This window comes from Lethenteron reissneri, chromosome 19 (assembly GCF_015708825.2).
Source record: "Lethenteron reissneri isolate LAM-NWPU_2019-01 chromosome 19, ASM1570882v1, whole genome shotgun sequence".
Taxonomy (NCBI): Eukaryota; Metazoa; Chordata; class Hyperoartia; order Petromyzontiformes; family Petromyzontidae; genus Lethenteron; species Lethenteron reissneri.
Window position 1 is genome coordinate 6974103 of NC_083797.1, and position 243793 is coordinate 7217895.

The 243793-nt window shown below is 43.6% G+C and overlaps 1 protein-coding gene across 3 annotated transcripts; it reads left to right on the top strand.

Moving 5' to 3' along the window:
• Positions 1-102191: 102191 nt before the first annotated feature.
• Positions 102192-241175, top strand: LOC133344217 (receptor-type tyrosine-protein phosphatase kappa-like). Of its 3 annotated transcripts, none has more exons than XM_061554266.1 (32): positions 102192-102626; positions 126427-126552; positions 134420-134697; positions 135780-135861; positions 135989-136104; positions 137663-137837; positions 144912-145211; positions 151825-152319; positions 152703-152812; positions 152980-153181; positions 154712-154814; positions 157265-157682; positions 159102-159138; positions 171254-171389; positions 183659-183816; positions 189219-189293; positions 196446-196909; positions 201928-202015; positions 202657-202733; positions 203590-203616; positions 206196-206232; positions 206644-206741; positions 216972-217088; positions 220266-220420; positions 223275-223410; positions 223944-224093; positions 226283-226456; positions 229185-229316; positions 230563-230688; positions 231752-231912; positions 233003-233138; positions 234853-241175. In XM_061554266.1, exons 1-32 carry the CDS (start codon positions 102551-102553, stop codon positions 234904-234906), a joined length of 5019 nt encoding a protein of 1672 aa, XP_061410250.1. In that variant the 5' UTR covers positions 102192-102550; the 3' UTR covers positions 234907-241175. The 3 variants fall into 3 exon arrangements, with proteins under 3 accessions (XP_061410250.1, XP_061410252.1, XP_061410251.1); XM_061554268.1 differs by having other exon boundaries at positions 183659-183768; XM_061554267.1 differs by lacking the exon at positions 203590-203616.
• The last annotated feature ends 2618 nt before the right edge of the window (positions 241176-243793 follow it).

Consider the following 243793-nt stretch of genomic DNA (forward strand, 5'->3'; position numbering starts at 1 on the left):
TGCTCTCTCATGACTTGAGAAACCACCTCTGATTATGAAAGAATGATAATGATATGTTTATTCATCCAATCATTTTCAATGTGACATATCAACAAGCATTTAAACAGAAAAGCATTGACGTTTCCTTGACATAATTACGAATGTATAATTCATGCAATGGGCTGGAGCAATGGCGCAGTGGCACAGTGGTTAGTGCAACGTTCTATGAACCTGGTGATCTAAGTTTGATTCACGGACAGAGCTAACATCGGTGGCGAGCGACGTATCAACCAGTTCTGGGCACCCTTGAAGCAACCCACACTGCTCAGTATGGTGAACTATGGTACCCCCCCCCCCCGCCCGTCAACTAGCATTTGATTGACAAAGGGCTGTGGATTGTTATCATTAATTAATGCAATGTGCCATGTATTGCAGTCCCTTTAAGTGGCATACTCGGCAATATTCATTCCGAATGAATGGCAGCTGATTCCACTAAAAAGCTGAAACATTTCACTTGACAATTCACGTGTGGTCAAACGCATACAAAACATAACGATCCTGCAAAGTGCTTCCCCACTGCCACCCACCCGCATCCACCCCCCATGACTCACATCAATAGCCGATGAGGCTACACGGGGTTCGTTGTGTGTGTGTGTGAGAATGTGGCTGTAAAGGTGTGCGAGTAGGAGTCGGTGTGCAAGCGCATCTGAGCAGTAGTGCAGCGGATAGCGCGACGCTGCGCTACGAACCCCTAGGTCTACTCAGCCTCAAATGAGTACCTGGTGTGATGTATAAACATCGTTGCTGGGGAGACAAAGGCGGCCGGGCGTGGTGCTGGCCACCAACTCCCTCGTGTGCCGTATGGGCCTTACATAGGTGCTCGCTAACAGCACTTGGTCGAACGGTCTGTAAGTGTGCACGTGTAAATCTGTTTGCGTGTGAATGTGGAGTGCCATTTCTGCGTGTGGTCAGTGATTTTAGAACCAGTTCAGCACCTTCAATAAGTGCCTGGCGTGCTCACAGCACCTGTAATCCATGGGTTTGTGGATCGCGTGGAGGTGAAGAAAGACTGATAACTCATTGGCTTTTACCTAGCCTGTATGGATTCCTGAATATATCTGTTATCCCCTCTAAACATAGATTTTCTGAACAGTTACGTTGCCTCCCGCATACAAAATGAGTCTTAGGATATAACCTCTTGTGAATCATCATCAAGATAAGCGATATCATCAGCAGTGATCATTGGTAAACGCAACACCACAATAATTGTCAGCAACGTCTACATCAGCAGCAGAAAACAAAAAATTGCGATCATTTTCACATATCACCATCATCGTCATCATCATCATATCACCATCGTCATCATCATCATCATCATCTCACCATCATATTGTGTTCATGACTATCACTTTATGGATAGGTCAGAACACCCAAATGCTCCCCTCTAGATACATCTTCCATGAAATGTACTGAAGACAAGTTGGATTATGGAAGCTGGAAGCTAGCAGCGTTAAATATGTTTTTTGGAACATTTGTGGGTGTGCTGCCAAAACATCTCAGTGCTCCGCGCATGAGCCACGCCTCCAAATGATGATTGACAGGGACCCGACGTGTGCTGGTCACCTAGCCCCCCCCCCCCCGCAATCCCCCCGTCCCCTCCTCAGCCCCCCTCCCACACACACATTTTATCCAATCCTCAAATTGTATCAGTTCCAGAATGTTACATTTTTTATACAGAATCGACCACACCTGAATTGAAAACTTGCTGATTTTTTTCTGTATCTCTGTCTCTCCCCATGTTAAATGAGGAATGTGTCATTATTCTGCCATAAGGTGACAGAATGATGGCCAAAAAAAGCTCAGTGAATCGGGCCCATTAAACGTATTGCCACCCCCAACAACCCCCCCCCCCCCCCCCAAATAGGTTAATTGTGTTTTTTTTGTTTGTTAACGGTATGGGCATTGACATTCACGCATGCTGTGATTGGTTTTGGCAACGTTATTCACTGGTCAGATGGAACGACCATTTATTAACCTAAAAGCAAGCCTGTCGATTGCGGCTGTGTCATTCAATGTGAAGTATGGGAATTGACGGCAGGAACTTCTTGACGGGTAACACACTTTTATTAAATCCTTTAGGTATCACAATACAACGTGTGGTCTCTCTTCTTCCTCCGACACACTCCACTAATCTCGTGTAAGCTCTAGGCCTCTGGCTACACCCGATACACTTGACTCGTGTAGACCCTATGCCTCTGGCTACACACAATATACTCGACTCGTGTAAGCCCTATGCCTCTGGCTACACAATACACTCGACTCGTGTAAGCCCTATGCCCTGGCTACACATAGTACATTCGGCTCGTGTAGACCTATGGCTACACCCACTACACTCGCCTCTGGGTTACACAGAGTCCCGGTCCCCTTAGGACAGCGGGGCTAGGTACCGCAGGGCTCTAGGTCTTCATCCCCGTCTTCCTTCTTTGCTGGTTACACACTGCCCTTACGCCTGTGTGCATCCCCTTTTATAGCCCCTGCTCACGAGGGACGGAGCTGATGCGGCGTCGACGTGAGCGTCGTTCCTTAATGACCCAATCACGACGCACTCTCTCTACGATCCGCTTTCCCCAGCGCGTGTTAACATTACTCCCCCAATCACACTGCGCTGCCACCTGATCACTCCCTCTCAGCGCGTCACCGCCCACAGCCAATCGGTACCCCGTAACCCACGACCCCGCGCTGACCCCTGATCCTCCACCGTCAGCGCGCGTCACCACCTACACAGCCAATCATCACGCACTGTGCATACGATCCTTAATCCCAGCGCGTATCACCTCTACATCACCCCCTCCCACATAGCTTGCAGCCGGCCCGGCTGTTAACCTACAACACAACATAACGCAACGCAGTAATAAAGAACTCCACATCCCAGTGTGCCCCGTAACACAACAACAACAACATAACACAACCTTAAATATGAAGCAATATACAGCCCGACGAACAACACAATAAAAGCGAACACCGTAAAACGAACGCGCCAAGTGTCACTGTGACCCACGCAGTGCCGAGGCGCTCCGGCTGCCTCGACTCCGCACGTGGTAGGTTACACAAAGTAGCGCGACCTAGCGCGAGTCCGTCTGGCCGGTCCGTCGTATGGAACGGGACGTTGGCGACCGTCCGGTGTCTCCGGCAGCTCTAGACGGCACGGGTCGGGCCTGGAAGGACCGGCCCCGCCGTGAAGATCCGGCCGCCGGTGGTCGGCAGCAGTCAGTTCCGAGACACCTGGGAGCGGATCAGGCGGAGACATGTGAGGAGCAGGCAAGGACAATTCCCCCTCAGGGTCGTCGGTCACGTCACATGCTCGGCCCTCACGACACAAGGGGAGGCCATACGGAGGCGAGAACGGTTTCAGTCGGGAGGGGTGGACGTACCAACGGCGTTTCCCCCATTTTATCTGAACGCACTGGGGGCGTGCCACCCGCACGACCTCCACGGGTCCCCGCCACGGCTTCAACAATTTAGGCGACGTGGCCAAAGGTGCCTGAGGGCAATGCAGCCAGGCCTTGTCACCTGGTTCCCAATTGTGCACGGACACCTTCCGTGCCCGCAACCGCTCGTTCGCAATTTGGCGAGCCCGCGAATTAAGCCGTGCGGCCTCCCTTGCCTCTGTCAGTTTATGAATATTAAATTTAATATGCTCTGCCAATTTAGAATTAGTTCGTGGTGCGGGCAGACCCAGCTGCGTTTCCATGGGCGGGTCGGCTTCCCGACCGTACATTAGAAAAAACGGGGAAAACCCCGTAGCTGCATGGGGGGCCATTCTATACGCGGCAAGGACCCCAGGGACCTGCAGGTCCCAATCAACATGCGACTCACACACCTGCTGGCACAGCATAGAGGTCAATGTCCTGTTAAGCCTCTCCACCATCCCGTCCGTCTGCGGGTGGTACGGGGAGGTACGCACCTTTTTGGTACCCAACAGGTCGCACACCTCCTGCAGTAATTTACTCGAAACATTTTTCCCTTGGTCAGTCAGCAAGCGTTCGGGAGCCCCCTTGTCCAGGACGTAGCCCTGGACAAAGGCGTCCGTCACAGCCGCCGCCGACTGGTTGGCGAGTGGCCACGCCATAGGCCACCGGGTAAAATATTCGACCCCCACCAACAGGTACTTATTACCCCTAGGCGTGACCGGAAAGGGCCCCAGAATATCGAGTGCAACGAGCTCGTTAGTGCGCGAGACCTGAATAGATTGCAGCGGTGGATTAGCTGCCACGGGCGGTGGTTTCCGTCTGGCGCACTCAACACAACCCTTCAGAATATTCACCACGTCACCCCCCATTCCCGGCCAATAATAGTCACGCTGAAGCAGGGCAAGCGTTTTGTTAACTCCCAAATGCAAGAGGCGTTCGTGTGCGGCCAAGACAACCTTCCCCCTCACAGCAGAAGGCACCACAATCGCATGCCGCCGGGACAAACTGTCCCATCTCATCAACAGGCCCTGCTTAAGCTCGTAGGAGCCAGTTCGGTCGTGGCTACCTTCGGAACCCTCCGTCTTTCGGCGCAATGCCAGCAGGGAGCTGTCCGCCATTTGGAGACGGCCCCACTCAATCAACGACAGTGAGAGCAGCGAGTCCTGACCCCCTGGGGTAGCGGGACCATCCCCAATTGGTGTGCTCGCGGTCGCAACCAACGCCTCCCTACCTTCCGTAACCGGAGGTTTACAGCGCGCCGATCCCGATAAGCACGCACATTTGTGACAAGGCAACAACCGCGACAGGGCATCGGCATTCGTGTGTCGCAACCCTTTACGGTACGTAGTCGTGAACTGATAGTCCTGGAGGACTTCCAACCACCGCGACAATTGGCCCGAGGGCTGGGCAACCCGTAATGAATACTGGAGCGCCGCATGGTCCGTCCGGACCGTGAAATGACGACCATAGAGATATGGCCTGAATTGTTGTACAAAAAAAACAATGGCAAGTAGTTCACGACGGGTGACGCAGTAGCGCTGCTCTGCCGGCGACAACACCCTGCTACCATAGGCGACCACCCGTTCGACCCCTCCAACGACTTGGGACAGCACTCCCCCAATGCCCGTGTTGCTAGCATCCGTGTCTAGCAAGAAGGGACTCTCAAAGTCCGGATAGCACAAGGGTGGGGCCCTTACCAAGGCGTCCCGGAGGGAGCAGAATGCAGCCTCCTCCTCCGGTCCCCACCGGAACTTCACTCCTTTTGCCGTTAAAGCGTGCAAGGGCTTTGCAATGGTGGCGAAGTGCTCAACGAATCGGCGATAATACGAAGCAAAACCGATGAAACTGCGCACGTCTGACACTGACGTGGGCGTCGGCCACGAACTGACACAGTCCGTCTTCGCAGGATCGGTAGAAATCCCCGAAGAGTCGACAATGTGACCCAAGTACCTCACGGATTTACGAAAAAGATGGCATTTGGCCGGTTTAAACTTTAATTTAGCCGATCGCATTCGCAAGAACACCCCTCTCAATCGCTGGAGGTGTTCTTCGAACGTTTTACCGAAAACAATGACATCGTCAAGGTAAATGAGGCACGTCTCCCACTGCAAGCCCGACAAAACCAATTCCATAAGACGCTGAAACGTCGCAGGAGAGGAGTGAAGTCCCATGGGTAACCGGTTAAACTGAAACAGGCCCCCTGGAGTCCGGAATGCAGTCTTAGGCTTAGACTCCTCGTCGAGTGGCAACTGCCAAAATCCGGACAATAAATCAAGAGTCGAAAAGTATCGCGCACCGGACAATGCGTCGAGAGACTCGTCCATCCTGGGGAGCGGATACGCGTCGGCCACCGAGATCTTATTCAGGCGGCGGAAATCGACGCAAAATCGCAGGGACCCGTCCTGCTTTTTAACGAGCACAATAGGTGCTCCCCAAGGACTGGAAGAAGGCGAAATAATGTCGGCTTCCAGCATATCGTTAACTGCCGACTGAACATGTTCCTTCTCAGCAGGACTCAGTCGGAAGGGATTTTGCCTGACCGGTGCCGCATCGCCCGTTTCAATGTGGTGGCGTAGCAGGTCCGTGCATCCGATATCATACTTATGTTTACTGAAGACATCCGAAAATTCAATCAGCAACCCGCGCAACGCACCCAACTGTAGCGCTGACAAATCGTCAGAGTCCGCGCAGAGCATATCAATCCAATCTAGGTCCTCCTTTGATGGTACGCTATTCGTGGGGCTCGGATCAGCCTGCGCAACCAGCCTCTCCTCCGCAGGGACCCGTGCCGCGTGAGCCAGCACGGTGCCCTGCTGAATGACGGCCGGCCGCGCCCCAGCGTTTAAAACCATGACAAACGGATCCCTGTCTGCCCCAACCAAAGTGTGAGCCACCGATAAATCGAGACCTCCAACAGCCCTATTAGAAGGACCCAAAAGCATGGCCTGTTCCGAGGCCTCCTTCCCCCATGGCTTCCGTAACCGGAGGGGAATCAACATTTGTGAACCCGGGGGCACGTGCACGGTCTGTGTTGCTAACGCCTGAATGGTAGCGCACGCCGTCCGAATTACATTAGGGCTCGTCAAAAATGAAATACGGCGACCCGATGGTAGTTCAATGCAACGCTGATCAATGAGAATTTTGATGGGCATTTTCGCCAAAAAATCAGTGCCCAATAGGCAAGGAACCGCCAGGGAAGATGAAACGAAAACGGGTCCCGACAATTTGATATCACCAATGCAAATGGACGCCCTAATCTGACCGATAATGCCCAACGATCCCCCGTTAGCGGCGTAAAATGGCACATCCACCGGAAGAAGCGGACGACATTGTACCGGGAGAATATTATAAATGAGATCCGAAATAATAGTCGCCGATGCCCCCGTGTCCACTAACACCCTGACCTCGACCCCATCAATCGATCCGGTAACGACGGATGAACCCGCTGAGGCAGCCACTATTCTGTGCCCCAATTCCGACCATTTAATGTCTCCCCGGTCCCGGCCGAACCCCCCTCTCCGAACCGAATCCCCGAACTCTACTCGGCTCTCCCTCGTCGCAACGCGACGACCCATACGTGTCGAGTATGCGGGCCAAGCATGTGAGGTGCCGCGACTCGCCGGGGTTTGCAGTGATGACTTGGGGCCTTGGTCGTCGTCCAGCCGAGGTCCCATGGCGCGCTGACGTGGGGCGCGGCAACCGGAGGCCACGTGGCCACGAAGGCCGCAGTTATAGCAGGTGATGACAGCAGTCGGAGATCTCGGTTGCTCCAGCTTGCGGGCCGCTCGCAGAGGCGAACGACCCCCCGACCTCCAGTCCCCCGCTCGTCCCGCGATGAACGCGTCCTCTCGTGGGCTGACGACTTGGGGCACGGTGTCAACCGGACCCGGAGTTGAGGCCACGGCAGCGTTGCAGACGACCCCCTGCTTTCGTTGAAGGACCTCGTGCGCTTGCATGCTCGTGGCGACCCGTAATGAAGAAATATCGGTGTCGTCGGCCGTGTTGATGGGGACCCCCAGGTCCTGCGCCAACTTGAGCAGCTGCTCCAAAACCATCGCATCTTGGCCCTCCTCGTCCATACGAGGGAACGCGGCGTCAGCGAGAGCGAGCAACGCCGTGCGGTAGGCGAGCACGGTCTCCGTGTCCGCCTTCCGTCTTGCGTAGAAATGATGGCGGCACGCCGAGGGAGGACCGTAGACTTTGGCCATGAGAGCCAGCGCATCCTTGAGCGTGGAGCGGTCCGACCTGCGTGCGGACGTGAAGGCCGCGAGCGCGTTGTCGTCCAGCATGGCAGGCAGTGCCCGCAGTGCCGTAGCGTCGGACCAGGCGGACATCTCTTGATGCGCCAAAAATCTGCGCTGAAATTGGCTCCAATCCCCGCCTTCCGCCTTGAATGCTGACAACGTGGGAAGGCGCTGCTGAAAGATAAAGTCGTCCTCCTCCTCGTGCTTCCTCTCTGCCCCCCCGTCGGTGTGTAAGATGGCGGCCCCAGTGGCGGGTGTGTGATGGCGGTCCGCCGCGCGCGTTGGTGACGTCAGCGGGCGCGCATGGAGAACCGCTGCCACGTGGTGATGGCCGTTCCCGCCAAAAGTTGGAGCGGATGAAATGGCGGGAATCGCCAAATCGTTTTGGCGGGAATCTGCAGGGCGACCCTGTAGCACGTCGGCCGCCGTCCCCGCTCCTCCCGACGAGCTGATCTCCGCCAAGATGGACGCGGCGGCGAGCAGCAGCTCCGCCAGACGGGAGTGTGCCTCGCGAAGCACGGTGTCAGTCCCCCGTCGCTCGACCGGCGCCGTCGGTGGATCCTGCCCCGTGGGCAGCTCCTCTTCCTCACCCCCTGATGCCCGCTGGCCCGCGTCGTCGAGGTTGTCCTCGTGGTCAATCCCGTGGGTCCGACGGTTCCTCCTTGTATCCATGCTTGGAGGACCGTTTCACTTCTGACGCCAGTTGAAGTATGGGAATTGACGGCAGGAACTTCTTGACGGGTAACACACTTTTATTAAATCCTTTAGGTATCACAATACAACGTGTGGTCTCTCTTCTTCCTCCGACACACTCCACTAATCTCGTGTAAGCTCTAGGCCTCTGGCTACACCCGATACACTTGACTCGTGTAGACCCTATGCCTCTGGCTACACACAATATACTCGACTCGTGTAAGCCCTATGCCTCTGGCTACACAATACACTCGACTCGTGTAAGCCCTATGCCCTGGCTACACATAGTACATTCGGCTCGTGTAGACCTATGGCTACACCCACTACACTCGCCTCTGGGTTACACAGAGTCCCGGTCCCCTTAGGACAGCGGGGCTAGGTACCGCAGGGCTCTAGGTCTTCATCCCCGTCTTCCTTCTTTGCTGGTTACACACTGCCCTTACGCCTGTGTGCATCCCCTTTTATAGCCCCTGCTCACGAGGGACGGAGCTGATGCGGCGTCGACGTGAGCGTCGTTCCTTAATGACCCAATCACGACGCACTCTCTCTACGATCCGCTTTCCCCAGCGCGTGTTAACATTACTCCCCCAATCACACTGCGCTGCCACCTGATCACTCCCTCTCAGCGCGTCACCGCCCACAGCCAATCGGTACCCCGTAACCCACGACCCCGCGCTGACCCCTGATCCTCCACCGTCAGCGCGCGTCACCACCTACACAGCCAATCATCACGCACTGTGCATACGATCCTTAATCCCAGCGCGTATCACCTCTACAAATGTTTGGTGCACATTAAAAAGACACTAAGGTTATTCTTGGCTGCTGCAGCAGCAGCTTTTGTACGAGAATTTTTTTTGTGAAATTAAAGAGAAAATAATCTAAAGTTGAGCTACATGAAAAAAAAACATGCATGGAATACACACCTTTAAATTGTATTCAAGTTTTTAGCGAAAATGTTATTGTAATAGTATTAGTATATCATGGAATTTTTTTGCCAGTATCATAGTATGTTTACTATGATACCAATATTATTCATAATAAAGGTTTTTGGGTTAGATCGCGTTATTTATAAATGTGTATTATTTAATATCTGAACCCAATCTATACCCAATCTGGTGCAGATAATACAAATTACAACGAATTACTAATCTGCAACTGATTACTAATCATAACAATTAACTGATTACTAATCTATTATATAATTACAATACCCCCCCACCCTCTCCGTCTCTGATCTCTGCATCTGATTGGGTTAAATGATGACGTCACCCTGCTGCTGCTCTATTTAAGACCGGAAGCAGGTGGAGGGTTTCACTCTTCTGGCAAATCGCCCGATGACGCTGGATGTAATTACCAGCGAAACGTCGTACTACTCAAAAAATTGTAAATGTTGTGGATTCACTCTTCAACACACCGGTGGGATAAAGTAGTGAACTTTTTGTCTTTTGTCAACGTGACACATTTTTTTGCTGATTGGCCGTGTCGGGTGGTGAAGGCTTGTGACACATTTATAAATAACGCGATCTAACCCAAAAACCTTAATTATGAGTATCATAGTATGAAAAATAAGAGTAGGTTGATTCCTTGCAAAAGGTGTCAATTTGGTTTTTGAACATCTTAACACCTGTTTTATTGCCAGAAAGGGTAAAACCTATTCTTATTTTTCATACTATGATACTGTCAAAAAGGTTCCCATTATATACTGTAGCTGCTCACCCTGAGCTAGAAATGCCCTGATACATGCATCGTCTTTGGACTGTTCGCTGTGATAGTCAAGGTGGCCAAAAATGAAATGTATGGAATTATATTATTGTCCCCTCCACTTCACTGAGTCTGTCTTACAGTTTATTTCTCCAAGTTCCGTCTGCAGCTCGAGTGATTTAATTTGCTAGACACCGTCCGTGTGTTAAATGTAGCGATGATTGAATCCAGAAGACACCATTATACCAAGCACCCGCGTCTACTCCTTCACCTTCCCAGCTGGTGCCATAGCTGCTGAATTAATCTTCAGAACATAATCTAGTTTCATATTTAAGTATGCAGAATTATCAATGTTTGCCATCGTCCAAATGTATCTGTCTTGCTCGAACTAATTTGACAAAAACGCAATACATTTGTCAATAAAGAGAAAAATATACAACGGTGCTATAAAGGAGGGCTACTACCCGAAATTTCGCTTGTTTTGTATTTCTGTTACTTGAATAGCAGTCTTATTGATAAATGTTTTGAGCTTTTGTTATTTGTGCTTGTGTACCACTGCTAAAGCAGCATCACAAAAAATACAATTGTTTAACAATATTGGATTGCATCTCTCTATTCGGCCAGATTTTCATATCCCACATCCGAAATATTCTGAAAATGGAAGTGTTGTTTTTTTTTCAAATTCAACAATAGCTCTAACCATAATTGTAAAAAAAATTGCTTCTCACCATAAATGTTGCTTTGAGATGTTGCTTTGAGTCAGATGATGGAGGTGATGATGGCGCAGTGGTGGTGGTGGTGTGAATTGTTGAGTGCTAATCTATTCCCACTGTGTGGTTACCAAATCAGATGCATTTTGTTGATGATGTTAGACCTAATATTGCATTTCTTATAACAGTGCTTGTAGCCTCTGCACTCGTGTTATGGCCAAACTATCTGCCGCTTCCCATAGTAAAATAGCATTGTGTGTAACTTATTTGAAGTAATAATGTATTTAAAATAATGGTAAATGTATTTCTGTTTTATGAGAAAGGTATCACCCTGGAATGTCTTTCCATCTTTTAAATAATGAATAATAATACATTGATAATAATAACATGAATATCAGCGATGGCATTTACATTTTTATTATGATTTTTTGTATTCGTTTTTATTTTTAAGTGTCTATGAAGCCAAACAATTCGTGAAGCCATGTTATAAAATCAATTAAATCAAATCTTAACAAACAAAAAAAACGTGCGTAAAGAATTTGCAGCTTTAATTTGCCTTGTCGCACTTTGCTGAAGCTAATCCCACCGCGGGAAGAAATTCGGATCCGTGCTTAGCCGACAGTGTGAAAAGTACACAAAGCATGGGGTTGAAATTTGAATTAGCTTCTCTCGCCGTGTCTGCCTAAGATTGAGAGGTGACATGAAAAGGTAACCTTGCTCCGCGTGTCACTGTGGAATTACTCAAACCATGTCGCTCTCCCTTCTTGCCTTTCCTCTCGCTGCACAAACCCCAAACCCGTACCGCCCACTATCTTTCTGCCCCCATGCCCGATGCCAGCTCCCCCCCCCCTACATCAACGTGATCGCGGCTAAATGCAGGCAATTAGACTCGCGAAGGTACACCAAGATTTAATGGAATTGCGTAGAGAAAACACAAAAGGTGGCCTGCAGCTACAATGCCGTATTAGGTGACAGAAATCCAATTAATGTTCTATTCCCTTTTAAATAGACGATTCTGTGCCACTGAGACAGTTGGGGAAATTAACTGTCTGTGCTGTGTAGGCCAACTTAATCATTGGTTGTGATGTAAAATATTTAGCAATTATGCAATACGTATTCTTGTGTTTGTGCGGATTGCTCTGTGCAGGCTTTATGTAAGTCCTCCAAGATGGGTTAGATTTTTACCTAAGAAATAAACACAGGAGCTATTTGCATTCCCTTTAACCTGTGTCACAGTGTTAGAAGTCAAAACAAGGAAATAAACTGTAATGGTATGCTCCAGTTGGTAAATTAACTTTATTGTTGGTTGGCAGAACTTGCTAAACATGTCTTGGACCATGAGACGGATGCATGGGCTTGTTACAGAAAATGAAACATTTACAGTTAATCTCTATTTGCTGCAATTTTTTTATATCTAGCTTGTCTACTTCATTTCATTATTAGCAATGTAGGACAGAATTAAACGTTAGGATTTAATTTAATGCACAGGACATCGTAATCGGTGCCGTGCAGTCACGGAAACGTTTGGCGTCATTGAGGTTCCCAAATTAATTCGCGAACGAGCAGCGAGGAAAACAGGTGTCACGATGTTAAGCAAATACACACACACACCCTGAGCGGAGCCATCTCACATCTTTCCATCGGCACAGCTGTTGCGGCATAAAACAGCACCTTATGCTCAGACGGCCAATTTAGAAACTCAGATGGATTAGCACCATTGTGGTCCCCTATTAGGATAGTCAAAATTAGCAGTGATTACGCATTCGTTCAGGGAGTGATCACTGTCACTTTGATAAGTGAACGTAATTAATTATTTCCTGAGCCGTTGGCACAAGTGATCTAACCTGTTATCTTGCTAGGAGATTAAACAGAAAAAGAAAAGATGAGGTCTCGACATTTAGAGGTGGCGTTCAGGCCACTCAAATACCTGAACAAAAATGCACGTAATTTAGCAAATTATATATATATAAATCTCACATCTAAATTTTTGCTAATGTTGCGTGTATGTATCAGTTCATAATGTTTTATTTAAAAATGTTTGCCTTGCATCCATTGTCACTCCAGTATCTAGATGAACAACAACTATCGCTGTGGAGTTTCTCTACCAAAGTGGTGGGGGAGGGTGGAATGTGACAGCATGGAGGTACGAAACGCTCACTTGAATTTGTGTGGAATGAGCCAACGTGTCGTGCACTCCACATCGCGATTGACGCCATTCCCGAATGTTAGCAGCAAGTTTACAAAGAGCCCGCCCACTTAGGGCCGTTTTGCTCGTTTTTTTAAAATCCTTTATATTAAGTTCACTTGCTTGCTTGCTTGCGTGCTTGCTTGCTTGCTTACGACCGTGCAAATCTTTCGGTCGTTTTTTAACCCACTTCCCGTGATCCAATCGAGCTGACATTTTGCACACAGACTCGTTGTGCGAGACAATTAATGTTCGTGAAATTTTTTTTCAAATTTTTTAAAAATTAAATATTTAATTACCAATTGCTTAATATTGGCAGACAATCATCTGACCCATAGGTGGCAGCCATCTCAAGCCAGAGGACGAGAGGACTCTAGCCACCACGCATATAAAGGATTTATAGTGAAAAACTTTGTTTTTACTGGTTATACTTATTTTGCGCTGAGTTGTCAAGGAATATGTCTGTCATGTGGAATCGGCCACAACAAAGTGATGGAATGATGGTCAAAAAATATCCACAATCGCAGTGGGTTACACCTATATAAAACACACACACATACCTTGAATAGGTTAAGTTAAATACGTGTATAAGGTGAGGGGAAAGGCAATGGTCAACCTTTAATATTATCACAATTTTGTATATGACACACCCTGGCCACATCTCCACAGCATGTATTTATATGAGGGCGCCACAGTGTCTAGGAGACGTTAACTACCTCGCCTGGTATACAGGAGGGCGTGGGTTCGATCCCGACTCTCATAATGATGCCTGCTGTATATTTGGAGTATGCGTGTCTCTCTCTCTCTCTCATCATTATCATCACCAAGGTGGCGAGATGTTAACTACTTCGCCTGGTATACAGGAGGTCGTGGGTTCTATCTCGACCCTGACTCCTGCTGTATATTTGGAATGTGCATCTTCACTTTCCCCGTGGTCGCGTGGATTTTTCTCTGGGTCCTTCAATTTTTCCCTCCACATTTAGAATCAACGTGTGTTTGGAGTATTTGGCTGCTATACATTTCCACGTGATAAGCCGCTTCGTTAAGCTATCAAAAGAGCTATCTATCTCAGTGGGCCTTACCTGGTAAAATAAAACAAAGTTGAATAGTTTAGTTTAATAGTTTAATATCAAGCTTAAACTATATATGAATCAGGCTAGCATTTAATCGGCGTACCTTTTTACGTCATAGATAATAAAGTCATTAAAGTGAAAATATCAATATATTGACATGCATTTGCTGTATGATAACACCACAGTTAATGGCATCATTCTTCAAGTTTGGCTATGGTGAGCTGCAGAGCGATGTCATTTATCACTCGGGGAATAGCGGCAGGTAGAAATGTATAATTTCGATGCAGAAGTTCTCGTTCAGGCATGCGTTTGCATTTAAATTTGCATTGAAATGCAAATAGGCTGTTATAATATGTCTGGTGACTGGCTCTGGTAGAGGAACTGTGTTCGTCTCTGACTGCAATGTTCAGAAGATGTAACTTTCATCGGCTCTTTCACTCACCAACTGCTGGTGAGAAGTTCTGTTGCAACACTTAAAGAGAGAGAAAGAGAGTGAGCCGGTCGTCACAGGCTGGCATTGTGCCTGTCATCCTGTCTGCTGGTGGATATCACAATTCCCGTAGCACGATGGCAGTGGGTCATTTCATTCCATTGTCTCTAAGAAAACTGGCTTCCCTTGCGAACAGGTGGCCCACTGTGTAGTGATGCTCAACGGAAGGTGGACGACTTCAATGCACACACAGTCATAGCCGAATCCAGTCACACACGCCAGTCACGTAAAGTCACACACGCAGTCACATAAAGTCACACACACAGTCACAGCAGAATAAGGTTGCACACACGGTAACAGCCGTATACGTTTTAATCAAGGCTGTGGAAACCTCAAACCGAAGTGTTTAGAAAGTTAAGTTGTATTAATAGGGTTTCAAGACAGCTTGCTGCAGCATCCCCCTACCCCCCCCCCCAAACTCCCTTGTGAATACGTGTCCCGCTCCACTTAGTGCGACACGCAAACCCTCCTCTGGGAGGTGGATTATCTCGCGGTTATCTAACGATTATCTCGGCTGTGATGGCTGACATCGACTCCACACCGCTGTGTGCACAGCGGGGAAAGCGAAGCGATGTGGCACCACCACCCCCCCCCATCTCCTCCTCCTGGAACCACGACACCGCCAGGTGCCACGAATTGTCACGTGACGTAAAAGAAAATAATTGGAACATTTTGGCTTTTTTTCCACTTTGAAATGTACAATTTTTGATATATACTGAAGTAACCAAAAAAGGACACAGTTTAATGGCTTTGTGTGTTTGTATGTTTCATGTGTTTGCTTATATAAATGTAACATCAATTCACAACCTTTGGTATAAAGTGTAGCCTGGGTATCAGATACCTGTACGTGCATAACCCACTGCGGGATGAGGACCTCCCTATGGCATATGGGTGGCTAGGGTTTTTTAACCATACTTCACCAAGATTATTTGTGTGGGCTTTATTGAGTGGTTCTAACCTTGTTTTAAAAAAAAATCATGTTGTTCGGTATTTTATATTCAATATTATTATAATAGGCGTGCGGTGTTTGGGTCTCAAGGGTTCATGGCGAGCCGGCACTCGGGTCACGCTGAGCTATTGGTCACGTGACAGCAGGGATGATGCGAGCAGCATAAAAATAGATGCGGCAGCTGTTTTTTTTATGGAAAACCCGAGGCACATGACCAAAATTACCCCCCAGCCCCCGCCCCCGTACGGTTAGTCTGCTTTGACCCATGTTTTTTTTCTGTCAAAGCCAAATTTTAAGTCAAATTAGGTTTTAAGTTGAATTAACGCCGCTTTGAAGGTTCCTTGTAGGTCATATGACATAGGGGAGCCTAATTTGTTTACATATTAGTAAAATAATCACCCTAAATTGATATAATCTTTCGAACTTAATTGCACAATGAACGGTTTAAAAATATTTTGTCAATGCCAAATTTCATTACCAGACATCTATTTTCCTTGATGTCGGTTTAGGTTTTGTGCAGCATTTTCATGTTTTAATGCTCCATTGTTGTTTTGTGATGATTCTTTTTGCTTTATTGCGCCCCTTTTTATTTGATTGCTTTTTGTTATTTTGGCAACCCAAGTGACTCTGTGGGTCATTCTGGTGACATATTGACCTCTCAACTGGTTAAACAAGTATACTTGAACTTGCATAACGAAGAATAAAAAAAAAGATTCCGTCCATAGTGCTAGGTGGTAGTGTCTCTTATGTCTGCAGAATTGTGACTATTGATTTACCCGGTAAAGCTCACTGAGCTATTAGCTCGTTTTCATAGGCGATCTCGTCACACATGATATAGCTCATTGAAGTGGCTTACAATTACGAAATTTAGAGTAATTTCCACATAATCTAAATGCGTATTTCTATATACACAGGGCTAAACTGAAGGTTCCGAGCAGAACATGCAAGCTACGAATATATCCAGGCATCAGCAGGGTTGGGAACGAATTCACGACCTCCTTCATACCAGGCTAGGTGATATCTAAACCATTAACTATATCATTTATACATGAACTACATTGATTCTTGCACGTATAATTGTATGCATATGTTGTGAGCTCAATAATTAACATCAATCTATTAATCGATGCACCATTGCATCCATATTATTGAAACTATGTATACAATTTCAAACAAGCCTATCATGAAGAAAACATGTGTACTAAAAACACATCGTGTTTTGTTGCGTGAGAGCATGTGCGTATGTGGGCGTGTGCGCGAGCACGTGTTTCCCAAACGAAAGGTCAAACCGTAAAAGACGGCAAAACGTAAAAAAAAATGTTTTTCAAGATATCGTGCTAAATCAGAAGCATGTAATTGGTGCGGATGTTATCTCACCTTCAGACTGACATCTGATCTGCCGAGTAATGTGCTTTTCCCTTTGACACTTGAAAATCAATCCTTGCGCACAGCAGATTGCTTTACTAAGGTGACTTAGATCTCACCTCCTCTTCTTAAATTAATAATATATACAACTGCACTGGAATGTGCGCCTTTCTTCAACTCCATTCTATTTCTAAATCTATTTTAGCAGCGGTGCCTACAATTTATGTATAATTATATATAGCATATAAAAATTGGAGGCACGATTACATAAAAATGCATCTTCTTTTTATCTCGTTTATTCACCCAAACAGACACTTAAACGCCATAGGGTTCACGTGTAATAATATTAATAAATGTATATCCATTGCGCATAGATAATTGAAATGTATTGCTGGTGCAGATTTAGGTGTGTGACCTTTGCCATGTGCACTCAATCAATTAAAAAAAGATTATGTCATGTCACTGATTGCCTTGGGTAAAACTGGGACAATGATTTCATACTGTGACTTGTGAATGGTTGGTTTCAGTTGAATTTCTGACATTGGAAGAGCTTTAGTTATCTCGGCCAGGGGATGGAAAATGTATTCATTCTGTGCTGTTTGTGAACACATGTTCTCATGTAGACATTTGTAATGCATCTTTGGGAAAATTAGCAATTTTGAAACACTCTTCTGCGGACCGTTTAATAGCAAAATAATAACTCATGCAGAATATTTATGCACTCTTACGCTCTTTGATAGAATGACCTTACCAGAATGACAAAGGCTTGGCTAAGACAAGTGAGGGGCTGTAGGACTATATTTTTCGGTACACTTCATAGGTTGTCCATTTTTCATGTAAATAACATGTCACCCTTTTTATTAAAAAATAGGTACTAAAATTATTAGACTGGTTGTAAAACTGTGAGAGCCATCGTGAAAGATGGTGTCTTTTTCAGGAAATGTTATTTCATATTAAGGGACTATTTCACCCATGTATTCAGTTAATGTTATTAGTATATATATTGTAAATTGTATGCATTCATGTAGTGCAGCAGTTATTGATAATACAACGAAGGCAATAGTGTAACACGACTTGTGCAGAGGCCAATAACATAGACACAATGACCTACATTGTCTGTGAGGAGTCAACATTATTGCTGTATATTCATCAACTGGTGAACTTTATACTGTCTGTTGTAGAGTGGTGGCTTTTACCCCCACCTTCGTGAGAAATAAACTGCTAAATGAAATATATATTGTGGGAAACCCAAGTTACGTTTGCATGAACAATGCAGTGTGCTACTAGCACCGCTAAATTATTTAATATTCCTGCATAAAGTTTAACACGTAGGCTTTCACGACCAAGATCATTCATAATACAGGTTTCTTGGGTTAGATCGTGTAAATATGTAAATGTGTGGCTTTGCTCTTCAACACACCGGTGTGCTGTACTAGTAACGAATTGGCATGTTTTGTTTACGTGACAAACCTTACTAATTGGTTGTGTCGGGTGGTAGCGGGTTTAACGACACATTTATTTATATATATACGCGATCTAACCCAAAAAAGCCTGTATTATGGATTCCTCCATAAAGTTTATTGTATTCTTGAGAGCTGCTACGGTGCATTATCTGGCACTCGTATGCTCAAGCAATTTATTCTCACTGACTCTATCCATTGGGTTTATTCGACTTATGATTGTGCTCTTTTAAAGCTGCCATGTGCAGAGGTATTGGTACTTATTTTATCAGCCGTGAGGCTGCATCTTATCACCCCGCGCATGCATCTCACTGGCCGCTTCCCCAGTCATCGCACACTCTGGGTTTATTCCTATGGCAAACAACCACCAATATATTGGAACAAATTGGATGAAACAGCCAGCAAATATTTAATCACTCTGTGCTCATGGCAGTTGGCAGCAGACTTGGTGTTTCTTTTTCGTCCTCTGGAGAGTACAAACGTGAATGTGCCACTTTAAAGCCAATGATTCTCGTTCAACTGTGACCTTTTAATTAGCTTCTAAGAAAGGGCCCAGCACAATCTCTTGCAGGACTGAGCTGCTCGGCAAGGATATTAAAGCATTCATTCACATCAGCACATCTGATAGATAACACAAGGAGGTAGATTGCGGGCGGAGTGGGGAGGACAACATAAAACATATATTTCACAAATGGCCATGCACGCGTTTGTGAATTTTTTAAAAATAAATTCATTTTCAATATACGTTTGACTGTGACTAAGAGATATTTGCTTTTTGTGAGTCTCAATTCATCTTGGCTTTAGAATGGATTTTAGCAAATGGCAGTCGATTGTAGATATCCACGAGTTAATTTTTTAAGATCCTAAATGTGCATTACGATGTAAATGCTATGCGTGTAATTCCGCATTAAAAGCAGATTTCTGAGTAAAACTAACACAAAATATGACATGTAAATGAAATACAGTGCATAAATGATATGTGGTTATGCTAAAACCTACAACAATTAAATAGCGGTGGTATCGTAAATTTACTTATAGATTCAACCATAAATTCTGGAGTCAAATCGAAGGAAAATTGATTGCATAAGATTTTCTCGGAAGTTTTTGGGAGAAATATAGCTAATGTCAACTTGTGTGTGAAATTTGAGTAGTTTCACATTTCACTGAAAAAATGCACAATGTTTCCAAATGCGGCTACGAAGTTTTGAATTCGAAAATTGAAACTATAACTCAAATTATACATTTTGTCAATTCAAAGTGCGCCAAAATCTCATATGCATCTGAGCAACTAATTTACACTCTAAATGAATTATGAAAAGGCCAGTACCCCCACTTAAAAAAAAAAAACCTCAGAGGCTGTGTATTGTATTTGTATGCACATTAGTCATGCAAACAATGCAGTATTAATCTATCAGGGTTCTCTGCAGCACTTTGTTTATTTATTGGTCATTTCCGAAGTGCCCTTTGTTAAGAAAATAAGTAAGCGACAAATTAAATTACAATGCCACCAGTTAATGCGGCATTACCATGTTTCCCTGGGTTTACAATCAATGCTGTTTATTGACATTCCTCCGCGTCATTGGAAATGCGTAAAAACGTACAATAGGAATCGTACTCTCGACATTGTCAACAACTGCATCGTCAATGAGAACGATCTTTACTCTAAACAGGCACCACAAGGGGAGGGGGCCGCAGCGTTTGAGCTAATAAAGCTTTGACGACGTTCAAAGTAAGGATTTTAAAATGTTTCTCTCTTGCGTCAAGGTGGCGATTGTGCTCATTTAATGTTGATGCATCGCACATTTTGTTCAAGAGCGATGGGCTCACTTAAGGGACGAGCAGCACCGGCGGTAAGTGTGACTGTGTGGCAGCAAGCGGTGTTAGGTCGCACAGGGGTTTTGGGACTTTCGTTAACGGTCTGGTGGTGGTGGTGGGGTGGGGGGAGCCTTGGACAGACAATGGTGCCATCCTTTATGTCTAATGCGAGTGCCCCGTGGGTTGGAAGCAACAAAACAAATGACGGTCTGTTTGCGCGGGGAAGCGTCACAACTGCGTTTGGATCGCTCCGTCAAGGTGCTGTCCGCATCGGCGGCTCACTGTGTGATCGTTGATAACAATCACTCTTGGGCAGAGGTGGGGGGGGGGCAAAAAAAAGGCATTGCTTTTATGCTCAAGCAATTCACTCCTCCTCAACCTATGAAACGACACTAAAAGAAACAAAGACAGAGCGTGGCACATTTTTGGAGAAGCCCTGACAATGGGAGAAAAAAAACAAATGTGTACGAAATTAAAGCGTGTTATGGTAAAACTTGGTAATTGAAAAATAATTGCAGAGTAAAGCATAGCTGTGTTTAGAATGTTATTTATATATTAATGATTTCATTTAAACATGCCCAGAATAATAATGATAACAGCCTATTTCTAAAGCATCATGCAACAACAAGGGAAATAAATGGTTTCATTGTGTGCGTATTTTCTGCCTGACTGCATGAAATAACTAATTACAACAAAAGTAATTTGTGTCACAGACTCACATTACAGTGCCAATTAATAACTTTGCCAAGGCTTCATTTTGTTCTTCAAAACTGGCCATTTTAAAACTAAAACCTCAATTCAGTTAATTGTAAGTCATGTGTTCCTATGGAATGTCGTAATTATTTTATCAGCATCCGTGCATGCTTCGCGAGTAGGTGTATACTATTGTAATTAATGACTTAGGCTTAATTTGCCAGAAAGCAGCCCAAAGAAATGCATGTTAATGGTTCTGCTATAGAAATATGTTTTCAATTCAAGCACATGATAATTGGAAACAGATTTAACTGTGGTCACTCATTTGTACACTATGATATAATAGACTTCTGCCTTACATTCAACCCAATCATGACATTGCAAGGATATTGGTGAAAATTGTGTTTATTGAATTGGCTGATACGTTTCCCCATTAGACTATTAATTTTGCTTATGTTGCCAGTATCTCGCTTTTCATTATTGAAGAGATGTGTTACATTCACTGGCGTTTGTCGTCATACGAGTGTGAATTTCAGCGGGTAAAAGTGAAGGAAAATTAGTTGTTTTGAACTTTAAAGTTCTGGAATATATGTTCGAAGGAATCTGTCAAAATCAATTTCATGGAAACTGTGTGTACATTCCTATTTTAGCAGCAAACTGCTTTGGAAAGGCATTTCTTCAAGGTGGTCGGGTGGCGGGCTCAGTCAGCTTAGACCCCGTATCAAAGTCTGTGCATTCTGCAGCTCTTGAGGTCTTGAGATTGATTTCAAAACAGGAATGGCTTTTGCCCGTTGAAGGATCTTCACGTGCCACGATTTTTTTTATAGCCTCTGTCTGGTTGCATGTCAACATTAGTCTATTATAAGACAAAACTATTGCTCAAATTCCAACACTGACATTTGATTAGGTGCTTTCAACTTCGAGACGTGATGGCAAGATGTTTGAATGATAGTTCATAGGGAATATACACTTTCGCAGCTCAGCCAAAAGCGCATGGCTAAAAGCTCTGAAAGATGGTGTGCAATGACACGCAGCAATGCAAAGGTGCATCCCGGACATTGCCTGCTCATACTGCTGCCGGCAGAAGAGTCTCGACTCGAGGGAGCTCTCGAGAGTTTATTCGATGATCGCTGGATGTCAAGGACGAGGTGTGAGTACCCACATTTTACCCCACCACATGCGTCTGACTGTGATGTGCCTATTTATACTGCTGGGCGGATAGCAGCGGAGGGAGTTCAGAAAGTTCATGTCCCAGTAACATGAGATATACGAGGTTGAAAAGTTGTATCTGAAACTGGAAATACTTATGAGCTTTTCCTCATAATATCAGGATATTGCTGCGGTAGACAGTGTGTGGGAATGATTTGAAACACTAAAGCGATGAGTGATTTTAACACGTAGGCTTTCGTGACGAATACTAGCCATAATAGAGGGTTTTTTTTGCATTAGATTGTGTAAATATAAATGTGTCGTTAAACCCGCCACCACCCGACACACCCAACTAGAAAGGGTTGTCACGTCAACAGAAAGTGGCCAATTCGTCACTAGTACAGCACTAGTGTGTAGTGTACTAGCTGTACTACCCGGCTTCGCCCGGGACTTGTATCTACCACGGCCGGCCGCCTTTGTCTCCCCAGTGGCGATGTTAATACGCTACAGTAGTTAAGTTACTCGTTTGAGGCAGAGTCGACCTAGGGGAGGTTCAAATAATCGTCACCGGTGGTGGCCGTGAGCGGGAATCGAACTGGGTTTGCCGGGTTGGTAGCGCAGCGTAGCGTTAAGCACTACACCCACCGCTCCTCACACACCACACACGCACAGACACACACACAGACACACACACAGACACACGCAGACACACAGACAGAAACACACACACAGACAGCACGCTAACCACTACACTACCGCTCCCCACACACCACACACGCACACACACAGACACACACACAGACACACACACAGACACACACACACAGACACACACACACAGGCAGCACGCTAAGCACTACACTACCGTTCCCCCTACACAACACACGCGCGCGCGTCCATAGGTACACATACACGCGCTTGCTGCAGACACACACGACTTTCAGGGTGCATACGGCAGTAAACGACTGAAATAATAAAGCGGCAATGCTGTGTAAGGAACGCCTTAGACCCGCATTATACATTTGTGTAATGCGAGCGTAAACACACAAACACACACAAACACATACACAATACACACACACATACATGCAGACACACAGACAGACACATAACACACATACATACACACACATACAAACACAGAAACACATACACACACATACATAGACACACACATACATACACACGAACACATCCACAGACGTACATACACACATACATACAGGCACGCAGACATACACATAAACACATACAAAAAAACCCACATACATACACACACACATACATACACACAAACACATGCACACACATACATACACACATGCATACAGACACACAGACATACACATAAACACATACACACATACACATGACCCGGCTTCGCCCGGGACTTGGATCCACCACGGCGGCAAAACCGACATACATACACACACAGACATACACACAAACACATACACACACATACATACACACATGCATACAGACACACAGACATAAACATAAACACATACACATGACCCGGCTTCGCCCGGGACTTGGATCCACCACGGCGGCAAAACCGACATACATACACACACAGACATACACACAAACACATACACACATATACAAACACACATGCATACAGACACACAGACATACACATAAACACATACACATGACCCGGCTTTGCCCGGGACTTGGATCCACCACGCCCGGCCGCCTTTGTCTCCCAAGTGCCGATGTTAATACGCCACACCAGTTACTCGTTTGAGGCTGAGTCGACCTAGGGGAGGTTCAAATAATCGTCACCGGTGGTGGCCGTGAGCGGGAATCGAACTCGGTTCGCCGGGTTGGTAGCGCAGCGTAGCGTTAAGCACTACACCCACCGCTCCTCACACACCACACACGCACAGACACACACACAGACACACGCAGACACACACAGACAGACACAGACAGACACACACACACACAGACACACAGACAGCACGCTAAGCACTACACTACCGCTCCCCACACACCACACACGCACACACACAGACACACACACAGACACACACACAGACACAGACAGCACGCTAAGCACTACACTACCGTTCCCCCTACACAACACACGCGCGCGCGTCCATAGGTACACATACACGCGCTTGCTGCAGACACACACGACTTTCAGGGTGCGTAAGGCAGTAAACGACTGAAATAATAAAGCGGCAATGCTGTGCGAGGAACGCCTTAGACCAGCAACACATTTGTGTAATGCGAGCGTAAACACACAAACACATACAAACACATACACACACATACATACACACACATACACACAAACACATACACACACATACACACACATACAAACACACAGACATACACATACACACAAACACACACATACATGCACACAAACACATACACAATACACACACACATACATGCAGACACACAGACAGACACGTAACACACATACATACACACACATACATACACAGAAACACATACACACACATACATAGACACACACATACATACACACAAACACATGCACACACGTACATACACACATACATAGAGACACGCAGACATACACATAAAGACATAAAAAAAAACCCACATACATACACACACACATACACACAAACACATACATACACATAATTATACACACATACATAGAGACACACAGACATACACATAAACACAAACACACATACACATGACCCGGCTTCGCCCGGGACTTGGATCCACGATGCCCCGCCGCCTTTGTCTCCCCAGTGACGATGTTCACACACGACAGCAGTTACGCTTTTGAGGCTGAGTGGACCTAGGGGAGGGCCAGGTCCGTTTCAAATAATCGTCAGCGGTGGTGGGCGTGAGTTGGAATCGAACTGGGGTCGCTCAAGCAGCTTAATGACTGTTTGTACAAAGAACATATAAAGAATCGATTATAATAACCAGGCAAGAGTCCACATTATAGACTGCCAGTACACGCACTCAGCTTCATAAGCAGGCTAGAGTGTACATGATAGAGTGGCAGTACGCTCACCGAGCTTAATAAGCAGGCTACAGTGTACATGATAGACTGGCAGTACGCTCACCCAGCTTAATGAGTATTTGTACAGTGAACATTAAAGTAATCGATTGTTGGCGCGTTGGGTTTAAAAGTAATATTAATAGCACACATTGTGGTGGGGGTGTAGTGAAGAGTAGGAAAAACTTTGATGAATTTACCTCAGAGTGGCGTGGTGGGTGTCGAGGCCTAGTAGCGTGCAAAGCCTGCGGCCTCGCCTAAAATTGTCGGCTTGGAAAAGGCAGGGTACGGGTGGCGTTCCTTCCCCCCCCCCCCCCCTAGCGCTCCAACAATACTGTGTAATGGCTATTATTTAATTAAATACGGAGCTTATAAAAGTGGCGAAGGCGTGGCTAGCCGTTGGCAGGGGCAACCGCCGTCCAATGAAACTGCAGCCCTTGGCGAAGGCGTGGCTAGCCGTTGCCAGGTCCAATGAAAGCGGCGAAGGCGTGGCTAGCCGTTGCCAGGGGCAACCGCCGTCCAATGAAAGTGCGTATGGGCCAAAGTCCACACACACACACACAGACAGACAGACATGAACGATTTTATATATATAGATTGTCTCTCCTCAGGCCGCTATGGGCAAGAATTCCACACAACTCTCTCATTGTTCTCTACCCCAATCCCCCCCCCCCCTCTTTTTCGGGCCCACCCCCATGTCTCTAAGGCCACGACACAGAGGCGTTGTCTTTCTGTTTGTCTAAGTGTGTGTCTCTCTCTGTTTCTCTGTGTGTGTCTCTCTCTGTGTCTCTGTGTGTGTCTCTGTGTGTGTCTCTCTCTCTGCTTGTGTGTCTGTCTGTGTATCTCCGTGTCTGTGTTTTGTCTCTCTCTCTCAAATTTAGCAATCTTTGGAAGAACGTAATCAACCAGGTAGGGTGTTGACTGTTGTGTTAGCCGACTCTCTGTGTTGTATTGCATTATATTTTCTAAGTTTACTATGTTTGTTTTCTCATTCATTCTTACCTGTTGATGGTTGCTTGTGTTGAAATAGAAACGTCGTATTATATTATTATTTAATTTATTGTCCTTCTACGTGACTTTACCAAAATAACCAAAGAGTAATTCCTGCATTCACGAAAGCTTCGAATATAATGCTATGCAGGTTTAGTAGTGCATTTCTATTTATAACCTTGCTAAGGAGGAGATGTTTTCAAGTACAATTCCGCAATTTTTGAGAAGTGTGAAAGGCCAAGAGTCTGTATAACAGGTCCAGTGATCACAGCACATCTCATGGCATCAGGAATTCAAATTACAATTCACTTGTCTTTCCAATGTCCAATAGATTTTTTTTCAAATTGGGTTTGGAGCTCAGGTGATTTTATAGGTCGGTGTTCTTAACAGACGTGGAAATCAGGAATGCTAAACACAACCCCTTTCGATTTAAAGCTTTCGTGACTGCAGGGATTCATATTCTTGGTTCTTTCGGTAAATTTGATTGCTTTATTTTTATTATTTCCCTTCTACGTGACTTTACCGAAAGAACCAATAATATACAACCCCTTTCCTTCATGCAAGAAATTCCCTCAAAATTACGATCAGTAACTAAAATAGAGGACATTCGGTAAAATTGAGGGAGTGAGAGACAACATCAATTCGAGTTGACAGTTAGCAGAGCCAATGACGTGTGAACACATTTTCAAGTAAATTAATGTAGAAAATTGACACTGAGGCGCCCAAATGGAGATATTGGAAAATAAATGGCCTAAATTCTCACAAACATCAACATTCTGTCCCCAGAATATATACTGTGATGCAAGCTTTACTTCAACATTGCAAAAGCCAATTACTATACAGGAAATAACATAATTACAAGTTTTAAAAATGCTTCAGGAGGTTGGAAACCTTCGACACATTTTAAGCAACAGACCAATCTCTCGTGCAGCAAAATTATGAAATGGATGCCACCACTAAAAAATAATTACTTTATTAAGATGTTAAGGGATAGTGCACCAAAAGTAATGGGGAAGGTAAATAATTATCAGAGAACAATATGAAACCTATCAAAGCGTGACAAACCAAAGAAGAGTGATGAAAACAATTAAAATGCCAAACCAATGACTTAAAACTTTCGTGACTGGAGGAATTCATATTAGTAGTTCTTTCGGTAAAGCCACGTAGATAGAAAAGAAAAATAAAAAATAATAATAACCTCTACCGTCAGCAGTGTGGATGTGTGTAGCGATGTGCAATGCCCCTTCCCCCCCCCCCATATCTACCCCCCCCCTTCTCTCCCCCTATCTCTACCCCCCCCCCCCGTCTCTCTCCCCCTATCTCTAACCCCTTCCTCCCCTCGTTGTCTACTCCTCCATTAGCGCTGGCTGACCGGCTGCCACGCGCGTGGTGCTTGTGCTGCACGAGCCCTCCTCCTCCCATCTCGTCCCACGCCCACTCACTTTGGAAACCCTTATAAGCAGTTGCATTTGGAGGCTTGCCCCCCCCTCTTTTCTCTCCACCTGATTAAGACCGCTTGTGTTGCGGTCGAAACGTCGTGGGGTTTTTTCCGTTTATTATTTTAAATTAGTATTCTATTTTATTTATTATTATATTTTTTTTATCTACATGACTTTACCGAAAGAACCAAGAATATGCCAAAGCAATGAGATAAAAGACGGAGGTCTATAAAGCCGTTGGAAAATAATACAATAAAAATCACAGAAAATAAAAAAAAAGGTGATTGAAGATGTCATAACAAGCTGCAAAAAGGAGGTTGATGATTGGTAAAGCACAAATGGTAACGCTTAGAAAACAAAGCAAAACTATAACCAAAGATAATAGACAGAGGGTCATAAGTATAGGAGAGGAATTGTGAGCATGTCAGTTACATAACAAATATATTCAAAAGTAAACAACATTTTTTTTTATAGATGAACAGGTGGTTCTATGTGTCACACTTGAAGAAGTAATCACAATCCTTCACAGCAAAGACAAGGGAAAGCTCCCAGACTAGCAGCTACAACTTGTGGACATTTTTTAAGTAGTGCGATTCAAGCTCGGATCTCAATTGTCAGACCTATTAGCTAAATAATTACACAATAATAGATGTATGCCTCAATCATCCTTCACTGCAAAACAGGGAGACAACATTGATCTGAACAATCAGGTCGCTCCTTCTTCGCTTGTGCTCCTAATGTCTGGAATTATTTTCCTTGTGAACTGCATGCAGTTGAGACTCGGCTGTCCTGGTTAAAGTAAAGACTTTAAGCCCCATTTCTTTCCATGTGCGTAGAGCTAAAAACGTTACAATAAAACAGTTTCTCCGTCTGCAAACGCAGTTGCATTTATACGATATATGCATCCAAATAGTATTGAATTGTTTCTTTGTATTATCATTTTAATGTGAGCAATTCAAACAATAATATGTCTATTAATTGCAACAATGTTAGATTGTTTTCATTTCATTCTACATTTTCCCACCATCTATATCAATTTAATTTAAAATGTATGTATGTTGTTGAACTTACTTCGCACCGTGCATAGCTATTTGGAGGTGAGGCGGGTGGGACAAACTAAACGCACGCAAAAATACAAATAGTTTGCGGGATACCTTGGAGTGCATCCTGGCAGCGAGGTTGGGGTTTGTGTGTGGTGTGTCTTGTGCCTGTGTGTAAGAAGGCGAACGTCGGTTGCTGCTGTTGTAGTTAGGGGACGGAGGAGGATCGAGTCGAACCTCACAAAAATAATATTCAGAGCCAACCTTGGCTCCTCCCACCCTCAACCAGTATATATACAAGGACTATTTTCTTGGAATTTCTCTCACTTGATACAGCTATCGTGCTGTGACGGTTCCACCTGAAGACGGAAGCTTGTGTTGCCTCCGAAACGTCGTGATTTTTATATTATTTTTATTTTACTTTTATTAATTTTAATTTTTTACCTACGTGACTTTACCGAAAAAAAATCTAAGAATATGAATCCTTGCAGTCACGAGTACTCTGTGGCCCGGTGTCCACAGGTTAAAATTTACCTATTTCCAGCTCTGGTCTCTTGTCACACGAATGTCATCAGGATCATAAGGAACATTTAAGAAAATTATAATTTTTTTATGATTAACTGTATACATAAATCATTTTCTGGTGGGAAAATAACAAACAGCTCAATGTCAAGTTACCTTTTCTGGTATTCGAAGACTGAAGAGGCATTTGATTCAGTGGCAGCTGATGCCATAATCCAAGCTATCATACACCGAGGCATTCACAGGTTATATAGAGGAATTATGAAAACCATGTGTAAATATGGAACAGATACCATGAGATGGTATGAAGAAAGTAACAACGTGCAAATCTGAAGTGGAGTCGGGAAATAAATATTCCTTCCCAAGGCTATTCACAGCTGCATTTGAAAATATTTTCTGAAACTTGGTTTGGAGAAATAAAGGCAAAAACATAATTGGAGAAAGTATTAACCGTGTCATGTTTGCTGACTAAATAACGAGAGGAAATTATTACAGAAATTATCAAAGAATGTTGCAAAGTTGGGCTCCAGGTTAATATAGGCAAAATGAAAATCACGTACAACCGGTTGTTAGGGGTAGAAAATTTGAAAACAAGCATTGAAGGAAGATCTTGATCTGACAGGTCTTGAGCCGCCTCCAGTACTCAACGTAAACCAGGCAAGTGAAATCAGAATGGAGCACTTCTGGATACTGCAGTTGAAAATGAAAAGCAATATACCATATCGATCTTCGTTCAAAATACATGTATTGGTGCACATCACCCTATATGACATATAGATCAGAAAAATGGACACTGACAAAAAAAATAGAGCAAAAGCTTAGAAGCAAATAAAGATGCGTGGGGAGATGCATGCTTGGAATTACAATGAAAGACAGAAATAAGAGCCTATGTATCAGGGGACAAATGTAAATGAGAGACATCATATTGGCTCTGAGGGAAAGTAAGTGGGTTCTGGCAGGACATATCACGAGAAGAAATGACAACTGATGGATGAGACTGGTGACAGAATGGCAGCCAAAGGAGGGTCAACACCTGACAACCAATATGTAGATGGAGTGATGAGATCATCAGCTCATGTGGAATAGTGACCAGACAGCAGAGGTCGCAACCGGGTACCCGATACCCATACCCTACCCGATACTCGGCTACCCGTATCCGGCCGGGTACGGGTACCCGTTTGCGACTCTGGTGCGGCCGGGTACGGGTGCGGGTAGGCCGTGAGTCACTGGTGAGTAACCGTTTGTCACTCATTTCCCAACGTCTTGTCTCTTCTCACAATTCAAGTTCCTAGAATCAACCCACCCGCGCCTGCAACATGGCTTCATCCCAGAGGTTGCAATCAGGTACCCAATACCCGTACCCTACCCGATACCCGGCTACCCGTACCCGGCCGAGTATCTGGTAGAGTACGGATAGGGTATGGCTACACGTACCCGGCCGGGTTTGCGACCCTGGTGCGGCCGGGTACGGGTAAGGAATCAAAACCCTTTTGCGACCTCTGCCAGACAGGGAGGTGTTCATGCAGCAGCGGATTGACCATGGCTAATGACGGTGATATATAATTAAAATCGAGAAGTTGTTTTATAGTAGGACAGCACAGTATTCATAAGTTAGACTGTAAACAAACATTTGATGAAAAGAGAAATTGCATATGGAGTTTAATATACATTCAACAAATAACATGGACCAACAAGTTGAAGCGTAAAGACAAGAATCACTGTGTCCATAATAGAGGTGTTTTTGGGTTAGATCACGTAATTATAAATGTGTCGTTAAAACCGCCACCACCCGACACACCCAATTAGTAAGGGTTGTCACGTAAACAGAACATGCCAATGCATTACTAGTACAGCACATCGGTGTGTTGGAGAGCAAAGCCACAACATTTACAATTGCGAGTGCGACGTTTCGCCAGTAATCACAACTAGCATCATCAGGCGACAGCCAGATTTGTGGAGAAATCCTCCTGTTTCGTTCCTTAAATAGAGGGGTCGATGTGATGTCATCACTTAGGTGTGAAGGCCAGGGGTGGTGGGGGCGGGATTAATGAATGAATATACATTACTACGGATATCCACCACCGGTCGAGTTATTCATAGTGTAATCAAATTACATTATTCGTGCACATTATGCGTGTACATTGTGCTTGTATATCCTGCCGTTTTTTGTGGGCATTCAAATCGCAGTACCTGTTTTTGTCTGCTCATAGTTAATCACCATCGATGTATGGTCAATTGTATCGGCATGCAGTTAATCACCCCCCCCCCCCCACTTCCCACGTGAAGGGCTCACAAGTGACGTCATCACATCTATCCCTCTATTTAAGGAACGAAACAGGAGGATTTCTCCACAAATCTGGCTGTTTGTCTGATGAAACTAGTTGTAATTACTGGCGAAACTTCGCACTCAGATTGTAAATGTTGTGGATTTGCTCTCCAACACACCGGCGTGCTGTACTAGTATACTACACTATCTATATATATAAAATCGTTCATGTCTGTCTGTGTGTGTGTGTGTGGACTTTGGCCCATACGCACTTTCATTGGACGGCGGTTGCCCCTGGCAACGGCTAGCCACGCCTTCGCCGCTTTCATTGGACCTGGCAACGGCTAGCCACGCCTTCGCCAAGGGCTGCAGTTTCATTGGACGGCGGTTGCCCCTGCCAACGGCTAGCCACGCCTTCGCCACTTTCATAAGCTCCGTATTTAATTAAATAATAGCCATTACACAGTATTGTTGGAGCGCTAGGGGGGGGGAAGGAACGCCACCCGTACCCTGCCTTTTCCAAGCCGACAATTTTAGGCGAGGCCGCAGGCTTTGCACGCTACTAGGCCTCGACACCCACCACGCCACTCTGAGGTAAATTCATCAAAGTTTTTCCTACTCTTCACTACACCCCCACCACAATGTGTGCTATTAATATTACTTTTAAACCCAACGCGCCAACAATCGATTACTTTAATGTTCACTGTACAAATACTCATTAAGCTGGGTGAGCGTACTGCCAGTCTATCATGTACACTGTAGCCTGCTTATTAAGCTCGGTGAGCGTACTGCCACTCTATCATGTACACTCTAGCCTGCTTATGAAGCTGAGTGCGTGTACTGGCAGTCTATAATGTGGACTCTTGCCTGGTTATTATAATCGATTCTTTATATGGTCTTTGTACAAACAGTCATTAAGCTGCTTGAGCGACCCCAGTTCGATTCCAACTCACGCCCACCACCGCTGACGATTATTTGAAACGGACCTGGCCCTCCCCTAGGTCCACTCAGCCTCAAAAGCGTAACTGCTGTCGTGTGTGAACATCGTCACTGGGGAGACAAAGGCGGCGGGGCATCGTGGATCCAAGTCCCGGGCGAAGCCGGGTCATGTGTATGTGTGTTTGTGTTTATGTGTATGTCTGTGTGTCTCTATGTATGTGTGTATAATTATGTGTATGTATGTGTTTGTGTGTATGTGTGTGTGTATGTATGTGGGTTTTTTTTATGTCTTTATGTGTATGTCTGCGTGTCTCTATGTATGTGTGTATGTACGTGTGTGCATGTGTTTGTGTGTATGTATGTGTGTGTTAATGTATGTGTGTGTATGTGTTTCTGTGTATGTATGTGTGTGTATGTATGTGTGTTACGTGTCTGTCTGTGTGTCTGCATGTATGTGTGTGTGTATTGTGTATGTGTTTGTGTGCATGTATGTGTGTGTTTGTGTGTATGTGTATGTCTGTGTGTTTGTATGTGTGTGTATGTGTGTGTATGTGTTTGTGTGTATGTGTGTGTATGTATGTGTGTGTATGTGTTTGTATGTGTTTGTGTGTTTACGCTCGCATTACACAAATGTGTTGCTGGTCTAAGGCGTTCCTCGCACAGCATTGCCGCTTTATTATTTCAGTCGTTTACTGCCTTACGCACCCTGAAAGTCGTGTGTGTCTGCAGCAAGCGCGTGTATGTGTACCTATGGACGCGCGCGCGTGTGTTGTGTAGGGGGAACGGTAGTGTAGTGCTTAGCGTGCTGTCTGTGTCTGTGTGTGTGTCTGTGTGTGTGTCTGTGTGTGTGCGTGTGTGGTGTGTGGGGAGCGGTAGTGTAGTGCTTAGCGTGCTGTCTGTGTGTCTGTGTGTGTGTGTGTCTGTCTGTGTCTGTCTGTGTGTGTCTGCGTGTGTCTGTGTGTGTGTCTGTGCGTGTGTGGTGTGTGAGGAGCGGTGGGTGTAGTGCTTAACGCTACGCTGCGCTACCAACCCGGCGAACCGAGTTCGATTCCCGCTCACGGCCACCACCGGTGACGATTATTTGAACCTCCCCTAGGTCGACTCAGCCTCAAACGAGTAACTGGTGTGGCGTATTAACATCGGCACTTGGGAGACAAAGGCGGCCGGGCGTGGTGGATCCAAGTCCCGGGCGAAGCCGGGTCATGTGTATGTGTTTATGTGTATGTCTGTGTGTCTGTATGCATGTGTGTTTGTATATGTGTGTATGTGTTTGTGTGTATGTCTGTGTGTGTATGTATGTCGGTTTTGCCGCCGTGGTGGATCCAAGTCCCGGGCGAAGCCGGGTCATGTGTATGTGTGTATGTGTTTATGTGTATGTCTGTGTGTCTGTATGCATGTGTGTATGTATGTGTGTGCATGTGTTTGTGTGTATGTATGTGTGTGTGTATGTATGTGGGTTTTTTTGTATGTGTTTATGTGTATGTCTGCGTGCCTGTATGTATGTGTGTATGTACGTCTGTGGATGTGTTCGTGTGTATGTATGTGTGTGTCTATGTATGTGTGTGTATGTGTTTCTGTGTTTGTATGTGTGTGTATGTATGTGTGTTATGTGTCTGTCTGTGTTTCTGCATGTATGTGTGTGTGTATTGTGTATGTGTTTGTGTGTGTTTGTGTGTTTACGCTCGCATTACACAAATGTATAATGCGGGTCTAAGGCGTTCCTTACACAGCATTGCCGCTTTATTATTTCAGTCGTTTACTGCCGTATGCACCCTGAAAGTCGTGTGTGTCTGCAGCAAGCGCGTGTATGTGTACCTATGGACGCGCGCGCGTGTGTTGTGTAGGGGGAACGGTAGTGTAGTGCTTAGCGTGCTGCCTGTGTGTGTGTGTCTGTGTGTGTGTGTCTGTGTGTGTGTCTGTGTGTGTGTCTGTGTGTGTGCGTGTGTGGTGTGTGGGGAGCGGTAGTGTAGTGGTTAGCGTGCTGTCTGTGTGTGTGTTTCTGTCTGTGTGTGTCTGCGTGTGTCTGTGTGTGTGTCTGTGTGTGTGTCTGTGCGTGTGTGGTGTGTGAGGAGCGGTGGGTGTAGTGCTTAACGCTACGCTGCGCTACCAACCCGGCAAACCCAGTTCGATTCCCGCTCACGGCCACCACCGGTGACGATTATTTGAACCTCCCCTAGGTCGACTCTGCCTCAAACGAGTAACTTAACTACTGTAGCGTATTAACATCGCCACTGGGGAGACAAAGGCGGCCGGCCGTGGTAGATACAAGTCCCGGGCGAAGCCGGGTAGTACAGCTAGTGGACTTATAAACAAACAAGCACGGAAAAATTTAGAGAGATAAATAATAAGTTTGAAAAGACAAATTTTGTAAAATTAGGAAGTGTAATGCAATGCAACACAACACAGAGAGTCGGTTAGCACACAGTTAACGCATAGCCTGGTTGATTATGTTCTTCCATAGATTGCTAAATTGGAAGTTAAGTGTGAAACAGACAAGCACGGAAAAATTTAGGGAGAGAAATGGGAAGTTTAAGTAAACAAATTTAGTAAAATTAGGAAGTAATTCCTGCAGTCACGAAAGCTTTGCATCTAGTTTGAACCACCTCTACGGGGAGGATTTCCTCACAACTCACACTTAACTTCTAATTTAGCAATCTTTGGGAGAACGTAATCAACTAGGCTATGCGTTAACTGTGTGTTAACCGACTCTCTGTGCTGTATTGCATTATATTTCTAAATTTACTATGTTTGTTTTCTCATTCATTCGTACCTGATGATGGTTGCTTGTGTTTGCAATCGAAACGTCGTATTATGTTATTATTTAATTTATTATCTTTCTACATCACTTTACCGAAAGAACCAAAGAGTACTGCATAGCATGATCTGTGAATGTGGCTAATGTGTCTCAACTCACTGTTTGAATCACTGGTGCCTTTGTCAGATAATAAAAACACATGCACAGTATCTGATGGTGGTTCAACATAAAAGGGACACCTTTTTTTACATTGCTGAATGGAGACCTCTAAAGAAAGAGGCTTTAAATTATGCATGATGTGTTTGTTCAAAAAAATTATGCTGATGATTTTCCACTTTCTGTTTATATCGTTTTCCCATTCATTGTCACATTATAAATCGTTTATTTGCATATGGAAGTAATGAGTACATAGCAGAGCAAACCATTTTCCTTTACTCATGTCAAGTAAATTATCTAATGCTCTGCCCACCAGACCAGCAGATCATTGCACATAGCAGAGTAATGCAAAAAATAAAATGAAAATAGTGAAAGTTTCTCGGGACATTTTCTGCATGGCTAATGTGCCTGAGAGTGTTTTTTACTCTTCTGACAAAAAGCCCAAAGTCCGTAGGGTTTACTAAAACATGCACAAAATGACCATTAGCTCTAATTACTGCATCATCTGCTGCCCAGGGAATTCTTGCTCATAAATTGTAAAATTTACAAGTCACCAATGAAGTGCAAACATTGACCACCTCAACGTGTGTCATTATTTGTTGCTTATATTTTATTCATCAACAATTACAATCTTTGCTCATTGAAGGAGAACAATTACAGTGATTTGCTTAATATGGCACACATGTATACCTGCACGTATGCATACTTTACACCCTATTACAAGCATATAAAATAATTACTGCCAATCTCCACACATTATTAGGTTGGTAATAGGAAAAGAAATCAGTTTTTTTTAATTTCTTGCAATGTATGTGAGAATGTTAAAACGCTTATTTTAATAGGATCATGCTAGGCGCAAGATATTACATACAGTATTAAAATTCTAAGTAAGGCTTCTCAATGCAGTTGGGAAAAAATAATTGGTAACGCAGTTAGACTCTAAACAATCACATATATATAATATAATTGCCAGAAAAAAAGTTATGTATTGCTCAATTGAGCATCAATGTTGTGCTCATTCCCTGTTTAGAGCCCAAAGCCAGTGGTGAAAATTCCACATTTCTATGGCAGAGGGCGAGTTTCTCTATAAAACAATTACCGTTGACTTCCTCTACATTTTTAAAACTATTTTATCCACCCTGGATGGATTATGACGTTCTAACTCCAACCAGCATACGAACTGCTGAGCCATCTGGCAAACAATCACAGGGCGAGTGTGTTTTCAAAAGTACTTTATGAAGTGAATGTTATTATTGTTTGAATTTACTCGTGTGTGCCTATGCATGCGTGCATTACAAAAGGCACACACACACACACAACACACAAACATTCTCCCTAAAGTTTGCGACAAATGGGTAATGAGCGAATTTGCCTTTTTTTCATTATGAGCTCAGTGGTGTTCACATCAATTGATGTCTCCACATTTTGTAGTGATGTTCACTGATGCCAAGAACAATAATGGGTGCAGAGCTTTTGAAACTACGTGACACATTCAACAGCATCTCCTCCAATTATCGGGCTGTTTGAAATTCCGATTCAGCCACCTACACGGCATGACATCCTTGCCAAGGCGGCAAATGCAATTTATGGGAGTCTTTTGACCGCGCTTAAACTGATTTGCAATTTGCGATAAGGTAAACAATAATAATAATGATACTACAAACGACAATATAGATCAATCGAAACGTCGTAGTATGCTATTATTAAATTTATTATTTTATCTTTATACGTGACTTTACCGAAAGAACCAAAGAATAATTCCTGCAGTCACGAAAGCTTCAAAATTAAGATTAGATCAATTCTGATATTGCAACCAAATCCGAATGGTCACAGAGTCTGGTTCAATCTTCCGTCACAGCAATTGACACAATAGGAATGTTTATTCAATCCCTCCACTCGCCCCTGTCCATCCTATCAGTATAAATTGGTACGTGAGAGTCGAATGGCGTCTGGTGGGGTAAATTATGGGTAATCCTACCGATTTCAAGATGTCTGACCAGTGTGGAAGATTACGCCAAAAAACCTCTGGAGGGGCTCTGGAAAATTAACTCTAGTCGAAGCTATTCCGCTAACAGTCGCATGAGTAAGCTGTTACAGTACCGCACCTATACTTATTGCTCTTTACATATAGACAATATATATACTGTAAATATCAAAGCCACATTACTCTTGGATGAAGGCCTCCCCATGCCTTTCATTCATGGATGTTGTTTAAACATACTTTCCTACGCTGGTCAGTGAGGCTTGGTGAGGCTTTTGGCCAGCACATATATATATTTTTTATAAACATCGCTGGCTTCATTGTGCGGTGTCACCACGCAACACCACAGTGACACCACCCCACCCCACATTCAGTAGAACATTCACGGAATAAAGTGAAGAAAAATGTTACTTTTGAAAAGATACATTTTGTAACCTAATACTGTAAGGCCCCAACGCATACTTATGCATTTTTAAAAAGTGACAAGTGGACCAGTATTACGACATGCTCCCAAAACATGACTTTCCACACACACACACAGCGCAATTCAATATGGCAAATGCTTGGATTGGACTCGCAAGTAAACCCCAGAGTCTTTGATAGGCATTGCTATCCCTGAGTGATCTCTGCTCCCCAGGAGCATGACGAGACATAAAAGTTACAGCGCCATGTAAACACCAACTGTCACGAGCGATGCTTGCTACGGTGTGTTTCTAACGTAACGCGTAATTTCATTTGTATCATATGCCTTGAAACAGCTCATTCTTAACTGAACAGAAGTTTTATTGCAAACTGCTGTCAATAAAAAAAACGTACTTTTTTTCTCCTCTTCCACATTCCCTGACGCAGGACTTAACTATGTTGATGCCCTCTTATAGAGCCCGATTCTAAAGCCAAAGGTGCAGTCATGGAAATTGCTCACTCACGCCTTGTGCTGCCGGAATGGGTCTCCACCCGTCGGGGTTTCTCAAGAGCACTTCTGGAGGGAAGGTATGAAAGCCTCCTCTGTTATGCTGGCGAGACGTATTGGAAGAGGTGGGAATGCCCACGCTTTACCCCACCACACTTGCGATCTTCCAATCGTGGCATCATCCGCAGTTGTACTGCCGTACACTGAGTGCAAATGAATCATTGATCCTGTTCGCTGTACACTTCTGCCAATGCTACCCCAATGAATTTGTCCACTGAGGCACGTTGGCTGCATCTTCCCTTCATCCACCGAGAAAACAGTTTCAGATGGCGCATCTGCCGTTGCACTGTCAATGCTGACTGTTGGTCAAATGATTTGAGCTATTGTCTGGTTCAGCGAGACAAAGTGTGTGTGACTGAAGCCGCTGCAAACGCCGCCGGTCACCAAATTTGATCAACTCTCCTATTGCTCTTGGACGATGTCCAACGCTTCACTCCCACGCGTTGGGTGTCTTGCGTTGTTGGAAACGTCAGACATCATCACACCGTCCAGCGTGGGGTCGAACCCAATAGCACATCCTTATGCAGTGGTAGAAACTCTCTCATTATCCAATCGGGGTTGTCACCAATCGCCCCCCCCCCCCCCACCATCGCCCCTGCCCCTTGTAATTGTATGAACTGTCATATTTCACGGCTGCGTTTCAGTTTTAGCGTAACTATTTTTTGTTTTACATTTTGGTGAATTATATAGCAGCTTATTGTGGCTGTCGGGGTTATGTGAACCCATTATACGGTTTAATGCATGTTTCATGCTGCCTAATTTCGATGACATTGTTCAGAAACATGGTCAAAAACGCACTTTTCTAACAAAAACCTCTAACGGGTGTGTGCAAAGAGAAACATACTTGGGTAAGTGCAAGCATGAGGTTACTTTGAGAAACAGGAAGATGAACACGTGTATTATAGAACATATCACAGGCTAATGACATCATTAAAAGTCTTAAGTGAGTGGGCTTTGTCAAGGCATGTCTCACTCGGAGGAACGATGATCCATAGGCACGACGGGTTGCTTAGGGGCAGGCGAGGGATGAAATGCGTCTGAAAGGACGTCCCCGCGAGAGGACGGAACAAAAAAACTAAGCTCGGGCCCAAGTGCTTGGCGGATCATTTCATCACTCGGCAGAGGCCTTCTTCCAGCAGTGGATTGGAGATGACTCATGATGATCATCACTCATTAACTTGATGCAGTAACACATTCCTGCGGAGGGTGCTGGTAGGAACGTTGGGTTGCTCGGTCAATGGCCAGGGTCAACGGCGGCGGGGTGTATTCCGCAAATATGCCCGACTGTGAGGGCGGGCACAAGCCGGCGTGAGTAGGTTAAACGTCGAGTTTTATAAGGGCACCACGGGGTGACCAGCCCCTCTCCACCCAGCCCCACCCTCCCCACCCAGCCCCTCCCCACCCTCCCCTCCCCACTCTCCCCACCCAGCCCCTCCCCACCCTCCCTTCTCCACCCAGCCCCACCCCTCCCATTTTTGGATGCACGACGGACGGACGGACACAATAATCCCCTGTGGGCTGATGTAACCAGGAGGTTCCTACCAGTATTATTACATCCTGAACACGGTGTGCAACTTGGACCTCTCTTAGATTTTATTGTAACCGAGTCTGTCCCCGGCTTATGGAAGACGTGGCTAGAAAACTCGTGTCTAGGCTTTGCCAGCATGCGTGACATGCATGCAATGCAGCTTCCCAGGAGAAAAAAGTCTGGCAACAGCTGACCACTGATGCATCATACATCGCTTCCGCATTTCAATTCATCTATTAACCAGCTGCACGTTTTTTCCTGCAATTGGAAAACTCAGAGTGAATTTTGTTTCAATCCCTTTTGAAGTAGAGTCTTAAACTCTGACTCCTCTTAATATTCGCTCAAACTACGCATGAGGATACACCATATTCTTACGAGTTGCAAGTGTGCCCAAATATCAATATGTTGTGAGAGAAAAAATAATGCCATCTGAACGGACAATCACATTTTTGCAATTACAATTTGGTTACAAATTTGGATTTTTTTGTACCGTACGGAGCCAACCGTGCTAATCTAAACACAACTTGCATAGCTCCCCCCAAAACAGCTTCTAAAGTGCAGCTCCAAATTCAAGGCACTAACGCTGCCCGATGACTTTGTCTGCCACAGATGCGGATCAAAGGAGGTCTGGGGAAAATTACCAGGTTGACAAAAAAAAATGGACGGAAGCATCGAGTGCATGGCCCTTGCAACAGTGCTGCCGGGAACACAACTTCATACAGCCCCACCACGAGCGGAGACATTGCGTGCAAGGTCTCTTTGAACTGACAGACTGTGATTGGAAATCGATGGAGACGGTAGCTTTGCCTTCCGCCCTGCTGGGTTTTTTTTTATTTGCACAAAAGGAATTCCTTATTGCCTGATTCGCATGCTTCTATTTTTGTGCGTGATTCTTGAGTCAAAAAAACGACAGGGATCAGAACCTTTGCCTCTCTGAGCTAATGCTATGCACAAACAAAAGAAAACCCCCCTACATGTCACGCTGCTTTCATGTTTGCTCCAGACTGTTTGTATTATATTCATCATCAGTCAGTCATGGTCCATCCACTGCTGGATGAAGATCTCCCAACGCCCCCACCCATCTCTCACCATGCTACAGCGTCATAATACACCCGGCACCTGCACACAAACTAATTTGATCCCTCCAATCTATGCGGCAGACTTCCTCTCATATGGGTTTAGTTCATTGGCTGGCACTCACTATTCTTGGCCGTAGATCACCAACCCTTCCGCTGTGTTGTTGCTAATAATAGTCACGATTTTCTAATTTTATTTACAAATATTTAAGTAATAGTTTCAACCTCATTGGTAACATTTTATTTATGAATGTTAATCATGATTATTGGCCATGGTCAATCGACTGCTGGATCATTTGAGCTATCATTTGTGGCCAGCATGCTGCTGAAAAATAGCTATATAGCTCAGTGGGCCTTATCTGGCAAAATTAAAATAATTTAGCTTGTTTTTATTTGCTCGATGAAGACCTCCCCAAGCCACTACCATCTCCCGTGATCCCGGGATGCAACAATCAACCCTGCTACTGCACACGAGCTGGGTTTTATCGCTCTACCTCATCGCTGGGTCTCCAGTTTATACGCAACATAAATGCACGCAGGGTCTTCGTGAGATCGAAATGCTTGCTAAGCATTGCACGGATGAGCAAAGGCAATCTGCAGGGTAATTTAGCACAACAATGAATAACACCAAAACCACCTTTCCTTTGCTTTTGTATAGCTTTGTATATTCCGTGAAATATGTGTTTGCAGTGGTGGGGCGAGTTGGGAGACTTTTTGTTAATTGCTTTTGGCACCCCAGGTTTAACTCCGATTCACTTACCGCATAATTCTACCTACCACCTAATAAAATGACAACCTGCTCTCCACAGCACAGCAGTTCAGGGCTTTGCCTGCCACACTATAATTGTTTAATGACAGGTGGTCATCAGTAAATGCCCATTACAATTTACTACCATTCCCAATGGAAAGCCTCCGGTCTCTTTTTTAAAGGAGTGAGAGAGAGAGGAGAAAAAAAAAACTCTCTTTGCATTTCAAATTACATGCTGAAATTGCATTTTCATATATTTGCATAATTACTCCCTTGTTGTCAAAGGTTTTAAAAAGGCACGAGGAGGGAGAGGGGGGGAGGGGGTAAACCCCCTTCAGAAGAATTTAGCATTAGCATTCTGGCCCAGTTGCAAAAGTGGCATGATAACGGTTTGGGCAGCCAGTCAAAGCTGGATCCCCGGCGACCACTTTCACCCACAGAAGGACACGCTGATATATGTGTCTGTCAGTTCGCTGCTCCCTTCCATGTCCAAAGTGGCGGCGTAAGGGATTGATGGTGGGAGAACGGGCGGGGGGGGGGCGGGCGGCGGGGGGGGTTATTGAGATCGCTTGATTTGAATGTGTGTCTGTATGTCTGTCATCGGTTCGGCTCATTGACACAAATCATGCCGGTTTGGGTAGAGGGTGGAGTGTAAAAACAACAGCAAGAAAATGCCCTAAGGGTCTTGCTGCCAGTGAAATTTTACTTTCTGAAATCAAGTCCGTGTGGGCCAATCTGATTACATAGAGCGATGCAGTCAGCTACTGCCAAGGTGTAATGAGCAAATATGAAGTTATACGACCATATGCTTTAAATCTGAAAAACCTCAGAGTCATAAGTGAAACGCTGTCGGAAAGTTTTGAGAATAGCATAATGTAGTTTGGAGAAGCCCCCTAAAAAAAATCATCTGAATTCTAACACATCGTCTAATTTTTTTCTTTCACCGGACTGTGATAACAAGACAACTATGTTTCGATTTAAAGATTTCGTGACTGCAGGGATTCATATTCTTCGTTCTTTCACTTCTACGTAACTTTACCGAAAGAACCAAGAATAAGACAAAAATGATCATTTAAAAAAAAGTTTGTCCTGAGATTAGTAGGCTTATCTTTTGTTTCTTGATAGAAGTACTCATATATGTAATTTAATTATTTTTAGAATAATTTTGAATCCACAGTTAAACCTTGTTACCTCAGTTTTTGAGAGGAGATTAATATAAACGCAATTGCACCCATTGCGGAGCATAAAATAGTGGAATGAATGACAGTTTTAGTTGAGCAGCTCCATTAATTCGTCACACGCACAGTTTCTCAGGCCATTACATAATCATTTCACTTCTAATCATGATGGTCAATTGCTCCAAAGAAATATTGGTGTAATGAAACCCATAAATTCAGAACAAGAATGGGAAGCTGTTAAAATACAAGGTGGAGCTTCATTTGAAATGAAAAGGGGTTATGTAACATTAAATGTAGAACAAATGAATGTAGCGTATGCTGTGTGCCGTTCAATTATTTGAAATATTTATAATACAAAGAGTCAAATGAGCAGGTGTCAGTTTTTTGCCTATCATATCATTATATTTCAAATGATGAACGTGAAAAGATACACCTTTTTATTTTCACTCTGTTGCTCGATTATTGAAAACATGCGACTGACTACACAGATTTATTTTAACCACTGTCAAGGTCGTTGGGAAGGCTCCACGTATTCCATGTGATGTCCAGCTCTTACTTATTTCATTTACATGGATATATGTAGACGTAGCGTGGTGACGCGGTGTTTATCGCACTGCCCTATCATCCTGAAAACATGATTTTGATGCACAGCCATACTCATCAACAGCAATTGGTGTCTACGCCTACGTCCTACGTCTCATCATCATCACGATCCATGGTGAAGATCGCCCGTAGGTGTCCACTGCACATTTCATCATTTGTTTCCACTTTCCTCTGTCTTGTGCCAATATGGTCAATTAGTGCACATTTTTCGATTTAAAGCTTTCGTGACTGCAGGGATTCATCTTCTTGGCTCTTTCGGTAAAGTCACGTAGAAGGGAAATAATAAAATAATAAAAGTAAAACATAATAAAATAATTCTCACGACGTTTCGGCCACAACGCGAGCAGCCGTCCTCAGGTGAAGAACAGGTCTGTCGGAAAGACAGCGTCTGAATGAACACCAACACGCTTGGCAGTGCACATTTGCCTGGCACCAATGTCTTATGTAGTCAAGCCATTCTCAGTTAGGTTCTTCCTGCTAGATTTGAAGCTTTCGTGACTGCAAGGATTCATATTCTTAGGTTTCTTCGGTAAAGTCACGTAGGTAAAACATTAAAATTAATAAAAGTTAAATAAAATAAAAATCACGACGTTTCGGAGGCAACACAAGCTACCGTCTTCAGGTTCTTTCTCTCTTCCCGGGTTCCTTCTATTCTTCCAAACAACACACTATTCATGTTCCAGCTGTTGTCCATCCTACATACGTCTCCACATAGTGCCAGTTTCCTTCTCATCACTGGACACACCACACATGTTTTCTTCTATGTGCAACCTTTTTAAATCCTATATATTAAGTTCACTTGCTTGCTTGCTTGCGCGTTTACGACCGTGCAAATCTTTCGGTCGTTTTTTAACCCACTTCCCGTGATCCAATCGAGCTGACATTTTGCACACATACTCGTTGTGCGTGACAATTTATTTTCGTGAAAAAATATTTCCAAAATTTTCCACCTTTTAGGATTTTTTTTCATATTTAATTTAAAATACTCTTACTCAAGAAATACAGAAATGAATAATAAAATAAAAAACGATGCCACGCATATAAAGGATTTATAGTGAAAAACTTTATTTTTACGGGTTAATTTTTTATTACTTCTACTAAGTCTACTCAGTCTACAATGAGTTCCCAGAGTCACTTGGCAATATCAATCAGCACGGGGGCCTCGTGCATCAAGTGCACTTTAATAGGTGCTCCCTAACACAGATTGTTCCCAACAGGATACAAGACTAAACGCTTCATCTTTTCCCTGTGTGCATGGGCAAGCAGAGAAAATGTGCTAATGAACCAAATAGACACGCTGAAGGCAGTTGTAGGAATTGCCTGCTACCGCTGGGTTAAGCAGGTGGGAATAAATTAAGCGCTAATGTCCATGCCAGCGCACACATTACAGTAACTGCGTGTGCATCGCCTATGGGATTGATCGTACCATATGAGCCACCTGGATAGTTGAGCTGGCATCACAAAATGATCCCAGCTCTAATTATCTGGGCCCTTTTAAAATTTCAAAAGGTGCTAATTTACGTGCGTAGGAGTTTGATGCGCGGTATTGGGTCGTTACCGCGTGTAGTTCGGCGCGATGTCTGAGCTTTCTCAGAAAATTGACTTTCTTCAGCTACTTGGAGAGACAAGTCCGACATCGTGCCGAGCAACACGTGATGTGTCGGATGAAGGTAGCGCGGGGCCTGTAGAATATGTTATAAAGGTGTAGAGGAGTAGAAGAGAGTAGTGGTGTCATGTGCGCTGTCCGGTGCGATGGCGTCCATGGACGTGGGGTCACGCGCGCTGGACAGCGCACATGACGTCACAGCTCCTCGAGGATAAAGGGGGGACCCCGTGACGTAAGCGGGGTCGTAGCTGGAGTCAAGGCTCGAAGTAGGGTGGAACGGGGGGAGCCAGGGGCAAGAGGGTAGGAATAGGGGATAGACAGCGTCAGGGCTGGATGTGGCTGTGATCCTCGGTCGGCCGTGTTGGCTGATCCCACGGCCGGCGCAGAGGAGACACCACAGGGCAGCGGGCTGTGTCGGGACCGAGTGGGACCTGGTGTTGTGTAGCCCTTAATAAACGGCGAAAACCTTACCTCCGTCTCTGAGTGAGTTGTCGCCAACTCTTCTACAAAGCGACCCTAAATAAATAAATAAAACACTCAAATATTTAAGCACACATTTTTAACTTACACAGTAAAGTAATTGTATTGTTTCAATTGCTATACAGCCACACAATACGACAAATCGCTTCCCTTAAATACCTAGTCGTTCATAAAATTTGAAGGCAGTATAGTACTATAGTAAGAGAGCAAGGGCAGAATCACTGCACCGGAATTGAAACTTGAAAGCATTTATCGCAGGGCCCTTGAAAGTTCGGGGCCCGTAGCATATCTACTTTTGCTACTAGGATAATCCGGCACTGCAGGAGACACTGGTTTCATTCAACAGTCACAATTTATGCAGGGGAAAAAAAACACTTCCATGACATTTTATTTTTATATGAAGTTCAACATAGAAAACATTTAATTCAAGTCTGCACGTTGTTTTGTCAACGTCGTTTTTCTTCCCATTTCCTTGAAAATTTTTCTGAAGAAAAGAGGTGCACGTCAAGGTCACATGGATTATTGCTGCCTGAAATAACTACAGGGTAATCCGTATGTCTTGTGACCCCGACCCCCAATTATTTGACCCCGAATATGTTTTCCCATATTCATGTCTGTCTCAAATAAACCTTACTTTGAAAATATTAAGATTTAGATAATTAAATTGGGGTCACAAGACATATCTGGACCACCCGATAGCTATGTGGGGTTTCAAAATTACAACATGAGGAATCGTAAACATGTAGAAGCATTTGTCGAATGAGGTGGACTCAAGGTGTGTGGCTGTACGATTATTGATCCAAATAGATCAACAGACTAAGTTATGCTCACGATTGTAGAGACAAAGAGAGGTGAGAGCAGTTCAAGATGTGCACGTTTAGACGTTGTCCAATATAACCAACCGAATTTGATAATGTAGGCGAATTAGTTGTGAAGACGATGAGAACAAATTTAGCTCATCGTTCAGAGATTTTCACACTACTCAAGGCAGTGTGTTGGCCTAATGATGACACATTAAGAAGAAAACAAGTATATATGTTTAGATCAATTGTGTCTCTTAACCAAGCGAGATGGTTGAGGCAAAGCTGAAAATACTATGCTCGCAATCCAAGGAATACATCATATTTCAGTTTGTTACGTGAACTCCCGAAATATTTCCAAAAATATTTTGAAAGTTTACATTTCAAAGCGGCTTTTGGCTGCTGTCACGTCCTGACATTGCGTGGTCTCAACATTATTGGTGTTGTTCATCTCTCAGCTTCGATTTCCCCACATTCGATTGCCTATTTATGTAGTCGGTGCTTTAAACTTGAATGATGTATGTCTTAATGTGATGGATCCACGCATTTTAACATGCACGCGTCCACCAATCACATGTCATTTGTTCCAGTTTTGTGTGCCCAACATCTTTATTGATTTCTTTTTTGCATCGTTGTCTTGGAGTAATCCGGCCAAGCGGCTCAGGTGGTAGAGCCAGTGCATCTCAATCAGATGGACATAAGTTCAAATGCTGATTGGGTTTCACTCAACCCATCATCCCTCTGGAATACACAAATTCTTGCCATTTTGTCGTGAAATCAACAGTGGTTGAATTATGAATAAACTCCACACCCAGCCATCGCGGGATTTCCACGGCTGGCTTAGGGCTGTAACCAGGAGATGGACACTGCTTCATTGCTAATTTGAGCTGGAAATTGGCTTATTGTTGTAGAAAAGGCAGCGTCATAAGGTGTTAATTATTTTATGGGCTCCTGTATTTTTTCACTTTGGATGACTCAGCACATCCTTTGTGGCTCAAAGTGCAGACTCAGCAACCAATGCTAATAATGCAACTTTCCTTAGAAGCATTATTTCTAGATTTGAAGCTTTCGTGACTGCACGGAATCATACTCTTAGGTTTTTTTGGTAAAGTCACGTAGGTAAAAAATAAGATTAAAATTAATAAAAGTAATAATAGAAATACAATTATTATTTTATTTTATTTATATTATAACTTTTATTAATTTTAAATTATTATTTTATTTTATTTATATTATTACTTTTATTAATTTTAATTACATTTCTTACCTACGTGACTTTACCGAAAAAAATCTAAGAGCACAGTGCATTATATATATATACATATCTGTCTATGTAATTCATAAGGAAAAAAAAAGTCATACAATCGACCAAACCACTTTTGGATTAAACACAAGTGTATGTATTAACGCATACGTAATCTATATATATAAAATCGTGCATGTCTGTCTGTCTGTGTGTGGATTTCGGACCATACGCACTTTCATTGGACGGCGGTTGCCCCTGGCAACAGCTAACGACGCCTTCGCCGCTTTCATTGGACGGCGGTTGCCCCTGGCAACGAGTAGCAACTTTTCGCCGCGGGGTGGACGCCATTTTTAATAGCGCGGGGGGGGGGGGGGGGGGACCGGCACCCGTACCCAGCGTTCGCCGGGTGGGAAAATCAGGCAAGGCGGGAGGCTCTGCACGGTGCTAGGCCTCGACACCCAACACGCCACTCTGAGGTAAATTCATACAAATTTCACGTCCTCTACAGAGTGGCAAGGGAGGCAGAGTGGCGAGGGAGGGACTCAGCCTCAAAACGAGTAACTGGTGTGGCGTATTAACATCGCCACTGGGAAGACAAAGGCGGCCGGGCGTGGTGGATACAAGTCCCGGGCAAAGCCGGGTCATGACTATGTGTGTATGTGTTTATGTGTATGTCTGTGTGTCTGTATGTATGTGTGTATGTATGTGTCTGTATGTGTTTGTGTGTATGTATGTGTGTGTTTGTATGTATGTGTATGTCTGTGTGTATGCATGTGTGTGTATGTGTTTGTGTGTATGTGCGTGTATGTATGTGTGTGTATGTGTGTGTCTGCAGCAAGCGCGTGTATGTGTACCTATGGACTTGCGCGCGTGTGTTGTGTAGGGGGAACGGTAGTGTAGTGCTTAGCGTGCTGCCTGTGTGTGTGTCTGTGTGTGTGTCTGTGTGTGTGTGTCTGTGTGTGTGTCTGTGTGTGTGCGTGTGTGGTGTGTGGGGAGCGGTAGTGTAGTGGTTAGCGTGCTGTCTGTGTGTGTGTGTCTGTCTGTGTGTCTGTGTGTGTGTTCTATGTGTGTGTCTGTGTGTGTGCGTGTGTGGTGTGTGGGGAGCGGTAGTGTAGTGGTTAGCGTGCTGTCTGTGTGTCTGTGTGTCTGTCTGTGTCTGTCTGTGTGTTTCTGCGTGTGTCTGTGTGTGTGTCTGTGTGTGTGTCTGTGCGTCTGTGTGTGTGAGGAGCGGTGGGTGTAGTGGTTAACGCTACGCTGCGCTACCAACCCGGCGAACCCAGTTCGATTCCCGCTCATGGCCACCACCGGTCAAGATTATTTGAACCTCCCCTAGGTCGACTCAGCCTCAAACGAGTAACTGGTGTGGCGTATTAACATCGCCACTGGGGAGACAAAGGCGGCCGGGCGTGGTGGATACAAGTCCCGGGCAAAGCCAGGTCATGACTATGTGTGTATGTGTTTGTTTGTATGTATGTGTATGTCTGTGTGTATGTGTGTGTGTCTGTGTGTGTGCGCGCGTGTTGTGTAGGGGGAACGGTAGTGTAGTGCTTAGCGTGCTGCCTGTGTGTGTGTGTGTCTGTGTGTGTGCGTGTGTGGTGTGTGGGGAGCGATAGTGTAGCGGTTAGCGCGCTGCGCTATGAACCTGGCGACCCGGGTTCGATTCCCGCTCACGGCTAACACCAGTGACGATTATCTGAACCGGTCCTGGGCCTCCCCTAGGTCGACTCAGCCTTAAATGAGTACCTGGTGCGGTGTGTAAACATCGCCACTGGGGAGACAAAGGCGGTCGGGCGTGGTGCTGGCCACTCACCCCCTTGTGTACCGTTCCAGCCTTCATAGGTGCTCGCTAACAGCACTTGCCCCTACAGTCTGTTAAGGCTATACGGGGGATCTGTGTCTTTGTCTTTGTGCGTGTGTGGTGTGTGGGGAGCGGTAGTGTAGTGGTTAGCGTGCTGTCTGTCTGTGTGTGTGTCTGTGTGTCTGTGTGTGTCTGTGTGTGTGTGTCTGTGTGTGTGTCTGTGTGTGTGCGCGTGTGTTGTGTAGGGGGAACGGTAGTGTAGTGCTTAGCGTGCTGTCTGTGTCTGTGTGTGTGTGTGGTGTGTGGGGAGCGGTAGTGTAGTGGTTAGCGTGCTGTCTGTGTGTCTGTGTGTCTGTCTGTGTGTGTGTCTGTGTGTGTGAGGAGCGGTGGGTGTAGTGGTTAACGCTACGCTGCGCTACCAACCCGGCGAACCCAGTTCGATTCCCGCTCATGGCCACCACCGGTCAAGATTATTTGAACCTCCCCTAGGTCGACTCAGCCTCAAACGAGTAACTGGTGTGGCGTATTAACATCGCCACTGGGGAGACAAAGGCGGCCGGCCGTGGTGGATACAAGTCCAGGGCGAAGCCGGGTAGTACAGCTAGTATTATAAATAATTCTAAATAATGTATTTGCACGTATTGCACACAACTGTAGTTGTACTTACTGTCAGTACATTGGCAAGATATATCAAATGCAGAGGTATGGTGATGTAAGTGATGAATAAGGTTTAGTAGTATTGATATGGAATTCATTCGCACACCCCATGAGAGGTCGTGGCAACTAATGCTGAAATTCATGATGCTGTTGGTGATGCTCATAGCAGTGTCAACAGCAACAGCTATCAGACAGTAGTTGCTATTCCTACTATAAAATTGGATGTTTCAACCTTTTAGGAGGCTTAAACTAACGATAAAAAACATCACCTTGAATTCGTCCAATCTCATCGGATATCGTAAGCGAAAGCAATCGTTGCGTCTGGATAGTGCTTTGATAGTTTCCCACCTAGATGGTGGGCAGCATCGGGGAAATTCAGCAAAGTCCATGGTTGCATTGTACTCATATGCTCCAATATCGAAGTTCCACCTTCACCAATCCGTACTGGCCAGTGTGGTGTGGGGAGGCCTTCATTCAGCATTGAACTGACAATGCGATGTGCGCGTATGTGCAGAGGGCAATGTAAAGAGTTGATTTGATATTCCCAGGTGGTGGTCTGTCGTCACTGAGTGTGTGGTGCATGGCGAATGGTGATAGCCAGTGCCTGGCGAGCGCCGCGTGTCTGGTGAATTTGAGTGGCAACTGAGATTATCGGTGAATTTCAGTGTCTGGTGAGCAGTATCGGGTGGGTCGTGTGCGTGGTCAGTGATGAGTGCCAGGTGAGTGGTGAGTGTGCGTTGAGGGTCGGTTGTGTCCGATGAGTGTTAGTTTAGTCTTGAGGGTCAGGTGAGTGTAAGACGTAATAACGCGAGAAAAGCCAGTTTACTATATTTTTTTAAAACGTAGATTCGATCTTGAAATTGAAGCCTGTCCATGAACCAATATTAGAATAATTACACCAGGTGCTCCAGTTGGTTAATACCAACACCACAGCTTGATCGGTGTAATTAAGCCTTGACACATGGGAAATAAGAGCCTCTGTTGTGTCCTCATCCAATCGTGTCACAAAACACTTAATTACACTTAGAATGATTAGTGTTAGGTTACTGTATTGGCCGGAAGAACACGCCGAGGCTCTGTTGGTTAATCCTTCAAGTTTATTGTCCTTAATTTCAACATTCTCGGGCATTTCCCTTCTGGTAGCCTATGTCGAGAACTTTAATCACACTTACATTGGAGTAGTTTATGGCATTCATTTTCAAAGTCAAAATGGGTTTCCTGCTCCAACAAACATGGTTATGGCACTCATCGCCTTTGAATTACCCTGAGATATCGGTAGAAATTCCACAATCCTACCGTGGGAGTGATTGTCGTGGGGGTGATTACACGTATAGGACGCCCACTGTTGACTTCGTGGTACCAATTTTATGAACCCTAATAAAGGGATGATGGGCTGAGTCGACCTTCAACTTGGATTGGAATTGACAACTTTGCAATCATGAGCCCCGTGATATATGCACTACACAGATACCTGGCCAATTATATTACTATTCATAACATTCCCTATCACTAATAAATTCCTGATGCTGTCTGTTTTGTGCGATCGGCTACATTTTGGCGCTCCATATTGTGTAGTATGTAACTCTTGGTAATTGGTGCAATTAGGATGCCTTAGTTTTGCTCTCAAGGCCCTGGGTGCTTGTGTTGAATTCTAATCAGCGTTATCCGCATGCAGGGTGCCAGGTGGAAGGGCAATAAATGCTCTGGTTATGGCAGCTATTCCATCCTCAACATCAGAGAAACAAAGCCATAAATAAATAAATAGCATGCAACCATTGTTTATGACAGCCAGAGATTATGTCTCTGAACACATCAAACCCTCTCGTATAATTTACTTCCCACTACAGAATGCCATCTCCCCTTGTTGATGTGCATTAATAAATCCCGGCAGTGTGACAATTAGTATGTTCCAGTGTAAATTCAATTAATTAAAATGTGTTCTGAAAACGTCAATTTTTTTTCAGAGGTAGCTTACAACTGTAATCTGGATGATTAGATGCAAGAGGACCTGTGTGTGGATGGCTACAAGATAAAAGCATTGAACGTCAATATCCTGTACAGAGTGGTAAGCTTTATAACCATTATACTGATCCCCAGGTCACAGGTCACACAGTTTGTGCATTGTTTAAGAAACACTCGCAAATCTGAAACGCAATAAATAGCCTTTGCACTCAACAGTTGTGGGAGAAAATGCATCATAATAATTTACTGTACAGCTCACCTCAATACAGACTGCGATGCTGGTAAACTGAGAACAAAATGAAAACGTATTATTTGGGCTGGTTTTTTTCCTGACCTACCAAGCTTTGTGACCTTGTGCTTTATAAAAATGCCCCATGAAGACATTAATGAAGGTTGGAGCCCTGCACATCCACTCACTTGTCCTCTGCCACCATCTGCTCTCTGTGGCATATTGAGTAGTTTAAACATGCACCGTTGTAATATGGAGAACACATTTTAGCATGGCACAGAAGGATTAACCCATCCTGCAATGAACCACAGCTGTTCTCATTGGTCATCAAAGAGTTGTTAATTTACTAGTTTATATTTTGTTTTGTGTTTTTTATAATATATTGTTTCCTAGTCTGCATATATGAATGAAAATAGCGAAATAATAAATAAAATATAGATAATTTAATAAATACGACATATATATAAAAGCTCCAATTAAACATTATTTACCCTTTAAAGTATTCCTCTTCTTGGTTCTTTCGGTAAAGTCACGTAGAAAGGAAGTAATAAAATAATAAAAATAAAACATAATAAAATTATTCTAACGACGTTTCGGCCACAACGCAAGCAGCCGTCCTCAGATGAAGACCAGGTCTGTCGGGGAGACAGCGTCTCAGACGCTTAATCTACTCGTCTCAGACGCTGTCTCTCCGACAGACCTGGTCTTCACCTGAGGACGGCTGCTTGCTTTGTGGCCGAAACGTCGTTAGAATTATTTTATTATGTTTTATTTTTATTATTTTATTACTTCCCTTCTACGTGACTTTACCGAAAGAACCAAAAAGGTGAATCCCTGCAGTCACGAAAGCTTTAAATCGAAACTTTAAAGTATTTTGCATATAAATTGCTTTAATATGGGAAAAAATAACAGCTGAATGTCAACATGCTTTCCAGTCGTGTTTCAGTGTTCAGAATGGATATTCAGCCGCTGTCAATATTTTCATCCAAAATTGGGCTCTCTGCTCGTTTAAGCAAATTGAATACTCCGCCTATTATCGGTTCGGTTATTCGACGACTGCAATCGGATAACACGAATATCGTTGGAAACAAAAAAGTTCCATCTTTGCTCGCCACCATGAGTGCCTCTGGACGGAAGGTGATGTGCGCGGCTCCGTGATGTCATCATCAGCCGTCTGCCAATGCTGGGCATGGCTCGATGGGGGGTTTCCTGCCTTCACAAAGCAGGTGGTGGGGGCCAAAAAACAGTAGTCACAGTAGGGGATAGATTCTGAGTAAAACTAACCCCAAATAGTGACATATTAAAATTATACGGGTTCCCTACCCAGCAATGGCAGGGCTAATTTGCCAGGAGCAGTGGGATAACCATGGGGCAGCCGCCATTTTTAAAGGTTGCAAAGTAATTGACCAGGACAAAAGTAGTAGATAACTTTTTATTTGATAATTCACTGAGTGATTGCCCCAGTTCCTATGTCAGCACCGATTACTAAATACCAGGGGGCTCTTCCTCCAGAGTCGTTTATTCATGATCAGACTTACCACGCTCCAACAGTTGAAGGAACATGGTAGATTCAAGTATAATGTTTGGCTTTAATGTAAAAAAGAGGAGGGAGGCAATGCTTCAAATCAATATTTAATGTAAAAGTTGCACGAAATGGCAGCTCTAGAATGATGGGCACGTGTCTCCGAGGGGCAATGCTTGCATACAACGACACACATGGGAATGCTTTTCATAAGTACGTTTATTTTCCCCAGAATAATGGAATAGATTTTTTTCTTTCCCCCTCTGATGTTGGGACTGTTGCCTGGGTATGTACCTGGTTGATCACGTAATTTTTTCTAATGCGATGCTATAGGTTATTATATGCAGGTGTAAAGTCGCTAAATACGATGTTAGCTCTTCTTCATTGTGCCTCTCTCCTCTTTTTGCATTTTGGAGCCTGTTTATGCATTTGTCACGAGTTTGGGCTTTCCAAGTGTAATAAAGGACTCGTTCACTGTGTCTGTCTCCGTTGTCCTTTATTCGGGTTCTTTATAACCTGTCCCACACGGCCCTCGCCCAGAGCCTCCCCGCTTGGCAGCTCGATGCTGCCGTCGCTCCCGTAGCCTCTCTCCGCTCCGATGCAGCTCCGCTGCAGGTTCCCTCGGGCAGGCCTCCGGCTGCCCTCACTGCAGCCCCACCGCTGCTCCCCGTTCCTCCGTGCTCGGTCACCGCTGGCCGACGGTGCCGAGTCTTACTGTGTGTGTGGCGATCTCGGCACTCTCCAACCTCCGCCCTGCATGGCCTCACTCTGTCTCTATCCCCAACTCTCTCCCTGTCTCTTCCGGTATCTCTCCCTTAAGACCTCATCCCTCTCTCTCACGTGACCTAACTCCTCCCCCCGTGACGTCATATCCGCGAGGCCGTTTACGCCCGCATTACACAAGGATACGTCTAGGATGGTCATTCTGACTCGACCAGATACAAAAAAAACATATACTTGTATTTACAAAGGACAGATATGTAATAGTTGTTTACGATTATGAAACTCTTGTTTAATGGGTTATTGTTGCTATTTGTCTACATTTTGGATGCCAACACATTTGATGAGACTGTTGTATGCCCGTGATGCTTTTGGTCACGAACATGGCTACTCAATGGGCTTTGTATGCATGTGTGTTGAACTTTCGCACGGTACGTAGCCAACTGATATTTTCTTACAGCTGATACTTCAAAACCTAATAAATAAACATATTAACGTGTTTCTCTTGAATTTTTATTTAAAGCTTTCGTGACTGCAGGGATTCATATTCTTGGTTCTTTCGGTAATATAAAATAATACAAATATAGTTTTATATTTCTATTATTTTGTTATTCCCCTTCTACGTGACTTTACCGAAAGAACCAAGAATATGTGTTTCCCTTGCTTGTGTTTTGAAATACACCTGGAGCTTATACACTGCACGTTGCATGCACCATTGCAGAAATGTGTGAGATAAATAGGGCGATGATGGGTAAATCCAACATTTGTATGAAAAGTATATAGCAGCTTGACGCGTCGTTGAGAAAACGTCACCTTCATCCCCAGATTGCTAAATACGTGGCAGCATCCCCATTCTCTTTGACACCTGGTGAGATATACAGCCACTAATTCCTCCTAACGGCAGAGATGGCGTGACAGTCTAAAGCAGTTTCATCTGTGTCTTGCCCAAAGAAAATGTTCCGACTTTCTTTTTTTTGTTTCACTAAGGGTTCCGGTTTGTACAAAGTACGACATTTCACTTTGTCCTGCCTTGGTAAAATAAGTAATATTTTAAAAATACTTTTTTTTTAAACACGCTTTAATGAAATGTACCGTACGAGTAATGACATAACTCCACGACTGCTGGAAGTGGCCCCGAAGCTTGGCACAACGTAAGGGATCGTGGTGATTTGTAGCCAACGTGAGTTGAGCGTGGACAATTAGACCAAAGCCGAAACATAACATGTAAAAAGATTGCTTAAAATATACATATTTTTTATGTTTAATGATAGAATATAGTATTGTCATCAGTATGACATACGTATACCATGTTTGCAGTCGATACGACATTGGGAAGTGGGTTAAAATTGAGTTACAAGATTTGAGGATACAACAGACAGAGTGAGTTAAATAAAAGCGTGTAAAAAGATATTAGTGTGCTGTACCCGGGCAAATCAGCATGGTGCATCTGCTTCAGGTGAATCCGAAGAGATATATGCTCAGGCAGATGTAAAAAAAAATACCAAAATAATTTGCGAAATATCTTAGAACAATAGTTACTATTGGTATTAATTAATAAAGACACGGCTATTGATGTTGAAAGCGATTTCTGCTGTTTCAGTGGTTGAAATGCTTTAGCCTGTCACATCTAATTTCCAAGCATTCCTTTGCTAAACTTATTTATGTAAGTAGTAAAAATGTGCAGCTGAGATGCATTTTGTTGTTGTTTTTACTTTATCCCGATTGTGCTGTCGGTGTCACGTGATGGGACGGAGCATTGTATTGCATCCCTCTCAGAGCAGTGTATATATGTGGTGTTCACGAATATGTGGTTTCCCAAAAGCAGACTACAGCTGTAAGTGCTGGTGATTTTGTGCTGGCAAACTCTAATTATGATTAAACCTGTCCACGGATGTCTGCCACTGCATCACTGTTTGCTGTCAGTCGGTCACATTTGCTCAAATTAATGTTGACAGTGATTTAAGAAAAAAAGAAGACCACAATGCATTTCTTCAGAAAATTCTGATGGTTGGTTTTGCATCTGCACGGGGGCGAGACACGTTTCATACATTTGTGTATCTTGTTTGAAACTCATGTTTTTCCAGCCTGCACTATTATTCTGCAACGATTGTTTATTCTCGTCATATACATATTTTATTAAGCTAGTATGAACCCACTATTGAACAATAAAGCTACACCACATTACAAATGACAGTGGCATACGGAGATTGATAGTTTTGGGGTTTTTTGTGTATGATGAAGACAAAAGTGGAACTAGTTTCGAAGTAAGGGTGAAGCAGATTACAAAGAACTCCAAACACATCATCTCATAGCCTCTAAATAATTCTCCAAATACGCAGCAGCTGTATTGATTGCAGAGGGGCATCTTGGGTAATTAATATATGCTTGTGCATGGGTGGGAGACGGTATCCTTGTTTCAGCGCAGCTGTTACCTGTTTTTATCCTGCCTTAAACACAACTAATGCCATCATCTCGGGGAAATGGACGTCGTTAAGGTATATATAATGATGGAGATTGAAATCACTGTTTTTTAGACTACATAATCAACTGACAGGATGTATGTTTCTTCATATATATGCATTTTTGGGCCATTGGCTTATCAGGCCTTCTGAATCAATGTTATCCAGCAGTGTTGGTTGAAGCAGGAACACTTTGGAGCAATAGTCAGGGCAGTTATATAATTTTTATGATTACTGCATTTTCAGGATTATTAGACGCACCTTTTTCAACGATTTTATTGTGTTAGATCCGGAGAATAAAGTACCGTTGTTCCACTCATCTCCCATGCAGTATATCCTGGGTTTTGCCTACCAAAATATAGGACTTTTTCAGCAAAATAAAACATTGTGGACATTGCTATTAAATCTAGCAACACAGCAGAACCAGCCCTCAAGGCGAGTTCAGAGTTTGCCTATGAACTAATGCTCCTGGAATAGATTTGTCTGGAGATGTCCATTCGACCAATGGAATATATATATACATTATACTAGCTGTACTACCCGGCTTCGCCCGGGACTTGTATCTACCACGGCCGGCCGCCTTTGTCTCCCCAGTGGCGATGTTAATACGCTACAGTAGTTAAGTTACTCGTTTGAGGCAGAGTCGACCTAGGGGAGGTTCAAATAATCGTCACCGGTGGTGGCCGTGAGCGGGAATCGAACTGGGTTTGCCGGGTTGGTAGCGCAGCGTAGCGTTAAGCACTACACCCACCGCTCCTCACACACCACACACGCACAGACACACACACAGACACACACACAGACACACGCAGACACACAGACAGAAACACACACACAGACAGCACGCTAACCACTACACTACCGCTCCCCACACACCACACACGCACACACACAGACACACACACAGACACACACACAGACACACACACACAGACACACACACACAGGCAGCACGCTAAGCACTACACTACCGTTCCCCCTACACAACACACGCGCGCGCGTCCATAGGTACACATACACGCGCTTGCTGCAGACACACACGACTTTCAGGGTGCATACGGCAGTAAACGACTGAAATAATAAAGCGGCAATGCTGTGTAAGGAACGCCTTAGACCCGCATTATACATTTGTGTAATGCGAGCGTAAACACACAAACACACACAAACACATACACAATACACACACACATACATGCAGACACACAGACAGACACATAACACACATACATACACACACATACAAACACAGAAACACATACACACACATACATAGACACACACATACATACACACGAACACATCCACAGACGTACATACACACATACATACAGGCACGCAGACATACACATAAACACATACAAAAAAACCCACATACATACACACACACATACATACACACAAACACATGCACACACATACATACACACATGCATACAGACACACAGACATACACATAAACACATACACACATACACATGACCCGGCTTCGCCCGGGACTTGGATCCACCACGGCGGCAAAACCGACATACATACACACACAGACATACACACAAACACATACACACACATACATACACACATGCATACAGACACACAGACATAAACATAAACACATACACATGACCCGGCTTCGCCCGGGACTTGGATCCACCACGGCGGCAAAACCGACATACATACACACACAGACATACACACAAACACATACACACATATACAAACACACATGCATACAGACACACAGACATACACATAAACACATACACATGACCCGGCTTTGCCCGGGACTTGGATCCACCACGCCCGGCCGCCTTTGTCTCCCAAGTGCCGATGTTAATACGCCACACCAGTTACTCGTTTGAGGCTGAGTCGACCTAGGGGAGGTTCAAATAATCGTCACCGGTGGTGGCCGTGAGCGGGAATCGAACTCGGTTCGCCGGGTTGGTAGCGCAGCGTAGCGTTAAGCACTACACCCACCGCTCCTCACACACCACACACGCACAGACACACACACAGACACACGCAGACACACACAGACAGACACAGACAGACACACACACACACAGACACACAGACAGCACGCTAAGCACTACACTACCGCTCCCCACACACCACACACGCACACACACAGACACACACACAGACACACACACAGACACAGACAGCACGCTAAGCACTACACTACCGTTCCCCCTACACAACACACGCGCGCGCGTCCATAGGTACACATACACGCGCTTGCTGCAGACACACACGACTTTCAGGGTGCGTAAGGCAGTAAACGACTGAAATAATAAAGCGGCAATGCTGTGCGAGGAACGCCTTAGACCAGCAACACATTTGTGTAATGCGAGCGTAAACACACAAACACATACAAACACATACACACACATACATACACACACATACACACAAACACATACACACACATACACACACATACAAACACACAGACATACACATACACACAAACACACACATACATGCACACAAACACATACACAATACACACACACATACATGCAGACACACAGACAGACACGTAACACACATACATACACACACATACATACACAGAAACACATACACACACATACATAGACACACACATACATACACACAAACACATGCACACACGTACATACACACATACATAGAGACACGCAGACATACACATAAAGACATAAAAAAAAACCCACATACATACACACACACATACACACAAACACATACATACACATAATTATACACACATACATAGAGACACACAGACATACACATAAACACAAACACACATACACATGACCCGGCTTCGCCCGGGACTTGGATCCACGATGCCCCGCCGCCTTTGTCTCCCCAGTGACGATGTTCACACACGACAGCAGTTACGCTTTTGAGGCTGAGTGGACCTAGGGGAGGGCCAGGTCCGTTTCAAATAATCGTCAGCGGTGGTGGGCGTGAGTTGGAATCGAACTGGGGTCGCTCAAGCAGCTTAATGACTGTTTGTACAAAGAACATATAAAGAATCGATTATAATAACCAGGCAAGAGTCCACATTATAGACTGCCAGTACACGCACTCAGCTTCATAAGCAGGCTAGAGTGTACATGATAGAGTGGCAGTACGCTCACCGAGCTTAATAAGCAGGCTACAGTGTACATGATAGACTGGCAGTACGCTCACCCAGCTTAATGAGTATTTGTACAGTGAACATTAAAGTAATCGATTGTTGGCGCGTTGGGTTTAAAAGTAATATTAATAGCACACATTGTGGTGGGGGTGTAGTGAAGAGTAGGAAAAACTTTGATGAATTTACCTCAGAGTGGCGTGGTGGGTGTCGAGGCCTAGTAGCGTGCAAAGCCTGCGGCCTCGCCTAAAATTGTCGGCTTGGAAAAGGCAGGGTACGGGTGGCGTTCCTTCCCCCCCCCCCCCCTAGCGCTCCAACAATACTGTGTAATGGCTATTATTTAATTAAATACGGAGCTTATAAAAGTGGCGAAGGCGTGGCTAGCCGTTGGCAGGGGCAACCGCCGTCCAATGAAACTGCAGCCCTTGGCGAAGGCGTGGCTAGCCGTTGCCAGGTCCAATGAAAGCGGCGAAGGCGTGGCTAGCCGTTGCCAGGGGCAACCGCCGTCCAATGAAAGTGCGTATGGGCCAAAGTCCACACACACACACACAGACAGACAGACATGAACGATTTTATATATATAGATATATAGATTTTACATCATATATTCCAAACATATTTTCTATCTATTCATTATCATTTCAACACCTGTTTTTTTTCACAGAAGATCGACATTTAAGAGTGTCTACAGAATGAGGCAGGAAAAAAGTGCCAACAACAAATGTGTAAAGCCACATTGCCTCGCCTCTCAGCAATAGATCATTGCAGCTACCCGAGGGTAATGCCAACAACACATTTGATATCGCACCATGGAAAAAGTGCTTGCTGATTGTATGATAACTTACAAATACTCGGTACTTCGGCAGACTCCACCCTTCAAAATCAAAGCTCGTGGAATACAAAACATGGTTTAAGGCACCCCGGAGAGCACGTGTTGGGATGATTGGCGATGCATGCCGTGAACTGTCCTCTTGCCTGTTCTGACAGCATATAGCCCCTCTGGGTGCCTGACAGTCTGGAGGTCACAGAGCTCTCAGCCTTCACAACCCGTCTGCCACGTAGAATCTCGGGGCTTCTTATGCACATCATGTAGCATCTGCCAAGAAAGCTGCTGAAAAAGGAACTTGTCACGGAATGTATCTATGCGCTTTTGTTTGACAGTGGCAGTCGAGAACGAAGCCATGAAACAACCGTTATTGTCATTTTGTATGTTTACCTGAAGCTTCAGAATGTCACATTGATGAACGCTAAACAAACACCGACATAATGTAGAGGTTATTTTTGTAACACTACCTTTCATACGTAATGCAGGTTTTTTTTTTTGGTGGGGGGGGGGGGGGTTAGATCGAATAAATATATAAATGTGTCGTTAAACCCGCCACCATCCGACACAGCCAATTAGTAAGGTTTGTCACGTAAACAGAACATGCCAATTCGTCACTAGTACAGCACACCGGTGTGTTGGAGAGCAAAGCCACAACATTTACAATCTGAGTACGACGTTTCGCCTGTAGTTACAACTAGCTTCATCAGTCGGGTCCTCCTGTTTCCTTCCTTAAATAGAGGGGTAGATGTGATGACGTCACTTGTGTGCTTTTCTTGCGTGATATTGGGGGGGGGGGAATTAATGAATTAATATAAATGACTATGGGTATGCATTGCCTTTTGGGTTACCTTTCTGTACTTATCTAACACTGATCAAATCGGTATGTTAGTGTCAAGGCTAAGTACAAGTACCGTATTCAACTTTGACAATATTAATGTTCGAGTCTTTTCTTACCATCACATCCTGGAAACCTTTGCTACCTTGATCAGCCATGATCTATCCACTGCTTGGATGAATGCCTCTCAAAGCCATTGCACTCTCACATGTCCCATGCTTGCTGCTGTGCATGAGCCAATTTGCCTGCTCCGTCTCCACCGTGAACGTTCTCTTGGGTGTTTTCGCTCATTTAGGGCGCCATGGTGGTGAGACGTTAAATACCTCGCCTGGTATGCAGGAGGTCGTGAGTTCGATTCCGACCCTGACGTCTGTGTGTTTTGAGTTTGCGTGTTCTCCCCGTGGTCACGTGGATTTTTCTCTGGGTTGTCCGGTTTTTCCCTCCACTTTTAGAATCATGTGCTTGGAACATTTTGCTGCAATACTTTTCTACATGATAAGCAACTTCGTTGAGCTATCATTTGCGAAAAAGAGCTATTCAGTTAAGTGGGCCTTACCTGTAGCTTGATCGTTTAGACATTTTATTTGACTGCTGCTCAGTCATTAGTCTTGCCCACCGACAATCATCTGTTCTCGTGAAATTCCCTGCACAAAGCCCAGTTTTAGTAAATTTTGATGCTAATTTTGTTGATGTCCACAGTAATAAAATCTGATCCAAAAACATTCCTGGATCAGATTTATTCTTCCACTTCATATGAAGAATGGTTTGATTCCAGGGATATGTGATTGTTTTTATTTTGCTATGGAGATCAGCGTAGAATCCCTCCACAAATTAATGTTCATATTTTTTTAAATCTCCATCACATCTTAGGGTTCCATCTTTATCCCTAAGGGCTACCATTTGTAAAATTCCAAAAATCAACTTTCTCTTTTTCAATTTTCATTTTGCCAATACTTGGTGTGATATCTGAAATAATGTTTGTATCTCTTCTCTGATATCTGTCTTCAATATTATCCAAATCATTTGCAGAGCTATGTGCATTCATTCTTTCGTTTGGCATCTCTGTCTCTCGTACTTATTTATGGATGTTGAACTTATATTGCACAATACGTAGCCAACCATGCTAATTAAAAATGCAGGGGAAGGACAACAAGCTAAACACAAAAAGCAGTTCTAAAGAAATGAGTTTTCAATCTACATTTAAAAGTTCCATAGCTCCAGTGGCTTCCTAATGTAATAAAGGACTCTTGAACAGTGTAAATCTCCGTTGTCCTTTATTCGGGTTCTTGTCTCTCTCTCGCCCCTACGGCGTCCTCGCTCAGACCCGCACCTCCTCCACCGTGCACCCTGCAGCCACACTGCTGCTCCGCTCCGAAGCTACATCGCTGCTCCGTCTGCAGCCACACCGCTGCTCCGTCTGCAGCCACACTGCTGCTCTGTGTGCCCCGCACATTCTGCCAGCTCTTCATGCCCGGCTGGCTTCCCACACTCCACTATCTCTGCTGTGCCCCACGTACACCGCTGGCCGACGGTGCCGTGGCCTTCCACCCCGTGGCAATCGTGCCACCCTCTCGCCACTACCCAGCGTGGCCTCCTCCTGTTTCCACTCCTTCTCAACTCCCAGATCCCTTCCGGTTCTCCCCCTAAATCCTCTCTCTCACGTGACCCTGACTCCTCCTTCTCCTCACGTGACCCAGACTCCGCCCCCTCATTCCTTGCTCGCATTACACTAATATCGGAAGCAGATGTGTTCCAAACGGCCATGGAAGCACATCGAAAAACGTCCAACGCATTGACTGTCTTCATAATCACGTTTTTTGGGGGGTTAGATGACTAAATATAAACGTGTCGATAACCCACCCCGACCCAACACAACCTTATTTCTCCCTTCTTCCTCAAGTCTTCTGCGGTTTACAATCAAGTATTTATTTTTTACTTGTTATCCTTTACTCTCACTTTCCAATGGGCTGTCCATTACTATGCCAGTTATTACATTCTTTGAGTGGTGGCATCTCATTTAATAATTTGTCATCTCGAGGCTATTTCAATAAGTTGCTTTTGAGCGAGTTGAACATTTGCTGCCTCCTGACCAGATGTTTGATGTAAACTGTCTTATTCTTAGTTCTTTCGGTAAAGTCACGTAGAAGGGAAATAATAAAATAATATTAATATAAAACAATAAAAATTATCACGACGTTTCGACTGAAACACAAGCAATCGTCATCAGGTGTAAAATCCACAGAAAGAAAATTTGAAAAAAGTGGCGTTTTTTCCTAACGTCAGCACCACAGACAGCGATTTGGCAGTTGGCCAGATGGACGAGTCCATCTATGTTCGGAAAAGAGGAGGGGGGAGCAGAAAATGGAATGTGGTTTGAAAGTCACCGTAAGCGTGAACACAATCAATTAAGACCCGAAATGGTTTATCAAATCCTTCCAATGATTGCTAAGCCGGAATCCATCTTCTCGGTTGAAATTGTCTCTGTGTTTGTATATGTGAATAGCCTCATGAACGAATCTCTCATGGTAGCCAGATGGCTTGCAAAGAACCTCTGTCTGTCTTGTTTGTTTGCCCGTAATTATTTTCGCTCTCTCGTTGGCGATGTTGAGGAGCAACTTGCATCACACCAGGCTGTGCATCGCTTCCTGCGTTGATGTTTTTGGGGGATAGGGATGTATTTGATACTGGTAGGAACCTCCTGGTTACACCAGCCCACAGGGGATTATTGTGTCCGTCGTGCAGGGAGGGGCTGGATGGGGAGAGTGGGGGGGGTAGGTGGGGAGGGAGGGGCTGGGTGGGTGGGAAGGGTGGGGAGGGGCTGGGTGGGGAGGGTGGGGAGGGGCTGGGTGGGGTGGGTGGGGCTGGGTGGGGGGTGGGAGGGGTGGGGCTGGGTGGGGAGGGGCTGGTCACCCCGTGGTGCCCTTATAAAACTCAACGTTTAACCTACTCACGCCGGCTTGTGCCCGCCCTCACAGTCGGGTATATTTGCGGAATACACCACGCCGCCGTTGACCCTGGCCATTGACCGAGCAACCCAACGTTCCTACCATCTCCCTCCGCAGGAATGTGTTAACCTGGAATGTATCCGTGAGAACGAAGTAGATTTCTTTATTAATATCACAGTTTGGTCATCTCCACCTCTTTCTCCTCGATTAATTTAAAGAACAAGAGTTCATTATTTTCAAGCCCCTGCTGACTGTGAACTCTAGGATATGCTTAGCTCTCTCATTCCTCACTCCAGTGCCAAACTTGTCAATCATCTTCTCGTCTCTGCACCTTTTACCCTGTATTGCATTAAAACCACCCATTACGATTTATTCCGTATTACCTACATTTAGTCGGGGTTTCAATATTTATTGTCTTCATACATTAGGTCTATTTATTCAACTTCATGGCTTATTGTTCGAGCATGTATTTTTTTTATCTTTAACTTTTTGTGGTTCGAGAGAAGAAAATATATGTTTGTACATGCATGAAAATAATTAAATAGTTAAATTGTAAAAATGGATAGGCCACAACTGTGCCATGTTATATCGGGTGTAAGAAACATTACTGAAAAAGTTTCCATAACATATTTTTCGATGATAAAAGCAACCCAAGTGACGCATAATGACGGTTCTTAATAATTTAAAAGGCTGTGGAATTAAAATAAAACATTAAAGCGCACATTTTAGCATAATCCAGAGCCTGCAAAAATGCATCAACGATTTGAGGATAGTGTTTGACTGGATGTTGTAGATTTTGTTATACATAGTTTTGTATTTTTGCACAAGTTGAGAGCAAAACTTTTTTAAAGTTAAGGTTTTTTGTTTCTTAATTTAACTTTCATTTGACCTGTATCCTCTCTGTATTGTAAAGCACTCTGATTTTGGCCGATAGAGGTCAAATGGGGCAAGTCAAAATATTCTAGTGGGGGTTTATATATATACCTTTGAGGGATTTATGTCCATGACTGAAAAAGATTCACTGCTGTCATGAGTTTGACCTTACCCCAGGATGCACCTCCAGCCTCAGACATTCTCCCCGGCCACTGACAGAGCAGGAAGCTGCCAACTTCGAGGTCATTAATTTGTCAAACTGACTAAAATTGGCTGCTTTACATACAAATGGACTGAGCTGGTTTACCCAGGGGTCATTTCGGAATCAAATAATTTGCTTTCAGTGCTGTTTAGCATCTCTTGCCACACTCTCCCGCTCTCGATATCAGCCCAGGAGAGGTGTCGCGTTTGACACAGCCGCATTAAGTGCTTTCAGTTCACATTAGCCACACACCGATTGTGCTTTAAAAAAAGACAGTTTGGCAGCAAAAGATTGCCACACGCACTTCCATAATTGCATGAGTGAATCTGTGACAACATGAATACGAGCGGCAGAGCACAGGTGTTAAGTTATGCAATAGTTTACAATCACATCCACATGGTTATTGACGACATTCACTGTTGGCATATGGTAATTTGTTTTCGCCATACTGGTCAAAATCACTTTGGATTAAACAAAGCGTAAGTTATGCTTTTGTTCTCAATGATCGACATCGTGCCACTAACAGAGTAACAGCACGGTAAGCACCACGCTCAAAAATAAATACCTGGATCATGTGAGCTGAAAAGCAAATCTTGCATGCTGTCTGTAGGTTTGGAATACCCCGTGTGTTTTGGTGGTTCGTTTCCACCTGAACAATCTAATTGACAAATTTTAGGATGGGGCATTGACATTGCAATTTTTATTTTTTTTGCTTTAATGAAGTCTTGTGATTTGCGAAGATGAACATTGAGCTGCTCGTGGTGTACGTTGGGAGAGCATTTATAACCTGCAGCTGCGATAGAGGCTGCAGCTCATGCTGCCTCTGTTGCACGCTCAGAGCACGCACATGACCATGCACGCTCACGCCATGGGATCAGTCATGTGCAATAAATGTAAGCGTGTTCTCTCTTAAGTGTCGAGCTCCATCTAAGAGACACGGCCTCCCATTTACAAGAGCCACTTCTTGCACTGTGATGTAGCAACCTACGTCAAATATGGGTGGGTTTTTTTTACTGCCACGGTGACAATCTTATTTTTCTTAGAGGTACAGACCTTTAGATATGTTCACAGTGCAATTGTCAATCGACTGCTGGGTGAAGGCAGGCACCTCCCCGTGCCGTATCGGTCATTAAAGCTGGTTGACCATACTTCACCAAGCTGGCCAGTGCAAGTTGGTGAGTGATTGGCCCAGATGCCGCTCACCACAATTGTTTAGCCGTGGCTGGAAATCAAACTCCAGTTGCCAGGCTCGTAGAGCAATTCGCTAAATACTCCACCGCACAGCTGTCTACGTCCGAAAGTATTGATGTCATTATTTTTCTTCTTGGTTCTTTCGGTAAAGTCACGTAGAAGGGAAGTAATAAAATAATAAAAATAAAACATAATAAAATAATTCTCACGACGTTTCGGCCACAACGCAAGTAGCCGTCCTCAGGTGAAGACCAGGTCTGTCGGGGAGACAGCGTCTGAATGACAGACCTGGTCTTCACCTGAGGACGGCTGCTTGCGTTGTGGCCGAAACGTCGTGAGAATTATTTTATCATGTTTTATTTTTATTATTTTATTACTTCCCTACTACGTGACTTTACCGAAAGAACCAAGAAGATGAATCCCTGAAGTCACGAAAGCTTTAAATCGAAATGTAATTATTTTTGTTATGCCACCGCATTCTCCCTGGCCGTCAGAATAGTTAGACCTGCATATTTGGACGCTAGCTGGGATACACATGCACGCACGTGCACATTCATGCCATTAAAGATGGCCTATCCCCCAAGGGGGGGGGGGGGGGGCGGGGGGAGAGAAACTAAAAAGTCAGATGAAAAGCCACTGTAAGTCCATGTGATTAAAGGTGCCGAAGTCCATTAGGAAACCCTGCGTATGGATCGACAGTCACCTTGCTTTGGAGCACTCAATACGATCATTTCCTTTTACAAGTGCGGTAACAATACCCATCAATCACTCAGCACGAAAGCTGATGCCGTCTCCATCTGCACGGTGTGGGTCTGTGTTTACTTTAATGTGAGCATGCAAGTATGGCATATTAAAATGTTGTTTTGTTGCTATTAAAATTTTAATGGGATTGGGATGTTTTCAAGTCTACTTTTTTCTCTGTCATAATAATTAAAAGCTGATTACCTGAACACAACTTGAAACATTATTTTGAAAAAAAAAAGTATAGACTAAAAGGTTGAAAGTTTTGAGTTTTTACAAATAATCTATTGGCATTCTGGAATGAAATACCTCAACTGAGAAGCAACAAATACCACAGGAATATCTTAGATAACAAAAATATAATGAAAATAATGCAATTGCAATTATCCAGTCATCACTTTTGGAACTACTTGAAACAAATGTAGATTTTTATTTTATTCTTTTAAAAGTTATTAAAAAGGCACTTAGGTTGCTAACTACCAGCTCTAACAGCTTCAACATGAACATTGAGATGCCTTGAAATGTAACATCTGTCCAATTGCCAGATAATCGCTAAGGCATCTCGTGGTGATTAACTACAAACATTCGCACTTTTTCGAATTATTTTAGCTACTTTATACAAAGTGATTATTAAGTAATCACCTGGCATTATTACACACCCCTTAACCATTAACGAACTATCTCGAATTTAGTAGCATTTTATCTTCATGATGGTGGGTGTAATCTCGATTACAATCCAAATCATGACTTCATTGCTTTGTAAAGAATATTGGTACATTTCAATTGGGGGTTTGTAGATAAAGATAGCATTGGGTTTTACAAATACTAAGTCATTTACCAAACTTGAATTTAACAAACGTAATGATAACGTGTGTGTTTAGTAACAGCAGTTGGATAAAGGTTATAATATGAGTTACATTTGTGTTTCCACCATGTTCATAATCAATGTACAATTACCACAATAATACTGATTCGTTTGTCACAAAAGAGTCACGGGACTTTATAAAAAAAAAAAACTACTGACATCTGAAACAACTTGCCACATGTTGAAGGCACTTGAGGGATGTTTGGACGACTGATGTTTGTTTTTTCTTTAATTAATGCCGGTTTAAGTCCTATTTGTACAGTCATTTGGTAGCATCACCTGTGAAATTAGTTTGCGTTTTGCATAGGCAGCATTGACATGGTGAAGTCCATGGGTCTGTTTAGTTTGTTGTCCTTTGCCCGCACCTCCACGTACGGCGCGAAAGAAGCTCAACATACGTATATAAAAGTCATCGTATTAGCCTAGTAGTTTTATGTGTCCGTAACTTTTTACATTGCTGCTCCATGAATAACTGATGCAGCGGCTTTTCTGAATGCCCCATCTTGTAACTGACATTTCACATGCAGTGGTAGAAGTAAATTTGCTTTGCATACTCACTGCCTTTAGCCTCTTGTTATCTATGTGTACATGTACATATGCACACGCACACATGAAAGAAGTGCAAGTTGTATCTTTCAACTTTATATTTTCTTACGGAGGCAAAAGGAAAATGCAAGTCGACAGTCAATTACATTTGGTTATACCCAGCGTCGACTGCATATAATGCACCACGTGATGTGCTATAAATGACATTTTCTTCATAATGGACCCTCCAGACACTTTATTTTCAGTTGGGGTAACACTGTTTTATTAAATGCATGGCTTTTTTTGAGAAATGGAATTTATGACATTAAAGCAGGTAGGGTAGAGAGGTGAAAAATGGCCATATTTGACTGTACTGCGAGCTCTTTATTACAACGAAAATTTACGACGCAGAGCCATATACGCTTATGTCTTTCATCCAGTCAAAATGAACGTCTATCAGTCAAAGCGTTGCCTGGGTGGACCTTCAAGCAAAGGTGGGTGAGTATGCAAAGCAGATTTACTGTCCCCACTCGTTTTCCTACGGAGCGACATTTCACTATCCTCACGCGATTTTCTTTTCCCCAACGCTTATTTTCGCAATTAGAACAAATACAGCGATGCACGTACGATGAAAACCCCTCTGCTGTGTTTTTTTTCTTCATGAGGAGGCCTTTGAAATATCTCACACGTGCAAGTATGAGTGCGTGCACGTTCGGTTTGTTTTTTTGCAAATGTTTGTGGGCGAGATGCGTGGGCTTAAATTGCCGCATTGAAAATTCACGCGCATTTTTCAAAATATTTTCTTCAGATATCATCATTGATTTTCATTGCTTAAAATACAAAACATGCTCATTTACGATGTCAGCACAATGTTTTCCGATGCATTATTACATAAAGGTAAAGATGCGACTTGCAATTGCCTGCTCATGCCACTGCTGGCAGAAGAGCTATCACTGGAGTGAACTCCAGAGGGAATTTGTGTCGGAATGGCTGGCGATGCCTACACTTTACCCGACCGCACGTGACCTGTCCAATCGACAGTCTGCCTCAGCAGCAGGCCACGCTTTCCCACCTGAGGACGACCGCTTGTGTTGCGCCCGAAACGTCGTGATTTATTTTATCTTATACCTACGTGAATTTACCGAAGGAACCACAGAGTATGGATTCCTGCAGTCACGAAAGCTTCAAATCAAGACTGTCCAATAGACTCATTGTGCTGTACACATTTTTACTGCTGGGTGGACAGAGGCATGTGGGGTTAAGAAACTTGGTCAGTGTGATAACTGCCGTGCAGATGGATGGAATCAAACCGGTGACTTCTGGATTGCAAGTCCAGTGTGATGACCATTACATCAAAGCGGCTTGTGAGATGCACGACACGAGCTTTTAAATTATGACACCTTTCTTTAGATGCTTGTGAATCGTAGAGACTGTTATTCAAGAACTGGAATCCAAAAACTGAATTTTCTTACGAATACAATTTCAAACTCGGTGGTTTTTATTTAATCAACGCCTGGTCCCCTGTCAGTGTAGTTGATAGATTGAGCATGAACTTTAATCAGCCATGCATTGACTGTCTGTAAAAAATGATTGAGCATGAACTTTAATCAGCCATGCATTGACTGTCTGTAAAAATTACGCAACATGTTTACTTTGTGTACTCTTTGGTTTAGTTAACAAATATTGTTTTACTTACCTATGCTGTTTATTTTCATTGCCATTTTTCTCTTTGCTGGCCATAAGTGGATGTGTGCAATAATTCAGATCACGTGAAGCATTTTGTTACTTTGCAAATTTGCAAATTGTGTAAATGAGTAATGAAACAACAGCCATCGAGTTGCAGAAGTAAATGTGTCATCGCATAGGGGAGCTGGCCCATTTGGCAATTACCCTACACACACACATTGACAAAGATCCCCCATATAGCCTTTAACAGACTGTTGAGCAAGTACTGTGAGCGAGCACCTATAAAAGTCGGCACAGCGCACGAGGAGGTGGGTGACCACCACCAAGCCCGATCATCTTCGTCTCCTTCGTGCCGATGTTTACACACCGCACCGGCTACTCATTTGAGGCTGAGTCGACCTAGGGGAGACCCAGGACCGGTTCACATAATTGCCACTGGTGTTGGTGGCCGTGAGCAGGTTCGTAGCGCAGTGCGCTAACCACTGCGCCACCACTCCCCACCACATACCCGCACACACTCACAGAGACTAAGATCCCGATGTGTAGCATACACAGACTACCGTAATTTCATGCACAGCCTTTCACAACCAATATTATGATTCATAATTCGTTTATTTAGGGTTAGGTCATGTACCTCCGATTAGCACGGTTGGCTACATGACTTGTGAAAAAGTTGAATATACCTAGTGCAGATTTTTCCACACTGCACCTGGTACTCATTGACGGCTAAATCGACATAGGAGGGGCCCTAGACCGGTTCTAATTTTCACTACTGTTGGACATGGCACAGAATCGAAATTGAGGCACGAGGTTCATAGAGAAATGGGCTCATAACTACACCATCCCTTCACCTTATAAATACACGTACCCACACAATCACACGCATTCGCCCGTGCATATATATATTCACCAACTTTTTTGCAAAGACACGAGGAAGCATTTACTGCCTCCATTAAGGGCAACAACACCTCAGGCCTAAACACAGATGTCACCTCCTCCTGCTGCTGCTGCTGCTGCTCTGCAAAGCCAAAAGGGGCCAGAGACGGCCAGAGCTGAAATCTACTCCTGGGGGACAGAGCACGAGTGCAACAATCTGTACTTGCACGCGTACATCTGGCGCCTTGCCCACGGGGAGAGTATCAAGCACACTGACTCGAATGTGTTTGTATGTCTGTGTGTATAGAAGACAAATAGACAGCGATACACCATTTAGCCCCATCGGCTGTCGGGCCAATTGCTGTTAGTGGGTGTATATTAAGGTCAGCATGACACACAAGAGGCCGTGATTTGGGGGGCGGAGGTGGGGGTGATAGGGCATCGCCCTTTGTGGCATTTCTCTCCATAGTGCGAAAGGTTGCCCGTACCATTCGACCAGGTACGCATTTGAGGCTGAGTAAGCCTAGGAGAGGACTCGACTATGTTCATTTACCAAAAGCCAAATGTCACTGGTATGGATAGCCAAGATGAAAACCTGGGACGTTAGAATTGCACTGTATTGTATTGCGTTAAGACGTGTGTGTATTTATATTTGTTATTCTGTATACATATATGCATTTACATATCACTATACTGTGGTTGCTTGGCATTTGCAGGTTTAATAAACACGTTTAAAAACAAAGTAATACATAGAGTCTTTATTTCAGCTATCTGGTTATATTCAAGAAACGTATTTGTCAAATGATATATATATATAATATTTCTCTCTCATTACAAATGTCTAAATAGAATGTGTAAATTCTATAGATAAAATATTAAGTAATAATATTTCAGTCTTTTAAGACAAAAAAAATGTAATTTGAGAACTTATCAAATGGCTACAAGTGTTGCATTGTACGAGTGAGTGTGTTGTGTTTTGAATATTATCAGATGCACACAGCCTCTGCCCACCCAGCCACGGTGGCGAGATGTTGACTACCTCGGCTGGTATGCAGGAGGTAGATTTGTAGTTTGGATCGTTCTCCCCGTGGTCGCGTGGATCTTTCTCCAGGTCCTTCGGTTTTTCCCTCCACATGCATAAACATGCCTTTAGAGTATTTGTCTGCTACACATTTCCGCATGACAAGCCACTCCGTTGAGCTATCATTTGTGGCCAGGTTGCTTATGAAAAAGAGCTATATAGCTATATAGCTCAGTGGGCCTTACCTGGTAGCATAGCTTAGTTTAGTATAATGCGTACAACACAGTTAGTCTACCAACAGCTCACGTGAGGTGGGGTAAAGTGTGGGTACTTCTTTCTCTTCCAAGACGTCTACGCAGCGTGAATGGGTAGGCCAAATAACCCTCTCCAGTACCCTCTGGTGGAGACCTATTCCAGCAGCAGTGGCTTCTCCTGGCTAAACCTGAATGTCGAGCTCCGTGAGCCACCTAATGGCTTTGGATGATGGTGCCGTTGATACAATTGAGGAGCCCTGTGAAGTATCGTTACGTTGTGTGGTCACCATCTCCGCAGTCATATTGTGGACTATCAAACATTGGCATGGGCTAGCAACTACACCCCTGCACATTAACATTTTGTTAATATTGAGAATTATGGATATTGTCATTCATTCAATTCTTGGTTTTGGCAATCTGTTCAAGAGCTACATGCCAATGTCAATGGCTGCTAAGCACTAGCGGGCTTCAGTAAAGGGTTTATGTAGTTTTACTACTTTTCCGTAAAAAGAGAGCAGACTACAATGGTTTACTATCTGGTCCATAGTTTGGGATGCTTGGATACCATTGGGCTTTTGGATGTATTACATTTTTTACATTTGGAGAAGTGGGGGAGATGTGCACATTTAATACTGGTAGGAACCTCCTGGTTACACCAGCCCACAGGGGATTATTGTGTCCATCCGTCGTGCAGGGAGGGGCTGGGTGGGGAGGAAGGGGCTGGGTGGGGAGGAAGGGGCTGGGTGGGGAGGGGCTGGGTGGGGAGGGTGGGGCTGGGTGGGGGGTGGGAGTGGTGGGGCTGGGTGGGGAGAAGCTGGTCACCCCGTGGTGCCCTTATAAAACTCAACGTTTAATCTACTCACGCCGGCTTGTGCCCGCCCTCACAGTCGGGCATATTTGCGGAATACACCACGCCGCCGTTAACCTTCGCCATTGACCGAGCAACCCAACGTTACTACCAGCTCCCTCTGCAGGAATGTGTTAAAAATCCATTTATTGCATAACTCATCAAATCGTTGTCATTGAATCCATGCATTGCATGCAGTATTGTGTGAGTTAGTGCATAAGCATTGTTAGTAAGTGTGGTGTGCGTTGTGGCCGGTTAGTATCGGTGTGCGTGTTGTGTGCTGTAAACGAAGGAGTGTGTTGTGCATTGCAGCATTAGTGGGGTCGACATCCAGAGGAGACTTTCAGCAAGAAGATTAGCCACTGGGTAAAAATGAGCTTTGGGGTTTTAGTGCAACATTATGCTATCTCAGGCTCGCACATCACACTGTTGTGTTCCCAAGTTGCGGATGGCAAAGCATGTTTTAATGTCCGTGTTTAAATGTCAATGTTATACCTCTCTTGGGGTTAGATTGTTTATTCATTTATCAGAGCCCTTAGCAATAGCACAAAATGGTTGTCACTTTAACCGCTGAAATAAACAATTTATAATTCAGTAATGACAAAGTGGTACATTTTTAAATGGGCTGCATGTGTTCACGTTTTGAAAATAAATTGGTCCATTGTTTTTGGTTGCTGTCAATACATAAATATGCTGCTTGAATATGTCGCACAGTTGATTTGAATAGTTAGACGTAGCAATTATGTACGCTGGTGCAAAATATGCAAGGAATATTAATAATCGAGGCACATAATTTGTCCAGTTATATACCGCCACAGAAATTGAGCAGTTTTCGTCCCTAATTTGCTTTGTCAGCTTTCATTACATCCCATGGTTCAACTTACACGCGAAAATAAATTGTCTTTTCTCTCTCTTATTATCTCACTTTACTCGGTGTATTTTAACAAAAACATATCTGAAAGTTTGTTGAAGTTACTCTTTAAAGCTTGAGCTGATAAATTGGCAGTGCTGTCATAAAATGCAGCGACTACTTCTATAATTGCTTTGGGCCTTCTTCCTTAATGCATCTGCAGTTGGATATTACTATTACTCTGGCAAGTTTGCACTTAGAAAAGTGTGCTATGTTACATTAAAACGATCCATACTTCGCTGGGCTGAACCAGAATACTTTTCTCAGCTCATCTATTATATGGCACAAAAGCCTCTAGAAATCCTAGAGATACACTATGCATAACATCCACCAGTTTCAGACGTACATATCCAATCTATGGGGTTTTGTTCAGTGAGTAAATGCGTTATATAATCCATGATTTTGCTGCATTTCGGAGACAAATCCGCTCGTAGTTTGACATGATGCCTCAAAGTCAAATGGTAAAAGCTGCCTTTGCCAGAAAACCAGATATTTGTCATCTTATAATACCCAGCTTATCCCGTAAAGCATGACATGCAGCCTTTAACATGTTTTTTCACCATTTTACCAGAAAGAAGCATATTTATTTTTAATGAAATTTTTACAAGAATTGCCAAGGACCATGCATTCTCTCTGGAATTACGATGGATTTAGAATGTTATAAAAAATTTAAATAAATGAGAAAACCACAGAGAGTGTGTGTCACTTTATTATAATGTAGAAAACGAAAAATCTGCATAAAGAATGCTGAAACCACGTGCACAGCAGATTTCTTTTCATAATATTTAAATTAAATAAATGTAGTAAATGTTGTGTAACTGTGTACAAATCCACTATAAACGCGCAGTAGTACTTAAGACATCTGGGCATTGTGCTTTTAAATCAACAATGCATATGTCCACCCCCCCCCCCCACCCCTTAGCGTTAGTGCCAGCGCGAGTGCACGGACTAAAATAACCTGGGGACAGGAGGATTCAGTGGGCATGACGGGAAGGGGTTGACACAGGGATGACTTCCACGGCAGCCTGCGGAAAGATGATGCTGGGCGTCCGTACCCACGCCCTTGCCCCTTGACTGCCGCAGCTGTCATCTCATCAACAGTATCCTTTCCACCCCAGTCTTCATACCCCCCCCCCACCGCACTATAAACTGGGGCACGAGGTGCGGATGGCGTGAAAAGTTGTTGGTGATAATTGGTTCTTTACCCTTCTATCTGGCAACAAAACTGACACCTTTTTTACAAGGAGTCATGTTTGCATAGACTGCAATACCTGCAGTCATAATACAAACAAAAGAACATAACTCTGATAATGTGCATTGTCGCCTTTTGACGTCATCTGGTCTAACCCATATGAGACTAGGCTCTAAGAAAAGCTGTCTCGGGTGTGGACCAATCAACTTCAAGGACAATGCACATTATCAGAGTTATGTTCTTGTGTTTGTATTATGACTGCAGGTGTTGCAGTCTATGCAAACATGACTCCTTGTAAAAAAGGTGTCAGTTTTGTTGCCAGATAGAAGGGTAAAGAACCAATTATCATATTTTTACTGGCAAATGAGGTTCCCATAGTGAAGTTGTTGGTGTTTGGGGAGAATGAAGTGGAGGGGGACAAAGGAATGGGCTTATGATGTCATGGGGATAGAAGCTGCTCTTTCCAGCATCCATCTTCATCTCTCACCATTTCTTCTATCGCTCTTGTTGGCCACATTCCCGGCGTATTGATTCCCAGCACCACTGATAGGGCACGCTCTGTATACCGGAAAGAGCACACGCAGTTCAACAGAATTTACTCAGATTTCATTGTATGCATGCATTTTAATGGCCCTCATGAAATGTTTATTAAAATCTCTGGATATTTGTGTTTGTCCCGCCTCTCTCTTCCACGTAACATATACCCTGTGCTTTTTTATTATTATTTCCCAATACATATATTATTCCTGGTATAATCACAGTTTGTATTAAATGTTCCCCATTAAACTATCGTTTGGCACTGTTACTGAAATTTTCATGTTTATGGCTGAATTTAAATAAGGTGCAACTACTATCATTAATATCGCAATAATTATCACACAATAATAAAACAGTAACGTTTCTTAAGTATTAACAATTACATTTCCATGACCAGAAGCAACTGACTGCATTTAGAGAAATGGAATACAATAATATAATTCCATTATTGTAAATGGTATTCGATAATAATAATCACGCTTCGAAATACCCTTAATGAAAATGGCATTCCATAGTAATGATATCATGGAATACCATTTTCAATAATTCGTATTGAATATAGATTATTTAAAATGGAATTCCATGATAATAATATGGTGTAATACCATTACAGTATTGATGACTTATTCCACAATCGTAGGCAGTCCGCATACATCCTTTTATCAGATTATGTTGTCACATGCAAAATGTGGCTAGCAAAAGATGCTTAAATTATACATGTGTTTTGACACAACAACAATTCAATGCCATGAATATCTGCCCTTTGCCATCGCACAACTGCAGGTGTCCTGTTTATGTGTGCAGCAGCGGTGCTGTGCTCAGCTGGAACCAAATTCTGTCCCCCTCCCACCCTCTCTTACGCCCACCCCCCCCCTCTTGTCGTCCCTTCCCCTGAGCTCCTGTGCCCAGGGAAAAAAGAATGTTGACATGTCTGAGCCCACAGGCAACGCATCTGTTCCCAGATCCCCACTCATCCCGGATGCCACAACAGAACCCACTTTTGAGTGCCCCTGTACCCACTCAATTTACCCCTTTCCACTGCCCTCCCTATCCATTCCATCTGCTGCGATCCGTGCACCTATATTCCTCTAAAAATTTTGTTTTGTGCCCGAGAACAGATGATCTTGGCTCGCCACCGTGACGAAATGTTAACTACTTTGCTTGATATACAGGAGGTCATGCGTTCGATCCCAACCCTGACGCCTGCTGTATATTTGGAGTTTGAATGCCTTTCTCCCCGTGGTCGCGTGGATTTTTCCCTGGGTCCTCAAGTATTTTTTCCTCCGCATTTAGAATCAACATCACGCGTTTAGAGTATTTCGCTGCCATACGTTTGCAAATGATAAGCCACTTCGTTGAGCTACAATTTGTAGCCAGGTCGCTTCCGAAAAATAACTACATAGCTCAGTGGGGTTTACCTGGTAAAATATTGTTTTAAATAGTTTTAAATGTTGCTTACTGTCATCGGAAGGATGAGCTTGGATTCTGTGGTAATGCGATGAAAACTGTTTTTTTTTTCAGCCGGTGACTTTCAGCTCAATTGCTGTTCTTCTCGTAAACCCCTTTGAGGTCTACACAGCGTTCACACATTGGCAATTTAGAAATCATCGAAAAAAGAAACCCAAACATATTCCGTTTCCCTTTTTATCATTGAAAATAGAAACGATTGGTGGTACAGTGTGACTTTAGGGGGAGATTAAACATACCGTGATACTCTAAATTTAGATGCTTATTAAACAACGACCTTCACATACATTTGAGTAAAGATTTAAATTAATGTCGAATTTCAGTCTGAGGGAGATTTAATAATATCAGCGGTGTAAGGGCAAGCTTGGGATTTTGATGAGTAATCAGATATGAAATTGCTATGAAAAGCAAACATGCATTTTGAAACGATGACCCAAGACCACAAACTTGTGAGTTTTAATTAATTGCCTTCGTGTCATTTATGAACGTGAAATAAACTGCCATCGTGTAAGACCTGTTACATTTTAGCCTGGCCTCTTGATTTTCACTCTCAAAATTAGAGACAATATAGCCGGTCACAATATTAATCACCACTCATGAATGCAATGGGATACATTTCAGCGTTCAAAGGTAAAGGAGCAGACCCCGCAATGTATTGCTTCTACCACTGCTGGCAGAAAGGTCTCCACTGGAAGGAGCTCTGGAAAAAAAAATAACTTCCAGAGGGTATGTGGCCTACTCTGCCAACACTGGCCAGACGTCTCGGAAGAGCTGGGAGTAGCCACGCTTTTCTCCACCACACGCGACCTGACGATCAACTCACTGCGGTGTCTTCACTTGTTGTTCTGAGCCGACAATGCAACCTCCAATTTCCCATGGCAGCGAGTAGTTCATCCCATGCAGACGTGGTTGATGCTTTGTATATTAATGTTTGCCACATGCAAAGATCACCACAAGCACAAAATAGACATGCGAGCAGATTCATGAAAAAAAACTAAAATAATAACAGAAATGACGTTCAATATATTGCCTATGCAAATATGCCTAGGGGTGAGTGATTGCAATGGTGGTTGTTATAAATGCTGTACACCAATAGAGCGGATATTTTAGTGCGATCATATCATATGATTGGAAGGTCAAACAGATGACCTTGGGACCTTTAGGTAACAGTACAACACTGCAGTTGTGTGTTTGCTCACTGTACTGCTAGTCTAAAATCCTTCACTCGAGCGAGATTTAGATCGCTCCTCTAGAGCGTATTTGGCCTACTCTTCCACTCACACTTTACACCACCACACACTCAGTGCGGTGCATCCATTTATACTTGCTGAGTGGGGAGAATTTAAGAGGCTTTACCCCCATTGTTTCAACTTCCACGACAAGAGATTGAGCCGGCAAACTCAGTGAGATAACCATTGCACTGCGGCAGCACCCCACATTTTAGAATGCTGCTGCACAGATATTACATTTTATATCTTGAAACTCAATGCAACTTAATGTTATAAATTACTTTTTAATTGAACTACATTTATTTAATGGCTAAATATAATAAATCAAATGTATACTGGGCATTCCAACCTAGGATCCCAATGCGCAAATATCACATTGTTTGTGCCATTTTTCAAAGTGACACTTTTGAAATATTAAAACATTACCATAGAGAAGGGGATTACACAGATAAATACGAGAAATTACACAATGCTGCAGAAAGAAAGGGAAAGATCGCCTTTCTAATCATGCATTCTCATGCGTGTGGTTTCAGTTTCACAAGTGTTTGCGCTCTGCATGCAGACTGTGCAGCAAGTAATTGCGAGAATTCAAATAGCAATTTCTCCAACAATTCAACCCACGCAGAGACCCCATCTCTCTCGCTGTGTGCCTCTCGCTGCCTACCCTTGTCCGTGTACACAAAGCCAACAGGAACAATGAAAGCCCCTTACCTTGACAGGCCCACCTGTGCCCTGACTATGACAAACCTTAGGAGACCATAGGCTCTGGGCCAGAGAGCTTTTCATTAGCGTGCGCAGCGCTGCCAAGACACAACATCAATATCTCTCAATGTGGATGTGCAAGGCAACTCACGCTGCAATGACGCATTGTCATATTGGCCGGTTTGGCCTCAGTACCGAGTCTGTTGTCACTTCCCACGTGACATCACAAGATATTTTTTTTTACTGCAGAAAATAAAACTCCATGTGAAGTGAAGTAGTGAAACTGTCAAATGCTACTGTTAGATTTTCTTTCGGTAAAGTCACATAGGTAAAAAATAAATAAATAATAATAGAAATTTTATAATAAAGCTCTGTGATTTGTGATTATTTATTTTAATATTGTACGTAGTGATTTATTATATTATTTCAAATTTATTTATTATTATTATTGTTTTATTTTTTACCTACGTGACTTTACCGAAAAAAACCCCTAAGAGTATGATTCCAAAGAACACAGGATGAGATGTTACTATCCTTTGTGCAAGCACTTCCAAGAGTTCATGAACAGTGAGCCTGGTGAAATTTGGGGAGCGCATCGTCAGTAGTGACCCTTTGGTTCCTAGGGTGTTTCGGCCTTTCATACTATACACCCTCCCCAAAGGCGGCCAGCGACAGGGTGATCAATCCTACGCTTGCGTCCCATTCCCAATTAGTCATAGGAGTTGCCTTGTTGTTGGTAGCCAACATCCCATGGGACTATGCATGGCAGGGGCGTCCTCCTCCCTGAGTCAAGCATTGTTGACTGCATACCTCCTGGCCCTCTCACTTTGGGGCCCAGCTGGGGTCTTTCCTCTTCATCCAGAGCCACTGACTGCTGCCTTCTGCCGCCTCCGATACAGCTTTGATTGCCGAACGCTGGCTCTGGCCCTTAATTCCCAGGTCTCTAAGCAGTCTGGTTGTAGATGTTGCCACAAAACCTCTGCAGCCCACCTCCACTGGTCGGACTTCTGTGTTCCAGCCATGATGCCGTGCTTCGGCAGCTAGATCGGCATAGCGCAGATGTTTTCGCTCATAAGCCTCATCTACTGAGTCCTCCCAGGGTACTGTGAGCTCAATGATGAAGACCTTCTTGAGCGAACGGGACCAGAGCACCACGTCAGGTCTTAGGGTGGTGGTTGCGATCTCCGGAGGAAACACAAGTTGCCGGCCAATGTCAGCTAGCATTTTCCAGTCGCGGGCCAAGCGCAGCTGGTCTCGCTCTATTGGTGTAGAGCCGCTCTTCGGTGGTTTAGCCCCTTCGCGGACAAAGGTCGTCCGTAAGGGGTGTGATGCTGCTGGGGGTGGTAGGGAGTTGGTGGCAGCTCGCTTGTCCTCCAGGGCGGACGCAAGGTTTTTAAGGACTTGGTTGTGACGCCAAGTGTAGCGTCCTTGGGTGAGGCTTGTTTTACACCCTGTGAGAATGTGCCTGAGGTTGGCTGGCATGGAACAGAGGGCACAGTCCGGATCTTCACCATACCTTGCAGTCACGAAAGCTTCAAATCTAGAATTAACTGTCAAATACTGTTGAATTAGACCGACACGATTACGTAGGAACAGCTGCGGAAACTGGGATTGCATATGAATGCACATATGCTACATTTGTGGATGCGACAGCTGTAAGTATAATTATTGTCATGCCAAGTATTATTTGTTTAATTCTGTATTTATTTGTTAACAATTGAATTTATCCCAACCTTTATCCGGTGGATTTGCCGCCATTAATCTATATAGTCCCTGGACCTCTTTATGCAATTTTACGTTGAGTATTATTTTTAGAATGTGCTTACAGAGTTAATCACTCTGCTATAGGTTCTGCAGTGCACTTAGCTAGAAAATTCAATCTCCTGGCAAGTGCATTTCAAGCAGATACCAATGCATGGCCTTGTAGGACAAACACCTCACCTGCTGGTTTGCAGGAATGGATACGTTTGCGTTCACTTGCCAATGCTGTAAAAACACAGCTAAATAGTAAACATCACCCCGACCCATTGAAAAATGTAACTGCCCTAGGTTACCTCCACTAATTGGCTTGGGATGCAAAGTGCAAGCAGTGTTGTCTACAATCAAATTAAGAGCGGGGAGGAAATCACTCTTTGTCAAAACATTAATTTCTGTTCAGGTATACTAATTATAAAATGCATTTTTCATGAAGAAAAGCTCTCATTACATAATGTAATCTACATAGCCTTAAGTGAATTACTTTTGAAAAATGGTGCCCGGCTTCATCTTCACCTCTTGTGCCAAGTGATCCACGTGTGAATGTTAATAACCCAGCCAAACCGTGCAAATCAAGCAAAATTTTTTTCTAATCTTTTTTTGTGTGTGTGTGTGTGCAGGTGCACACTACGTCTGCATTTATGATTTGAATTCAGTGTGGAAGATAATTGTAATTAACCTTTCAATCTCACACTTCATATGTCTAGCAACTCAGTCAAAAGTCAATAACTATTATTCATAGTGTTATGATAGTGTTATGAAGAAGGGCCATCGGCCAACATGTCCAATTATATATACGTCCTCTGTAGATCAGTGATATTTACTGATATATTGAGTAAAACAAAATTCTATGTGACTTTACTAAAATAACCATGGAGCAATACGTTGAGTATTCTTGGTTCTTTCGGTAAAGTCACGTAGAAGGGAAATAATAAAATAATAAAAATATAAAACAATAAAATTCTCACGACGTTTCGACTGCAACACAAAAATCATTATCACGACGTTTTGACTGCAACACAAACAATCATAATCAGGTGTGATTGCTTGCGTTGCAGTCGAAACGTCCTGAGAATTGTATTGTTTCATATTTGTATTATTTTATTATTTCCCTTCTACGTGACTTTACCGAAAGAAACAATAATATGAATCCCTGCAGTCGCGAAAGCTTTAAATAAAAATACGTTGAGTGTTTAGTTTGAATTTTTTTTACACCACTCCCGATGCAGTATCACTTTAAAAACAATATAGGTTTCATGGGGTTATTTCAGCTTACAATGGGATTTAAATTGTAGTATTCCTACACCATGTGGCAGTGAAGTGAGCATGTTCCGCACGCTATGGCGATGGCAGTGCACTGTAAGTTGCGCTGACAAACAACCAGATTATGAGGACACCGACAAAATCTGTTGTGGGAGCGAATTAATGACGGGATGAGTGAGAACGGGGCACTTGCATGTAGATAAGCTGTCACACCAGAGTAGCTTTCTCTGCTTATTTTGCTTGTGATCACATTGGATATCGTTGTGACCCTTCATGTGCTTGGCGTGGATTGACAATTCGAGGTGTGCACACGCCTGTGGATGTGTGTACAAACTAAACGCGCTCAGCCCGTACCATAAGACGGAGTGGAATGGTGTATAATGCCCCGTTATTAGATTATCACTGTCGATTTGCAACATTAGACTTCAGACGTGATTAGCGTGCCCAGTCGTTTCTATGGGTCCAAACAGATGGCAAGGGATAATTACGTACTTCAGACTGGCCCTTTGCAGAAGGAAAACCGGATGGCTTTACCAGTTCTACAGGCGATGCTCATTCTGAAGAGCTTACGGTACAACCGCACTAAATTACATTTTTTTTCACCGTTCATGTGTATTTTTCTATATAGTTATAGGCATGGGTTAATCGTGAATGCATGAGCCACTTGGGACCTCATACTGCCACGCAAGCAATGGAAAAGTGACTGGCATGGTTAATAGACAGTCACGAACAGGTCATGCCGGTCAAGATGTCAAGTGCACATTTTATTAGCCGGATCGGATTATGGGTCATCTATTTATAACCAAGACTGTCTGAGTACCAGAATGCAATTGGATTTTTTTTTGTCAAGCACGTCACTTGTATTATTTTACGTGCTTCTTTTGAGATATGTCTTTTTTTGTATCCAAACACACACATTTATCGAAATTTTCAACAGGCTATGCACCTACAATAAAAATAAATAATGCGAAGACCGTGCAAAAATATTTTTGTTTGTTTAGCAAAAATCACGTTCCTCCTTCCACATTCTTTGTTAAGACAATTATGTATTTCAGCAATTGTGGAGCGTTGAACGCGGTGCGATGAAGCGGAGTTGATCAATGCGCTCGGTTAAGAATCGTTATAATTCAGCGTTTTCAGTGGGCGCAACAATGGAACTCTCCATGAGGCTATATTATGACAGCAGGTTTTTCCCCGTGTTCGCCGTCATTAGTGGTGAGGTTGCGGACGCGTATCGTGTTAATTGACGAAAGAGACTCAAGGGCGTGATCCCTCCGTCTCTCCACGCCTCCGGAAAGCGACCTGGACAGCCGCAGCTGTCGCACGTTAACGCAGTGGGGGGGGCCTGGGCTATAGGCGGTGTATGGGGTGGGGGGCAGGGGGAGGGGGGGGCAGGGGGCGGGGGGGCAACTCGTGCACTTCTGTGTGCAGGGATTTGAGCAAAATATCGCTGGGACCAAACTATGTGGCTTTCCACTTTCTCTCGTCTTCTTGGTTCTTTCGGTAAAGTCACGTAGAAGGGAAGTAATAAAGTAATAAAAATAAAACACAATAAAATAATTCTCACGACGTTTCGGCCACAACGCAAGCAGCCGTCCTCAGGTGAAGAACAGGTCTGTCGGAAAGACAGCGTCTATCATAATAAAAGGACAGCGTCTTCCAGGTCTGTCTGTCGGAAAGACAGCCGCTGTCTTTCCGACAGACCTGTTCTTCACCTGAGGACGGCTGCTTGCGTTGTGGCCGAAACGTCGTGAGAATTATTTTATTATGTTTTATTTGTATTATTTTATTACTTCCCTTCTACGTGACTTTACCGAAAGAACCAAGAAGATGAATCCCTGTGCAGTCACGAAAGCTTTACATCGAAATTTTTCTCGTCTGTTGAAGAGTGAGCCACTTCGAGTGGGTGCCATCACCCCCCCCCACAGCACGACGGTGATTTGGTGCACACAGTGGCACTGCAAGCGTGTAGATGGGGCACACAGTGGCACTGCGAGCGTGTAGATGGGGCACACAGTGGCACTGCAAGCGTGTAGATGGGGCACACAGTGGCACTGCGAGCGTGTAGATGGGGCACACAGTGGCACTGCGTGCGTGTAGATGGGGCCCGCGCGGTGGCTCCGCGCGTGGATGATGTGGAATTAATGACGGGGGTGCCACATGTGCGAGGCCTGTCCAAGTGGGTACTCCGGCGGGTCAAAACGCCGCACTGGGTGGGGATAGACGACGACAATAACAACAACAACAAACATCACGTGACGTATGGATTATTTTTGGTTTGTTTACGGTGTGTGCGCGCACGCAAAATGATAATGCCCTGGCTTTAATTATCAATTGAGTGACCGTTGTTGAAAGTGCTGCCGGAAGGCCGTTAATCACGAGCATGCTTGCCTTAGCCTTCACAATCTCCAATATGAGATGCTCAAACGTTAATTAATATATAACCTTCAGGAATAATTACAAAGGACCCAGGCAGCTGAAAGCTCTGCTAAATGCTTGGGGATTATTGTACTGTAGGGCGTTATTAAAGGTAATGGGAGGCAGTGTTGTCATGGATTAAAATAAAGGTCTTACCATACACATATCCCATCTCGTATGCGGTGTTATGTACGTGGAGCTTATTTTGTAAGCGTACATAGCCAACCATTACACGCCTTGTCTACACAGTGTTATAAATAAGGTGCTTCCAAATCTGGTCCAACCTAATTTTGAAAGGCGGAAGGGGCTTCGAATGACTACTATAATGAGCCAAGAATATCTATTCTTTGGGTCTTTCGGTAAAGTCACGTAGATAGGTTCCAATAAAATAACAAGGAATAACAAAAAACTACGACGTTTTGATCGTAACACAAGCAGTTCGTCATCAGGAAGAAAAACGAGCTGCTGAGGCAGACTGTTTTAAAGGTTTAAAATGGGTGTAGCCCAAGGGTCATCAACAAAGTGGGCGGGACTATTGATGTTAATGTGATACATTTGCATATTAATGTGAGATCGGAGGGCGACATCCACGACGAGGGTGTGGAGGTGGCTATGTTAATGTGAGAGATTAGCATCTTCTTGGTTCTTTCGGTAAAGTCACGTAGAATGTAAATAATAAAATTTAAAAAAATAAAAAAGACAGACTCTGTCTTCTCGACAGACCTGTTCTCCACCTGAGGACGGCTGCTTGCGTTGTGGCCGAAATGTCGTGAGAATTATTTTATTATTATTATTATTTTATTATTTCCATTCTACGTGACTTTACCGAAAGAACCAAGAAGATGAATCCCTGCAGTCACGAAAGCTTTAAATCGAAATTTTATTGTTTTATGTGTATTATTTTATAAAGTTTTATTTTTTATTATTTTATTATGTTTTTTTAATTATTTTATTAAGTTACATTTTTATTATTTAATTGGTTTATTTTTATTATTTTATTATTTTCCTTCTACGTGATGACTTTACCGAAAGAACCAAGAAGATGAATCCCTGCAATCACGAAAGCTTTAAATATAAATTTTATTATGTTTTATTTTTATTATTTTTTATTATTTTATTAAGTTTTATTTTTATTATTTTATTGGTTTATTTTTATTATTTTATTATTTCTATCCTACATGACTTTACCGAAAGAACCAAGAAGATGAATCCCTGCAGTCGCGAAAGCTTTAAATCGAGAGTAGAAGGAAAATAATAAAATAATAAAAATAAACCAATTAAATAATAGCATGTTAATGGGAGATCGCAGAGCAGCAATGTCGAGCTCGGCGAGCGAGGTGGCTGAGTTAGTGTGGGAAGTTTTACCTGTTAATGTAAAATCAGAGAGCCGGAAATAACAACTAACATCAGAAGGTGGTAGGATGGGAACATCATAGCCAGTTACGACTTAAACTGGTTGATTAACGTCCTTCCAATGATTGCTCAGTTTATACCCATCTTCTCGATTGAAGTTGTGTCTGTGTCTATATATGTGGATGGCTTCATGAACGAATCTTTGTTGATAGCCAGTGGGTTTGCAAAGTACCTTCGTCTTAGAGAAATACATTTCGTGTGAGCCAGCCGCATTAAAACAATGATCAGCCATGGCCGAGGTATTGGTCCTACCGTGTTTCAGATCTGCCTTATGTGCACGAACACGGTCCGAGACATGATAATTGGTTTTTTACCATTCTATCTGGCAACAAAACTGACACCTTTTTTTACAAGGAGTCATGTTTGCATAGACCACAATACCTGCAGTCATAATGCAAACAAAAAACATAACTCTGATAATGTATGCACTCTCCTTGAAGTTTATTGGTTCACACCCGAGACAGCTTTCCTTAGAGCCTAGTCTTACATGGGTTGGTTGGTCTATGCAAACATTACTCCTTGTAAAAAAGGTGTCAGTTTTGTTGCCAGATAGAAGGGTAAAAAACCAATGATCATATTTTTTACTGGCAAATGCGGTTCCAATGGTGGTCCGAGACATGTCGCTTAGTTTCCCCAATGTAACTACTGCCGCAGACACAGCTTAGTTTGTAGACACCGGGGTATTGCATGTCAGGAATCACATCCTTTACAGATGGGATGAAATCACGGATTTTGTGTACTGAGTTGAAACGAACATTTTTTGTCCCGGAAACCGAACGAAATTCGGAGGTCGAACGAGCAATCGTTACTTGAAAGAATCTGTACGGCTGAGACGAGTATGTCCAGCATGCATGACGCTTGCCCAGACAAAGGTTTTACCACCTCCTTATCCTCTCCACCTTCCACTCAAGCCATCAACTCTCCTTACTAGAGGTAAAGTGAAGTTCAATGTTAATTTATTTCATTTATTCCATTTATTTATTCATTTATTCCATTTATTTATTGTGTTTCTTGTTTTTTTTGCATGATTTTATGCATGTAATTACTGTAAACTTCGTGTAAAAATGCTTTATAATGACAGATTTCTTGTGTCTGGAACCAATGCATGTCAGTTACATTCATTCTTATTGGGAAAATTAATTCGGTGTTCGAACAAATCGGTGTTCGAATGGCCTTCTGGAACGAATTCAGTTCGATCTCCGGGGTACCAGTGTATAAGCAGGATGGATTCTATCCACCGCCAGGATTCATTGTCCTCGTTAACTTGTTTGTTTCACTGCTGAGCTCTGCTACACACACACCGCATTCCACGGAATTAACCACACTGTTCAAAAGAAACCCGTCACCCCCCGTAGTTTATTAACATGCGCTGTAACAAAGAGACTGACATTTTGAAAGTCCTGTCCTGGGACTGCAGCAGATACAACTATAGTCCCACTGTTGTAATCTTGGCACTTTGCTCCATATGGTCACGGTTGGCTAACAAACCTCTAATTAATAGAGTGCTGTTGGGTGTACTTCGTTTGTTCATGGGCTACACCTTTAGAGAGAGCATCTTGGGTCTGTTCTAAAACTGACAGATTGAACCGACTAAATAATACATTTAAATTTGCTCATGAAGTTAAAAGTAAAGAATAACCATACACGATACATCGTCTTGGTTCTTTCGGTAAAGTCACGTAGAAGGGAAATAATAAAATAATAAAAATAAAACATAATAATTAAAAAGGTAAATTTATTATTATTTAATAATTATAATGTTTTATTTTTATTATTTTATTATTTCCCATCTACGTGACTTTACCGAAAGAACCAAGAAGATGAATCCCTGCAGTCACGAAAGCTTTAAATCAAATGAAATACATTTAACAACTAAAGAGCACGCAGGAATAGCCAACCCAATGTGCACATCTTAATCCCACACAATAGAGTGCAGACAAACCATTACAATTCAGAACAATAGCCAAATGGTGCAACCGACTTAAGGGCATTGCTTTCAGTAATTTGCAGCTTTGGAAAATTTAAGTGATCATTTCAGACGTGAAACGGCAGCTGCAGAGTGGCCATGCTTCGGTGTTTAATTACATGTGCTAGATTATGGTGCTCTCTTTATAACCGTTTGCTTTTTTTTAGGTGACGTACGCGCAAAATAAACTCAAGGGACTGGAGAGTTAAAAACAGGATACTGTACGCCATCATCAGCTGCATTAGATCCAGAGAATGGAACTCTGCAATGCTGCACTGCAGGCTCACTGCCGAAACAGGAGACATTACGTAAGCGTGGTGTCCTGGGACTTTTACCATGGTATGGGTTTATCCAAGAATTGTAGTGTTTTATTTTTATTATTTTATTATTTCCCTTCTACGTGACTTTACCGAAAGAACCAAGAATATGAATCCCTGCAGTCACGAAAGCTCTAAATCGAAATTTATACAGGCTAAGTAAAAAAAAACAACATACGGAGAGAGTGCTTGTTTTGTTCCAAAATTAGCTTTGAAGTATAGTTTGGGTTGCGTATGCATGTGTGTGGAATTTATTTCGCACCGTGCTGAGCCACCGTGCTAATGGGAGGTGCATTTAACGTGTACATATGCGCATTAGGATCCTACGACGGACTGCGCATTACAAATTTGAATAATTAATCATTCTTGAATGTTTGCAATACATTCTCAAGCATAATACGGAATAATAATTAAATGCAGCAATTTCTTCGTCCACTGCTGGACGACGGCCCTCTCACCATGCCACATTGGGCTTGTGTGTTGTTGTACTCTGCTTCTCCACGCTGGCCAGCGCACGATGTCGGTTCAAATATCACTCCCTCCTGGCGCTAGCCGTGGCAGGGAATCGAACTCGGATAGCCTGGTCCACAGGGCAGCACGCTAACCACCGCGATCCCGATTCAGACGTGCTGTAGCATTTCGGGCACTGTGCGCTCCGATGTGGCAGATGGCTGGCACATGGATTATTCTAGCAGGAGGCTGACAATCATGGAATGAGTTCAATTATGAGTTTCTATCCTCACCACGATTGCTAATTGGAGCTCTCGGACACCGAAATGCTGGGAAGCTGCTGTTTGCATGCTGGACTTGCACTCCAGAGGTCACCGACCCGTTTGTTCTTTCAATGCGAGAGTTGAAACGATGGGCACGTTTCTGAAATCCTACCGCGCTTATCCACCCAACTGTATATATCGGTACAACACTGCCGATCGGTAGGTCGAGTGTGGTGTTGGGGACAATGGTTTGTGGAAGAGTAGACCAAATACCCTCTGAGCCCAACCATCGATTAGTCGCCCTTCCTCCAGCAGCGGTGTGAGCTGACAATTGCGTAGCTGCACATTTGCATTGTACCTGTGCAAAACACTTTCTGCCACGAGAATGTGGAGTTTGCACCGTTGTCTTGGACAACAATACATGTGATATGGGGTGGGGGTCTGGCCAACACTCATATAAGCATAAGGACACCTTTTTTTTTTTGGCACGTGATGAAAAATAATGTATTGCTCATGCAAAGACGGAAACGCACAGGGTAAACTCTTTAAAAAAAGGTCAGGGTAAAATTTGAACAGCCCTTGCGCGAATTAACGCACAAGCAGCCTTGTCGAAATGAAATCTGAATAGGCGGCAAGGCCTTCGCATCGTACGAACAGTAACGCGTTTGTGAATTAGCCTTCTGCAAATGCGTTGTAAGCTTATTTCGTAGCGGTTATGGAGTGGCGCGTAACGATAGCCATTGCAAATGTGGCACGCATTTCCATGCCTAACAAGTTACATCATTATGCCTTAAGAGGGCACTGTCCTCGCAGATGATGTGGTTGTACTTGTCTAATAGAAATTTGTGTTGCAGCATACAAATTTAGTCTGAATTGCTTTTAAAAAAACATCTATTCGTGATTCCAGTATATGCCAACATGTATTTAATTTGTTCATTATAATACGTAAATAATTATAGTCGGTAAAATTATCTTAACGTCTTATTTTTTTTTTGCATGCAATACATTGCAAGTTGTGATTCAGATGCTCATTATGAAGGTTTATTTTTAATTTTATCACTGGTGATTTTTTTTCCAATGATCACAGTTTTTGAAATGTGAAATTGATTCATCAACACTTTTTGAAACATTTAAGAAGAAATTATTGACAAATATAACTGTACCTTTCAGAATTATTGTTCACAATGACAATTACATAATCAGTAAAATTACCAAACAGGATGATGGATCATTGTAAAAAAAAAATTCACCACTGACTCAAAACGTTGCGTTCAGTTCTCACCTCACTATATCCATTTGTCTTCTTGGTTCTTTCGGTAAAGTCACGTAGAAGGGAAATAATAAAATAATAAAAATAAACATAATAAAATAATTCTCACGACGTTTCGGCCACAACGCAAGTCTGTCTTTCCAACAGCCCTGTTCTTCACCTGAGGATGGCGTGAGAATTATTTGATTATGTTTTATTTTTATTACTTTATTATTTCCCTTCTACGTGACTTTACCGAAAGAACCAAGAAGATGAATCCTTGCAGTCACGAAAGCATAAAATCGAAATATATCCCTTTGATCGCATTTTTTGAAACGAACGTGCAAAGGTATGCACAGAGCTAGATCTGAGATCGATCTGCACTCACTTTCGGTTATGAAAATGTGCCTCAGATTATAATATCTTGAGCGATGAGCTAAGAATGATCTCATTTTATATCACACTACAGTACTGTTTAACATAGAAATGGAGTATGCATTATCTGCTTGGTTTATTTCTTAGAATTCACATTGTTATCTTTTTTATTACAATATTTTCTATGGTTTCACTTTAATCGTACCGTATTGTATTTCGGACACATACATACTCTGCTCAATTCCTCCACTCAATCTAAACAGATTTTTCCAGTGATCATGTTTATGCCAAAAACAAATGTGGACACTCATTTTCCTGGGAAATATGAAGGGGAATTTCCTGCAAAACTGTAACCAAATGCTTATGAATTAACCAGAGCTTCATTGCAATGCACCAGGGGAGGCGTTAAAATTATTTAACTACCCAGTCAAAAATAAGACCTCTGATAATTATGCAATGTGACACATTTACCAACGTAGGTATCCCTCTAAATATGAAACCCTTGCGAGCCACACAGCCTGGCAAAGCGTAGATGGCAATTGTGTTTTTCTTAGATGTAATAAACAATGACAGAAAAATCACAACAGTTTAACAGTGTGGTACTTAGTATTATGAGTATTTTTTATTAAACGTCTTTGAGACTGAACATTGCGCACATAGAGAGAGAGATATTGCTTGGAGGTAGAGCAGTGTCATATTACGCTATGAACCTGGCAACTCAAATTCCATTTCCAGCCATCATCACCAACCTGCACTGACCAGTACCAATAATGGTCGGGCTATCCCCTATTACCAACACAGTGTGGTGGAAACATTCCATACCTATCGTGTATTACTTTCATGATTTAAGGTGCATGCCTAAAATAAATAATGTTGGTCATTCACCCATCAAACGAGTCATCGCTGATCTGCTTTAATGGTCTGAACATCGTTCTCTCAAATTTCTTAAGTCTTTCGAGCATTAGCAGCCCCAAGATCGTGTGTCCCATGACAAAGCTGTAATTCCGAAAAGAAAACACGTAGAGACATGTTTTGATCCAACTGCAATGAAATCGGTGAGTTTGCCGGTGTGAATATTTTATGAGCGCAACAATTGTGTTTTTATTTTTTATATGAAGGCATCTATTTTATGTGACACGTTATTGACCTCTAAATCATCCGGCTTAACCAATCAGCATTTTACTCTAACGACATAAAATTTAATGCAACACCTACCTGACACGTTGCACTCATGCCGGGGGGTGCCAAGAAGCCAGTTGGCAGACGGGTCACTCTCATACTAATCTTGTCACGCGGGACTTGGAAGAAAGAGGTGGTGAAGTGGAACATCTGTTGAGGGGTAGGGTGGGTGGGTTAAGGCAACACGGCGGTGAGAAATGGCACATTCTATTATTAATGGGCTGCACCTGTGCCATAGCATAATGGACAATGGAGTATGTACAGGTGTGAGGAATTCATTATAGAGTGCAGCTTTTCAAAGAAGGAGGTTTTTTTTTCTTCTGTCATACCGTTTGTCTGCTGTTTACACAAATTACGTTTTGCAGGAGACGGAAGCCAGTGCTATCATGCATCTATAGTAAAGTGATGGATGTAACAAAAGAGCACAGATAGTGTGTGGGACGTAGTATAGAAGGGGGGGGGGGGTGCGTCACATAAGTGGGGATACTTCTCGCGACTGAACAGAATCCACTGTGCGCATTGCTTCAGTGTCCCTGGTTGACACTCACAGCATGATACAACTTCACCATTATCCAGCATCCATCATCATAACAATCAACATCGCAATTATCATCCATCAGTGTTGTTGTCGTCAGACCCAAATTTCACCATCAAGTGGCCGAAGTAAGATTTAAAAAAATATATTTGCGTGTCCTTAAACAAATATTGCGGGAGGTGGGGGGGGGGGGGCTGGTAGATGTACTTCATGATCGTTTCAAAGACTTTTCATATATTTCCAATTTAAAGCTTTCGTGACTGCAGGGATTCATCTTCTTGGTTCTTTCGGTAAAGTCACGTAGAAGGGAAGTAATAAAATAATAAAAATAAAACATAATAAAATAATTCTCACGACGTTTCGGCCACAACGCAAGCAGCCGTCCTCAGGTGAAGAATGAAACACCACCAAGCTTGGAGCGTATATTTAAGCTGGGTTGGAGGGGGGAGGTTGGGAAGAAGAGCGCCTTGACAAAATAATTTGCATATCAAGAGGAATTTAGCATATGCTTGGTGGTGTTTCATTCTTCACCTGAGGACGGCTGCATGCGTTGTGGCCGAAACGTCGTGAGAATTATTTTATTATGTTTTATTTTTATTATTTTATTACTTCCCTTCTACGTGACTTTACCGAAAGAACCAAGAAGATGACTTTTCATATAGTGACGGCGATACCAACATTGAGTACGAGGAGTCAGAGGTGACAGCGTCGTTCATAGTAGAGAGCGAGAGAGCGGCGGGTCCACCCTACAGCCTGATGCACCTTCTATCGATTTCACCTCATTCCCACTGGTGCCCTTTATGGCTTAATGCATCCGCTCGATTCTTAACTTGTTCTGTCATATAAAATACGTAAGAGAGCATATTCCATTGATGTACATAAACTCGCAACACACCAGCAGGGACATGCATACAGCAGAATCAGAATATGTATTTATGCTGGAGGAATCTGGTAATCTATAAAGCTCCAGTCGGGGCCGGTCAGAACATTACAACAACAAAAAGTATAAAGACGCGATAGGAGTGAATTTTATAGGAAAAGTAAACGAATAATTAAAACAAAAGTTACTAATAAAACTAAACTATGTTTAATCTTAATAGGTAAAGCTCACTGAACTGTAAGCTTATTTATTTTCGGAAGGGATCTGGATATAAATGACCGTGGCTTTTTATCGCAACAAAAAAATCGAAATCATTTTTTACGCAAGTTTCTCAATATAACATTCTGTAGGTAAATTCATACATTGTATAATAATAATAACAATAATGAGGGTTCAACTTCTGTGGAACACAAAAGTGGGCAATGTTATGGGAAGAAGAATGTTTTACAATACTGGAAGAAAAGAGGAAGACATGTAAATACATTATCTTGAGTGGTTTATCATTATTATTATAATGCAACTGACAAATACAATGGGGCTTTTCATGTCCTGGGAAGACTTTGAGATTTCCCAAGACAGCAGTTATCTCAAAAACAGGACAATCCTTGGAAAACCAGGACAGGTGGCACCCCTAATAATAATAATGTACACTCCAATTTGTCAATCTACTGCCGGATGAAAGCCCTCCACACTGTGCGGGTCATGGTTGTAGTTTGACCATACTTCACCATGTTCGTCAGTGTGGGCTGATGAAGGAAGTAGGTGGTAGGGGGGTTCGTGGGTTTCCTAGGGGGTGGGGGTCCCCGAGTTTCCGGCATAGCGTGCAGGGATATTGTGCCACTGATCACCGTGTTCTACGTGTGCAACCAACCCTTCATATTATATACGGTTGGAACCATAGCCGGCAGCGAGTACCTATTCAAACCGATATGTCTCTCGCAAGGGTGGTGTGAGCAGTAGCATGCCTGACCACTCCTCCTCTCTCCCAAGCGCCGATGGTCACGTACCAAACCTAAGTGTTTTCTTGACACTGAATACATCCTCGAGATACAGATGCCGTTGTGCATGCCTAGGGTTCATCCCAAAGTCACTGGAATTTGTTGCGTATTGATCTGACTACTTTGGTAGAGTTATCCATGTATATTTATTTAAAATGTAGACATACCAACACAACGATCCCCCCATAACGCCTACACAAGCCATTTGGGCCAGTGTTGTTCGTGAGCGCATATGATGAATTGCATGGCACATCAGGGGTGGTTTTGCCAGCACAATGCCTGGCCACCTTTCTTTGTTTCGCCAGTGCTGATGTTTATATGGCCACACCAGGCACTCCTTTCGGGCTCTGTTAATCTGGGGGAGGCCCAGGGCTGGCACAGATTATAATCACCACCGATTTAGTCGTGGCCGGGGATTGAACTCGGGGAAAAAACAACAGGGTTTGTATGGAGCAGCCCAACAACCACTACGCTACTAATCTCCACACACTTATAAAGAGACAACAAAGACGTGACATGTAAACAATAAGTAATGTCGCTTTCATCCAAGACGACAATGGTGCTGTGATGCAATCCAATGCTAGGTATATTATGTATGGGCGATATAAATACAGAGATAAAACAGCGGTTAAAGACTTACATATCATCATCTTTTGTTCAAGTCTAGACGATTGCCTTAGGTCACCAGTGCTATGCGGGGGTGTCACGCCTCGTGCACGTGTGTATAGCTATACATGCACACTCGACACAACAAATATAACACGCGCGCCACCTCCAAAGGATGAAACCTAATGCCAAGGACCGCACAATGCCACGTGCATATATTTGGCACGCACGCATAAGGCATGGCCATGGACACAATGCAGACTATGTGGCCAAGTTTAGCGTGCTTCATCACACTCGTAAGGGGGCACGTGTCAAATGCCAACCGGTCACCACGAAAGCACGCGACGCTTTTGTCTTCAATCGACTTTAATGGGTTAACGCGACCAGGGGGAAGGGGGGGGGGAGTTGGGTGTCTATAGAGATACTTGTAAAAATAGCATTTAGATTTGCCATTGGTGCTTTAAAAAAAAAATATATATATATATAACACGCGCACAAAATAATAACAAGAATGCGTAGAACCGTATAGCCACGTCTGCAGGCTCAACAAAATCGAAGGCACGTGATTTAATTTCTGTGATCTAATGGGACGCATGGCGCATATCAGCAATATATAGTACACGTGCGGAATTTGATTTGTTCTCGTAGCGATCTGCTTTGCGCGGAGAAAGACGCATCTGTCACGGTGTGTGACTGGCAGCCTCGTTCTTGCGTCGTGCCGTTCGCATTGTGTGTCGCCCAAATCGACATTCGTTTTTTGCAGAGCAAGAGGGACAACTCTTAAACATTTTGCGGGCATCTCGCTGAAGCTCTAAATGAATCGTGAAATCTCGATAGGGCAACCGACAACGTCAACGGTGGAGGGGTGAGGGGGGAAACCTCGAAAGAGACGAGATGCCTCTCATATTCTAGATGCTGCTGAAATCGCAGGCTCCTCTGTCAACGTGACGATATATTTGAATTTAATGACGCGGCGCCAAAACGGCGGCACAACGCGCACGACACTAATGCGGCGGGGAGAAGAAAAAGAGTCATAAAAATACTGATGGTGCTGGGTTGCTCTAAGGACACGTGTGCGTGTGAAGGCGAAGAGATGCGGCGGAAATGGCAAATCTTTCATTGCAGCGCTTACGCGTATTTCTGGTGTGCGTCATCTTATTCAAGCTAGATTAATTTTGGTGATGGCCCGAGAAAGTTTTACTATGCAATGTCAATTATATTAAGCTGGCTGGGGAGGGGTGGGGGGCGGAGTTGGTGTCATTAATTATTACACTGGAACTAATTAATTGGAATTTGTCAGGGCTTTTGTGGTCAAATTGCAAAAAATTTGAAAAGATCAGTAAAACTCTATTAATTGTAAACATATTGTTATTGTAATCATCACTAAATGCATCTCAATAGATAAGCTTTTAATCTCAAAATAAGGCAAAACATCTATTAATATGGCAATGGTCTAAAGTTTCAGGCAGAAGTGTACTCACTGAAGCACAATTTGAATTTTTTATATTTTAAAGTCAAAATGGGACTGCGTACTTTTTGTGATAGAGCAAAAGGCTGGGGGGGGGGGGGGGGATATGGTGATGCTGATCCAGCACTTTGGAGGCGAGATTCTGGTGGACAAAGTCGATTTATTCAACACCACAGAACCACTGGGACGTAAGTGGACTTGTGAGTCCATCTCTATTAACCTCGTAACGTTTCCCCCTCATACGTATGGGGGGTCCCCCCCCCCCCCTTTGAATACCACACATTCAAAAAACACTCCATGAAAATGTAACTGACCAAATGTGCCATTGCATAGCCGTCTTGAAAAATGTGTACTTTGCATTTCGAGTCTGGAGACTCGGTGAGGCTTTCATGGATAAGTAAAGGGTTCTGTACATATATATAAACAACAGCAATTCACTACTGTTAAATGCGACTTCATTGACAAACACTCAGTTTCTGTTTAAAGTGACAGTCCACAATTTTTAGTGTGACAGTTTACTTTGGTTATTTAAACCGTGACTCCTGCCCACTTCACTTACGAGTACAAGTTGGCAACTCGTATTGTGTTAAATGTTAACACTGTGATAACATCACGCTGGCGCGGTATGACTTTGCATCTCATTTTCAAAACCTCTTGACCTACCATGGCTGAAATGTAAGGATACAAACTTCCACTGTGTTCGCTCACTCATTCTTCATCCCTTGTTATGCCCGCGGGGGCCGTCAGCTTCGAGTCATCGCAGGGCCCACATGTGGCTACTTAAGGATATTTGTTTTGTTTTTGGCCATCATTGTGGAACTTTCTCCACAAAGGATCGTGCCACAAATCACATCCAATCCATCATCGTGTCTACGGCACACCGTAGTTTTCAATTTGGAAGTAGATTATTCGCCACCACAAACGCCTACGCTCAATGCGACCGCAAGCATTGTAATGTGTGTGGGGAAAAAATGTGTTGTCGATACGTCAGAGATAATCTTGATTTGAAGCTTTCGTGACTGCAGGAATCCATACTCTTTGGTTCTTTCGGTAAAATCACGTAGGTATAAAAATAAAACAAAAAATAATATATCCCGACGTTTCGATCGCAACACAAGCGGTCGTCCTCAGGCGGAAAAAATTATCCAGCTGGTTCAGCAGTTCCACTGCTTGATTATTTTTTCCGCCTGATAGTTTGATAGTTTGTAACGAGCACAAATTACGTAAAACGGAAGAAAAAAAACGTCGTTCGTTTACAAACTCAGATGTGGAAGCTGCTACTTCTACCCCTCCTCATCCTCTATATCACCCACCCAATAACACTAACTTTAAATTTCGATTTAAAGCTTTCGTGACTGTAGGGATTCATCTTCTTGGTTCTTTCGGTAAAGTCACGTAGAAGGGAAGTAATAATATAATAAAAAATAAAACATAATAAAATAATTCTCACGACGTTTCGGCCACGTCGTAAGAATTATTTTATTACGTTTTATTTTTATTATTTTATTACTTCCCTTCTACGTGACTTTACCGAAAGAACCGAGAAGATGAACACTAACATTCTCTGTGCTGTTATTTGTGGGGCCTTCTGTGGTTCTTTGTTCTTGCTCAATTCCCCAAAGAGTGAAACTGCGGCGAATATCACTATACATTGCGCCTTAATATCGATATAATCCCAACAACAACAGAGCACGTCAACATCCCTTAATGACAATTATAGTACTTGCTGTACCACAGAGAAAGAAGGTTGTGGCGTTGAGTAAAGCACGGTGCAATTTAGGACCTCGCGTTATAATTTCTTGAATAATGTAGCGACTCTGGCAACGCCATGGCAATTACTCTCTACAGTACGTGCTGGGTAATACTCTCCCACATAGTCATTGCAAGTCAGGCTTTGGTCCAAAGGCAGACCTGGCTGGGGATATGGTGAATACTGAAAGATAGCGTGGGAAGAGGGGGCAGAACGGGTAAGGGAAAAAGAGTATAATTTCTATCCAGCGCCCTATTGACAAATCCCTACACTTTGGGCGCACTCTCGCTAATTGCAGCACATCTGTTGTGAATATGCTATCAGGTGCCAGGTGTGTTTCATTGACATTCGAGAGACAAAGGGGAGATTGCACTTTGTCATTAGTGGTCAAGACATCACTTAATTTCTTCAGGATGGAGGGAGGGCAGCAATGGCCAATTGATGTTCAGGGACCTCACTGTACTTGAACATTTATCTCCCTTTGAGATTGTCCTGAGAGCAGGGCTTTAGGCAGTGAAGGGGCTTTGCCACTTGACAATGCAGGTGACACTTATTTGAACATTTTAACATTTCAGCTGTCACTCATTCCCTCTAGATTTTCAAACAAGAGCCTGTTCGTGTCTTTTTAATGGGGGGGGGGGGGGGGGGATGAACACAATTTGGAGTAATTGTTCCAGACAGCTGAATCGCAGATACAGGCACGTGACGAAAAGGAATGGTATGCTGACAAATACGGAGCAAACAGTCATCTTCATATTGTTGCCATCATCGTCATTAGCAGCAGCAGCCATAGTCTACCCACTGCTGGATGAAGGCTTCCCTATTAAGTTGCAGTCCCTCGCGGTCCTAGCGATGCGACACTCAATATCACTCCTCCAATGCAACTGTGCTCCCTGCTTCATCTCCGCACTGATTGGACCCTTGGGTGCGTTTTCTCTTTCGGCTGCCACTCCGTCAAGTTCAACGGGGGTTGATTCGCTCATCAGAGTCTGTGCGTCTTACAGAGAAACGGTCACATCCAGATGGCATCCTCTTTCTACACCCACACGGTGCAGACACTCATTTCAGTTAATGTCTCTCAAATACACAAGTATTTAGAACCAACTGGAGTTAAAACAGTCAGAGTGAGTTCTTGCTCAAATAAGCATTGAGGCACCGGTCATCTCCTCTTTACACCCCGGAGCCAAAGGTAGAAATTCCACATTATTATGACAGGGTTGACTCTATCCAGAGGGCAACTGGAGACTTTCCACAGCGTGGTAGTCATGTTATGACCCCAGAGGGACGATGGTTTGAGTCAAGATTTGAACTTGCAACCTACCAACCGCACGCTACTCGCACTACCAGAGCCACCGGGGCAGATATATGAACATCCACACTTATGAATGGACTGCCATAATGTTTCATTATTTGTAAACATTCGACTTGCGAAAATTCGGTCGTACTTATGAACAAACACCACGGGACTATTTTGTTCGGCGCAGCGATCCTCCGCGGGATGAGCATCCCGCTTAATGCACAATGACAGTGAACCGTTTGACTTAAGGTTAGTAAAAGTAAAACATATTTGTTTTATTTCTCCTTTGGTTTATTGTATGTTTTACTCACTAGACAGTATTATAACAGTATTATATGCAAATGTGCACTATTTCTTAGTTATCATTTTGACAATGCATCCCTTTTTGTTAACCATAACACATTTCACAGCACTGACCTACGTACAATTAAATATCGAGTTTCGAGAAACGAACAAACCGACTTACGAATGGATCTCAGGAATCTAATTAGTTCGTAAGTCGAGGACTGCATGTGTTTGTATCTCCATATGTTTTTTTACAACACTATAAAGCACACGATGCATAAATATATAGCTATTTACTCGTAACTAATTTTGGTTCGTGAATGCAATTGGAGACAGCGATCGAGTTCATGTCGGTCTTCCATTTTAAGATTGCGACATTTGTAAGGTGAACACAAACCATTTTCATTTAGAATCGCATGTTGTCAGCTACAGCGCTGACTGCTTGAGGTTTACCATACTAATTTTAAATTTGAAGTTTTCGTGACTGCAAGGATCCATACTCTTTGTTTACCATACTACTCCATGTAAAATTGTGTAAGAACGTACATACACAGACGTCCATATACTGTATAAAGAATAAGTAATTTACAACTTTAGTCAATGCTGGATAAAGACCGCCCGATGCCATGTCAAGCATTGGGAGTTGTACTTAATGGTGCTTAGTTGATGAAGGGTTGAGATGGGTGCGCGGCGGACGAGTTTAAATACAATTAGCAACCGATGCTAGGCCGGCAATCAAACTGATGTCACTGGGTTCATAACAGTGTGCTAACCATTGCGCCACCGCTCCCTCCCCCCCTTCCCCCCACAATAAAGTGGTCAATTCGTACGAGCGGCGAAACTTTGCACGCATCCGCCAACGCTGCGTTTCAGTCATCTGTTTGGTGGAATTCTAACACGTTGATAATAACCATTGCGCTGCCGTGCGTAGCAGAGCTCTCAGCTAAAGGCCTCGACAACACTGGAAACAGATGCGAGCATCGTCGTGACCGAACGCATAAGTGATGGTGATCATAATGGGGCCGTCCATAAATGACGTCACGCACCTTGGGGGGGGGGTCAGACATTGACGATGTGTGACGAGGGGGGGGGGGGTTGAGAAATGTGACGTCACATGAAAATGCGCAACTTTAAATATATACTATATAGACAACACGTTCTACTTAAGACTTTTTAATAAATGTTTTCTCCTACAACATCAGAGTGCAGCGCCACATTAAATACGCACTACAATGACAATAGTTAAAAGCGATTTGAAGCATGTTTTATTTGGGGGGGGGGGGCAGAGCTTTGTGACGTCATATTTGAGGTGGGGGTCTGACTTTTTGTGACGCCGAGTGACGAGGGGGGTGGGGGTCCAAAATCGTCCAAAATCGCGTGACGTCATTTATGGACGGCCCCTGTCCTGCAGTTGTGAATTAATTCCAACGGAACTGGACTTATACACACAAACAAACACACAAAAACTCGTTAAGTAACGCAGGATTTACTGCTTATTGCTACTTTATTCAGTTTGATCAAGTTTATCCCAAGTGGCCTTAGGTTACGTGGCGGTTTAGAGGAGTTCGCAGTCCCGAGTTCGAGTCATCCACTGGCACCACCACACTCCTGCAATGCGCATGGCACAGCGGCGCGCAAGCACTGCAAGCGGGACTTCATCCGCGTTTACTTGCGCGTAAATGCGTTACGTCAATTAATCAATGCAACCATCAATCAGGCGCGGGGGGGGGGGGGTGCCTCGCCAGGGCATAAACACCCAGAGCACTTGCTCCGAATCCGGAGACCATCCCGAGGGAGACTTCCCACTCCACCGCCACCACCACCACCCCCAAGGTCACGTTTTATTTGTTCAACTCGTGAAGAATGTGCACGCCGAGGAGGAATAAGGCGTGAGCGCTGCTTTGAAACTCTCCGTGGACATCGATGCGCACGTGGGGGGGGGGGGGGTGGGTGTGTGATGGGCAGTCGGCTCTTTCCGCGAGGACCGGAGTGCGGATGGGTGAAGGGTAGAGTGCGGGTGGGGGAGGCGGGATTGTTGTGACGTCCTGCCAACTACAGAGAGATCTCAACGAAGGCTGGCTAGGGTGGGAAGGGGGGGGTAGGAGGTAGGGTGAGGAGGGATTGGGGGCCTGATTTGGGGGGGGAGGAGGAGGAGGGTGAATGAGGGGAGGGAGGGGTGCTACCGCCGTGCGTGCGCGCGCGAAGCCAAACGCGACCCCGACTCGTTGTGCTGTAATGCGAGCCTCCTCCTACTCCTCTTCCTCCTCCTCCTCATCCACCGCCACCACCGACCACCCGAGCCGCTCGCGCATCATGCGCGGCGCAAACAACCCAAGGCGCGTCTCCCTTTGAAGAAGGGAATCCGTAACGGCGCGTTGCGAGACGCAGCGGCGGCGGCGGCGGAGGAAGGGAGCGAGTGAGGAGTGGAGTCCCGTGGGCTCGTCCGCTGGCCCGTGCCCGCTGCGCTCGGGGATAAAGCGCGGCGCAATCCGAGGGAGACCGAGAGCCTCAAAAGCTCCGAGAGTTGTTCTCGGTGCTCTCTCCAACTTGGGAGTAAAATACGCAGCGAGCGAGCGTTGTGTATGGAGCCCGTCAGGATGTCCGCTCTCGTCCTGTTCGCCCTGGCTGCGCACGCTGCCGCTGCGATGGAGTTTACCGGTGAGTTGCGGCGCGTATTTGTGTCTTGTTGTTGTTGTTAGTGTGTACGCATGTGCGCGTGCTTTGCGCCGACGGGTAGGGGACGTGTGCGCATCCCCGGCTGAAGTGCGCACGTGCTCACGCACGCGTGCGCGCGTTTCTGCGGAGGCATATCGGATGAGCGAGTCAGTGTATTGTTCATATGTCTGTGTGTGTGTGTATATATATGAACGTGGAATGCTTAGGCAGTAAAGTTCAAACTTTCCCCCACCCCCCCTCCCTGCTGGCGCGAGTTCTGGGGTGGGTAGAGAGACGGCAAAAGAGTGATCATGCCCCAAATGCTCTGCAGCTGAGTCCTGGACCCTTCAGTTGTTCCCATCGGCCAAGCACGGATGACGAGAGACGTCCCCCAATGCGAGTTGGTGGTTGTTGTTGTTGTTGTTGTTTTTTTTTGTTACGTTGAGCCCGCGATGTGGCTCCCACGCTCCGGGGGCTAATGTATGCCATTTATATCGTTCATAAGCGTTCTTGTTGTTTAGTTGGGAGGCACGTGATTTATGGAGCGCGTAAACTTTCCCGGAGGGAGCCCTGGCAAAGGCAAACTTGCGCTGTTTGAACAGTGTCCGGGCTCAACGCGAAAGCATTTGTTTGATTTCAGTGGATCATTCGCAACCCGGTTCCCCCTTATCATTCACCACGGAAGTGGTTTGTTGCAAATTGTGATGCAAATGCGTCCGAGTGGCTTTCCGGAGCGATTCATTATCCAGTCTTCGCCTTTTAAATGACAATAGTGTTTTGCATCGAGGCTCACTGTGTTTTTTTTTTTACGTGGCCGCGCCGATTAACATATTCAAATGGTCGGGATTTGGGACTGCCGAGGGAGTAACGTACGTTCGGTGTGGATGCTGTGGCCGAGGGCCAGAGACCACCAAAGAATGTCAACCCTCCGGTGGATTTAAGATTAGTGAGATTACTCATGCACCCGGACCCCGAGCATGCAACGTCGGAGAGATGAGGGTGCGTGGCACTGCTAACCACAGCGTCGCGTCGTCTATTTATGAACAGCCTTTTCCTTTGTTGCGCCCAAGATAACATCGGTTGGAAATCTTCTTTTATGAGCAACTGCGGGCGTCTAAAATACAGAGCGGTTATTGTTGAGAGAAAAGAAAGGAGAGAAAGAGAGACACATACACTCTCGCACCCACGTGGGCAGAGAGCCAAACTTGGGTCTTCCTCCACATCCCCGCCAATCCCCTCCCTCCCTCCTTAAAAGTTAAGCAATTGTGCCAAATAACGAAAGAGTAAACAAACATTTATGGTCGCAGAAAGCTTGCCGTGGTTACCATCCTGATGGGATTTAATTCAGACTAATTCGGATGCATTGGGCAACATTATTAGCCCGTTAATGCGGGCGTTTTTAAATGGATGCCGAAATGCTTGCAGTACGCTTGCCTGCCAACAGCACAAAAGGGCTTGCGAGACACATTACGAATATTGGTGGACATCGAGTTGACGCAGCTATTACGTCTATTGCCATCAGCCGTTTAAACGTGCTCTCACTCTCCCCTCTAGATGTAATTCCAGTATATGCCAGATTATTTGTTGAATGCCGTATTGCTAACAGGAAGTTGGAAGCTCTATTTTAAACATTTTTTTTCCTTCGCTCTCTGAACTTTCTTGAATTGAATTTGCTTGAGAGTAATAGTAAATTTTGCATTGTAGATTTGTTTACGCAAAGCCAAGAGTGTAGGGGTTTTTTTTTTTGCTCACATTTTGCACGCGCATTTTTATAACCAGCTTTTTTGCAATACTACATGCCGTGCTCACTATGTCAAGCTTTTTCCTCGTCTAAAAAGTTAAAACATTTTCTAAACCATCCCACGCCAAGTGTATACGCGTCTTTATCCGTGTGTAATAGCTGTTGACATTACGGTGTATACTCTGCATGGAAGCACCCAGCCATTAGTGTCTACTGCTTAGGGTAGGCTCCCAAGGCTCGAGATGTTAAGGATTGCAGGAAAGGGGCTCGGATTGGGGACTGGGTTATTGGTTAATAGCTTGCAAGCATTTGGCGTCATTGAGGTTCAGGGTTAGGTGTTACAAATGTAATGATAGTGATTTCGTTATATGTTTGGGTGTACTGTATACATTTAGGTGGTCTGAGTTCATTAGGCTTGTGGAGTAATTTGTAGGGCAGCTCAAGAGGTTTTAATATGAAAATCGTTAATCATAGCAGGGTTCTATCTAGGCGCTGGAGAAGGTTTAGTATACATTACTGAAGCATTGCACCTTCCCACTGAAACTCGTACTGTCTTGCAAACTGCGTATGGCCAAAGGGTGACATGAGACGGTAAAGAAGGTGATACTGACCTCAGGTCTTTAAAGCTAATTGTTGTTTGTTAAGCAGTGTCCATTACATTATACCTAGCATTGTACCTGTACAATAGGGATATATTGACATTTGAAACCATGATGACCTGAATACGTCAATGATCGCCAAGCAGTTAAATGGCCCCAGACCAAATTTGATGCACATTCATTGGCGAAAAACAAACCTGACGTTACATGAAAACCCAAAGATTCACGTAATAAAAACCAATTATCTGTGTAAGGCATGCCACAACATTCGAGCACAATACGGTGCCCTTTAATCCCTGGCTTGCTCACACGCTGCCGTGAGCAAGCGATGGTGATGTCAACGACCGTGGCGCATTGACGATGCTGGCATTAGCCCACGTAAAGCCGCTTGCGTTGATATAATGGTTAAAAAAAAAGTGATTGTGTTGTCGTGGCAAAAAAAAAAGCTGCCGCACACTGCGAGAGCGTGTTGATTGTGAACTTCCTAACCGAGTCGGAATCTGTATTTAGACTGTGGGAATTTGATGAACACACGAATCTCTTTGTCACGGTTGTCCAGTCGTTTTCACAGATGTGCGGTAGTGATGTGCATCATGGAACAGGGTGGTCTCCACCGCACTCTTCAGATGACAAGTCGTGGTGTTGTTGTTCTTGTTACCTTGATTTGGCAGTCTGCAGCTGTCTAAAAAGTTTGCACTTGCTCCCATTTCGTGAGTTTATTAAGTTTGTTTTTAGCCAGCTGGCCAGGATTGGGCACAGCTGAGCCCACCACGTTTCACCCAGACAACTGGAGAACACAGACGAAGTGTTTCTAACTTAACATTGAAACTATCGATAACATGTTTAAATATTCTTGGGTGTTTTCGGTAAAGTCACGTAGGTAAAAAAATAAAATTACTAAACGTAAAATAAAATAAAAATCACGACGTTTCGGAGGCAACACAAGCTTCCGTCTTCAGGTGGGACCGTCACAGCACGATAGCTGTATCAAGTAAGAGAAATTCCAAGAAAACAGTCCTTGTATATATACTGGTTGAGGGTGGGAGGAGCCAAGGTAGGCCTCCTTTTTATTATTATGGTAAGGTTGGTGCGGCTGAAACTACGGCTAGTCTACGTAACAAAGGACTGAGCCTTTGTTATGTAGACTGGCTGAGAGGGGGGGAGGGGTTGCCAGAGTTGTTAAAGTGCAACTGCTGCTAATGGGACCGCTACGTGACTTTACCGAAAAAACCCAAGAATATGAATCCTTGCAGTCACGAAAGCTTCAAATCTAGAACATGTTTAAAAATCGCAGTCAAGATGAGATAAAAAACGTAAAACCTCATCAGTGTTCCTCATACTATCCTGGACATTGCTCCAGTGCATAACCATATTCTACCTACGTGACTTTACCGAAAGAACCAAAGAGTATGGATTCCTGCGGTCACAAAAAACTTCAAATCAAAATCAGACTATTATTATTATATAACGGAACGCCGTGAGGAAAATGTTTGCAATTTAAAAGCAGTACTTGCACACCATCGATCTGCACGAGAGTACGGAGGGTAAATCGTCTCGTCCCAGCCGTTGCCATCGGTGCTATTTTTGAATTTAGTAGCTTTTTTCATTTCTTAGGATGCATGCCGATGAGAAGACATTCAATTTTAAATGATTAAATAAATGTAACAAACGCCGCTCCTTGTACCAGGAAGGATGAGGGTGGAGATGTGTGTGTGTGTGTGTTAGCGAGCACCTATCAAGGCCGGCACAGCACACGAGGGGGTGGGTGGCCAACACCACGCCTGGCTGCTTTTGTCTTCCCAGTGGCGATGTTTACACATCACACCCGGTACCCATTTGAGGCTGAGTCGACCTACGGGAGGCCCAGGACCGGTTGAGATAATCGTCACTGGGTGTTGGCCGCTGAGCAGGAATCGAACCCGGGTCGCCAGGTTCGTAGCGCAGCGCGCTAACCGCTGCACTACCGCTCCCCAAAGGCTATACGGAGATCTTTGTGTGGTTTTTGGTTGATTTTGTTTTCAATCTATAATTAGACACGTATCCTAAACATGCAGACTCTGTGTTCGACATCCAATTGTTATTCCCCTGAGCAGATACTGCACTCCAAATGTACACAGCATTCGTATCAACAAACGTAAACCGTGTCCCATGTGGGATTTCATGAACACTCTTGAAAGGTACGTCTGTCATTCTAATTATAGAACGGCGTGGCTTTGTTCAAACTTTTGCCGTAATTTTCTTCATTAGTGTAAAAGATGTAAACTGCGATGCATACCTAGTGGGGGATTCACCCTCGTGCAATGCATGCGCCAATCCCCTGTTCCATTGGCAGTATTAAAAAATGTAACTGTTGTTGCATACCCGGCCTCAAATAAAATAAAAACCCTTGTCATAGCCAGGTGTGCTGCTTTTCACTGGGCACATTCAGACCGGTTCATCTCGCAGTGGCAGTGCCCTTCAATTTAACCCCAGTCCCTTTGTGGGTGCCCTGCTTTCCTCCGCTCCTGAAGTTCTCTCTCTCTCTCCCTCCCTCCCCCCCACACAAACACAAACTGCTCTAATGCATTCATGTGTTGCATGCCTTCTCAGTATGCTGCTTATGTTCTTGGGAAATGGCCAGAGGCGGCGATCTTAATGGAATAACCATCAATTATTTTGTTTTAAATGCCAGCAATTTGAGGCAGTTGATTATGTTGTCTCTTTCAAAATATGATGTAATGGATACATTTACAACGTTCTGTAAAATTGATTTTCTTTTGAAGGCTGCATTCATATTGCCACCGGCCACGGTTTCAATGGACCTATTATAATAGGGCCATATAATAATGCAGAAGATCTAAATTATTTGTTAATTAAAATAGCCGAGCTTTCCATTCATTATTTATTCATTTTATCAATATTTGTTTTCATGTTCCTGAAATCAATAGCCACAGTCTCAATTAGTTATATTATTTTAGACGTACGAGAACTTAACTTACGTTATGTCTGCTTGCAAAACAAAATGCAGGATAAGAAAACAATGATAACGAGAACAGCAATTACATCGTTCACATTTACATTGTAGTCAGAGAGCATGTTGTACAATCAGTAGTTTTACATTTATTGGCAGAGAGCATTTCAGGCAGTCTGCCTGTTTGCCTTTGTAGTAATTGCAAGATCAATGTGTGCTTAGCATGCAGTGCCCTTAGCACTGAGGAACATTTTTTTTATCAAATGGCTTTAATTGAAATTGAAGATTTAGTGACTATCCTCCTTTATGAATGGTGCAATACATTTCAAGCAAAACCCCCGCAAAGAGATGCGGGGGCATTCAGAACTAGCTCTGCATCTCGGTGTGTCCGTGAGAAATTATTTTATATTGTCAATATTTAAAAAAAATCAAACTGGTAAAAACTGACACGGGAATGAGCCGTATAACGGAGCATTCTCATTCCATTTGAAACAGACAGACATGCAGAACGAGGTGGTAGCTCGGTTTCTATTTCAAGGGAGTGACTATTTAGGTAAAATTTGACTTGTATTAACGAGCCTCTGTGCTATTCATTTGATAAACATGTCTACCTGTTTCTCGTCTAAGGCATCTTCCCAGCATGGAAGAGCAGGCCTGGATGGCTCAAGTGAAGGGCCCTCTGACTGCAGTGCTGTGAGCAAATCATAGCAGGACTGCACTTTTACCTGTTTCGGGAATGTGTGTTTAGAAAATGACGTGGGAATTTTTTTCTTCTTCTACAGAAGGATACATTTCATTGGTCAATACATTTCTGCCCCCCCCCGCCCCTCCCCCCAAAGTGATGTATTGTTGCTAATCTATTAAATTACTGCAGAGCAAGCCACTGGGAGTGGGAGTGTTCATGATCTTGTTGAGCTACAGACAGCCAGTTCCAGCGTGGTCACCGAGCGTGTTGCGTGCTAACCAAGCCACCTTCATTTTCTGTCAACGGTGGGACTTGTCCTTCGCGTCCCCCAGGTTCCTTTTGTGAGAAATAATTGCGGCGGCTGTTCACCGCATGGTCAAGCAGCACACCTTGTCGCTATTTGCGGATGTTGGCGCAATAGATGCGCGCATGGTACACGAGTTGCTCCTGTGCAAACAGAGATAATACGCACTTAGTGAACACGGTACAATCTTGCTCGTCTCGATAGCAAGGGGAGGTTTGTAATATATATATACATTTATAAGCCGAATCTTGGTGATATTTCCCCCCTCTCTGTTTATTTTGTAATGCATTTGAAAAGCAAACCTACAAGATACAATAACCGTATGTTAAGTTTGGTAGTCCGTTGGTCCCATTCATAACACATAATGGGCTTACTGAGCTGTATTACTGCATTGATTGCAGAATATATTTTTCAATTATATTCATATGGCACATAGCTATTAAAGTCTGACCAAAAGATGCATTATTGCAAGCAGCTTCATACCTATGCTGAGAAATTGGAGCATGCAAAATCAATGCAATTCAGTCTTTTACAGAAACGATGTTGCACATTGCAACGACCCAGTGCGTTTTTTCTGTTGGCACGTAACATCGTGCACTTGAACAGCACAGGGGCAGTTGACCAACACTGTACATTCCATATTCGTTGGGTCTTTCGGTAAAGTCACGTAAATAGGTTCAAAGAATTTCGATTTAAAGCTTTCGTGACTGCAGGGATTCATCTTCTTGGTTCTTTCGGTAAAGTCACGTAGAAGGGAAGTAATAAAATAATAAAATAATAAAAATAAAACATAATAAAATAAAATAATTCTCACGACGTTTCGGCTACAACGCAAGCAGCCGAAAGAACCAAGAAGAGGTTCAAAGAAAATAACAAAAAAAAACGACGACGTTTCGATCGCAACACAAGCGATCGTCGTCAGGAGGATGACGATTGATGATGACGACCGCTCGTGTTGCGATCGAAACGTCGTAGTTTTTAATTTACCTATCTACGTGACTTTACCAAAAGACCCAACGAATATGAATTCCTGCAGTCACGAAAGCTTTCAGTCAAGACTCTACATCCCTTTTGCGAGGCAGGGTAGCTGCCACGCACAACGTCACACGCAAGCGTTTTACATACCGATTAGAAATCCTTCGCAGGCTTCAAATTGAACCATCATGTTTTCAAATGTGTATTTTCAAAAAACCCATTTGTATGCCCCGTGCATACCTGCCAATCCTATCGTTGTAAGCGGTAGGCTGCCGATCTTTGTAAACCTCTTGTTACCGCGTACCGACTTTGAAAGTTGCGTGTAACCGCTTTATGGAACGTTCGAAAAGGGTAAACGTTTTGACGGCATTTTTGCTTTGAGAATGTGGTACTCGGTGAAAGGGCTTTAAATAGTGGCGACCTGTCACTTTAATCCCTCCGGTTGGAAAGTGTACCAATGTCATCTTGTAAATTGGCTAGAAACCTGCGTGCTAATACTGGCATGTTAGCAGTATTCATATATCCCTTGAAGTAATTGTCATTTATTTTATATATCAGTGTCAAATAGAGACCATTTCTCATTAAATGTATGAAATGTTGTCAAGTTTTCGAGCGGTTTGTTGACCGTTTCGCGAGTTATTCTACGTGCAAAACAATGTGACAACGCCATAATGGGCCGCGGGGATTGCTGAACGTCGACAAAAACACGAAACATGGTGATAGCAGCTATCATCCATTCTGCCTGTGAGATGAAAAGGCTGGATTTGATATATCATGCAGTGCTGAGTCTCGGTAGCTTGCTGAATGAGACCAGATGCTCCAAGTAAGATGTCAGGTGGAAAGCAATACAATCTTACACCAAAACGTTTTTTTTATTCTCCCCCCAGACCAGTGAGAGCGAGAGAGAATAGGAATGAGAACAAATTGAAAGAAATGGAGAATGAGCATAGGGGGTGGCACTGGGAGAACAGAAGGTTCAAGTTGAAGGAGACAATACGAACATGCGATGCATCTGGTAGGAAGGATGGTATCCAGGCAGTGTAATGGTTAAATTACGGTGAGTGGTGAAGTCCAATGGGCCCTGTTAACCCGAGCACCGTTGCGGGAAGAGGTGCAGGGAATCCATAAAGGTGGAATGACCACGAGCCTCTGAAAGAAGAGGGTAAAGCAAGAGAGAAATGCTGAGACCCTCAGGTGAAAGGCTGCACTGAAAGGGACACGTGTATATTCCCCCAGGGGTCTTTTTTTTACCCACTGGTCCGCTGATTGATTAAACTTTTAAGCTACCTGAGCATATACAAGCAGCATGTGGGTGGCACAGAAAAAGATTTGCTCCCATTTCCTTTGAAGGTGGAAATTTAATCTTAAGGTACATTGATCTGTTTGTCGTACAGTTTTGAGGTTTGTGTTTTGTCTATATTTTGTTTGTGTTCATGGCAATGATTGGTCACTCCCCAGAGAGCTCAGAAGATAGTTGGCATCCAACTGTTTTGTTAAATAAATGCCTTATCAGTGTTGGTATTGGTCGAAGTAAAATTCCAGTTGGGACACGCATCTAAAATTGATCTTGGAGCAGAAATAAAAGAAAACTCATTTGTCTGCCTAACAGAAAAAAAAATACCCCGAAATAAATCAAAGATAAACTTTCCAGTTTGCCTTTACACACACACATATATAAAACGGGTGCAATACCTTAACTTTGATTTCAGTGAACGTAAAGTGACCGTCTAGGCTAAAATCACCAATGGCCATGGTCAATCCGCTGCAGGATGAAGGCCTCTCCAAATCTACCGACCACTACTAATTATCTAAGCAACATTACCACCCAGCTCCTGTACAAGAGCTAATTCCACGGCTCCATCTCATTGGGAGATGTACTCTCAGATGTATTCCATTCCTTGCCTGACTAATGTAATGCTATACGTTTCAAATACACCGATTATTTAACGTCCTCTTCCCAACTATGATGCCCACAAATGAAGGAGAGTGTCACGCTATATCAGTTTAAAAACAACTCAAATTAAGAAGTGGACACGCGAATACAATAACAATGTTCACGGTCTAGGTTGTGAGGCATGGAACTTTCCTTTTCAGCAAAAATGTTATTTTTTATTAACGCTGCGCACACACGCACACACACACACCGAACCCACCTGGCAGACGGGTTTACGGAGCAATTTGGCATTTTATAACATTGCTGCGGGAGTAGAAGGATTTAGAGATGGCAGTTATTGGTCTCTTTGACTTATGTTACTTTGCAAGATTTCATGCTGTGACACAGCTGACCTCCATTTACGGATGTTAACGGATTTATGGCACATTGGGTTGCCACACTAAGCATCAGTTTTGTGTTCCAGCCGATCGCTGTCCAAACCCTTTAAATGTGATCGGGCTGTTCTGCATAGCCACCAACCCCTCCCTTGCTGTGTGAGCTCAATCACAGCAGAAAGTCATCGGGATGCACATATTGTACATTCCCCGTTAAGTACGGGCTGCTGACAAGTGGAAATGCAATGGTGCAATAATTGTTTGGTTTAATTGTCCACTGCCGCCATGGATAATTCTCTGCTTTGACAGATAGGTGATTTCGTGCACTTTGTGGCTCTACACTTCACTTAGCGCCACACAAACTGCGGTGTTAAGGGCTGAATGTACGCACCTGTGCACTCCGCTGTTAATTTGGCATCCTATTGTTTCCTTGCAAACGGGTAGAAAAATGTGCCTTTCGCCAGGATTTTCACATTGTGCCGTGTGATGTGATGTGCACCCGTGAGCTTGCACATCTGTTCTGCATCTAGTTTCATTATGGGGGTACAATGTTGTAGGCCTTTTGGGTCTTAGGCTTGCTACCAAAATAATCAGCTATTGTGAAATAGTTTTTTTTTTCATCCAGCATACAAAGTTATTAAATACATACAGTGCCAAAGCCATCTGCAGCTGCTATCACCAAGCTGAACACTCTTCACGGTTGTATGAAGGGCCAAGTTTAGCAAACTGCCCACACACACAATTTGACATCACTGGATGAAGTGACGTTGCCTCCCTATCGGCCACATTATTTCCCGCAGAGACCAATTTTTGCCCACACATTGGCCATGTCCCTCTGCGATAATGCCTTCACAAGTGTGCCAGCTGTTCTTTTATGATGAGCCTCAGTAAGAATTTTAGACACTACCTCCGAAGGTGGTCCATCCTTTGTCTGCACAATTGGGGCGCTTAACTTCCCATGGGACAAAATTGGAAGCTTATATATTCAGCAATATAGCATAGTGCTAAAATCACATGTTTAATGAAGTATATTTTAAGAATATTTTTAGAACATTAAAATGTGTTTCCTATTTGCTTTATTTTATTTTATTCAATTTGTTATAGCTGTTGGTTGTGGGTTGGGTTGGAGTGGTGGCACATGGGTTACTGCCCACAATTTTGAATTCAGCAATCTGAGTTCCATTCCCAGCCACGGCTACCATTGGTTTCAAGTAATGTCTGAAACTGGTACTCAGATCAAATTTCACGAACCCGAATTGACCAGCTTGTTGAAGTAGGGTCAGACATCCTGTATGACTGAAATGTATGTGGGGACTTCAAACAATTATAATTTATTCATAATCAACGTTTTTGGGTTTAGATCGCGTTATTTATAAATGTGTCGTAACCCTCCACCACCCGACACGGGCAATCAGTAAAAAAGTGTCACGTTGACAAAAGACAAATAGTTCACTACTTTAGCCCACCGGTGTGTTGAAGAGTGAATCCACAACATTTACAAATTGAGTACTATTGAGTACGATCTAAATCCAAAGACGTTGATTATGAATAATATTGGTCGCGAAAGCTTACGTGTTAAATTATAATTTAAATTGGCTCCAAAATATCATTTATCATGGATTGTCTTCTTTAGCTCAATCACCATGCATATTTATTGCTTCAAATTATTGTCTACATTCAGTGTATGTGGCATGCATTTTAATCTTGAATGCAACATGCAAATTGTTTTTAATTTCCTTCTGTATTTGCTAAATTTAGCTCCCGTTGAATGTGTTCTACGGACCATTTGCTGTATCCCACACATTCCGTCTATAGTAATCTACTCAAGCAAGAGCGTACGATTCCTCCCAGAACATTGCGTGTATACCAGAGGTCGCAAACGGGTTTTGATTCCTTACCCGTACCCGGCCGCACCAGGGTCGCAAACGGGTACCCGTACCCGGCCGTACCCGTACCCTACCCGTACCCGGCCGGGTACGGGTAGGGTACGGGTATCGGGTACCTGATTGCGACCTCTGGGATGAAGCCATGTTGCAGGCGTGGGTGGGTTGATTCTAGGAACTTGAATTGTGAGAAGAGACAAGACATTGGGAAATGAGTGACAAACAGTTACTCACCAGTGACTCACGGCCTACCCGTACCCGGCCGCACCAGGGTCGCAAACGGGTACCCGTACCCGGCCGGGTACGGGTAGCCCGGTATCGGGTAGGGTACGGGTATCGGGTACCCGGTTGCGACCTCTGGTATATACATCTACACTTAAACAAGAGTCAGAGCTTGATTGTTTTACTCTTTTCACTTCCAGTTGTGGAATAGCACGCAGGGCAGGTTTACTTTGTGCAAGCTCAGCTTGAGTGAGTGTTACATTAGACATCTGCTGCAAGACTGAGTGTGGGATACTGGTGAACTGAGTGCCTTTTTTTGTGGTGCCAGTGAGCTGATGACAAGTAATAGAACCTGCGCAGATGATTGCGAGCATATGTTGGTTGCGAGGTGCTCGCTGTAGACTGATAACACCAAAGTCTGAGCACTGTAATGCCACAGCAATGTTCCGATGCACCTCATTCATGAAGGACCCCTTAAAAAAGCTCGTGGCAGAATCCCACAGCGCTGGAAAAGAAACCAACTCGCATTCTGCGTGCACATATTGCAAGTTTTCGCTTCAGAACTTTTAATTTATTTCTTTGTAAATGTGGGGGTGGGTCACAGGTGAGAGGTGTTAAAAACAGCCAAAAAGCTAGAATCATTTGCGATTTGAAGAGAGAAAACTGGCATGAAAACGGGGTCACTGTGAATTGACCAAGGAGTTCAGCGGAGACGGCTTCTGTGCGCGGCAGCTGGTATCTCGCTTTCCCTTCCTTCTCTGGAGGTGGCAATTTCATGGCTGGCTGGACTGACATTGTGGCTTATTGTGGTTTTTTGGCAGCCTTTGCTAGAGCTGAAGCTTTTTTTTTACTAACAATATAAAAGGGGGGGGGGGGAGGTAAACTTTAGATGGCGGAGATAAGAAACATTTGCAATTTCAATTACTCCCATTAAATAATTGTATCCAAAAATCAGCATTCGTTACTTTGCACAGCACTCAATGGTGGCAGTCTTGTGCAGCAGCTAAATCATTCGATACACATCTATAGTTTCTTTGAGTTTCCTCGGAAAACTAATCACGTGAATTCCTGCTGCTGCTGCTGGGAACCCTCTTTTGTGTGTTTGTGAACACCGCGAAGTGCCTTTTGGTTTACCTGTGAAAAAGAGATTTGCTGGATTGAAAAAATTCCCATGCCCCCTGATGTTGTGTTACACAGCCCCCCTCCCACCACCACCACCACATCACCATCACCACCTTGCGTGCCTGTTAAACAGGTAGCTGGAATGTTTACTTGGGCCAAGAGCCATTCTCGTGTGTGGCTGACCTAAATAAAGAGAGCTCCTTTTACCAGACTCAACAGGGTCTTCTGGTTGAGTGGGTAGACAGGTTGGGCAGTTGGGATCCAAAAGCCCTTTTTTTTAAACTTTCGAGTACCGTGTGAAAGAACTTGCTGGCATTCCGTACAATGGCAGTAAATCAACAGCAGATTTCGTATATGCTCGATACGATATGAAGTTGTATTCAGGGCTATAAGCAAATGTGTTTCCAATCCAGGGTTTTAGACGCGATACATGTGTGCACCAAGGATGCCGCCACAGCATAATAATGACCACACTCAAACTTTTCAATTCGACCCTACAGTTGAAACATTGCTGCAAGTTTATCAAATCTCTGAACCTCTGTCCACCCGGCAGTAAATGGCTACACCACAGTCAATGACATGCAGGTCGCAAGTTGGAGAAAGTGTGGCACGACCACACAGTGGCGAGATGTTAACGACCTCGCCTGGTATACAGGAGGTCGTAGGTTTGATCCCGATCCTGGCGCCTGTATGTTTGGAGTTTGCATGTTCTCTCTTCCCTGTAGGCACGTGGAGTTTTAAATCCTTTATATTAAGTTCACTTGCTTGCGCGCTTACGACCGTGCAAATCTTTCGGTCGTTTTTTAACCCACTTCCCGTGATCCAATCGAGCTGACATTTTGCACACAGACTTGATGTGCGTGACAATTTATTTTCGTGAAAATTTTTTCTCCAAAATTTTACAATTTTTAGGAAAAAATAAATTATATTTAATTACCAATTGCTTAATGGTGGCAGGCAATCATCTGACCCATAGGTGGCAGCCATCTCAAGCCAGAGGACGAGAGGACTCTAGCCGCCACGCATATAAAGGATTTATAGTGAAAAACTTAGTTTTTACGGGTTAATTTTTTCTCCGTGTCCTCGGCTTTTACCCTCCAAATTTAGAAACATGTGTTTAGAGTATTTGGCTTCTATAAATGTCCACCGAAGCCACTTCGTTGAGCTATTATTTGTGGCCAGGTAACTTGTGAAAAATATCTATATAGCTCAGTGGCCCTTACCTGGTAAATGAAAGAGTACACAGTCTTCCGAGACATCTTGCCAATGCGAAAGAGTCAGTAAAATATCTTCTAGTGGAGGCCCTTCATTCAGCAGTGGTGTGAATAAGAAATTGCATAGCTTCACCTTTATCATGTTTTCACCTTACATTTGGGCACCGTGCTTGCTGAGCATATCATAAACACCGTTGACTGTGCTGATGATGTGAGATATCGGTAAGGTTTAAAATGTGTGTCCTTCCTGGTTATGCAATCGGGCGTCATAGGGTTTGCGTGCAAGCAATTGAAAGGCCCAGCTTCCGTTTGGGACTTTGGGGGCTACGTGATGCACTGATTCCGTGGGAAGGAGTCATTAGAGGGCTATTACGCTCCCACAGTTATGGCTCGCCTGGCCACATGTACAAACAAAGTGTGTTTATCCAACGCCAGGCGACTTGAGGCTGGATACAAGCGAGGTATTTGGTCGCTTCAAATGAGTGATGATTTATTTTTTTCTGAGATAGAGCGCAGGATAAGTGCGGATCTTAAAACAACGGCGTGAAAAATGGTTCAGGTTAATGGGGGTGGTGGCAGAGTGTGGGAGGAAGAGCGTGCATGTAAATGCGAACATGTGTTAAGGTGTACACAATTATGTGAGCAACAATACACTCCGACAAAAGGAATAGTGGCTACACTTACAGTTGTGCGGTCAAAACCAGACAAGTGCTATTAAAACTGCAAACACATTAAGCAACGCGGAATACAATAAAGGTACGGGACCTTTGATAGAAACGTGTAGTCGCTACCTCGGAAATCTGGATAGCTGCGTGATTCTCACAGGCACTCTGTAATGCTACGCGGATTTTCCAAAGCTGCCCGCCGCCTGCTATGATTTTGATGTTGAGACCCTGTAACGTCATTTTCAGGAGTAAACAAGATGCTTTTTCTATTGTCATTGCTCAAATCCGAAATGGTCAAATATCTGCAGTTAAGTTACAAATAACAAAAAAATGCATAACAGGTACTGCATTACCAATATCTCCATTGTTTTTCGATTTAAAGCTTCTTTCGTGACTGCAGGGATTCATCTTCTTGGTTCTTTCGGTAAAGTCACGTAGAAGGGAAGTAATGAAATAATAAAAAATAAAACATAATAAAATAGTATTTTATTATGTTTAATTTTTATTAACATATTATTATGTTTTATTTTTATTATTTTATTACTTCCCTTCTACGTGACTTGACCGAAAGAACCAAGAAGATGAATCTCCATTGTTTATATAGTATGGTATATTGTTTGTCAATGGTTTGCAACCTTGTTATAAGTGAATGCCACATTTCTATTTGTTTTCACGTTGCTAATGTTGATGCCTCAGAGTGCTCATTCAAATTAAGTCTGAAAAGATATTTTATCTAGGTAAATAGGTGCACTATGAAAGTCGTTGTACAGTGTGGTTTATGGCTTTCCTTCTGATATAATGATCGTATCACAAAGCTCAGCATTTATTTACAGTGCTTTGAATCTGTTTTAATTAGTAGCATAAAATCGCTACTCCAAAAATTCCTCGGCAAACCTCAAATTATTTTCAGAATTCACAAATTAGATTTTCCATAAACTGCAGACTCGCATTCATGTAGATCCTGAAGGGGCCCTTCTGTGAGCAGATTGTATATCGCTGTGTACAATGGTTACAAAAAATGAGGCCCTTGACTTTGAGATGAGGATACTGGCAAGGATACTTAATGCACATCTGGTGTCAACAAGTGGAACATGCTCTATTGCCATCTAGATTCAGTTTCTCCCCCCCCCCCCCCCCCAAACATCGACTTGTGAAACGTTAGTTGCTGCTGCTTATTTATTCAATTTTCCACGTAAACAGCGAATCCTGCGGTCAGAAAATCACAGTTATTACGTCGCGTTTAAACCATGCAACAACGTTAACAGAGCATTGAAATGTTATATAAGTAGATGTTCCGTGATGGATCATTTACATAATGCCTTCACCACATCGTCTCATCTTTCCTCTGAAAGCAAGGCGAAAGTGCTTTAAAACCGAAGCAGCGTTTAGCCTTCTTCTTGCATTGCCGAGGGTGTCCTGCGGATCCATTTAACATTCTGACGAAACGGAAACACTGGCATGACTTGTGGGCCACAAACAGGGGGGCGTCTTGCAAACTCCATCCAATCCCCCAGTCACGAGCAGACAAAATGTCCAAGCTGTCTTGCGTGCACGCCAAATAGAAAAATGTCAGTCGGTAAGCATTTAGCAGCATCAGCCGTCTGCCGAGGTGCTGCGTTCGCATTATCGCCTTGGCAGTGAACCCGTGCCTTCCGTTGAGAACGTCCATTAAGGTTTACCTGGCAAAGCCAGATAAAGCTTCGGCCTGGGTCAAGCTCATGACACATGTACTTTAGGTGTTAGGCCAGATGATTAAACTAAAGTGCGTAAAGACGTGATCAACCGTCGTCCTTGCTTGCTCCTCCAGGGCCACCACTTGGCCGGTTGCCCTGGCTGGTTGGGAGGTCCAGAGTTAGCTGCACGGGTGCAACACGAACATCAAATCTGCAGGCGGAGACCCCGCATCGCTCATTCATGTGCAAATGTGCAAAGTATATTATGCAGTGTGTGCTGCACGAACACACGTGTTCCGGACTTAAAGCCATTGTTAACTATGAATGGCCGTGTGTGTGTGCTTTTTTTTCTCAGCTAATTCTATCGACTGTATCACATCGCATTCATTCATTTAGTCTTGTAAAAATGTATGAAGGTTGCGTGAAACGTATAACGAAAATGCGTGTTGTAAAAGTGGGTTTATTTTCATTCTAGATTTGAAGCTTTCGTGACTGTAAGGATTCATACTCTTAGTTCTTTCGGTAAAGTCACGTAGGTAAAAAATGAAATTAAAATTAATAAAAATAAAACAATAAAATCACGACGTTTCGGAGGCAACACAAGTCTCCGTCATCAGGTGGGACCGTCACAGCCAGATTTGCTGCATCAAGTGCATAGGTGTGCGTAGAATATTGTTTGAAGAAGGGGACACACACACACACACCTCTTGTCTGTCTCGCTGTTTCTGTCTGTCTTTGAAAATATACACTCATTGTACAAATAAAATAATTTCAGGCCGCGAATTGCTTTCGCTCAGAAGAGCAGCTCCTCAAAGGAAGGACGGCGTAACAAATATTCACTTTGTCTGTCCGTCGCACGCGGATGAGCGTGTGCCGTCCACGTTGCTGTGGGGCCCCTATCTCCAGCGATTGATTGATGGTGAACCTCAATGCCCCTGGACCAGGTGATATTTCCCGCCTGATGTCGTTGAGGAAACGGAAGGAATTGCAGGGGAGCCAGCATTTCATGTGGAAATACAGGATGGGGTTTCCGTGCTCCTTGTTTTCACCGTTTTGCTGATCCATAAACCCTTCCACAAATTGCACCGAAAGAAATCACATTGGCGCTCGGTATATCTTAGGCTATTGAAGAATTTCAATTGGCCTTGGTCAGCATTTGTTTTGTGAAATAGTGGCCATGTGTTTTGCACCGAAGTCTCAAACAACACACATTGAAACGCGTTGGATTTATTTTAGATTTCCTTTTTCACGAATAAGACACGCAGTATGTTTTTTTTTAGCAACGATCATTATCTGCGTAACCTCTCTCCTCCCCTCCACCTAACTACCCACTCTGTAGTCAGAAAATTAATCGTAAAAAAGATTAAGTTACAACCCTGCAACTGCTGGCTCACGCGACTGCTGGCAAAGCTCCTCCACTCGATGGGTCTCTAGGGAGCTTCTCTGGAAGGTATTTTTGCCGGCCATATGTCTTGGAACAGTTGAGAGTCCCCATACTTTACTCACCACACACAACCTGCTCAGCGACTAAATACGGCAAACCCATTCGCATTGCTGGATGGACAGAGGTGGGGAATGGGGGGGGCATTTATTTGGAGTTTGCATGTCTCTCTCTCTCTCCGTGGCCGTGTGGATGTTTCTACGGATCCTCCAGCTACTCAACGTGCGTTCAGAGTACTTGGCTGCTATACATGTACAAACGATGAGCCACTTCGTTAAGCTCTCATTTGTGGCCAGGTGGCTTCTGAAAAAGAGCCATACAGCTCACTGGGTCTTATCTGGTCAAATACAATAAAAAGCTGATTCAACACGTCGGCTTTCACGACCAATATCATCCATAATAGAGGTTTTTTGGGTTAGATCACGTAAACATATAAAAATGTGTCGTTAAACCCGCTACCACCCGACACAGCCAACTAGTAAGGGTTGTCACGTGAACAGAACGTGGCCAATTCGTCACTAGTACAGCACACCGGTGTGTTGGAGAGCCAAGCCACAACATTTACAATCTGAGTACAGTGACGTTTATATATCTTCTTGGTTCTTTCGGTAAAGTCACGTCGAAGGGAAGTAATAAAATGGTACAAATAAAAAATGTTTTATTTGTATTATTTTATTATTTCCCTTCTACGTGACTTTACCGAAAGAACCAAGAAGATGAATCCCTGCAGTCACGAAAGCTTTAAATCGAAATTCGACGTTTATATATTTACGCGATCTAACCCAAAAAAGTTGATTGTTTATTGCTTGTTTAAAGGGAAAATTCCATCGTTTTGACTTCCGCGCTGGGAGAACGAACTGGCAACCTTCGGATTGGCAAGTCCGGTGCGCTGAAAAGTTCAGTGAATTCTCCTACTCCACTTGTGCGACACATGCTCGCGTCTCAGTGGCGTTTTGTGCCACTGACCTGTCTCCGCTCTTTGTTCAGGATGTAAATGTTCTGGCGGCGCTCTCTGCAGCATCCTCTCTCGCTCCCTCGCGTTTTAAGGGCCATCCAGATGCCGTAGCGTTTCATCCTCACATTGATTTATTGCCATACAGTAATTGCTCCTCTGTCTGTGTGACCAGCCCGTCGTTGTGCATGTTTTTTGGGCATGTATGCGTGCGAGTCTGTTCCTCTCTGTGTATGTGCATTTGCGCGTGCTGGGAATGCCTGCAAGCAAAGAAACACTCAATGATGGCGCCAGATGTTTGAGTCACTTAATTACAAAAGGCAAGGCTGTTATCCAAATCGATACCATTACAGACTTCAGCACTGCCAGTTGACCATTACAATTAAAGTGACTTGTTGCTACTCTTCCTCGCCACCCCCCCCCCCCCCCCCCCATGTTATCACATCAGTCAAATGTCCGCTTGGCTTGTTCGACAAATGGATGTCGCGCAGTGCTCCAGTTAACGTGACCAAAGTTTGTGAGCACATTTAAGTCACATTGCAAGCTATCGGCAGACAAATTGCGAACGAGGTTCCCTATCGTCTGTGTGCTGTGTGTGTTCTTAGCTCCTAAGTGCGGGGATGCTGCCGTGGTTGCAATGGTTAGCGCACAGGAACCTGCCACCCAGAGGTCGCCTGATCGATCTCTCAGCGTGGCAGTTGAAAGAATGGCGCAAGTTTCTTAAATTCTCCCGGCCTCTGTCCGCTGACCAATATAAATGTGTGCCACCACGGGTGGTCGATCGGCATTCCACGTGTGGTGGGATGAAGTGCGCGTACTTTCACCTCTCCCAAGATGCCTGACCAGCGTAGAAGAGTAGGCAATGTATATATTCTGAATGGGGGCTCTCTAAATATCCCTCTGGTGGAGGCCCGTCATCGACAGTGGCCTGAGCAAGTCATTGCAATGGCTGCACCTTTTAAGTTGGAGTAAGAAGACATTAAAATATGCGGTACAAAAATGACGGTTTGAACTTTATAAAAAAACACCCCAGTTATTTCCAGTAAAATAAATGCATTGCAAGAGGTGTTATTATCTAAATTATGAGACGCTTTTTTTTCAGGAAAAAAAAAACCAGCAACACGTGCTGTAAAAAAAAATACAATAAAAATTAACCATTCGAGCTCTCACTGGATCAACAATGGATGCATTGAAACATTAAACAGGGCACAGTGAAGCACAAGTATTTAGGTCAGCATTCAGAATAACGAACATATGAAGCTTACTTTGGCGTGATTTTGTACTTCTTTTTTCTCTCGCAATGTGAGAGTTTTAACGACGATGGTCAAGTCCATGGGCCACGACAGCGCCATGATTTGGATCCCATTCTTCCTGGCCACTTTATCCCCATTCGGAGTAACAAATGAACGAGTTATTTTTTTACTTGTTTTTTTTTGCCTGACGTCCACTTTCCAACACGAAGCTAATAGATTTAAATGAAATATTGACCACCGAAACAATTCAATTAACCTTTACCCTGTTAGGTGTGGAAGGTGTTAGACACACAAGATAGCCCGAGGGAGGTTTTATTCTTGTAAAGCTCTCGACAGGAATATTATTGCAGCAAAAAGTAAGGCATAACAAACAAAACAATCTGCTCGGGCAAATTTGGCAGTCATAAGTTTTTCTACTTTGGAGCGAAAATTCTATTTTTTACTTTTATGTTTTGAGGACAAGTTGTTCCTTCATCACATTTGTTGTGAATAAGGAAATGGCTGCATTATCTGTCCTCCGTGACCTTTTAAGTGAACATACACTCTACTTAGTGGGGAGAATCAACATGCGCTGATGAAGAAAGATAAGATAGCACAGTTGTTTAGGCCAGCAGATTTGTCATTAGGACGAGGTAAACTCCATCGCAGATAACTTGCAAATCTGAGGCTAATCGGCGTCAACATGAAAAAAAACTGCATGACTCATCCAAGATAGCTAAACGCCATTCCTATAATTACTTTAAACATTTATTAATTATTGTTGTTGTTTAAAATGGCATGACACCAGCCCTTCAAAAGGTCCCTGCCCAACATGCTTTCGCTGGGTCTCACTGGGACTGCAGAAGCAGAGGTTCAAGTTCATTTATTAGGTATAGCCCTGTGAGCCATTCGGCTCTTGAATCGGGTGCAACCGCAACAAACAAAAAACAAAGACATGAACAAGAAAACATCTTAAAGTGAATATGTGACTATGTGCAAACAGAAAATCCAGAAGTGTAAAGCTGCTACAATTTGACACGTGCATGCAGTGCATATTCGAGAGTGTGTGTGCATGGGTTGGACCTTTTTATTCTACTCTAAGGTGCGTGGCAGTTGGAAAGTCATGTGCCTCTGTAGGATTTGTGGAAATGAGTTGGCCAACAAATGGGAAACTGCTGTGTCTCTAGTGGCTTGTTAGATCTTTGCCTTGCGGGACGAGGAGTGCTCTCTTGTTAAAACATTGCCTCGAGTGAAATAGCGTATTGTTTTAAATGTACAGAGCATATATAGCGAAAGGACAGCTGTAGGCTCTTGTTAGGCCTGTGTTTGTGTTGGTGTGTATGTTTGTCAGCATGTGTGTGCGTGTATATTTATAGAAAACTATGATTTCATGAATCATAAGTTACCACGAAAAGGTAGTTTCACCGAAACAAGCAAAAAAATACTATTCATGAGCTGACGCGACAGTCTGCTCCATTGCTTAAAAATGCACATGCTGACTGAATCTGAAATACTTATACAGCATTGAATATTATGTCATGTGAGCTCACTAAGCTCTCCGAACATTTGTTCGCATTTAGCTCAGTGGAATGTACTTAGGCCACACAGCAAATAGACGCAGGTCTTTTAGGCCCATTCCCCCATATGGGTGACGACTGGCACTCAGATGTGTATTCTACGCATATGCTTTTACAGGGTTGAATGCACAATCAAGATATGTGGGCTGATACCATCCTTTAGAGTCGAAATGCATTAGCGGTTGGCTGGATCAGTGTATTGAGTTACTTTATTCACTTATTACCTCCTTCGACAAAAATACATGCCTCCAAAAATCAATGAAAAATGCTTCTGAATTTTCTTTTACAGGCGTTGGAGTCACCTTTTTAAGGTTGTTTCGTTGCGTGCATCTGATGGGGGTGGCGTGATTGGCAGTGAAGCTAGTGGTGTCTCATTGTCTCCGAGTGACATGGAAGCACGGCTGACATTTCAGCCATCTCCATGACAAATTGAATATTTTTTGGAAGCAAAATTGATTTTTCTTGTGGAAATGTGTAAAGTTTTCTTGTTATTTTTACTACTACAACGGACATGCTGTATGCATGAAGGCGAATTGAACAAAACTATTTTGCAAAAGAACACAATTTAAATTAACTTGGAAGAAGCCTATTCACTGTACACAATGGGGACTTTATTATTATGTTAATCGAGAGCAGTGCTATAATGCAGATTTTAATTACGCAACCTTGAATTGCAATTAATGATTTGTTACTTATTGGCAACGTTCACTTGTTTGCAATTTGAATTGCACTGTATTCGCATTTGACTGTATTGCATATTTAATGAAAGCTAGACAGAGAAAGAGAGAGAGAAAAAGGAAACGATTTTCTTCTAGCGTCATAATCATTGGAGATTATGCACAGGTGCAAGGTTAAACATTTACATGGCTACAGCCTTAGTGTGAGCAAAGAACAGGCTGCATATCGCAAGTCTACGGCACATGCCTTGTTCGTTCCCTGCCTCCTTGGTCTAAGTAGTAAGGCACCTCAAATATCACTTTGCAGCAAGCACTTCAGTAAACCGCTCCCCCCCCCCACACCGAAGGTAAATACTAGGGAAACGTCTCGTATCCGTTTACCCACTATCATTCCAGTACCCCAAATTGTCTGTGTAAAATCCTATTATAACGGCACAATGCTTCATCCTATTATGCAAACCTTTACATGGAATAAGAGGTGTCACCCAAGAGTGGTGGCAAATTCGCCCAACCACCCGCGAGCCTTTGTGCATATGCCTCGCAGAGAAGAGTGGCCTGAAACAGAAAGTGGTCTGAGTTTTACGTGCGCTCTTACTCCGTACGTTGAACTTTTTTCGCACCGCACGAAGCCAACCGTGCTAATGCGAGGTGCGAATTGAAATGAGCAACGTCACCGCCCCCCACCCCCTCTCCGCCCCCACCCCCCTCTCGCTATTTAAGGCCTCGGCACAGAGACGACCTCTCTCTGTGCGCCGATGTGTGTTGCTCTCTCTCTATGTATCTTTGTGATATCTGTATGCTTATATGTCAGTTTTCTGGTTAGATTTTTGTTGCTATTTCTTTAATACCTGATGACGATTGCTTGTGTTGCAATCGAAACGTCGTATGCTATTATTTAATTTATTATTTTATCTTTATACTTGACTTTACCGAAAGAACCAAAGAGAACAAAAACAATAGGATTCCCATCTCAATACTCCCTTGCCCCACGTTAAATCAGATATGATCGATTCTCACTTCCTGGCCCAGTTTGTGGCATTTGTTTATTCTCCTTGGGATTCTGCAGAGGTATTATGGTTATCACACTGGACGTGCAAATCCAGAGGTTTCCAGTTCATGGCAGTTTAAACAAAAGCAGGTTTCTGAAATGCCCCCTCCCCCGCGCCACTGTCCACCCAGCATTATACTGCCAATGTGTACACCACAGTTGATTGCCAGTTCATATGTGGTGGGATAACGTTTGGGTACTCCCACTTCTTCCAAGATGTCTGAGGAGCAGCGTGGAAGAATAAGCCCAAGACTCTCTGTCGAGGCTCGCAAGAGCTGCTAATGGAGGATGTGGCCAATTGGCCGCACACAACTCTTTCATCCACCACATGCGGCTCTATCGAAGGGGCACAACGTGGCACAGACCATCACAGTAGCAAAACATAATTAATGTCTCCCATGCTGTGCTAAAACTGTTTATATATACACACACACTTGGCTCATTGCAGAACTCATGGGGACTGTTACAGATTGGCCACCCGTGCACTCGTGGAGGCTGTGGCCACAGATGGCAGTGGTGTGACCAAGCAATTGCGGGGCTCCACCTTTACCATTCCACCGTTCTCCGTGTCGCAGGCAGCTGTTCATTTGAGGATGACTTCGGGGCCTGTGGATACCGCCAAGACACGGACGACACCTTCGACTGGGAGCAAGTGAACGCGCGAGAGTTTCCCGAGTTGGAGGGAGCCATCCCACACGCCGGTAAGAGCCCTGACCGTGACAGCATTGACAGATTCAATAAAGAGTTGCTGAGCACAGGCCCAAAGGCCCAAACTGCCACAAGCAACCCTATTGAAGGTGTAATAGATGTATTTATGCTGAACTTCGTTCGCGCCATACGTAACCAACCATGCTAGTTGGAGGTGCCGGGGGAAGGACAGCAAACCAAACGAGTTATTAGATGAGAGTTCATACCTCTGGCTCTCTCATGTGATTTCGGGTTGTGCCACGTGTTTTGCCGGGCACGATGTCTGACGTTTCGCTACACGTGCCGGGAGCATCTTCGAGAACTGAGTCGATGAACAAGACCCCAGCATGTGGAGCGGAACCGCGGGCATTATGCCGAGCAGGACGCTCTACGATCCGAACATACATGAGGAAAGCTGTACAGCGCAGCCGTAAAAACCTCTGCAAGTCGTTAATGCCTTTTATTGAATTGAGCAAGGTTTTAAATAACTGGGGGGGAGGTGGCTGGGAAGGGAGGAAATTCCAAAGTTGAGCAGTGCGGAGTAATAAGTAGAACGAGAAGTGTTGTGACCTGCAGTGTGGTGGTTGAACACATTATGAATGAGTTGAAGCAGTCAGTGAGTGTGGTAGACCAGGCCCTCCCCAACATGGGTGCAGAAAAAGAGTAACACGTTGTTTTAGAAATTAAAAAAAGATGGATAAACATGCTTACAGCAATGTATTGGCCACATTGCGAGAATAGAAAGCCGCAAACAGGGAAACTGAATTGTTTTTTTTTTATCAACATACTGGAGAAACACGTTCGGGAACTTGACACCCTTATAATATTTCTGCTTGAACTGGAATCATCAAATAACACGTAAGATTCCCGGCGCTTCTGAAGTGTAAACATACCAAACGTGCAGACGGAGCATATAATGAGCACGCACTCTAGCACAATATTATTAAGAACTTATTTGGCAGAAAAGTTCCCTCCTGTAGATCAGTTGAAGCAGTGCTTAGAGGTGCCATTGTGCACATGCTTAATGAGAAGCCTACTCACCAGATTGTGTAGCTCTCATTCATCAAAGCACAGTCGTGGAAAATCAGGTGTTCACTGGCAGTGGTGGTTTAATGGCTTCTACTGCAGACGGTACTCCACAAAGCGCAATACGAAAACAAAAATCATTATTATTCATCACAACAGAAGTTAATTTATGTTTTTTGCCAAAACACTTTCGGCCATGAGGGTTTTTCGTTGGCAGTGATTTTTTTTTCTTGCCGAGGTTTCTTGCAAGCAATCGAAATAAAATCACCTTTACTTGACCTATCGTGGATAATAACATTCATCAGTCCCGTGCAGTTGTGCTATCATAGTTGGCCCCTGCCCATGTCACTCGAGCCATGAGCATTCCCCTTGACTCCCAGTAATCAGATGTTATGTGCAGCTAAGGCCAAGCAAGCAGCGAGGCATGGGAACGGTGCCACCATTTTTGCCAGTGGAGGGTCGGGATAATGTGCCATGAGGGGAGCGCGGAGGCATAAGAACATGGGGGGCAGTTGGGGGTCGAAAGCCACGGTTGAGGCAACTGCTGCAGATATTACTTTTTTTTTTACTTACCAGGTAAGGGCCCACTGAGTTTTACAGCTCCTTTTTCGGAAGCGACCTTGCCACAAATGATAGCTAAGTGAAGTGGCGTATCGTGTGGACATTTTTAGCAGCCAAATATCGTACTCTCAACGCATGTTCCTAAATGTGGAGGGAAAAACCGGAGGGCCCCGGATAAAGTTCCACGCGACCACAGTGAGAACATGCAAACTCCAAACATACACAGGGGCCAGGGTCGGGGTCGAACCCACGACCTCTTGTATACCAGGCGAGGTCGTTAACATCTCGCCACCGTGAATTAAAATGAAACATAAAGCAGTGTCTTCTGCGTGGATGAGCTCTGGCCGAGCGGTATAAGACACAAGGTAGCTTAGTTTGACACGCAGATGTTTAACACGACTTTAAATCCCTGTCTCGGGTCACGTGGTGCTTTTGTAACCCACTTCCTCGACTTAGAGCGTCCATCCACTGAGCCACGTTTTTTTTATTTAACACATCTGTAGTTCTGTTGCATTGGCAGTGTGCCGTGGGTGATTCTTTAATGGTAAAACAAATATGAGTTCTCATTTATTGCAGGGATCTTCGTGGGGGCAAAACCTAAGGGTCAGAGTCAATATCACCTGCTCCCTCCCCCAACCCCCCACATCCCTAGCTACGATGACTGTGAATGTTCACATTTTATTTAAAGCCACTTAACTTCTGCTCATAATTTGATATTAACTGCGAGGCAGTTTTTGTTCAAGCAACATTATTTTAATTGCATTAGATATCCATCATCATATACGTGATAATTTATTGTATTTCATGGGTTATTTTCACTTTATTCTCATTGGTTTGAACAATTTATTGTCAGAGGCGGTTTATTTTATGTTGTCCTTCCGTAGTTTATGGGCATATTTGTTGGAAAATGCGGTGTGTGTTTTTCTCTCTCCCCATTATGGAGTCGGCTTCATAATCAGTATTCAGTGCTTGGAGGTTCCTTCTGTGAAGTGTGCTCCTCACTAAACGCTTATTTACATTGCATTGTTATCCCATTGCATGTTCATCATTGCCGTAGATGCTCAAGCAACGCAGCTGGTTTCATATTTTTCTACGTAAAGGGCAACAGTTGTGCAAGAACAACAAAAAAATATCCGCAAGTAAATAAATAAAACGAGGGAAGAGAGGAAATGTTTTCGAACATAATTTCGTAAATAATTATATTAAACATGCAGCGTGCCAATTCTGATTTAATTGAATATATAATGTGGTCTTGCCAAGTAAATGCTGATTACTGATAAATTATAAATGATGAATGATTATTACATGGCAAACATGCAACTCATTTATCAAGCCCTTCTCATACAAAAGCATTAGGGCTGAAGCTCTGGGCTGTGGCCAACCCGGGGATAGGATAAGCTGTAAAGATACGTGCATGCTCATTGCCTTGAGCCTTGTCATCAGGAGCAGCTTATCACTGCACTACAGGGAGAGTGGGCCACAGCATTAATAAGGGCTCTACATCAAAGTTTAGCACATTCCTGTCACCGTTGTGTGCCTTCTTGTTAGATCAACGGTCACACGTAACAAAGCCCTGTTAGCATTCCTAAAGTGCAATGCAGTTACCATAATGCACGTTGTATGCTTATAACGGCGAGTTCCGGTATTATCCCGAGTGCAGTCGGCTCGTGGAATGTCTAATTGGAAAATGCAGTTTAGCACGTAAGAAGATACAGTCGGGATGCATTCAGCCAGTTGTGTTAAGGTTGAACGGGACAAACCCAGCGGAGAGTTTGCACTGCAGGATCAGGCACGGTTTGAGATTGTCGGATGTGTCTGTTCTCGTGTTCTGGAGCACGTTCGACATGCTGACATTGTTCTTTGAACGTGATGCCGTATTCGGCTGGCAATCGCGTGCTCCCTCACGGGATAATTATCTTAAACAGCCCCTTTTGGTCTGGTGCCCTGAGATGTTTCGCCTGGCGGGTGCAGTGTGGATAATAAACGATGATGATGAAATATCTATTACACACGCTGTGCAGAATTTGGAAATATATTTTACGCAACAGTGTGGAGTTAGGCTGAAATGCCCTTCCCATTGAGTTCTGTACTGTGACGTGAATCTCATTTGAAAGCCTCCACATGCATCTCCAAGCTCAACTCTGAGCCAGGTCAAGCTCCAATAAAGGCATTATAGGATGTCCTAATACTAAATCAATGAGCTCTTTATTTAACCCAGTTTTCTTGATTGTTTACGCCTAATCCATTGCTGTTTGTGTGCTCCCAAAGGCACTTTAACCCATTTATATGTCCGTGCGCTACGTGCGTGTATATCTTACAGTTAGCATTCCGAAATTTGATGCGTTACACGTGGGTATCTTAATCGTGTTGCCTTTTAAGTGCACGTCAAGAAACTGGAAATGAATTGTGTTGAGTTGAAGGATTATGCTGTGTTGTTTATTTTACTCAAATGTGATTGTTATTCAGTAGTCCAAGTGATGAGTATCGGGACAATGGGCATCTATTTTTGTTACAGCCCTGCACCATTGGGGGAAATTCCACATTCCTCCGGTGGGTTTGATTCTCTCCAAAGGACGGCCGTTGTTGACTTCCCCAGAAATTGATACTCATTTTATTTGACCATGGCAGGATGATGGGCACAAGTCGACCTTCGCAAAACCAGGATGTTAACTCGCATCCTTTTGATTGCGAGCCGCCTAGGCATTTGTGTGGATTGATTGCTATTATAGGTGGTACATTTATACGCGTATATTTGATTATGCTTTAATTACTCGCATGATGCATGATTTGAATGGGCAAATTAGGGTTCTTATCGCATACTGACCATTGTTAATTGTTTCACGTGAAACACTTTTTGTAAAAAAAATAAAAATAGCATGCAAATATACGTATTGACAATACATTTCATGTATTGGTCTTAAATTACCACATGGATTCGGTTTACAAGAGTCAATATTATGAAATATGGTGACCAAATAACATCACAATACCAATAAACCCGATGCCAATATTGGGTTAGTTGTCGATAGCAAGATCAATATTTTCTCACAGCCTGTAATGCGCAGTGTCCAGTAATGCCGTGCTGTGATTTTTGTTGTATTTTTATCGGTATTTTTCCATGAACGGCAAAATACTCACGTGCATCTTCTGGTTTGCAAAATGATAAACAGTCGCATTAATCAGCTAACATTTAGTGCACATGCAATCAAAACAAAATAAATGTTCTTAATTAAAATGCATCATCTATTACACTCTGAGAACATTGCGGTGAGTCACTGGAAAAAAAAATGATTCAAAGGCATGCTCGAGTTGCAATATAAAGCAGCATTAGCAATATTGCACTGTATTCTTTAGCGCATAATGCTTGCAGAGTGGCTAGCGCAAAAAGAAAAGAAATCTTACCATGTTGCAATTTCCTTTTGATTTGTGTGCACCCCGAAGGTTCATGGTTGACTTTTGTTTGCCATCTCAAACACGAATGCCCTGCTTCCTTTCACTCGACATGCCTGAGCCCGATTTCACGCGAGCGCGAGGGCAGCAGACTTAATTTAGTCCGGCCCGAATGCAGAAAACTAAAGAGTCCCTTCAAAATCAAGTATAATGGAGCACCTTTTATATATATATACCAACGATCCAGCTGAAGTGCAGATTTATTATGCTGAACTGACTTCCCGATATTGATTTAACCCCGTGGGCCCAGAGAGATGTTTTGTATACCCGGTGGGATATGGGGCCCCGGTGTGAGTGGTGCTCTCTGAAGGCAAACGCAGGACACTTATTTCAGCTCTGTGGCAACGTCATTTGTAACAGGGTTACCGGCGTCTGAGGGGAGACTATTTGCGCCGCTGAAGGACAAGGCTCAAATTATAACACTTGCGATGCACCTCATTTAGGTATTCAGAAATTTGTATTGCTTATTTGCTTGCTTTAATTGTAAGCTCGTTATTTCATTTAATCTGTTTGTTCTTTATCGGGGGTGTATCGGTTAATGTGTTTCAGGAAATACAAACGTACAGTATCGCAACATGCACCAGTGATGTCTTCATAAGGCCTTTATAGTTGTATAAATGGCTCATCGTGTGCAATAAACACGTTTGGCTGCAGTAATTTGGAGACTTCTTTAGATATATAGCACTGCCAGCGGGCAGCATTTTTTAAAATAATTTAACTTTGTCGAAAAAAAATGTAAATACCGTATGTGAATCACTTTTTTTTTTATAATTGGTACAGATTGACTTTCTTTGGCCACTTTGATTGCTCATTCGGTTGCTTTTGGGAAAAATAAAACACATTTCTGATGACATTATATACCGAGTCTCATCGCTCAGCCATAGGTTGTGAGTTTAAATCTTGCCTGGTGGGATGATGGCCTGCATCTGGGGTAGATATAATAAATACCACTTTGTGGAGGAAGTCATTGGTGGTAGATGCACGCTCGTCATAGGAATGAGAAATTTTCACCACCACCTGATCAGGGCTGTAAACTAAAGATGAGCACTTCCTCAGCATTCACTGAGCAGAAAATCAATTTGAAAACTCAGATTATAAATTGCTTGTGCTTGCATAATTTATGTTGCTTTTTGCAAAGTACAAAAGAGCAGTAACTTAGGATCTGTCATTGTGTGATGTCCAGTTTTTTGTATTTTACATTTATATTGTGACTAATTTTAATGAACAAAAAAAAAACACTGGCAAAAGAGCATAGGCAGTATCTGGGATCATAATATTCTTATTATGCTATGAAAGGGGGTAATCAATATTAGCTTTGTGTAAAATATGAATGTAATTTGTATTGATACATTGCTTAGGCAGGTGATGTCAAACCGCGTGCTTCTTGTTTGCTGACTCAAAGTTCATGATGTAATAATGCCTCCCATCAAAAAATATATAAATGCAATTAAATAGACGAAAGCTTTTACACATACCTTCACGTGTGAATATATATATGGGCATTAAAATAAATTTGCATCGTAAATACATATTAAATGTTTTATAGACAGTGTAGGCTGCACATTTGTCCATTGCCCAGGGCTCTCCTCCTTGGTCACACTTCTCCCTAACAAGTCGTGATCTCATTCAATGTGCCACTTTTATGGAATTGTGTGTGTGTGTGTATGTTTGATTCACACTATGAGATCTCTTTTACCAGTGGCAAAATATAGTAGTAGGTTTTTACCCTTTTAAACTGGTACAAAACTGACACCTTTATTCAAGGCATCATGATTGCAATAACCACAACACAAGTAGTGGACCAATCAACTTCAAGGACAGTGCATATTATTATCATTATCAGAGTTGCTTCTTTTTGTTTGCTTTTTTGACTACTTGTGTTGTGGTTATTGCAAACATGATGCCTTGAATAAAGGTGTCAGTTTTGTACCAGTTTAAAGGGTAAAAACCTACTACTGTATGTTTGCTTGTTTAACTGATAGATCCGTGCATCAGCACGTCGATGGTGACATGCGAGAGGGGGGGGGCGTGTTGGGGACGCACAGCTGTTTTATTTGTATTTAACCTTTTACCTCCCTGTTAAAACTCTACCCCCCCCCCTTCCTTATCTCGCTCTCTCTATCTAATCGATTCCTCATTCTCCTGGGTCTGTGCTGCTCGTGTGGGTTGCAGTGGAGAGGTTAAAGGTGGAATGGGGGTGTGGTGGGGGTGATCGTGTGTAGACGGGAGAGGTGTGTGGTGGGGGGGAGTCACAAAGTTTATGAAAAATGTAGAGATCAAACGTTTGAGTTCGTTTGACCTCCTGACACATTCTTGGCGTTGGATAAAAGTAGCTTTAGTTGTAAGCCCACCTGATGCCACAAGTTGAATAATAAATCTTGCGGATGTTTCCAACATTGAACATTCCCTGATGGACAGCTCTGCAGCCACACTCCCTTGCGCGTGCACTCTTTTAATGACATTTCTGCTACACGTGTGTGCTTTGATTACTGCTCGGGTTTGAGCCTTTTAACAATACACACCATGTTCTTTTTTTTGCAATGGGGCATTTTAACACCGACGTAATTTCACCGTTGACGTGATAGTGATTGACTTCACAACATGTCAAAACTCATTCCCAAGGCCAAGAGCATGTCATTAAACGACAAACGCATCCTCGTGTTGTGCCGGCATCTCAATGAAGCACGCCAACACGCATTCTCCCCTTCCGGCCTTCCGCATCGCTGCTGGCAACGCGTCGGTCACCGAGTCGAACTCGCGCCCACATCCGCGTTTAAACCCTGCCGCCCGCCTTCAGCGTCGTAACGAACGAGCGCCTGCGACGGTCCCCCCTCTCGTCTCCAGACGTGGACACGTACATGCTGGCGAACACGTCCGACCGCGTGCCGGGGCAGTGGGCCACCTTGCGTCTGCCACAGATCAAGAAGAACGACACGCACTGCCTGGATTTCCACTACCACCTCTCGGCGCCCGGCCGCCTCAGCCCCGGGACCCTCAACGTTTACGTGGCCGTCAACGGGGGGCCTCTCGCCAACCCCATCTGGAACGCCAGCGAGAGCATGGGCCGCCGCTGGGCACGTGCCGAGCTGGCCATCAGCACGTTCTGGCCAAACAGCTATCAGGTGAGATGCGATATTCTTATCTGTGTTAGATTCGATTTTTATTGTTATTTTTTTATTTATTTTTTATGTTGCAACTCAAAGCGAGCCCGGTACAATACGCCGATAGCAGTATTGGGGGGGGGGGGGGGGGGCAGGGGTCGGGGACAGGTCCCTTTGAAAGGGGAAAATTAGACTTCATTATTATTGTTAAGCACTTAAACTGAGTGTTTATAAGGTCCGGGTAGAGGTGCAGCCCTACAATTCCTTGCTCGTACCACATCTGACATCGGGCGTCAATGAGACGGAGCTATAGATAGCCCCCTCCAGAGGGTATTTGACCTATTCTGCTCCTCTGCCCAAATGCCATGGAAGAGGTGGGAATATCAACACTCGCATGCAACCTGCTGATGGACTACCTGTGTTGCTACCCCATTCGTATTGCTGGATAGACAGAGATGGGGATGGGAGGGGGGGAATTTAAGAACTGCCATGCTGCGAGATTGAAATGAACCGCTGATGAGCAACATTCCGAGTGTATTTGTGAAGTGTAAAATTAACAGTGATATAAATACACGGTGGTGTAAGACAGCATATCCGTGCTTCACGCAGTGCATAATGTACGCGCAGACGCATGCTTGAAGAAGGCATTTTTAAAAATGGTAAATGGAGACCAGAAAACGTTGATGTGCACAATGTCGCCATGATATTCGTAGAAATGGAATTGACTCATTAAAGACATGCCAAGGTGTGAAGATGAAAAGTTTCCATATCATCAAGTCACAGGATGAGCCACCTTGCCACTCCTGGGTTAGCGGTCTAAATAAAAAATGCATTTCACACTCAAGAGGTAGGTCTCAACAGGAAATGTCTTAGACCAATTCCAAAGATGAGTCTGAGGTTTCCCCCCCCCCCCCACCCCATTTCTGAGAGGTCAGGTGTGTTAGTGAAGATCAGGAGAGTGATGGTGTATTTTGTACATTGCTTAATACAGTACATATATTGATGTTGCTGCAGCTGGTGCACATGCAAGTGAGTGTTTGGTCACAGAGGCAGAGGGAAAAAAAATCGATGCTCATTTGTCACATTTTGTTCCATGTTTGCAGGTGATATTTGAAGCGGTGTCTTCTGGTGTTGAACTGGGTTACATAGCTATCGATGATGTGCAAGTCCACAGCTATCCATGCAGTAAGTAAGGAACGAAGACGGTGATACAATCACAAATTTGGACACTTCTGAATGAATACGCAGATTTCAACAACGTACAGCGGATGCGTTTGTCACGTTTGAAACTTGTTATTTTTGCACTTGGCAGACAAAGCTCCTCATTTCCTTCGACTGGGCAGCGTCGAAGTGAACGCCGGACAGAACGCCACCTTCCAATGCATTGCCACAGGGAAGGCTCTCACCAATGAACTCCTCTGGTTGCAGGTAACTACGTGAATGTTTTTTTTTATATCCTTTATATTAAGTTCACTTGCTTGCTTGCACGCTTACGACCGTGCAAATCTTTCGGTCGTTTTTTAACCCACTTCCCGTGATCCAATCGAGCTGACATTTTGCACACAGACTCGTTGTGCGTGACAATTTATTTTCGTGAAAAATTTTTCCCCAAAATTTTCCACTTTTTAGGAAAAAAGAAAATTTCATATTTAATTTAAAATACCAATGTGATAAAAATGAAACTCTTACTCAAGAAAAACAGAAATGAATAATAAAATAAAACCGATGCCACGCATATAAAGGATTTATAGTGAAAAACTTTGTTTTTACGGGTTAATTTTTTACACGTCTCGAACTGAGTGCCCGTATAACGACGGTTGTCAACAAAGGGGCGACCGTGATGGCGCAGGCAGAATGCAAAAGCATTACGTCTGTGAGTACCAGCAGTAAAACTATGACTCTAATGTACAGTGAGTGTACACACAAATTGATTGTGATGGGGAACCAGGCATGGAGGTTGCACTTTATCTTCTCACCAGGCTGCCCGGCAAGGGAATTTAGCTGAATTGACCTGTGCCTGCAGCACCTTCAGCACTGCTATATATGCAGGGGCTGGCTGCAGTCATGCAGAACTTGTAACCGATGTGTTTTATCTTCTTGGTTCTTTCGGTAAAGTCACGTAGAAGGAAAATAATAAAATAATAAAAATAAACATAATAGCGTTATTTTATTTTATTATGTTTTTAATATTATTATTTTATTATTTCCCTTCTACGTGACTTTACCGAAAGAACCAAGAAGATGAATCCCTGCAGTCACGAAAGCTTTAAATCGAGATGTATTTTATATTAACTGGCGCTAGTCAATATACAGCATCCCTTAACTCGGCCCACGTGCTACTTTGCAAACCCCAATATACAGGTACTAGCCAGTATGCACAGTGTTAAATAAATGTGAGCGTGTGTCTGGCAGAAATTTGCATCAATTATCTCGAGTCAATATGTAGCGTTGATAAGAAGGGAGATATCGTAGAGCGCTTTGCTCGATATTTCCTCATCTCATTGAATTGACAAAGCATTCAAAGCGGTGTTCGCACTCTTACCCCCAAATCTGACATGGACAGTGAACCGTGTCATGAAATGAATTCCATTGAGCCTCCCATGTGTCAATGTTTTCTATCAGAAGCAAAGCAGCCCCTTTGTGTTCCCACCCCACCTCCCCATACTACAAGAATTGGCCATTAAACACACTGACCAAAATAAACCACTCCAATGAGGTAGTTTATTTTGAAAACCGTCAACATGTCTGCTGTGCACGGTATATCGACATCTGCTGGTTAATGGAAATGCACTCAGTGGCAGTTTATAGAATGAGAAAAAGCTCCAAACACTCACCCCCCCCCCACCCCATGCCGTTGTCGGCGACTCATTTCATTTTTATACTCGGATAAGTTTTTGTTGCGATGGAAAACTGCGCTGAGATTATTATCCCCTGCGCTGACTTTTGTTTTACGCATTTACGTAACCTCCCATATGCTTCGTTATAGAGGAGCAATGGGCAGGACATCCCCGTGAGTGGAACGAAGCTGGTGAACCACAGAAGATTCGCGGCATCCTTTGGTGTGCCGCACGCCGCACGCTCGCACGCCGACATTTACCGTTGCGTCACGGGCTCAGCTGACGGCGCGGGGGTGTCCAACTTTGCACAGCTCATCGTGAAAGGTAACACAACCAAATCATTAGCGTTGTTGCGAAGAATATCGTCTATCTGTCTCTGCAAAAACAATTTTTTTTTACACAACCCGATGGCCTATTGGCCTTCTGGGAGTGTATAATTTCAGCAGCATTGGTTCAGACAAGCAAACTCTGGAGCGGTATCAAAATGTAGTGTCTCTCTCATCAGCAGAGTTTCGCTTTCTTGAATCAGTCCTCGTGAACTGGCAGAAATTATAGGCAAGATGTATTATTAAAAGGTGATACATCTCGGTCATTTCACAGAAATCACTGAAGTTTATGCACTGATTAATTTGTCGATCATTTAAAGCAATATTTCAACAATTAATCGAGCACATGCGAACAACACATCAATTCCATTATCATTCAGTGCATTTTGGTTTAAAGTACAGTCAGTAAAATCGTATGACTTACACGTGGCTTTATTTTGAACATATTTCCAAGCCGCTGTCATTTTATTTGACCGACTCTGGCCTTGTTTAAATGTTGTTCTTTTACATGCACGAAAGGGAAATGCAACAGTTTAGTCCTCAATGCAATGTGTCAGTAAACCCATTCTCAATTGATTTTAAAAGCACCCACACTTGGAGTACGCGGGCATGTCTGCTTGCAACTACATTTGAACTTGGCCTTTTTATCCATGTATAATCGTTTTTGTACAGCCCATCAGACGGTCAAAACATTGGACATGATGCAATTTTGCGAATTTTACTGAATCAAATATAATACTGAATTATTTTCAAGATATTGTTACGTCAGTGCGTGCTATAGCTGCCCTGTGTTCACAATAACTATCAGCCTGCACGTCGTTTATAACTAACAGTAAGTTGGTCTCTGTCTCTCCCTCCAGTCAGCCAGACAGCCAGCAAAACTAAAACACTGTACCTTGACGAGAGGAAAACATACATGTCAGGATAAATGTAATTCAAATATAGTATTTTCGATTTGAAGCTTTCGTGACTGCAGGAATCCATACTCTTTGGTTCTTTCGGTAAAGTCACGTAGCTTTTAAAAACATTTCTATCTATTTGACTTTATCGAAAGAAGCAGAGAGTATAGTATTTTTCCTTATCAATTTTAACGAATTATACGAGTTATACTTTTAAACTGACTTGGCAGTACTTTATGTAATGGCATTGCCTTAACCACTGCTAAAACTCAGCATCTATAATTAAATAATCCCAAAACATGTTGTATACGACATGAAAGCCCTCTCATCCCCCTTCTATCCTGAAAAATTAATGGTTTGACTCGACGGAGCAAACACATCCACACTGTAAAAGAGCTGCAATAGTGTTTTAAATGAAAAAGGACATAAGCAAGTTGATTTTCACTTCTCAAAAACACTCCATCCTACTGAATGTGCTGTTAAGAAGGCCATTGCCCGAAACGTCCCCGATTATGATTTTTTTTCTTTTTAATGCCAAAGTGGGTATCGACAAATACGTGCCTTCTTTGAGCCCCGCCCCCCTCCCTCCCGATACGTTCCATTCATTGGCTACCACATTCTGATGAGCTCCCCCCCCCCTCTCCTCCCCCCTCAACTTGCTTTTAAGGGATTACATCTTGAATCCTTGCCTCACTTGATGCAGCAAATCCGGCTGTGACGGTCCCACCTGATGACGGAGACTTGTGTTGCCTCCGAAACGTCGTGATTTTTATTTTATTTTATTTTTATTAATTTTAATGTTTAACCTACGTGACTTTACCGAAAAAACCTAAGAATATCGACAAATATTTGGAGCTTTTGTCTTAGAATGCTGCTGACGATCACTTTCTTCTTAGATCATGTTGATGCCGGTCTGCCTTCAACAGTTGTGCTCGATATACATACTCTGTTGTGTTCTACAGTTGCGTCCCTCCCAAAATGAGTTCCTTTTTGTTCATTAAACTTGCGTCCCTAACTTTTATTTTGCTCATATTTATCTTGAGCCCCACTTTTCAGCCTTGTTGTTTAGTTTCTTTAATCAGTTCTTGTAGTTCATTCTAATTGGGCATTATAACGACAATGTCATCAGATGCTCTGAGAGAGTAAATTTGTATGCCTTTCATACTCTTAGGTTTTTTCGGTAAAGTCACGTAGGTAAAAAATTTAAATTAATAAAAGTAAAATAAAACAAATTAAAAAATTTCACGACGTTTCGGAAGCAACACAAGCCTCCGTCTTCAGGTGTAACCGTCACAGCCACGACAGCTGTCTTCAGGTGGAACCGTCACAGCCACGACAGCTGATACCGTCACAGCCACGACAGCTGATACAGCTGTCGTGGCTGTGACGGTTCCACCTGAAGACGGAGGCTTGTGTTGCTTCCGATTACGTCGTGAAATTTTTTAATTTGTTTTATTTTACTTTTATTAATTTAAATTTTTTACCTACGTGACTTTACCGAAAAAAACCTAAGAGTATGAATCCTTGCAGTCACGAAAGCTTCAAATCGAGAATTGTATTCCTTTATTTCTTAGATTTATATTAAAAAAAAATAACAACATACCTTCACGGTTGTCTGTGAATAATTTTGGTGACAGTCTATCCCCTTGCCTGACTTCACTGTGATTCGTATATTTATTATTTTGTATAGATGGTTTAGCTAATTTTTATGTATATGTTTATTAAAGCCTTGCTTTGTGAGAGCTTGGACAACTTCATGGGTTTCACCTGACCAAAATACGTTTTCATTGTCTACACAAATATATGGATGATGGTAAATTGTATTTATTTGTTTTTTCTAGAATCTGATTGATAATATGTAGGCAGTTGATGGTAGAAAACCCATTCTCAAACTCCAGATTGCTTTTCCGGTTGTCTGCCCTCTAAATTGACCTCTATTCTTTGTCCTCTGTGATCTTCGTGAACAGTTCATGCATGTGTGATAACAGGCTAACAGGTTTGTAATTCTTCAAATCAGTTTCATATCTTCACCAACACACACCGGCCAGTGTGGTGAAACATGTTGAAATGTACAACCGTGGGTATCGCCCATTATATATTTTCATGTTGGTGTTTTTTTCCAATGCCATAAACTACCATCTCCGCGATGACATTGAGCAGATAATTCCTAAAATCACCGTGTTGACCTTTTCCCTGAATATGTTGCACTGTTTCTCATTTCAAATCCCGCAAAATGGCTTCCAGAGCTGTGAGTTACAGTGCTTGCTTTTTTTCGAATATAAAGTAAGCTTATTTAATTTCAATAATGATAGAAGCACATGTTTGAAAATGCTTCGATAGCAATGAGACCTGGATGTGTACATTTGCATTTGAAGTTTTGTTTCATGTACATCATGTAAATTGATACCTTAATTGATTGAGCATATAATTATTAAACCTTATAAAAGCATTAAAGGCATCATTATCATGATAATTTATTATTGCAATAATTATCAACTATCATTCATTATCCATGATTATCCCTTGATACACCATGGTTATAAGTAATTTCCTAAAACAAATTTCTGCTCGTCTCCACCGTTTCCTGATTCATCGTGTCTTAACTCCTCTGACACGATGAGGATTTGTACCTTCACAAAGATAGCGGTCTCTCTTAAAACAAATTCCCCCCCCCCTACATAGCAAATGAAATTTGCTGAAAGGGGAAGCGCTGCACCAGGCATTTATGTTACTCGGTGGGGCATCATCAATCCTCAGGACAATTTACATTTGCACAGAGGTGGTTGACGGAGTAGAGCAGGAGCCTTCTCTATTATTCACCAGGTGGGACTTGAAAATCCCATCAGCCTCTAGTTGTTTCCCAGGGTGAATGCTCGATCGATGCTTTGATTGGTTTTTTGTGCTCCGGCCGCCTCTTCTCCTTATCCTGTTCTGTCGGTGTTTTAGCGAGGCTCGCCTGGCAATGGCGACAGACGTAACGGAAGATATGACTCGGTTTTTTAACATCTGTTCCTTGCCACTTGGCTGAACGTTTGCATGCGCTGGCAGTTTGCGTGAGCCACTCTGAGTTTTACTTCGTTTGCGTAGGGTTCTACTCAGTGGCGGCTCCTGCAAAATCTCTCAGGGGGGGCAAATGTCTGGATGATTGATAAGGATAAGGTCCACCCATGCAATGGATAAATTAACAGCTTAAGCATGTAAAGGCAACTTCACTTCTTTAATATTAATGAAAAATAAAGTGACTCTTACAATACATCTTGTTTGTTTCTATACTCACTATTAAAAGAAACCACTCAAGTTTATTTTATTAAAGATTCCACTAGGTGGCGATAAATTATATTGTTGGATGAAATGTGCTTACGTATGATGACGTTAGCACGTATGATGACGTAAGCACGTTAGGGCGAGCCCTCCCGGAAGCCATAGAGAATGCATTGCAGCGCCCCCGTTCGAAAAAAAACATCTTTGAATGTAAGTCTATGGGGCCACTCGGGGCGATTCTCAGCCGGAGTGAAATCGCCCAAAAAGAGGCGGTACTCCACAGAACGTGACATGACGCTGATTGGACTATATCCAGAGGCACAGTGATGGCTAGCGTGACTCTGTGGTTGAATGACATTGGTGGTGCGTCGCCCAATCGCCCTAATGAAGAAACCGCCCCTGGTTCTACTGCTTCTTCTTCTTCTTCTTCCCATAGTTCTTCAAGGACATATCTGGGAGCTGTTGAAAAGTTGGGGGGCATTTTTCGTTGAAAGTTTTTGTTAAAAGAAAAAGATTGGAACATATTTCATTTAATAATTCAATAAATATACTGCTGTTGAGGTGGTAATTATTTTGAAAAAATATAGTAAAAAGTTAGCTTTTGAAACTTGTAATGCAGTTTATAGTTATTGCAACTATTTGATTACCCTTTGGAGTCAATTGATTTTCTTGTCTTGCATGCGAGTATTTGTCCCGGTTTCAGAATAACAAAGTTTGCCACAACCCTGCAAATATCACAGCAACTGGATAGCTCAACGTATACCACACTTAGACCTTTTTCAATTCAATACAGTTTATTTGTCATTATTTACATTTAGATAATGGAATAAATAAGTAATGGACAACACCTTTGTCAATTCACTTTTAGATGAAGGCCTCCAGATGCCTCTAAGTGATCTTTACCTTCACTAGTTAAAACATCCAATCTTGCTAGGTATGTTATATCAAACTTAATTATACTTTACCCCTGTGGTGCATTTGATGAATACACATTTAATTACGATGCTAAATTATGTATTTGCCCTTCATCTGGACAAGTGAATGTAAGATTTATGTCTAATAGTGCCACACAATCGTTACACAAAATATATAACTATTATGTGAACTCTGCCTTGTGCATTGCGACATTACTTATCTCCACCTAATCAAGTCCCATTTTCTGAAGTGCACATTGCTGAAGTGTGCATTGCAATTATAGTCGATTTTGCATATTTTAATGTGTGTTAAAACGTCATTCATTATCTGATTACAGTTTTTAGATTTCTTACAGTTTTTAGATTTAACTGTGCATGTGGAGTAAGTGTAATGATTATAATCAGGTGTCTAGGTAGGTCATGTTGGTGTGATACCAATGAATGCACACCTCTTGATATTTAAGCGACCTCAAGTCAAGGAGCATATACTTCATCTTGAACCCTCTTCATTTTCTCCGGCGTGCAGTACCTGTCCGGGCTCTATATCGGCAGGAAATGTTCTCATGCCACAAACGTGTGTGACATTTAGTATTGTGCTCATCATGAAGTCCGAGGAAGGCACCCCATAACAACCATGCAATGTGTTTATTTTTTATTTTTGTTATTTTAACAGCAGAATATATTGCCCACCGAAACGTAATGACATTACTCTCAAATTATTTAGAGATACAGCGTTGGCAGTGGTACACAAGCACAAATAACAAGAAACTCAACACATTGATCTATAATGCTTCCATTAAAAGTAAATATATATAATCGGTGACGTATTGGCCAATAGTCTTCGATAAAACTATGCAGACGGGCCCTTGTGCTACGCAGAAAGGGCTGCTCGAAATGCCACATTATATATATTGTTTCTCCATTTAATGCAGCATTAATTACAAATGTTCGTGAGGTTTTTTTCCATGTAACTTTCAGTTTAGTTTGTTTTTTGTCTATTTATGCAGCAAAATGCGGCCGTGGCTTACCCAATAAATATTTGCCAACACATCTGATGAAACGGTAAATGCTATCGCTCCCTTTCTATCCATTAAACCCAAGTTCTGATAACGAGCGTTAATTCCTGAAGAATACGGATGGTGACATATACAAGTAGCAATACACATGGGATACCACCATGGTGTAATGGTTAGCACGCCCGACTTGCATTCCAGATGTCATCGAGTCGATCTCCCGGAGCGGCAGTGGAAACAATGGGCAAGATTCTTAGATCCCCTCTCGTCTGTCCACGTGGTTGTATCAATAGGTACCGACACAGTCGATTGACGGATTACGTGCGGTGGAGTAGAGTGTCGGTGCGCCCACGTCTGCCAAGGCGTCTAACCTGCATGGAAAAATAGACGGCACATTCACGTATTGGCGGTACACCGGCGAGCAGTATGAAAAAAAAATCGAATCTTTCACGATTATTTTTTTTCCCCGCGATTTGCAATCTTGCGGGATGTAACAAAATCAGTTCTCGTGATGTCGAAGCAGTCGAAAGACGAATGCCAATTAACACAAATGTTTAAGACTGCTTCATGAGAACCGGTGTGTTATGCTGCATTGGTGTTACCACCAATACGTCCAAATACCCTCTTTAGGGCCACTCTAGAGCTCCCTCTAGTGGAGACCTTTCTGCCACCAGTGGTGTGAGCAAAAATGCAATCAGGATTTATAGCTTTACCTTTGATTTACTTTGGCCCGCAGAAGTAATATAGTACAAGCAATATTGCAGGCTGTGTCTGTGTAAAATAGAATTGGAGTTGGAGCCAGGCACATGGTGTTGGTTTGTAGCTCAGCAGCATTAGCCCATGCCTCCCGCAGGAAACGCATGCCTCCATCTGCGCCAAGCGAATCAACAAGCGCTTTGGGAAAACGTCTAGTTCCCCCCACCCCCTCCTCCTCCGCTTGCTCGAGCAACCTTGATGTTGTTTATCTTCCCTTTTGCACGTTCAGAGCCACCTACGCCCGTGGCTCCCCCGCAGCTGGTGGGAGCCGGTGCCACGTACCTGCTGGTGCAGCTCAATGCCAACTCCATCGCGGGCGACGGCCCCGTGGTGCTGCGCGAGGTGGAGTACCGACTGCCTGCCTCCGTCGGCGGCTGGGCCGAGACTCACGCCGTGAACGCCGCCACGTACAAACTGTGGCACCTGGACCCGGACACGCGCTATGAGGTGCGCGTGCTGCTCACGAGGCCAGGCGAGGGTGGCACGGGCAAGTCGGGGCCGCCCCTCCTCGCCAGGACCAAGTGCGCCGGTAGGCGGTATACTGCCCCCCCCGCCCCCCGCTGTTGAGGATTTAAGGATGAGGATTTGTTTTTACTGTGGAGTCAAGAGGCCCAAGCGATTTCCTCCACAAATGAGCACCCGAGGCAGGTGCTTGTCTCCTGTTCACAGTCCCGAGCCAGTGGTGGAAGTGCCACGCCCGCCACTCAGGCCTCATGATTGAATTTATCCACAGGATAAGCGATGTTGAACACCGCGTAGAGGGGTACTCATTTGATCAACCCCAGAGGGATGGTGGGCTGAGTCAACCCCCAACCAAGATTTTAAATCCGCAGCTTTTCTCATCGGGAGTTGCCCACTCTACCAGCGAGCCAGCTGGGTCGTAGTTTTAGTGTCTAGGGCGCGCTTACATCACTCTTCCCTTGTTCCATGGGCTACTGTTCCGTGAACTTCACTTCATCGATTCTTGCGCCCGTGTCGTGGACTCAGTCAACCAGACCGACTGTGTCGTCTCATCCCGCGCTGTGTTCAGCCACCTCCACGCCGCAGGTCACAACCACGACCTGTCTGATTGCATCGCTCGTCTCTCTTCCGATTTCCCATGACGCTGCTCAACTTAAGGAACGCACGAACTCATCGTCTTTTCCAAACGTGAATGAAACGCATTTCACAAGTAGTACTAATCCATATCTGCATTTCTCATAAATATGCTAAATTCCTATTGATATGCAAATTATTTTGTCAAGGCGCTCTTCCCCCTCCAATCCAGCTTAAATATACGCTACAAGCCTGGGGTGTTTCATTCAGACGCTGTCTTCCCGACAGACCTGTTCTTCACCTGAGGACGGCTGCTTGCGTTGTGGCCGAAACGTCGTGAGAATTATTTTATTATGTAGAAATTTTATTATTTTATTATTTCCATTCTACGTGACTTTACCGAAAGAACCAAGAAGATGAATCCCTGCAGTCACGAAAGCTTTAAATCGAAAAGAGAATGGTGCTGTTTGCCGCTGGCTGCTTGGCATTATTGGCCTCCTGGGCACTTGTACTCACCAACCGACAAAAATGCCCCAGAAACTCGTTGCGCTGTACCGCTGCTGGCAGCTGTCCCTGTGCGTGGCAAAACGTTTGGGCACTGGGCATGGGTCGAGCAGTAGAGGGGCAATGTTACCGTGTGTATGTGTGTGTGTTTTTAAATCCTTTATTAAATCCTTTATATTAAGTTCACTTGCGTGCTTGCTTGCGTGCTTGCTTGCTTACGACCGTGCAAATCTTTCGGTCGTTTTTTAACCCACTTCCCGTGATCCAATCGAGCTGACATTTTGCACACAGACTCGTTGTGCGTGACAATAAATTTTCGTGAAATTTTTTTCCAAAATTTGACACTGTTTATGGGAAAATTTTTAATATTTAATTACCAATTGCTTAATGGTGGCAGACAATCATCTGACCCATAGGTGGCAGCCATCTCAAGCCAGAGGACGAGAGGACTCTAGCCGCCCGTTTCATGATGACGCAAATGTTGACTAACCACATGGCATGAAATCTCTGCCCCCACGCTGTACAGTGGAGACTATTTATAGAGCAGTTCAATTGAAGCTGCCAGGTTCTTCAAGGTGGTAAAACGGGTCAACGCTAGTGCCCTCAGGAATATACGGGGCATGTCAAGAGGTGACCTTACATATAAAGGATTTATAGTGAAAAACTTTGTTTTTAAGGGTTATTTTTTATTAAGTTAGCTTGCTTGCTTGCTTACGACCGTGCAAATCTTTCGGTCGTTTTTTAACCCACTTCCCGTGATCCAATCGAGCTGACATTTTCCACACAGACTCGTTGTGCGTGACAATTAATTTTCGTGAATTTTTTTTCTCCAAAATTTTAAACTGTTTAGGGAAAAATAAATAAATATTTAATTACCAACTGCTTAATGTTGGCAGACAATCATCTGACCCATAGGTGGCAGCCATCTCAAGCCAGAGGACGAGAGGACTCTAGCCGCCACGCATATAAAGGATTTATAGTGAAAAACTTTGTTTTTACGGGTTAATTTTTTTTCCCAATTTAGTCGTTTTTGAGTTAATTCATATTTCTATATATATATATAAAAAAAATCGAATTTGGACCATGACACCGGGGCACCTTAACTTTCCACTTTGTCTGGTGTGATGTGGAGGTTACGCACCTCTGATTAGCATGGTTGGCTACGCACGGTGTGAAACATACATAACATACGTGGCCGTTTTAGGGGGGGGGGCGGTTCTTGCAGAGGGGGTGATACTTTATGCATTGAATGATGACTGTGCCACATTCGGCACTAAATGGTTTATAGGATTGTGGGAGTCACCTCAGCCTGAGGAAATATAACCGTGTTAAATAGATATATTAAAAAATGATAGCAACCCTTCCCCCCCCCCTACATAATATTTACGGCGGACTGCATTTATCCATTAATTTACCTTATGGAAAATTAAAACGGCATACACTATAAGATGTAAGCCTATATTTTTTTACTTTCCTCCCTGTATTCATGGATAACTTTATTTCAGCATTAATAGTGTAAATTATAAATGTGTCACAGTATGCTCTGGGGCAAATTCACATTTACCATATTAATACATTTAAATTTGACTCTGTATAATGTTTTTATGACCACGTATATGTGTGTGTGTGTGTGCGCGCGTGCATCTGTACGTCCGTGTGTATATGTTCCTGGCCATTCACAGCACAAGTGACAATTTAACCTCAAATGAGTGTGGTGCGGTTGTGTAATGGTTAGCGCGCTGCGCGACAAACCCAGCATCCCGGGTTCGATTCCCTCTCATGGCCAACGCCAGTGAAAGATTATCTGAACTGGTCCTGTGCCTTCCCATGGGTCGATTCAGCCTCAAACGAGTACGTGGTGCGGTGTGCAAACATCGGCCCTGGGGAGACAAAGGCGGCCGGGCGGGGTGCTGGCCACCCACCCCCTCGTGCGCCGAACCTGACTTCATAGGTGCTCACAAACAGCACTTTCATCAACGGCTTGTTAAGGCTATATGGGGGGGGAGCTTTATCTTTGTTTTTTGTAAATGTTACTGGCCATTCACAGCACATTGGTATTTCAACCTGGCCTGGACTTTGCATGTAACTGAACCTCAAATGAGTACCTGGCGTTTGTGATATGGTCACTGTCAGCCCAGTGGAAATAGACAGGCAGCTGTTGTACCGGCTACACGACATCTGACACATACACTACCTGTTTTTGGGTTCTAACAGGTGCCAGACAAGAGCACATGCCTCACCAAAGTCTATGTAACTCAAAGAGGAGGTCGAAGCAACTCTGCTTCTTAATCTGAATCAGAATATTCATTGACTGCGTGTCACAAACTTTGACCGATATGTTTTTTAAATGAGAAGGAATATAGCCCCCCTCAAAGTGCACATATAGCAAATAGTAATCGGCCCACATGTATGAACTTTTAAGGGGCTGTCAAGAAGTAATTTTAATAAAAGTTTTCCCAACATCGGTCTTATTAAATTGGTCGTAGTTTAAATTCCACGTTCAGTTCCGTAATAACATCAGTCCAATTATTCAAGTCATATATATATTTTTTATCCTTGCTCTGTTATTTAAGGAAGCTGCAAGAAGGGGAATGCGTTCATTCAACTGAAATGTCAGTGACGAAATAAAGAAAATAGTTGGTGAAAAGTAAATCATAGCAATGATAACCAAAATGACAAAACGTACATTCTACTCACAATCAATCTGCCCTGGTGACTCACCGGTAGGGCGAGAGGCTTTCAATCCGAAAGTTGCGAGTAAAAATTCTGATCGAGATTTCACTCAACACATCATACTTCCGGGGCCGATAAAATTGGCACCACTTTGTCAGGAGGTCAACAAAATTGTTTGCCTTGTGGAGAGGCCTGCTCCCACCATAGGCAAGTGGAATTTCTACCACTGCCTCATGGCAATAACCAGGAGCAAGACGTCCTTTATTTGGCCTCTTTAAGCCTATTTATTTAAGCTGTTCCATAATGGAGATGTGCAAGATAATTTCTTTGTATGTTAAATTACCAGATGTGCACAGATGAACATGCGTTCGCATTGACACATTTCTATCAATCGCTTGCTTTTAATACATCCAGTGGATATGAAAAATAAGTGGGGGAGGGAGGGTTGTCCACATGAAATGTTTCCTCTCTACAAGAAATGGAATTGAAATGGAAAAATGGTTAGAAGAAGTGCATCGAGAGGAAGGTGTTTTTCAACATTTTGTGAAAGCATTTTAGATGTCTGGCCTCTGGGGAGAAATGTAACCTCACTGGGGGGCAGAGTGGTTTAAATGGATGGAGGTTTTCTACGGAGCCAGGCATTAACTTTTAAACATTGTTAAAGGCACAAGCCATTAGTACAGAGCTGTGTTGTATGACAATTTTAACACTGGATCGTGATGTCCTCTTTTGGTTAACCTCTGGCCCCACGTGAAAGGGGAGATCTTTCGTGTCAATGCGTCCTTCCCAAACTATTAAGGAATTGGGTCATTATAGAACACTGCATATACAAGTTAGCTTCCGATTCCTTCAGAATAAACATTCGCGTCCTTATCCTTGATTTTCATTGACGATAATGATTATGCTGGCAGTAATTGGCCATACTTGCTCTGTAAATATTGTACATCTTGTGTGTTTTTTTACACGGGCAGGTTTAATGTCATATCACATGATGTACCATTCTTTCTTTTTAAAGGATTTTGTCGGTCTTTGAATCTACATGTGGTATGTGCAGGGAGTTTTCATTTTCTTCGGGACCAGACTGTGCGTGCACAAGGCGTGCGGAGACAGCCGACGATGCAGTCGAGAATTTGCCGCCAGCTTCTCTGGAATCCGTTACAAGCCCTGCATGAAGCGCACAGCCAAACTTAAAAAAAAGAAGCAGCATTGTGGCCCAAGCCTCTTGTATTTTATGAGAAAAAAAAGTACACGCACTCCATTTCTTTGAATTCGCCATCAAAAGCTCGGAGGTTTCTGACAAACTCGCGGTATTGATTAAGTCTGCCGTGCGCTTTTTTTTTTTGTCCTGGTGCTGCGTTTGAAGTGGTGGCTCAGTGGCGGTGCGGTGCACGGGCAAAAAGCTGTATGACGGAGCCCTCGGCAGCAAACGTCTTGGCCCGGAGATATTGACGATCTGTTCCCGTGGCCGTGTTGCAGAGCTTAATAAATAGTTTCCACGGCTGGGGACTGTCACTCATCGCTAACGATTTTGAACAGCGCCACAAAGCACGTGGTCGGTTAGCCCCCAGTGTCTCAACCGTACGAAACAACTCGTGTGAAACCCATGCAGAAACAAGTCGTCACTTTCATATCGTGTAACGTTTCGTGTATATATGTTTCGCACGTGATGACTGGAAGCCTTATCGGCGGGCAGCCATCGGGTGCATTGCAGGCGCCAGCAAGCTGTATGTTGGCTGTCGTGAATACGAATTTACATGGTCTTTGCACTTTAAATCCCAGAATTCGTGGTGCAGAGTCTAAACAGCTGTAATGTTTAAAAGTGGGAATATTTTCCATTTGTGTGCGAGTGAACAATGATGAGATGAGAGGGCAAGGTACGGATTTTGGAGTCAAAGTCACAGCGGTAATGAGCCTTTTTCGCCAGACCGTGTGAAGTTTCTCTGGGATTCGGCGGTCGGAGGGAATAGCATTCAGAGGGTGAGCAGTGGCCCAGAGTGACTTTACTTCTCACTGGCCGGATAAAAAAAACAAAATTTGGGCAGCACAAAATTAACCCCTTTTTCTCTTGTTCTATCCCGATGGGGATAGTTTAGTCATCTGGTTCTAAGTAGCAACAAAATTATAAGCTCGGTGTTTTCATTGATAATGATGCTCAATGTGATGCAATGGAAGGCGAAGGTTTGAGGCACACGTTTTACTTGCTCGTTAGTTTTAATACTCGGCGAAACTTGAGATTTTGTGTGTTTTTTATGAATCGGTGTAATGAATTATGCAAGAGAATGCATTTAGTTGGGGGCCGCTTTCCCCTTTGATCATTCTTTAATATGTTTTGGTATTTACTTACAGATAACCTTGGATGCAACCAAAATCATCAAGAGAAAAATAAATAGAACAAATACAATGTGTAAAATGAAATTGCAAATGCATATTAATGAAAAAAGCAAGCGTGTAGTTTTTTTTTTTAATACGTTGCTGCATATGCAAATTTGACTGTTTAATTGTATGAAAACTCATTTACAGATATAATGCATTCCATTGTTATGTGTGACTGGCTTCTCTTTATTAGTCTGCCTCAGGTCTCTGGGCATGTTGCCAGAGGTGATGAGCCTCAAAATGACTCATAAAAGCAGCAGCTGAAGCAGCAGAGCCTACCATCCTCATTGTACAACCCTGAACTAAGTTAGAGGAGGCATTTATATCACGCAAAAGTAATTTGTAACGTGCCAAAATATATAAAATCTCACTTATTTATGCCGCACTTTATTTTATTCACAAACGTAATAAATATTTAAGCAGCAGAACGCAACGTAGCTCACAATGGAGACCCGCGCGCTGACAGCGTGCGCTGAATCTCAATCTCGGAGCACGAGATACACACCGATAAACGTTCTCCTGCCCTCCTACTCCTCCTGTGCTGCGCGTGGCCGCAGAGCCGACTCGGCCGCCCCGCGGGCTCCTCGTCACGTCCGTGGGCTCGCGGAAGCTCTCCGTGGAGTGGGAGCGCGTGGGCTACAACGTGACCCGGTGCAGCAACTTCAGCGTGGCCGTGCGCTGCCGGTACCGGCGCGGAGGAGGAGGCGGCGGAGGCGGCGGAGGCGGAGGGTGGGGTGGGAGCAGCGGGGTCAGTCCTGAGATTGTGCGGGAGGAGATATGGAAGGCCGAGGTGGCACCTGAGGCCTCCGACGGCAGCAAGAGGGACCGAGAAACCAGCCCCCCCGCTCTCGCCAAGGGAGGCGGGAAAGGCCCCGGCATCGCGGCGGCCAGGGGGTCAACGTCCGTGAAGGGCGGCGAGGCTCTGCGGGTTCTCGCGCAGCACACGCTCTACGACCTCCCGCCGTTCACCAACATCAGCGTGAGGCTGGTGCTGTCCAACCCGGAGGGGCGCAAGGAGAGCGAGGAGATTGTGACGCAGACCGATGAAGATGGTGAGGCCTTGGCGGCACTCGGTTCTGCTCAGCATCTGGATGGTGCTCCCGTGGTCTGCCTTAGAGCATTACATTGCAAAACGATTACTTTTGTTTTGTTTATTTATTGTCAAATAAGGGCCTTTTTTTGCATTTCATTAAGATAGGAATGCAATTATGCATAATGGCATTTAAAGCCACGTGATATTCTTTGACTCAAAACTTTCTTGACTGCAGAAATTCATATTTTTCGTTCTTTCGATAAAGTCATCTTAGATAGAAGAAAAATCATTGAAAATAATAAAATCATATTTTTTAAATTTTCTATCTACGTGACTTTACCGAAAGAACCAAGAATACCACGTGATATTCTTATTTGCTGTTCTCCTTTACCCACACTGCAGTGCCAGGTCCCATTCCGGAGGACTCGATCCGAGGGGACACGTTTGAGGATCGGATATTTCTGCAGTGGAGCTGTCCCACAGAGACCAATGGCCTCATAAGCCTCTACGAGGTTTGCGTTCATTTCCTTGCCCTGCTCAGCAACGCCGTACGCAGACTAATGAAACAAAATGGTTTTATTTTGCTTCTTTAATTCACGACGTAAGTAATTATCAACGCTCCCACACACCGATGCGACGCCTGCGAAAATCCTGTTCTGTTGCGGCTGCCCGGCACCAGATCACGTACCAGGCCGTGAGCTCCTTCGATCCGAGCTTGGTGGCGGCAGCTCGCAGCGGCGTCATCCACAGAGCGAGCAACGAGACGGCCCACCTCTTCTCTGGCCTCTTCCCCGGCACGTCGTACGCCTTCACGCTACGCGCCAGCACCGTGAAGGGCTACGGACTCCCGGTCACTGTCCGCCTGAGCACCAACATCTCCGGTAAACTCTTCCTCTGGGCACACAATATTGTCCCAGTTGATGTCGAGTCGGTGGTTTTCTCTCTCTTTACTAACTGCAAGATCCCACCGTGTCCGTCCAGTGCTTGCCAAAAGCCACATTGGCTTCTGGTTGCCGAACGAATACATTGAGATTGCATATATTACCCACAAAGTGCTTCCTACAAATGAACCACAATACCTTGCTGGTCTTAGTAGTAGGTTTTTACCCTTTTAATCTGGTACAAAACTGACACCTTTATTCAAGGCATCATGTTTGCAATAACCACAACACAAGTAGTCAAAAAAGCCAACAAAAAGAAGCAACTCTGATAATGATAATAATATGCACTGTCCTTGAAGTTGATTGGTCCACACCCGAGATGGCTTTCTTTAGAGCCTAGTCCCCATTGGTGTTGGACCAGATGACACCAGAAGGCGTACAACTCAAACACAGTGCAATATCAGAGTATTGAGAGCTCGGGGTAAGCATTTACACTATGAGATCTGTTTTACCAGTGGCAAAATATAGTAGTAGGTTTTTACCCTTTTAAACTGGTACAAAACTGACACCTTTATTCAAGGCATCATGTTTGCAATAACCACAACACAAGTAGTCAAAAAAGCAAACAAAAAGAAGCAACTCTGATAATGATAATAATATGCACTGTCCTTGAAGTTGATTGGTCCACACCCGAGACGGCTTTCTTTAGAGCCTAGTCCCATTGGTGTTGGACCAGATGACACCAGAAGGCGTACAACTCAAACACAGTGCAATATCAGAGTATTGAGAGAGATCTCATAGTCTTGCTGATCTCGTCAAGGAGCATAAACCATCAGGTGAACTCCGGTCATCTCTGTAGCGGCTTTTGGCTTGCCATCGAACAAAGATGGTTATTACATCGCTCGGTTTCAGATGCACTTTTGCGGCCGTCTGGAACGCTCTTCCGATATTGGAAATCCACTGGAGCTGCGCACTTTTAAATTTGGCCTGAAATATTATTTCTTTATAATTGCTATTTCTGTTTAGTTTGGTGTCCTTGGGCTACATAGCTATATTTCAGAAGCGACTTGGCCACAAATGATAGCTTAATAGAGTGGCTTATCATGTGGAAATTTATTGCAGTGAAATACTGTAAATGCACGTTTCTAAATTTGGAGGAAAAAACCAGAGGAACCAGAGAAAAACCCACGCGACCACGGGGAGAACGTGGAAACTAAAAATATACAGGCATCAGTGTCAGAATTTAAACCACGATGTCCTATATACCAGGCGAGGTAGTTAACACCTCACCACCATGGCGCTGGCAGTCCACCATGAGCGAGCTTTGATCTCTGCAGAAGCCAAGCGGTGGTGTCACTGCAACTGCTACCCAGAGGCAGCGTTTTATGAGGATTCTGAGAACATCTGGTTGTAACATATTGCACAGAAATAAATAACTAAGCAAGTAAGGCGAATGAAGTTGGCCCTCCTGTTTGAAACAAAGAGCGACGAGACGAATGTTCACCGTCGCTTTGCTTCTTTTGTTCTCAGCGCCGACCCTGCCTCGTTACGAGTTTGACGAGCCACTCAACGAGACAGACACGACCATCACCGTTCTGCTGCAGCCGGCGGCTTCGAAGGGCGCGCCCGTCAGGTTGGACATTGCCCGCGCGTGCGACTAACCGTGTCGGATTTAGCGAATTTATTTAGTGGCGTCTATTAGCGCCCAATCAATCCATACCCGTGTTCTGGTTTAGCCTCAAAATGGACCGTCGCACCAGGCATTTCCACAGTCCCAACCCTCAATACAATCTCTGTGAAAGGATCAGGAGTAAAAGTAGGTTGAACTAATGCGGTATCGGATGTATATATTTTAGTCTGGCTTATTGATTTTTGATGCTGCACTCACTATATGGAGGTTTATAATTGCGTTTTCTGCAGTGCCCCATCTCTTCCATTCTAAGACCCACTCATGAGTGGTTACTCTCAAGCACACATTTCCTCACTTTACTTTTACAATCGCAGCACGAGGTACGGCCACACAAAGATGGAATTAAAAGCATAGGACATGAGTCACACATTTATTTTCCGCAACATTCTTGTTTTTTTTTATTACTTTTTTACCTCTCAACAGTTTGAATGTATGTATTTTTGGCGTGTGAAATAGTGGTTGTGTGGTACAATCACCACTAGCTGAGGCAATCAAACTCACTGCTTGTGGGAACCTTTCCAGATATATTTATTTGATTTCATCCACCCCGGGTTTTCAATACATGATCTGAAAAGTGCTGTTTTACACACGGCATTAGCATCCCACATAGCTACCCGAATATCCCATTCGTGCACAAATCAGTGACCTTTCAATCTCCAAATTGTAGGCCACAGCGGTATATATATATATATATACATTACCTAGAAATAGTACAGACCCGTTTTAAGTAGTAATTCCTTTTTAGCATTCTCAACCAATGAGCTTTTACTCCATTGTTTCGTAACTACCCAATGCTCTGTTGAATAGAAATAGATTTAACCGGAGCGTAGGTATCAATATAATTCTACATGACTTCCGCCTGCTCTATATTCCACTGTGCATTTCAGTGGCAGAGTTTGGAATTTTGTATTCGGTGCTTGAATTGGGTTGCTCTCACACACCGGGTTAGCGCTTGCCTTCACCAAGCTAAACTCAACTATTTTTTATTTACCAGGTAAGGCCCACCGAGCTATATAGCTCTTTTTTCAGAAGCAAACTGCCCACAATTGATAGCTCAATAAAGTGACTAATGTGGAAATGTATCGCAGCCAAATACTCTAAATGCGTGTTGATTCTAAATGTGGAGGGAAAAACCGGAGGACCTGGAGAAATATCCACGTGACCACAGGGAGAACACGCAAACTCCAAATATACAGCAGGCGTCAGAGTCGGCATTGAACCCACGACCTCCTTCATACCAGGCGAGGGAGTTAAAATCTCGCCACCGCAGTGGCCTAACTACACTGACCAAACAATCCCCATGGCCAACACAGCGTGGGGAGGCTGTCATCTAGCAGTGGAGCGACAAGGGGCTGACAATTATTATATTGACACTGAAGTCGTCGCCCTATAATTTCCCCCTTCTGAGCATAGACCAGAGGTCGCAACAGGGTACCCGATACCCGTACCCTACCCGATACCCGGCTACCCGTACCCGGCCGGGTACGGGTACGGGTAGCCGTTTGCGACCCTGGTGCGGCCGGGTACGGGTACGGGTAGGCCGTGAGTCACTGGTGAGTAACCGTTTGTCACTCATTTCGGGTAGGGTACAGGTAGGTGCCCGTACCCGTACCCGGCCGGGTACGGGTACGGGCACCCATTTGCGACCCTGGTGCGCCCGGGTACGGGTAAGGAATCAAAACCCGTTTGCGACCTCTTCCTTTCCTTAGTTCGGGTAAGGAATCAAAACCCGTTTGCGACCTCTTCCTTTCCTTAGTTCCGGTTCAGCTGTGGCCTCCAAATGCGTTTAATGCATCTCACTGCCATCTCGTTCATTGTCTTCCTCTGCTTCTTTAGCCTCCTCAACATCTATTCTACAGTAGTTCACATGGCATAGCCTGCCAACAATTGTTATGCTCCACTGTTAGTATTAATATACTTCGGTTTGCGACCGTGGCGTAATGGTTAGCGCACTAGCCTTACAATCCAGAGTTTGCCATTTCGATCTACCGACGGTGGCAGTTCTTAACCACTTCCATCCCCCTGCCTCTGTCCACCCAGTTGTATGAACGGGTACATGACAGTCAATCAATCGGAAAGTTGCATGTGGTGGGGTGAAGTGTGGGTATTCCCACTTCCCTTCCAAGATGTCTAGCGTGGGAGAGTAGGAAGCCCCTAACGCACTCTCTCGACGGGCTTTCTACAGCTTCTCTCGAGTGGAGGTCTTTCCGCCAGCAGTGTTGTCAAACAAGCAAATTGCAGCGCCGCAAGCTGATCTTTCCCCTTCATCTCTATGGGTAGACAACTTGCAGTTGCATCCTCTCGTTGTCACAACTCTCTTTAAGTCGAATCTCCCCCGTACGGCGTGGCCTCAGTGTGCACGTTTACCCGTCGCTGTTGTCTAAACACTGCAGTGCCTACCAGCTGGTGGTGAAGGAGAACCGGCAGCAGCAGCAGCAGCAGAAGCCAAGGGTGCGGCGTGACCTGGACCGCACGGTGGGCTCGGCAGTGGCGGCAGCAGCAGCAGCAGCACCGCCCTCGCCTGCATCGCACCCTGCCGCTGCTGCGGCGGTGGCGGCTGCCGCCTCGGGGGAGCGAGCCGCGTCCCGCGGCGACGCCGCAAGCTGCTTCTTCGAGCCCATCGGCTTCCAGGCGGCGTCGGCGCGCGACTCGCCGCACTACTTTGCCGCCGAGCTTCCCCCGGCCGCGCTGCCGAGCCCGTCGCGCTTCGTCGTGGGCGACAACCGCACGTACAACGGCTTCTGGAACGCGCCGCTCACGCCCGAGAAAAGCTACGACGTGTACTTCCAGGCTGTGAGCCAGTCGGCCGGGGTGAGTGCGGCCGGCGCGCGGGGAGCGGAGCGCCCGAGCGTTCGTTTCAGTGCTGCCGCGGTAGACGGTAAACTTGAATGACGGACCTGTGATTAAAATGAACGTTTGACTTAGAGCAGCGCCGGTTACGTGTGCGCTAAATGAAATTTTGAAGACACGACTGAAATTCCGCAGGTTGTTGTTGTTGTCGATTCGACTAAAAATACCAAAGTGCTGCCCCGAAATGAACACTGTGCAATTGGTTTCAGCTTTCAACTGACCTCGTAGTGCTCTAACTATGAACTCATTCTACGTTGTTGCAGAGTATTTATTGTTGTTTGTATTAGCACATTGTCTTCACATACACATATATCTATATAGTCTATCACCCTATTGGCTTTCCAGACCAATATTGTCCATCAGAATTTGTTTAAGCAAGTAAACTCTGAACCAGTTTTAACATTCTTAGTCATATCATAAAAGTCAGTCACTCGTTAAGCGAATGCTGCTTGCTTGCCAGGTGTAATTGGCAAGAGTACTCGATCTAAACTACAAGGGCCTGTTTATAGCTCAAAGCAATATTGTAAACTCATTATGCATGGTTGTTTTCTGAATGTTACAGCAGCGTGTACATGGGGTTACTCACTCACATAGGAAGGGTCCGCTGGTGTTGTTGCTCCTACTAATGTGTTTGTTTGATAAGAGATGTAGTGGTTGCAAATTATACAATGAAAAAAGGCCATTGAATCACAATGTTTATTCCATTATCTCTGACTGATAACAGCGAGTATGAATTGTTACTGGGGTTTTTTTAATGGCATATTTACAATTTTAGATATTTATTTTGCTCCTACTGGGCAGATTGAATTATTTATATAACACAATTGTTCCATTATAAATGAACCAAGGGATACAATTACAATGAAAAGAAGAAGCAAAGTAGAAAGCCCATTTTTGCAATGACAATTTTCTCGGTGTACTCTGGGAAAAAGGAATTGTATCTCGGAAAATTTAATATAGTTGGGATTTTTTTTTCATTGTGATACAATATACATTTTGAGTGTTTTTATAAAAATAAATAATACTGCCAAAAAATGGAATAGCTACATAAACTAGTTTGCAATTAATGAAAATTCTCTTTTCTTTATACCGTGAATTTTATGGCGAAAAATTTATGTTGTGTGGTAGTTCAGCTTTTTTATTTATTTATTTATTTATTACTACTGCACAATCATTTATGAAGGAGAAATGACCGTGTACCTGTACCCTTTGTCATAAAAGTAAGATGTATGAACAAACATGATTAGATTTGCTAAGCACTCTGGCTCAATCAATACTAATTACAGACAATGCAATGGTCATATCGACCTTGTATACCGAAGGAAGTTTACAAAATTGAGTGTGGAAGTCCCTTACATTCCTCGTCTCGTTCCATCGCAGGAAATCAAGATCGACTGCGTACGCGTCGGAAGGAAGGGTGAGTTCGGATGCCAAATTCTCCCACCCCCACCCCGCCAAAAAAAAATAAGAGACACAAACTTTTAAGTGCACACATGATAGAACTTGCTACCTGGAAACCAGGCACGTCTATTAGTCTTTAATCATAAACAAACCTCGACTGCCAAATGCATTTTTCTTCTCATCATTTTGCCCGCGAGCGTGGTGCGTGCGCTTCCACGTTTGGTGCCGCATTACAGGCTGTCAGCCCTGCGAGTCCGGCTGCCTCGTGATTGCTCTAAGTGCACGCGGAATGCAAAGTGTGCGCGCGGCATCAATGATTAAAGCCATGAGTTGCGTTAAGCTTAATAGTCCACGGCTAACCTAACGCGTCTCTCGCGTACGTGTTGAGACTACAAACGCAAACACCTAATTTAATTTGCGTTGTGTTTGATAACACTAAAGCGTGTGTTGAATATGCGTTGACGACGTTTTATTCTGCGGGGGCGCTGACCTTCCTTTTTGTTTGTGGAATGTTCTGTCCATTGTGTGTGCCTTTTTCTTTATCATGCCTCTTGTTGAAATGTGAGATCCTTTGGAAAAATAAATTAAACGGTATAATGCGTTGGGCATATGTGCAACTTGTTAGCATTACCCAAGTATATTTTCATCATACCAAAAAATACATATATCCTTGTAACTATTTGAACGTCTTAAGTATCAACTGTAGAGACTACATCCCTTTTATTCTTGTTCTGCCAATAGACACTGCACTATTGTTGACAACGTGTGTCACGTAGAAAGCATTATGATCTCTATTATCCATGAAGTTAAGATATTGTTTCCACCCCCCACACCCACCCCCCACTTTACTGTCCATGATGATGTTTGTGTCCTATTCGGACACAGGTGGCTGCTGTCTGTGGGGCTGAATGTATTGGCGGAAGGCATGTCCGCACAGCGGTTTTAGGTGTAATTGGCCAGCAAAGCCCTTTTCAGCTGAAATCAGGTCGTTCATTTACTTTGCTTCTGCCGTTGCTCGGTCCTGGTCTCCAGCTGTCTCGCGTGTGCGAAAGCGTCTTCAATAAAAGCTCAGCAAGAGAGCTCTTCTGTGCCTTAACAGTCAGCCATCAAAATGCACGTGGAACGGAACTGGATAGGAGGAGTACAGCAGCGTGCCCTCTGGCTCTACATTTTCAGTTTTTTTACTCACCCATTTTTTTTCAGTTAACACTGCACAGTGGGTACTATGCTAATTGTTGGATGTTTTCGCTTTTAAACGTGTAATGTTGAAGGCTTTATTCCATTCTCAGGATTAAAATTCAAAGATGCAATGCTGTTATTAAGGTTACAGGGCATAATTTTACGTGTTAACATGAGAAATATAAACCACTGCCTGAGTTTTATTTCATATATATTAACAAATTGTAAACCTCTCAACCTCCAGCTAAGGAGTTCAAAATAAATCTTAATTACGGTTGACGATTAGGCTATTAGTTTTTTGTATTTTGCACTTGAGCTGGCCATGAAAGGAACACTAATGCTACCATAATGGTAATATCCGTAAAGATGCATGAAGTTAACATGCTGAAGCCCTTTATGTGTAACAAAAGTAAATCCTGTGCTATATACAGCAAAAAAAGAACAATGTAAAGGTGCAGCCATGAAATTGCTTGCCTCACGCCCCGCCATGCCGAAGGGCCTCCACTAAACCGCTATGGCCATGGTGTCCAGGAAATTCGACGATGATCCGTTTGCTCAGCTGCAACAAGACTTTTGACTTTCGATTTAAAGCTTTTGTGACTGCAGGGATTCATCTTCTTGGTTCTTTCGGTAAAGTCACGTAGAATCGAAACAATAAAATAATACAAATAAAACATAAAATAATTCTCACGACTTGATATGCAAATTCCTTTGTCAAGGCGCTCTTCCCCCTCCAACCCAGCTTAAATATACGCTGCCAAGCCTGGTGGTGTTTCATTCAGACGCTGTCTTTCTGACAGACCTGTTCTTCACCTGAGGATGGCTGCTTGCGTTGTGGCCGAAACGTCGTGAGAATTATTTTATTATGCTTTATTTCTATTGTTTTATTATTTCCATTCTACGTGACTTTACCGAAAGAACCAAGAAGATGAATCCCTGCAGTCACGAAAGCTTTAAATCGAAAAGAGAATGGTGCTGTTTGCCGCTGGCTGCTTGGCATTATTGGCCTCCTGGGCACTTGTACTCACCAACCGACAAAAATGCCCCAGAAACTCGTTGCGCTGTACCGCTGCTGGCAGCTGTCCCTGTGCGTGGCAAAACGTTTGGGCACTGGGCATGGGTCGAGCAGTAGAGGGGCAATGTTACCGTGTGTATGTGTGTGTGTTTTTAAATCCTTTATTAAATCCTTTATATTAAGTTCACTTGCGTGCTTGCTTGCGTGCTTGCTTGCTTACTTTTGACCTTGCTTCCAAATACAACTGAAAGATGCAAACCTTGTTATTAAAGCCAGCGAGACTGACCTCAGGGTGCTATCTGGAACGCGGACAATTAACCCCCTCTCCCACCCATTGCCAAGATTAAGTCGTTCGACCCTCAACAAATTGAACTTGCCGGCAAGTTTAAATACCCAGGCGTAATCCTCAATCACAAGATATCTTCCGTTGCACGTATCGATCAAAGTTGTCTCCACACTCCCTGACCTCTACCCCTGTCTCTTCCAACCGCTCTCTATCCCGGGCTCCCACAACGACCCCGCTTTCGTCACGGGGTCCCCCTTAAGTACCCCCGTGAGACATGACGTCATCGCACCACCCAGCGCGCATGACGTCACGTCCCCATATTACTCCTCTACACAAGGATAAATATTTGCCTCGTGTACAGGGGCCGTCCATAAATGACGTCACGCACTGGGGGGGGGGGGGGTCAGACATTTGTGACGATGTGTGACGAGGGGGGGGGGTTGAGAAATGCGACGTCACATAAAAATGCGCAACTTTTAATAAATGTAGACAACACGTTCTACTTAATTAAATAGACTTTTAAATAAATGTTTTCTCCTACAACAGAGTGCAGCGCCACATTAAATACACACTACAATGACAATAGTTTAAAGCGATTTGGAGCATGTTAAAAAAAATTGTGACGTCTATTTGAGGGGGGGTCTGACTTTTTGTGACGCCGTGTGACGAAGGGTGGGGGGTCAAAAATCGTCCAAAATCACGTGACGTAATTTATGGACGGCCCCTTCGACTTGAGATGGTATTTCACAGGCTCAATGCAGGCAGAGGGATAGACACACGGGTCCCGTTGTTCCTCCATGCACTCTGCTTTGCCCTCAATGCCCCCTACAGAAGCCATCGCGGAGAACTTAGTTTGAACTCGAAGCAACCTCCCACCCTGATCTTTGCAGGGGAAAGGCATTTGGCTATCTCCACCCTCGAACCATCACAAAATAAGCATTGAAAAATGTCTTCTGAATAAAATAATCCGCCAGGTACATTTCTGTATTCATTCTAGATTTGAAGCTTTCGTGACTGCAAAGATTCATACTCTTAGGTTTTTTTTCGGTAAAGTCACGTAGGTAAAAAATACAATTAAAAGCCGTGACGGTCCCAACCTGATGACGGAGACTTGTGTTGCCTCCGAAACGTCGTGATTTATTATTTTATTTTATTTCCATTATTACTTTTATTAACTTTTCATTTTATTTTTTACCTACGTGACTTTACAGAAAAAAACCTAAGAGTACATTTCCGTATTATTAGAAGCTCCTCTCTGTCCCTGGCTCAAGGGCCTCTAAGATGCCTACGATGTGAGAACAAAACTTGATTTAAATTCCTTCTATTTCAGTGGCCGCCAATCTCTGGAATAACTGGGCGAAAATGTTCGGGATCAAAAGCTTACCATCCTTGTTCTACTTTTAAATCACTTTTGGATCTCATTTTCTTTCCAGTGTAAATACAATTGATCGCTCTGCTTTGCAGACTGGAAGTTGTACAAGTGTTGTTTTTTTACAACCACACCTACCTCAGTGCTGTTTTGCACCCAATACTTTGTGTAAGTGATGCGTTCTACCAGTCTTGTTTTTTTTTTTTTGAACTGGTTGTACCGTATTGCTGTACGACCTTGCCTTTCGAAACTTTACCACGTACATTTGTTTTTGGATTATTATGTTTTCTGCCGGGTAACCAGGTTCCCATCAGAAATGTGCATTGCCCAATGGGGTTTCACCCGTGCCAAAGTAAATAAATAAAATAATAAATGGAGCTAGAGGACATTTCACCTACTCTATCCAAGCCGGCAAAGCACCTTCTACAGAAGTGAGATGACCCACACTTAACGACGCCACGTGCAGCCTGCCGATATCCAGCAGCGGTGGTGTCCCCACAACACTGCCGGGCAGATGGAGGTGGTGGGAGGGGATTTTAGAAGCTTGGGCCACTGTTTCAACTGCTGCATTGGGAGAATGAACCCAGTGACCTTTGGCCGTGCGCCAACTTTGACACCACGGCAGAATAGACCGCACCACGTGAACGAAACGAGCCAGACGCAGTTCCGCGTGAAGCGAGACGCACCTTCGCTGCTCGCGATGGCAAAATGCATTTGCGCTGCAGAAACAACGTACTTGTGAGCAATACGTTTAGCTGGAGGCATATTATATTTTTGCGACGTAGAATTGTAATGTATGACTTACTGTTAGTAGCTCAGTTTATTGGAGAGTATATTTAGTATATTGATGATACTGATGCAGTTTATATTTTAGTTTTTTACGTGGTGGTTTAGCTGCTGCAGCCTCTTACTATTAAAATTCCTTCCCTCTATTACTGCTAACCCTACTCCCTCCCTTTGATGCTGCTAATCCTGCATACTGCATAATGCACGGGCATAATATGACTTTGAAACCCCCCCCCCCCCAACCTCCTACGCATTCCACAGGTAGTGACTAATCCCATATCTGCATTTCCCATAAATATGCTAAATTCTTATTGATATTATTGATATGTCTGAATGGGCGAAACGTCGTGAGAATTATTTTATTATGTTTTATTTTATTATTTCCCTTCTACGTGACTTTACCGAAAGAACCAAGAAGATGTGAGCAATCAGCTTATATTCAGCGCTTGCCGAGATGGGGTATACCAGCATGCATAGTGAACAGGCTTTCGAGTTGTATATGGAATACTGGATCCGTAGCAACATGGGTGCATGTCATTTCATGCCATTATGGTGCATTGGAGTAGACATTCAAGTTGAAATTCATGCTGTGGCATCACTGTCAGTTGGGGATAGGAAGTCGGTGCCCTATGTGTAAATACTACAAGCACTTCTCTTTGACGTGAATCGGATATGCGGACACACGTGTTAATAATTTACAAATAGATACAGTCACATGTCTATCTGAAGGAATAGTCAGTAATCAGTAAGACCTTAAAAAGTGTGATGCTGTACTAAAACCAAACTATTTTTAGTTTACCAGGCTAGGCCCACTGAGCTATGAAGTTCTTTTTCAGAAGTGACTTGGCCACAAATGATAGTTTAACGAAGTGGCTTATCACGTGGACATTTATAGCAGCCAAGTACTCCAAACGCGTGTTTCTAAATGTGGACGGAAAACCCGGAGGACCTGGAGAAATCCACGCGACCACGGAGAGAACATGCAAACTCCGAATATCGTAGTGTCAGAGTTGGGATCGAACTCCACGACCTCCTGTATACCAGGCAAGGTAGTTAACATCTTGGCCTGTGGCACACAGTTAGAAAGTTGTGTGTGTAGAGTGGTGCCACAATAGTTAGACCACCGTGCTACAATCTTCTGGCCATGGATAAAATCGGTGGCAAGTGGTATCTGAATCTCTCTGGGCTTCCTATAGGTTTGGCTCAGTCGTATCAACATGAGCACAGGACAGACAAAGGCTGTATATGGCAGAGGCCACAGCATCCCCTTGTGCAATGTGCCAACCTAAATAGATGCCAACTCACAATAAAAATCAATTTGGTGTTTGAAAACATCTAAAGGCTACATCATCTCAACGGGATTTGCCCGAACAGTCTATACGGCCTATCAGGAGGTATCTGTTTTCATGTGTTGTCCAGTAAGATCTGTTGCTGCACATATAGCATGTGAAGTTGTAAAAGGCTGTCTGTCACCAGCTGCAGCTCCTGCAAGTTTATTTTCTTTCACTAGGTGAGACCCCAATAGACCGGGTTTTGTCGGATTTGCCAGTAGGGGGTGATAACCGCAATGCAAAATCACAATTTGAGCAACATGCGGGGTCATTTTCTGCAAGTTTGGACCCTGACGCCGGTGCAAATTTACATCGCGGGGTCTTGAACGTCAACTGTGAAGCAGGCGGCACGTACCATTATTAAGGTTATCGCCACACCGCAGCGATAACCAGGGCGGATTCTGAAATCGAACCCTGAACTTCTGCGATGAGCTTTGAACGCGCGACCGCTGCGCGTGTCACCGCCTCCCTTGACCTTCCTTGAAGGTCAGTTTTACTGTTTGTTTCCACATGCACTGCTAAATTAGATGTAGAATTACGCACAATTTTTTAATTTGTGTCTACCAATGCAGCAGTTAATAAGACTTGGGAAAGTCAAATTTAATTACCATTTTCTCTGCTTGTTGACTTTCCAATATGCAATTATTGTATTGGTTAAGGGAATAATTATATGTGCAAATGATACATTGTATAAAAGTCAAAAGTAATTACCTGCTCAAATGAGCATTGAGGCAGTGCTCATTTCATATTCATAGCCCTGATCCAATGAGGGAAATTCCACATTCCTATGGCGGGGGGGGGGGTTATCTATGGAACCACTGTAGACTTTTCCACTAGGTGATGAGCTGAGTCAACCCCCAAGCAGGATTTGAAGTGCTAACGTCCAATTTGCCGCCGCTCGCTCCACCGTTTCGCAACCACCTGACCGGATTGCGCAATCGTACGACAGCAATTCTTCGTGCAACGCAGGTAGATGTGTTCGTGAAAAGCGCGATAAAAAAAAAAAACTGTTAATAGAAAACGAGTGAAGTGAAAACATTTCCCCCCCACAAGAAATTACGTAAAAGGTGGGGGGGGGGGGGGTTTGCAAGATGCGATGCACGCGCACACGGTAAGATGGCAGGACTAATAACCGAGACGAGGGTATGCCGAGCATTGCATCATTCCCCGCTTACACCCAGAATTCCCAAACCGCAAGAAAGCGGTTCACCGTCGACTTCTCGGAAGCGGCGTTATTACAACGGGCGCATTCCGCGTTGTGCGAAAAGTGTTCCCAAATCGGAGAACCGTGTTCAAGCGAAAACGCGTTGTGTGAACACGCGTTACGCGAGGACTTACACCATATGTTTATAGAAAATGTGCTTTATACATGGCTGTATATATGTTGAACTTCTTTTCGCCATACGTAGGTGTGTTGGAAGGACAACAAACTAAACACAAATGACCGACTATGATACGAGTAGAAATGTTTTATCGTGTAAACATCGGTTGTGGCGACGAGACCTGTGTAATTACACATTTTGCACATTCACCCCCCCCCCCCCCCACACACATGCGGCACTGTGATAAATCATTTCCATTTCAAGGTTGCGAATTGATTCAAGAACTGCAGATTTTTGTAAAAAAATCTCGGCTTTACCGTCTCATTTGGATTTTATCTCTTTTTTTGTCTCCTGTGTAGATTTCTGTTCACCACATTATCCTAAGCGAAATGTGAGCGTGACATTTGCATATTACGTTCAATATACCACCCCCCAAAAAAATGCTTAGACACACAATTCTGCAGTTGTGGTGACTGGTGGGGTGGATGGTGGATGACAGAGTAGAACGACCGGCGGTTTTGTGGTTGATGCACTTGTTATTTAGACACGGATATTTGAGTTCAATGCCCGGCTTACATTGGTGGCTAACTTCAGTGGTGAGTAATATAAGAAACCTGTCCTGCCAACCCCTTCACCAACGTGCACCGACCAGCATGGTGAAACAACCCCAATGACTGAAATGCGTGCGGAGGCCTTCAAACGGCAACTGATTGGTGAGAGGCCATAAATTATATATTATTGTAAGCGTAAGATTCAATATTAATCGATTAATTAAATGCATCTTTGCATGCCTTTTGAGTATAGATCAGTCCTGGATTGACATGGTAGATTACGGAGCTACAGATTAACATTTCAATGTCCGATGTCTTCTAAGCGCGCATTGTTGTCAGATCTTTTCGGGCATACACCTTTCAAAGCCGCCTTTAGTACTTAAACCGATCAATATTTCTGCTTTGCTTTTCTGTGTTCAGATGCTCCATCAGAGATGAGCATTATTGAGAGCAAAATAGATGAACAAAGCCTTCTTCCTCCATTTGACGCTCCACGTAATTAGTTTTTTTATATTTTGCACAACCCATTGGTCGGCAAAGCATTCTGGGAATGAGAGATTTGTCTCCCTCTCAAATTTAGCAATCTTTGGAAGAACGCAATCAACCATGTAGGGTTCTAGATTTGAAGCTTTCGTGACTGCAAGGATTCATACTCTTATTTTTTCGGTAAAGTCACGTAGGTAAAAAATGAAATTAATTAACTTTAATTTTATTTTTTACATACGTGACTTTACCGAAAAAAAACTAAGAGTATGAAACCAGGTAGGGTGTTGACTGTTATGTTAGCCGACTCTCTGTGTTGTATTGCATTATATTTCTATGTTTACTAGGTTTGTTTTCTTTTTCATTTGTACCAGATGATGATTGCTCGTGTTGCAATCGAAACGTCGTATGCTATTATTTAATTTAGTTTTTTCTTTCTATGTGACTTTACCGAAAGAATCCAAAGAGTAATTCCTGCAGTAGTCACGAAAGCTCATAAGCAAGTTTCATTCTGGGAATGCATATTATAATTATCAGCAGCAATGTTTCAATACGAGCAAAACGCTTGACCGTTTTTTGCCATTTATTGTCTCATCATCAGACCGTGGCTTGCTTGAAGCAATGCTGGTTAATTACCTGAGGTTAATTGGCAAGAAACCTTCCTGTAAGAAATGTGCCCTAGTGTGATGCAAAACTGTCATTTATATAACACGAAAAAAAAACTATCCTGCGTAATTGTGGACAATGATAACAATAAAATAAATGCCTTCCAAAAACATGCCTCTCTTTCCAAAGGAAACAGAGTAATTGTGAGCGAATGCATTTCAAGCTGCATTGGTGCACTCCTTAGCCGATTTTTGCGTTTCATTTGCTGGCCTTCCCTCACACCTCCGATGCGCGCGGTTGGCTACGTAACGGCGGTGAGATTTGGAAATTCAACATGCACACATACATTAGCTGGTGTCGCACGCCTGTTCGCATGACATCATATGACATCAGCGCACGTGAGAGAGAGAGAGAGAGTCTTCGTTTGAGCCGGCAATATAATGGGCATTGACATCGACGGTAAATTCATAATTAAAAGGAATGGCACAAATCAAGTGTGAATTAACAAGGAAACAGATGTGAGTGGCAAATCAGCTGTGAAGCCGCAAACTGCCCTGGGACGGAAAGAAAAGCACTCCCTCGTGACGCAACCCGAAGCTTCCAAACGCCAGCGCGGTGTATATGGCAACTTGGCAAGGGTTGATAGATCGATGGCTGATTTGAATTTATAACTTCCCCAAAGGCGTCCGACATGAGGCTGCTCCCGGTTGCAAGTTGACTGTTTGAGATATGCTTTGGCTTGACGAGTTTTATGAACGAGCGCAAACGTCGCCAGGCAGGGAGATGAATATTTCCCAAAGACAAATGAGAGTTGGCCCCCTAATGGGTGGTAAATATTGCATCGGCCAACATTTCCCGTTTTGAAATACGCGGTATGTTTGCACATGCGGAATTCATATCGTTGCCCAAACAAATACAAATGCCATGTGACTTGGAAAACATTCTCCTAACGTCCTGTATACACTAATACGTTTGATTCTTAAGAGATTCATTTTAATTTCCTTACAAAATACCTTGTGTTCACCGTGTATAGGCATTCTATATACAGTGTTAAATTACTACGAAAAAGCAGCACAGTTAGAAAATTGAAGTATTAAGTTATCACCGGACACTAGCATCTGAGCCACACGCGAATATCAAGCTATGCATGGTAATAGCGACGGAATATTACATTTAAATGGCCGTGTCTCCCAAGCGCTCGGCACGTGCACAGCTAATTGATTCTAAATGTATATTCGTCAATTCAACTGACGGTTATGTGCTATCAAAGGTGGATAAATTCTGGATGTGTGGTTAGCATCAGATTTGAAGCTTTCGTGACTGCAAGGATTCATATTCTTGGGTTTTTTCGGTAAAGTCACGTAGGTATCAAGATACAGCAAGCGTGCTGTGACGGTTCCACCTGAAGACGGAAGGCTTGTGTTGCCTCCGAAACTTGGTGATTTCTTTTTTATTTTTATTTAACTTTTATTAATTTTAATTTTCATTTTTTACCTACGTGACTTTACCGAAAAAACCCAAGAATATGGTTAGCATCACTTTGTGGTTGTTTTTTTGTTAAATATAATTTCTCGGTGCCTGTGCACATTTGCGATGTGGACACGACCGTCAGAAATCTCGCGGAATCCGTCGTTACGCGAGGCATGTCGTCAGTGCCTTGGCTGAGGTCCACTGGACATGGCGAGCGGTGTCGCCTAAATGCCTCGCTTGAGCCCACTTAGCTCAGACGTTCACTCGGCCCCGGCCGTCCGCCAAATGTTTATGGCTGATGTCAATAGGGTCAGCAACTCGGCCGAGTATGACGACAGGCTTGGTTAGTGAGTTACATTCCATCGAATCCTGTGGTAGGTGCAATCACGTCTTGTTTTCGCAATGAACTGCACAGCACAAGTTGAAGCACTGTTTACCACGTGTGTTTGGTGTATATGGGTTTAAATAATCCAAGGCCCTTTAAAAGAAGGGTATATTAGGAACATGCTTGAGGTACACATGAGAATGTCTGCAAATTCAAAGCAAAGCGTTCAATGGTGTTTTTATTTTTACTAGATGTTTGTAAAAAAGTCATCCAACCCAGAGTTTCGAAGCCTTTTCACGTGAAACCAATGATCATTACAAATTAACTCAATGAGTAAAGTGTATTCAATCACTTATTCAATCTGGCTGCCTTCTGCGTGTCTGTGAAACTACTGCAGAAGATACTCGTCTGCTCTAACGATTCTAACGATTGATTTTATACCGTGTCGTTCATCCTAATTGCATCGCACAATCGCTGAGAAACCACAGACCATGCTGGAAAGCTGTCAGGCAGTGCCAACAATTGCTCTGCAGTTCTCTACATATTCGGATGTTTTCATATGAATTGAGATGTTTTCATCCAATTAATGTGAATTCTTAGGTTTTTTCGGTAAAGTCACGTAGGTAAAACATTAAAATTAATAAAAGTAAAATAAAATAAAAATCACGACGTTTCGGATGCAACACAAGCTTCCGTCTTCAGGTGGAAGCTTGTGTTGCCTCCGAAACGTCGTGATTTTTATTTTATTTTACTTTTATTAATTTTAATGTTTTACCTACGTGACTTCACCGAAAAAACCTAAGAATATGAATCCTTGCAGTCACGAAAGCTTTACATCTAGAATCAATTAATGAGTGTTTAATATGAACGCGGGAAGAAAGCGGAGCACCCGGATAAAAGCCACGTATAAGAGGGGACAACACTATATCCCACACGGAAGGGACAGATGATATCAGTCCACACTTTGCTGTACTGCATTCTGCTGACGTGCCAGGGATATTGCACCTCGATGCCCACGGGAAGGGGAGCCTCGCAGCATTGTTTTCGTCATTCGCGCGGTGATCCACCGACCCTCGCTGCCTCGACAGCGAGAGGCCACGTGCATAGCCACCGCTAATAAGAATGGCGCGGACAGAAAAAAAACGTGCAATTGCTTCGATTGGGACCTTTTTGCCAGCATCAAAATGTTTTGTCACAAGTATGTGTGGTTAATGCAGATTTGATGCCTTGCAATAGGTATATCTATTTGGTTGCGCGGATATCTTCAACACCGCCCGTTTTATTGCCAGAAAAGGGTAAAAAGCCTATTTCTTGGGTTTTTTTTCCACCTCTCCTCCCATCACTCTGATTGCGTTTTCGTTCGAGGCTGGGCGGCGTGACGGGCAATGTGCTTTTGTCCGCCGTGCAGGTGCCTCGCCGCGACCACCAGCCGCCCCGGCGCCCGAGCGGCAGATGGACCACACCATGCGGGTGGCGGGCATCGTGGCCGGGTCGCTCGCCCTCATCCTCGTAATCATGGCCCTGCTCATCATTTTCCGCAGGAGGTGACGCCAGCACGTTCGCGACCCACGAACCACACACACACCTCTCACCCCTTTCTCCCGAACGCACCACAGGCCCCGGCGTTCAATTAAAGATCCCATTTCAGGTCCACCCATTTTCCCGTGGAACCCTCCTAATTAATTGCGGTGCTCGTTTGGTACGGTGGACACGTGTGAGTGGACGCGTAAGTTAGAATTAACGCCGGGGCTCTCGTCCAATGAAGTGTTGGACGTAGGAGGTTGCTCACCTACGGCGTGGGATTGCATTTATGTTTTTCAGTGGGTTTGCGCAGATATTTCCACTGATCAGAAAATACAAATGACCTAAAACCCCATTGGTATTCATATTTTCACCTTGAGAAAATTGTAACACGACGTCGATTTGAATGCAAACTGGTGAGGCTGTGCAAGTGTGGAATTTCTTGCGGGCTATAATTTGGTGCAAATAAGCAAGGTGAATGAATGAGCTCTGTTGATTGCATCACAAATAATGGCAACATTCTAAATTACACACACACACACACGAGTGCAAGCATGTGCACAAGATGTAAAAGGTGTCACATTTTCATGATTCTTGTTGTTTATTCACTGGTGTGATTCATAATTATAATTCTGCCATTCGGATACCCATAATCTGAATAGCTAAACATGTCAGCATATTTAAATGACTTGCGTAGATTTATTTATTTACTTCATTTTCATCAGTGTGTCTAAACGGGATGAACATGTATTAAAGAAAAAATAACAGTACAATCATTTAAATGAACCGTAACTAATCCAGGTCAACGGTGCTTATAGCAATGTAGGTTACAGACTTAAAGCCACATGGCGATGAGGCCATTTAGGTGATGAATTTGTCACAGTGGAGCAGAATGTATGTGACACCAATATGATTAATTCCATTCGTTGTAGGATTTTAGAATTCGGTCAAAGTCAAGTCAAAGTGATGTATTTACCCAATGAGCATTGAGGCTGGTGATCATCTTCTGTTTACAGCCTTGAGCCAGAACTGGAAATTACACATTGCTTTGGGGGGGGGGGAGGATAGTCTATCCATAGAACAACCACTTTTGACTTCCTCACAAAATGCTACTACATTTATAGACCCTGTGGGAGGGAGTCAACACCCAACCAGGGTTTTAACTCGCGGCTACCACTGAGAAATGCATAAAATCCATGCATGCACAAGTCAGGTATTGTAACGAGCCCACAGCCACACTGCCCAGCTTCCATCGTATATAGAAACAATGGACAGCGCATAACAGGATCCAGGCAAAACCACCTTATGCACGAGTGGAAAATCAAATAATCTCTTTGTTATATGACCGTGGCTACAAACACCAAACCATGGAGCAGATAACTTCATACTGCCCCATGAGTAAATGTGAAGGTTGCGGTTGGTTGAGTGAGTGGGTGTAGGTAGTTGGGTGAACGGGTATCTGCATTCACTGATTCTCAAATGAAAGCAATTGAATGGCTAAATCACTTAGAAATGCATCTGTAATCGTTGTTCTTCAATGGCCATACCAAATCATCATCAGCGTTATTGCGATGAGGGAATCTACAAGATGTGTGTTAGGTAATGTTTTGATGCAACTAGAACTGTCGATGTTTCTCTGGGAGCACCGAAGGCGTGTAAAGGCAGCGGGAATGCTGATACAAGACGATAAAATGCGGATGTATAGAGCCTTTAAAAATGAGTGCATCTTCAGACACCATAAAATAGGGGGGGGGGGCGGGGGGCAGTAGGAAATTACAGAGCAGACAGGGTGATGATCGCACAGTGTAGCGTAACTCAAGGTGAAGAAGCAGTCATGGGCAGAGGAGGAGAGTTGAATCTTGAGCCTGGACTTGAATGGAGCAATGGACTCAGCAGAAGGACAGGTAAGCCTTGGGACGGGGGGAGTTTCTCGCAATGGAGATCTGCAGTTGAGAATGATGCATGCAGTCGAATTATTCCACCATCGTTGCGGTTGTCCTGAGCACATGATGAGCCCGTGTGTATATCTGAAGCCTCGTACATATGTCCCAAATGTCTGTTTACAGAACAAAAAATCTGCAATTGTGACTAAAATATATATTTTTTATCTTCTTGGTTCTTTCGGTAAAGTCACGTAGAAAAATAATAAAAGTAAAACATAATAAAATAATTCTATGTTTTATTTTTATTATTTTATTATTTCCCTTCTACGTGACTTTACCGAAAGAACCAAGAAGATGAATCCCTTGCAGTCATGAAAGCTTTAAATCGAAATATATTTTTTATATATGTATTTCGGGTGAAAACATACCAACTTCAGGAAATGTTCACACCTAACAGCAATCGGCTTTGTTACATGTGCATAGTTTTATGGTGATAGGAGATCCGTACGGTTCATTGCCTCTACCGAGATGTCACCGTGACGTGGAGGCACCAGGCTTGTTGGACCCACAGTTTTTAAAAAAGATGCAATTTCCCAAACACGGTCCTGCCCCTGATGTCATTTTCTTGGTGACTAGTATTCCATATGCTTGCATAATCCCGCTCATGCGTGTGGACGCACATGCCGGCACACACACACACGTGTACACACCGCCCACAGCCGCCTGGGGACCTCAGCCCACAGTGAGAGTGGTGTAAAGAAATTGAAAGAGGTGGAATGGGGTGTGATGCGGTGCCAATGTTCAATGTTCCAGAGATAACTTTCCGTTCACAGAAGTGTGGAATATTAATTTCCTTTGGAGAGAGAAATAAAAAAAACACACGCACAAATGCCTTTTTACACAGACGTGGCCATGTGTGATGATCTGTGCTTTGAGAGTCCGCCATCGAAGTAGCTGAATCATTTGTTTCCCTGAGCACTTTCACGCCACTTTTACCAATTTGTGTTTGCAAACGTGAATTACTTTATCAATTATTTAGCGACCATTTTTTTTTAAATATAAAAACACGGCCTTCCTTTCTTCCTACCCCCTCCTGCCTATACACGGCCTTCCTTTCTCCCTACCCCCCTCCCGCCTCTCATTATTTCCCGCGTTCTCTCCGAGCGATGGGTGGTGGCAAGGAGTCGTTTGTCACCGCCACTGCTGCCGCCGCTGCCAATCTCGCCCGCTCACTCCGACAGCCGCCAACGCTTCGTCCTCTTCCCAGTGGAGCAACCCATTGCCCACTGCACGTTCAAGAGAGAGCCCGCCGTTTATGCGTTCAGAGCATTTTGGCGGCTGCTGTAAATTTCCATCGCTATGAGCCACTTCGTTGAGCTATCGTCTGTAGCCAGGTCGCTTCTGAAAAATAGCTGTGGATCTCAGTGGGACTTGCCTGATAAAAAGAAAAGTGTACTCGGCAACTTGATTCAACCAACTTTATTCTCTTGCCTTTCTTTCGAGTAACTTTCAGCTTTAAATATATATAATTAAGATTTTTTTTGAGATGCGGAAATATTTATTTTGAATTGAGCCTCCCCCCCCCCCCCAAACCGATGGGACCTCCAGCGCATTAATTTAGTATGCCTTAATGTCTGCCTGTTTGTCTCTTTCATGCTTACCTTCTCCATTTCATACACATCAGGAGGAGCTACATCTATTACGCTTACTACTTGTAAGTAGTGATGAAACTTGCGTGTACTTACCATATGCAGCTGATAGGCCTACTTTCAGAGGTGTTTTCAAATGGAGGGAAATTAAAGATATGTTAAACCAATCAATAACAATCTGCCCGTGTAATAATCAAAGGATATCTTTGGCACACGGGTTGTGTTAAGCGTTCTCACATGCTCCCGAAAGGGAATCGGGTCATTTGTACTTAAATAATGGAACAAACTGTGCTCAGGCCAAGCATGGCCAAACGTCCATAGTATTAAATATTGACACGAGAACATTTCTTCCTAAAGCAGCTGCAACTTTTAATGCACGTTTTATTTACTAGTTAGTTTCATTTACACATTTGCCCATGTGTATATTTTTTCCATTTTATATCCATGTCTGTGTTCGCACACTCCTTTAATGTGCTTACTTTTTTTTACTCGGCTTGCCTTCCATTTTATGTCCACATTGTTTCACTCTGACTTTGTGAAAGAGCTGATTTATTCAATACATATACCATAACGCCGTACAATATTTTTTTTATATGTATAAAGTTTCACATTGATCAACCTCCGCAATCATTTTCCCAACACTCGTAGCAGTGCATTCCAAAATAAAAAAAAAACCTCAAACGGCATACACATAGAGCCAGGGATGTGAGAAATATCTGTATAAAAAAAAGAATGAGTGTTTGTACAGGGTACACGGAGCACTGAAGTCTGTGGGGATTTTCCAAAGTAGTGCTCCCATGCCAAGCCACACTGTGTTATGGAAATGCCATTAAAAAGGAGGTGTGTTCAGACCTACAAATAAGCAGGAAAGAAAATAAAACTAATTGCAGGGTCGCGTTATGTTATCTGCTCCAGATACTGCATACAATACTCTCGCGTTATGTTACAATACTCTGAATACCTTTAGACAAGACGTGTACCGTTGCCTCTGGGCACACGGTATTTTTGGGTTGGAGTCGCGCGGGGGGGGGGGGGGGGGGCGGGGGGGGGGGGGCGCGGGGGGGGGCGGGGGAGGTTTAATTGCTGACCATGGTCAGCATTGGGAGCAAATGTTTCCTCAACCGGTTCCCCGGACCTCCCGCTGGCAGACTCGGCGTTAAACAGAGGTCGCAACCGGGTACCCGATACCCGTACCCTACCCGATACCTGGCTACCCATATCCGTTTGCGACCCTGGTGCGGCCGGGTATGGGTACGGGTAGGCCGTGAGTCACTTGTGAGTAACCGTTTGTCACTCATTTCTCAACGTCTTGTCTCTTCTCACAATTCAAGTTCCTAGAATCAACCCACCCGCGCCTGCAACATGGCTTCATCCCAGAGGTCGCAATCGGGTACCCGTACCCTACCCGATACCCGGCTGGGTATGGGTAAGCCGGGTATCAGGTAGGGTACGGGTACCCGTTTGCGACCCTGGTGCGGCCGGGTACGGGTACGGGTAAGGAATCGGGTATTGTGGTCTATGCAAACATGATGCCTTGTAAAAAAGGTGTCCGTTTTGTTGTCAGATAGAAGGGTAAAAAAACAATTATCGAATCAAAACCCGTTTGCGACCTCTGGCGTTAAACGAGCACCTGGTGCCATGTGTGAAGATCAGCACCGGGGGAGGCAAAGGTGGCCGGGCATGGTGCTGTCCACACCACCCAGTCATATGGTGTGTGCCATCCTTAAACAAGAGATGTGTTTTTCTCTCCACGTGAGTGGGGGAGCAGTGGCGCAGTGGTTATCGCTCCTGCACTGTGACGCCTGCAACTTGCGTTCGATTCTCAGCCGTGGATAACGTCAGCGGCGAGTGGTATCCGAGCTTGCCCTGAGTGACCCCTGGGGTCAGATAAGTTTTAAATGAGAAGCTGGCGCTGTGTGGAAACAGCAAGACTGGAGAGACGAAGGCGACTTGAGACACAGTGTTGTGCGTGTTGTAACCCCTCCTGCCGTTCTGCTGGTCTCAGTACGCACTAACTAACGGCATTTCCCCCAGCAGTCTCAATGTTTATACAGAGCAGCAGGTAACTCCTCTTGTGCGTACTCTCGGCGCTTGTGTGAGAGAGCGATGCAACACTTTTTTTTGCACAATTTGGTCGCGCTAAACGCGTTGTGTATATTTATCAGAAGTCTGAAGCTCAATCTACCTCCAATTATTCTTTATGGTGTGGTCTAAAAATACAAAAGAGTTCATAAATGTAGATAACATTTGCTTTAATGTCATCTTTACCCTATCTCACGTCACTTAAGGTCACCTATGGGCCAATACTATTTATCACTAAATTGAATTACATTTCCATTCATAGGCATCACATATCAATTCATCAATTAAAATCTATTCTTATCCTCGCAATACAAATGTCAAACCATGCGGGCAAAATGCCGCGTATCTGACTTGCTGGGGGACTGAGGTATCGTATAGGCGGATGTGTGAAAAGGTCAGATACCTGGCCATCTATAGAAAATGGTAGTTACGCCACGCGCAAATATTGCACTGGGTGTGGGTGATTAATTGGTCAGGGTGGATATTATGATTCATGTTTGGGTTTGAAATGTTATAATGTAGCTTGTATACAATGGGTCCTCATGTCGCTGCCACTAGAGGCCACTACATTCGACACAATGGGGAAAAGAAAATCAATGCTTGAATCGCAGCAACCAAATCATGACTGTGCATGGAATTGCAATGGGGAGGGGGGTGAATTGGTAGCGGCTTTATATTGAACGTATGGGTACAAAGCAGCCTCAAACTCGTAATTTTCCTGATTAACAAAAAAAGAACCCCAGCAGATGGTCCACCTTTGCTAATAAAAACGATAAACCACTTCATTATATTAGTTCATGCAATTCACAGAGCACAATTCTTACAATAATATAGTCACCGAATAACTCTTATAAATATATCCATCGGTGAGTTTGAATTGTTGAGAGAAGGAAAAGTTTGGTAAATCAGTGGCAAAGGACTTGATTCAAGCTCCTTACATGTTGCCAACCCCAAAGACTTCTTTGAATAATTGTTTGTGTTCCTGTCTACAATTATAGATGAAAAGGACTTGGGAAAGAAGGGCTATTAAGTTCCGGTGAGGATATTTTGTGGTGAAGATGTTTAGATCTTTTCAAAATAAGCAATAAAAAAATGGCAAAAATGTACAAGAGTCATTTATAGCTTTGTCAATCCACTGCTAGATGAAGGCCTCACCACAGCGGCGTTTGTTTTGCCACACTTCACCACGCTGGTCAGGACAGGTTGGGTCAAGGGTCACTGCTTCAGATATCACTTGCCACTTATGGACTCCGGTCGCCAGGTTCATAGCGGCAGAACGTAAACCGCTGCACCACCTCTCCACGATTTCAATTGAACTGCCATTACGTCATAACTCCGTGTAATTGCTTTTGACAAAATGTAAGCACCTTTTAAAAATTTAATTGTGGCAGCAAACGTGATTACGAAACAGTTTTTTTGGTGTGAAAAACAAATTATATTTCTACTTAGAACAAAGGCTGTTAGGAATGCATTACGGAACACAGCTTTCTACTTAGACGTCTGATAGCGTATAAACAAAACATATCCTCTTTCAAGCACTGTTGTGTTTTTTTGTATTCTTTGTATTTTTTTTCCCATTGTAATGGCACTTGGTTTCTGTTGCTGAAATGCAATGAGTTGAGAAGGCTGAAGAGCACTTATATCCTGCCATCATGACGTACATTATTCCATCCAGAAAAAGGGTGAAAAAAACATTCAGGTGTCATGTCTATCTGATACCCTGTCATTTCAAAGTGATGTGCTTTAAAATTGCACTTTTTTGAGAATTATTGTTCGCCTTTGTGTGAGCCATCATACGTGTTGGTATGCAAAAAAAAAACGGAATTGTTGTGCTCGTTTCGACATTCTTCTGGAAATATTACGTACATTTAGGGGCCTATGTGGCAATGACATAGAATGGATTGTTGCACAAAACTCTCTTTATTGGAATCCCCCAGTAAAATTGCAACAACTGCGAAATAATATACCTTTAAAAAAATATTCTAAAGGCTTGATTAGTAGGCAAGCAGCCTTCCTGGCATGCTCAAGGCTTTTTGTCTGCCAATAACGGGTTTGAAACAAATTAGGCATAGCCTGCCATTCTCTAACAACTTTAACAAAAGCTGCATAATCAGTCACTATAGCAGATGCTTGGCATGTGTTCAGGTGCAACAACTCATGCAAGAATTGCTGCCAAACTGGTCTCATCATTCCACAGGATGCAGCAGTATTTTTTTTTGAAGAGGAGTCTGGAAAATGTGAACGCTTACCAATAAATAGTAGCCATGTGCATCCCCTAGCGAAATGCGTTTGTAGCCAAGCCAATTAAGCACGAGAGTTTTTACTCTGGCGGCAGGAGATGCCAGGATTTTCACTGCTTATGTGTTTTTATTCAATTAATTGATCATGCCATATACACGCATGATCAATGCCGCACATACGAGTCGCCTCGCAAAAGACAACATCAGCACCCTCACTCTAAAAGGACGTAGGCAACAGCTGAATGTGCGAGGTCCAAACTTTAGAAATGTCCCACTTTTGAATTGCGTCCACAGTGTTACGTGGCACAAGCCCTGGGACGTGACAAACACGTTAAGTAACTCTGCAGACGTGCGGGCACTACGAGTGGCAGTCTGCTGGCATCGAGAGGAGCCTTCAAACAAGCTGTCGGGTCTGCTCAATTTTAGGCAACAGGAGATTTGATTCTGCAGCGATGGGAGTCTTGATAAACGGCAGCAGTCACCGCGCGCATTGTTAATTTAAAGGTGTGGGGCGGGGAGGGGGTGGGTGAAGGCACCAGGAATGTTTTAATATTATTCATAACTGACACCGATGTAATACGTGACAACTGGGCGGGGGGGAGGGAGTTGCTACCAACATAGAAATGTTAACTGATTGGCATGTGAGGATTCATTCAACACGTCAAAGCAAGTTCTGTCATTACGTAATGAGAAATTGTGAAGACACAGAGCTAAATTAAGTCAAATTTAGAAATGAGAAAGAAGATCACTCAACTGGAAAATGTAGCACGAGTTGGGAAATAAAAAAATTAGCATGAAATGTCCATGTAGCTTTTTAATCGATGCTAAATGGAGGGAATTTGCAGGGTTTTTTTTCGTGAAATTAATACTGCACCTAGTTTTGAAGTTGTCATTTCGTATTTATTTTGTTTTGAGGAATGGATGTCACGTGATAAGTGCCTTATTCTTTGGGTCTTTCGGTAAAGCCACGTAGATAGAAAAAATAATAAAAATATCACGACGTTTCGATCGCATGGTATGGCCCATTCCACAGTATATAAAAGCAGTTCTCAAGCTATTGGGTGCAGGCTGCGGCATGGATACCGTGCAGATGAAATTTCGAAAGTGTGCGGGGAATAGATGGCACCGGAATATGGTGACGAGACACAGCAATGCACAACGTGAAACAAACACCTTTTTCACACTGCGTTATATGTGTGGATATGTAATCTCTCTTTACAGGGTGGTCCAGATGTTTTGTAGACTCCACGATTAATCGATCCCTAACATTTTTCGTTCGGTTTATCCTTTGCGTATTAATTTCTGTTGTAAATAAACCTGACTTCAAAAAAATTAACCCGTAAAAACAAAGTTTTTCACTATAAATCCTTTATATGTGTGTTCAATGGGCCACAACCCAGCCCACATTGGTCTTTGAAACGGGCGGCTAGAGTCCTCTCGTCCTCTGGCTTGAGATGGCTGCCACTTAGGGGTCAGATGATTGCCTGCCATCATTAAGCAATTGGTAATTAAATATAATTTTTTGTTACCTAAAAAGTGTAAAATTTTGGAAAAAAATTTTCACGAAGAGAAATTGTCACGCACAACGAGTCCTGCGTGCAAAATGTCAGCTCGATTGGATCACGTGAAGTGGGTTAAAAAACGACCAAAAGATTTGCACGGTCGTAAGCGCGCAAGCAAGTGAACTTAATATAAAGGATTTAAAAAACACGAAGTTTTAGAGAAGTAAACGGGGATCACAGGACATCTGGACCGCCCGGTATAACTATAAATACGTGTGGGGGGTGGGAGGCAGTGACCGGGAAGGGGGCAAGCAGTGACCAATTGTCTTGACTCTGGGGGGAGTGGAGGGGAGTTCAAGTTCAAGTTCATTTATTAGGTATAGCCCTGTGAGCCATTCGGCTCTTGAATCGGGTGCAACCGCAACAAACAAAAAACAAAAACATGAACAAAAAACATCTTAAAGTGAATATGTGACTGAGTGCAAACAGAAAATCCAAGAAAAGACAGCAAAATATTGCAGAAAAAGCACCGTACACCAACACTGTGTGCAAAAATCCCAGTGGGATGCAAGTCAAACAACAACAACCACAAGACAACTTAGATTAAGGCCATCAGTCTAACTCTGTACTACAACAAACAAACATGGCCAAACCAAAAAACTTTTAGAAAATCACCAAAATAAAGCCACCATGGTGGCAAGACGTTGGGGTGCCACAGTGGCGAGATGTTAACGACCTCGCCTGGTGTAGAGGAGGTCATGGGTTCGACCCTGATCTCTGACGCCTGTTGTGTATTTGAAGTTTGCGTGTTTTCCTCGTGGTCGTGTGGGGTTTCTTTCCGGGTCCTTTGGCGGTTCCCTCCACAATTAGAAACGTGCATTTAAAATATTACAATTATTTTCCTGTTATAGATGTCCACATGATAAGCCACTTTGCTGAGCTATCATTTGTGGCCAGGTCGCTTCTGAAAAATAAGTTCATAGCTCGGTGGGCTTTACTCGGTAAGATAATAAAAATTGTTTAGTTTTATATATATCGTTTTTCAAGTGATTTCTTTACCTTTCCTATACTTTGCACTCCTATCGTCGTTTTGTATTGTTTGTTGTTGTGAGGTTCTGACCCGCCCCTACTGGACTTGTGTGAAAAAGAGCTTCATAGCTCATCGGATTCCTCCAGTATAAATACATATTCTGATTCTGGACCGAGGAGGGCACACGCGGGGACCAATGGCCTTGGGGGGGCCACAGCACCAGAAATGGTTGACAACCATCGGTGTAAAGCAACAGAAATGAAGGCAACATGTAGTCGGCTGTCTGCCTGGAATAGATGGTGGAAGAACAACCCCCGTGGTCACATTACTCATCAACCCTTGTGGAATGTAATGCTGAACAGACCACAGAGGATAGAGTTTTTTGATGTTAACAGGAGATATTGCGATTGCGTTACATTTGTGTCGAGAGTGGCTATGGGGGAATATATTTCGGTAAGTGCGATGGGTAAACGTTGATTATGGCTTGGGCTTTGGCTTTGGGGGAACGTGGGGACATTAATGAGCGAATGATGATGATGATCCGGTGAATACGAAGACAAATGCTTCCTTCTTTAAGCACCAGCTGCTCAGTGAATCATATTATACGCTTCTATCAGATATTCGTATTCAGCATTGGTACTGCAGTGTCATGCATGGGTAGAGATGTATCTTGATGTTTAACAGTGGCAATAATGGTAAACTTCTTGGTTCTTTCGGTAAAGTCACGTAGAATGGAAATAATAAAATAATAAAAAATAAAACATAATAATTTTATTATATTATTTTATCATATTATTTTATTATGTTTTATTTAAAATGATTATTTTATTATGTTTTCTTTTTATTATTTTATTATTTCCATTCTACATGACTTTACCGAAAGAACCAAGAAGATGAATCCCTGCAGTCACGAAAGCTTTAAATCGAAATAATGGTCAAGTTGACCAAGGCAAGATCAATTACCAGGTATCCATTTGACCGATTTTACTCGAATGAGTGTCATGTATTTGAACAAACGTTTCCTATGCATGCACGAGGTAAAGTGTTTGTTCATATTGTATATATATGTACATGATACTTTAAGGACACCATTAATTACTATTCTTTACATCGAAATAAGCTACATGTGACATATCATATGCAATTACGTAGCGTGGGCCTGTAAAGAGGCCCACACAATAATACAAGCTGCTTGTCGAAGAAGATAGCAAGTTATCAACTCAGAACATTAAAATTGATTTGGATCTTTAAGAAAGCTAAGTTATTCTCCCCAGGACGCTGCAACGGTGTCATGGTTCGAACCTGATACTGGAATAGCCATTAACAAGTTTCTGGTTCAATCTGCCGGAGTGGCAGTCGAAACAATGGTGGAGCTTTATTCAGTCCCATCCCACCATGCCTCTGTCCACTCACAGCAGGATAAATGGTTTCACCGGAGGTAATCGATGGGTGGGTTCTTGTGCAGGTGGAGGAGTAAAGTGTGCGTACCCACACCCTCTTTGTTTGGCCTGGCATTGGAAGAGAAGGCCAATGGCCCATGCTCTGGAGCTCGCTCTAGTGAAGGCCCTTCCGCTCGCAGTGGCGTGAACAGGAAATTGCCGAGCTGCGCCTTGACCTTTCACGTGACTGCAGGAGTGGCAGGTAAAGATAAGCAAATCCACCTTCTAAGATAGTAATGGCATCAACATTGATTTGAATAAAGCCGCGTTGTTTCCCCAAACTTCTTAAGGGGACCCGTTGAACGGTGACTATGATAACAACGACGAGAACGATGTCCATTCACGACAAATTTGCAGCGAGGGGCGCCTGCGATTCACCCGTTAGCGATCGCTTCCAGCGGCCACAGCCACGACGAAGATGATGACGACGGTGCCGGTGGTAACGAGGAATTGTCTTGCGCTTGCAGGAAAATGTCCAAAAAGCGCAAGGAGGGCGGCAATGGTGGCAGCCGGCAGGAGATGACGCTGATGGTGCACGCGATGGACAAGAGCTTCGTGGAGCAGAGCGCCCTGCACGGTGAAGAGCCTCTCGCCTTCCTCAACGCGCACAACGGCACCGGCAGATGTGAGCGAGTTCACGGCGAGCGGCAAAAGCGTCGCTCGCCGGTTGTCATTCAGTCCGTCGTGCCGGGCCCGTCGATTTTTTTTTTTTTTATGGTGCCTTTGTGCGCGCGCCTGAGTGGCGCATTGTGAAAGTGCGGTCGCCTATTGTGGAGGAGAAAACAAATTCTGATATCGTCGCAGAAAATTGAAAACGTTTTGTCCCCCCCCCCCCTGCACTTGCTCCCGCCCCGAAGTTGAACTTGGCAAAGCACGTTGTGATGTCTGTAATACTAACGCGATGTGCTCGGATGTATTTATGTATTCATTACGGGTAAAGCAGTTCAAGATCACTGCTTTAATCGCACATTTCCAACCCTAATCAATCGCACTTTCAAAACAATAAAAAAAAATTAAGTCACGGCAACACTATTCACGTTTTAGGATAAAACAGAAATTTTGAAGTGTCTTGTTTAATCATACTTCCCCAATGATTGTGCACCCATCGACCAGACACTGTAGAATAATCGCAGGCATTAAATGGCTGTTGCGAAATGAACCATGTGCAGTAGTGGCTGCAGCATTATACTTTTAAATCTGCTTAAATGGGACCGATCACATTAATGGGAGAGGGGAGCCATTCTTGCTATGCTGATTTATGTTCTCGACGAAAAAAAGACAAAGATCCCCCATATAGCCTTGACAAACTGTAGGGGCAAGTGCTGTTAGCGAGCACCTATAAAGGCCGGCACGGCAAACGAGGGGGTGGGTGGCCAACACCACGCCCGACCGCCTTTGTCTCCCAAGCAGCAATGTTTACACATGGCACCAGGTACTCATTTGAGGCTGAGTCGACCTAGGGGAAGCCCAGGACCGGTTCAGATAATCGTCACTGGGTGTTGACCGTGAGCAGGAATCGAACCCGGGTCGCCAGGTTCGTAGCGCGGTGCGCTAACTGCTACACGACCGCTCCCCACTCGACACACACACACACACACACGCGCATTTTTACGAGAGAGACTAATAGATTGTGGTTCATGATAACCATTGTCCAAATAGGGTACTTGAGATTTCTTTTGATGTCCTTGCTCTGCTGAGAACCTATATGGATGGAAAAAAAACTGCATATAAATTTCTTTTAAGGCCCACTTGAAATGTTAGTATGTTAAAAGGAATTACAAAAAAAATTATCACGTCAAATTGTCCGTCAAAAAATATGTTATTAGTGTGGAGTGTTGTAGTTGTTAGCATGGCTGCAATATGAACCTGGCGGCTGGAGTTCAGTTGTACGCCATGGCTGAAAATAAGTGGCAAGTGATATCTGAACCGGTCCTGGTCCACTCTCAACCATCTCACACTTAGCGGAATGGTGAAGAATGGTCAAATAACCCCAATGACCAACACGGGTTGGTGAGGCATTTCTCTGGCAGTGGATTGAGAAAGGGCTGCATCTCATTATTGTCATCTTATACTTAGTTCAAGTAAAATACTCATGAAACGCATTGTAATAAACTCCGACCCCTTAAGGTATTGTTGTCTAATGTTCAGCAATTGCTTTGAATTTTCCCGACTTATGGCTCAGATTCTCAGCTTATTTGGAGACACTGTTAGCGTGTGCTTATGCATAAATGGGACCCCATATTAGACAGTTGTGTGTGTTTTATGTGACCACATTATCAATGAGATCAGTTTGGTCGTGTGTATGCGTGGGTGAATTTATCACTTTTAACTGCATAAATTAACCAAACTTGTGCTGCTTGTGTATTTTTATGATGAACAACCAACTTAATTTACTGTGTTCAGAGGGCTAACACATTCGATTTTGGTCGCAATTTGTGTTGGCGTACCTGCGATATATATTTCACGATATACTGCAATTGCATGATGGGTATCAGGGGGTCGCCAGACAGAGTTGGTGTTTGCACGTGGGTGACACTGTGTAGCAAAGTCAGTGAAAAGATTGGAGGAAAAAGTAAACCCGTAAAAACAAAGTTTTTCACTATAAATCCTTTTAATGCGTGGCGGCTAGAGTCTTCTCGTCCTCTGGCTTGAGATGGCTGCCACCTATGGGTCAGATGATTGTCTGCCAGTATTAAGCAATTTGTAATTAAATATTTAATTTGTTTTCCCTAAACAGTGTACAATTTTGGGAATTTTTTTTCACGAACATTAATTGTCTCGCACAACGAGTCTGTGTGCAAAATGTCAGCTCGATTGGATCACGGGAAGTGGGTTAAAAAACGACCGAAAGATTTGCACGGTCGTAAGCAAGCAAGCAAGCACGCAAGCACGCACGCAAGCAAGCAAGCATGCGAACTTAATATAAAGGATTTTTTTAAATAAAATCAAATTTGACCGTTTTTTTTCTGGATTTAAAAGACGTGCCAGAAAGTAAGACGCACCCCCCTCCAGCTTTTTGCGTCATCCAAACAAAAATGTCCACAGGCAAATACAGTCCGGGCAAATGCACAACAGCGGCGTTACACAGACCGTGAGAATCACGGTAACCCGGTACAAAATCTAGCGCCAACATTGCATCGTCTTACATTCGATGCACAACGTCTGTCGTCTCAAACCTGTTATGGCAAGAGCGTATATAAACAGAACTCCCATTTTGGTGTCTCCGCGTGTAAATACGAACAACGAGTCAAAACGTCGTCTCCTCGGCTGCTTTATAAAAAGCCACGCCGCGGAATGAGTGGCTGGATTGGACACCGCAGCGCAATTGTGACTTGCGTGTTCAGGTGGAACGTTTTTCAGGCCACATATCGAGACCCTGCCACTACCCCCCTCCCCCCCAATGTTTGCTTTAAAAATAACTGAAAGAGCAATGCGTCTCACAAATTGAGAATGTGGTAAGCTGTACCATGGTGTTATAGTGGTAATCCATAAGAGTAGCAATAGATTTTGATGCTTCTGTTTTAATTAGTATTTGATTTTAGCAAATGAAGGACCGATTACACTGACATGGTGATAAGCAAAGAGAGGACAAACACAGACACACTCATGCTTGCTCAGTCATGGGTGGCTGATTGCAGAAGAGGAAGGCTTAAGTAAATAAAGAGGAAAAGGGACATTAAACACCCCCCTTATCGTCAACGACAATGCGACGTTAAAGAATGTGCTAATCTGCCAATGTTTGTAAGTTTAATGCGTCTAAAGTAAAGGCAACAATCCACGTATAGCCTTCAACAGAGTGTTGGGGCAAGTGCTGTTAGCGAGCACCTGCCTATGAAAGTCGGCACTGCACACGAGGGGGTAGGTGTCCAGCACCACGCCCGGCCGCTTTTGTCTCCCTAGTGATTATGTTTTAAACATCGTGCCAGGTACTCATTTGAGGCCGAGTCAACCTAGGGGAGGCCCTGGACTGGTTCAGATATTCGTCACTGGTGTTGGCCGTGAGTGGGAATAAAACTTGGGTCGCCGGGTTCGTAGCGTAGTGCGCTGACTACTACACTACTGCTCCCCACTATGTATGTGTGTGTGTATGTGAAACACACACATACACGTGTGCACCTGTGTGTGTGTACTTGTGTTTGTGGGGGAGTTAGGGGCCTGAAGGCCATATTTGGTTTTCTATGCACATACTATTCCTCCCGGGAGCTTTCCTCTGGATTTGGCCTCAGCCGTGGCTACCCCCTCGGCAGCTGACTTACTGCATACCTTTGGCATCTACTCACATCCTGGCAGTTTAGGTTTCAGGGATTTAGTGCAGATTGTACAGCCAACCGGAAAGAACTCGTAACTCGCAGGACCACTCTGCTGATGCGTTTAACTTTTGGCTGGCTTTATAGTGGAATTACATTCCTTTATCACTCCTATTTTCCCAAAGATAATTTGTCGTATTATAATCCAAAATTGGCTATCCTAGCCGACAAGAACGTGCCATCTTCAATGTAAGCTGCTTTTCCATTTTCAAAACTCCGAAAAGACGTTGGAGAATTGTCGGCAGAATTACAAAAGTAAACAAACATGTACAGTACTGTATTCCCAAAGGAAAGCCCAGCAGGTAATGTAATGCTACCTCGAACGATGTACAACGTGAACAGTAAAGATAACGAGAAATGTGCTGAGAGTGCTAACGAGTAATTACAGCGGCACTGAAGTGAAAATGACACGGTTTTAAATTCAGCGTTGCAAGCGTCCCCTTATAATGGCATTCAGCATCTGTGAACTGGTAGGCTTGTGTTATAAAGTTGCAGTTTAAACTAGCCATTTAGTTGCATCACATTTTGAACTCTGACCCTGCTGTCAGTCCAATGCCCCCCCCCTTCCCCACCATTATTCCTCCTATCCCTTGCCGTGAGTCACAGACAATGATTAAGCTATGGGTGCAGACTCCATGCCGGAGCTTTTAGCATAATGAGTGGTTCGGCCAAAGGCTGCGATGTTATGAGATTATATAAATATATTTCTGAGCACCCTTGGGCGATTACAATTTTTTTTATGCTTTTGGTGTTGCATAAAAGCAACTATGTATCAGTATGGCCTTCAAGTAGTCTATACCTAAAATTCACTGCGTTTAGATACAATTGTCTTTGAGTGCTATCTTAAATAAACTGCTGTGTTCTGAATTAGGTTTTTTTCCCAGGCTACACAGAATGATACAATTATTCCCAACTTATCTGCTTAATGTTCAAATAATCTTAGAGCATAGGAAGGACTGATAATGCATAATAATTATAGCCGGGCGGTTGTTTAGACAGAGACTGATGCTATCGCTGTGCAAGAAAAGTTTAACACAGCACCTTCACTGTGTCCTGCATCCCAGAACAAATTACACATTGGAATCTAATTTGCAAACCAAAATTGTCCATCTCTGCTTATGTTCAAGCTGTAAATTGTTTTGCAGCACAATTTGGACTTAATGCTTTAGTATCCGACGCTTCAATTCGCGGAGTCAATATTTGTTACCATGCAGCGTATCACCATAGCTTCATTACATGATGTACTCGTGCTATGGACAGTTTTGAAAACACAAGGTTTTTTTAGGCTCAATTAGCAAAACGTTAAATCCTCTTGGTTAGGCATTGTTACATTCTAATTAATGTTCGTCTTTCACTACTTATTGTATGTGCAATGAGGTGTTACTCACGAGGGCATGTCTAAATATTCATTATGAGGATCACTGTGTGAAGCATTGCATACGTAATTTATAAAAGGTAAATGGTGCAGCCATTCAATGTCTTACTCACTCGATGGAACCTTGAAGAGCCCCTTGCGAGGGTATTTAGGTCGACTTTTTAGCACTGGTCTGACGCAGTGGGAGAGGTTGGAATACCCACATTTTACCCCACAGCTTGAGGAACTGTAGTGAACCCATTGCTACTGCTGGGGGGAATGTAAGAACCTTGGCAATGTACATTACTAGTTGTTAATATTTTAAAGGTATTAATGGATTTCTCATTGACTTGTTTCTCTGCACAGCTTTCTCATCGCCAGCACTTTCTGACAAGAGCCATACCAATAACAGCAAAGCCTGCCACCCTTGCTACGTTTCAGGTAATATGGTTGTCTGTTACAAATGTGTTTCACGGTCAAATTTTGAACGCCATCGCAAGACTCCTGACAAAGGAAGTGCAGTCAGTAGGGTGCATTGCATGTGTTGTATTCGTGATCACACCCCAGCACTATCGGCCAACCGGCCTCCTGTTAGGATGAAAACCGGCCGATATTCTTCACCAAATAAGACTTATATACTGCATCAAACTTCAGAGATTAAAGATAAAGGTGCAGCCCTTGCGATCGCTTGACCACGCCACTGCTGTTGGAACGGCCTTCGCTCGAGGACGCTCTCGACGTGGTCTTCGATAGGACTGTTTGTGGTGGTCCACTCTACCACACTGGCCAGACATCTTGCGAGCGATGGGAGCACCCAACATTCTTTAGCCGACCACACACGTGACCTATCGATCAACTCAACGTGGTGCACACGATTTGTACTGCGGTGAACAGAAGTATGGGGATGCTTAACTGGCACGCACCCCACGATCGCTAGTCCAGTGTACTCACCGTGTCGCGAGGGCATGCATCAGAAGTCTTCTCAACCGAACAACTATCCTCTTTGGTTCTTTCGGTAAAGTCACGTAGTTAGAAATAAAATAAAACAAAACACGACGTCGCGATCGCAACACAAGCGGAGGCAAACGTCGTGATTTGTTTGATTGTATTTCTATCCACGTGACTTTACTGAAAGAAGCAAAGGGTATGGATTCCTGCAGTCACGAAAGGTTCGAATCAAGATCGAACAACTGTTGTTTACACATTTTCCTTTCGATGGGATTTTGCTTCGTCTAAGTAAAAGAAAGCAAAGTTTGTGCCTGTTGGTACTGCCACGTGATTGGCTACGCACACTCCTTTCGCGATCGTCCTCCGTGGAGCATTAGGAAGTTATTCTGAGCAAAGATAAACTGTAACGCTTGCAGCACTAAAATGTCGACAGCGTAATAACATAGTGGCCGAGAGAATTCTGTAATTTGAAAATAGATTTGTATTACCTCTGGCTAAAAGAAGGCTGCACACACTCAAACAGCTGCACACTTGCTTCCAAGGATATCACTGTAGGCTTTTCTCATTAGAGTAGCTGTAGAAAAGTCATTTAACTGCTCAAGGTGTAAAATTGATTCATGCTGTAGTGTTGATACCGAAAACAGACTTTTAAAATCTTCTTGGTTCTTCTTCTTGGTTCTTTCGGTAAAGTCACGTAGAAGGGAAATAATATAATAATACAAATAAAACATAATAAAATAATATAGTAACTATAAAATTATATAATAAAATAAAATTACATAATAAAATAATATTATAATATACAATAATAAAATAAATCTCACCATTTTTTTTATTGTTATTTTATTATTTCCCTTCTACGTGACTTTACCGAAAGAACCAAGAAGATGAATCCCTGCAGTCACGAAAGCTTTAAATCGAAATTTAGATTTATAAAATGTTGAACGCGAACCTACAGCTATGGCAATGCATGTCAAAACCATGCTCACTCTTCTTGCTTTTCTCTCTTTTTGACCTTTGTTTGTCTACGACTTGCTAGCAGCACCGGATGATACATTTGTTCCAACAGCAGTCTTGGGTAAGAAAGGTCTTAAGACTGCATCCCTTATTAGCAATCATTACAGTCGTAAAAAATAACATGGTATGGTGATATAAATGACGGCACGCTACAATCACTTTGTACGGCTTGAAACGGTGGTGCAAAGAAAGAGATGGAGATTGGACGTTGTTTTACTATTAATAACGTTTATAATTAAAGAAAAAATTGCTTAACTTCTAGATAAGATTAAAACTGTTCAGCTTTCGAAAGGTACTTAGGCTGCTGGTATGCATGCAAATATAATTAATCATCACATTTGGCCAGCAGCACTTGCCATTTGATTTGTTTCACGACAATTAGGCGCATTTTAATTAAGTAAGATAAAACAATGTTACCCGCACTGTGATGTGATTATTAAAAAGATGCGTAACAAATGTACGTATATATGTTGAACTTCTTTCGCACAGTACATAGCCAACCATGCTAATTGTAAATGCGGGGGAAGGACAACAAACCAATTACAAAAAGCAGTTCCAAAGAAATTAGTTTTCAATCTATATTTAAAAGTGCATAGCTCCAGTAGCTTCCAAACATCAGGCGGACGAGCATTCACAGATGGCCGCGGAAAGCTCATCTGAAACCGCGCGATGCAGTGACCGCCTTTGTTTGATGGCCAGCTGGAAAAAAATATATCAGCATGGCTTGTCACGAAACCACCTAACTTTGTGACGAGACAGGGGGCACGACCGTGCACCATCAAAGAACGCCATGAAAGTGCCCTCTCGCGACGCTCTCGGCAGCTTCGCCCCGCGGCATCGTTGCTTTTTGTAATTCAGCACGGGGGATGGATCGCGATCTGCTCCCGACAGCAAAGCGATCCGGCGCCAAATTCCCAGAGCGCTCGCATCAAGTGTGGCCACGATGACATTCTGTTGTCGTGGCTGGGGTGGAGCACACCCAGTTGCTAACCTCACTGCACTGGACTGATCGAATTTTTAACTCAAAGCAGTAAGGGTGAATGATGATCCAGCACTCGCTGATTCACTCCAGACATATCTTCACCGGGCGGTCAGTCACCTCATTACCACTCTTCTATTATCGCTACAGTGGTTGTATCTCTCCGTATGCATGTTGAACCTCTTTCGCACCGTACGTAACCAACTGTGCTCACCGGGGGTGGGGAGGAAGGACAAACTCAACACAAAAAGCAGTTTTCAGGAAATTCGTTTTCAATCTAGATTTTAAAAGTACTTGGCTCCAGCGGCTTCCTGCTATCGGAAGGAAGAGCGTTCCAGACGGCCGCAGAAGCGCGTCTGAAAGCGTGCGATGCGTTGACCGTCTTTCTTCGATGGACAGCCCAAAGCCGCTTGCGAGGATGACCGCAGTTCGTGTGATGGTTTATACTCCTTGACGAGATCAGCGAGGTATTGTGGCTGCCATGAGCTTCAATCATCAATTCCTCCACCTATGTTAAGAGTTGTGTCTACTGCCAGACTGACTGGTCCATCTCATCTACCATTCTGGCACGTGCAGTGACGGGTACTGTAACAATCCGACCATGCCCGTCCAGTGGTTGCCGAACGAATACATTATAAGGTTGCATTCATTGCACATAAGGGAATTGTCACAAATGAACCACAATCTAGATCGAAAACTAATTGCTTTAGAACTGCTGTTTGTGTTTAGTTTCGTCCCCCTCCCGCACCTCTGATTAGCGCGGTTGGCTACGTACGGTGTAAAGAAGTTCAACATACATGCCAGAGGGCACACTACTTCTTCTGATTCTTTCCTCACGCTGCATGACGTTGGAAATCGCTCCCATTGTCGCTTTTTTTTTTCCCCAACATAAGTCCTTGCAACATTTCTCAATTTTAAGAAATGTAACTCTATAATCTGTTACACATTCAACTGTTTATTGTTAACCGCTTGGCATTTCGGACCTCTGTGACCATGGGCTCAGCAATTGTGATGAAGAGTAAAACAAATAAAACCCAGGCTGCCTCATTCCTGCAGTGATCTAGAATTGAAATCGCATCGTGACGGTGATTGGATAATTCCAGGACACGTGGGTTTCAAACTGAATTGCAGCTTTCCCTCGCTCTATGCGGTAGGTTCATGTAAAAGGGCGCACAAAGCGAAACCGCACGAGACAGCTGTCTGCCGAGTAGCGCACATAGTACACACAAAGTACACACACATAGTGCACACACACAGTACACACATAGTACACACACAGTACACACACAGAGTACACACAGTACACACACAGTACACACAAAGTACACACACATTATACACACAATACACACACAGTACACACAGTACACACACAGTACACACACCACACACATAGCACACTCACAGTACACAGTACACACACAAAGTACACACACACAGTACACACACACAGTACACACACATAGTACACACACACAGTACATACACACACAGTACACACACAGTACACACACAGTACACACTACGCGATCTTATCCACCACATCCGACTGAATAGCCGCGTAACGAGCGAATTCAAACCGCGTACAGCAAACACTGGGCAGATATAGGTTACTCGCATATACGCGAAATCACGCAAACCGAACCACCAAAAAGTGAGGGAAACCTGTACCAAAGCCCAATACAATATCGACCGATTGTGGTGCGGTGAATCTGGATAATGTTTTATTTTTATCCACAATGTACTATAGCAACAAATCCCAATGAAAAACATAGCCCGATATTCACTCTGCTTCCTTGGAGGAGCAGCGCAGGTTGTGTTTTGACGTGCTCATCTCAGACGGGCCACCATCTCATCACACAGCTGTTCTTCATCAGGGGCCAATAGAAATCTGCAGAGCTGGCTTTTTAAGTATCAGCATTGTCTCCGTTTTTTTTTCTTCCTGGCAGCCTTGTGGAAATTAAAGGAGGCAAAAAAATGCTTCTGATTATGCATGCATTGAAATGTAAATCTGTTCAGCTACAGCTTTCTTGCACCAAAATTGGGATAAAATTTTTTTTGAAGAACTTAGTGGCTGCCGATTTCTGTTGGCACCGACCACCATAAACACAGCTTCTGCTCTGTAGCGTCCTCACGCTGGCACCACGTGGCCATTGGCCAGTCACCAGTGCAGGATGCCCTTTCTTGGTTGCTGGCCTAGAGTGGTTTGTTTGGCTGGAGCGCTCAATATTCATGTTTATATACGTGCGCTTCCCTTTTTCTTCCCTTCATGCCGTTGTCACTTCTACTGCCACTTGTCTCTCCGGACTCAGTGTCTATCGCTGGTAAGTCAGTGTGCCAGCCATCCTCACGCTGCATGTCCATTGTGTACAGTGGGAATGGGGCTCTTGGCTCCCCAAAGCAGATGCTTGTTTATTCGGTCAGGTTACAAATGCGTAGATAATATGCGCACGTATGGGTGCAACGGTGAAGGAAAAGCCCTGCAATTTCTTGCTCGTGCAACTCCTCGCAGAAGGGCATCTCTGCTAGAGGGAGCCCTGTAGAATTATATAATACAGTCTTGTATCCCAATCTTTGTCCACGCAATACGTACGAAGAAATATTGTTTATATTATGCAGCTCTTCTTGACCTCAAGCACAAGTAAAATCATGGATTAGAATTACAATTTTAGTCGATGGCAAAAGAGGGAGAAATCTGCTGCGCAACAACGCCCCATATCTGAGACGCGTGGCAAGAGAGACCGGGGGGACCCTTTGAGCAGACACCCAGCATGCTGCTATGCAAGTGAATGAATAAAACAACTCCTACAAAGAGTCCATGGGCCACGGCAGAAATCGGTACCACCTAAGGTAAAACAAATAGGAGTCGTACCAGCTTTATGTGTAAATAATAACGATCATTCACAATACTCATTTAATTTATGAAGCACCTTTCATCGAGGATCTCAAAGCGCCGTGCAAGACGCAGCAGCAAAACCCCAGCGTAAAAATAACTTATGAAACAAACAAATATATGATCAAATAAATGCTAAAAGCGATTTTCTGAATTTACTAACAGTTAAAATATACGAAAGTGGACACTGTAAATACATTTTAAGAAGTGTTTAAAAAATGCCCACTAACTCAGAGAGTTCCTGGGATCCCGTGGAAGGGAGTTGTAGAGGCTTGGGTCCACACGGGAAACAGCTCGTTAACCCATTAACCTAAGCCTCTGTGACCTGCGAATGCAGAGAGGATCCGCACCCCCCGATGTGAGAGATGGGACATTGGTGCAGTGTGTCTCTGAGAGCGGCTGGAGGAAAGGTGGTTCAGTTATGGCCAACAGGAGGGAATTATTTTATCAACCCACTCAATTTTATGTATGCATGTTGAGCTTCTTTCACACCATACTCTGCACAAATTTAAGTGGTTATCACATTCATTTACTTTTTGGCCACACTCAATAAATTGTAACCACTAGATGTTTGCTACCGCAGGTGGTACTGACAAAATACCTTGTCTGGGCTCATGGACTATAATAATTGGTTTAAGAGAAGCTAAAAAGACAAGAGATACCTGCATCATCAGTGCATTTAAGAGCAATGGGTCTTACGATTTCGTTTAAATGCAACAGACAAATTAAACCAACTTACTAAAGATCTTTACAAGAAGCAGGGGAAGCATCCTAAACCATCTGGGAGGTTTCCCTTGTTTTCGTGTTTTCCTATTTTGGCAGAATTCATCCTGAATTTTGTGTGGCATGAAAATTAGGAGGAGGGCTACATTTATAATGTGTGAAAATGTGAGGAAAGGCGAATGACAGCCATGTTAACCCACCCATTTACCCTCTGCTCATATCTGCCTTATGTGTACAACGTGACTCATTTTCCTGCCTTGCAAGCTGTTAATACTTTATTTCCCCACTAGTTTTACATGCTGAGCAAAAAAACCGTTCCATTTTGTCGCAGAAAATAATCACCCACCAAAGCTTTTAAATCTTCCAGTGGAAATTGCTGCACGTTTCATTCCATGAATTACGTATCTTAAAAGCCGGTGTAAATTTTCCCTCGAAAATGTGGTTATTATACGACATCGTTGCCGCATCCTACCACTATTAGGATTTCTGATGTTCACACGCATACAGTGTGTTGTTTTGTGTGCAACACTTTCAGCATTGAGAATTCACATGACCCACAGAATCCCAATGTGTGTACAAGCGGATCACATTGTTATCTTCCTAAATGCCCCAAAAAACATTCATAATAAATACACACGACTCCTGTTTATTACCAAAAATAATAGCTCTCCCAACGTTCTTTCAGGTTGTATCACGTGTTGCCCAGCATCGTGGCCGACGTTTTGCTCCACGTGCAGGGAGCCTCTAGAGGAACCAAATTCAGCGCGACTCTGAGCTTGGCTCCTCGCCTCTGAGTTGCGGCCACTACGTCTGCAAATTTGCGCGCGTTACAAATTTAACTATTATTATTATTATGTCAGTTCCTGAAGAAGCTCTCAGTACATTGGGCAAAACGCGAGACATCGTACCGAACGACACTCCCGCGGCACAACTCATCGGACACAGATATATACAGCACAATCTTGGAAACGTTATGCAATACGATTAAATGTAGATAATTCAAAATCCTCCCTTTGTCTGTCATCTGTCCTAGATGAGAACCATGGCAGTGCGAACTGCTCAGCGGAGCAGCCTGGCCCCGCTTGCGGTCCCAGTGTGGTCGGTGTCATCGGCTGCAGTGGTGGCGGTGGTGGCAGTGGTGGTGGTGGCGGTGGTGGCAGTGGCGGTGGAGGAGGAGGCAGCATGGCTAAGGCGGTGCGGTCATTCCACACGCACCACGGCCCGCCGAGCCAGCCGCACCACCTGCCTCCCCACGCACCGCCCCCTCAGCCTCCAATGCCACCGCAGCAACAACTGCAGCAACAGCCGCAACAACAACCGCAACAACCGCAACAACAACCACAGCAACCACAGAGGCACCGGCGCCCAAGGGATGGGCCCGACTCACCTGCCTACCACACAGGGCGGCTGCACCCTGCAGTGCGCGTGGCTGATCTACTGCAGCACATTGGACAGATGAAGACCGGGGAGGGCTATGGCTTCAAAGAGGAGTATGAGGTGACAGAGCAAACTGGATGAATGAGTGGGTGGGATATGGACAAGTTCGGCACAGCGCATGGGAAGCCACAAACGTCCTGTTGGAAATGTGTTTTTTTTTTCTGGAGCTTTTTTTTGTCACTCGTGAATTTGCATTGGACTGCAATCCCACATACTTTCCGAGGCAATAGTCAGCGAGAGTACTTTTCAGTCTACCTGATAATAGCACTATCACTATTTCAGTCCATTATTGTTTTTAAACCCACATTTTAATCCATCAATGGCAACTATACTTCATCCCTTCGGATATAATGTGTCTTCCACAGTTTCCCCCATTTGTTGCAACCTTCCCCAGGCTCTCAGCTCCGCTGAAAGCTCCTCTCAAAGTGCACGCTTTTCACATTCAAGATAGCACACCCAGCTCACCCAGGCCCTTCCCTTCCCCACAAGAGCACTTAGCCAGTGGTTGGCCAATTCTTATCCTAACCTCCTCGTTTCAGGTGACATCCTGCCACCTTACTCTGAAGAGCTCCCCTTAAGCATCCTTCATTGGACCCATTCAATCTGGCTGCTAACTCCCCTGTGAGCTTACTTCTTTTTTTCAAACAAGCCACTAAGATCCCCAGCTGAAATGTAAACTTTTGTTTGGTCTGTTATTCGACCACTCCCTATACAAAACATGTATCCCTGAGAAGGTAACATTTCAATGGGTGGCTTGTTTTAGGGGCAGGTACTTAAGATCAAATATTAGGTCTGAAACTATGATGGCTAAATAGAGATCCAGATAGAGCATTTGATATATCCCATATTGGCTGTGAAAATATGTTCATGGCCTATATATTGGCGAGGCTCATGAGTTATAATTAGTATTTTGTGTTTCTTTTTACAGCAGTTATTGGTTTATGTTGGTAACTGAAACATGTCCATAGTCTGATAGTGGAAAGCTACGTTGAAAGCCAACAGAATACACAATCAGAGCAGCGTTAAAATTATTTTAACTCAATTATTGTATGGCTTTACAATATTATAAAAACAACATTATTTACACTGCCTTTATACTCTGTGCCACTGGCCTTCCCAGCTGCTACATTAATATGATTTTAAAACATTGGTTCGTTTATAAAAAAAAAAGTCAGTTGTAGTTGAGCTAAAAAAAACATTGAATGTTACTCTATTTTGTATGTTCAAATAGCCACGTTTATAAGTGTGTGTGTCAGTCCAGTGGGAAGATTGTGTGCTGCCTAAAAAAAACAATGCTAATCCCCGCGTCAGCACAGCGATGGGCCTGTCAAGCTGCCAAGGAGATAGACAGAGAGCTGAGGATTTTCCAACACTGACAGCAAATATCTTCAGCATCACCAGTGTGTCAGGATTAAGATTCATAGCTTTGAAAATATGTTAAGGTTAAGAGTTATATTGTAATACATGTGTATGAAACACAAACATAACACCGATCGGTAACATACCACTTAATGGATGCAGCTTAGGTGTTAGATAATTGTACTTCGTGTTTAGCTCGTTTACGAATACTCAGCAAACCCAAATGACCCTTTGCTTATTAACTCTGATTCAGAAGTCTAGTTTAATATGTCAGTAATTTTTTTCCCCCAAAGTAAACATTGACAGTTCAACTTGTAATTGTCATTCATCATGCGTGCACGTTATTAAATGCACACAGCCTCTTAAAGGGCCTTGCACACTTTCTCACCTCAGTACCTGGGTCTTGAAGTGACTCGCACATCAGTATGCTCACATCAAGAGCAACCCACAGTGCATTGACTGTGAACTCTTGCCACCGGTATCTTGAAGCAAAGTCCATGTTGTGCATAGCAAAAGGGAACACCTGCCAAATGAAAAATCCATGGGAATACGGTACAACCTTTTCTTTCCGACCAACATATTCCAGCGGCACCATCAAATCTAAATTGAACTTTAGGCCTAGGTAGAAACGAGCCCTGGTAGTGTGTATAATGTAACCACCTCCCAAATACGACCATTCTTTCTGCACACATGTTTTTTTATGTTTTGTAGAGTGGCATTCTATTCGTTCAAATAACAGTTACCGCACATAGGGCATCTGGGCGTGTGAGTGCATAGGTATAATGTGACCTTTAATTCCTCGTATAAAAATCTTAGCAACTTGATTTGAACCTCAATGTAATCAACTTAAAAATATATGTAGAATGTCTGGTCTAATCCATCGCCGTTTTGAACGTTGACGTTCATGAAACATTAATAACGTGTTATATTTGTTTCTGTTAGTGAAAATTTGATACCATACTAGCAACTAGCTCTGTGATAGATTTACGATGTTCTCACACAGTCATGCAATTACCCACAGGTCAACTGACCCTGTTTTTAATGCGCATTTTTTTAAATACATCAAAATAACTTCTGCAACTTTCATTACAGGGTCACAGGGTCACAAGCGGTGCAATTTGGATCTTTCGTCCATGACGTTGTCAAACATCAATTAGCGTTTCCAAGATAATCGAGGACCTCTGATAGTTACACGCTTGATATTAGTTGCAGATACTTTTATAAAGTGATAGTGTCCTTGATCAGTGGCTATTGGCACCATTATTTGTTTTTAATTTTGTGCAGAACCTCACCGTTGAATAAAATAATAGTAAGATAAATACTTCTTGGTTCTTTCAGTAAAGTCACGTAGAAGGGAAATAATAAAATAATAAAAATAAAACATAATAAAATAATTCTCACGACGTTTCGGCCACAATGCAAGCATTGTCCTGAGGACGGCTGCTTGCATTGTGGCCGAAACGTCGTGAGAATTGTATTTTATTATGTTTTATTTTTATTACTTTATTATTTCCCTTCTACGTGACTTTACCGAAAGAACCAAGAAGATGAATCCCTGCAGTCACGAAAGCTTTAAATCGAAAAAAAGATAAATACTATTTGTAGTTGAGACTTACATCAAAATTATCATTAGCATTCCTACAGCCAGTCAGGCTTTATTTAAATATACCCCCCCATCTCTATGCATTAATAAGGCATACACGGTAAGAGGAGGGTGATAATGATCATATGCGTAATGAGGCAGAATCCAATTATCAAGATAAACCTATTCTTTTGGCTGGCGCTTGCTATAAGTGGGACTTGGTGCTTACAGATGAAAAGGCGTTGCCACTGCCACATTGATAGGCACCTGTGTTAGCTCCTGCACTTCCCCATTAATTGCTTTGAAAATGCCACCGTTGTGTTTATTTGCCTCGAAGCAGCTCCGAGCCTTTTGGCACGCGAGCAACGTGCCCGTCGGCAGTGACCCCACCCCCCCCCCCCAAACGAGAATATCCTTGCAAGCGCACGGCCTGCGTACATGGCACGGAATTGTCAAGCGGCATTTTCCAGCTCAGAAATTAAAGGAATTCAGTCGGTGAGTGGGGGGATAAGCAGGTCGGTGAAGTTACGTGATCCACTCAGGCTCACGACGCATTCATCTTCCCTGCAAGTTTGAATATGGCGCAGGGGGGCACTGCAACTTTACAGAGCGGTTGTTTTACTTACAAATGTTAAACACGGATTTATCCATGCAACCTCAATTTGTGGTGTTTAACTAGAGTTGATGGACTATCATATATAATATCAGTATATATTAACATTAATTATCATTTATCAGCCAATATCAATACAGATTTCTTATGTATTCACCCGATTACCCTCAACTCATCCACTGGAGCTTTGGGTCCATGAAAACTCCTTATTACCCGTGGTCCTATTCGAATTATCCACCGTTATCTGTGACTCTTCCTATGCGTCGTTTAACGAACAGTGTCCAAATTTACCACAATTCATAGTACGGTTAAGAGGAGTCGTGTGACAAATTCCTCAAAGAGTGGTTATTTTCACACCGAGGTAATGTAGAACGGAGAAGTTAATTCACGGTAAATGTGTTAAGCTAATAACAGTTTATACATCTGCCATGAAACAAAAATATTGTGCATTAATTACTGGGTGAATATATTCTACAAAGAACAATTTTTCAGGTGAGTCACAGCAATAAGCCAGATGATACCGAAGTACGTGTTAGTCATTCTTAGACATTATATATCGTACCGTTTAAATTGTTCCACAAATAACAAGTAGAACGCATGTTTTGATTGTTTGATATTGCAAAATCGGTAATTTATCCCAACATTTCTTTCTGTAATTTTCGAGCATTGATATGTATTATCACTGATAATAACATAATTATTTTAATTGATCATTTACTGCCATTAAACATGTATTCTATCTTAACAAGAATGTAATGTTTAAAACAAATGACAAATAAATTCTCACTGACAAATTCCTGGTTAAGATGGTTGCCAATGCCCAGACAAAATCATAGTTTCTTGTGTTCTGGCTCTGATAGGAACCCTTGTGATTTGTTTAATCAATAACAGAATGAGTCTGATGGTGGCTGGCCTTTTCTCTTCTCGCATTATTCGACAGTATTTATCAGTCTATCTATAAAAAAAAACAGCGTGTGCCTCATTAAAGAAGAGGGCAATCAACCCATGTTTAGACTAAATGACATATATGCATATATAAAATGTAATCTTAGCAAAAATTCTGCTATTATAAAAGGAACTCAGAAAAAATACATTTTGGCTTGCAGACTAATAGACATCTGGAGTTGTTATTTTCAGCTTTGGCCAAATGCATTTAAAAGAGGGAAGCTTGGCTGTTGTCCATACATCGCATCAGTACATGGAGTGACTGTATTTCAAATAATCTTTCATCCAAAGTCGTGTGCATTCTGTACCCAGAGGACCGCCTTGAATTAACACAGCTTAAATATAGTGTCGAGAATTTTTAAGCAACATTGCGGGCAACGCAGTGAACACTTTAACCAACCGATATAACCATCGAGAGAAGTAGCAAAATGATCCCGACAAAAAGGTTTCATTACAATATAGTATAGCACTCGGAATAGATAATTTGTGAAGCGTGTCTTCGACTTAAAGGATTTTATTTATTTTTACGCACGTATGTGAACATTTCATTTTGCATATCTCTTCTCTTCTTGTTTTCAGAGTTTTTTTGAGGGACAGTCGGCTCCGTGGGATGTGGCTAAGCGAGATGAAAATCGGGCCAAGAACAGATACGGCAACATCATCGCTTGTGAGTCGATGCATTTCGTTTTGGCTCAGTGGTGTCGGCGGCACAGCCGAGTCAACACTTTCCTGTCTACAAAGGAATGGAGAAAATTAAAAATACACACGCACTTCAAAATATAAATGTGGGTTCATCTTCTTGGTTCTTTCGGTAAAGTCACGTAGAAGGGAAATAATACAATAATAAAAATAAAACATAATAAAATAATTCTCACGACGTTTCGGCCACAACGCAAGCAGCCGTCCTCAGGTGTTGTAGCCGAAACGTCGTGAGAATTATTTTATTATGTTTTATTTTTATTATTTTATTATTTCCCTTCTACGTGACTTTACCGAAAGAACCAAGAAGATGAATCCCTGCAGTCACGAAAGCTTTAAATCGAAATGTGGGGTTGTTGGTCGTCGCCCCTTTTGTCTTTAAAAATATACATGAATAATGTGAATTTATTTGTTTACCTACGTGGCTTTACCGAAAAAAACAGAGTGAATCCTTGCAGTCACGAAAGCTTCAAATCTAGAATGAATAATGTAAGCCGACATGTTGATTTCAAATTGCCATAAGCACGTTCAAAGTCTTTTTTGAATGCCGTATTTCGAATTTTATATATACTTACTTGTTTTTTTTGCTCACTTACCCACTCTTGACAGATGACCATTCCAGGGTGATGTTGAATGTATTGGACGAGGAACAAAACAGTGATTACATCAATGCCAACTACGTTGACGTAAGTGGATTTTCAATGTCATGCATCGGAATTGTCCATATTGACTTCCACAGCTCAAATTTGGAAAGATGATATTTCTGGTTATTAAAATCTATCCTGGAACGACAAGAGATGTGGTCCCTCTAATCTCGCTGTGTTACGTTTCACCGGGTGTTGACATTGCCCGTGCAGACTTTACAAAAATATAATAAATAAATAAATGAATGGCCCGTTATGCCTCTGTATTTGGTTAATAGAAATAGTTTGCTACGTGCTGGCTTTGTGCATGCAGTGATTAAATATTAATGATGCTCCAGTCCACTAGCCACATGTTTATTGGGCGTTTATGTTTCTTTGAAAGCAACCACTCAAAGTGTTTCAAGCAGTCATCTATTGCACTAATCTATCGCGGAGGCTGCTGTAAGCCCTCCTCGAGGGCTGGTTACACGCCGCCAATATATTGGATTTAATTGCGAGGTGGTTATATTAATCAGACGTGGAGTTTATGCAACTAGAATTAAGCACAGCATCAACTGTAAAAGCTCGACGATGGCAATTTACAGCAATAGCTCTGCGGGTTAACGTAGGATTGATCTATATCGATAATAATGCATTGACTTTGCGTTATATGATGGAAAAAAATGTGTTACTTTGAATTCCACGTCTGCCCTAGTAGAGTCTACCATGATTGGCAAGCGCCATTTGTTGCGATGCTCTGCTTGTCCACCGCAGCGAAAAATCTACTCTCCCTCCCTCTTTTGAAGTCGGTCTGAGCACATATTTACATTGTGTAATGTTCAAAGTAGCTCACTCACTCTCTCTCTCTCCTGTGACACGCACGCGCGCGCTTCTCCCATGCTTTGCATTGGGACATCAGCTGCGTTGCTGCCGAGAGCTGAGCATGGTAAGATCGGCCGGGGCCCGTGCGCGCACGTTTGTCGCGCTGTTCTAACATGATAGCCACAGCCGTGTTTGCCCAATGAACATATCTCTGTTTAATATGGGCCGAGTCAATATGGACCACGCTCAAAACACACTCCGGTGTTAATAGGGCCATGGAAACAGAGAGATGAGTTTTTAAGGTGGCTCTTCATATAAACGTAGAAATTGATGAGGTTTTTTTTGTTGTTGTTGTGGTTCTGCTATCGTTATTAACACCCGCATTTTTCATCTTAATTCATGTTTGCTCATTTGTCGGGGCATGGCTTGGCATCCTTTTTAATGAAGCATTTTAATCAGGCAGAGAGGGCATCCTCACTCGAGCAATATCATTCCTCCCCCCTTTTTTTTCACTCATCATTGAATATTGTTTAGTAATGCGCATGCTGCATGTAATTAATAATATTAGAATGTTTCTGAACTGGTAGTAACAATAAGCCATTGCAACTCGATTAAATATACAGTATTCAGTAAAGTGCCATCTATATCAGGCAGTCATGTCAAGCACTTGGTAAATACACCTATGCTACTGGGTGACTATGGTGCCTCTTATTCTTGGTTCTTTCGGTAAAGTCACGTAGAAGGGACATTTTATTGTTTTATATTTATATTATTTTATTATTTCCTTTCTACGTGACTTTACCGAAAGAACCAAGAATATGAATCCCTGCAGTCACGAACGCTTTAAATCAAAATTTATGGTGCCTCTGTTACATGCAATGACATTAAATAAAATCAAAGTACAATATTTCCGTGTAAGGACCAACATTAGTTTTAACTCGCATAACATATCAAGATTTTAAAATCTTGTATAATTATTATAATTTGTAGTCCTTTTAAATCTATTTCTGTAAAAAGGCCTTGCCACATGGTCCCAGACGTCAGTGTAATTTTACCATACTTGAGCGCTGGTCAGAGCAGGTTGTATAAGGGTGATATCTGAACCAGGACCGGTTGATATCATCACTTTCCGCTGATAATGTCTGCTGGCCAGGAAAGCAAATTTCGATGCCAGGTTCATAGTAGAGTTTGCTAACCACTGTGCCAGCACTACTCCTCCCATATATCATCATGGCATATATTCAGCAATAGAAATGATTAATTTGAGGTCAGTGTCTTACCATTCTGTATATATACTTTGTAGCTTTTGAAACACTTTCCTACTTAGGCAAAGTTTGATTTGATGTATTTAATCATTTATTTTCAACACGGTGTAATAGGTGGCATACCAGAGGTCACCGGAGGTCACACCAAGTTCGCTCTCTTGGCTGGGTGTTTGAAACAATGGGGCTAAGTTTCTTACATCTCCCTGCTTCTGCCCATCCAGAAGCATACATGGGTTAAACCACATTTAGTCCATTGGTCGGTTATGCGTGGTGGGGCAAAGCGTGAGTACACCCACCTCTTTTCAAGATGTCTGGCCAATGTGGGAAGCTCTCAAGAGCTTGCTCAAGTAGAGGCCCTTTCCACCAGCAATGGCAAGAGCAAGCAGTTGCAGGGCTGCACCTTTATCCCTTTACCTGTTGAAATGATTGAATTGTGCCGGTGCACACTTATTTTCTAAATTGTTTCTAAAGCTTACGATGATACAAGGAGAGATTTTATTCGTCCTGGGATAACTGGTAATAAACATATACTCTCTACACAGTAAGTTTATTTGAATTCAACTGGAAGGAAATGGAATGTGAATGAGCATTATATGGACGTAATATATAATTATATGCAGCATATTCAAGAACTGTGTACTAATTCATTGTCAACGAGTTGATAATGGTACTGCAATTACAGTAATTACGTTCTATGCTTTCTGATGTTTGTGGACATCAAGAAATCTTATTTCTGACCAACATTACCCACCCATTGTCGCATTGAAAAGCTATAATACCACAACAATATCCAGACATGTAGCACAGGGAGGAGATGAATGTGTTTCTGCTTAAGTTATGCCGCGTTAAGGCCCTTTTTCCCTGAATGAAGTGAAAAATAAAAGATAGGGCTGTTTGTGGCATTTATACGGGCCTTTATAACACTTCCACAGAGCCCTAACTCTTTGTAATAGGCGGCACAGTTGCCTGAACGATAGTTCTCACGGGATGTTGTTAAAGGGGTTCCAGGAATTTCCGGAAAAGGTTAATGACTCTCCTTTTGAGTTGGCTCTTTGGAGGCATGGGAGCTCCCAACTGTGGCGCTCTATTTTATCGCAGCAGGGCAGGCAAGCGATTTTTGTTTTATTCTCCATTATCAGCGATTTGTCCTTTTCCTGCAGTAACATTTCATGAACGGTATATTCAGCTTAAACCAGTTCAACTGAAAGGTTAATGTATGCTCGTGTGTTTTTTTTTCTCCTCTCTCAAAAAATGTCTTTTGCAGAGCTCATCAAACCTAACTTTTGCACAATTAATCCGGTGCACGCTTCGTTGTGTGATCTCGCTCGACAATGCGTGCATAGTGGAGCAGCGATTCTGATGCGTTTCATTTGAATGTTATGTGACAGCTCAAAGGACCTGAAATTCAAACAGTATTCTTTTGTCTCTCTTTCTGCAGGGATACTACCGAACGCACCATTATATCGCCACACAAGGCAAGTCAGAATAATTGAGTTATCTCACAAAACAGATGTATATTGTCAATACAGCATGCTGTATTTCCTCACGAAAGCATCATTTTACAGTGGCCGCCGCGTAGCTTATAAACACAGCCTGCTAATTAAAGCGTCCCCAATAACGTCGTGAATTACAACGCATCAGTTTATCCTGTTGAAACAAGGCCGGCGGTAAATTTGGAATTGTGCGGTTTATTTAAAATGAGCTCTTGTGTTTTTTTTTCCCGAAGCGTCCGTACTGTACTCGTGCAATGGATGTACCTTGTAATGGAAAGTAAGAATAAACAAAACCCCAAAAAAATAATAAAACAACACAGTTTGATTTATATTGGCCGAAAGGCATTGGACCATCGAGCATTGATTTTATTTCCATTGTGCACCCGCGTTCAGGTCCGCTTCCCGACACAGTTGGCGGCTTCTGGAGGATGATCTGGCAGGAACGCAGTGCCAGCATCATAATGGTCACCAATCTGGTGGAAGTGGGCAGGGTAAGCGCATGCATCTCTTTAAAAGGGTATGTAGGCAAACATCTTTGGTCGTCCTAATAGGTCTAATGCTCTGGGGAATAACCTTTCGGTGATGTCCTCTGAGATAGTGTGAGCTGCTGTTTGTTGCACCGAGCAGGGCTACGAGCAGCAATGCATCGACGTCCACGTTTACAAATATTGGCGACGGCCCACTGGAGTTCTCAGCCAGCAGAGACAGAAAAAATATATTTAATCCTTTTTTTTTTTAACAAGGAATCCTGTTGGAAATGAAGTGAGCAGTATAAATCCATATACAATGTGTACATATTTGAGGGAAATCTTACTGTTATTCACAGGATATCCTTTCGTGCCATGAGCTCAAACATATAAATCCCTATGCAATTGATTCTTAAATAAAATTTCTAACACAAGCCTCGGTTCTCGTCAAACCTGTTCGTATCGAGGATCAAACCCAATGTCAGTGCACATCACAAGCCAGGGACACATTCAGCAATCCCTGATACGTCTCATCAGCGAAGCAAACAAACGCACATTGGATAAGGCTTACACGTCTCGAGCTTGCACAGGTCTATTGCACATGCATAGCAAGCAGATTGGTGTAAATCAGTCTGGTGACAGATCCCAGGAAACACATTCTGCATGCTACAGCCTTGTAGCCTTCCATTATAACTCAGTACAAAGATACATATCCCTGTATTGCCTTTATAGACTGTTGGGGCAAGCGCTGTTAGCGAGCACCTATGAAGGCCGGCACGGCACACGAGGGGATTGGGTTGGCCAGGACCATGCCCGGCTACCTTCTCCTCCCCAGTGCTGATGTTTACACACTGCGCCGGGTACTCATTTAAGGCTGAGTCGACCTAGTGGAGGCCCATCAGGACCAGTTCAAATATACCCCGCTGCAATTGATCTTGAGTGGGAATCGAGCTGTGGTTCTTGGGTTTGTAGCACAGCACCCTAACAACTGCATCACATACATAGCGATATGAGCGTAAAAAAGCAGAAATCAAATTTTGCCATGAAGGCTACTGGGACAAGTGCGTTTGGCAAGTATCCATTCATGCCAGCATAGCGCACAAGAGAATATAATAGGACCAGCACCAAACACTGCCACCTTAATCTCACCATTGCCGATGTTCACAAACTACGCCAGGTTTTGGACCAAGATGATTTTGGATAGGTTCAAAAGATAATTGTCACTTGTTTTGTTCGAGGCCAGGCATTAAATTAGAGTCCTTGGGATAGGATGCAGTCTCTCCCTTCTTGAACTGCTGAGTGCTCAACCTGGATGTGTCTCTACTGACCCAAGGTTGTCCAAACCACCTTCAGGTGGCATCTTTGATACGGGCATACAAATTAGACGCGTTAGTGGAGCTAATGTTACTATTTGCATTTCAAGATCTGCTGACATGTTTGAAATGTCGGTGCATTGGAGCCCCAAGGGTTACGGCGGGGGCAATTGTGCGCACGACCGCAGTAATTTTCACAATAGAGCAAAATAAAACTTGAAAACGTTTTTTGCTCTGTCAGGGCCCTGTGATCGTGACACATTGAATGCAAATGACAATTTGCAGCTTCGGATAACGCGAGAGCTACCGAACAGTATTGTCTGGGAAAAAAAAAAATTGCTGCTCCACTTAAAAATTCCTATTGCCGTGCATACCAAAAAAATCATTGCGACTTTTTTCCATTTTATATTTCTATTGAGCATCATATGCACTGCAGAGTTACTCTTGTTGTTTTGGCGCTGAACGGCTCCATGAAAAATTATTGCACAGTCAGACGCATTATGATATATAAAATTTTTCTGGCGGGGGGAGTAAAACAAATGTCTCCAGAACACGTGCTTTAATTTGCAGGCAGCGTGTGACTTTTGCAAGGCACTCAGAAGGACATTGAAGTGGGGCGCTGGGTATATTTAGTAGGAGGTGAATACGTCTGTCGTTTACACGAGCCCAAGCGTGACGTTCGTTGCCTCTGGCTGGGAACATCTGTGGCTTGAGCCACTCCCTACGTTGGTGGGGGCATTGCAACCGCCTCTCCAAGTGACTTGGTCTGCTGGCAATGTGGCTTTAACTATTTGGGGGTGTCTCAAGGGCATGATATCAAATTACGAAATTCTGATGTATCGTACGCTGCTGCACCTAGCGTCGATGACCACAGGCAAGTGGCATGCGAGGTTTTGATCTGAATTGATTCTCTTTCGTTTGAGCTAATATATCAGACTCACTGAAGCAATGCTGAAGATGCCTTTTTGAATTACATTTTGTACCTTGCAGCTATTCTTTAAGTTATTCTGAGCATGGTGCATAAATGGACCATTAATTTCCCGAACACTCACTTTTTACTATTATATATACACAACATTTTTAATTATAGCGATTAGTGCTTTGCACCGTCAACTCTGGCGACGTGAGTTTGCCATGTGGACAATTCGAACCTAAACTATAAACTAAAATTTTGTATTTTACCAGGTAAGGCCACCGACCTATATGGGTCATATTCAGAAGCGACCTGGCAACATAAGGTTGGCTCAACGAAGTGGCTTATCACGTGCAAATTTATAGCAGAAAAATACTCTAAAACGCAACTATTATAAAAGGCCGGCGTTCTGTTCGTCCGTCAACTCATTTATAAGAGAGCATTTCAGAAGGCCTGAATCAAAAAGCTATGGAAAGTGGACCCCCCCCACCACACCCCCAGATATGGGGGTAAAAAGTTGATCCAAAAGGTTTACAAATATTGTGAAATATAGAGTCAGAGTCAGTAGTATCTACATGCCTACACACCCTACACACAATAGAGTCAATAGCATCTACACGCCTACACACCCTACACACCCGCACACAATAGAGTCAGTAGTGTCTACATGCCTACACACCCTACACACAATAGAGCCAGTAGTATCTACATGCCTACACACAATAGAGTCAGTAGTATCTACATGCCTGCACACCCTGCACACAATAGAGTCAGTAGTGTCTACATGCCTACACACCCTACACACAATAGAGTCAGTAGTGTCTACATGCCTACACACCCTACACACAATAGAGTCAGTAGTGTCTGCATGCCTACACACCCTACACACAATAGAGTCAGTAGTGTCTGCATGCCTACACACCCTACACACAATAGTCAGTAGTATCTACATGCCTACACACCCTACACACAATAGTCAGTAGTATCTATATGCCTACACACCCTACACACAATAGAGTCAGTAGTATGTACATGCCTACACACCCTACACACAATAGAGTCAGTAGTGTCTGCATGCCTACACACCCTACACACAACAGAGTCAGTAGTGTCTACACACCCTACACACCCTGCACACAATAGAGTCAGTAGTATCTACACACCCTACACACCCTACACACAATAGCATCAGTAGTATCTACACACCCTACACACAATAGAGTCAGTAGTATCTACACACCCTACACACCCTACACACAATAGAGTCAGTAGTATCTACACACCCTACACACCCTACACACAATAGAGTCAGTAGTATCAACACACCCTACACACCCTACACACAATAGAGTCAGTAGTATCAACACACCCTACACACCCTACACACAATATAGTCAGTAGTATCTACACACCCTACACACCCTACACACAATAGAGTCAGTAGTATCTACACACCCTACACACCCTGCACACAATAGAGTCAGTAGTATCTACACACCCTACACACAATAGAGTCAGTAGTATCAACACACCCTACACACCCTACACACAATATAGTCAGTAGTATCTACACACCCTACACACCCTACACACAATAGAGTCAGTAGTATCTACACACCCTACACACCCTACACACAATAGAGTCAGTAGTATCTACACACCCTACACACCCTGCACACAATAGAGTCAGTAGTATCTACACACCCTACACACCCTACACACAATAGCATCAGTAGTATCTACACACCCTACACACAATAGAGTCAGTAGTATCTACACACCCTACACACCCTACACACAATAGAGTCAGTAGTGTCTACACACCCTACACACCCTGCACACAATATAGTCAGTAGTATCTACACACCCTACACACCCTACACACAATAGCATCAGTAGTATCTACACACCCTACACACAATAGAGTCAGTAGTATCTACACACCCTACACACCCTACACACAATATAGTCAGTAGTATCTACACACCCTACACACAATAGAGTCAGTAGTATCTACACACCCTACACACCCTACACACAATAGCATCAGTAGTATCTACACACCCTACACACAATAGAGTCAGTAGTATCTACACACCCTACACACTCTACACACAATAGAGTCAGTAGTGTCTACACACCCTACACACCCTGCACACAATAAAGTCAGTAGTATCTACACACCCTACACACCCTACACACAATAGCATCAGTAGTATCTACACACCCTACACACAATAGTCAGTAGTATCTACACACCCTACACACAATAGAGTCAGTAGTATCTACACACCCTACACACAATAGAGTCAGTAGTATCTACACACCCTACACACCCTACACACAATAGAGTCAGTAGTATCAACACACCCTACACACCCTACACACAATATAGTCAGTAGTATCTACACACCCTACACACAATAGAGCCAGTAGTATCTACATGCCTACACACCCTACACACAATAGAATCAGTAGTATCTACATGCCTACACACAATAGAGTCAGTAGTATCTACATGCCTACACACCCTGCACACAATAGAGTCAGTAGTGTCTACATGCCTACACACCCTACACACAATAGAGTCAGTAGTGTCTACATGCCTACACACCCTACACACAATAGAGTCAGTAGTGTCTGCATGCCTACACACCCTACACACAATAGTCAGTAGTATCTACATGCCTACACACCCTACACACCCTACACACAATAGCATCAGTAGTATCTACACACCCTACACACAATAGAGTCAGTAGTATCTACACACCCTACACACCCTACACACAATAGAGTCAGTAGTGTCTACACACCCTACACACCCTGCACACAATAGAGTCAGTAGTATCTACACACCCTACACACCCTACACACAATAGCATCAGTAGTATCTACACACCCTACACACAATAGAGTCAGTAGTATCTACACACCCTACACACCCTACACACAATATAGTCAGTAGTATCTACACACCCTACACACAATAGAGTCAGTAGTATCTACACACCCTACACACCCTACACACAATAGCATCAGTAGTATCTACACACCCTACACACAATAGAGTCAGTAGTATCTACACACCCTACACACTCTACACACAATAGAGTCAGTAGTGTCTACACACCCTACACACCCTGCACACAATAAAGTCAGTAGTATCTACACACCCTACACACCCTACACACAATAGCATCAGTAGTATCTACACACCCTACACACAATAGTCAGTAGTATCTACACACCCTACACACAATAGAGTCAGTAGTATCTACACACCCTACACACAATAGAGTCAGTAGTATCTACACACCCTACACACAATAGAGTCAGTAGTATCTACACACCCTACACACAATAGAGTCAGTAGTATCAACACACCCTACACACAATATAGTCAGTAGTATCTACACACCCTACACACAATAGAGCCAGTAGTATCTACATGCCTACACACCCTACACACAATAGAATCAGTAGTATCTACATGCCTACACACAATAGAGTCAGTAGTATCTACATGCCTACACACCCTGCACACAATAGAGTCAGTAGTGTCTACATGCCTACACACCCTACACACAATAGAGTCAGTAGTGTCTACATGCCTACACACCCTACACACAATAGAGTCAGTAGTGTCTGCATGCCTACACACCCTACACACAATAGTCAGTAGTATCTACATGCCTACACACCCTACACACAATAGTCAGTAGTATCTATATGCCTACACACCCTACACACAATAGAGTCAGTAGTATGTACATGCCTACACACCCTACACACAATAGAGTCAGTAGTGTCTGCATGCCTACACACCCTACACACAACAGAGTCAGTAGTGTCTACACACCCTACACACCCTGCACACAATAGAGTCAGTAGTATCTACACACCCTACACACAATAGCATCAGTAGTATCTACACACCCTACACACAATAGAGTCAGTAGTATCTACACACCCTACACACAATAGAGTCAGTAGTATCTACACACCCTACACACCCTACACACAATAGAGTCAGTAGTATCAACACACCCTACACACCCTACACACAATAGAGTCAGTAGTATCAACACACCCTACACACCCTACACACAATATAGTCAGTAGTATCTACACACCCTACACACCCTACACACAATAGAGTCAGTAGTATCTACACACCCTACACACCCTGCACACAATAGAGTCAGTAGTATCTACACACCCTACACACAATAGAGTCAGTAGTATCAACACACCCTACACACAATATAGTCAGTAGTATCTACACACCCTACACACCCTACACACAATAGAGTCAGTAGTATCTACACACCCTACACACCCTACACACAATAGAGTCAGTAGTATCTACACACCCTACACACCCTGCACACAATAGAGTCAGTAGTATCTACACACCCTACACACCCTACACACAATAGCATCAGTAGTATCTACACACCCTACACACAATAGAGTCAGTAGTATCTACACACCCTACACACCCTACACACAATAGAGTCAGTAGTGTCTACACACCCTACACACCCTGCACACAATAGAGTCAGTAGTATCTACACACCCTACACACCCTACACACAATAGCATCAGTAGTATCTACACACCCTACACACAATAGAGTCAGTAGTATCTACACACCCTACACACCCTACACACAATAGAGTCAGTAGTATCTACACACCCTACACACAATAGAGTCAGTAGTATCTACACACCCTACACACCCTACACACAATAGCATCAGTAGTATCTACACACCCTACACACAATAGAGTCAGTAGTATCTACACACCCTACACACTCTACACACAATAGAGTCAGTAGTGTCTACACACCCTACACACCCTGCACACAATAAAGTCAGTAGTATCTACACACCCTACACACCCTACACACAATAGCATCAGTAGTATCTACACACCCTACACACAATAGAGTCAGTAGTATCTACACACCCTACACACAATAGAGTCAGTAGTATCTACACACCCTACACACAATAGAGTCAGTAGTATCTACACACCCTACACACAATAGAGTCAGTAGTATCAACACACCCTACACACAATATAGTCAGTAGTATCTACACACCCTACACACAATAGTCAGTAGTATCAACACACCCTACACACCCTACACACAATAGAGTCAGTAGTGTCTACACACCCTACACACAATAGAGTCAGTAGTATCTACACACCCTACACACCCTACACACAATAGAGTCAGTAGTATCTACACACCCTACACACAATAGAGTCAGTAGTATCTACACACCCTACACACAATAGAGTCAGTAGTATCTGCACGCATTGCGTGTGAGTGGGGGCGAGGCGCTGAGAAGTCCTCCGCGGGAGCTGGAAGAAGAAGAAGAAAGTGGTCAGAGGCCGGAACAAATTCTAGCGTCGATACATTTGGAGGGGAAATTGGATAACAATCGATGCGACCACGGGGAATTGACAACATGCAAACTCCAAATATACAGGTGGCAGCAGTCGGGATTTGACCCTTGACCTGTATACCAGGCGAGGTAGTTAACACACTCGCCACTAATCCTGCCCCCCTCCCACCCCCTTCTTCACCAACCTGCACTGAAGTTTGGTTAAACAACCCCCATGGCCAACACACCATGGGACGTCTTCATCTTGCAATGGATTGACCAAGGGCTGTATATCTTTCAAAAATATACATTTGTTTTATCATGAAATAATCACAATGCTGCATCAATGCAGAACTAAATTACCCATTGGCTGATTTACTGCAATGGAAATGTTTTTTAAAGATGCACTGTTGTGTTGCTTGAGCATTTAGATAGGCCAATACAACATTTATAAGTTAATTAAATATATTGTTTGCTATAGCCTCGTTTGAAAAAAAAGATTTTAAACAATTACAGAAATAAGAATTTTAAGATTCTACAATTGTACTGCTTATCATGCATTGCATCATGTGGCATGGTTTTTGTTTTATGCGGCGATAATTTTTCGTGGTTCATCAATGTAATTTTCTGGTTTTATCATCCTAATTTTTTTTTATCTTAAATAACGTGGCAATATTTGACAGCCAGGGTAGAGCCACAGGCATAAAATATAAAAGTGCATAGAACTGCAGTTTGTAAACATGAAAGAAAAATGGCATAAAAATTTATAATGCTAAATGTAACACTTCAAACTTAACATCAACCTGCAATAATAACACATGCGCCACCATTACCTCCGTGTTTCACGTTGCTTGTTTACTTTTCGAGACGATAGTAGATGGATCAGTGCTGCCACCTGCTGGTGACGAAGTGATTACGCAGTGAAGAGGACCCCGAGCCTGTAGCTGGCTTTGGCAAGGAGTGGTTAAGGTTGCCACCTGTACTGATTTTCCAGAATAGTTCCATTTTTAGGTAGCTGCCTTGGTAAATCCGAAAAGATCCCCATAACATTACATCTCAAAAAGTTGTGTGTTTTGCCAGTTACATGTTGTTCTTTCCATTCTTCCCATAATGCACCTCAGTGGAAACCAAAATCCTGGAATATAGGTTGTCCTCCATGGATGGGAGTAGGGAGACTGCTTGAGATATCAACTAAGCCAGTGAAACAGGGCTTGCATTGGGGTTGTAGCTGATACTAAGGGAGATTGCTAAAATAGAATAAACCCAGTTCAAAATATTATTTTACTCATTTAGGTATAGGTAGGTATTGTGGTCTATGTAAACATGACTCCTTGTAAAAAAGGTGTCAGTTTTGTTACCAGATAGAAGGGTAAAAAAACAATTATCATATTTTTACTGGCAAATGAGGTTCCAATGGTGTGGTGTACACAATTATACTCCTGGGTGGACAGTGGTGGGGGCATTTAATAAACGTGTCCATTGTTTCAACTGCCCCATCGAGAGATTGAACCGGCGACCTCTGGATTGAAAGTCCAGTGTGCTTGCCATTACATAGCAGCATGCTTGGCATTTATTAGTATTAATTGAATTCTACTGCAGTGCAAAAGTTAACCTTTGAAGTCATTCTCAAATGGGAGTGTGAAATAATTAATCACCGAAAACATTTCATTGCACAATACAGAACAATTGATCTCAATACAATATTTTGCACTGGTGTAGTGTACACATCTACAAGCATTCTTAATTGAAGTAAAATTATAGCGACATGAAAACAGCGTTCTATTTCAATTTGAAAGTGCTCATTGCAATTCTATCCCAGCCTTGAAACTCCAGCAGAGCTCAATGCTCTTACGCTGTAACTATTGCGGTGGCGAATTAAATTGCAGAGTTGATGGTTTTGGTTCGTCGATATTGAATACAGGAGCTACGGTCTGAACGATGCGATATTATTGTATTCTCCAAATGTTTCCATCTCATTTGCACATCCTTTAATGAAACGAACACACGCGCATGGCTGTGGTTGCCGCGATGGAGCGATGCTCCAAGATTTTGTACGATGCAACGTCCACGATAATTGTCAAGGTTCTTTTTTCGGTAGAATATCGTTGTGGCGTAATTCTCGTTAATCATTTACTTTTCATTCAATTACCATTTTCTGACATGAAATAATAATGAAGCTTACAATAATTAAAGTAAAAGCAAGCTCTCACCTATTAAATGAATTCTTCGTAAAGTGTTTTATGGCATAATTGACAGTGTGTCCAATATATGACATCATCACTTCTGGCAGCACGTACATCATAAGCATTATACAATAGCTTGTAAAGTTACAGCGATTAAAAAGGCTCAGGGCAGACATATGTTGAGTGAATTGCAGTCGAATCCACTATTATATAAATCTTTATTCGTACATGAAGTACATCACAGCACCAAAACTAGACGATACACATTTTTTTCTTAAACAATTGCAAAGGTAAGGCAAACTGATGGTGATCATTATCAATAGATCGTGAAATGTACTATCCTATCGTAAAAACAATAGCAACCTGCCAGCCATTGTGACTATTGTTATACCCACAGTTGTACCCAATAGCAATATGTATGTGCTCATTGTATTTATCCGCCAGATCAAGTGTTGCAAGTACTGGCCCGATGGCAGTGACGTGTATGGGGACATCAAGGTGACACTGGCAGACACGGAGATGCTGTCGGAATACATCATCCGAACGTTTCGCGTGGAGCGGGTACGTACGTGTCAAGCCGCTTCACTAAAATCTACCACTGCCACATCTTCACTTTGCCTCGGGGGGGGGGGGAAGGGGGTGGTTATCCTTTTTGTCTGGCGTAAGATTGTGTGTCGACGGGACTACGCTCACATTGCTTCACTTGGTTGTTAGTTTTGATGGGTTTTTGTTTTTAAGTTGTGAGCGCTTCATATTTCGATTTGTTTCCTAGATTAATCTTTTTTTTTCCTAGATTATTTTTTTGATTATTCGTGCATCTACGTTTGGGCTATCTTTAGTCACCTTATATATCCATGTTGTGAAGGTAAACGTATTTTGTTCGTTTAATAAAGGATATTAATATTATATTTGTTGTTCATGCACCCACTGGAATTCTCATCTACCTCAAGTAATGTTCACTTCCTGTTTTAATAAGAATGAATGTCTACAGGAAAGCCACCCACACGGATGCTTATCTAAAACCGGATTCCCACCACCATCCATCTCAGAAGAATTCCCTCATCAAGACTCTATATCATAGAGCCCAATGCATCTCCGACCATGAACACATTTCCAGTGAACTCAAACACGTACGCCAAGCTCTTAAGGCAAATGGTTACTCCGACTATACAATCCGCAAAGCCATCACTCCAACCATCAAGAAGGATCCTGTTGAGGAGCCTTTCAAGACCATCACCTTACCCTACATTGCTGGGGTCACAAAAAAGATCTCCAAAATCCTGATTAAACACAAGATCCAGGTCCGATTCAACACAGTACATAAAATCCGTGATCTGGTACCGTCTGTAAAAGATGTGGTTCCAGACATACAGTACCCTGGCGTCTACAAACTAAGTTGCCTCTGTGGTAGCAGTTACATTGGGGAAACCAAACGACATGTCTCGGACCGCATCCGTGAACATAAAGCTGACCTGAAACACGGTAGGACTAACACCTCAGCCGTGGCAGATCACTGTTACAACTCAGTGGGCTCACATGATATTGACTTCTCCAAGACAGAGGTTCTCTGCAAGCCATCTGGCTATCATGAGAGATTCGTTCATGAGGCGATCCACATATACAAACACAGAGACAACTTTAACCGAGAAGATGGATTCTGGCTCAGCAATCATTGGAAGGACGTAATAAACCATTTCGATACACATTAGGGTGTGTAGAATAATACATAGTGTGATATTAAATGTATAAGATATAGGTTGGTTTACAGCAATACAGTATATAATTTAATGTTGGGTTTATCTATGGCAGTATATAGTACGGTATATGCTCGTGTGATGTAAGAGAATAAGGTTTAGATGGAAGCATATTATAGAATTTTTACGAGGTAAAATTGTAATGTATTACTTGCTGTTAGTAACTCAGCTTATTATAGAGTATAGTAAGTATACTGATGGTGCGATGCAGTTTATACTTTAGTTTTTTATGTAGTTTATACTTTAGTTTTCTACGTGGTTGTTGAGTAACTGCAGCTACATATCATTAACATTCCTTTCCTTTGTTACTGCTAATCCCTGCACCCCCCCTTGGTTGCTGCTGATCCTGCATAATGCATGGGCATAATATGACTTTGACACCCCCCCGCCCAACGCCTACGCATTTTCCATGAATATGCTAAATCCCTCTTCACATGCACATTCTTTTTGTTAAGGCGCTCTTCAACCCCCAATGCAGCTTATATATAAGCTCCTAGTTTGGTAGTGTCTCATTCTTCACCTGAAGACGGCTGCTTGCGTTGTAGCCGAAACGTCGTGAGAATTGTTTTATTATGTTTTATTTTTATTATTTTATTACTTCCCTTCTACGTGACTTTACCGAAAGAAACAAGAAGAAGAATGAAGACTTATGGATAAATACATTCACGTACTAACAGTGGCAGTATTTATTTGCATGCATCTTCCATGTTTGCTAGGAAGTCCCATTTGTTTAGTGAGAAATTATCCAAAGCAGGTGGCTAATTTGGCCATCAAACTGACACACGGTGAACTACTCTTAATTAATGTTTGCAAGCAGATGGTACAATCAAATTAACGTCGCATCCAACGCAAGGTTACATTTGACAAAGTGAAAACATTTCGAAACTCTGGGTCTCCAAAAATAGGAGATTCAAATGCACGATTTCACTGCACGAGTGGACCAGCGGTGCAGTGGAGTCAGCTCATTGTGCTCTGAACCTGGTGAACAGTTTCATTCCTGCCCGTACCTGGCATCTGTGCAAGCGGCACATTTGTGTGCCCTTCTCCGCTTTGCCAACGTACGCTTACCAGCTTGCTGAAGTGTGGATCAAATAACCCCCATAACTGACACTGCGTGGGTAATCCACCCAGAAGTGGCTTGACAACGGGCTGCAAATTATGTTTTTAAGCAAACATATCACGAAGACTGATACACAAGTGTATCGCTATTACTAACGTCACCCTGAATTTGTTGAAAAGACGCATCAAATATAAATGGATGATGTTACGTTTACCTGAAATATTAAAATCCTGCTTACAAATGTACGTTGCAAACCTCACCAGCTTCGTTATAAAGGGATTTCATGGTTTCTTTGTACTTATGGAATTTTGATGAGAGAAAATGGTTGTGAAGCTAATGTAGTTTTGGCCTGCTCTTTGAATGTTGTTCTCAATCCTTGACCACAAAAAGTGTTCACTTTTGGATGCAAGACAACCCTAGGCAGGGTTGTGCAGAGTGGGGTGTAGCAAAAGGGCTCATTTGCTCCAGGTTTCACAAAAAGGAGGGACCCCACAACGTGTCTTTGTGTTTTTGTTGCGAATAAATAAGGGGGCCCCATATTGCATCCAGCCTCAGTCCTCCAGGGACCCTCTGAGATGGCCCTAACCTTACCCCATCGATGTAGTGCGACCGTGTGTATTTACCAAGTAAGGCCCACTGAGCTATATAGCTCTTTTTCAGAAGCAACCTGGCCACGAATGATAGCTCAACGAAGTGGGCTTATCACGTGAAAATGTGTAGCATGTTTCTAGATGTGGAGGGAAAAACCCAGAGAAAAATCCACGTGAACACAGGGAGAAGAGGCAAACTCCAAATTTACAGCAGGTGTTAAGGGTCGAGCTCAAACCCACGACCTCCTGTATACCAGGCGAGGTAGTTACGGCTTGGGGGAGTCTTTATCCAGCAGCGGATTGACCATGGTTGACGATGTTGTTGTTGTTGCAGGCAGGGCAGGAGGACATCCGGGAGGTGCGACAGTTCCACTTCACGGGTTGGCCTGACCACGGGGTGCCGTACCACGCCACTGGACTGCTCGCGTTCATCCGCCGTATCAAGGCCCTCGACCCACCGCACGCAGGGCCTCTGGTTGTCCACTGCAGGTGAGGATCTGGCACCGGGACCGTTTGTGATGCGGCATCAGTTGCTGTTTCGTGTGACGTCTATATGTAGCCAGGTAAAAAAAAAAATGTAACCCGTAAAAACAAAGTTTTTCACTATAAATCCTTTATATGCGTGGCGGCTAGAGTCCTCTCGTCCTCTGGCTTGAGATTGCTGCCACCTATGGGTCAGATGATTGTCTGCCAGCATTAAGCAATTGGTAATTAAATATAATTAATTTTTTCCTAAAAAGTGTAAAATTTTGGAGAAAAATTTTTCACGAAAATAAATTGTCACGCACAACGAGTCTGTGTGCAAAATGTCAGCTCGATTGGATCACGGGAAGTGGGTTAAAGAACGACCGAAAGATTTGTACGGTCATAAGCGCGCAAGCAAGCAAGCAAGTGAACTTAATATAAAGGATTTAGTAATTGGCAGTCGGTGAAAGGTCACCGGATACTGTGTAGAACTCGGCAAGGCGGTATTGCAGGTTAGGAAAATAAGGTTGCAGTTGCCTGGGACAGATATGGATAGGGCTACACTTTGTCATGGTAATGTTTAGTAACATTCATCACCCAGATGTGGGGGGGGAAAACACTCACGTAAAGGTGAAAGAAAACGGGGAGGAGGGGGGGGGCAGTGACCTACCTAAAAGTTTGGTTTTTCAGTGACTTAAAAATACACTTCTCTAAATCAAAATAAACTGTAGAAATGACCTCTCGAATTTAGTTTTCTTAAACTCAAATGGCTAACTTGGGCAATGTTCTTAATTTGCGGGAGGGGGGGGGGGGGGCTTTTCCATTGGATTTTCAAAAAAAATACGATGGAAATATGGTGCTCCCAACTTTGCATAGAGGGACAGCCCTATGCAACTCCCTCCCTCGCTCCCTCCCCTCCCTCCTACCCGCCAAATATTTGATGGAAATTATTCAAATGTGTGCCTTTCGTGACCAATGTGACCTCCATGCCACAATCATAGCCTTATGAAGAATATGAGGGCAACTTGTGAAGACAAACGTGAGAGTAGCACCCAGAGATCGGAACGGAGAGGAAGACCTCAAGTCAGAGGTGGGATTATATAAAGAGAATGGGGTTTAAACGTTCCAACAGCTGTTGCATCTCCCAACAGTAAAGAATGGACGGTGGTGATGTGCATTGGCATCAAAGACAATGGCTGCGATGACCCCCGCGACTCTCGCCGGGTGATTTTTCTTTTCAATTAAATTTCAGAGCTTTCTGACAAACGCTAGGCGTATCGCTTAGCGGGCTCGCACACGCTTAAGCGTCTGCCTGACTGAATTCTTAACGGTGGTCCTGGAACGACAACCTAGTAAAATTAGCAATCTCTCAAGACACCCCCGTGGGTGTGCCACTAATGATTTTGTGTTGCATTAATATTGCAACCTTTTCTCCCTGTGACCCAATCAATCCAGCAAGTCTTTATTTAGAATCGCATAAGAGCTCCGCTGAGGAGCCTCGACCCTTTTTTTTCTCAAGGGATACATGCATATTACATTATTTATACACTCTAAAAGAGCACGTCAACTTTCATTTAATACATATATATTTCATTAACCATGTGCATTCTTCTTGTTTTGCTTCAACGGAAATACAGCGTAAAGAAAGCAGCACACACATTCATGTGCGGAGTGTGACTGGCATTTGCTCGTCTGGAAAGTTACAATTAGACCACTTGGGGCCATTTCACAAGTGTGCCGTGAGTCGTGCAGGGATGGTTCTGTACTTTTTTTGTGGAACCAGCCACACGTGAATTCCAAATTGCGATTCTTTTCATTGTTATTCTTTTCCCAATTTGGAGAATTTGCAGGCCATTCCAAGACAAACAAAAGTGGTGAAATGAAGGCCACAAGCACAACACGAATTTGTCCCAAACAATGATGAGTGGATACAGTGAGTGGAGGATGATGGTGTTCGTGTAGATGTGACGGAGTAGGTGGTGTTATTATTACAATAGCGTGAGTAGTCGTGATGTTATCTGGCCATGTTGCTGTGATGTGTAAGTGGTGTAGATGTAATCCGAGAGTGGTTTCGAAGCAATGCAGCAACGTTGGTTTCGTAGTAGGTGTGCCGTCGTAATGTGGCGAGTGTAATTGTACACATTAACCGCAAAGGCATCGGTTAGACCGACTGAAAAACCCTGGGAAGAAAACCCGAGAACTTTAAGGAAACCCAAGTAACTGAGGCAGATAAACATTTAACTTTCATGTAGACAAGGGTGAGTTCATTTTTGGAGAAAGGAGGGGGGCAGGGGAGGGTTATTAAATGAGTTTGCATATCAGAAATAGGAGACTAATGTACACCACTTAGTAAACACCCTCAGAGGAAATGAACTCATCCTAAGCTTGAAAAGTTGTTAATAGTTTCCCGCTGCTTTTTTCGTAATCAAAGGCTGTGAGTAAAGACACATATTCTGGAGCTGACCCTAACATCAATCGCGAAACATTTGGCAGCAGCTGGCAGTGTTGCCACTAAACTAAATAGGGCCGCGTGACACACAACAGGCATACAACAACAGCAACGACAAACAACGTGAGTTCAAGTTCAAGTTCATTTATTAGGTATAGAGCCCTGTGAGCCATTCGGCTCTTGAATCGGGTGCAACCGCAACAAACAAAAAACAAAAACATCAACAAAAAACATCTTAAAGTGAATATGTGACTAAGTGCAAACAGAAATCCAAGAAAAGACAGCAAAACATTGCAGAAAAAAATCAGCAGCTCCCGCACGCAGTTGTGAGAATGGCATTGCACGGCCGTGGCGAAGAGACACTCAAAAGTTGTGATTCTTGAGACGTGACGCGTACGCGACGATGCTTTGGTGGCGGGTGCCATGCAGCGCTGGGGCTGGCAGGACCGGCTGCTACATGGTGATCGACATCATGCTGGACATGGCAGAGAGCGAGGGCGTCATCGACATTTACAACTGCGTGCGGGAGCTGCGTACCAGGCGCGTCAACATGGTGCAGACAGAGGTACGGCGCTTGCATTCCCTTTGATTTGATCGATACCTCTCTGATCGTGGTTGTTGTTATTATGAAACTCATTTACATGGGAAAGCCTCACCATGTCTCGACTCTCTTTTTTATAGCAGGAGCCCCTGCCATGTTTTCGTAGTAGGGGGCAATGTTGCTATGCAATGCATCCTGGGTTGCGTGACAGCTGACGTTTCAACGTTCCATGTGATGGGAGAAGCTTCGTCGGTTTCGGTTCCTGAAGAAGCTCCTCCCAAGCATGTGGAGCCGAACAGCACTTGCTACATCCCGAAATCACATCGGAAAGCTACAGAGAGCACAACTGAGAAACCTGACATTGCGTAGAAATCCTTTGATGGATCGTTATAATCTTTTAGCTCGGATTATTTTTTAAGTGCCATACTTAGTTCGGATTCACTTCGCAGAATACCGCACGCAGTGCAACGATTACGGCCTTTCATTTTCCAGCCGTCACCCGTTGCCGTGTGTGTTATTTGTCTCGCTAAATCCCCGTGTCCCACGCCCGCGTGCAGGAGCAGTACGTGTTCATCCACGATGCCATGCTGGAGGCGTGCCTGTGTGGGGACACGTGCATCCCTGCCGGGGATTTCCGTGCGGCGTACGCCGAAATGCTGCGCCCCGACCCACAGAGCAGCTCCAACCACATCAAGGACGAGTTTCAGGTACGACGGGAACAGCGCAGCCAGCGGCCGTCGCGTTTACAGAACGTGCCAGAATTGGTTGATGGTCACCCTTAGGCCGCAGGAGCTGCCACGGTGCAATGGTGAAATCGCACAAGACTTATAATCTGGAGGTCGTCAATGGCTTGGCAGTTGAATCTCATGCTAATAAGCCTCATAGACTCATACATGTGCATAAAACATCAACAATATTGACCACTCAGCAATGAATGACAGTGGTGTCACCACCAAGCTTTTGCCAGGCTAGGTGCACTTTAAGACCATGTGACATTCTGAAGGCAGGCGGTCACAGCAAAGAAGCAGATGTTATCACCGTGCCAATTGTCTGTTTTAGCCACTTGACACCCTGGCCTTTGTTGGGAGCATGACGTCTCTGCCTCTCGTTGCTGGAGTGCAGCTGTTGCCAGCAGTCAAGTGGCGCATTTCATGCCACCCCTTAAAAGAGCTCAATGATGAGACTCTGGTAATAATTATTGGCTTGCCAATTCGGCTCCAAATTCTCCTGTTTTCCAGCCTTTACCATACCCATTTAGGGCTTCATTTCTCTTTGAATATTTTCCAAGTCACCGATAGACTGGAGGAGGTATGTGGCTACTAGCCTCAGGTATACTGGGTGTGGTGGGCCAGGTTCATAATTATTTCCAGTGTTGCCAACCGGCACAGACTTGGCTGAAATTGAGTCCTGTATATTTCCAAACAGAAGCTGCTTCGGGTATGCAGTGGCTGGACATGTTGGCTACATAAACCAGCCAACACCAATTTGCTTGCATGCCAAGTAACTCAATAAATGGCACTGTGTCCAAGTCCCTCAATTAATTGCGAGCTCTTCCAAAACCCAACTGCATTAAACCCAGGACAGATATGAAGCAGTTCATCTTGAATATACTCTACTATATGCTATGCTTTAATGCATCGTCTAAATGCACTCGATCTTATCAGATCTAGAGCGTTTCGCATGTATGTGGAACTTCTTTAAACACCGCGCGTAGCCAATCGTGCTAAATCGGAGGTGCGGGAAGATAACGTCGGTCTCAGCCCGGATAGTACTTTAGCGATTTACAACCAAGGCTTGCCAGGCGTTGTAGGCGTGGAGCTGCAAGGTGGCTGGCACAGGCACTGCTGAGCATCTCACCGCCTTTGCACATGTGGTCGCACTCCTCTGGGTGCTCAGGTTTCCTCCAACGCGAAGCCACAACACACTCATTTGCGGCATTGGCCAAACATCCAAATGCAGCACCATCCACCGTATTTGCACGCTGGATACGATGTAAGAATGTTTCTGTTCGATCTCCTGGTCCCAGCAGATGAAACAATGGTGCAAGTTTCTTAAATTTCCCCCCTCCGGACTGTGAACCCAGCAGCATAATTAGATACACGCAGTAAGTCGTTCGGCAGGTCGTGTGTGGTAGCGTAAAGTGTAGATATGTCCAAGATGCCTGGCCATGAGCATGCAAGTCAGTCAAAATATCCTCTACAGGCTTTCCCTTGGACTCCCTTCAGTGGAGGCCCTACCATCAGCAGTGGTGTGAGCAAGACTAAACTAACCTTTTTATCTTCTTGGTTCTTTCGGTAAAGTCACGTAGAACAGGTCTGTCTCCTCGACAGACCTGTTCTACACTTGAGGACGGCTACTTGCGTTGTGGCCGAAACTTTGTGAGAATTATTTTATTGTTTTATTTTTATTATTTTATTATTTCCATTCTACGTGACTTTACCGAAAGAACCAAGAAGATGAATCCCTGCAGTCACGAAAGCTTTAAATCGAAATTTAACCTTTTTTATTTCACCAAGTAAGGCCGACTGAGCTATACAGCTCTTTTTCAGAAGCGACCTGGTCACAAATGATAGCTCAACAAAGTGGCTTATCGCGTGGAAATTTATAGAACGTTTCTAAATGTGGAGGGAAAACCCGGAGGACCCGGAGAAATATCTACGCGATCACGGCGAGAGCGACATTCAAACTCCAAATTTACAGCAGCAGGCGTCAGGGTCGGGATCGAACCCACGACCTGTATACCAGGCGAGGTAGTTAACATCTCGCCACCACAACGCCCTCCCCCCAGAGACATCGGAAGACATTGCAGGGCTGCACCTTTTAACAAGCGCCCCACGCACCGCGCCGTAAGAGCGAAGGGAAACACCGCAGTGCTCCCGTCCCCTGAACCCCGCAGACCCTGAATATGGTGACGCCGCCGCTGCGCGTCGAGGACTGCAGCATCGCCCTGCTGCCGCGGAACCACGAGAAGAACCGCTACCACGACGTGCTCCCCCCCGACCGCTGCCTGCCCTTCCTCATCACCATCAACGGGGACAGCAGCAACTACATCAACGCGGCGCTCATGGACGTAAGCGGAGGGAGGCGTCGCGCTGCGGCCCCGCTGTGCGACGGGAGGGGTGGCTGGGAAAACGTCTCGGACAGGGCAAGATCAGGAGGATGACGAGGGTCCGTGATGCGAATGGCAGAGAAAGCCACCGCACCTCCGATTAGCACGGTTGGCTACGTGCGGTGCGAAAGAAGTTCAACATGCATACGTGTATATTATACACGTGCAACGTGACGCTCGCGAACGTGGGCTGCGTTATTTGGCGCGGTTTTGTCCGTGCGTAACTCCACGCTGCCTTGCCTGCTTTGTTACATGCAGGACTATTCATTTCTATGATTCCCTCCTGATTTATAATGACCCTCTTCTCAACGAGTGGTTAAATAATGTGCGAGCGATGGGTCCATATTTTACAGGAATATTAAAAGATTCATCTTCTTGGTTCTTTCGGTAAAGTCACGTAGAAAGGAAATAATAAAATAATAAAAATAAAACATAATAAAATAATTTTCACGACGTTTCGGCCACAACGCAAGCAGCCGTCCTCAGGTGGAGAGCAGGTCTGTCTGAATGTCATTCAGAATGTCATTCAGACTCTGTCTCCTCGACAGACCTGCTCTCCACCTGAGGACGGCTGCTTGCGTTGTGGCCGAGATGTCGTGAGAATTATTTTATTATGTTTTATTTTTATTATTTGATTATTTCCCTTCTACGTGACTTTACCGAAAGAACCAAGAAGATGAATCCCTGCAGTCACGAAAGCTTTAAATCGAAATATTAAAAGATGTAATAAGTTGTTGAGATTCATGCAAGACCTGTCGAGGATTTGAACTATAATGTTGTTTTTCATAGAATGTATCCCCAATGGATCGCTGTATTACTCATGGGTTTCCTGGATTGGATTTTTTGCACTCACATTTAACAATTCATCCTTTGGTTTTAATGATTTATACTTTAAATGTAGCACAATAAAATACATTTTTAGACATTTCACTTTGAAAACGTGGCCATTTACACATCTGTTCTTCCCTTGGCAAACATCACAGCATGTCCACCGTGAATCATCTTCGTAACTATATTTAGAACAAAAAAGTTTTGCTGGCTGGCTTGCGAGTGGGGAAAGCACGCGGTGGTGAAGTTACCGCTCACACCGACGCGATGGCATCACCCGCATGCCACAGCGTTGAGCGGAGTTCGTGCGTCGCTGCAACACCCAAAAAACGCCCGGGCAGTGCTATTACATCATTTAAAAAGTTTTGCTGGCTGCTCGACTGGCGACGCACCACCCAGTGTGCAGGCTGCCTGGAGCCACGTGGGTAACAGCATGGACGGGGGGAGGGGGTGAAGCCCTGGGGGTTGTCACTCTTGAGAGGGAGGCACTCAGGTGTGGGGACATTGGGGCCGTCGTTCAAGGACGGGTGCTCTTCATATCGCATGCAGTAGAAATGTTGCTGGCTCGCGGGAGGTTGCTAACTGCGTCCACGCCGCCGACTCTCGTGTACTACGTCGTCCATCCTTTTGGCCCCGCCCCCCTCCCGATACGTTCTACGTAGCACTTCGTGCCTTCTTTGAGCCCCGCCCCCCTCCCTCCCGATACGTTCCATTCATTGGCTACCACATTCTGATGAGCTCCCCCCCCTCTCCTCCCCCCTCAACTTGCATTTAAGGGATTACATCTTGAATCCTTGCCTCACTTGATGCAGCAAATCTGGCTGTGACGGTCCCACCTGATTACGGAGACTTGTGTTGCCTCTGAAACGTCGTGATTTTTATTTTATTTTACTTTTATTAATTTTAATGTTTTACCTACGTCACTTTACCGAAAAAACCTAAGAATATGCTTCATGGTGTTGCCAACAAATCCGCATCTCCAGTTTCTTCAGCCTCCCACTCCCAGCGCCGCCCACTCCCCCCCCTCCCGGCATTTTGCCTTGCTCGTCTTCTAATCCCTCTAGCTCCCCCTACCCCACACCCCCTCTCTATCTCTCCTCCCTTGCTCCTCCCCCCCTCTCTTACCTATATAGCCTCTTGTCACGGCAGCCATTTTGCCCACTTCAGCAATTGTTTCTTGCTGTGGTTGTCCCACCTGATGATGGACGCTTGTGTTGCACCCGAAACGTCGTGATTTAATTTATTTTATTTTATACCTACGTGACTTTACCGAAAGAACCAAAGAGTATTAGACAATTGTTTTCGCATTTAATTTTCACAAACCGTTTCTTTGCCTAAAACAACCCTATCGTGCTGCCATTTTCCATTTTTGGTTTTTGTTCTTATAATATAAACAAGCGGTTGTGTTTTATTTTTGTTATTCATAGCAAACAAAAAAAGCATGCACCTCGGCGCATCACTAAAAAATTGTGCACAAGTGGTATTTATGATGGAAGGATGCAATCCAGGCCGATAACAGCTTGTTGCCCCTAACTGAAATCCTGTTACGTGCATGTGGATCAGGGCGACGAGAACATCTGCCACAGCGCGCCACCCGTCCCGAAGCCTAATTGCATTACGGAAAAGTGACAAGGTCATCTGTAGCCAAAAATACAACAGCAGCTGCGTTGCACAGCTATCAATCATGACTTCAGTTTGTGCACTGCAGCCGACCTTGGAATTCTGCTAAATCAGGTTAAGCTGGAGGCAAGGTGGTTGATGGGCACATTTTTATTCAGCTGCCCACACTGACTTAATAACCTTGATTGTAATAGTTGTAATGGAATGTTGTCCACCTCTCATATCATTAATTCTCGTTCAGAGTTACAGACAACCGTCGGCATTCATCGTCACGCAGCACCCACTGCCCAACACCGTGAAGGACTTCTGGCGGCTGGTATTTGACTACCACTGCACCTCCATCGTCATGCTCAACGAGCTGGACTCCAATAAGGTACGAGAGCGCACCACGTCCTGGGTATTTCTCCTTCGGCGCGCTAACCTATGTGGGCAACGGCGATGCAAAATTATGTTTTATGCACAACTTGCTCGGAAATTCGTAGTTTTAACTAAACTTTTTATCCTATAATAATAGGTTTTTCCCACTTTTTTCTGGCAACAAAACTGAAACCTTTCTATGGAGGAATCACGTTTACATTAACCACAATACCTGCGGTCAGAATGCAAACAAAAAACATACTCTGATAATATATGCATTGTCCTTGAAATTGATTGGTCCACACCAGAGACAGCTTTCCTTAGAGCCTAGTCTCATATGGTGTTCGGCCAGATGACGCCAAAAGGCGCACAATTCAAAGACAACGCACTATCAGATTATCTTATATTTTACCAGGTAATGCCAAATGAGCTTTGTAGCTCATTTACAGAGGCGACCTGGCCACAAATGATAGCTCAACGAGGTGGCTTGTCACGTGGAAATTGAGACAAAATACTCTTAAGACACATTTTTCAAAATGTGGAGGGAAAAACCAGAGGACCCCGTGAAAGATCCGCGCAACAATGGGGGAGAACATGCATACTCCAAATATACAGCAGGCGTCAGGGCCAGGATCGAATCCACGACCTCCTGTATACCAGGCGAGGGAGTTAACATCTCGCCACCGCGGTGCCCTACATGGTGCTGCCTCATGTGGCCAATTTATAAATGCACAATGTGCACTCCTGGAGCTTAACCGTCTCATAATTAAGTTCATGTTTGAAAGTCGAAGTCAACGTGGTTTCCCACTCAATTGAGCAAAGGAGCAGTGGCTCCTCTTATTTTTACCGACAAGCAAGTGGTGGTCATCTCCAATTGCTATGGGACGGAACGAGTCTTTCCATATAAAAAAAACACTACCATATATTGACTTATCTACAAAGTGGCACTCATTTTAATGACCCCAACCAGGATTTGAACTCACAATCTTCCAATCGCAAGCCGCACGCTCTCCCGCTGCACAGCTTAGATGAGTTATATTCATTTACTGGGTATAGACATCGTGTAATAACAGCAATTCCCTAATAATATTTGAAACAAAAAGTCTTAAATGTGTAATTTGTGTTATTGCATATGCTGTCAAGTTGAGTTTAGCAGAAACTTTTTTGGATTGTGTCAAAAAAGGAGTGGGAAAGACGCTTGTTTTGAGTTTCCCAGGTGAACGATTTCTCTGACAATTCTGTCTGGCCATGCTCGGTTGCAGTACTGTCCTCAATACTGGCCAGAAGAGGGTATGCTTTGCCACGGACCCATCCAGGTCGAGTTTGTGGCATTCAACATGGAAGGAGACATCATAACAAGAACTTTCCGCATCTGTAACGTGGCCCGGGTAAGAACGCCGTGGTTCTAAACACACGAGCTTTGTGACATCGGACCTTTCTTGCTTTTATTCAAGTACAAGAATAGGTTTTACACTTTCTGGAAATAAAACAGGTGCCAGAAAGGGTAAAACCTATTATTATGCACCAGATTTTTGTTCAGAGTTTCTTCTTTCCAGATTTAGCAACACACTACTCGCGGTCATCTTCAGCAGTTACCTTCGGTCATCTGGCCAAGTGTTGGCTATTGTTATTATTTGTCTTGCAGTCTAGCTGACTCATACACATTCTGATTTGACCAGCACCTGTGAAATGCGGTCACTGCTTTCTTCACACACCTATTGCTCCGTGTCCATCTGATCCCTGGGTGGCTGATTAGTTATGTGCACTTGCCCGGGTTTGATATTTATCCAGATGAAAAAGAGATAAGTGAGGAGAAGGAAGAAATGTGGGAAAATAGAGAGAGGGCTGGGAAACAGAATAGAGGGTGAGAAGAGAGAGGAGCCACTCACTTGCAGTACCACACTGCCAGTAACCCTCACACTCGCTTGCATCATTACAATAGCAATAGTCCCACTGGCCTTAGTTCAGGTCAATAATTTAATCCAATTGTCTGTATCTTGGACTATGGGATCAGTGCAGCCAGACCGGGCTGCCTTGGAAATGCAGAATGTCGGACCCAGTCCCATGCCGGCCCAGTTGCCACTTACAAATAATACACGATTTGTAAAAGTGGGTCAGCGAAACACTTTTAAATCCAGATTGAAAACTCATTTCTTTAGAACTCATTTTTGTGTTTAGTTCGTTGTCTTTCCCCCCGCACCTCCGATTTAGCACGGTTAGCTACGTGCAGTGTTAAAGAAGTTCTACATTCAAACATACACAGGCAATCATCAACAAAATGTATGATGGAAAATGGCTGGTGAATAATGACGGAGCCGGTGCCAGCCAAAGCACGGAACGCTTGCTTGGGAGGGGGGGGGGGGTTGTGGAAAGCCTTCAATCCAGCAGTGGATCGACCTTGGCCGAGGGTACATTGCAACGATGACGGCAAAACACTTTGCGGTCCGGCAGCCGCAGGATGGCTGCCGCATGGTGGAGCAGTTCCACTACCTGGGCTGGCCTGCCGGGCGGGAGGTGCCGGCTTCGCGGCACTCGTTCCTGCGCCTCGTGCTGGCGGCCGAGCGCTGGCGGGAGGAGTACGGCATGGACGGCCGCACGGTGGTGCACTGCCTGTGAGCGCCCGACCACACCACCACCACCACCTCACCACCCCACCCCCCCCCCGCCTTCTGTCTCTCCCTCCCCTCTCCCTTATGGCCACAGTAAATAATAATTACTTTTTTTATCAAGTTATTCTCATAGAGCAATTCGCACGAGGCCTCAAAAGACGCTTTCCATCGTTGTAGATAATTGTGGTTCGAGCCCAGCGGCTGCCCTGGTTAATACTGCATGTGTGTTAACCGTAAATACGCGCTGCGTTGCTTCGGCAGTGGATGTTTAAAGATCGAGTAACGTTACGCGAAAAAGAGTAGACCATGTCTGCCGACGTTGCTGTAAATGTGTGCCCAGTTTGAATAGTGCTGGCTAATTGCTTAAGTTGGGCTAAACCACAAATCAAAAGCGCTAGCTACTGGCAGACTATACTCGTCTGTGAGACGTCGCACCTTCTTGGCAGCCTTGCAATACAGGAATAGAGTGAATACCATATGTACCAAATTATTATGATTATGTAATTAGTTTTTTTAAAAATGTCCATTTAAACACGTATAGTTCAATAAATGGTTATGTTGGTCAATGGAATTATTTTGATTCTGTAACCATATTCCTCGGCTTAATAATATATAAATTGCATTTATTTAAATGATTAAAGTATACATTCATATGCCGAGTACCGAGGAGTAGGTTGAGTTGAGCAGAGTGTACATGGGGCGGTTAATAAAATGTTTTTTGGATAAAAAAAATGCAATATTCTAAAACAAAGAGTGATGCCAGTTTAAATAATGCAGCTATTTAACTTAATCCGAGTACAGAAGGCAACAGAGTATTTGTGTTAACTTAAAATTAGTATTTTACATTTCGATTTAAAGCTTTCATGACTGCAAGGATTCATCTTCTTGGTTCTTTCGGTAAAGTCACGTGGAAGGGAAATAATAAAATAATAAAAAATTTTATAATTTTTTTTCTTTATTATTTCCCTTCTACGTGACTTTACCGAAAGAACCAAGAAGATGAGTATTTTAACTTCATATCAGGTTACGCTGCATTTGCTTTGGTTTTCCTTGAAACGTCCGTCGCACGTGTGACTTTTGATCCCCGACGCAGCAATGGAGCGGGTCAGTGCGGCACCTTCTGTGCCGTGAGCGTGGTGTGCGAGATGATCAAGAGACAGAATGCCGTCGACGTATTCCACGCCATCAAGTCACTTCGGAACAACAAGCCAAACATGCTGGAGACTCTGGTAAGTCAAATACGGCTCTGAAGCAACTATAGTGTAAGCTGGGTCATGATTAACAACAGCATTAATTGCTCTGCATTTGCCGATTGCTTGTGTTGCGATTGAAACGATCGTGATATTGTTATTATTTTTTATTTCATTGTCATTCTTTTTTCTATCTACGTGACTTTACGAAAGACCCAAAGAATATGAATACCTGGTTATTCCACTTAACCAGATTCAAGCGTGCTTAGCTTCTGGCATCTGATAAGATCAGACTCTTCTCAGGGTGATACTTTCCCACTGTAAACAGCGTCAAAAATATAGCCAACACTTCATGGATGGAACTTGTTAAACATAAGAGAGAATTAAATAACCTCTTAAAATGTTTGGAGCCATGAAGTTGTGGTAAAAGTTACAAAAGAAAAGGACAGTGAAACCAGTGTACAATAGTGAATACTCACAAATATAAAACACATGATGTTATATGTATTTTGTACCCTTCATATACATTTTTAGTACAGCAATGGCTTTCTCCCATGGTCCAAATTTGAAAACACCCACAAATTTTTACAATGTTAATCTGTATCGAAACCATCGCCCCCAACGGCAACAACCTGCCGGTACCCTCCCGAAAGAAGTCTTTGAGACCGAGTGAGGCTTTGCGGGGTAAACAAAGATACGCTTTAAATTTCGATTTAAAGTTTTCGTGACTGCAGGGATTCATCTTCTCGGTTCTTACGGTAAAGTCACGTAGAATGTAAATAATAAAATAATAAAAATAAAACATATTACTTTATTATTTACATTCTACGTGACTTTACCGAAAGAACCAAGAAGCAAGCTACTCTTTGTTTTATTTAAGACATTTTAACAATGCCCTTCAGAAATGGCAGTCGGCCAATGTATAGCAAAGCTGTCTGGGCAGAGCAGTGCCGCAACTTTTTTGGGCTGTGGATGTAAATGATCATTTTCACCACGAGAGGGCACCGTTTCGTTTTAAATGAGGAACTTTGCTAAAAACAAACACATCGCCTTTCGGGAATCTTCGGCCGCTAGGGGGCGCCGGATTCCAGTTGTGCTTCTAAGAGAAAGGCACCGTATTGAGTCGTACTGTCTGAGTCTTTCGGTAAATATTCATATTCTTAGGTTTTTTCGGTAAAGTCACGTAGGTGAAAAATTAAAATTAATAAAAGTAAAATAAAAAAACAAAATAAAAATCACGACGTTTCGGAGCTAACACAAGCTTCCGTCTTCAGGTGGAACCGTAAGCACGACTGCTGCATCTTACTTGATTTTTTATTTTACTAATTTTTATTTTTTACCTACGTGACTTTACCGAAAAAAACTAAGAATATGAATCCTCGCAGTCACGAAAGCTTCAAATCTTTCGGTAAAGTCACGGCGATAGAAAAATCACGAAGTTTCGATCGCAGCACAAGCAATCGTCTTCAGGTGCATTTAGCTGACATTGAGGCGGCTGAAGAGGCGGTCATGTGATCTACATGGTCCCAATCAGATGTAGACATTTTTTTCTGTCAATGTTAAGTGTGATTGCAAGATAGTCTTGTCTAAATTATCTAGTTCAAATTAGAGCAGTCTTATTCTCTCTGAGATCAGGGCTAGGCCGGCCCTGAACAAAATCCGTGTAGCATTAGAAGTCAATTTGACAATTGGTAATGAAAATGCAAATGTCTGTTTCAGTATTTGTGCGCGTGTGTTTTTTGTTTGTTTGCAGAGTCAATACCAGTTTTGTTACGACGTGGCACTGGAATACCTAGAGACTGTTTAAGAACAAGGCTCTCGCACACACGGGGAGCATCCAAGTGAAGAGCTCAGACTTTTTTTGTATTCGCATGGAAAGGAGCTGCAGAGAGAACAAGTGAAGAATGGTTTAACCCAGCGCTCCTGGTCCGAGATCAGGGCTCCATTTTGTTTTTCAATTTCTCATGGAATATTTTTTCCGGGGCTCCTATCCACATACCACACCCCCTGCCTCGCAGAAGTGGCAAGAAATGGGGGGGGATAGATTTGTTTTTCTTCTAGTTCTCAGCCCAGGGAAACTCCGGCTGAAATTCAACACCGCGAGATGTAATCTTCTGGAAGAGTTTAAATATGGACGACACATGTAACCATATAATCAAGTGTTTATAATTTGCTTGTATATTTACATTTTTATTGCTTGTTTATTTTTGCCATATGTTTACCATATCAACAGGTTATTGTGATAAGATCAATGTTTCAGAGGTGTATCTACATTTACCTGCATACTACAAGTGAGCATTGCACAACGCCACGATGTCACTCTTTGCCACGTGACATCCTTTTCATTGCAATTACTTGTAAAGGATTTATTGTGCAGAAGATACAATACGTACATTGGCAGCAGTACAGTTTGATATTTTTCATATTGGAGTTGATAAATGTGCAATTTCCTGAATACGAACAACATCAAAGCACGCTTTACTTTTACATATTACCCAAGTGTTGGCCAAATATTACCGTGATTACATGCCACTAAGCTTCCCTATAAAGCCACCTATCGGCACAGTAAAACTTGGAATACCCGGCCGGGTACGGGTAGCCGGGTATCGGGTAGGGTACGGGTATCGGGTACCTGGTTGCGACCTCTGCTATATATTACTGGACGAACTGTTGGGATAAATGCCAATGGCGAGAACCTTTTAAGGCCGGCATGGCGCACGAGAAGGTGGGGTGGTCAACCCCTGCATGACTTCTTTTGTCTCCGCAATGCTGATGTTTACTTATTTAGGGCCGAGTAAACCTAGGGAAGACTCAGGACCGGTACAGATATCACTCGCCACTGATGTAAGCCATGGCAGGGAATCGAACTTTGATCGCAAGGTTTATGCGCCACCCACCGAACCACATACACACTGAATACGTGCATGTGTGTGTGTGTCAGAAGCTTCATACTGGAGGGATCCGATGAGTTACAATGCTCTTTTTCACAAATGTCCAGTAGGGGCAGGTAGGAAAATTTCAACAACAAACAATACAAACTCACGATAGGAGTGCAAAGTATAGGGAAAGTAAGCGAATCATAAAATACAAATTTACTTTTTTAATACAAATAAACGTTTTATTTTACCAGGTAAAGCCCATGGAACTATTATCTTCTTTAGATATAAGCTACAGCACGTCCATATGAACCAGAATTTTGACAGTGGTGCCATAAAGGTAAGGCTGGCCCTTCGTTGTGATATTCTAGGAATTTTTCTGTGAAAAAAATATAATTAGCCTCATCTTGACGTTTGGCAAGATAGTGATGATTATGCAAAATTGCAGAGGAACCCTGCAGTGTTCAATTAATAGTGTATTGGTCATGGTATGTTGATTGGTGTGGGTTCAGGTCATGTTGAATTGTAGTTAAGCTTACTAATTTCAAGGAAGATGGACAACAGTGCAAACTCTTTGGCAGGCTGCTTTCAATGTAGATGGGACATAGACGTCTTGAAATGAGGTAATTAAGGAGAGACTGTCACCGTCTGGGATTATAAATAAACATCCGTTCTGTGTGAAGAAAAGAACATCCATATTTTTGGTTTAGTTAGCATTTGAGTTAGAAATGCAGCATTGAACACAATGATCATGTATTGGAGAAAGTTACTTCAACATTTCTATAGATTCACTGTGGACAAAAATAAACCTAAATGTATTTTATGAGACATTGAAATATATGTTAAACTGTTCACTTTCATATCGGTTTGAGCTGGTTCAGAGCCACAAATGTGGCATGAACGTTGGTGTCTGAAAGAGGCGTTGGACAACTACATTACCGAATTTAGTTATGAATACTTTTAATGAATTGGTACAGTCAGTCCAATTGTAATGGACGCATGTTTATTATATTATTTTTAACTGTACATAGGTGTGGGTTTGAACAGAAAGAGACTATTCAGAAGCATTTTTCTGGCTTCATGTTAACGTACATAAGAAGAGTATGTGTATTTAATATGAAGCATATTCGAATATCGTCTCACTTTGGCTGTGAAAAAGTCCTTGATTTATACCGTTTATAGCTGTGTGCCACCTCTTTAAAACATTATGGTTGTGTCATCCATTTGTCGTGGGAAATAAAACATGCGTACATGAAGTAATCATAAAGCCTCTGTTGAGAATTAAGTTAGGGAGAGACGTGTTGGAAGAATGCGTTGTTTATTTCGTTTTTAGTAAATGAAGGTCTGCAATGACCGATGGGTCAGGGAAATATAATTTATAGAAATTTCATATTTTCACAACAAATTCCCTGAATTAACTGCAAATGACGATTTGGAAAGGGATGGATGATAATGACCCTAGTGATCAAATCGAAGAATGTTCACCAAATGCACCTTAATTAGATATTATATTTCGCATAATCGTTCAATAGAAATGTAGGTGTTCCAAGATCAATGTGAAAATGTCGCATGTAAATTACGTTTCCATATGTTTTTCTAAAGGAGACATTTTTACGATATCAAATACAGACATTGAAGACGAATAACACGTTTTTAAATCTTGTTTGGTAGGGGTTTTTTTAATTCTTCTAAGGCGTTGTACGAGCCTACGACCCCGAGTATCACGTTTTAGCAATGTCGCCGACAATAGTAGTCTTTGAATAGTTTTAATTTGTCGTCAAACAAAATGCAAGTGCAATGTGGAAATGTGAGGACAACACAATTACGTAGAACAATAAAAACCAAAGATCGCTCCAACATGGCAGAAATGTTTTGCCAGGTTGTGCACGAGTTACTAGCGATCGTACGAGCACGTTTCAACACGCAAGTATTTGTGCTAGATCAGTTTATCATTTGAAACATTTGTATTGTTTGTAGAGGTAAGATAACAGGATACTTGTTTATATTTTGTGTACAATGTGTGGAGCATTTACAACGAGCGTTGATACTGCCACTACGACGGTTTTTGCCCCCATTCAGATGATTCCCACCGTTCGTCTCCAGATTTCAGATGGAGGAGCTACTCTGTGATTACGCATTAACCCGCTGCTTGTGCAAGTCTACAGAAACCCGGTTTAGGTGCAGAAGTGAAATTTATCGCTCACTGACCACTGCTATAGTGGGAAGGGCCTCTACATATACGGAGCCCGAGGAGATATTTGGCCTATCCTGTCACGATGACCGGCTGTACGTGTCGGTGCAAACTATGAAGTTGTTTTTTATATGGCGCTGCTGTACCGTTGCACAGTTTGATCGCATGGTCACCACAGGCACCTGGGTGACATTATTTGAGAGGCTCATATACATGTGTTTTTTTAAGAGACTAGAATTAACTTGTTTTTACAGTTATGTTTTAATTATGAAATGGGGTTGTTTTTTTATACGTGGGAAAATACTATGTAACACGGTTTTTGTTACTGGGTAGTAAGTGTTATTTTCTAATTGCTTATGCCTCAAAGTACATAAAATGGGTATTATTCCCCACAAACTTTGCTTTTGTGACCAGAACTTTACGTGAAGGAATGACACAAATGCACACGTTTTTTCATTGAAAATTAGTTACATTTCAAAATATCAATGTCCTGCTCACAAAAGCAAAGTTTATGGGGAATTATTCCCATTTTCTGTACTTTTGACGCATAACCAATTAGGAAATAACACTTACTACCCAGGAACAAATTTTTGTTACACAGTGAAGTAAGAGTGCAAGGTTGCGACGAGCAGAGCAATTGTAGCCGATAACCCGAGGCCACGGGTTCATTGCGTCAATCCACCAGCAGATTCCCCGTCTGTGTGCGATTCCTGTGGCTGGACACGTGGACGCGACTTGAGACACATTGTTCGAAGCGTCAGTGATGAGATCCGTCGTTCTGATTGTTCAGGCTACTTATTGTTTTTCATGTATTGATGTTGCGTACACAACTATTGCACATGCTGTGTTTGGCGCACCATGCTTTGAGATATGCCACCTTTTGAATGACGTGCTCAATTGAGTTTGTGTTTATTACTTACCGTGCGATCTTTGTCAGGTTCCATGAGAGCAAGGTCTCGTAAGAGTGAGGTGTCAAGAATAAAGGTTTTTACAGAAGCCCCCTTTGCCTGGTTTTGTAAATTCGGCTGGCCCACTTTTCGTATGCGATGGGAAAGTTCGTGTCCCACCTAAACAAACAAAAAATCCGAAAACCTAGGTGACCTGTTGGTGAAATGAACTCTCTCTACGTGAGGTTTGCATCAGTACGATTGTATAATTTGCAGCCCTCGTCAATCCATTGCTGAATGAAGGCCTCCCCAATGCCGTGTCGGTCATACTTTTACCACGCTGGTCAATGTGGGTTGGAGAGGGAGGTGGGTGGGTGCAGACCGGTTCGGATAAAACTTGCCACCGATGTTGGCTGTGGCCAGGAATGAAAAAAACTCAGGTTGCCGAGTTCATATTCCCCAACAAAAAAAAACATTTCAAGGAGTTAAAGGGACAATTCCTTTCGGCAAACTATCTCGATTGATGTATTCTCTTTCAGATGCCGGGAGACATTTCGGTAGATTTGCCTGAACAATGCAGTGCGCTAACCCCCCAAGCCAATTGATTAGAACTGTGCTATTCCGGTATTTAAGCGATAGATTATTGATAAACAATCACCGATATGATTACTCGACGAATCTGATTAACATGAAATTTTGGAAATACGTGTTCACCTCCGTTCCCAACTGTGGGCTGTCCCAAAGATATTGGATGGGGGCTCGATTGTGAGTAGCGTCATCAGGCATTGTCATGCTGTGCGTGGCTTGTTGGGTGGTTTCCTGCCTTCAGGAGGCATGATGTTGGGAGCGGCTGCAATGTTTTCAAAAGAACCTCGAGTAATCGATTTAGTTCATCAATTGATTTTGATCGACTTCCAGGTGTTTCGTAGATGTTTCCCCTACAGACAGGAAACAGGTACATTATAATTTTGATTTAAAGCTTTCGTGACTGCAGGGATTCATATTCTTGGTTCTTTCGGTAAAGTCACGTAGAAGGGAAATAATAAAATAATATTAATATAAAACAATACAAATTATCACGACGTTTCGACTTCAACACAAGCAATCATCATCAGGTGTGATTGTTATGATATATTATATTATTTTATTATTTCCCTTCTACGTGACTTTACCGAATGAACCAAGAATATAGGTACATTATATTAAACAGTAGTTGGCCTCATATTTTTGATTAGTTTGTTGTCCTCCCGCACCTCCGATTAGCACGGTTGGCTACGCACGGTGTGAAAGAAGTTCAACATACATATACAGAGGGTCCAGATGTCTTGTGACCCCCCATTTAATTATCTAAAACTTTGTTTTAAGTAAGGTTTATTTAAAACAAATGAATATGCAAAGGGGAAAAAAGGGGTCGCCAGCCATCAGTTCCACCCTGTGCATAGGCTTTAAGTGCAAAACAATGCCGATGTCCATGGTATTTGTGATTTGTAAGAAGTTTTTGCATTTGCAACACCTCGGATTAGCACGGTTGGCGACGTAAGGTGCGAAAGAAGTTCAACATACATGTGTACGACACTGTACGTGCACGTGATGCATAGGCAACATGTAACGCGTGCGGCGGCAGGCCCATCATCGTTTAAAAAAAGTAGACCCATCGTTATTGCTTTAAGTTTTCAACCAAAAAAGCATTCGAATGCCCCTAATGTGACACGGATAGAAAACAAAATAGCATCGTTTAAATATAGTTGTTTAGAAATCGGTGTATATGTCACAGTCTGCTCATTAGGTAAGAAAAAAAATGCATCATGCTGGTCATGAATAAACACAAGAGTGAATGTTGTTTTTCTATTAACTGTATAATAATACTACGAAGTGATTTTCTGCAGAATTTACCCGTAATTTGAACACAGAATGTTAGTTTATTTTCAAAATACAAAAATATATTTCATTTGCAGATGCTAAAAAACGATACATCTTTGGCGTCTCGTGTTTGTATAGCTTACAGCTGGTAAATTGCACATATGACGCTTCTTTGTTTGCTTAGATATTCAGACGCATTTGATATTGTTAATACAGTACATAGTAATGTTATCGTGTACCAAATAAAGGATTTGTTTTCGAATTGGTATCATGCAAGTCATTTTGTCATCATCACAACACTGATGCTCATTCAATATACAGGGTGTTTGAAAGGATGGGCCCGATTTGAAATCGCTATATCTCTGCAACCACGAACCGCCCATGACTGAAATTCTTACCACTTGAAAGGGCGGGGCATAGAGGGGGCGGGGCGTAGAGGGGGCGGGGCGTAGAGGGGGCGGGGTATAGAGGGGGCGGGGCATAGAGGGGCGGGGCATAGAGATGGCAGGGCATAGAGTTTCAAATGATTACCTTTAGATGCCTCTCCCAGCGCACAAACAGCCCCTAGCCTCAGTCATTCGCAAGGCACACTGCCTCAACGTTGGATAGGTCGCACGGGACCCCAAGACTTGGCGCTACACTCTTGGCCCCCAAGATCCCCATACATCACACCCTGCGACTTTTTCTTGTGGGGAGACGTCAAAGACCGTGTTTTTGTGCCACCATGAGCGACTAATCTGGATGACCTCAAAAACAGAATCACGGCAGCGGTGACTTCAGTGGAAGAAGACACTTTGAAAGGCGTTTGGGACTAATTCAACTATTGTCTCGATGTTGTCCGTACAACAGGTGGAGGGCACATAGAGCATTTATAAAATGGTTAGTAAAACTTGATAACTCATTAAACCGTTTGTAACTTTTTGTGTAATTGTAACATGTTGCCATCGTGAAATATACTGCTTTGAAATTGGGTGTATGTTTTTTAAACACCCTGTACAGTACAGGATACAGAATGATCCATTCATAAATCCCCACTAAAATATAAAATGTTTCCAAAAAAACATTACTTGGTGTTACTGCGCTGGCAGTGATGCACAAGGATACATGACAAAAAACGCAAGTCCCTAAATGATACTGACCTTAAGAAGACAACATTTTACATTAGGTGACGTTTCTGACAATTACCCCTCTTCGCAGAACATGGAGAGAGGCCAGAGAGTAACAAAAAGACGAGGCCTCAAGTCACGACCGCAATTAAATATTGTAGCACTATTCATCGACGAGGTATTGAGCTTTCCCAAAATACAGAGTGGTCTAGATGTCTTGTGACCCGCATATAATCCTCTAAAACGTAAAAAAAAATTAAGTCAGGTTAATTTAAAAAAAGGTTTTTAAAAATATATAATTAATATGGAAAGGAGAAATATGTCCCAGATGTCGCGTATCCCCCAATTAATTGAGGGGGGGGGGGGGGTCACAAGACATCTGGACCACGATGTACTGGGGTCACATTATACCGTATAGAGAGAGAGCCTCATTGCAAATCAGTGTGGTCCTCTAAGAAATTAAAACAAAACTAGATTCGAAGCTTTCGGTAAAGTCAGCCAGGTGGGGTGTTGGCTGTTGTGTTGGCCGGCTCTCTGTGTTGTGTTGCATTGTGTTTCTAAGTTTACCATGTTTTTTTTTCTCATTCATTCTTACCTAATGACGGTTGCTTGTGTTGCAATCGAAACAACGTATTCGATTATTATTTGATTTGATTTTTCGACGTGACTTCACCGAAGGAACCAAGGAGTGTGTGAAAACATGTTTGAGAAAACACGCGCACCTTTTGAGAAGCGGGTACGAAATCCGCATTGGAACTCCGTGCGGGTCGTGGGCGCTATGCGAGCAATGGTCGGCATCATGAGCGTGTCGGGGCAGTGTAAATTGTGAAAAAATGGATTTCGCTGGGAGCCGGTCCTCTGCTGCCGACAACGTCGCAGCCACGCAGTTGTTGTGTTTGTTTAACAGTCGCGCGTGTAAAGTGTTCGCCTATTGGGAGGTGCGGAGACATCCGCGGACTGTTAGACCATTCACCATTGTAACCGTCGTGCTTTGCGAGAAATTCAACAACAAATCGAGGGATCGCTGCTCAATGTGAGCGATGGGTCGGCCCCCACCTTATGTTGGCACCCCCCCCACCTTCCCCCCACACACCCACCCACCTTCCCCCCCACCCACCTTCCCCCCACCCACCTTCCCCCCACCCACCTTCCCCCCCTACCCACCTTCTCCCCCCCACCCACCTTCCCCCCCCACCCACCTTCCCCCCCCACCCACCTTTCCCCCCCACCCACCTTCCCCCCCCCACCCACCTTCCCCCCCCACCCACCTTCCCGCCCACACACCCACCCACCTCCCCCCTCACCCACCCACCTCTCCCTTCCACCCACCCACCCACCTCCCCCCCAACTAACCACCCACCTCCCCACCCACCCTCCACCCACCCACCCACCTCTCCACCCACCCACCCACCTATCCACACACCCCGCCCACTCACCCACCACCTCCCCACCCACCCACCACCTCCCCCCTCCACCCACCCACCCACCCACCTCCCCCCCCACCAACCTCCCCACCTACCTCCCCACCTACCTCCCCACCCACCCTCCCCACCCACCATCCACCTCTCCACCCACCTATCCACACCCCAAGCCCCCCCACCCACCTACCATCAAAATATGAACTGCCTATATATATCCTAATGCGAGGATGAGAACTTAAAATATATTAATTGCTTCCATTTATTAAAATGTGTGAATTGAAATTGAACAATCAAACATAAAACAATTGTTAAGTGAAATAAATAACGTGATAATAATTAGTTTTTTTTTACAA

Coding starts and splice junctions, on each gene's coding strand:
- LOC133344217 (XM_061554266.1), top strand. CDS start 102,551: ATGGAGCCCGTCAGGATGTCCGCTCTCGTCCTGTTCGCCCTGGCTGCG. Junction 159,139..171,253: donor CGTACGCGTCGGAAGGAAGG/GTGAGTTCGGAT, acceptor TCCGCCGTGCAG/GTGCCTCGCCGCGACCACCA. Junction 183,817..189,218: donor GCACAACGGCACCGGCAGAT/GTGAGCGAGTTC, acceptor TTCTCTGCACAG/CTTTCTCATCGCCAGCACTT.